Consider the following 282,765-nt stretch of genomic DNA (forward strand, 5'->3'; position numbering starts at 1 on the left):
CTGCCCTGCAGCTCGGGCAGATGACAGTTCACTCTGAAGGCTTCACTTATTCCTCAGGACTTCTCCTAAAACTGAGCTCTGAGCACCAGCACCCCAACAATTACCATCTGCACAGTGCCTCTGCAGTCCCCAGCTAAACACAGCCGCGCAGGAAAGCGGCAGCGCTGCCAAACCACCGCAGAGCTGTTACCTATCTGTCGAGCGGAGGCACGACTCTCCCAGCAGACCCGAGCAGTCACTTTCATGGAGTCTCCCCGCAGCCGGGCAGCACCGGGAGATGCTGAGATGCCGACCCGCTCCGGGAGCGGAGCCGCCGCAGCCCGGAGCCGCCACCTCCTGGTACACGTGGGGATAACGAGGGACGCGAGCGCGGGGATGGGGGGGCTTGAAAAAGGGGTAGAAGAAAAAGCACACGCACACGTGGTTCTCTTCCCAGCCAAAGCGAAAGCAGGTGAAGTCCTATTGAAGAGCACAGACCGCACCCACGTTTCCCCGACTCCCAAGATGAGGCTGTTATGTGAGACATCTAGAAAAACCGACTTAAATTCCCGTAGTTTGCTTCCCACCATGAACTCATCCTCATTAGTCCAGCATGAGTTGTTGCCCTGCATTTCAGGACCGGAACGGCTTGGCTTCTTCTCAGAGGAAACAGCAGGCAAGGTCTGCTGGTCGCTCAGTGCCTGCATTTGCCCACTTTTACACCTAAAACACTTGCACCTAACTGCAACACCCAAAAACCTCAAGTTAAGGGTCACAGCAACAAGAAAAACTTCAAGCCATGAAAAAAAACCTACCCAGCACAGCTTTAGCATTCATGGGAAACATTACAGTGCTCCAGCCCAGCAAAAATGCCAACTGAGTGTCCAACTACAAGCCTAAGAAAACAGCACTGCCACTTCCAAGCAGCCAGAGTTACAGTAAGCAGGGAGGACAGCGAGCTGGAGATGACTGGGACACATATCCTACCAGCACTCCTTCAGCTGCACACTGTGGATGGTTAAGGCCAGCAGTGCTTTCTCAGTCCTATACAGATGACTTACTAATTGCCCTGGATAGGTACACTCATAAATCTGTTCGTACACCTTGACAAAGGGAACTGATTTGCCATCACAGTGAAATACTGCATTAAACATGGAATTCTTTCTTCACACTGCTCCTCCCCTCTTAAAAGAGTTGTTTCACTGCTCGTCATTCTGAATTATTACTCTTTAATCATAAATTCAAGTGATGCATCGCACTGTTCCACACACAGCTAACACTCATCTATATTCTCACTTAATTTCAACCTAATGCGTTCTGTTCCCAACATGGGAAAGTTATGGATTTCATTTAACTCAAGCACAGCTCTGGAGCAGCAAGATAAGATAAGGGACATTTTTATTCTTTTGCAACATATATTTTTCAGCAATGCAAATAAAAGACTTCAAAACACCGTATTTTTGAGAGCATAAATATTACCGACTCAGCAGCCTGACACCTTGTAAGATATTAACCAAACATTACTTTAAAAAGTAAAACAAAAACCCAAACCAGCATTTTTCTTACTGTCAAATCCTTTACCAAAGGAAACACTGCAGACCACGACACCGTGCGTGACAGGAACTGGAAGGGCTCATCCCACAATCCATCACAAAGGTAAAAACACTCAATTCTCACCCAGCCCCGTGCTCACAGCCCAGGGGGTTTGAGCACAACACCCAGCCCACGAGTGTTTTCAGATGACTTCCATCCCAGCCACTCTCCTGATTAACACCACAGCCATGGAGCACATGGAGTTCAGTGCTCACCCAGTACAAGGACCTCTGTGTGCTCATCTTTTCAGCTTGCAGCGTTTGCCGAGACCATGTTGTACAGTTTCCTCCATCCCCACACTGATTTTGTGCTCATGCTGACTGGAAATACGGCTGATACACAACACGTGTGTCTGAAAGCAGCACAACACACTAAACCTCACTGTATGGGAACTGCTGAGAAACGGCATGAACTTCTGAATGAGCTCCTGAAGGAAAGACCTGGTCAGCCCTGGGAGCACAGGTGAAGGTGATTCCCCTCTCAGACCTCAGTTAAGGGCTGAATGCCACCAAGGAAGGATCTCTTGTTGGAGATTCCTCCTTTGCAGAGTTCCTTCCTGCAAACCTAGACCTTCAGAGACAGGTGAGCACTCCTTTTCCCTCTTTCATAACACCTTGTTCACGCTGGTCTCCATTTTTATGGCTTACACACACAAAGCTACCTCCTGTGTGATAACACACAATGTATTAATTAATAACATTCTCAGTGGACCTGATACTCCATCCTGATCAACGTGAGCCCAGCACGGAGCCACCAGCACAGCCCTCCTACCAGCACCAACCCTGGAAAGAGCCCTCTCCAACACCCAGACACCGTGCAATTGCATTTTCTTTATAGAGGCTGTGACAGGGGTCACTGATGTCACATTAAATTTTTTGCACCCAAGGCAGGCGCGGAGCACAGAACAAATTTCACACGCACTTCAAAGAGAAGAAATCCTCTCAGCCTGCAAGGCAAAACTACGCCTCTCTCAGCAGTGAGCTTCTTTTGAAGAAACATTTGCTACACGTGAACCTGTTTCAGCAGAATGCCATTACACCGCACTCTCTATGAACAAACAGGTGATATGACTCAGGAGAGGTGCCCTGCAAAGCGCTGCTGGCTCTGCAGGTGGCTCACCCACAAATGAGAGGCCAGAATACTTCCTTCATACTCGTGAATTTAGCCAGAATATACCCAGGGACTGACTCCCTGCAGGGGGTTGGTACTAGTCAGGAAACAACCTGTGTGATGACGCCTGAACTGCTCTCTGTTTCAAAATGAAGTCAGGTCATCAGTCGCATGAAATCGAGATTTTGAGTGGGAACGAAGAGTGTTGCGGTCTGTACGGACTGAGTGATGCATGCTGCAAGAGGTGAGACGTGGAGCAGCTCTGTGACAAGCCAGTACAAAAGTTCATCCAACACTTAAGGCACTCTGTGTGCTTCTGCATTGGTTTTCTCATCCGTACAACTAAAACAGAGATGCACATTTTGATAAATTACGCTCTTTAAACAGCACTTCCCAAGGTCAGCGTTCTCTGCGCAGCTAAGGCACAAATAAACACATCCACCTTCAACATCTCCTTCGGATCCACGACCACCACTGCCAGAGGTGTCACCCCAGCAGCCACGTACCTGGGGAACGATGCAGGCAGCGAGCAGCGGGAGCCCCGGGCCGGGTGAGGAGCCCGGGCCTGCTCCCAGCAGCGGGCACGCCCCGCACAATGCCACCGCAGAGCAACAGCACGCAGCGCGAAGATACCGAGCTGCTTCTCTTACAAATAAGACAGCAGTAGTCCAGCATAGGGAACGGGGCTGTAGCTGAGGTCAGCCAGAGCTCTGCGGACGTTTGAAGCAAAAAGCAGTGGATGGGAAAATAAACGCGCTATCATCGTATTGAGGATGGGGCAGAAACGGGACCCGGGGCAGCGCCTCACGCGGCAGACACGTGCCGGGACGCACCAAGATGGCGGCTCCCTCCTCCGCCGCGCCCCTTAAGGCGCCCCCCTTCATCGTCTCAACCAATGGCAGAGCGGCAGCGCCCCGAGCAGCCAATCGGCGCGGGGCGGAGGCGGGGCTGCGTCATGGCGGCCGAGCGGGACTTGAGCGGCGGGCTGGAGTCCGTGGCCGTGGAGCTGTGGCCGCCCGGGGAAAGCCCGCCGCCCTTTCAGGTACGGGGTCGGGGGAGACGGGAGGGACGGCGGTTCGCAGCGCGCTCTGAGCACCGCTCTCCCCGCAGTACAGCCCGGACTGCGTGCCTGGGGCGGACGGAGCGGTGGATCCCACCGAGGTGACCTTCCCGGGCTGCCCGTGCCGCGCCCGCTCCTGCTCCCCACGCTCGTGCCCGTGTGCGCGCCGCGGCGCCGCGCCGCTCTTCGAGTGCAACGCCATGTGCCGCTGCTCCGACGGCTGCGGGAAGCGGGTCGTGCAGAGGGGGCTGCGGGTGCGGCTGCAGGTGTTCCTCACGGCCGCGAAGGGCTGGGGGGTCCGCGCCCTGCAGCCCATCGCCGAGGGGACGTTTGTGTGTGAGTACGCCGGTGAGGTTCTGGGTTTGGACGAGGCACGCAGGAGAGCGCGGGCTCAGACGGCCCAGGATAACAACTACATCATCGCGGTGCGGGAGCACGTGCACGGCGGGCGGGTCCTGGAGACGTTCGTCGACCCCACGTACGTCGGGAACGTGGGCAGGTTCCTGAACCACTCCTGCGAGCCCAACTTGGTGATGGTGCCCGTTCGAGTGGACTCCATGGTGCCCAGGCTGGCGCTTTTTGCTGCCGCCGATATTTCTGCCGGAGAGGAGCTTTGTTACGATTATTCCGGGAGATTCCGTAATTTGCCACCGAACGAGGGAGAGCGGAAAGCTGCAGAAGAAGATAACGTGCAGAGGAAGCCGTGCTTCTGCGGCTCCCGCACCTGCGCTGCCTTCCTGCCCTGGGACGGCTCCCTGTTCCCCGGGGCAGACACACACAGCTCCCGTAGCCCGTCGGTCCCTGAGGGTACGTAACAAAGCCGTGCTCTCCATAACGAGGCCATGCTCTCCATAACGAGGCCATGCTCTCCAGCAGTTAAAGCACGGACGGCTCACACTGATTGCATGCATCAAAGGATGTGAGGCTCTGAGTACCAGCTAAAAAAGCAGCGTTTGGAGACAATCTCCCTGCAGGGTCTGGGAGGCTGTTTTCAAGGTGAACAATAAGGAGCACTGCAGCTTTAAGGTGTTTAGCTCTCCGTTACTGACCCAGGATTGGTGTTTTCTTGTTTTCGGCTGACAGCTTACCATATGCTAACAGATTACGTCTCTAATTCATATTAAAGCTTTCAGAAAGAACCAGCACTAACACAGGGATGGAGAAGGGAGTTGTGAGAGCAGCAGCAGGCAGCCCTGAAAATGACCCAGAGGAGTGAGAGAGGCAGAGGAGTGCTGAAATTTGCAAACAGCGTGCTGGATGCCTTAAATCTTGTAAGAAATATATCTTCAAAATGAGTTGCTACTTTTTTCTTGTTCCACAGAACACGTGATGTTAAAAACCTGCCCCAAACAATTAACTTAAATGCATCCCTCCCTGCTTTTTCTCTCCCAGTCACAGAGCAGCTTGCCAAAATTCCTAGTTAAGGGACCAGTTCTGTTCTGTTTTGTGTTGAGCTGCTGTGCAGAGTGCACCGTGCAGGCTCACAGATGTGCTTTACGTAGATGGGATGACTGCACTTCTATCTCAGTGCTCATCCACTGTGATTTCTGCCATAACAGCAAGCATCGCTTCTGTGTTACTTCCCACCACTATAATCTCGCACTCAAAAAGTAAATGTGGAAGCACATCTGAAAACAACAGATTCTGAGATGTTAGAAGATAGGAGCTATTGCTTTGTTTTCTGTTCCACAGAGGCAGACAGAATGAGGCAAGGCCTCCTGCAGCAAAAAACAACGATGGCATCTTTTAGTTATCCTTGTGCAGAGATAACACGCGTGTGGTGCTGTGCAGTGCTGTGCACATCCTCCCCACGGTGCTGCAGGATTGCAGCTGGGCAGTGCTGGAGCTGCCACTGCAGGAGGCTCTCCCAGAAATCCAGACACACAGTGGGCAGCAGCTTTATTTCTCCTGGTCTGATCTGGGCTGTCTGTTCTGTAACTCAGGTTGCATGCTGCACTAGGAACCAGAACACTGCTTACGCTGCAAGATTTCTCTTATCTGGTTTTCTTCTCCCCAAGGGCACCGTGGCAGCCACACAGACACTTTCAGCCTCCAGGACAGGAGCTGTGGGAGTAGATTATCCAATCTGCTCCCTCTTTTCCTCCTGGAAAAAGTATCAAGATAGGAACAGGAATACAGGAGACAAATGAACCCTCCAGATTAGATGGGTTTTCAAGATGACAGCACTGCGTGTTAGCTTCCTGTTATGAATACGTACTTGGCATGATTTTGAGTAGTTAAGGAAGTGTAAATTCAAAACCCAAAACAGAGAAGTGCATTAGCAATATCTGGTCCTCGCAGCAGCCTTAAATCAGAGCCCTGAGCACTCTGCCTCTGCAGTCCTACCCCCAGCCCCCGCCAGCTGGTGCTGTTTCCAGCAAATGAAGTATGCTACTTGGCCAAAACAAACTGCCACACACATAGCAACAAGAGACTGCAGGGCTGTTAGAAACAGCCACACTGATGGCCCAGCAAGAACGTGAGATAATTTGCTGCTACTGAACCATAAGTAAACAGCACGGGTACTAGCACTTCCTGCTACCTGGGGCGCGGACCGAAATCCTGAACGTGCCCTAACAAGGGACTGAAACTGATACGAAGTTGTTTTTAAATAGCAAAATGAACTTTCCACTGTGCAGCACTGTATACAGTTTTGGTTTTGTTTGTTTTACTCCGAGGCGTTTTTCCAGAATAATAAACCAAAAGCAACTCTGCAAAATCGTTACGAAGTGTATTTCTTCTTCGGGCAGAAATAAGCCTGTTAGAAAGGTAGGATCAATTTTATTAAGAGTAACAGGGGAAGACGTTTCTAATACACAGATTTAAAACATTTAATGCTGGTAAAATAGCCCTTAGTGTATGCAATACTTGCCACAGAACCCTAGCTTTCACCATGCTCGTGTTCTGGAATGAGTTCTTGCTGCTGCTCATGACTTCCCCGTTACCTGGAGGCTGATGCTCAGGGAAGGGCTCCCCCCAGGTGCTCCCCACTGCCTTCCAGCATCAAACACCACCAAGGGGAGAGGGAGCTGGCAAGGCAGGGGTTTGCATTCAGCTCGGGCTGCATTGACCCGCACCTACTTTACTGCAAAGAAAACACTGCTGGGAAAGAGCGTCACCAATGCAAAAATTCTGTTAATCCATCACATTTTTCATGGTTATCTCTGAAAGCATCTGCCAAGACTGCCGAGTTCAGCCCCTTTAACACAGGTGCTTACCCAGCCTGATAGAGGTCAGCTCCACTGCTGCCTCCCAGGTCCAGGAGGACAGCTGTGCCGGGCAGAGCTGACAGCACAGACGTTCCCCGTGAGGTTTCCAGTTAGCACAGGCACGGCCCTGCTGGAGCAGTGCTCCCAGGCACTGTCTTCAAGTGAGTGACAGTGCAAAACACGTAGTGACAGTGCTGAAATGGATTCAGATCCCAAAATGAGGTAGCTTTCAGTATGCCCCTTCTCCTTGCTCTCATTATTCTCGTAAGCCGGGGGGGTTGTTTCATTTGGGTGTTATTTTGTACTGGGGAACAGACAACAGTTTCTTAGTTTACCTTATTAGACCCTCAGGGCCCCACAGTTCCGTTCACCATATTTTTAATTGAATCAATTATATTCCAGCAGCCATTCATTAGCCTCAGTTTCTAATGTCAATTTGCAGGTTCCCAAAGTAAGCCTACAACCCAGCCAGGGAAATCCAAAGCAAGTTGCCAGTATTTTTCTCGCCACTAAAAGTTCTCAGCATAAAAAAAGGCTTGATATTTTATTCAAATACATACATTTCTAATCCTCATGGTGATGATTATCCCCCCCTCAATTGTAGAAGGCACTTTCTCCTAAAGAGGAATAAGTATTGCACCAGGAAAAGCATGTTGCTGGATCTGATTTTCACTGCAGTTAGGATGTAATACACCAGCTGCACTAACTGTCCCTGTGTTGTCTTCATCTCTTTTCTAAGTGGTAACTATGCCTCCCACAAGGTTATGGAAGCAGAAACTGCTTCGGATTTCTTTTAGAGCAATCCAGGAGTCTACAAAATCCTTGTTTATCAGATTGGAGTGAGGAAATACAAGTGATACATAAATATATCGGACGATTAAAAGAACTTCTTCAGAGAACCTACTGAATAAAGTTAATCTTTTAAACACAGTCAGTGTGTTTCTGCTCAGGTTTGTGCTTGTGTAACTCCAGGCTACTCCCACTGAAAGCAGTACCTCTAAGAAGCGTGCTCACGAGGAAAGTCCAGGCCAGGCTCCCCACAGACAGGCACACGGAGCTCCAAGCTGTGCTGGTGAGTGCTGGAATTCTGCCCAACAGGAACTTTAAACACGGTTTTTCCATTCTCTCTCCTCAGAGGTGACACTGCATGCATCCTCCCTGAGTGCAGTGCAGCCCCTCGGGTCACTGTGGGCCTGGCAAGGCATCCGCTGCACAGCGAAACCCCAGGTTGGAAGCAGAGCTGTCAGGGGTGTTCTGGCTGCGGGCTGCACAACGATACCTGTAGCAGTAAGACTGGAGAGAAGGAGGGACAGAGATCACTTCAGAACCTGTCTCATCTTGCGTTTCTTCAGGCAAAAGCTTGTTAGAGTGATAGAGCAAATCATTTCGGATGCAGCTGGGAGGGCCAACGAACCGATGCAGATGAATGTCACTGTGCTAGGAAAGGTAAACCTCACCATAATGAGAGCAGCTGCAACAGATACAAGAACTAGTTTGAATATCCAAGTGTCTGACAACATCAGAGGGCACTGACAGCACATCCTGCTCCGACAAAAGCAGAAGCGACCGTCATCAGTGTCGTTATCCATATCAAGATATGAAGGGCCAATTGAAAGTGACCAGGTGCTGACAGCTGCCAAAAGGCATTTTGCTGAACGAGATGTAAAAAGAGGAAAGGACAGCCAGAAAAACTCCTCAGCATGGTGACAGTTTTCAAGATATTTATAACTGAAATATAATATGGACCGGTGGCTATAAAAATATTTGCATTTAAAATGAAACCACTCAATTGCATTGCACTGCAGAGGTCCCTCTGAACGAGGCAAGGCCAGATGTCCTTATGGTGAGGTGCACACACCAGACTGGGAGCTGCCTGGCTGGGCAGATCTGGTCACGGCTCAGTGCCCATTCACTTCACTGTCCTCCTTGGAGAAATGCTCTTCTGAGTTCTATATTGTTAATTATCAGTCATTAATCCCGGTGATATCCAGACACTGTAAACCAACCAGGTTTGGTGCTTTGCTATATTGGTTGGACTGCCCAGAAGCAGCTAGTGCAGCACAGAACGCTCGTGCTGTTACCAATAAGAGCTGGGGTAGCTGTGTAGTTATGGGACATCCCAGCACGACCTGCCATCTGAGCCGTGCCCCACTTCAACACTCAGGGCCTCTGTCCTCAGCCTCCAACAAGCAGTGCTGGTCCAGCTGCACACAGTGGGGCTCTGAACCTCATTTCTGGAACAGCCGAGTTAAAAAGCAAAGTGCCTCCCCCCTCAGTGCTGGGGTGGTTGGATGTTGGGTTTTTCCCCCTTCAAATCCAAATCCTTTCAGGAATTTGGGCTCAGCTACTCAGTCCCTGCCTCTGTACAGCTCTGAGGGTGGTGACAACCCGACAGTGGGTGCACAGCACTGTGCCATGCCTCCCTGCACAGGCAGCAGGACCACTCTGCCAGCACAAAGTTCTCTCCATGTAAGGAGATGCTCAAAGCCCCATTCTTTACTAGCTCTGATACCAACAGCAGGCAGGGAACAGCTGTTGGCCCAAGCAGGAAGGAGGCATGCTGCTCCAACCTCATGCTGCAGAGGTCCAGCCCTCAACTTCAACAGCAAACTATTAGGACTTGAAGGTGAAAGCTGCACGCTCGAGGAGCCTTTGTGAGCTTGAGGAGGTAGAACAGCAAGCAGTCTAAGTAGATCTGCAGGCAGCCAATAGAAAGCCCCTGTACTAATAGCACTTGGATTTCTTTGTCTTGATACTCAGCCTAGTTTCATCACCTACAAAATACACCAGGACAGACCAGAATCTTCAGAAGCCTTTAAAATGGGTCACATTATTCATCACTGAAGATGAGTCTATTTGAGTGTTAATTTAATCAAAACCACTAATTAACTTCTGACATTGATTTCACCCGAGAAGAAAATCAGTGTAGAAAATGGGATCTCACTGTATAAATATTTAATTTGATTATGAGGATGGTTTCCCAGCTGCAGACTTTGAAAGGAAAGGAGGAACAGAAACGTGAACAGTTTCATACATGATTTATGTTCATGGGAGAAGCTCTGCAAATCCTATCCCATATTTCCCACTAACAAGTTAAACCAAAATAACAAATGGTGACTGTGCTGCAGCTGCACCCAGATTTCCAGGAAGGACTTCAGATTGGCCATCAAGCCAAAACATTAATCTCTCAGCCTCATCTCCCCAAACACAGCATACTGCTCATGGATCAAGAGTTATACTTTAATATCTAGCTGTCAAGTGAGGTACTTCCAGAGGAAAGATCACTGAGAAGTACAGTTACCCATCCTGAAAAGTGTTATTTTTATTATTTTTTAAATCTGACAAACTACAACAAATTCCTGCTGATTTGCTATAAGAAAACCATCTTCTGTAGAAATAAGTTCATGAGGATGTAATAATATTTCTTATCAACTTCAGTACTGAACTCCTCTGTACTCTTCCCCAGCATCAGAAAATGTTTATGAAGACGCTTGGGGTGAGAACAGAGCTTGGCAATCATATCAGTAATTCATCCTTCGGTAGCTCTTGGCTTCTCTGTATTTCCTTACTTAAAAACACGTTTACAGGGGGCTGTGTGCCAACCCAACTCCTTTCCGAGCAACAAATCTGAAAACAGCTAATGCAACAACTCTCAAGTGGAAAATAAGCTCAGGGCTAGGAGTCCTCCAAGAGCAAAAACCATCTTCTGGGAAGGAGTGGGGTAAGACTTAACAGAATGACCCCTGCAGCTTATGCAGAGCCCATGGCACATGAGAAGCACCAGCAGCTGCCACGTTACCGTCCCACTGAGGCCACTGTGTGTGTTCAGACCCATCTGCACACGTTTCAGGCTTAGAAATCTGCACTGAGTTAAAGTTGCATTGACCGTTCGTGGTGCTTTCCAGGTTGTCAGGTCAGCCCTGGTGATATGATAAAAATGTTTTGAGTTTCACACGATGAAAGGTCACCTGTCTTTTACACCAAGTTTCGTATTGAGCTCCACATTACATAGAGATACACTTATCTAGAGCTGGGATCTCTTGAACAAGCAGTACCTTGGTCGAGTTGCTTTCAGTTTCCCATGCAACCGAAAATTCTGCAAGTCAGAACTAGAGGAGCTTGGGTTTTTCTGGGCAACATTATCTATGCTTACTTCCTCCTTGCCACACAGAGACACCTGTGTCTTCTCCCAGAGGAGAAACCAGCACTACCCACTAGAACAAAACAAAACGTCCACGTAGCTTTATGCAGCACGTTTGCAGTTTTCTGCTGAGGACAAGTACCAGCTGCCCAGCAGTACCTTCAGCTTAGAACTAAAGAGAATGGGAGTAAAAAGCAGGAACTATTACTGACCCACTGGCCGAGCCATTAACTGTGCAGCAAGCTGTTAGGCAGTACCTTGTGGCACATGTACGATCCACCCTTCTTCACTCGGTCCGTCCCCGACGAGGGCCCTTTCTGTGGATGAGAGGACACTGCTGTAAACTCCAACACGTGGTGCTTACTGCCTTTCCAGTCCAAAGCCCAGTCTGAAGCACCAGCTAGTGACTGCACTGCAAGACATTCTGTACCAGCTCCCCATCACCACGTGCTACATCTGTTATTATGCAGCTTTGTGACAGCTGAAAAGGTCTGCAGAAAGCACTGCACTTACAAGCAACAATTCCGTAATTGCATGTCCATTTGCAGTGTAATGTAGGTGATTTACTTCAACTGCTTATAAAATTGGCTCTAGAATTGCTTTAACAAAGTTATTTCACCATTCTTCTTCGATTCCAATTCCAAATAATGGCCCACTAGTTCAAGGAGATGCTGGTCTCCCATGATAACACTTCTGCTAGCTTTGCTGCATATTTATTGAGCAGGTGAGCAACTCTCCCCTGTGGCTCCTTCTAGCTGTGCAGTAGTTACTACTGCACTCATCTACTGCTTAACATCAGGGACTGCTGCCATACTGCACATTCCCAATGTTGATATCAAGCATTTCTATAAGCTTTTTGATGTCCATGTGCACTGAGAACCTACTTTCAGGAAGAAGCCACAAGAATACATCCTATAAAAGCAACAAACAAGACCAAGAAGAACTGTTTTATTAGGGAAGTGGCAAGGCAAACCTAGAAGATTGCATAGCCACTGAGCAGCCTCTCAGTGGACTTGCATGAATTTCTGTTTGTCTGCATCACATCGGTGTGCAATCAAAACATTTCCTTACCACGTAACAAGCCTCCAAGAAACAAACTACTGCTGAAAAAGAAATGCTGCCTATTACTGCTCCCCTCATGCCCAGTAGACAAGCCCACCACATCCAGGATGTATCAGGAGGGTGCTGTGCTTGCCACAAAGCACGAAGGACAAGGCCTCGACCAACATGACAAAATGCAGCTACTGAAGAAAATGCTCACTTCATACTGCATCCTCACCACCCTGGAACTTCTGCTGTTTCACACTTACTGCAAAGGCTGTAGGAAACCTGATAAGGAGAACTGGCCTATTCCCACATGTAACATCTCACAAATGTCCAAGGAAAAGCACACCCACGAATGTCTGCTGGTTTCCAAGCCCCCCTAGTGCAGGTTTCCTCTTTTTCAACATCTCTGGAAACTGCTTTCCCAAGAAGTGCATTTGGGCACACTGGACCCCACTCTAAGTCACTAAAGGGCACAGTCAGCTCAGGCACAACCTGTTAATCTCATTTCAGGGAAGCCAGGGTACACCCAGCCATAAGAAAACTGACCTACCAGAACACAATGGAACTGTTGAACAGGATTTCCCACCACAAAATGAAACGCAATTACAGAGCTTCGGTCTTTGCTGTGAGCTCTGAAGTGACTCCTTTGGACTCAGAGGTGTGCTGCTTGGGGGCAGGAGGGGGTCTGCTGCCCAAACACGCAGCTCTAACTGCTGGAGTGCACTGAGATGGGACAGCACACTGAAGAAGCATGAGAACTAAAGAAAATGGTCACGGCCTGAGTTCCTTGTATTAGTTACGAATAACTTATGCTCAATTTTTGCCTGGCAGAAGATATTTGATAACAAAAGTTAAGCAGAACTCCCCTCCTCCAGCCTCTGAAGCAAGATCACAGCACTGATATGCTTCACCACTGCAAAAACCTCATACGGTGCTCTCCAGTAATGTATGCTACTACAAAACAGCATCCTCTGGGTAGATACTTCTCTCAAATCACTGGAGATGAAGAGTTCATCATGAAACTGAGGAAGCTCTCTGACAAGCAGCTGGTGATTGTGTTTTTCTCCAGTACGTAGCTCAGCTCCTCTACAGAGGCTGTGTGCATCTCTGAGCTCCCCAGCAGAGCCACATGGGCCGATCTGAAAACAGCACATTAGATGTACCCAACGTGTTAAGAAGCTTTCACTAAGCTCTGACCCTCCTGAAGAAATCCATCTTCTGGGCAAAAAGAACATACTCCATATATGGGTTACGTTGAGCTGCACTCCGGAGAGACTCAGGAGGTTGGCACTGATAGCTACAGTGCTAATAATTCCTCATGTCTCAGAAGATACTGCAGCCTGGCTATTCTGGGACATGTCTCCACATAATGGGATTCAGTTCCCTTCTCCATTTCATCAGAAGAACTCTTCAGAGCTCATACTGGAGGGCCCTACCTCAGACACTACATCCTGACAACTCGTTTACAGCTGAGAAAAAACTAAAAGCATCATTGTTGACACTCAGTAGTTAAATCCTTTCCAAAGCATCAGGGAAATGTTTGTGCTGAATTTAAAAGTCTAAGCCAACTCATAGCCTTTAAGTACAATAGAGAGTAAAACTCTGAACTCAGAGTAACACTTGTTTCTCACCATCACCATAATTTAAAGCAGAGGTACTACTGCACCAGCATCATAGACACAGCAGGAAGAAACAAGTGGCCAAAACTGAAGTGGCTGCTGAAGTGAGCAACAGATGAATGAGAACAGTGCAATATGCTGCAAAGTACCAGACCTGTAAAGTACCAGACCAGGGACACAGATGCTGTTTGTCTCTGAAAGAGCAGGGGTGGGTGCAGGGTCCTTCCTGCTCCATGGAGGGAGCACATGCCCGTTATTGTGCTTTGGTGCCAGGCACTGAGAGGGGAAAAGCTGAACCTTTCCCAGCTCAAACCATGGTTACCACAGTCTGGAACAAAAAGCTCAGCGCTGCTTACTTGCTTCCTCTTACCCTGACTTACCAGGTTGCAATTGAATCAATACTCATCTACTCTGACACAGGAAAGTTTACTAACTTTATTGTTCTTTTATGCAGATGTACATTCTGCTACCTGTTCAAGGCTTCATCTTCATCTTGTTTCCTCATTTGCTTTTAGCTATTGCTGAGCTATTGAAGACTGCCTGCAAGCAGAAGTTACAGAATAGCCCACCCTATTTTATAAATCAGGAAAGAAAAAGGCTGTAGCCAAGGCATCACTTGGGAAGATGTATGTAAGGGCACCATCTGATCCATAGATCAACAGACCAGGAAAGCCTGTGGGGTCTTCCTGGATACAAGTAACCTGGAATCAGCCAACGTGCTTGGTACATTAGGAGGTCTCCACCAGTGCACTGAAACTGCTAGAACAGACCTTTGTGCAATTAGACCCAAGAAGGCATCTCATGCTGACAACATCATCCTGAACAGCAGAAAGTCAACCTCTGCAGTGTACTGACCAGCAAAGCTTAACAGGTTCCTCAAGCTGCTTCCAAGCTGCTGACTTCCCACAAAGGGCTGTGATTATGCCCAGCATACCAGACAAAGACAATATGTACAAGACCACAGCATGGGGATACTCAAATCCTGCAGGAAACAGATAGCTCCTGTTCACAGAGGCTTAACTGGTTTTCTCATTACAGATAACCATATCTGAACAAAACAAGTTCTGTGAGAGTGGAGCAGTTCACTTCTCAGATTTAGTCATCCTAGATAAATGGGAGAGGAGATGTAACATTAGAGTTTGAATCTGCTGAGAGATATGGTAGAAGAAACCCCAAATACAAAGCTTACCCTGCTGGGCCTCTTCCACTGCCTGCCATAAAGATAACCAAAGATTAACCCCTTGAAAGCCCAGAAAGCTAATTCTCTGTCCACAGACTTCAGCTTTATTACATGGTCAACTTAAACGAGCTAGTAGAATTCATTAACATTATTCAGGATGGTTTGTTCTCTACCTGGAAAAAATAAACAGTGCGGCTTGTAGCAAAACTTCCCCCCTGCCATTTATTCCACTGCAACAGCAAATTCTTTTACTTGTTTCTCCTGATGTCAGTTTGGATACGTTTGACTCCTGACCAATGGCAGAGGTCTGTCCAAGAAAACAAATGAAACTGCACTTCTGCACTGCTGTTTCAGTGTTGATGAGACGTGGTGTGATACACAAAGAGGAGCAAAGAACAGTAGGTTTCAAATCAGCAACCAGAGCTGAGGAGCAAGGGGAGCCGTGCCCCCGTGTATACCAGGGATATACTTACAGGGTTGTGAGCTTCATCTGCTGAATGATAAACAGCCCACCAGTCAGATGTCCACTCCCAGGCATTTCCTACAATGTTGTACAAGCCATATCCATTGGGAGGAAATGCAGTGACCTATACAAGACAAACAGCTGCCAGTTCTTCAAACTACTCCACGTGAAATGAGATTTTTAGACGTGCAGACCAGTTTGCTGGAGGTACACTGATTGCTGCCAAGAACCCTGCCTTCCCATCTCACAAGCAGACAAACCAGTAGTGCAGAACTGTAACACATTCGCTTACTCCACTTAAGAAAAACATAATGAAAGGATGAACAGTCTCCTCAATGTTCTCAGCACTGTTTCCATTATGGCACCTGGCATATTCGCATCAGTTTTGCTGACTGATCCTCTCAAGAGGAGCACTGTGTGATGAACAACACAGAACTGCACACAGAATTAGCTCTCTAAGCTGGGTGCTCCTTCTTACAACTTCTGGATTCCCCTTCCCCACCTAAGAAATGCAAGAAAGGCTGTCAGCTCAGACATGCACAGATTTCTTCACTGATTAAACTTTCTAAAAGCCACTTAATTCACATTCCCATCTTGAAAAAAAAAACACCAAAACCCTACTGTTTACCCCAATGGACAAGCTCCAGAAAGGGAAGTTGCACTTCTTTTTAACTACTGCATAATTTTTGTAGCTTGGGTACACCTGATTTTAAATGAGAACTAAAAAATGGCAATGCAAAAAGTAGAGGCAAGAGAGAATCTCAGCATCTGACTCAGAAGTGCTTGGAAATGGGGGAAAGAGGTCAGTTAGAGAAGAACTAAAAGTTAAAATGAAGGTAATCTTTACTTTTCAATTAAGCTTTTAAAACATATCCCTTGGTAATACTCAGGCCTGCTGTGAAATATACTGGAACTTGAAAGTCTAAAGGTGAAAGTACAGAAATGGAAAACATCCACAGTTCACACTGAATGCAGACCTCAGCTGCAGGAAGACAAAGTTTACTTCCACATGGTAATTCACTTTGAGATTCTCTTACCGGTGCAGTTCCTTTGTACCCATCCTCTGCAGTGTTGTTACTTGGGAACACTCCCTGCCAGATGTTAGCATAATGCTGACCTTTAGGCTGAAGCTTGTTGCCCCATGGGAAAAGCCTATTAAAAGATAGAAAAACAGCTGTCAAACTTACTTTATTCTTTTTAATAAATGAGACACCTTACCCACCCTTTACTCGCCACCTTACCCTGGGAAAGCTGCCTGCATTCCAGTTCCATTTGTGCCAGTATCGTTAAAGAACAAAGGCTTTAAAGAATAACAAGGCTTCTACAAGGGCAATATGTACCTGGAGGAGGGAAAGGCAGCCCCTGATAGTAGCCCCCTCCTTCAGCCTTGGAACTAAGCTCCTTTTTATTTTACCTTCCATCTCCTGCAACAGCAGCAGTCCCATGCCTTGGCACTGTATCACTTCTCCTCCTCTTGGGCTCTTTGCACTCTTTGCACTCACTTTCTGTTAGACACCTTAGATGACAACATACCTCTCAGGTACTTAGGGAAATTATCTATGTAAAGCAACGTGCTCAGAGTAAGCATGTTATATTTACCAAAGAGCCATACTCTGTACAAGACAGACATAGAGAGAATAAATAAACCTCTCAGCTTCTCCCTGTCTAGTAAATACTGGTTTTAAACATGATCAGAGACATCTGTGGCACGTACCTTCTCTCAAGGCCTCCTCGACAGCTGTACTCCCATTCAGCCTCAGTTGGTAATCTCTTCCCTGCCCACGTGCAAAATGCTACAGCATCATTCCAGGACACGTGAAGAACTGGATGGTCCATCCTGGAGAGCAAAACCAACAGGACACGACCATCAGCAGAAGCAGGCAGTCTCACAGCAGTACAGAACAGGCACTTCACAAAACTCAGAGGAGATGGCCACAAAACACTGTGAGAAAGTTGACAGCTTCAGGATTCCAGTGAGATCTGGGCAAGTTATCAGATTACTTTTACAGAAAAACAGCTGTTTTAAGAGAGCTACTAGCAGGTGCTGGATGGGTAATGCAGCCATCAGACAGAACAGAGAACGTGTTTTATGTGCAGCTCTACAGCAGCACAAGTCAGGTGCAGCTTGCACTCTCAGGCTCTCACATGAGGAACCTGCTGCACCAAGGAGCCAGCACAGAGCTGCTGATCCACTGCCTTCTGGGGCAATGCTCAGAATCCCAAAGGAAGGCACCAAAAGTAATTGAACACTGCAGCAGTAGGACCCATTTCTCAGCTGGCTTAATAGTATCTTAACAAGTAACTAAGACTTGACAGGTAAATTTACATTGCAGTTTAATGGCAAACAGGGTTCCTGTTTCCTTGTACACTTATTTTTGCTGCTGGTTCTTTATTTGCTTTCAGATATGGGGTTTTTGAGGGATACATGACATGAGAACATCACTGCTCTTCGCAATGTGATATTTTGCAGCATCCAATAAAGGAAACAGTAACCTGCAGAAGTTTTACAAAACAGTATTTTTCTCTGAGTGCTTTAAGCAACTCAGTTTACAGTAGAGCCTTGGTTTGGTCCCAGGATTGCACTTGGAACCCTGGGCTATCCTTTCAGAACAAAGGCCCAGTTATTGTTGTCATGATCCCATCCAAGCCTCTAACAGACCAAGAGGGTTCAAGAGCTGAGGATACTGATCCAGAGGACTTCCTATTCACTTCTCTTTTCTGCCTTGTTTTAGCAAGCCTGCCTATACCTGTGGAAGTAGTATACCACTTTCATGTGAAGTTCACTAGCAGTTGTACCAGCCTAAGTTCTCACTATACTTCTGCAAGGCAAGATTTGCATGGCATTTTTCCAGCTGTTATGTGCCGTGACCTCAATTTCTCAATCTCCCCCTAACAATGCCTCCTGATATTATCGCTATTTTTGCCTCAGATAATTCTTTCATTGCCCTTGGAGAAGAGACAATGGACTTGTTACTAAGCAGTTCAGCCATCAGATGATGTTACACCAACATAACACTGTCCTTAGGGGACTCGAAAACATGCCAACATCCACTAGATCTAGGCTAGAGAGTCTGACTATTTCCAGCAGCAGTTGTGAAACTTTCACTAGTTAAGCAGTTAGTGTCAACTTCTTTGTCATTTGCATGGCGAGGGAAGTAATATAAGAGGTCAAAAATGAGGACACTGCCACCTAAGTAAGCACCCAAGTCAGGTAACATGCTTACAGGCATATTTACAGCAAGCAGTGTGTAATGTAACTGACTGGCCACTTACACCTTACCTGCTGAGGATGCTGGAGCCAGGACCCTCGGGTTGCCTCCAGTTGGCTCCCTTCACAGGCAGCCACCAGGGAGCAGCTGCAACCTGAAAGGAGACAGAAACAGACAGAGAAGATGCCCTGAATTCCCAACTAAAGGTTATTCTGAAAAATCTCATCCAGTGACAAATGGCCCTAAAACTCAACACTCAAGGCTTCTCTTGTAGCTAGCTTACCTACTACATTACACATCGCCTCTGATGTACTAAGATGATCACTGGGTCTGCATTACAGCGTGGCTGGCCAGAAATAACCAAAGGTATGGATAAGCACAGAAAACACCTCCAAAAACAAACAAGAGGCAGGCAAAACCCTGAGCATCCCTTCCTGCAGTGCTGCCCCCTGGCTGTCTCATCTTCCCTCCCATATCTTCTCACCTCCGTGTCTGATTTAAGCCAGGGCTTTTTTCCTTGGGAAGGCACAGCCTTCAGCACACTTCCTGGGGAGGACCAGAGTGTCCTCTCTGAAATTCTCATGTATAATTCTTCTGAAAGAATACATCAAGTGCATCTCAGGTGGCCGTGGTTGAAAAAAACATCTCAAACATTACAGTTCTACTCAATCCTTTCACAATATTATTCCCACAGTACATTCAGACCAATTAACCTCCTGGCTGATTTTGGTCTGACACATAGTGCAGAGATGAAAAACAGCTTTAGCTTCAAGAGTGTTTTCATCTCAATTATTTGCTCCCTAGACTCCGTGCATTAGAATAACTAAAACAAAATCCTGATGACACCCATTAACAAGGGTTGAAAAGCACATCTTGCAACACTTTGCTTTCCAGCTAATTTAAATCACTGAACTGAATCTGAAGTACTTGTTGTCAGCTTCCAGAAGGTGGTGACGGGAGAGACACTGAAGTGAAGTGTTATTTATTTAGTGAAAAGTTGGCTTACTAAACAACTTCATAATTGTTTATATTAATAGTGGATATATCTATATATCCTATATATTATATATTATAATAGGATAACAGTGCAAACATATCCAGTACCTCTCTGACCTGCAGACTCCAGTTTGGCTTTGCAGTACCAAGGAAGCATTCATGGAATACATTCATTTAAGGATTTCTCCTGCTAGGTTTACTCCAAGCTACTGAAGCAGTGACACTTCTTAAAGATCTTGCTTTCTGATCTTCCAGGCATGAAGAGCAAAGAAATCAGTATCAGCCACGTAACTCCAGCTCAGAATGGAACAAAGCTATTGACCCTCACTAAATTAGAGGCCCTCATGCTTTTTGGGGGGGTGAAGTAAAGTATTTGGTCTCACTACAGCTGTTACTGAACACTCAAACCGCCAAACAGGAATTCCCTTCATCTCAGATAACTCAGCTCTCAGAGCACTATCCAAAGCCTCAGAATGGCCAAGCAGCTGAACAGATACTACAGTTAACAGGCTTAACACTGGTCTGATTTATCCACTTCCCTCTCTGTTTTGAGCTTTACTCCACACTCAAGAGAGAACAGAAATCTCAGGTCAGAGTTGGACAACTCTAACAGGAACAGAAGAGAGCCACAGTTCTATCTGCTGAAAGTGCTCCCTGAATATCAAACACTGGGAGCAGAATTTTAGCCTGACAGTTACTAAGCACAACATAACATTTTTGTCAATTTAACTGCTACTTCCTGGAAAAAAATCTCTAAGTGACTGCAAAGACTTGCACCACAGAAGAGTAATTCTGGAAAACATTTTCACTATGCGAAAGAAAAAGCAGATGCTTTTGATCAGAATGGTTTATTTTATACAGAAAAAATAGTCTCTCTGCATGAGAGTGCTACATGTGCACATCTTCTGATTCTGGCTCGTTGGACTGAGCACCAAATGGCAGCCAATATCTTCAGAACACCCAGATCTTCAGAGGACTTACACACACAGTATTAGGACACTGACAGACTGCATGCAGCCTCCAGTAATTAATGGGGAACTAATTTAGGTCGGCCACTGGCAGCTCTGAGCAGGCACCAGGATGTTCTTTCCAAAAGAGAAAGTCATGCACCTGAAACTTACAGTCCTTTCGAAAACTTCTCAGAACCGTTCAAAGCTTTTAATTGCTATAAATCTCATTAGTGGGAAAGCTAATTAGCAATATTACAACATTACATTTAACACAGCAAAGCTCTCCCTTGCCACTAATGAGCTTAGCTCCTTTCATAACACTCCACATTCTCATGCCTCGCTCCTCAGTGTGCTCTGCGGACTGGCAAGAGGCTCCTTTTGAAAATATCTTGAAGAGATACTGCATTAGAAGAGGATATCAGCTCTATTTTGATTCCCTCTTAAAGCATAGCCAGCACTCGTAACAGAACTGGTTAAACCAGAGAGCTCTGCATGCAGCACGGCAGCATCTGATCCATAAAGAGTGCAGTTCTGGTAGCAAAGTGCATTCTGGAAGCAGAAGAGCTCAGTGCCCGTTCTGCCCTGATCCTGCTCTCTGCCTCACAATTAAACTGCAGGAGCTCACTGCCTGCCTTGGACTCTTAGCACTGAAAAAACAAGAACATGTGATAACACCATGAAGGTCAATAGGTAACTCCAACCTACGAGTTTAATGAAGCAATCTGCTGAACTGAAACCTATACTCCCACTATCAGCTTGGATTAAATTTAAGAAGTTTTAAGTATTCAATTTTCTTATCAAGGTAGGCTGTGATATCCTCACTTTAACTGCTCCATTAACTGAAGACTTCTTGACAACTTTGCAATTGTCTCAAAGAAAGCTCCAAAAATTACCGGATAGGGAAACATCAGCAAAGCCACTGTCATCATCAGCATTGCAGTGCACAACCAGCAGGAACACTTACAGCACAAAACACCACCACAGCCATGAAAACATCTGTATTGGTTATGGGGCCAACACAGCACACACTGGGAGGAGCCTTCTCTCACCTCAGGCCAAACTTCAGCCCCAGACTTTACTTTCTAATCACACTTATGTATGAGAAGCACTATACATCTTTATTTTTGCAAAAGCATCCTCGTAGCTGCAAAAGCAGTGTGGGCAGAAGAAGCAGGGAAGTTATGATGCATTATCTCTGGGAAATGCCCCCAGTGGTGCAGACACCTTCACTACTGTGAGGCAGAAGTAGTTTTCCAGTCAAGAATATAATTTTGGGTTGAGGATTTGTTTATCATGCAAGGTAGATACACAAATCTGTTAACTTTTCTTTCTCTATGCCATATCCTAAACCTCATGCAGTTGATTCATCTATTACTGAGGAAAGAGGCAGAAGATGGAAAATTTGAACTGCTTGTCCTACTAAAAGCATTAAGAAATAAAAATTTAGAGCATAATGATGAGCAGACGAGCCACTGCCATTTTCCCTTCAGAAACCACAGGAATCTTTTCAGGTTAGGCCCTAGCAACAAACCCCTTCACACCTGTTATCTGCATAGCAGTGGCATATCTTCCTCGTGCCCCTCAAAACCTTCTGCTGGATAAGATCCAGGGCAGATCTGTCTTGCACCGCCTCCACGCAGCTCCCAGGCTCACATCATCGCAGCACAGCCTCCTCTGAGCACAGGTAGCATCACCTGCACCTGCCTGCAGAAGCAGGCTGTGGATCTGATCAGTGCCAGACACCAGCAGGCAGCAGCTATTCCAGGCTGTGTTAGCACGGCCCTGCTCAGGGCTGACACCCACCACCAACACCTTGGCTGCTTGCTGCCACTTCACATCCTGCTCAGGATCAGAGGGAATCTGGAGGAAGGCACAAAGATTTGCAGTCAGGCTCAGAAGACATCGCATGAGGAGGGGCAGCTTAAACGTGGTAGAGCTGCACTGTGGCTCCCACTCGATTGAAAAGCCATTATCCAAACACAACACAAAGCCCTTCAGCAGATGCACACTCCCTGCTCACCTCAGCCAGCCTGCAGTGCTGCTTTTCCTTTTTATCAGCACACTGCAAATGGCACGAGCATGACCTATTTCTATGCAGTACATCATCCCCATAGCAACAGGCTTGTGTTTAAATTGAAACAGCTGTATCTGAGTCAGGGAGACATCACAAATGTAAATAGTGAGAAAGTGAATAGGGATTCGAGGCTCAGGACAAAGAAGAGATCTTTTCCAGCTTGTCACAGTAGCTGCAGCAGGGTCTCTATGTATGCATCTATCACTCATAGCTGTACTTGAGAATGTTCTGCAACACAACAAACCTTCCATAATTATATACTGAACTGAAACTTAACTGTCACGTTCTCCTCCAGGTTGGGAATTAAGTTCACTGAAGCAGCTTGGAAGCAGGTAGTTGAATCATTCCCCCACCCACCCTAAGATAACTAATCCTGGACATTACCAGCACCTGTAATGTTACTACAGGTCTTACACTATTTATCATATCAATTAAAATCTCTAGCTCCACAAAGAGCTCTAATTAAAGAACGTTTTCACTCTAAGGTTTCCAGCCTCCCTTTTGAGCTCAGAAATGGAAGCAAAAAGGCTATTTGCTTAAAACTAAATATTGATACTGTTTGCACTATTCTTAAGAAGCTTGAAACTGTAGTACTGCAAAAACTAAGTGTGGCAGCTTTACAGAACTAAATATTTTCAGTCAGTTAGTGAAAAGATTTCTTATTTAATTGGAAAAGGGCACTTTACCTTCACGAAGAGAGATTTTCCTTTACATAAGGAAAGGTTATTGAGTCTCATTTAAATAGTGCAATACTTCAACGCCATTTCAATTCTCCAAGAAAAATAGCCAAAATTATTTGATACTAAAATCCAGTGAGAATGATTAAGTGCAAGCTTTGGAATCCAGAGAAGCTTCTTTTGAGGAACTGATATTCCTGGTGAGTTCCATCTTTGGAAGTCCCTTTTTCAGCCAACATCTAACTTTGCACTCCAGATGGTCACTTTTTCCAATAACCAAGTGAATAGAAGCTTTAGGAACAAGGCATGCACAGATGAACCTACAGCCTGAGGCACAAGCTTCACCCAGCTTTAAAGCTGGAGTTTGTTCTGATAAAGATGGACCGATGTTTCTGGTAATTTTCAGGGAGAACTACCTGCTGCTCTTCTTTCTTTAGCCTCAAAAATCTAGTGAGCAGACTAAGAAAATAGAGATCAACATTTGGCAGTTCCTTGCAGGGATTTCTGAAACAGCAGGGTCTGCAAGAGGGAAGGTCGCCCATCTCTTCCTTTGATTTCAGTTCCCTCTGAAAGGTTTCTGAAAAAGCAAGAGCCAACTGCTGCAGAGGTGACTTGAAGTACCAATCCATGTGTTTATCAGCTTCTGCTTAGGCAGAATACACACAGATATTTTAACAGCATCAGGAATTGAGACAATAACCCTGTCCCTTTTCCACCAGGCCAAAGACAAGCAAGTTACTACTATAAGCAGACAAAAGGCACAGTTTTCTGAGTCCATAGTGAATGCTAGGACTGCTATCCTACCTGCAAACACAGGCATTTCAAACTAATCATGAAATGACCAACTTGAAATGCAGTGTTTTCCTCATCTTGTATAGATACTGCTATGAATGAGTAAATTTGTACAGAAAGACTACTGCAAAACAACTACCCAAACAAAAAAGGATTAAAACTGCCCAACAGTTCTAGGCTGAGAAAACTCCAGTTTAATAGTGCTTGCTCAAGTCCGCCAGCAAACTGATTTGCATTCTCAGACCACGAATTAAGCACTACCTGAAAATAAACCGAGAATGCAGATTTGAATGCTCTCAGCCTCTTCACTGCAGAGTCCATCTGGCCTCAAGGCAAAAATTAATTTCACTATCTTCCACAAGCCAAGGATTAAAATGTTCCCACAACTCCCCAGTGAGCAAATTTGACATATACCACACTCCAACCTCGGTAAGTGCTATTCTGTTTACCTTTTTCATAGTAGCTGCACAGCAAGCAAAAACTCTTGCAATTATTTGCATGAGCTCTTAAATCCCCTCACTGGCAAGTACACCTCACTGCCTTCTCATCTGGCAGATGCGGCCTTCATGATCTTTGCTCTAGGATGCATTAAAATCCCATACAAACAGTATAATAGCAGCAGCCACGGATTTCCCCTCTCCACTTCCTCCTGAGTTCAGTCAGGGAGATTAGCAACCTCAGAGGCAGATAGTCTCATCACAAAATACAAATGAACACCTCTCAGTTTTGAGAGGTCTTCTTTCCCCATCCACCTTCCCATCCTCCTACAAAAAAGAGGCAGAAAATGCCCTCTGACTGCCAAGCTATTGGCAATCTAGGTTGCACTCTATTTACACTCAAGACCAAGTATCCAAGAAAGGCCATAGCTTAACACATGTAATAGATGCAGTAATTAGCAGATGATTTTACTTGCAAGTCAAAAAATGTATTTTAATATGTGAAGCTATCGAAACAGGCAAGCCCGCACAAGAAGTTTTGGTTTCAAAGGCCCTCCCTCTCCCTAGAAAATCCTACATGTGAGGAAGTCCTTGCCAGTTTCACAGCATCACCTTCCACTGTGACCATGCTGCATTTCTACTCTCTGCCACATTACCACAGCAAACTTAAAAGGCCAAAACTAAAACCTGCATCTCCAGAAGCCTAGAACAATTCAGCTAGTGGCTGCTACACCCCTTTTTACTGTTTCCTTCCACAGAAGGGTTAGGTCCAACCTACATTCTTCAGCAGTGGATATCTAGGAGACCTCACCTTCAGGAAACGCACACCCAAAGCTCCAACAATTACTCTACGTGCTAAGCTGGCTTGCTCCTGTATCAGCTTCCACAAGCCCCACCTCTGTGCTAATGTAGTTTGCTTCTTTTCAAAGACTACAACAAAACTGTCCAGCTTAAGAAGTGGAGAAGCCCAGGTGCCCAAATAGAGCAAAACCCCAGACAGATATCATCCCCCTCCCCACACACATGCTTCACTGTTAACACAAGCTGTCAGACATCTCTTGGTTCAAAATCTTCACTTCCACCTTTCCCCAGTTCTTTCACTGCACATGAAATACCACTTGCAGAATACATGCCCCTATTGCTCTTCTTGTGTTCACACCTGAATTCAGCTGGAGAACAGCCTCATCTAAGCCACTAAGCAGTAAGAGTCATTCTTCCCATCAGTACACTGCAGTAGGAATAACACTCAAACATTTATAGCTCATGCTCTTCGTGATGGATATGGTTCAAGAAGGAACATATCACACACTACAATACCAGCTGCCTGAAGTGCACATGGACAAAGAAGCCTAAGTCTTCTCTATTGCTGATCACGAAAACTTATTGAAGCAAACCAAATTCATGCTGCTGATACCTTTTCTAATCACATTTTAATACCTGCACTGTAGTTGCCAAGATTTAAAATACATTCACTTTTTTTTTTAGTGTTAGGTTCCCTTCATCTTTTCCCCCACCTGGTACTAGTAAAACTGAAATGTTTCAGGGGCCACCTGGTGAGCTGGAGGCTAGCAGGGCTTTTGCTGTTTGTTCACCTCCCCTTGCAGATCTCAAGGAGAGATTTGGTTCTGCAGAGCCTTTAGAATACCTGCACAATTGCTGGAAAGCTTCTGCATTTCAGTTTCTTGCCAGTTGTTTTCAAGAAACACGTTGCTATAGACAACGTATAGCAAGCTGCCAATGCATGCCCTTTAGTTTCAGTAAGAGGGGATAAGTGTTGCCTTCACACAGCTTGTGTTTGAGAAGCAGTTTGAGTTGTATCCTAAAGTCACATCCACATAGATGACATTTCCTGAAACAGAAAAGCATTTGCCTGTTCTGGTCTACAAGTTGTGCTGTCAGTGGCAAAAAGAAATCCACCAACCTCTGTACAGTACTCTCAACTTTATAATCTCTCAAAGAAAATGTATACTAGAAGAACAAGAAGACAGCAGTGACAGGCAGAAGCCTTTATGACAAAGGACTGAGCTGTGTGTTTGGATACTAAGTTCTCCTTTCAGCTCCTCCACTGATCTGCCTTCTGACAGCTCATCCCTGCTACCCCAAAAGTCAGATGTCACAGTATGCAGCTGGTGAGGGGATGAGCAATCAAGGGGAGGAAAAAAAGCATTAATTTTTTTAGCTTCTCACAATATAGAAGTATTTTATAGCAGAAGTTTGCCCTCAGCAACAGCACGAAGAAGAGCCAAACAAGGCAGGCAGTCACTGCTCTCCAGAGCACTTAACCAAAAATCATCTGTATGATCTTTCTCCGTGTCTGTTTCAAAGACACTCCTTATGCCAGTAACTTGCAAAATGACCTAAAAAGAAATACTGAAAAACACAGCAAGAAGACAGCTCCTATAAAGTTTACTTTAAACAACTACAGAAAATGTTAATTGGAAAAAAAAACCCAGCAGCCCAAAAGACCAGCGTGGGCTCTGTTCCAGTTCTCTCACATAATACTTGCTCTGTTAGCACTACAGGCAATACTTCAGGATCTGGCTGACACACCCAGCAAAGTGGCTCCCAACACTGTATTTGTTTATACCAGCAGCCAGGACTGAGCTTACACTGGAATTCTGTTTCTTTCAACAGAATGCCTGGTTAGTGATTTCTGAATTGTGGAACGAAGGAGGCAGAAAGAATTCCTCTATACCACGAGCTGAAATGTCTCTTGTGAAGCTGCGATGACTGCAGCTGCATTTATTCACCATTCAGCACCAACTACACCAGTATTTGGCAAGTACAGCTGAGCCCTCTCAGATCTCACAGTACACAAGTGGCAATTCTTAATAAAAATATACCAACTATTCTCATGACCTCTCTTTCCTTGCAGTAGGAAACCAAATCCAACATTTTTGCCATGGTCATTTAAAGCACAGACTCACATACATCAGAAATTTCAGTTAGTCTCTCCCCTTTCACCTGAAGTAAAATTGAACTCCACCAGCACTCTCCCTCAACCAAGAGGTTATCTGCCATAAAATGATCAATGCTGATTACTCCGAGTTACCACACTACCCACTTGCAAGGAGAATTCTGTTATTTTGGTGAACTCAGTATAAAAACCCGGGTGTTCTCAGTTGTTTGTCATAATATGTACTAACTCCTTTCCTTTTTAGCTACCAAACTCACGGGAGAGGGGATGGCCAACATTCATTTCTCAAGAAGCAAGCTGAACCAGCTCCAGCTTTACAAGCAGTTCAGCCACCAAGACCACTGTCTTGCCCAAGATGAAGAGAACGGAAAAAACAAAAAACCCAAGGCACGTGGGATTCTGCAGGTTTTTAAAAGAATTCCTCTATACACCACTTTTTGCAACAGTGGTTTGGGAAGATCATAAGTTAAACACCGTTGCCATAATTGTTAACACATCTACCCCAGTGATTTTTCTAAGCAGGGTTTTCCCTGCCGTGTTACTCACTGCCTGATGGATTTCAGCCTTTACTTCTTCACTCAGCATCCCCTCAAACACAAAGGAATCACCAAACTTCTCTGCCTATAGAAAGAACAAAAGATTTGATCATATTATTGAATGAACATTATTCTCAAGACGCCAGTCACATCTAGAGCTTTATTCTATCAAGAATGAGGAAATTCAAACAGTAACTTTGAGTTATCCTTTAAAGAAGGCATTTTATTGCAGGATGTCATTGTTCTTAACAGGCACTGGACAGATGGCAGCTCAAAGAACTTCTGCAAATGTTTTGGTTTTTTTACTTCTGTTAATTAAACATGCAGTTCCAATTGTCCCAATTGCTTTTAAATGTTACAGTGAAAAATCTAACGTTCAAGGACATATTTCTGTTTGCGTCAAGCAAGTCCTGTTCAAACTCAAAATCGTTAAGCAAGCTTTCTTCAGAATTGAGCCAAAAACTTTGATGAAGGGCTTCTTTTATCTAGGCACTGTTTGTATCCAGAAGGATCCTATCCTCGTGGTGAGAACCAGCTTATCAAAAGAACTCAGCAAAGCGTCTCCTTTGAGACCTGATCATTACCTGTGCCTTTATTTGCCTTAACGTGTCTCAGGGTTTTCTGAACATTGTGTAGGAACAGCTAGCTGTCAGGAGAGATCAGTGCCTCACACACAGGTAGCTTCTTTTTTCCAAGTGTTTTAGCATATTCTTTCTTACTCCATTGTTCCCAGTACCCTGCATGAACCCATTATTATACTTGCTATTACATCTTCTTTAAGAGAAGAACCTCCCACCACTCAGCTTGTTATCAAGAATCTGCAATGAACTAGCCAGCAGATTCCTCAACAACCACATAATTTTTCAAATCTCTCCACCCCTGCTGCTCTTAAATAAAGGAAAAAAAAAAAAAGCTAGTAATGTTGTACTGGTACAAAGATGTTCGAGGATCCAAAGATTTAAAAAAAGGAAGTAACCCTCCCCCTGTACTCAGAACTGTTGAGGCTCAACCTCAATCCAGAAAGGACATTGAAGTGCTGGAACAGGTCCAGAGAAGGGCAACAAGGCATATGAAGAGCTTGGAGAATGTGCCCCATGAGGAGCGACTGGAGGAACTGAGGCTGTTCAGCCTGGGGAAGAGGAGGCTGAGGGGAGACCTTACTGCTCTCTTCAAATACCTGAAAGGTGATTGCAGTGAGAGCAGGGTTGTACTCCTCTCACTGGTGACAGTGACAGGACGAGGGGAAATGGCCTCAAATTGCACCAGGGAAGGTTCAGGTTGGGCATCAGGAAAAACTTCTTTACACAAAAAGCTATTAATGTTTTTATTTCAAGTGCCAAGACGCTGAAAGTAATAGTACATATCTCTCTTCATGTCCTTACAGACCCCTAGGAAACAAGGCAAGACAACTCTTATCTCATTGCTACTTAAATCCAAACATTCCAGCAGGTAAATCCCAAATACTACATTGCAATGTCCTTCAAAAAAAGAAAAGGTTCAAGTTTTTAATGGGGGGTTTTCCCAACATAGACAATGAGAAAAGACTCTACTCTTCCGCCTTACCTCAGTAAGGTACCCAGTAGAATTCACAAAGCTCTCAAACTCCTGATTGCTGACCTCATATCTGTCCATGTAGAAGCTGTTAACGTGGACTCTTCTTGCAGGCCACTCTCCATCTTGCTGTATTTCAGGTTCATCAGTGCCCATAGTGAACACTCCTCCTGGAATAGCAACCATCTACAGAGGAAGCGGTTAAAATCAAGAAGTTACAAAAATGTGAGACTGAAAAGCCTCTTATTGGTCTTATTCCCTGTCTATCTCATCTTTGGAGGTGCCTGTGAGTGGAGCAGCACCTCTGCTGAAAATAACACAATCAAGTGTCAGCACTGACACCTCAGTCACCACCTGCTTCAAGGGAACAATAAGGCAAAACAAACTGAGAGCAAAAATCCCACTTGTAGCTCTTTCTACACTTAGTCTCAGCAATGCAGAACTTTTACCCAGGATAAATAAGCAAAGATTACAGAACTGTCGAGCACTCTTCTCCAGAACCTCCACAGAACCTATCCAGGTGATGTTTCTAGGGCTGACACTATCAGGAGCCATCTTGCCAAGACATTGCCCAACTCAACAACGCAGGAATGCGTTACGGAAGAATTGTCCCTCTGCTTTTTTTCCCCAGCATTCCCAAGTTCTCCCTTCACTTCGGTCTCACCCAACAACACTTACATTCACATACTTGCAGCAGGGTTATGAGAAGCACTACAAATTCTTTTCCTTTGAATCAGCTGCATTTAAAGCTAGCTGTGTCCTCACACGCTTCTCCACTACAAAGGATCTGAGCACTTACAGACTGTCTGTAAAAGAATCCATAAAAGGGCTTCAGGATAAATCTGCTTACATTTTTTAGGCCTTTGGGAATGACAATATGGTACAGACTTCACCACTTCCTTCCAACCTCTTTCCAATGCACTGTAGCTAAAATAACTCCTTGAAGTAGCCTTCAAAGGAATCTCACCAGTGAATCACTGCCTGAAAGCAGTGAAACATAGTCTAGAGTTCATTTCCCAAACCTGAAAAATCCTGACAGACTGCTGATCCAATACTGACATCCAATATTGATCCCACAGGAAATCAGCATGCAGCAAGGCTCATTTCACAGCTCCACCTCCTGTTAGGAAACAGGACCTTTCCTGAACAGCTTTATGATAACATCAGCACGTTGGCTGTTAACACAGGCTGCATGGCTCAAGTGTCTGACAGCGCTCTTCTGCAAATGGTGGAATGTGACATTACATCTTTCTACATCAATACTGCACACAGAAGGGACACTTATATCATTAATTAAGCAGATAACGAACATCCAGCTTCTGAGCAGCTAATGCCGAGGAACTAATCCCTAAGAAGCGCCAGCACTGAACAACGGAGGCAGAAATCCGACAGCAGAGGCCGACAAACGTCACTCACCGCGCTGGCTCAGCCAAGGACTGCTCGCCTTACCGCGAGGCCCACAGTGAAACGGCAAGATTCGTTCCCTTCAACATCCCGCTTCCCACAGCCGACCGCGTTTTACGCAGCAGGGCCCGGGCCGCTAACAGGCCGAGCATAGGAACGGTTTCTTCCCCGAAGAGCAGCGGTGCTCTGCACGGACTGCCCGAGGAGCGGCGGGGTCACCGCCCCCGGAGGTGTTCAGAACCGCGGAGATGAGGCAGTGCCGGACGCGGTTAAAGGGGCTCGGGGTGGGTGGGTTCGGACACGCGGCACTTTGAGGGCGCGGCCCCGCGCCTCCCTCCCCCCCCTCAGAACGCGCCCGGGTTCCCGCCTCAGCCGCCGCTCACCGGCCCGTGCCCAGAGCTCCTGCCGCCGTTGGCCGCCGCCGAGTACCGCCGCGCCGCTGCCTCTCGCTCGTCCCCACGGCCACGACTGGCGCTGCAGCCGCAGTTCCCGCCGGGAGCCGTCTCCTTCACCGCTCCGGCAGTCGCGGCTAGCCCCGCTCCCAGCAGCAGGAGCAAGCGGCGGAGGGCCCCGGGCGCAGCCATGTTGGCGGGGAGATCACGTGCCAGCCGCAGTCACGCGATCAGACGCCTCTTAAAGGGGCAGCGGCTCCGGGGTGCTACTGCCCTCAGGGGGTCCCTCTCCGTCGAGAAGCTGCTGCAGAGAAGCTGGAGGTGCAAGGCGGCAGCAGCGGCACGGAGATGGCGTTAACAGCAGAGGCACGAACACGTTCAGGTCTACGGCCCCAGGGTGCTGTTCTTAGTAGGAATGAGTTCAACACCAAAATGGAAGTTGGGAGTGTGCAGAGCCTTCTCCCGAGTGAGCCCTCATCTCCCCATTAGTGGGGGGGGGGGGGGGGCTGCAACTGAGCACCATCTCAGAGCAAGGACTGAGGAAGAAGTAAATGAATGTTAAATTGCATGGGCACGTGTGTTTGTGTCTCTGTTCTGGGTACTTGGATGTTGGATTTTACCAAGACAAGAAGTCTTCGTGTCCAGAACACCACTGTGAACTGGATGGGGGAAAAGGAGAAACCAGTTTTTCTTTCTGAGTGAACATCAAACCCTGTTATTGCCGTCCTTGGGCTCTTCTTGCAGGAGCTTCAGTGCAGGTGGCTGAGCAGCAGTTTGTCACAAGCCAGGTGAATGGCAACACACTAATGCACAAACTGAGTGGGTCAGGAATGGAATAATACTTTATGGATGCATAACAGCCTCCTACTTTGCCCTTGGGAGAGGTAGCAATTGGCTGCGAGTAGCAAGAAGTAAATTGCTACCCTACTCTGTGCCAGCTCAGCTGGCTGGGACTTCATGATCAGAGCAGCAGATCTTCCCACTCACCATCCCTCTGCTGAGGAGCTGGGGGAGCAGCAGGTGCACGTATGTGCACTTTCCCATGTACCATAAATCCACAGTCCTGCTTTGGCATTCCCCTGTACACATTGCAGAGGGAAGATACGGAGCCTGAGGCAGATCCTGCAGCAGTTGCTGGAGGACGGTGCTGGACCTGTCTCACTTCTGTCAATACCTTCTGCATCGTGGAGCAGGAAATCATCTTGTGTTCTTCAGTATGTCCTGCAGATCACTGCATTCCTGAAGATTTTGGTGCTCCAACATGAAAATCTTTACTTTCTGCAGAAGCTTCTGTTCAGGACTTCCAGTAGAACACATCCACTGGGTCCTCCGCTATGCTGAGAGGAATCTTTACTCATTACATGGGATGTTAATTGCATATATTTAATACAATTTTCCCTGTACAAATTGGGACTGTGCAGCAAAAAAAGAAGCACGGCTAGATAGAAGGCTCTTCATTTGTTTTCTTTTGTAGTTGTACTGGAAAGGAATGCTACTTAGCTCTATTGGCTCTATGAAATTTTACTGTGTTGAAATGACAGTGCTGGGAGTCTTCACAGGCACGCACTCCAATTATCTATTGTTAGTCCCTTTTGCCCTGTGACATACTTAGAAAATCAGCAGAGTGCAGGGAAATAAAAGAATACAAATTTAATTACAAAATCAAGTCACCCTTGCTGCTTCAGGGTCAGAAAACATAAACATTCCTTTCATGTGGAAACAGTGATCTTCGCCACGTGCAGTAATAGATCCACAAAAATGCAAAGTAATGATAACTTATTTTCTCTTTCCAAATTTCCAAAGCAATTTACTGAAATGGCAGAAAAATCTGGGTGTCCAAATTCTACAGTCTTCTGGAACTCAAAGCCATCTGCAAAGATAACTTGTCCTCATTAAAGCCATGGGATTCTGGCTGTGGCATTATGGAATTCACCAAAACCAGCTCCACCCCATCACAGGGACAGGTTTCTGGTCTATCTTGCCTCCTCATTCTCATTGCTCATTTTCCTAGAACTCTTTTCTGCCTTGTTTCTGTATTTCCACCAGCAAGGTTTATATTCTTGTGTTCTCTCAGGAGACAAAATGAAGCAATTACAACTACAGTTCGATTCTGAACAGCATCCAACTTCCAGCTTCTAATCCGGAGGGCTTCTGAGAACTTTCATTGGTGTCATTTACCCATCATATTTATGCTCCTAAGTCATTACTTCACAGGCAGCTAATCTCTTCTGCACAGGGTTTAATTATTCTCTTTGCTCTCACTGATTACACTGTGCTCCAGAATTAAGACACAGGTTTCACTGTTATTTAAAATATTACAGAAATAGGACTTTCCAGCACTTAGCTGAAAAGCTGAGGTGTTGCTTAGCATTCCTCTGTGTTGCTAATGTTTTTCATCTCCCAGTGCTGCAATGCTAGCATAGACAACCCTTAGTGGAAGCTTTTGTGATCATCTATCTCATCATAGAGACAGGTCACATGCAAATTAGCCTGTTTGATCCTTGCAGTCCTGGTGGCTGCCTGAAATATCTTCAGTTCCTCTTCTTCCCTGGCTGCTGCTTGTGCAGCTGAAACAACAGCAGAGGAAGAAGTACACAAACCAACTCAGCAGCCTGGAGTGCTTTCTGTGTGAAATAGTCTGAGCAAGTCAGCAATTAATTGTAGATTAGGCAGTAATGAAAATGAACAATCACACAAACAAGCAAACAAACACTTCTTGCAAGGTGTTTTCCTGTGACTGAAATTACATAGATCTCTGTGCTGAACATGTGTATTACAGCACTCTCAAGATTAAAGTGGTATCTACTACTTAGTATTTTTTTCAGTATTTTATCTCTGAATTCTTGAACAGTTTTGGATCCTTGGACCCTTTTTTGTATGTACGCACAACCGAAGCCCAGCCCCTTGCCTTTTGGTGATCTGAAAGGACTTTATTCCTCATCTTCCCATACTCCACAGTACTTCTGAGTTTGAAATTTGTTATTTCCAGGCTGCCCTCCCATTCCATCTGCCCTTACAGCTGTAAGATTATAGGAGCCTTATGAACTCACTATGCCTGCAAAAGCATCTTAAAGTAAGTTCCCAAAGAGAAGTGGAACCTCTTCCTTGTGCTGGAAAGTATTATCTTCCCAAGACCCCTTGAAATCTAGCAGGTTCTTAGCATGACTTGGCTGGTATTTGTGGCTGAAGGGCCTTCACTGGCACAGCCTCCCCGGAGGTGTTCTGTAAGAGAAAACCACAGCGTCTGATGTCCCATAGAGGCAGCAGGAGCTGGAGACAGATGACATGACTGCTGTAGGAGAAGCAAAGAGGCATACCTGCAACTCTCTGGACAAGAAATTGGTGATTTGCAGGCTGTGATGGATCAGAACATCCCAGGTGACCCCTGCTGTCCCTTGTGCGCCCCAGCTTCACGCTCTGCGGGGAATCCCCCAAACATGGCTTGCTTTATGTGCAGCTTCTCACGCAGTGCCGCTGCTCTGCTGTGCACCCATGGCAGAGCTGTGCGTGTGCAGCGGGCACAGCTGCTCACGTTGGCCGCAGCCGTCCTTGCTCCGCTGCCCGAAGCGTTGTGCCCACGCTCACGCTGCATTCTGGCCCTCGGCTGCTGAGCACTGCCAGAGATGACATTTGATTACACGGGAATTCATTAGGATCACCTAACGATATTAGGCACCATTACTCTGCCAAAATCCCGATGAGTAACGGCTCTGTAGTACCGCAGCCAGGGACGGACGGGAACGGCACAGCTCCACCGCCGCCCTTCGTTCAGCGGCACCGTTAGGACTCCTTCGCGGTACTCCGGTGGGGGAGCGGCACCGCGGGCGACCCACGGCCGCGGGTGGGAGCGGGGGACGACTGCCGCCGACCCCCAACTCGGCACAGCTCTCCCTGAGCCAACTCCGCCGCGGGCCCACGCTCCGGGCTGCGGGCGCGGTGCACGCCGGGAGCAGTAGTCCCCTCAGAGCGCAGCCCGCCTGCACTGCGCGGCGCGCGGCGCGGCCGGGACTCCGCTACCCAGAAGCCCCCGCGCGGCTATATAAAGCGCGGCGGCGCGCTCGGAGCGCAGTAACCATGTGGATGCGTGGCTGAGGCGGCGGCAGCTCGGCGCAGCCTTCGTCCTAACGGAGCGGGCAGCGCCGCCGGACACCATGGGGCTGCACCGCTAGCCCGCCCCGCGCAGCGCAGCCAGGTACGGACGGCGGGCACGGGGACAGCCCGCCCGGTGCGGCGCTGCCCGTGCGGGGGGGGAACGCCGGGGTCCGCGCCGCGGGTTCGGCTGTGAGCAGCGGATCTTCCCCGACCCGCCCGGCCCCGATGGGGTGCGGGGCGTGAGCTGCCGAGCCCGCTTCTCCTCCGCTGCTGCTCCCCGAGCCGGCGCTGCGGGCCCTTAATGCCGTGAGTGGCGGGGGAATGCAGCGGGAAGCGTCCCGGCTGCGGCGGGGCCGGGTCCGGGAGGACGTGGGGCGGTTGGAGCGGGGCCAGGAGGTGATGAGACGCTGCAGGAGCGGCTCCGCTGAGAGCTGAGGCTGAGAGCCGGGCCGGGATGCCCGACGGTGACACGGCTCCGGGGAGACCTCGCCGCGGCCTTCACTGCCTGCGGGCAGCAGGGGAACGGCAGAGCGACTTTGTCCTCCGTCTGATAGCAACAGGAGATGGGGAGTGATTTTTATCTGTCGGATATGCGGTGATAATTCTTTATGCGGAGCGGTGGGGCCCCGTCCCTGGAGGGGCCCTGGGCCGTCTGAGCTGGGGCTGGGGGGGCTCTGGGGGCCCTTCCCACCCCGCTATTCTCCGCCTCTGTGGTTCTTTGATAAGCAGACGTGAGCTGACCGCTGTGAAAGCCGGCAACTTGCGGCGGTGTGAATGGGCAGCGGTTAGTGATGGGCGTGTGTAAACAAAAAGGAGTCATTGTGAGTGCGGAAACAAACAAATCCGCAGTTGTTCGGAATTGTTGCGGGAGTGCTGTCAAGTAGAGCTGTTGATCTTGCTAATTGCTTTCAATTTTTAGTCTTTTTTTTTTGTCACTAATGACTCCTTTCTTGTTAAAGCACCTTGTTCTACCTTGAGGCTGAGGACTTTGCCCAGCTGTGCTTCCCCTGCTCCCACCTGCTTGTTTTGCAGTGTTCATTAAGCCTTGAAATAGGGAACTGGGTTTTCTCTTAAACGGGTTCATGATATAGGAACTGAACCAACAGGGTAACCCTGGTTTGCCTTTGCAGTCGTGGGGAGGAGCTTAACTGTGGGAAATTGTCTTCTAAGATTTGCTGGTCATGAGCGCCAGCGTTGGAGCGTGGAGAGCATGGGGGTACACACGTGGCTGGAGCTACAGGTGTGGGGAAGGGCACACCTTGGTGCATGGTGTGCTCCTTACAAGTGTGCAACAGGTGGCAAAGCATAACGAGACCCGAGGGACTATTAACCAGAGCTGTGGTTGTAGGGCTGTGTCCTGGGGCAGGAGGGATGCAGGACCTCGCATGTGGGTGGATGGGAAGCAGCTCTCAGAGCAGCTTAGGGAGATCGAAGGGGCTTAGAGCTGAGGAGTGGTGTGTTGGGAGAAAGTTATATAAATGCAGCCGTTCTGTCACAGTGTGGCTGTGATATTAATCTGAGTTCATAAATATCTTCCTTATGGAATGTTCCAATTGAGTTTCTGTTTCCTGACGTAGTACCTTCACTTGTTCCTATTGCTTCAGCAGCTTTTTTATTGTGTAATAGTACAGAAGATGAGGGGGGAAAAAAAACAACCATTAGGCAGTGTCCTACAGCCCCTGTGCTGCAGCCTGAGCACATGTGGGTGCTGATTTGCAGGTGCCATAAGGCAGGGGACTCCAGAGCCCATTGGCATATCCTATCTGTGTCTGTGGTGACTCAGAGTGGTTCCATCATGCACGTCCTGGATGGGAAACTGGGGTTGAAGCTTCAAAATTCAGCTGAGGGTTCTGAGCTCAGAAAAGCTTCTTATTCCTAGCTGTGATTTTGGTGGGGCCTATCAAAACTTCAAAGAGAAAAGTCACTGTAGAGCTGGACACGATAACGGTGTAGGGAGAAAAGTGAGTGAGCAGTGTGTGGAAGCAGGCGTTCCTTCACGCCTCGGTACAGCTTGCAGCAGTGTGACTGTGTCCCTGAGTGCCAGGGCTCTCACTGGAGGGGTGGAGCTGAGAACTCCGTGTTTGTGCTTCTCCCATCGCTGCTGAACTGATGGCAGGAGCTGGTAAAGGGCTCTGAGAAGAGGGAGTGCTGCATGCAGCGCATTTTTGGATTGGGATGTTACGGTGTTTCTGCTGTTGGAGTAACCTGATACTGAGTTATAGGGAAAGAGGCCTGGATGCCAAATCCAGATGGAATGGTGTGTGCTTAAAGGATTCATTCTCTTCTCATCCCTGCCCTGTGCAGGGTGTCTGAAGTCAGAAGGCAGTGATCTCTGTCCATGTGCACGCAAGACATCTGATCTAGGCCAGAAATGTCTGCTGCCAGAGGACTGTGGCTATTTTTTTTTTTAAATAATTTCTGGGAATTGCTTAGTAGCAGTTTGGTATGAACGTTTTACAAATATTTGGTTTGCACCCTGGCAAACTCCTTCCTCCTCTTGAAAAATTCAGAGCTCTGTCAGGAAGTTCTGAAGAAGTGTTAATTGTAACGTGATGTCCATGCCCTGACTGCAGTGCATGCAGACACGGGGCCACGGGGTGGATGGTGTTTGCTGATGGTGCTTGATCTGAAGGCCTCAATGAAAACTGGTGTATCTTCTGATAGAAATAACTTGGCATTGGCTGCTCCTCCATCTGCAAGGGTTAAGCAGATTCAGTTGCTAATGCTCTTTGAGAGATAAGTTAGTACAGTGCTTCAAAGCTTTACTTCAGAAGAATGAGTAGTGCTTGTGTTCTAGAAGATGACTGCTGGGAGGCCAGCAGCCCGAGAGCTTGAGCCTCCCTGCACCGCAGCCACAGTGGCTGGGTTTTTTGGGTCAGGAGGGTGCAAAGTAGGTCCCTCGGCCACCAGTGGGTTGCCCACGTGCTGGTCATGTGCTGGCGGGGGCTCCTCCTCCCCGGCACCTTGTCTCAGGCACTTGAGCTCTCTCTGCAGACCTGGCTGCCTGCTGAGGTGTCCAGGAGGGAAGGAGCGAGCTCACCCCGTAGGGCTGCTGCGGCTGGGAGCCGGGTAGGACTCGCTAGCCTTCAGCTGGAGAGCCCTGCTAGGGGAAGGAAGAGGAGCGTTGGCACTACTGCCAGCGTGGACCTGAAGCTACCAGGAGCCGTCCTGCAGAGCCCAACCCTGGAAGGAGACTCCAGCGATACCATGGAGGGCAGAGAACCTCCGCCAAGGTAAAGGAGGAGCTGGGAAGTACAGCACTCAGGAAAGGTGTAAGAGTTGTGCGGGTTGGGGGGGTCTGGGGAGACAGGCAGAAGGAAGATGGTGGCCCTAGATGTAGGGAGCGTTGCATTTGCTAGAAGCTCACATCTCTTGAGGAAAGAAGTGTGGGCTGTAGGAGGCAGCCCGCTGTGAGTGAGGTCTGGTAGGTGTATGGCTATGCTGGGTGCCATGTTCTGTGTGCTTTCCTGCCATGGCCAGGCTTCAGTAGATGCCATAAACCATGCTTGCCCTCCATACCCATGACATTGGTTGCTCTGTTTTGGCATGTTCCAAGTCTCTCCTTCTAATAAAATATTCTGGAAAATACTGTGTGCTTGTAGGGCCTCACTTGGAGGCTGGCATCTAGGCTGCTTTCCCATCAGTAGGTATGGACTTCAGTAAGCATCAACTTCAGCGAGTGCTGCCCACTTCTAATGGAATTAAAAAGTTGCTGTCAGGTCACATTTGGTTTGAAACTTTAGAAATGATTTGTTCCCTGGCAGAGCTTCTCTAATAGGTGCTCTTTTTTGGCTCCTGCGGATGCTTGTCAGTGGGATCTGTGAGCTGTGTTTCTGACCTCAGCTGCAGCAGGGGATGCCTGTCACAGTATACTGCTGCCCAGCACCTTGTGAGGGGTGTTAGGTTGAGTTTCTGTCATGGCAGAAAAAATAATCAGTGTCATGCATATTTGTTGACTGGTATGGAGGATGTCCTTGGGGCTGAAGTTGACAAAATGTGTTCCTTTGTCAGTTTCTCCCTTTTTCTCGAACTGTGCTTCATTGCACCTATTAGAAAGTTACTTGGAAGGTAATACTTAATTGGAATGGTAACTGTAAATAAATTGAGTTATCTACACAGCAGCAAAAAGTATGGCTAGAACAAACACAATAAACTTGGCCATCATCATGCTGGATGAATGTAGGCGTCCCCTCCAAACTTCAAGAGTAGGGAAGATGTGTGCTTTAGCACCATGCAATGGAGCACGTTGGGAGCTGGCTCTGGGAGCCTGGGCTGAGTCTGGGCTCAGCATCCTGCATGCCCTGCACTAAGTCCTGCATGCTGCTGCCTCCTTCTCATCCTCCACCTGCAAACTGTAGAAAAATCTGCTGTGTTTTAAGCATTAAGACCCAAAAATATTTTATCTGAGAAAAAGTGCATTTCTCCTTTTTAATCTAACAGTTCATCAGAAGACTTGTCTACAGATAGCAGGCCCCTGGACGTGAGAGGTTGCAGTTAAATGGAAAACAAGATCATGTGGTAGATAGACATAGTGTGCTGATATCTTTTAAAATGTCTCATCTCTAAAATGACAGCACCTGGCCCTGCTGCTGGAGCCTGCAGCCTGTGCTCCGTGGCCCCAGCCCTGCTGCTTCACCTTTCCTGCTGGGGCGTGTGTGCTATGATCAGTTAATCCAGGAGCTTTGAAAGTGGCAGCACTGCATCCTGCAGCCCCAGAAGAGTGATTGCTTGCAGGATGATCTGGACAAGGGGTGCTTCCTCCTCGCTTTGGCCACTTAGTGGAATTCTTGTGGACCTTTCTCACAGCCCTACAGGAGAAACTGAATGAATTTTTAATTGAAATAAAAATGGGAAACAAGCTTTTTTGTTTCAGGTTTTATGAAGGGAATTGCACCTGTAAAAATAGGTACAAAATGCAGGGGGGGTCCATCTCAAGTACATGGCAGTCATTAGAAAAATGCACATTAAGAGCTATGTTAGATTGAGGCTATAGTTGTAACTTTTGGATTGGGTAATCTTGTAAAGTTCCCATTTGCAGAGGTGCTCCAGCACCCGGCTGTCGCTTAAATCTTGGGAGTCAGGGCGTGTTTAGAAGAAGGAATACTGTGTAGCATCATTCAGAAACAGCAGGACCCAGTTCTGCTTGATTCAAACCCGTAGGTGTGTGTGCTGTGCTGGATTCGTGGTACTGCTAACTTAACTGGTGGGAGTCTTCGTATGTATGCCAATGGCTTTGCCCATTAAGCTGTCCTTAGTTTTCTTTTTAGCTTTTGTTGTCTCTACCCTTATAAAACGGGTTTCTTTTCTGTTAAAAACCAGAATTGAACTTTGGCTGCGGAGCTTCCTGTCTGCAGGAGTAACGTGGAGCAGTTCAGCACAGTTTGAGGTTGGATTCTTACCTAACGATCTAAATAGGGAAGAAGACTTTTCAGAAACTGGGGCAGCACTTTATCAAAGTACATATGAAATCATGAGTCTCTATTTAATTGAGCAATAAACCGCAGTGAAAATGTGACATAGGGAACTGAGTACATCGTGGGACTACAAGGCACAGCGAGGAACTTTCTTGTTCAGAGTAAACATCGTTAGAGCCATGTGAAAAGATTAAGTCATTTGTTCTGCAGTTGCTGAAAATCAGCTGTCAGTGATGAGACTTACTTGCTTTTGTTTATTTTACAAATAGGATTTGCAGCCATAGGTTAGAGTGTTAAAATCCCACACAAAGCAGATGCATGTGATGTGGTGTCAGCAAAATAGCTTGGGATTCTCTGCCAAGCCTCCCGGGGCTCAGTTGCTGGAGGTGAGCAGTAGCATACTGCAGAGGTCTTGTTTCAGTGGTTCCCATCTGTAAGGAGGAACTTCAGACAGGGCCTTCCTGATCAAGGAAAGCAAAGCCCCAGCGTTGCTCTGAAGCCTGCTTGCTTCTGAGCGTGGAGATTGGGATGAGTGATGGGAGACATTAGTATGATATGTTTACAAAGCAGTTGCATTTTCTATTCCGAGATCTTCAAAAAGCAGATGTCTCATTAAGGTATTTGGTATGTAACATTGATTGCTAAGTGTTTTCACTGTTAATTCTGCTTTAACTGCTGTTATGAAGTGTGTTTGTGTGAGAACACGACTTGAAATCTCTCAGCTGAGTTTCGGTGATGCTATCAAACTCACAGTGGCTGAGCCAAGGTCACTGGGCTGAGCACATGGCCTGCCCGTGCTGCTTGTACTTGTTAGCATTCACTGTGTGCAGTGCAGCTCATTTGGAGGGTGTGCAAGACAGTATCTATACAGAAGTGATCCAAAATGAGCCCTGTGATTCTTGCAGTTGCTGTCCCATCGCAGACCAGGCATCAAAGCAGCACAGAGCAGCAGGGCAAGGCTCGTGCTGCAGTTCTGGAGCTGTTCCCTTTGCTTTAGTTTGCTGCCAGATTTAGCTAATGTGCTCTCATCTCCAGTCCCATGCTTCAAAGCTGTAGGAGGGCAGAATGACTGAGTGGTGCTCCCTGCAGTTCTGATGAGATTCAGTATTCGTTATTTGGGGTATATTCTTAAACAGAGACTTAGTTTTGTTATCCTGTGCTGATAAACTGTGCATAAAGCATATCTGAAGGCACGCTGGCTTTTACGTAGCTGATAGGATGAAGTCATCACCTACGTAATTAAAAGATTTTAAGCTGTCAAGGCTTAAAAAAAAAAAATAGAAGGGAGTGTTCATCTTTGAGGTGTTTTTCTGTGCTCTTGGGTAAATAGAGCTGACTTCCCATTGCAGCAGCCCACCTCTAGTTCACCTGTGCAGCCTGGGCTAGGGAGCTGCTTTGGCAGGGGGCTTGGACTCTATGATCTCTAGAGGTCCCTTCCGATGCCTGCAATTCTGATATTCCACTTCTCATCTTAAGCCTTGCAGACTTTGTCAGTGTCTTTTCCCCCCAAACAGAAGAGCCTTTGTCTCCTTTAACAACTCATGTTGCTGCTGCCCACACTGGGGCCATCTGCATTTCAAACCTCCAACACATGTTTGGAGAAACCCAGTGCACCTTTCCTGTGCCATATGCCCGTGTTGCTGCACTGCTGCCATCCCCTGACCTTCCCTTTGTTAAAGGGTTTTACTTAAGCTCTGATGACAGCGTGGCAGTGCTGCCAGGAATTGGTTCTGCCCGGCACCGACAGTGCCCTGGGGGTCCTCCCCTTCAGGAATGATCAATGGCTCTTGGCACTGGCATATCTAAAATAAACAAGTTGCAGAGTAAGGCTTGGTTTATCTACAGAGCACAATTGCTTTTTAGCAGTGATTGAGCTTCGAATGCATGTGGGGATCCCCATCCCTTGTTCCTGGGAAGTAGCTCCTGTGATGCTGAAATCTGTCTGTGTGTCCTTGGGCCTGCTCTTGTCCGATGGTCTGGGGCTCCTTAGCTAAGAAAAAAATATTTTTTAGTGGAAATCGATGATTTTGACCTGCACATTTTCTTGGAAACTGCTGTGGCAAATATCTGCCTCTTCCAAAGGAAAACAATGCAGTTCTGGGAAATAATTCCTGCTGAAAGGGGTTCACATCTGGTGTTGTAAAACGGAGGAGTGAAGAGCTGGAAATGCACTGTGTGTAGTGATGCTGCAACACTCCACAGCCCCAAAGCTCTCAAGTATCAGAAATCAGAGCAAGTCTAAGAGCAGAGCAGGCACGGTGTCCCCAGAAGTATTTCCCTGACTTTCTCAGGGCTTGGCTGCTTCTTGCTTGGGGCTCTGTCTTTGGCACAGCTTTCATTTTGAGGGCCTGGAAGCCTGTCAGCTGTGAAGTTTTTGTAGTTAACTTCCAAGTCAGGAAATAGGGAAAGCTGTGTTTCTGGTGATGCTAATTCAGTGTGGGTTATGATTCCTGTATGTTTTTTGGCATGTATTTTAAAGAAGGTAGTGATGCTTTCTGTCCAGTTGTGAAGGGAATTGGGCTCTACAGCATATGCAGTGGCTGAAGGACTTGGCATTAAGCGAGCAACCTGAAGCCAAACGCATTGCTTCTGTGCATGCAGGTTTGATTTCAGAGGAGCTGAGGTTTCTCGCTCTGTGTGTGAGCTTGGCCTGTTCTCATTTTGCTTTTTCTTGTGGTGTTGTTGTTGTTTTTAATTTTGATTTCAGCTGTACGAGTGGCACAATGCCTTACAGCCATGAGAACATCCATCGTGTGGTTTGGTGTGTTTATTGCACCCCTCCAATGCTCCCTTCATTCTTCTAGAGGCCGTGCAGTGAGGAGAGATGGCAGTTTGCAGCTTTACAGAAGAGAAGTGCAGCTTTTGTTTTTTGCCAGCACTCTGATGTCTGCTGTGTATCATCAGCACTGATGTTTAAATCCCCCGAATCTGTCCTCGTTGATCTCCAGCCTCGCTTAATAAACTTGAGCCTTACACCTTTGGTAAACAAGATAATGCTCAATGAAAAAGAGTATTTATCCCACGCACGCATCAGGGCTGAGCTCTGTAACAAGCATAATTTCCTGCTCCCTATCCTCCTGATGGTAGATCATTGGAGTTGATTCTGGTGTGTCATGCTTGATGTGAGGGAGGGTGAATGTGTTTGAAGTTATTTTCCCTCCCAGATGAGCCCTGTCCTGGGCTCTGCCCTTCGGAGCATCGCTGACCTGCAGCAGTGAGCAGCTCAGGGCGTTTGGTGCTGCCTGCTGGGAGCAGCCTCGTGGGCAGAGAGCTTAACTCAGTGTTTTGAGGTTGGTGATCAAAAGCCACAGCTTAGGAACATCTCCAAGAAGCCAGTAAGTGGCTTTTGAAAGGACATCTTTGAAAATCTCTCTGGTTGGGCTTCTTTTTATCAGGGCTCCCATTGTTTGTCCCTCTCTGTTGCTGTGGCAGATGGAAACTTGCTGCTCTGTATTTGTTTAGCTGACAGGTAAGCCCTATGCCATGCAGCCCAGGATTTGGGGCTTTGGGGAAAATAGCAGTATTCGTAATGCTGCAGAAGCTGACGAGGCTGAGTTGTGGCACTTCTGCCTTACTTTTTTTTTTAAACAGGACTGAACGTTCCTCATTTCATAGGGATTTGGCTCCTTGATGTGTCATTTAAAGTATTTGTTTCTGAATAATCTTGAGCTTTGCATTTTCAGATGCGAAATCCGTTGTGGGGCATATTGAGTGGGTCCTGCTGTGATGCCCTGTTTGAAGCAGCAGCTCTGGGTGCATGGCTCACCCCAGCATTCCTGTGGGTGACAGAAGCTGTTCCCTTCCACCTCCAACGATTTCTATGGTTCTATGAATCATGGCACTGTTTTACATTACTATTCCTGCGAGTGCTATTTCAGCACGCCAGAGGACCTTTAAATACACTCATACCTACCTCTCATTGTGGCAGTGTTTAGGCAGAGAAATGGGTTGTAATACAGGTGATACAAATAACAGAGCTTAAAATGAAGCACCCTTCTTCCCTCTTTCCCTCTTGCATGGGGTGAGGCATGCTGGCATGCCTGGTGTGGAGTGTCTGTGAACATCTATGGGGTAGGATATGGCTTCCAGAGAAACACCCAGTGCTGCACGGGGTGCCAGCAGCCTGCTGTTCTACCCTAACTTATTTTTCTCAGCACACATTTTGACATGCTGTGCTGTCCCTGATACCTGAAATTCCAGCGCGGGAGCTTGTTCTGTTTTTCAAACAAATAAACACAAAGGGTCCTATTGTTGTAACCTCCAGTGATTTATATGGAGAAATCATTCTACCTAATAAATGGTAATGTTTTGCTTTATCCTTCTAGGGGCTCTAAGCCAGAGATGACCGACAAGATGTCGAGCTTCCTTCATATTGGAGATATTTGTTCTCTCTATGCAGAGGGCTCAACCAATGGATTTATTAGCACTCTGGGGTAAGAACAGCTGTTCTCTTGTACAAAACACACGTGTAAGGACTAACAGAACTCAATCAGCTGTCATGGGCCTGACTTCCAGGCAGTGCTGGGCAAAACGAGGTTGTGTTCTGTACGGATCTTGGCTGAAATTTAAAAATGGCCTGAAATGAATATGGCAAGTTAGATTTTTTGGGGAGGATAAAGAGCACATCAATAGCTGTGGTATGGTGTCAGTGTACTTGGTGGGGAGGAAGAAGATTGCCAAGGTCAAGCTGTGGGTGGAGGGAATGAATGCAAGTAAAGAATTTTCATGTTGTCTGTCCCGTGTCCATCCATGCGTCCTGTCCTGTCCCTTCCTGCCCACCCCGGTCAGGAACAAATAGGACCCAGTACTGATTGGAAAAAGAAGATAGCAGTGTATGTAGGCATTGGAGAAACGAAATTGAAAGCCCTGAGCCAGACTGTTCATACACCACCGAGTTACTGCTGTGACTAGCTGTGCCTTGTCCTCCGATATGTGAGATTTCTCATAAAAACAAAATTGTACTTCTTCAGTCCGAGGGAGAACATTTTCAATCTTTAGCTTTGGCAACAGCCAACCACCCTGGAGCCGTGCCGTGCCTGCTCCTGTGCACTGAGCATCCTCACACAGCTCCTCTGTCCTGCCTTCTGCAAAGCCCACCGAGCAGGTGTTCCTGTAGGAGAGTGCCTCTTGAGCAGGAAGACGTGCATCCCACTTCATTCCACAAAAAGTAGTCCTTCACATAGGAAGGCTTTGCAGAGAAACCACAGAATTGAAATGCAGCTTTGACACGAGTGACAGGGTTATGTTTTATTCTGCTCAACGACTGCTTCAGAGAAATCTTTCAGAATGTTGGAAGCTGGCAGTGGAGCTGTGGACGAGTTTGGAAGAGCTTCCAGGGGCTGGATGAGAAGCTGAAAGGGCACATCTGCCACCTGGGTTTGAAGCAGTGGGAAATTAGGGGGAGGGAAATAGCGTGACACGTTGCTGTGTTCTTCGATACTGAATGAGTAGCAAAGAAGCAACCAGAAAGCTTGATGATGTGGTGAGTGGGCACACACACAACATGCTCTTTCTCATTTCCAGTAGCCGTAAGGGCCTCAGGGTGGGTACAGTGACAGCAAATTTTTTGATGCCTACTGTCCAGATGCATCTGATAAATGAAGCTCCCAAGCAGGGTACAAAGACAGCATCCTGGTAAGTCTCTCAGCAGGAAACAATGGGCTGGAATCTCGTCACAGTGACTCCAAACTAACTTGTAGGTTTAGTCCTCTAGCTATTAGGATTCTGGAAAATAAGGGGGCAGAGAAGGAAGCAGACACTGAAGATGCACCATGATCTATTATAGGAAAGAGAAGAAAATATGGGATGCTGCCAGAAGGGAAAGAAGGTATGATAAAAGCAAGGGATGTAGTAAGTAGGGTTGGTTGAATAGTATTTGGCAAATGTATTTGACAAATTTCCCAGGTACTCGTCAAATATGAGATGCACACTGTGCAGTATTCGATCGGCTGCGTAACTGGCCAAATACTATTGCTGGAAACTGGCAAAACCAATTGAGCAAAACTATACATTTGGCTTTTTTTTTTATTCCTAGTATTGAAGCAAGTTTGGCAGTAGATAATTCCAAAACAAGTAGAAAGTTGTTATGTTTAATCCTATACAGTGCATGATGAACATTATGCAGTGGCTGTGGCTTTTGATGGCATTGCTGAGCAGATATTTTTCACCATGGGTAGTCCTTTCAGACATTACTGGCCCTAAGCACCTACTTGTTTTAGGCTTGATGAGATGTTCCGATGGTGGATTTAGAGATCCCTCAGCATTACAAGTATCCTCATTGACTCAATTAGTCCTGTTTTAAGGTAACAGCGTTATAGAATGGCCACACATCTTCTGAGCCTAATTTGAACCAGAAATCCCAATTGCTGTGTGAAACATGAAATGCATTATCATCTTAATAAGCCTTCATAATCAAATTAGCTTTGTCCCATATTTAATTCAGTCTTTGTCCTGGAGAAAATTAAAGAACCAAAGAGAAGATTCAGTGTAATTGTACTTTATACCATGTGGAGTTCTGGCAGTCTTATGTCATAACGATGTGTAATGACTTGTTCGTGTGGCTAATGAAGGTTGAGAAACAGATACTGCTATATATTCTAATGCCATTTTATCCAAGTAACTCTCTTTGAAGAGTGTTCCTATTTAATATTCCTATGACGTGACTGTTGCTTAATCAGGACTTTAGTCTTGCTGTTTCCCAAACTCAGTGCTGTCATCACTATGATTGCTAATGTATAATATTTCCTCTTCTGTGTTCTGCACCTGGAAAATAATTTTCTTAGTAATTTGGGAAGCTCCTCTTTAGTTTCAATTGAATCTCAGGACGAGAGGGATACAATGCACTGAGAGTAACTGTGTGGGGGATTATCAGAATAACCCATTTGACTTTCAATACCTTTTGGCCATTTGTTCCCTAGAAGCAGGTGTTTCAGTGAGCTCAGATATTAGTGCTATCGTTCTTGTTGGAGCACGTGCATGTTTGTGTAATACTGAATAGGGAGAAAATCCATGGGGAAAAAGCAACTTACTCTGAATGTTTGCATTTGCAAATCTTAGATGCATAGAACTGTTGAGCCCACTTAGTCTCTCTGATCTCTTAATTCTTATGCACTTCTTGACTTTCCATAATTGTTGTCTCAAGATGCTCCTGCATGTAACCGGCCTCTGCAAGGAACAACTCTCATATTCTAGATCTCAATCTCTTTCTCAAGTTGAATCTGCATGAGAATGGACCTCTCAAACCTTTAAGACCTCGGAGTTTTACTTTCTACTTCTGTGTAGAAAGCCTCTTTGACAGATTGGTTTTAAGGGGCCAAATTGTATAATTTACCATCAAATCAGAAACATCAGTATTTGGTTACAGTTGCATTCCTCTCAATTTGGAAATATCGTTTGATAACGAAGCAGTTTCATGTTGGTAGGAGCAGAGCAGTGACGACAGGTATATCTTGAATGTTTAATGTACTCTGTGGGCTTTGCATTGACCCTCCAGGTGTTTTTTTTCTTTGTTTGTTCGTTTTTTGCCAATGTGTGTTCACAGGAGAAGCTCTGTGCTGGCATTTCCTATTAAAATCTCTTGGGTTCACTTATCCGGTTCACTTCCTTTCTGTTAAAGCAGGAGGAGGTTAGTTTGCTCTCCTGACTTGGCTTGTGTTTTAATGACCATTAAGCAGGAGGTGTATTTATGCCTTCCTGTCTCCTGGGGGTCAGTTTCTGTTGTGGCAGTTGATGCTTCTGCCTTTTTTGATGCTTGTGGAGAGTTGTGTAATTAGTGTCCAGTTCACCCGGTCACATTGTCCTGTTCTGTCTTTTAATGCAAACACAATTACACCATTATTCAAATCTGTCCAAGAGGCAATAATTGTTTTAAGGCTGTTTCTCTCTCAACTAGAATATGGGCTGTTCTGTCTGCACCTCAAGGAGGGGACATAAAGCAGATGCAGTTTACAGGAGCAATTACTTATTGTCCCACCTATCTAGAAGCATAGCTCTGGGCAACAGTAGAAATTAGTTGCATGCTTCTTAGAGAGATCTGGCATTTGGGCAATGTCTTCTGCTGAAGTGGCCACTCAGATACGTATTGTGAATAAACCTCTTTGGTTTTGCTAGAAAGGATGTAAGCTATTGCAAAGGAAAAGCATCTCACTTGATTTCTCGTTTCTTTGCAGCCTTGTGGATGACCGGTGTGTTGTACAGCCAGAAGCAGGTGACCTTAATAACCCACCCAAAAAGTTCAGAGGTGAGTTCTCTAGGCAGTTTATTACCATCCAGTTGGAAGAAGTTCACCACTTTGTGCAAATTATTTTTGATCTCCTCACTTTCTGTAGCGTATTTCAGTGTTGCTGTCTTCCACGCAGGGAGGGAGAGTATGTGTGTGATGTCTGTGAACTGAATTGTGTTGTGCTGTGGGACGTGAAGGCCCTGTGAGTGGTAGCTTTCACATCTGCCCTACTAGAACATCCCTGTAAGCTTCAGTTCCCTTTCCTGAGTATGATTTGGACATTGATCATTCAGGTATTGAAGAGGCAGCCTGGAGAAACTTTAAAAGTCAGCTTTAAGTTCTCCAGAACAAGGAAGATGATACTACAAGATATAGAGCACTAACTAGGCAGTCAAATCAAGGAATAAATCCATGTCTGTCTGAGATGACTGGGCATAGAAGAGACTGGGGATGAGGTGAGGGGTGGAAGAGAAAGGGAAGGGGTGGAGAGAGGGAAAAGCAATTATTTCTAGCATGGTTTAGGAACTGCAAGTACAAAGAAACGTTTGTTTGGCATAAAATGTAGTTGGACGTTGTAAAAGTTCTCATGTTACTTATAATTTATACATTGAGAAAGAATGGTATGAACCTTTTCCAACCTTTGTAGTCACTTCACTAAAGCTTTCGTGAGGAAGTTTATGCTTAATGGTAAATGGCAACAGGAGTCATAAAATGTTAGCAGGCATTTCAGTTGTTTATACATGTGCTTTGTAAGCGTGGCTTAAGATAAAAACGCTTTCCACACTAAATATATTTGGAAGAAATAATGACGAAATGTATCTCACCATCTCTAACACAAGTGGAAAATGTCCCTTTTTTATGATGAAGCAGAGGCACTCAGATGTGTGCAGGGCTGTTGTCTGTGACAGGGTCAGGAACTATGGCTGTGTCTCTTCAGTCCTGGTGTTTTAAGGGCACCTTCCAGAAACACCTTCCTTGCAAAGGTGTTTGTCTGAACAGCATTGCTTACTTTGGGGATATAAAGCAGCGCTGGGCATCTGGTGAGTGCAGTTCAGCAGTCCCAGCGTTTTGTTCTTGTGTACTTGAGGTTTGGTCTTGCCTGAGAGGGGGTGGGACCTCGGTGTGAGCTGAAATGGGTGTGAAATTCTAGCAGAAGTAACTGAGGGGTAACTTCTAGAGATCTTATTAGCACAGGACTGGAATGAATCGCATGTTGGTGACTGATGTTATAGCTCTGGAAAGGCACAGGACTGCAGAAATGCTCTGTGCCATAACCTGGCTTCTGCTGCCGTACGATTCTCCTTACGATGAACTGTGCTTGAAGTTGGAAGGGTTTGTGTGTTAGTAAGTCACTCCTTGCAGGATGCTGGCTTCGGGTTGGCCTGCGAACACGGCAAGGGAAGCTCAGTGTGCACATGGAGCAACAGCACAGCTGGAGCTGGGAGTGACTGTCAGCCTGCTTCAGGGAAACAGAGGTGTCCTGAGGACACCAGGGCTGCTTTCGTTGGCAGAGCTGTGGTAAAAATAGGCAGAGAGATTTGTCTGCTGGTGGTGGAGCACGGGAAGGGAGGGAGTGCAGGGGGGGCTGAGTGAGGAGGGGCGGACTTCAGGACAGGTTTGGAATGCACAGTAGAAGCACAACGGGGGAGAAAAAGAAGGGCGGAAAGAAGTAGAGGGCGTGTTAGATGGAAAAACCTGAAGTGCTGAGCTGGAGAGCAGTAATATTCCTTAAAGCTCAGAATAAAGTTACTAGTTCAAACCACTCAAGTTGTGATGATGGTTTACCAGCAGTTCTTGCACATATTAAATGCTATTATGTCTTCTGTCCTTATTACAGTAATACAGAGGTGTGAGGGCTCATTTTTCTCTCTGTTCCTTCCTCCCCCTCCCCAGAAGCAGACAGATCCCAAAGTGGTTTGAGCTTGGGTGGTGATTATGGTTTGTGAGATTTTGGTGCTTTTTTTTTTTTTGGGCTTTCAGGACCACTTTAAATGATGTTGTGGTTTGGTTTGTTTGTATTTTGTTTGGGTTTGTTTTTCCTTTTGAGTCCAGTACATCCCTGTCCCTTTGTGTCTTCAGCTCCAACTAATTCAGAAATCCACTAAAACTACCTTGCAAAACATCATGACTTGAGAGTTGCATTGATTAATGTTTCTTATTTTTAAAAATGTTGATATGAAAATACATGGGGAAGTAAGTGGCTCATCCAAATACAGTGTGTACAGATGAGATTCCTGGAAGCAATCCTAGTTGTGGAAGTCTCCAAAAAAAGTAAGTGTGACAATTCCTTGGTTGTCTGCACTGCTTTGAACAAAAAAAGGCATTTCACTTACTTTATACAGCTGGAATTGGTGCTCTGTCTGCTGCCTGTGAGTATGACCGTGCATCCAAGCAGTGACTAGAAATGAACATCCCTGGGATATGCATGGATTTATGTGGAAAGTATGAACTCGAGCTGACCCTCCAGTCACAGTAAAAGCAGCACAGCATTTCATTAGGAATGATTTGTGCTTAAATGCACAGAGACAGATTGCTGCTTTGCAAATGACACAGGTCAGACCCAGCAACTGTGGCAAAGCCAAAGCAGAGCCCGGGGCCAACGCTCTGTTTCCTTGGATGTGCTTTTGCATTTTGTGCTGGTTGTGTATGGGAGCGTAGCAGTGTGCTAAGCCCAGTGTGTTTGCTTGGTGTGAGACACGGGTGCAGCACCAGGGCAGCCTGTCTGCCAGCAGCTCGTGGCAGCTCTGTGCCTGGGATGCAGGCGGTCTGCTGGGCCCCGCAGCGCTGTGGGGAGCGGGATGCTGACGGGTTAACTCCTCCAGCAGCCACCTCCTTCCACAGTGCTGTTTTAGTAGTTGCTGGGCAACACGCTTTTTTTGGCAAGATGTTCAAGGAATGAACCCGTATCTCTTAGACTTAAAATACCCTCATGGAGAAGCAGGAGATGAGTAGTTCAAATTCTGTTTGTTCTTTTGATCCTAATCCGTACTGCGTACTCCTCGTGAGCGCTGCTGTCAGGAAGCAGTTGCCCTGCTTGGCACTGCCACAGCTGATGCTGGGGTCTGGGGCTTCAGACTGCAAGTTCACCTTCAGCACAGGCCTGGCCTGGGCTCTGCAGAGAGGCTTTAACGCAGGAACTATGTATTTACAAATATATATGCATCACAGTTGTTTTTGATGGATTTCTCTTAAATTTGCACTGTGATGTGCACGGATTGAAGTCAGCACTCACCCACCATCACAGAAACGTTGTGAGTGCTGTTTTGTTCTTAGCTTTGCCATCAGCAGTGTGAAGAAGAGCATGGAATTTGTGCAGTGCTGATGCAGGCAATGGGGTTGGAATATTTATGCATGTACTTCTTTATTTACCCTATTGAACTGATGCAAGCTGGTTTGTAGCTCGGTGTTAGAACTGAGGCTGGGGGAACTGGCAGTTAGAAGGTCGTATGCTCAGCTTTACCAAACACTTTAGCTTGGTTTTTCCACACTCTGAAACAAATACCCAGACTCCTCTGCCTCTAAGCACAGCAAAAACATCAGCAGTGCGTGGAAGTGCACTTGTTAGGTGGTAAGGCAGGTCAGCACCATCCCCTGTACTCATCAAGAATAATTTTCAGCAGTGTAAGCCCCTGGGTGTCGTGTGTTCGGCTTCATAAAAGTGAGCAGCCTGAAATCCTATTGCTCCCCATATCCCTGTGCATGTTGTTCCAAGCCTAGTCTGCTGAAAGCCATTACATCAGCTCAGATTGCTTTTTGAACTTTGATGTAGAATGGTCTCAAGTGGGTAACCCAAGGTGGGGCAGTTCTGCAGAGTGGAGCAGGCTCCAGGGCTGGCCGTGGGATGAGCAGCGTGCTGGGCATGGCTGCGTGGCCGGGCTCTGCTCCCTTTTTCTCTTGGAATAAGAGACTTGTAATGCTGGTGGAAATGTGTGGGTATTTTGACTAAAAGATGTCTTGGGAATGCTTGAACCCGTGTCTAAGTGGGGCCTTTTCCCTCTGATCACGGTGCATTAACAGGTGAAATTGCAGAGTTCTTTTTTCAGACAGAATGGTTGGGAGTGCCTGAGTGCAGAGTTGAAAGCTCAGCATGGTTGCCTTGAAGAGGAGTGTGTAGGGTGCCACAGAGCTGTGCCTCTGTTCTGTGCTCAGGGTCAGGCTAAAATACACGTGCTGAATCCCAAACCTACCGAGTGGGACAACAGTGGTGAGCACCTGCTCATCTGACTTGTCTGCTTTTCCAAAAAGGCAAATGCCGTGCTAAGACTGATGTTGAGGACATGATTTAGTGGAAAACTAAAAGAAACATCAAGGTTAGTGTGATGGATGAGGGAAAGAGGGGAAATAGAGTCTAATATTGTGTCTGTAACATCTTTAAAACTGAAGTATTGGTCAATGACCATTGGAAGGACGTATCTTACAGGAGTAGAATACTGTTAAATATCTGAAATATATTTTCACAGGCTTGATGAGGAATCCTTTAGTATGAGTTGAAGCATTTATATAACTGTACCAGAAAACTGCCAACTGCTTGTACATATTTGAATTTGATGCCCTTTATCTGATCAAGAAATCCTGAGCACTGCCTCTGAAATGTGAATTTTTAGCCCACTGCATCCTACATACAAGCAGATGTTAACAGACAATTGTCACAGTGGCATTTAGAGCTTTCAGAAAACTGGAAAGACAGAAGCGTTGCCTTTTTGCATGGACTAATGTACTTTATATCTGCTGAAGCCTGGAAGGATCTGAGAGGGAATCCAAACACAGAGCTGATGCGGCACAGCCGGCATTCTCCCAGCCTTCCCAGGCAGCAGGCAGGCAAGGTGCACTGCTTTCCTGAATGCCTCATTCCCAAACGTCTGCTGTCTCCTACTGCTGGGGTACCAAGGCCGTAGTGGAGGAAAGGTCTGTGTGGCACAGCTTAAGAAAGCGTCTTTAATTTAGCACGGAAAAAGAGCTGTAGGCACTGAACAGAAGAGGAGACGGGCCTGCCTTGTTCCGAGGCACACAGCATTGGCTGTGCTGAGTTTGCGTGCTGCCCTGTGCTCTGTGCTGTGGTTAAGCAGCTGTCTGCCAGCTTCTGGGCTAAGTGCTTTCATCTTAGATGTTTTGCATCTAGATGAAGGCAGAGCAAAGCCCCTTTGAAATATAAAGTGGCCGTTAATACGGTTAATTGGAAGGCTGTGTGCATGGCACAGTCTGTAGGCTCAGGTACTGCAGGAGAACGGGGAGAGGTGGATTGTGTGATGGTTTATGCTCTGTGTGCTTCATGCACCCATCTGTATCGTGTGGGTATAGGTTCTGTACTGCTGAAGCAGCAGCTGGGAGAGCCAGGCAGTGCGGTGACCACGTACCGACAATGAGAAATAAGCAGAGATCTGGTTCAAATGTTCATGCTTTCTCAACAGCTTTCACAGGTCAGAGCTTTTTCCCCCGTGGAAAGTTCAGCCTATTTCAGGTAGGATCAAGGGAGGGATTGCCAGAAAGCAGTGCTTAGCTATTAAGTAGAACAGTGCTGTTAATAAACCTAGCCCCAGCCTTGTAGACAAAAGAATACTGTGGCTTTGTTGCCATAGTTTCAGTGCAAAATCTGACCTTAGCTACAATAACATTCGGTTAGAAAGAACTAGCTAATCAGTTTTCTAAAATTAGTGTGTTCCCTAGTACATAAGCCAGTATGAACAGGATATTTAATGAAATATTATACTTAGTCACAAGAGCCCAAGGGAGTGAGATGCCTTGATGAGTTGTGGGGGTGGGGTGACATTGGTATGTATCTTTTAATATAACAAAGTTATTAAAATTTGTCATTTGCTTAAAACTTAGGGCACTTCAGCAGTTGTGTTCCATATACTTTGCTGTTTCTTCTAAAAGCTTTTGCTCTGTCCTGTAAGCTGTGAAGACTGAGGTACTCAAGGCTCTCACCAGTACTGAGAATCCATGTGCTGCTACCAGAGGACCTTCAGGGGAACTGCAGCACTGCTGCACTGCTTCTGGCTGGGAGACCCAAAGTGCTGTACAGGTGGAGGGGTCTTACTCACACATAAGGGTGCAGATACCTGAGCAGATAGATGGAGTCATCAGTGAGAAGTTCGTGGGGAAAAAAAAACTGTGTATGTATTGGAAGAAAAGCAGGTGTTAGGAATGAGACCAGCCCTTCCCCAGTTGGCTAGAGTGAAGTTTCTTGTAAGTTGTTTTTTTTTTTTGGGGGGGGGGAGAGGGGAGTGTAAATATGACAAGTATGCAAATCTGGAGGACATTAACCAAGCTGGTGGTATCTCTGCGGCTGTAGGTCTGGGAAGTAATGCTGGCAGTGCTTCAGTTTGTCTGAGAGCAGTCAGGATGAAAATTTGAGGTCTTAGATGGATGTAGCAAGCCATAAAAACTGGCTGTAGTGAAAGCCAGAGCTTGTGCAGGTGTCTACAGTGAGCAGCCTGTGACAGCTGTGACTTCCTCTGTTCCTTTATTGTTGCTGGAGATCAAATGCTCCTTCATTTCTGTTGTGGGATTTGGGTTCCTCTTTCAGGATGATCTTTCCATTCCAACTTCTGCCTCTGTGCTCATCACCAGGTTAGAACACAGGCTGTGCCTGGAATTGTTTGGGGAAGCACAGGAGGAAGCCTTCCTGGCTGCTGGGCAGCTGCTCTGCTCCTGCAGCACACAGGAGTGATGAGCATGTGAGCTCTTCCTAACTACTGCCCCTTGCCATGAAAGTTGGAGCCATTGGGTTGTCATGACTCACGGGACACTTCAGATACTGAAATAGCCATTGCAGATTGGCTGACACTAAATGCAGCGATCCTGGAAAATTTTATTCTAATGAGACATGTACCATTCAGCCAAGGAGAGGTACTTAAGTTGCAGTTAAAGCTTTGTACTGAACTTGTGAAAATATTTGGTGCTGAGTTCTCATATTGGCAATTATTTGTTTTGATTATGTAACTTACAAAAGTTCAGTAAAATGTAACTCCGTGTATTTTAGCTGAGAAATCTTTCCACAGCTCTCAGTCTGGTGCTTAGAGTAAGAAATGGCCTCCAGGCCCCGTGGCTGGCAGGGAAGCAGTGGCACTGCTCAAAGCAGTGCTGCAGGATTTGCTCCTGCTGTAGCTGGAACAGATTATCTCTGGTTCGGATTTTATTAAGGGTACAAAACGCTGTGCTATGCAAAAGCAATCTGGTAGCACTTACTTAGACCTTGCATTTGGTGAATGTCAGCCCTTCTGCTTGTTGAAGTTAAAAATTATACAAGGGAAAAAATAAGCACAGGACTTGCAGGCATGAGGAAGTGAGAACTGGATGAGAGAGCAGCCATCCTGAAAAGGAAAAAATCTTGGCTGTATCCACAGAAATCCTTCCCCCTCCAAAGCAGCACGTGGTCCCCAGCCAGCACCAGCTAAGTTTAAGCAGCCCAGGGAGGCAGGGTTTGGGACAGACGGTGCCCCACAGCCTTTGGGACCGGGGTACGAGCGGGGTTGTTTGTGTTAGGGATTCCAGCCCATGAGTGCTCCTTAAGCTGTAAAGCTGGGGCTTGTTTTCAAAGAAACAAGAATAAATCTCAGTATTATTAGAACGTAATCGGTATCTCTGTGCAAAGAGGAAATGTTTGCTTCTGCCCCTGAAAAACTTTGCAGTGAACTGTCAGAGCCTGAACATGCTGGGATACTCAGTGTGGCCAGAGAGAGGACTGAGCTGGAGTTTTGGCTCACTTCAGAAAGCAGAGATGGTGATACTGGTCTGATGAGTGTTTCATCAGCCCTGTGTACAGGTTTGGATTGATCAGGACCAGAGGTTTCAGAGCAGACTTTCAGAAGGACGGTGTGGTGGATTTATGGTGGCAGAGCTCAAGAAGAGTCTTCAGTGTCTGTGCTGAAGCCAAAATCCAGCATTCTTCTGCTCCTTTCAGCGGATTCCCCTGTCAAAGGCATCCAGCTGCCCTTCAGTATTCCTTCATGTCTCCACTTCAGTATTAAGTGAAAATGCATTCTGGAGCAGATGGATACGTAAGCTGTATTTTGGAGTTTGATGGCTTCTGTCTTTCAGAAATGCACTGAACACACTGATTAAAAAGCAATTGTGTTATCCCATACTTGTGTGTTCATGGCACAGTGGTGCTGGGAAGCCAACAGAACTTGAAGCACTGTCCTGCAGGAGGATCTCTGTTAGTGAATTCTTCTGAGAAACAAGAATTGCACCTTCAGTGGGGTCTGTGGGAGCACCTGGCTGCTGGTGTGCACAGGGCCCAACACCACATGCCACAGCCATCTCTCCCATGCTTCAAATAGCAGTGCAAGCACCCTGCAAGCTGATGTCCCAAGGACAGGATTAAGTCTGAAGGCAATGCAGACCTTAAAGATAACTGTTATTTGCTAAATGCTAAAATGGGCAGAAAATTGGTACCCTCCTACTCCTTGTCAGGCAGATGGCCCTGGTCATAAAGAATGGCACTGAGGAGAAGTTCCTTCACATATGATTTACAAGTTTTGATTTCAAATGTGCCTTTTATTCCCATATGCTATCAGTTGTGTACTTAAAGGTTTTGTGCTGGGGGAGCTTGGGATAAATAATGTATGGAGTGTTAGGTGTAGTGCTTGGTTCCCATTCAAAGAAAGCAGCAAATCAACCTTGGGAAGAGGAAGCACTGACAGCTTCATCCCCACTCAATATGCCCTGCTCCTTTGTGTGGTTATTGTAGATTACAGCATTAGTACTGAAATATCATTTGTCAAATTGTCTCATAATTCTGCATTTGGATCAGAATTTGTCTGCAGAGAGCCCTTTGGAATTTAACAGCTTATCCATCTTCTGGTCTCCTTGTAGGCTGAGTGTATGTATGTTTATGTAAGTGTATATAAATATATATATTAAAAATGTAAGAGGAGGGCATTGGTATGGAGAATCTTATTATATAGTACCTTGTACGAGCATCCTCCAGGATTTCACATCAGCATCCTTTAACCTTGATTTTATGGTTTACACTTAGTTTCTAATTTTCCTGGTGCAAAAACCAAAGGGCGATTTCATATTTAACTTAATGGTATTTAGCTGAAGTGACCTTGAAAGGTCAGCAGCCATCACCACGGTTTTTTGGTCCTCACAAACAGCTTTGAGGATCTCAGAGGCACATGGGTGGCAGAGAAAGCCAAAAGAATGTTTCCATAAAGACTACGAGCGTGAGTAATTAGTGCTTTGTTTCTATGAAGTGTTTGATGGAGGGGAAGCCTTGCAGCTGTACTGCAGCTCAGCTCCTTTCAGTCAGTGTGAACGTGGCCTGAGCTCATGGTGGCAGTCGGTTCTGTGAGGGATTTGGAGCCTCAGGAGAGGCCGTGGTTGGGAGGCTGTCCTGGAGCTGTTGAAAAGAACGTGAAGACGTGCATGTTTTTCACTTTCCGAGATTCAGAGGGTAAAAGAAACAAACCAAAGCTGTGGGGAAAACTGTGAAAGTTCTTAGAGAAATAAGTCAGGAAAAGCACTTCTTTTTTCAGACGTTTTCAGGCAGAGGGGAGTGCTGCTTTCAGAAAGCACTTTCTTCCAGTGCTGTGTTGGAGCTTTCGCTATGGAAACATCTGTGCTGTAGTGGGAATCTCTGTGATCCTTTGCTAATGTTTGCTCCTGCCCAAAATGTGTTTGTCTGAGAACAGGGAGAGGATTGAATGGAGCTGTCAACTGACTGTGCAAAACTGATTCCACCTTCCTGTGCCGTGCTTTCCCTTCAGGTGCCCCCATGTATGCATTTCCTGTCCTCTGTATTGTCCCCTTTCTGTGCAGGATGTGTTGGCTCTGCTTGTCTGCCCTGTGAGCCTGCTCCTGCCTTTAACAGCCTGCTACTGCTGCAGCTGTGAAACCACAGCAGCAAGTAATGGGGAGGGCTTTAATGGGACAGTTTTGCTTCTATTTTTTGAATGGAAGAGCTGAACACTCGAGGTTTCACTGAGTCCTCGGGTTAGTCCCACAGGTTCACTGGTGCAGACTGCTGTGCTCGCTGTGCGTGCCAGCCCTGGGCTGCAGGAGCAGCTCTGGGACAGCACTCCTGGTCAGCAAGCAGTTAACTGCTCTGAAGAGCAGTGCTGTGCTCGTGCAGAGTTTAAATTATGGCTAATAGAGGATTAAAATTAAACACGGTGTTGGGAAGTACACATCAAAGTACTTCAGGGAATAAAAAAAGTGGCAGGAAAATGAACTGCAGCCTTAGACTTAAAAACCCACTAACTTTAAAAGACCAACTTGTATTCTTCTGTGATTTGAAGTGCCTGCCACTCAGTGTTCCTTCCCTCAAGTCATAGTTAAAGGCTCCTTTCAGAAAACCACAGTGACTCAGCTGCTGTGAATATCTCTCAGCTAGCATGTGGCTCTTGCTGGAAGCCCAAAGGTTTTCTTCCACCTCCGAAGATGGTTTTTATTGGTGGATACTCTATTGGAGAAATCTTTTACACGATGCTAATTTTAAACATAATTTAAATATTGAGACTTTTAAAGAAGTATAAAGGCATCGTACTCTGGTATTGCTAAGCAGAAAGGAGGGCATTTATTTATAAATTTGCAAATACGAACTTATGTTTATCTAGATTTTTTTCCATCATTTCCAAGTCACTGCTCCATAAACAGTGTAGTATTTCTTGCCATGTAATCTGGGATTATTCTGATCTCTGCTGAAGAATTGAAAACAAGTTTCTTCCTTTTTTGTTGTTGTTTTTTTTTCTTCTGTCAGCTAGAAGAAATGAGCAGTGCTTCGACCTCCTGTGATCTGTGATCACATGGGCTCATCTGTGCACATCCCCTCATCAAGCTTGAATTGCTCCTTGTTCTGGCTGTGACCTCAGATAAATCGCCCCGTGTATCTGTCCCATGCCCCTCCCTGAAGCCCTGCACCTTCCTGAGGACAGTGCCTGCTGTTTGCTGTCACTGTGGTGTGCAGGGAGGAGGTGCTGGATGACTGTCTTGGAATTAGTTGTGTCCTGGTGAGAGATGTTTCCATATGCATCGAGGCTCAGTTTTTAGCAATCTGCTTTTTAGTAGATTGTGTAGGAAGAAACAATGTCCATCTACACTTAGTTGTGATAGGGTTGCAATATTTCTTCTCATCTTCATTTAGTGGGCAGAAGCCCAAGGGAGCTATGGGTACATGATACTGGGCAGATATTTGTAGCAACAAAAGAAAAGGAAGCTGTCTGATGGAATGCACCGTCTGAGAGAGGCAGTGGCCTACAGGATGGCTTCTTCAATGGTCTGTATCAGGCAGCATCCTGTGTGGGTTTCTGTGCTTGGTGGCCTGTGCAAGCAGCTGTCAGACTGGGCTTGGTGCATTCATGTGCAGTGAGTGCAACCTCAGTTAAAATTTCAGCAACTGACTGAACTGCAGGAGCAAGCATCTCACTTTGCAGCGATCCCTGATTGCTGGTGTCGTTCCAGCGCTAGATCTGAGGGCACAAATGATCCCTTTTTCTCTCTATTTCCCTGTGGTACGCAGAAGTGTTGCCATGGAGGAGAGTGTGGGGCGGCGTGGGCAGGAGCAGCTGCTTCGGGCCATGGAAGGCTGGGGGAGGAGAATGGGAAGAGCTGCACGAATCTGCTCCTGCAAGCGGTCCTGAGAGCTCCGTGCTGCCAAGAGTTGGGTGCAATCATCAGGAGGAGCTTTGAAGGCACGTAGGGAGCTTTTCAAGAGCAAGTTGGCGTTCTCTGTGTTGCTGAGCAGGGAAGAGATGGCAGAACTGATGTGTGGGTGCTTCATGGCCCCCTGGGCTTGGTCAAGGTTCTCTTGGCATTCCTGTGCACCTCTATGTGTTTGAACAGATGCTGCTTTTCAGCGGTGTGGCCCTTAGAGTGTCTGTTTGCTTATAGATGCTTCTGCTTTTCCACAATGCCAGTATTGCATGTGCAAAAGGAAAATGAATCTGAAAGAAGGGCATAAACCTGATGTTGATGTGGGCATAGAGGCTGGACCACCTGGCACTGGCAGCTGGGGAAGCATTTTTAATATGATTATGATACAGATAATAATTGAAATAAGAGTGATTGCAACAAATGAAGGAAGGAAGGGAAAGAAGCCAGCAATGCTAAAAGATTTCAGTGCCATTTTCTGAACTTTAAGTGTGTCACTGCTTTGAGGCTACTGATGGTGCCTGTGATCCAGGAGGGCTCCTTGCTGACTGCACTGATGCAGGCGTGGGATGTGCTCAGCCTGGGATGCAGCTGGTGGTATTTAATAGCCCTCCCCAGCCTGTCCATCACTCTGAATCCAGCTTTCTTTGGCACTGATTGATGTGTTGTCATCATGTCAGTAAGACAGCTGAAAGAAGGCTTAAAACACAGAAGATACTTAATTATTTGTGTAAAGGGAAATTTGAAAAAATGGATCTAGCATGTAGTAGCAAGAATACATTGATTTTTCTCCAGACTTCTCAGATCCAACTGCTGGTCGGAAGCACGTGGCCTCAATGTTGGTGCAGTGCTCGTGTATTGCTGTTGTGATCCATGGGCTTTGCATCGGTTCCACTCCCCAGGATCAACTGAAGGTTGGGAAAAAGCACTTTGATTTAGAGTGTGTACTTTGAATACAAAAAAAAAAAAAGCTTTATCTGGGCCCTAGCTTTAGCTAGGTGAGTGTTATATCATCACTTTTTTCCCCCTCCTTTATCTAACAGTGTTGCATTGAAGACCTCCCATCTGTGCCCGAGCCACACTGATGTGCAGGTTCACCCATCTCTTTGCAGCTGTGGGGTCTGAAATGAATGGATATGTTGATTCAGAAGGACAGTGGGGAGGCATCAATTAATAGGCTTTGAAACTCAGTGACTGGTAAATCTTGTGTTCTTGAGGTTAAATGGTCTTGAAAGCAGGCTACACCACGGCTGAGCACACAGGTGGGTGCTCCTTGCCCAGTGTTGTTATAGCAGCGGTGTCACTGCTGCAGGGTCAGTGGGAGCTGAGTGTTCCCAGGGGGAAGTGCCTGGGAGCATGAAGCAGAGGAGCCCCTCTTGTGCATGTGCAGCTCCTGCAGCAAGAGTTGAGGTACTGTGAGTTCTGTTGCTGACATTCTCTTGTCAAAGTGTCAACATCATGCTGGGTTTGGGGTCATGTTTGTCTCAGGCAGTTCAGGTGAGAGAGTGTGGATGCTCTAGGACTGGAAGTGCCCCATCAGCACTCTGTCCAGGCCTCGTCGATAGGGATTCTGCTGCTTCTTTAGGATGATGGCATTGCAACCAAGGAAAAAGCCTGTAAGAGTGGAGCGTAGGCTCCCGCAGGCTGGGACGAGTGCCTGTGAGCCTCTGCTGGCAGGCTCTGCTTCCGCTGCTGCTTGCTGAACATTTGGTCTTCCCATTTGCAATCCGGTGCAGTGCAGCGGGCTGATTCGCCTTTCTGTTGTCCAGCTGTCTGACTTTAATACAACGTGGGTTTGCTGCTTTGGCTCAGAGCTTTCACTTGCCTTATTTGGTCAAGTAGTGCAGTTTGGCTGTTCCTGGAAGGGGCTGCTTTACTAGTTTAGGACTATTTTCCACTTTCATTTTTGATCTCTGAAGCCGTGGATTTGGTTCCAGCAGCAGTGCTGGCGGAGCTTAACTCTGCACTAGCTGCATGTTGTGCATTGTAGAAGTGCTCCAAGTGTTTTGTCCAGCACTGCAGCACACTGCTATGTTGCTGACGACAGTCTGGGCGTATGAAATACATGGCAGCACTCGCAGTATGTATGCACAGCAAAATCATCAGCATAATCTGCTTTTTAAAGCAGCAGGTGGTGTGCAGTCTTCAGGGCTAAACACTGTGCCATAGAGGGTTCAGCCAGACTTCAATTAGCTGTGTGATTTGTTGGCACGTTGTGCGCTCTGTTCCTGAGCAGGGGAGTGGCAAACATGAGGGATGGAGCTGGGCTTATAGGGAGGCATCACTTGATAGGCTTCAGCAAGAGCATCTCTGGTCCCCTGCCAAAAGGAGGGTGACTGTTTAAAGTAGAGACGGGGAGAGGGCCTCAGTAAGTGAGGTGAAAGGCTCGGCCAAGCACAGGAACGGGAAGTGAGGAATAAAGCTTTTACACTGGGAAAATGGATGGGGACACTGGTGTTAAACCCTGTGTGCGTGAGACTGGAGCACAGCTCAGCAGCGTGGCAGATCTGTTCAAATTCAGGATGTTGTTTCCTTATAATTAAGGCAGGTCTGGCTTATTGTGTTGTTCCATTTTTCTTCGCTTTGCTAAGGCCTGCACACAGCACTACTCAAATCTATCTACCACCAGTGTACTGGAAATTGGAACATCTGCATGGCACCGCCTTGTGGGTGCTGCTCTGTGCCACGCTCCTGGTAAGCTTGCTGCAAGCCTCGTGGAGCAGAACACAACTTGGAAATTCATTCAGTTATCTTGAAAAACAAAGAAATGCGTTCGAAAATATCTCTGCGGTTTGGAGGGGGCACACGGTGAAGATGGCACTGAGCTGGCTGAATCCAGGCAGGGAGAGGATAGGCACAGGCAGCAGTTCCCTGGGGAAGGGCCTAGGTTTTGTAGGAATCACAGTTGGAATTGGAGGAGTCAGTGCTGTGCTGTCGGTATAAGTGCAAGTACTGCTTTGGAATATATAAAAACAGTTGCCAGAAGGCATAGTAAGTCATTATTTTTTTCCTATGTGACTTGTTGGCGGAGCCTCAAGTGGAGCATGTTGTGTAGTATTGCACCTTGTGTTTCAAGAAAGATAGGAGCCAACAGGGAGCAATGGTCAGGAGCAGGATTGCATTTTGGCAGCTGTGGGACCAGCACCCTGCTGGGAGAGGGGTTCTGTTTGCCACGTGTGCATGGAATGAGAAAGAAATAACGGCCTTAAATGATAAAAACAGGTAGAGAAACAGTGGAGTGCAGGAGCTGTGTCAGGAATGGAGCAGGCATGGCTAATTCACAAAGGGAATGAGCTGAACCAAGTTTCTGAGGGTCTTCCAGCCCTGTGAAGCAGCAGTGCAGAGGGCAGCAGGGCTGTGACATGGGGAGTGAGCAGGCAGGAAGCAACAGGCCTTTCAGGGAAGGTATCCATGCCATTACCATGCAAAGAATTAAAGCTCCGAGTTCAGGTTTATTCTTTCATCAGTTCCTCCAGCCTGGACTTCAGACATGTCACCAAGCATTTCTGTGGTGTTCCTTCCATGCAGCTCCTCACTGATGCGTTCAGATGCTGTTTGAAATGCGATCTGCTCCTTGCTGCTCAGTGTCCAAGGCCTTCCCCACCTCCTGCCCCCGCTTCCTGGCCCGTCTGGGGCTGCAACTCCTTTCTGGAGCAGCAGGAACAAGTGAAAGAGCAAACGTGGACATCGTATCCGAGGGGGAACAGCTGAAATAAAACGAAGTGCAGGCAGCAGATGCTGCTGGCAGAAAGTGCTACGGACAGACACTGAAAAGACCCAAAGGAAGAATGTCGTGGTGTTCATGTTCTGACATTTGTGTTTTAGTGCCTCGCAATCGGATTTGTCATGTAAACTATTGAAAAGGAAATAGAGGATGGCTTCCTGAGTTAAGAGTACAGCTCTCAAGGCTCTGACAAAGGTTAAAGCCAAGGTGCTTTATTTAAAAATGCTTCTGCTGTGCTTACATATGTTAGTTTGCCGAATCCCCTTTGTATTAAGTATGACATGCTTCTCCTTTTTGCACGTAGGACTAGGTTTTCACTTCTGTGGGAGAGGAAAGGGACATGCCTCTTGGCGAGCTTTGCCTCTTGGCCGCATTTCTTCTCATGCCGGACCAGAGGTGGAGATGAACTAAGACAATACAAACGCTCGTGAAACCAGCAGCCTTCTTCAGATCCTGGATTAATCCACTTTCATGTACGCAGCTGTGAACTCTCCTTGTGTTCCTTAAGGTGCTGAGGGAATTTTGTATTCTCGTTTTCCCCTCCTCGCCGTGCAGAGTCTTTTCTGCTTTGTTCTTCTTCCTAGCCAAGAGCCACCTGGTGTTTTTACTTTTTTCTCTACGAGTTCTTGAGATTATTCTCGCTTTAAGTAGCTCCTCTTGATCTAAACCATCCTTAGCATCCGTAGATACAAAGTGCTCCATAGTGCTGCCAGGGATCCAGATGCAGTGGCTCTTTGCCCCAGTTGGTTTTCTCGGGGAGGTATTGGTGCTGCCCAGAGTTTGGGCTCCTTACCATGACACCTGTGTGCCAGGTGGGATGCTTTGTGCTGACACACGGCTGACCTTTATTTCTGCTGCTGGTGCTGCTGCTCCTCGGGGCTTTGTGTTTTCATGGAGCACCTTGACTCAGCCTTGCTCATACCAGAGGTAGAACAACGTAACTGGTCTTTCCTGCCAATGTTTCCTTTTGGGACTGCCTGTATATCTAGTGTCTAAATATTTCTCTCTTTTCGAGTAGCAGTTTTCTTTTTGAAGGAGACCAAAGAGGTTACATGCAGAAATAAAACAAACATTGGTGTATCCTGAACTCTTGGGTGCCTAAAATGTTTAGGTGAAGGTGTTTCTCTTCTGTTAGTTGTTTGGTAGCTTTCTGGGCACTTTGTTATCATTGTGGCTATGAGGGCCTCTGGAGGGCTTGGCTTGTTGTGCTGCGCCTGTTGTCTTTGCTTTCTTTCCCAGCTTTCCCTGAGGTATGGCCATGTGTGCAGAGCATCCTGAAGTTATTTTTCCCTGCAGGGCAAGCTGTGTGCTTCTGTTCCTGCTTGGAATGAAGTTACCTTGCTGGTTGTTAACCAAGGAACTGCCTTCTCCCTCAGCAGTATTTGGTTGTGAAGCTGCTATTGGCATTGTGTGCAGTCAGATACTGCTTCCTGCTCAAAACACCATTGCTTTTCCACACATTTCATATTTATGAGTGCTGTTGATTGAATAGGCATTGATGCTCAGTATCTGTCTTTCAAGAGTGTGATTTTTTATTTTTTTTTAGCTCTGAAACCACAGTTGCAGTTTATTTCTTTGCTTGGTTTCATGTATCAGCTCTGAGTTAATAACGACCGTATTTCCTATGTTGTTACAGCTTGACAAAATGAAGTAGTGATTTTCATCAGTAAAACTCTTCATAAATGAGTACAATGGCAAGAGAGAGGTTGCCATAACATCTTGCAGATATGAACGGAGAGTTGTTAATTTAACATCAAGAAATATCTGCTGATCATAGGTCGTGCAGCCTTTGCACTGAATTGCTGGTTGCAAGGGGAACTCTTCTTTTGTGCTTCAAAAAGAAAAACACTGGAAGTTATTGAAAAGGGTGAGATGCAACAGAACTTTCTGATGATTTTGTCATGTAATAGTCCGGAGTTCGAATCTCAAACCATCGATTATCTTGCAATGACACGTGATCATGATGAGATCTTTCAGCTTGATCTACAGATATCCTTCTGACCTGCATTGATATTTCCCTGGTTGTTTCATGACCAAACTGTTGGCAACATGACAGAGGCCTTCAGTGGTCTCCCATCAGCAAACTGTGTGCAGTTGAGGTTGGTTTCCCTGCTGCTTTGGCTGGAGCTGCTGATGGATTGGGCTCTGCTGAGGTAGTAGAGCAGGTGTTAGTGCATCCTGACACAGTACTGGTCTGAAACACTCCTGCTCTGCTCTGAGCAAAGCTTGTTTGCTGCACACTGAAAATGAAAGGATGTCTTCTTATCACAAAGGCAGTAATTTCAGTAGATCAAGTTCTTTTTTTTTCCTCTTCTTTATGGAAATGCAGGAATGATTAATAATCAACACATTTCTCTAGCTGTTTTTGTTCTATACTCTTTGAAGCTCTTAGGCTGTCATCTATTCATTTTAAACATCAAAAAGAGCAAGTATAGAAATAGGCAGTGTAGTAGTGCAGGGGCTGCTGGGAAGGTAAAAATTGCCTGGGATTGAATGTTTGTATTTTTTTATTCTGTATACATCTTGCATGAAAATATTTCAATTAAATACAAAGGGGGGGGTCTTCATTTTGTCTTGTAATAATTTCTTCATCTTCTTGCAGTGTTACTGTCTCTGAGTGTTGGGGCTGTGAGATGTTATTGCCGTAGTGCTTCCATGTACCATGCTTCCCTCACTGCCAGCTACAGTGACTAAACCTCTTCATTTTCTTTCCTTTTATTTTTTTAAGGGTACTGATTTTAATATTTTCTTGTATTTATTCTCTACTGTGAGTGGGTTTCACCCATGGGGAAATAGCTGCTATGGAGGTACAGTGCACACGCAAGAGAAACCACTGGATTCCAGCAGGGATCTTTTAATTTTGGTATTGCTGTGCAAAAAAAGTTGGTTTTAGTCCTGTTAAATCGAGTAATGAAGGAGTAACTGTGCTGTGTGAAGTATTCGACAGGTTTTGTCAGTGTCTCAGTTAAGTACCTTCACGTTTGTAGCTTTTTCTCCTCTGAAAGCGCTCTGCAGTTGGATTTGTGAGAAGGGGCAGTTGCGTTTGGAGATATCTACCTGCAGGGTTATTCACTGCATCCTGAAATACCTCAGAACATGGTGTTTCCTGGCATTTCCAGCATCCTTTCATTATCCCTCTGTGATCCCAGTGCATGCAGAGGACAGCCACGCTGTGTTTCTGTGAGCTTCAGGTGGGGATGTAAATGCCCCAACAGTGAGGACTCACACGTGTCCTGCGGTGCTGTGATGTGCCAAGGCCTCTTCACTTGAGGCAGATCAACTGCTGATGGAACAGCAGAATTGAGCCTGGAAAGGCTGAAATGCACGTTCAGTACGTGCCTCTATGAATCCCATTCATCACCTCTGTGCATGTGCATGATGAGGTAATGCACCGCTACGTGGGCGCTTATTTCCTCCCTGCAGGACCTTTGTTCAGTGTTTGTGCCTGACAGCGTGCCCTCACTTAGCCAGCAGTTACACAGCATTTCATTTCTCTGCACGCTCAGTTTGTGACTCTGGCTTTTTGCAGTGCTTCTCATCTCAACACCAAATGTATTCCTTCACGGTTGAAGTCCAACAAGTGGTGCTCAGCACAATGCCATTACTCTGCTTTTTTTTATCATGTAAAGGTTCCTGAGTCCGTGAGCAGAGAGCTGGTATTTTGGCTACAGGGAAGTCAATGAGATGCTTCACTTTGGATCTGTCAGAAATGGACCCAAGTTTCCCAAGGGCAGTGTCTGACAAGTGCTCTGTTTCTCTTACGCAGCCGTGCTGTGGGTTGCAGACCTCTGACCGTGGTGGTACTCAGCTTAGCATGTTCTTGCATGTTGATTTTTGAAGTGTAATCCTGTGTGGTCTGCAGGAGTGAAGCCAGGCTGGGAAACTCTCATGATTGAAGAGCCTGGAAGCAAGCGTGCCTGCACGGTGACTAAATCTGGCACACCATTAATTCTTCCGTGCAGTTCTGTGTTAATTGCTGTCATTGTGTGAACTGATGGTTTAAGCAAAAATGGCCATTTTTGTGACTGATGTGTTGCTTACAGCGCATCATGCAGGTGCCAGCCTGCAGCAGCTCTGAGTGCTGCTCCGTGCTGTCAGTCACTGTGAATCATCTTTATCTAAATGAAAAATAGGTGGAGCAGTGCTTTGGTTTCCACTTGGGTCCCTTGTTCAGAAGCCAGAAGTTGGCAGTGCCCAGGTGGAGGTGTTTCTGGATGGGAGAACCCCTTCCCCACTCCCTGGTCACCCCTACATGTGTTTATGTGTGTGTGTCTGGTTGCTTAGCAGCACACGAGCGAAAAATAGTAAATACAGCTGATTTGGTTGTATTACTGATAGGCTAGAGTCTCTTTAATAGAAAAATGTATTTTTAGTAAGGCTGATCAGCTGTAATTCCTGACTTTTGCCAGGCAGAATGTTAAATAAAAGCAGAGTTGGTGAACCTGGTGAGGAACCTGGCAGCCCTGGGGGTTCCCTCTGGCTCTGAGCTGCACGTTGAGTGCCTCTGCTTCTTCACACTGTCACGTAGGGGTGCTTCCTTCTGCTCACTGCTTCACTGTGCAGATGTCCTGGTGCTTAGTGCTTTGTTTTCCTTAGCAATTGAAGGGACCCATTTGAAACAAACAAATAAAACCCTGGGACAATAACACTGGTGATGCAACGTACCTGCTGGAGTATGAGAAGCAAAATTAGAACGTGTGTAAGATGGATCTGCCTGCCTGGGAAAGCAATGAGAAGTGTTACCATTTTAGTACAGTGGGTTTTCTGACTGGGACAAGTGGTGAATTTTCCGGTCTTGCATCAGATGTTTGGCAGCAGCAGTTAATTTTTATCATTCGTAGGGCAACGTTCCTGTTGCCCAAAAAAGCATGTGTCTGATCAAGAGCTTTCTGGAATTTGTTTATAAATCTTTCCTTGCTGCCGAAATATTTGGACAATACGAGCAGCAAAATCCTAGATAATTACAAATTGTTGAAGCTATTTCCATGCTTATTTCATTGTTTTTATAGATTGCCTCTTCAAACTATGTCCCATGAACCGGTACTCTGCTCAAAAACAGTTCTGGAAAGCAGCAAAGCCTGGAGCCAACAGCACGACTGATGCAGTGCTACTCAACAAACTGCATGTAAGTATTCAGGTTCTGGTAACTGCTGATGAGAAGCACTCTAATCCATACTGCTTTAAAGTAGTATTTCCAATCAGCCTGTCACAGTTACCAAGGAGGCACCAGAAGAAGGTGTGGAAATCATTGCACAAGACTCCTTTTGAGATATACACTGAGATCTCACTTTCTTTGAACACCTTTTGTTTGATGGTAGCATACTGCTGAAGGCCTGTGTTTGAATAGCGTGTGTGTGGCACCAGGTTGGAGCTGCAGCCATTCAAACTTCTGCTGGTGACCTGTGCTAACTGTGGTGCTGCTCTACATGGGCATTTTGGGAGCACTTTTTAATAACATAAAAGCAGGAGCCTTCAGACAGCTGCAAAGAGGAGCAGGCTCTTGGGCTTGCAGCTCAGTGTGTGCTGTGATGGTGATGGCTGTGCTGGTAGGTGCCATCTGAGCAAAATAAGTCTGATTAATCTGTTGAGGTTCCTCATACAAATGCTGCTGCTGGGATCCATGTGAAGGTTGCTGGGTAATTATGACTAATTTATAAGTCCAGACTGCCTCTCTTTCCTTATTAGCTTGCAGTATTTAATATTTTTCTGGGTAAGATGTTCAGCAGTTGAAAACCCAGTGAGGCAGTTGATTGCTGTTTTTAGAGTTGCTTTTTTTTTTGTTAAAAGCCAACTAACTTAAATACCATCTGTTGACTTTAGAGTTAAATAAAACACATGTTTATGTTAAAATTACATAGGCTGGAGTACTTCATGTCAGAATTACAATTCTAAGTATTTTTAGTTTCTTGAAGCCTATATTAAGCTCACTGAAGACAGAAGTACAAAATGGCCCTGTAGGAGAGTGTCATTTGCTGATTGCCATATGGCTGCCTCACTCCTGCATTTCACCACGGTGGTAGACTCATTTTGCTTCTGAAAACATAATTTTATAACCCAGAAATGATAACTCGGCCAGACAAAAGTTATTTCCTCATGGGCTGTGGCACACAGGTCAATCCCTTGTGCTGTGTTTCCCCTGCCCCTTCTCTGATGATATGAAAAGAAGGCCATGCCATCAAGCTTTAAGTGTCAGGGGTTTCTGGTTTTGCTTTTTCTGATGTGTTAAGGGGAGAGGAGAGTTAATGCCTGCGTAGTGTGTGTGCAAGTTCATGCATTTTAAGGAAAGATGTGTCCTAAACGCTGCGTCACATGGGGAAGACTCTCCGTGTAATTGATGTAGATCACAGTGTCATTTAAAGTTGTCTTCTCATTCCTTAGTACCTTCCAGTGTAGGTGCCTGGGAATGTTATTTCACTGTTTTCTGATGGGGTCCCTGCAGAGGTCCAGGATTTAATTTTTCCAGTGTTTATCCCCAGCTGAATGTATCTGTATGTGCACGTGCCCCCAGCGTGCGCCAGCCACGTGCTTGGCTCACCAACAGGACTGGAGTACTTTGCAGTTGTGCTGGAAATGGTTTAACACACAGCTTTCAGAGAAAGGCTGAGCTTCTGTGGAGGGCCTGCTCAGTCAGAAATCAGTACTTGTCTGACCTTTTTCTGTCAGTTATATGAGTGCATGTCACTTATTGGTACGTGGAGGACACTAAAACCCCTTCATTTTGTGTAATGTATGATGGGGGGAAGCAGGCTGTGTCCCCAGAACGTGTGCATGCAACTGTTAGCTGTGCCCATAATTAGATTTCTTTAACAGGACGTGTAATTTTTAATAATCAGTGATGCAGGATTTAGTCATATTCACTTGCCTTTTTTGGCTTCTATTTGCCTGCTGGTGCAATTTATTGTCTGCTGTGGCATGCTCATTGCTGAGGTCAGGTTATTTTAAGTTAATGCCATTTAAGGGATTTGAAATCTGGGACACTTGTCTTTCTTTGGTATCATGAATCAGTGCTGCTTGAGAAGCTGACATCTAGTGGCCAGAGAAAGTGCTTCATTCTCCTTGAATGATTATCAGATGTGGAATATGGCTTTGACATCTGTCTGAAGTCTTAATCGTGTTTCCACAGAATACACTGTCCTTTATTTACAATAAATGTGATAGCTGATCTGAAGCAGGCAGAGGACTCTTCTTTGTTACTGTCATGGGTAGCTGAGTGACTATGGTGTATTACCTGAATGAATCCTTTCTTGACAGTGTACTCTGCAGTCAAGAAAAGAAAGAATTATGCTACGCTGTATTTCTGAGTTAAATGAGCAGCTGTACTCCACTCTCTCAAGGAGAAAGAGGCAGTTATACCAAGAAGCATTCAGAAAATAACAGATTCTGTATGAGCTGAAGGTTATGGAACTTGAAAACAGCAAGCACATGGCTCTTTCTGTGCAGTACCTCAGATGCCTTTTCTCTTTTTTAATTGAACTCTAACAACATGTGATGATAAAACATACATACTGCTCTTCTGTCCTTTTTACATCGTTTTTTATCCTAAAATTTTGTCAAATTCAAAATATGTATTGTTTAAATGGTATCTATCTGCCCGAACATTTGAAAAAATGAGTAAAAATCGTGCTGTTGGAAACTAGAAAGAGGAACTTACACTGCATCGTGCACTCAGTTTTTCCTAGTTCTGTGAAACGTTTAGGAATAACTTCCATGCTTTGGCCTCACTGGCTATAAAACAGCAAAGAAATTGTTTTGCTCTGATTTCAGCATGCCGCCGATCTGGAAAAGAAGCAGAATGAAACTGAAAACAGAAAGCTGCTGGGAACAGTCATCCAGTATGGCAATGTTATCCAGGTAAGTTGTGAGCATCTCTGCAAGATGGATGGGGGACTTCAAGCAAAATGCCATACAGTCTGCCTTCAAAGTTGTGAAACTCGTAGAGAAGAATCTGTAGTTTTGTGTAGTGTGACAGCACTGTGATGTGTGGTCCTATGAAGCAAGGACTGTGATTGGAAAATACTGAAATCATGCATCAAACCCAAGAAAAATGGGGAGTACTGTAATACGTAATTGAAAGAGTCATGCCTTAATAATTGGGAGTGTAATGTGAGCAGATGCTGGGTCACCCTGAAGCCAGAGCAGGCATATGTTCCAATAGTTAGGGTGCCTCTTCCCTTTGGAAGCTGGGATAATTACTGTCTCGTTCTGATTTGCCCTAATTCAAGGCAACAGAACGGGTAACTAGGAGCATGATGGAGCAGGCTTTCTTGTTGCATGCAGTTGACTGGCTGTCCTTCAGCATTTGGCACGTCCTAAAGCATTTGCAGGCTTTGAAACAACCCAAGGGGAGGCAGGGAAGCATCTGCCTTGGTTTAATTGAGTGTGCTAGTAGCCTGCGTGCTTGAGGAGAAAAAAATACTTTTGTTACCTGGTGAGAGAAAAATATTATCAATTTTTAACTGAATTACAGATATCAGTAGTGCTAAGAGCAGTGACATGATTTTGCTCATGTTTTTGCTGTGGTGGTGATGTTCTCTGAGTAAGCACTATTTTTAATAGTGCATCTAAATTTATTGGTAATTTAACAGATGGTTTGAACTCGGTTGATGAGCAGTGGTAGGAGATGACTGACATGGAAATGGGGGATACAACAGGTCCTATGTAATCTGTGTGAGCAGTTCATGGGAGAGGAAGGCTGGAGAATGGCAGCTTTTGGGTGAGTGGCATCTTCAAGGAAACAACTGCTTGTCCCCAGGAGAAGGAGCAGTTAGGTTAGCTGGAAGGGCTTTGTGCAGGAGCACAGTGTGCGCCCTGAAATAAGCACTGGCGAAATCGTGCCTGAATTCATCATGCTTCTCCTATAACATGATCTAGCTTTTATTTTAATTCCTGTGTAATGCTGTGGTTGTCCTGTACGTGCTCACTGTCTGTTGAGGGGAGGAAAGACGAGCATTCCTAGAACTGAACTCTAATTCTTATTCTAGCTGCTTCACTTAAAAAGTAACAAATACTTAACAGTAAATAAGAGACTGCCAGCTCTACTAGAGAAGAATGCCATGAGGGTGACCTTGGATGAAGCTGGGAATGAAGGCTCCTGGTTCTACATACAGCCATTCTACAAGCTGCGCTCCATTGGAGACAGCGTAAGTGCTGAGAAAATCCTCCTGTGTTGTTTGCTGCAGCTTGGGTAAGCGTGTTTCAGGTCTGTCATGCAATTCATGAAACGCACAGATCTTGTAGTGCATCATGTTGGAGATAAAACCTTTTTCCCATCTGGAGGGGGAGGGGAAAACTGCTATGGTAACTTGTATTTTGAAAACATGGAATGGTTGAACGTTGGAAGAAATAAGGGACCTAATTATGGTAGCCTTGCACGATTCCTGTCCAGCTTTGAGTGGCAGGAGCTGTTGAGGTCCTTCAGCAGATTTAGGGTAAGTGATTAGCATCTAAGGTTTTGGTGTTGCAAGTTTTGAATCACAATTACTTAAATTTCTAACATTAAGAGTGAGGTACTGATGAGGTCAGATGGCTCTGTTTGTGGGAAGACTGGAATATAATTGCTTCCATATGTAATGTATTACTGTTGTACAGGAGAGATTGTGCATCAAACTTAAGAGATTAAATATCCAGCTCACCTGGGTGTACAGTCTGTCCAAAACATGGTGTCAGTAAGCATTTGTTCCCAGGATATAGCCCAGGCACGTATTTGGCACTGAAATTCAGTGAGCTTTATGAAATAACATCCCCTGTAGGCTACCCCCATGCGTTTTGTTGTAACTGTTCCTTTCCCACACGTGTGCCAGAGCACAAGGTAATGAATTGTAGTGGGCATTAATTCCTTTTAAATCCTGTGAATTTGCAGACGTTTTATCATAATGACCAGATGTCCTCACCACGGATAAGGATTTTATGTTTTCATTTAAGTAAGGCTTTATCCTGGCAGTAGGGAAGAACAGGACATTTACTGTCCCTGATAAAGTGCATTTGCCTTGAGTCATATGCCAGCCTGGTGGAGAGTCTGATTTTACAAATGAAAGTGCACCTTGGAGGAGGAGGATTTTTGGCTGACCTTCTGCCATAGGAATTAGTTGTTTCACTGGTTAACATTTAGCAACTTTCATGGTAAGTAGCAGATAGATTTGTGACCAGAATTACAGGCTACTTGCCTTCATTTAGCCTCTGAGTCCATTGGTATAGGATTGTTTTCCTTCCCGATGACTGATTCTATAGGAAGCTGGCTTCTGATGCAAACAGCACCCCGACTTTCTTATTCACGCTGGCATCTCTCCAAACTATGAGGAGGCAATTTCCTCCTATCACTCCTATTAAAAAATAAGGCATGCTTTCTCAGACTGCAGGTTTCTCTCTGACGCTGAGCTTATCTACAGGTTGTCATTGGAGACAAAGTAGTCCTGAATCCTGTCAACGCTGGCCAACCTCTTCATGCTAGCAGTCATCAGCTTGTTGATAATCCGGGATGCAATGAGGTAAGGGCAGACTGACAGAGCTGGCAGTGCAGGAGTTTGGAACAGCTGTACAAACCTCTGTATGTTTCAGCTAAGCTGCTAGGACTTGTCTTGTAGGAAAATTAAGCCCTTGGTAAGTTTGTCAGTACCTGTGATGGTGTTTAAGAATGATTACCTCCTCAGTGTATGTGCAAGGCTTCTCTTGTACCTTCTGTGCACTGAACAAAGGTTGAAATTTGATCTGCGTTTTTAATTTATAGAAATGAGATTATTCTTCAGGATCAGTAGTCATGGTGCCATAGTGTACGACTTACTAATGAGTCAGATCTGTAGCTATGTTTTTCTGGAGCAGATGCAGAAGTGACTTTATTTAGAGTAATGCAACAGGGTCTGCAGTACCCTGAAGAATGGGTTAAAAAATAAGGCAGTAGTTCTGGGGCAGCAACTTATACCAGGCACAGGACAGCGGGACTGATAGTTTTATTTCTCCTTTTAGGTCAACTCTGTGAATTGCAATACAAGCTGGAAAATTGTCCTTTTCATGAAATGGAGTGATAATAAGGATGACATCCTCAAGGGGGTAAGACTCAAAACTGTACTTGCTTGTGGCTTGTTCACTGATGAGTAATGTCTCTGTCTCTACTGATCGTGCATTCTGGGCTTTGACAGGGGGATGTAGTAAGATTATTTCATGCAGAACAAGAGAAGTTTCTGACTTGTGATGAGCACAGGAAGAAGCAGCATGTCTTCCTGAGAACTACGGGGAGGCAGTCTGCCACTTCTGCAACCAGCTCAAAAGCACTGTGGGAAGTAGAGGTAAGAACTGTGACCTAGGCTGGGGGTGGCTTTGTGATGACTACTGCTGTTTAAAAACCATGTATCTGCTTTACTTTTGTTAGGTAGAAGTCTTCCTGATATTTGAATTCAATATTTCCTTTACTTGCTATGTTTTCTTTGCAAAACCAAGACTGAGGCCTGATTTCTAATGCTGTAACAGATAGCTGAAGTACAGGTTCTTGACAATGCAGAAAAAGAGGACAGAGAAGCATCTGTGATGTCACTTTTCTTACCAGTTGCTGAAATCTAAAGCCATCTAATAATCTCAACTGTCCTGCTGAGTGTTCTGAACATTCTATTTTTGGTATGTAATACTGTGATTATGCATAACTTCATTTGAAAGGAGATGGCAACCTGGTGCTAGACTGTGCATTGTCTGAACCATTTTTTACTGTACTGGGCTTTTAAATGGTGACTAACATCATTGGTTTCATAAAATACTCTCCTTCGATTGGTACGAAGAGTAAACCAGAGCTGTTTTATGTAGGTATGGTTTTAAATGTTTGCCATTTGCACTGCCTGTGAGAGCCATACAATTAGTTGTAATGGTGCGTGTGTTTTTCCTGTTGTCTTTACAGAAGTATTTGATTTGATATACAGCTTTTCACCTAATTTCTGTCGAAAGCTTACCTGTGATGAGCATTACTTGAAAGCGTTACAACTGTCACTGGCTTTTGTGATAACAGTATGCAGTTACCCAGTGGTAAAGGTGGTGTGCTCACAGGTGATGTAGTCCCTCCCCAGAAGGCAGAGGCCAGCTGTGCTGAGTTTTCCCTACGTGGGTTTACCCACGAAGTGGCCATTACAGGGTAACATCATCTGATGTTGGAGGTTCTGCTTGCTACAGGAGAAGTTTGCAGACTCTCAGATTCCTCTTCTGGTGCTTTTGTACAACACTGATGCATTTCAGTCTTTCCTGAAGGTCGGACATTACATACATCACATTGGTTAAATATTAGTTTCAGCAAAATTTGAAGGACCTGCTGCATCTCTTTAGGAAGTCTGTTTCAAGACCTAGCAACTTGTGCTGGTCTACAGCATTTTCTTGAATTACTTAACTGCCAACTTGTTCCTTAATCTTCCTGCCATCATCCACCAGAAACTCCTAATGGATTTCTAGTCAGTACTCAGTGACCTGACAGTGAGTGGAAAACCAGTGTTCCTAAGTTGAGATTGAATAATTGCTCCAAGTGTTTTCTATACTGCATGTTGTTTTCATGTGAATCTTTTCTGGAGCTCTGTGTTATGTTTCCTCTTTACCTGTGAAGGAAATATATACATGAGGTACTGTATTTAGAGAAGTCGCTCATGTGTAGTGTAATTGTTCTCCTTTCATTGCAGGTGGTACAGCATGATCCTTGTCGTGGTGGTGCAGGGTACTGGAACAGCCTTTTCAGGTTCAAACACCTGGCTACTGGGCACTACTTAGCAGCAGAGGTAGGTGTTGGGGTTGTTTAGGAGCTCTGCCTTTCCTTCTCAGCTCTTATTCCTTTTATTCTTTCCAAAAATCTCTTATTTCTCACCTTAAAAATAAAAGAAAGATGAGGAGAGCAGTGTTTGGGTCCTTTAGTGTCATTGCTAAAGTAGATGGTAGACATGGAAAAGAGTTGAAGAGATTTAGTTTAATAGATGAATACTGCAGTGCAGGGATAGTCTTATATAAATGCTGAAGGCAGTAACTCTTCTGCAAAGGGTAGATGCTAAATGCTGGTATCCTGTTTTGTGGGCAGTAAGAATAAAGTTGAATTAGTATTTGAATAGCTCTTAGATGGCTGGACCCCTTCAGGGGAAAATGAATGCAGTCAGCTATTGTTAGCTTCTCTCAAGCCACCAGTTTCCCCACAGGAGTGAGAGACTGACTGTAAGATGAAGTGCAGGTAGGCTTCAGAGCAGGCTGGTGTGAGATGCAGATAATAGTGAAGCATCCCAGCACAAAGCAATGTCTGGATTTCTCACCATGGTGGGTATCTATCCTTTCTACCCTGAAGTAAAATTTCAGGACTATTCATTTTTATCTTATAAAATGAAATAAATAAAACATCAAAGCATTGTAAGTTTGTGGGTTTTGCTGCTTAACACTAGTAAACATTGATTAAAACTAATGCAGAGCAGAGGTACACCAACATGGCTGCACACAAACCTCTGTAAATAAAGGCTGTCGTGGATGTAAGAGTGCAGGGCAGGGCAGGGGGGCTGTCTTAGCTCATGTTGTTGACATGAGGGTTTCAGTGGGAAAAGCCTGGATTAAATATCCTATTTTATACTCCTCTAATAAGTAGATTGGAAGAGCAGCAGCAGTTTGTCACGTGTACACGAGTGAGTCCTTTTCGATTGTGGCTCAATATTGAGCTTTTCCTGTACGTTTTAGGTTTGCCAGCCAAAATGAAAACAGTTTTATATCACACAGTATAAAACAGAGGAGGCTGCTCACTCAATCCATGGTTGGAACAGTGTTGGTTTTAAAAGTTTTGTGCCAAATCAATGATTTCTATTTGTAAATTACATTTGAGGTTTAAAAAAAAAAAAGTAGAACTTGATAACCTCCATCCATCTTGCTCCTTCAGTAACTATACTGAGCACGTTTCATCTGTCTGCAGGTTTGCAGAAGAGAGTCTAATTTGTGGGCAGACAGTCACCCAATGAACAGTAAACCCATTTGTGTAGTGTATTTGTTCTGCATGCCCAGTAGCACCATAGCAGTAAAGCAGATTTAGATTGTGCTGAGGTTGTTTCCCACTTGTAGCAGTGTGTAGTTTTGACGTGCCTATGATTCTGTTTCATCAGGTAAACCCTGACTATGAGGAAGATGACCAGGAGTGTCAATCCTCAGTAAGTATAGGCAAGAGTATGATCTTGCCCCTAATTGAGGAGGGCTTGCACAGGCTCTGGTATTCAACTGGCCAGTGCATAGATTGTTGAGGCCTTGTTGCTAGTGCAGGCACTGAAAAACTGAGCGTGATCCAAAGGCTGTTAGGGCCTGTGTGGAGGAGTGGATATTAAAAGCTGGAGTAGGCTTTAGTGAGAAGCAATACACTTGTAAGCAAACCCATGTGTTACTTGGACCCCTTGCCTTCCCACTTCGTAGTATGTCTTTCTGTCTCCCTGTTTCTTAAACCTTTGCTTTCTTGAAGCACTCTTTGAATAGGTCTGAAAAACAAGTGGCTCAAGGTGACATTGAGTGTCATGTGTTCCTAGTGGGTTTTCACATCGTGCTGTGCCAGTCAGCCATCCTCCTTGTTTAATTCATTAATTCCCTCTCATTTAGTGTGTCACAGGAAAGCCATGCTGAAGGGCCTAGAGAGAAAGAATGGCAGGGTGAGAATGATTTCAGTGCCTTTCTCTCTTCCATTCTTTCTTATGAAAGCAAGTCTGTGTCCTTCTCAGTACGTGTTTTTGTCAAAGATTGAGTGTGCTGATGCTTTGTACAGCTAGAAGCTTCTCATTCATGTCAAAGGGAAACGGCATTGCTTCAGTGGCAGAAAACAGAACTGGAACAGCACATTTTCATTTTAGCTTATGTTTTTTTTAACTTGGATGAGATTGTAGGCATATGTAGATTTTCTTGTCATCCATCCTGGGTAGTGAAAGATTGCTGCACTGAGAACTGAAGAAGAACTATTCCCATATTTAAAAGGAGGCGAATGCTTTGATAGTGCAGCCGGCTTGAGATTACCTCTGAAAAGGATTAAGCAGCTACTGCTTGCTCCCAGATACTGAACTGTTATCCTTATTTCTTGGTAGTGTAGCAAACACTCATCTTCTGCCAGCTCGTCTTCAGTAAGCATAGTTGTACAGTGGGGAAAAGCATGAACAAATACCCCACACTGCTTTTGTTCCAGTGAGGAGGGGGAAAATCCAACACTAAACATTTCTTTTGGCTTTACTTGCAAGTTAATCAATGTGTTGATCATTACAGACATCTGTCCTGCTGGTGGTACACTACTGCCTCATTCCCAAGTGCAGTAATAATTGTAACACACAGGCTTCAGAGATGTACTTTTTTCCATACTGTGTTTTTTTTACCACTAGGTGGCAAAAATAGACCATAAAGAATAGGATCAAGAGCACATAATTCATTTCTGACATAAAATTACTGCATTGCTTAACATTCTCTCATGACAACATGGTGTGGGCTGCTTACCATTTGTTTTGTACATTAACTTCAAATTCATTCAAACGTGAGCTCTCTGCAAGGCTGCAGGTTTCTTTGCACAGCTGTTTTGCTGTTGTTTTCTCCTTATAGCTCAATGCAAGAGCAATTTAAATGGGCGTGAATGAGATGCCCCCTAACTTTCTCATTGTTAGTGGGCTGCTTCTGTCAGTGTTGGTGTTGAAGTCTTAGTTCTCCCTAAATTGCCTCAATTCCTGCTTCACAGTTTATTAGTTTCCATTATCAGCTTTGCCACAGTTCCTATAACTGACCAGTTGTCTCCTGATGTGCTAAGACTCTTGAATGAAGAAAATAAAAAATGTGCAAACTACTGTGTCCTGAGGCACAGGCAACATTAGGTAGCTAGTCAGTTTTTTTAAGGATCAGCATGCCCTAAGGCAAGACCTCAAAAGCCTGGTCTTTGCTTTCAGCCTCCTCTGGGTGCCTGTCTTCCAGTGTTGCCAGATTCTTTTCAAAAACCAGTGGTGTGTAGGGTGGCCATCTCCCCAGAAGTGCATCATCTGAAACTGGCCAGAGTTTCTGATGCACTGTGTGGTGAATGTCTGGGGGGATTTGGGGTTTCCTCTGGCACCCTCTGCAAGACACAGCTTCTGTTTCTTGAGATTTAATGTGTATGTCATCCAGGAATGCTCAGAAGTTATTAACCACTAGAGAAAGCAAGGAAATGTATGACAAGAGGAGCTACTGGTACCCTAAGGTGTTAGTAGTCTTAACCAGTACCCGGAGCAGTTCAATTAGGTCCATGGATTACAGTGCACATCCATTAGCACTAGGCAGTTGGGCCTGCAGAGCTTGGACTGACTGTGTGTGTGATGGGACTTGTTCCACAGCAGGACCCTGAGCAGGATGCCTCCAGAAGAGGCCTGCATGGTGCTCAGGAGAAGATGGCATACTCTCTGGTGTCGGTGCCTGAAGGAAATGATATCTCCTCCATATTTGAGTTGGACCCCACCACCCTGCGAGGAGGAGACAGCCTTGTCCCCAGGTATGGCCAACCATTTTGAACTGTGTTCCCGCTATTTTTTTTCCTTGAAATTAAGGTGGCTTTTCAAATTAATATAGAAATAATTCCTAGTACTCTAGTACTTCACAGTGCAATCATTGGTAACAGAGCCCCATCTTATGGATGGAAAAACTGAGATGAAGTATCTTTCTTGCCAGTGAAGAAACTGTGGCTTAAGTCTGGGGTCTTCCATAGTGCTCCTCCCATGACCTGTGTGAATTGCATTTGCTGGGATGTGACTGTGCTTAGCACTTCATTGTCTGTTGTATCTGCTTAGTTGACTGTTGGTGTGGTACCTCTTGCTACTTGAAAGATACTGTACCTTTCAAAGATGTGCAGTCTGAGTGCAGGCTCTGTGCTGTCCTCTCCTACTCAGAAATATTCATTTTATGAACTTAATCCAGGTGACTCTTTGAATCATCAGATGCTGTAGGTTAGCATAAGTTTACAAGGAGAGAAGAATTATTCCCGTTGTGGCAGCATGGGTAGAAGAAGGAGTTTTGTTGCTTTCTTTTTTTTTTCCACTTGTTCCTGCCAGCATTTTGCATTTTTAATGCTGAGATTTCTTGTCTGTGAATCCAAGTCACACTTTGAAACTTTTGACTTTCTTTTAGGAACTCTTATGTCAGACTTAGACACCTTTGCACTAACACTTGGGTTCATAGTACAAATATCCCTATTGATAAAGAAGAGGAGAAACCTGTGATGCTTAAGGTGAGCCTTGTTATGATTGCATCCTTTCATTTCTGTACTCTCACTGTGTGTTGTTGGTAGGAGTTCCATTCCTTTGAGACTTTCGAGTTTCTCAAACAGTGTAACAGTGATCAGTAGTGCCTACACAAAGTATTTTATTGAGAAGGTCAGGCTTTTACAGTAGCTTAATAGCTATGTTGTTAAGTTTCTAATGTATGACAATCAGCATGTGGAAGATTTTTTTTCTCCTGTTTATGGCCACATTTTGCAATCTCACTCTGAGCTTTGTCTGTATTGGGAGCACCTAGAGCTTGTACAGAGTGGTTGTATTCTCATATTATCTCTGAGTGAATCTGCCTAGGAGTGTGGCTTTTTGTCTGTGCTAGTTGTTGATATATACATACTTGGAGATACTACTTTCTCTGCCTTCTGATCTGATAATAAATCTTTGGGTTTTAGATTGGTACTTCTCCTGTAAAAGAGGACAAAGAAGCTTTTGCTATAGTACCAGTTTCTCCTGCAGAAGTTCGGGACTTGGACTTTGCTAATGATGCAAGTAAGGTGTTAGGTTCCATTGCTGGCAAACTGGAAAAGGGAACAATAACCCAGAATGAAAGACGGTAAGGAAACAAGGAGTTGGTTCAAATAGATTGCTTTCCTCAATACCTGTTTCTTTTGTTACTGATATGTGCACACAGTGGAGGTTCTCAAGCCATGTACTGTCAGCCCTTCCCTGTCGCTCTGTGGAATGAGAGCATGGGAACTGTTGTTGTGAAAGTAGGGGAATAATCTCTAGCTAGCGTGCCTCTCTTGATGTGCTTTGCAAAATGAGCGTGGGAATTTATAATCCATCTTGTAAAGAGTGAACGTATGACTTATGGCAAATCCTCTGACAATGTCTTTGAAAAATATGTGGCCACTCAAACAGAATGTGCAGTCTGCTATGTAAAACCAAGGGCCCGTGCGCTTCCATAGGCAATGTCTTTTGTTTGGCCTCAAGGAGATCATAATCTGATTTATTTTTTCTCAGTTCAGAAGAGCTGCTGAAAACTTAGTGATCATATCGCTGCCTTAAAGTAAAGTCATTGTCTTAATGCTTCTGCAGTTTGACTGCTGAACAGTAACAGGCTGTAACAGTGGGGAGCACTAGTTCCTCATGTTAGATTTCATACAAACCTTGGTGCTTCATCCAACATCTGGGTTAGTCTTTAATGTTTTTTGTCACTTAACATTATGAAATCTGTGTAACCTTACACTGTCGTTGTTCTTTTAACAGATAGAACTTATAGTTTTGTCTTAACAACTTGTGACTTTTCTGTAGATCTGTTACCAAATTGTTGGAGGATTTGGTCTACTTTGTTACTGGTGGAACTAATTCTGGGCAAGACGTCCTTGAAGTGGTATTTTCTAAACCTAATAGAGAACGGCAAAAACTGATGAGAGAACAGAATATTCTAAAGCAGGTAGACTGCATTTTTCTCTAAACTATGCCTACAAGAAGGGTTGTCAGAAAGGAGATCCTAGTAGTAGAGAACCTGGTCAAAATGTTGGGACCGAAGGATCTGTTGAGTTTCTAGCTTTGGCAGCTTGGCAGTGGACTCTAGGCATAGTATTTCTGGAGGAAAACACGGTAGAATGTAGTGATGATCTTAGCTGCTCTGCGGCCAGGAAACAAAACACTGCAACAGCAGTGTGTTTCTGAGCGACCATCTAGAAATGTAGAAATGCTAACGCAGCACCTCTGTGTTAATTTTAATCAGCCGGAGGCAGTGCCTCGTGGGATTTATGTTTGGCTTTTAATAAATCCATAGATTTTCAAGTTGTTGCAAGCACCGTTTACGGACAGCGGCGACGGCCCCATGCTGCGGCTGGAGGAGCTTGGAGACCAACGCCACGCTCCCTTCAGGCACATCTGCCGGCTGTGCTACAGGGTGCTGAGGCATTCTCAGCAGGACTACAGGAAGAATCAGGTTTGAAAGATGTTTGCAGCTCTCAGTGGTACTAACGCTTCGACTGCTCCACAAAACATTTGCATTGCTCCCGCTGTGCTGCAGTGTGATTGAGCAGTCAGCAAAACATATATATATGCTTAATTTCAACTCTTATCAGAGGTTATGTGCAGTATAACTAGTAATGCTTGTAAGGAGGATTGGAGAAAACAGTGGAATTGTTGTCAGTAAAGGTGAATTTAAAGATTTTCTTCACTCTTGCTTACTACAAGCACCGTTGCAAATTGGCCTGTGAACTAAGATGTATGTTTTTTTATTGCCAGCTATTAAATCCAGACTCAGATAGAGAGAAATGCATTGGTATCAAGTCCAGGAGTGAGGGACACGTTAAAATTTTGAAGGGAAGAACAATTAGAATCTAACTCAGTCACTGCCTGGGATGCTGGAGCTAACAAACGTCTCGCTGCTTTCTTATTGATTATTTTCTGAAATTCTGAGAATGAATTACATCGCCTTTCTCTTTCCCTTTGGTTCAAAGGAATACATTGCAAAGCAATTTGGCTTCATGCAGAAACAAATCGGCTATGATGTCTTGGCTGAGGACACTATTACAGCACTGCTTCATAACAATCGCAAGCTCCTGGAGAAGCACATCACAGCTGCTGAGATTGATACTTTTGTCAGCCTTGTGAGGAAAAATAGGGAGCCCAGGTGAGATGTACAGTGTTAAATACACGATTACCATTTTCCTCAGTCTTCTGAGAGAAATCTGTGCTTGTCAACTTAGTAGGAAGCAAGCACAACTAGCTCACTTCTTTTTTGGCGTTTGCCGTAACTTCCTGCTAAGGCAGCAGTCTTATTCTGTAGTGTTAAATGGGGGTTCTGAATGTTTTCTGTCTGAAACACAGATAGCCTCGGTCTAAACCTCAGCAAAGATTGATACCCTCTTGGCTTACATTTTCCAACAGGTTTTTGGATTATCTCTCAGATCTGTGCGTTTCGATGAACAAGTCTATTCCAGTAACACAGGAGTTGATTTGTAAAGCCGTACTGAATCCAGCAAATGCAGACATACTCATTGAAACGAAGTAAGTCAGTGCCTTTAGAGATGGTTTTTCCTAGTGTGAAACAGAAGGGAAGGGATTCAAAGCTGAAAGCACTTCTGGCACATGTAGAGAAAGTGGTTACATATGCGTGGAGTCCTCTTCGGATGCACAATTGGATATTGATGACTGCAAAAGTCTGCAGTGTGTGTTCTCGGACCTGTGGTCAGACACTTCTTTCTGACATTTTATTTTTCTTCAAGTAGAAGACCTTGCAGGAGGGTGTGCAGGGTGCCATGGGCCTGATTCTCTTCTGGGTCTCAGGCTTCCCTCTCTAAGCTGTCTGAGCTGATTGAGCACTTCTTGGGCAGTACATGAAGCTGATGCATCTCTGCTCACCTATTTCTGCCCCTGCCTGTAGGGATTTGGTCTCTAGTTTTCTGCATTGCCCCGCCATTGATGGAGCATCACTGTAGGCACCAAATTCCATCTGTTTTCTTTGTAATGATGACTTTATTCCATATGTGGAATAGGGTACAGATAATCAGTATCCGAATACTGTGAAAGGGAAATGAGCCTTTTGCCAGGTAGTACCAAAAACCCACATGGCTGAGAATATCCTTGAAGTGGTAATTCTCTTCACCAAATCATAAAGATCAGTTTATTTCCACCAGCACTTAAAGTTGCTGCATATTTTATTTGTTCTTATCTTGTATATTTGATTTGCATTTTTCACATGTATGGCTTTTAATTCTGCAGCAAAAGAAGGATCACACCTTTTCAGTTTTTAGTGGCTGATTTTTCTAGCTTTGTCACATAAGCAGGAAAGTTTTGATCCAGTTGGTATTTATGAGATCTAGCACTGATGTACTTCATGTAGTAAATTGCTTCTGCAGAATGAGTATGATATTCAGGTTTTACTTGGCATAGTTCAGGAATAGAAATTGTTTTCTTAGTGCAGGTGAGATCATAAAATTACTTACTTTGATATAAAAGTACATTTCAGCAAGTGTCTTGAAAGAAATGTTCTGAAAGATTTGCCTGGGTCTTGGCAGTTTCTTGTCTAACCACACTTCATTCTGGCAGGCTGGTCCTCTCTCGATTTGAGTTTGAAGAAGTGTCAAGTGGAGAAAATGCCTTGGAAGTTGGAGAAGATGAGGAAGAAGTGTGGTTATTCTGGAGAGACAGTAACAAGGAAATCCGCAGTAAGAGTATCAGAGAATTGGCTCAGGATGCTAAGGAAGGGCAGAAGGAAGATCGTGACGTACTCAGCTATTACAGGTTAACGGCATGTGCAGTAGCTGACTAGCAGAGTTCATCTAAACTGTTATGGGGGAAAGCCTTCAGGATATAAGCCCCAGTTAAATTTGGGGAGAGGATGCTGGGTTCACTGATAAAACAGCCCTTAGAAAGTGGGTCTCTTTGAGGTGTGAGCTGAAAGCATAAGGTTCATGGTTAGAAGTCAAATTAGCAGCATGAGAAAGTTTTAAACTGATTTAAAAAGATTAGTTGAGGCTTAGAGTGCATTAAACTTGCACACGTTTAATGCCTGTATTTCCACTTGGTTTCCACGTAAATGGATGTTAACAGAGTCAGTATGTCAGTCTTGGGGGTTGAAATGGTAGTTGGGGTGAATAAGCTCTGTGGGAAGAATGGGATTTCTTCTGTGCAGTTTTGCTTTTGATTGTGTATATACATATATATTTCTTTACCCCCTGCCTTCTGTGTTTAGTACTCCTGTTGTATTCAGCATGGCAATCAAAGCTTTCATAGTCCTGCAGAATTCAGCAGGGCAGTGTCTGAACTTAAGAAAATGCCACAAGTTAGGTTTGATTAATGCACTGTTCTTTTGTGCACTTGGAGCTATGCTTTTAGCAGTTTCTAATGTGAAGTGATGTTTCCAGATGACTTGACAAGACACCAAGTTCTTGGCATAGTGTAAGATCAAGTTTCAGCCCAGACCAAATTCCTGTGTCTGGGTTTTAAACTCCTGAAAGCAGTGACAGACTCAGCTGTGGTGGTACAGGGAGTACAGTTAGATTTTTTTTTGGTGCCTGTTTTTTTTTGTGCATTATCTCCCGCGTTGAAGCAATTTCAGTAGGGCTGTGCTCAGAGGATGATCTCTTTTATAAGATCAACTTTTAAAAATTAAGAGTTGCTTTCAAAACAGATTGTATGACATTTTCTTCTAAACAGAATAGCTCGTGTTAGTTACATTTAGCCCACGTTATAGTCAGTGTAGAATTTGGTTAAAGCACCATGAGGAGTGCTTGGGGTTGAAGAGCAGACTACTGTCAATTATGCATTCATTTCTTTAGGAAATCTCATGGTTGACACTGCTCAACACAAGTTTGCATGAGTATTGGTGAATGATGGAAGTTCATCCCTGGAGCCTGCTGAATGTGTATAACTTAAATGCCAGTTGCTTGCTCTTACAGCTGAAAAGCAAAGAATTAGTTCCTTTTCTGACAGCCATCTCTTCAGAGGGAGCAGAGCTCAGTAGTTGTGGAGCCACGTGCCTAACTTGTGAGGAATCTGCAGTCTATTCTGTTGTTCCTCAGTGAGCCACCATGGCATCAGCATTAGTATGAAGTGCTCCATCTTCTGCAGTATTTAGGCTGAGCTGCCTTACGTGTTGTTTGCATTCTTACAGAACTTTTGTTGATAGCATTACTGCTGTATTACCCTCAGGGAAATGAAGAGCCCTTCTATTCTGTTTTTACACCATTTCCATTTTTGCTTGATAAACTTTATTTTTTTCCTTTTGAATAATGACTGGAAAATAGGAAGTCCATCCATTGTTACTGCGTATAGTAGCTTATCAGTGCTACAGGCAGTGGATGGTTCTGGAAATGTTTGTTTGTGTTTCCTCCTCTCCCTGAAGATACCAGCTAAACCTCTTTGCTAGAATGTGCCTTGATCGACAGTACTTAGCCATAAATGAAATCTCTGGCCAGCTGGATGTGGATCTCATTCTCCGTTGCATGTCTGATGAGAACTTGCCCTATGACCTGAGAGCATCGTTCTGCCGCCTCATGCTCCACATGCATGTTGATCGTGACCCCCAGGAGCAAGTCACACCAGTGAAGTACGCTCGTCTGTGGTCTGAGATACCTTCTGAAATCGCCATTGATGAGTAAGTACTTGCTGGAATGGTGTGGGAAAGGAAATGCCATCATTTAATTATTATTACTATTTTTAAATGAAACCAGATCAATCCTAATGGTTTCTTCATACTGTGTGGTTTTGGTTTTCTTTAGCCTGTTCTCACTAGTTCTGTTATTCAAGCCGTGTAATAGATGCATTGCTTGTAATGTTTGGAGAGAATCTTCCTGAGTATGGAAAGAAAACCACCTTCCTGTCTGTGCAGTGTAAAGTCTGAAAGCTGAGTGGTGTTTCTGCGGAACCCTGTGGTGTTTGCCTCTATGGGGGTAATGTGATCAGGCAACCTGGGGGGGGGGAAGCAAGGGGGAGGGCTGGTTCCTTCTCGCCTTATTTGTTCAGAGTAGTGACTTTTCAAAGCTGATTGTCCATACAGTAACTAGTGCAATCAATAGCAAAAACGAGGGGGAAGATGGAGAGACAAGGGATGTGCTGGATGCAGTCACCTTGCTTAATCACCAGTGGAAAATATTCTGATGCAGTGGTTAAAAAATGTGAACAAAACTATGGCTTGACTGGAAACGATTTCTTGACTGTGGACCCATGTCACCTCTTTATAGTAGGAATAATATAACAACAGTTGAACAGAACTGAACAAATCAAGACTCATTTTCATCAAAAGAAACAGATGTTGACAATCACATTAGCCATTAGGAATGTGATTCATTTCATATCAGCACTCATGTTTGGTGTTTTCTTCCTTCCTCCCTTCCCTCCTCACTAACCCAGTCTTTTATGGGAAAAATGCAATAGCTTGTAGCCAAACTAGAAAAATGATGAGCTTAAGCAAAACAATGAGTGATGCATGATCAAAAAAAGAGGGGGGAAGGTAGTTAAGGGAAGGTTATTGGGATTCTCTTCTCAAAATTCTCTGCACAAACTGAGAAACTGATCGTTTCTGTTACGAAAAATTCAAGTCTACATTGAATGCGTATTGTTTTTATTTGGAGAGAAGTTGGTGTCCACAGTCAGCATCTCTTGGCCACGACTGCTCTCCTGGGTGCTGCAAGCAGATTGTCAGTTTCCATTAAATAAACAAAACAAGCAATTTTATTTAAGGGACAGAACTCTTTTTGTTTTCCTCAGACACTTTTAAATAGTGCAAAATGACCCAATGGGATAAAGCAGCAAAAGCCAGGAAAGTCTGCTGTCAGCTCCCTGACTCTTTCCGTTGGACAAGATGTTTGAGCCTGTAACCTTTCCTGGATTTTGACAAACCACTGGGAAGTTGTGCTGGGGGAAAGCCCCGTGTACAGGCATGCTGAGCTCTGTTTTGTTTGTTTTCCTCTTCAGCTACGATAGCAGTGGAACTTCCAAAGATGAAATTAAAGAGAGATTTGCACAAACGATGGAATTCGTAGAGGAATACTTAAGAGATGTGGTGTGTCAGAGATTCCCTTTCTCTGATAAAGAGAAGAATAAGCTCACTTTTGAGGTACTTACCCAGCTCTGATATCAGCCTTTTTCTGTGGGGTGTTGGTACTTTTCTCAGCACCAGGAGGGTGAGCAGGTACTCCTCGTGCAGGCACATCCTCTGAACTACGTGACAGCTCGTGAAGCTTGCTCTTGAAATGCAATTAATGAGTGTGAACTTATGCCTTAGAATTGCAGCAACTTATTTTCTGTTTGTGCTGTCAGTGCTACTACCAAGAAAAGCTTTACTGGCATAGGTAGTCAGTAAAACAAAACACAGTAGTGATCTTGAATTACTGATGTAAAAATGCAGTAATTTAAATGGAGGAGCATACTTCAGCTGGTGGGTCTGCCTTCAGTGTTTGCACTGCACGTGAAAGTGTTCTTGTGGATTGTGAAGCAGTGCATGGGGAGGCCTTGTTGGGGAACCTAGTAATCTGTAGTTGTGGCATATATGTATCAAAGCCATGAAAATATATGTAGCAAAGCCATGAAAAGTATTGTTCATACTTATCTCACCTCGTCTGTAATGAGACAGATACTGGAGCGAGAGAATATCAGCTGTGGCTTGAGACCCTTGCCACAAGCATTATAGTATTTGTGAGCAAGTAGGAAGCTTTCTAATCACATGAAGAACTGCACAGTTTTATAAGTAATTATGAGATATCACAATCAGAATATGACTCACAACCATGTTATTGGTTTTTTTTTCACTCTGAAAGCGTGATTCTTATAGCAAGCTGTTTAGTATTGATCAGACTTTTTATTGTTGTTTTGGTAGGTGGTTAACTTAGCCAGAAATCTGATCTATTTTGGTTTCTACAACTTCTGTGACCTCCTCAGGCTGACCAAAATCCTCCTTGCTATATTAGACTGTGTGCACATCACTACCATCTTCCCTATCACCAAAATGACAAAAGGCGAGGAAAGCAAAGGTAAGACTGCTCAAAGATGGTTCATAGATTCAAGTTGGTGTGAAAATATTGGTGTGGTTTCAACACCTTCTACTCAGTGCTGTCTGTGACTTGGTTATAAAGCAGGGCGATGTCTACAGTGGAAGAGGGAGGAAGTGGGGGTGGTTCTGAAGCATTGCTCCTATTGACTTCCACCTGTTCCAGGCACTTAGGTGCCTTTAATGTTGGGACAAGCTCTCTTTGTAGGAGGTGAAGGGTCCTTGGCTTGTTAATGCAGTCCCATTACATTAACATAATTACATGTTTACCTACCTCTGAAGGGAGCAATGTGATGAGATCAATCCATGGAGTGGGTGAGCTGATGACCCAGGTGGTGCTGAGAGGTGGGGGATTCTTGCCCATGACCCCACTTGCTGCTGCTCCTGAGGGCAATGTCAAGCAGACTGAGCCAGAGAAGGAGGACATCCTGGTGATGGATACTAAGCTGAAGATCATTGAAATTCTTCAGGTATTAGCATTGCAAACTAATGGACATCTTGTTCTGTCTTTAAGTGTCAGTATAGTGCCATGCTACAATTTAATTTACTCCTGCCTTGTATGTACCTCTTTTCAGGTGTTGCAAGGGCAACTTTTTCAGGCATCCTATGTGTAATAATAATATGCAGTGACTGAAACCATGTAGCAGACTTGAATCTGCAGGGGACTCTGGTGTGATTAACAGGCTTGTGAACAGCTGATGTGCTGAAGTGGAGGGCTCTTACTCCCTGTACTGTCTTAGTATTTTCTCTGGATCTCCAGGACCATCTTGTTAAGCCTCCCAAGGAGGGGAGTTATGCTTGTGCTTCTTTCTGCATAGCTGTCGCCCCTTCAGTCTTTGCTTTTTCCCTCTTGTTAACTCCCCCAGGCCTTCAGGACATGAAGATAAAAGTTTGTTTCCCCTTTCGCACAGCTCTGTCTATGTTGTGACACAAAAATACTGTGCTCAGATCCATCTTCCCTCCCTCACTGTATGAGTTGAGAGCTGTTGGGAACTTCATGGGCAAGTTCATGTAGGCCAAAATGCTGAAAAAGCCGTGTGGGTGGAAGCATGCAGAGCAGCAGGAAAGCCATGGTGTGCCTTCCCCCTGCCCTCCGTGGGAGGCTTTGCACAGAGCTGCATCTGAGGCCATGCCCTTCCTCTCAGCAACAGATGCAGCACGTAGGGGAGGCTTGATTCACTTCCTTTCACCATTTCTAATTTTAGTTAAACAGAGAACTTCTCTCACACAGCCTGGCATGTCACAATGGGGTATTTTAACCCAGCAGTATTCCCCCGTTACCATAGGTTATTAAAACTGGCATGAAGCATATTCCCCTGAATGTGAGGATGAGTGGTTTGGGCAGCAATAAAGGATCAAAACTCTGCCAAAGGCTTTTACTTGTAAGGTTTTATTGCTGTGTGCCTATCGTGCTCGCTGAAGTCACTGAAAGAAGTTAATTAATTCTGGGGTTTGAAAACAAACAAACAAAAAAAGCAATGCAATGTATACTTCCACCTAACTTCTCCAAATTAAATGCACATTCTTTTAAAGGTTGATCTTGCGTTTGGGTTGCTGTGTTATGTAAATAGTCTGTGTGTATGCTGGAAACAGACAAGCTGTTTCAACATTTCTACTACTTCTTTATGATCAGTTCATTTTGAATGTGAGATTGGACTACAGAATCTCCTGCCTACTTTGCATATTCAAACATGAATTTGATGAAAGCAACGCCCAGATGTCTGAGTCACCCACTGGAAGCAGTAGTCAAGAAATGCCAGCAAATGTCCCAGGTTAGTTACCTTGCAAAGAATGAGCTTGTGTTAGGAGAGGATCTTCAGTCTCAGTCAGTAATGGGTTCAGGTTCTTGCTCTGGCATATGAACATTGGTCTCATGGACGTAGTGCAGACTGAAGGTTGCCTGTTAACATCAGTAGTCTGTTTCATACTTACCATCAGTTTGTCATTCAAAATGTTCTTTTTTACTTCACTACCTCCTGTGCCCAGGAGTAGGTTGTGTCAGTTAACTGATGTAGAAATGGTGTAAGTCCAGTGGCATTCAGCTCAAGCTGCTGTTTGTGACTCCTGCTGGTTGGAGAGTTGGGGCAGCAGAGGGGGAAGAATATGCAGCTGACAAACTTCCTGCAAAAAAATACCAGATACTGTTTTTTGTTTTGTTTTTTATTTATTTTTGGAGTAATAATCGTTACCAGTAATATAATATATACCACCTTCTGGGAAACACAAAGCCCTTTCTGTCTGTTGAGCCATAGGGGTATTATTGCCACTGTGGTGGAATTTCTCTCTGCAGCCAGGAGTTCTGTGTGGATGGCCCCTCTGAAACTTGCAGCATTTCCCATCCGTGTCTGGAATGATGCAGGTGCAATCTGAAAACAGCCCAGAAGAATAAGCCTGGATGTTGCTGACGTGGTTATGAGTTCAGTTTGTGAGCTGATGACAGGTTCATGTATTTTCTTAGGTTATCTCAGCAGACTTCAGTAACGTGTGCGTTCCGCTCAGCGCACTGTGACTCTTGTGTACATCTACATCAACACTTGTGGTTTAAAATATCTTTAGACTGAAAGAACATCTCTGGTGCAGCTCTGACACCGAGTGTTTGTCTGCTCTTATTTTCTCAGGAGCCCTAGACTTTGAACATATTGAAGAACAAGCTGAAGGAATCTTTGGTGGAAGGAAAGTATCTCTTCAGTAGTGCTAATTGAGATGTAGCTCAGCAGTTCCCAGACTGCATCCCCCAGTGTGCTCATAAGGACTGTGGATTGCAATTGCAAGTGGGTTGGTAAATGGAACAAAGATTGGAAACAGTGCCCCACTTGCATAGGCTTTGTTTTGCTGCAATAACTTTGATACAACTTGAAGCAATGTCCATTTAAATTAAAAGCCATGGATAAGGTACTTGTGGTCCTTCAGTCAAAAAAGACCTCCAGCTGCAAAGCTGGAAGATTAGTGCATCTAAGCTGGGTGCTGCTGTGAAATCTTAGATGGAGAAGTTTGTGTAGGGAAGGATTGGGACTTCTAAGGCAGATCTACTTAGCCATACTTACTTTTTTGATAATGCAGAATTAGATTGCCTGTACCTGACAGAACAAAACAAGCCCTGTCTGCAGTACCTGCTTTCTTTCTGGAGTTGCTTATACCCTTCCTTAAATCACAGGATGTAAAATCAGTGACAGACTTAAAGTATGTGGGCTTATCTTGATATTCCAACCACTCACTGTTGGAGCACTGTGAAGGTGTATATTCTAATAGCCCTTAAGCTGCTCAGGAAGCTGCAGCTCACTTCTGTAAGCCTAAGGTAACTGATTTCTTAAATGAGAGAAGAGGGATGTTCACTTACAGAATTAATGACCAGATTGGTAATGCAGGTGTGCATATTTGCTTGGAAGCAGATTTTGGGGAGGATTCAGAGTCACCATTAAGGAAATCAGAAAGGGGTGTTTGATCACCTACAGAAAATAAATGCAGAGAAAAGACAGCAAAGAGAAAAATTGCTAGTGGTTGGTGTAATTGGTATCTCAACCTGGATGTGGAGGAATAGTTGTATTTTGTGGATGGGAAGGAGAGTATTAGGACTGGGCAGGAATTATTTCAGCAGTAGGATTAGACTGACTTAGGGACAAAAATAATTAGTGATGATTTGTCCCTGGAAAACATAGGTTGCATGCAGCTGCATGCTGAGTGAACAGTGAGTAATGAGATTCTGGAATAGTCTTCCAAGTAAGCAGCACACCAAGAGGAAACGCAAATCTGTACGTCTTCATACAGCATTTGATTGGATAAATATCCTACTCATTTAAAAATGAGAGATTTTTCCACCTCAGGAAGCTAGACTAAGAGACCTGCTGGAAAGATAAGCCCAGTATTCTAGTAAATTCCCACGCTCTGTTTCCAGTGAGGAGAATACACCGCTGGATTTGGATGATCACGGTGGCAGAACGTTTCTCAGAGTTCTGTTGCATTTAACAATGCATGATTATCCTCCTCTGGTCTCTGGAGCACTCCAGCTTCTCTTCCGACACTTCAGTCAGAGGCAAGAAGTCCTCCAAGCTTTTAAGCAGGTATGTGTGTGTGTGTTAAGAGCATCCCTCTTCATCTGAATGTACAGGTTGTAGTTAAAAAAGAAAGCAAGTATTTTTCGTGCAACTAATGGATTGTGTTCATGTAAGGTTCAACTGCTTGTTACCAGCCAAGACGTTGACAACTACAAGCAGATAAAGCAAGATTTGGACCAGCTGAGGTCTATTGTGGAGAAATCTGAGCTTTGGGTGTACAAAGGCCAGGGCCCTGATGAGACTATGGATGGAGTGCCAGGTGAAAATGAGCACAAGAAAAAAGAGGTAATTACGTTGTGCTTCTCCAGATTTGTATGTTACATCTTCTGAAAGTGGAACTGTTTTCAGGCCTGGGACTAAGACAGGCATCTTGTCAGCAAGTTGCACGGCCTGGTAATGCTGTCTGTGCTGGTTTTAGACTAAGATGAGAGTAAGAAGGGAGCTTAGACCAGCCAGTGCCAGTTAGTCTCAGATAGAAACTGCTCAGAAATAGATGATGCTGTTAAAACATCGACTTCAGGTTCTAACACCAGGGTGCCTGCACCCAAAGTCAGTCACACGGGCTGTGCTCTCAACATAATGGATTTTTTCCATATCCTTTGGCTAAATTATTTGCATATATAATGTGGAGTTTAGGACTTTATTGTAGCTATTAGCATGGTGTGTTTATTAATGATGCTGAGTTTTATAGTAAGTCCACTAGTGAAGCTAATGGATGAATGCTGAGATGTGCAGAATATGCTAAAGCACCATATGCATATGACATACAGTACTGTAGAGAGAAGTCTCAAAAATAGAAAAATCAAAACCCTGAATATTTACTATAATTTAATGGCATACAGTAGTGTTTAAAGAACCTGTTAAATGCTGGTGCTTTATTGAGCCTAATGGTGCTGGGCTCCCACAATACACACTATATAACTAATTAAATGTGTTTGTCTCAATATCATTTTAATCAAATAGAAAACAGTGGATGAAAGAGTGCAAGAAGTAGCCCCTGGGATATGAATGTTTACTGTTGGAAGTACAAGTAGTTTACTGATTGCTTTCCTTGTGTCTAGTTAGGCATCTTCTGCTCTTTGTGCAATGAAAACTTTATAATAGTAAAGGGGGAGAGAGCGTTTTGATGGGGAGGACTTGATTACAGATGGAGCATGCCAAACGAAGGAAAGGACAGGAGGTTACTGTCTCTAAAATTATCCCACCATCACGTTATTATGTTACAGAGGTCTTGACAGGATAATCACATGTATTTTTCAGAGACTGAGACCGTCAGCAGACTGAAGGCTGACACCCTTTCCGGGAAGAGAGCAGTCACTAGAACAGTAATTTTAGTTTTCATGAAGAGAATACTACAAGCTTCTAATAACTGCCTGATTCTTATCCACAGGAAGGTCACAGCAAGTCACAGAAGCCTGAAAGTACCAGCAGCTACAACTACCGCGTAGTAAAAGAGGTAAAACTGCTTCTTGATAGTTAAATGGAAGTAGAAGTGAGTAACACAGCTCTGGAGAGCTGACTGCAGCCAGAGGGAGACACCCAGGAAAGTCTGAGTCACTCTTCCATTGTGGAAACTATTTGCTGAGTAATAACATATCCTGACTTGAATGAGAAGCCAGGAGTATAATAGCACGATATGTGTGTTCTTTCCTTAAGAATGGATTAATGAGAAAGACAATGTTTTGTTGCTGTTTCAATGGTAACACAATGTTTTTACTATTAAAGACTATAAAGGAAGTAAGCAAATCAAGAAGCTACATTAATTGCCCTGTCCTGAGTAAGTTCACTTGCAAAAACTGTGCTGCTGACATTTAATTTCAAAAATACCAGACAAAGAGCATGCATTGGCACTCGTGTTCTTCTGACTTTCTGCAGCCCTGTGCTGTGGAGCCAGATGTTAACTTCACTTCACACAGCTAAATTCTGCAGAACCAGCACTAGTCTGAAATGAAGTGGGTAGTGCCCAGGCCAGCGACCACCAGATGTGATGATGGATTTGTTGCCTCTTTGCTTCCCTTACCTGTGCCAGTGACAGCACTGCACGGGCTGCTGCATCCTGGGAGAGGGGCGAGTGATACAGCCGTGCCTGCTGCCTCTTGCTTCTCAGCTGCAGCTCGGTCCTTCTGCCTTCCCACAGCTGTTGCAGGAGCAACCCAGCTCTAACCCAGCCTTAACTCCTCATCTTGAGGCCACGAAACTAGGTTCTGTTTCTTCCCCAGATCCTGCTCCGGCTCAGCAAGCTGTGTGTCCAGGAGAGCGCCTCGGTCAGGAAGAGCCGCAAGCAGCAGCAGCGACTGCTGAGGAACATGGGAGCACACGCGGTTGTGCTCGAGTTGCTGCAGATCCCTTATGAAAAGGTTGGGTTTCTGTACAGCTACCACTTCATGTCAGGTCGATGGGCTTTTAATACCTCATCCAAGTCTTCCTTGCTGTGTTGCAGTATCTGTATGACAGCCTTCCCGGGGACACGAGGGAGCTCGGTCCCCTGTAGGGTACATCAGCAGATGTGCCCAGTGGTTACACACAGAAACCCCATGGCAGAGTCCCAGACTCCCTCTTAGGTGTGAGTTAATACCAGCTGGCTAACCAGCAGAGGGCTGCAGTTCACAGTTAGACGTATCAGGGTGCCACGTGCACTGTCAGTGGCACAGGGTGATGCTCTCTTTGTGCTCTCTCATTGCACAGCACTGCACTGTGCTGGTGGATCACGCCCTGAGTTCATTGCCCTGGTGCCCATTAGTCACTGGCTACAGGTGCTTATCGTGGCATAGGTGAGGGAGCTTGTCATGTTCTACCACTGACTGCTGCCCTCTGTTCCAGACTCCACAGGTTTCTTAAAACCAGTAATTCTAGGCAGTAGCTTTGAATAATGTTAAGTTAAATCTCACTGTCTTGCTTGATATTTTGCTAAGGAAAAAAAAAAATCGGCAGAAACAGCCCCTCTGATTATTCTTTTTGCCGTTCTGTCCCATTCTTGTGAATATGCTACTGAATGGGTAGCCTGGAAGGTGTTTCACCCTTGGAAATGTGTGAAACCTCTTAAGAATAAAAACAGTGATTTTCCAAACTGCATGTTTTGCCATCAGTATTCTACACTGATGTCAGAGGAAAGGCACCAGTTCCTGAACTGTGCTTGGACGCATGCAAGTAGTGTGCACATTCCAGTAAATATAAATTGGACTTAACTGTTGCAGTAAGAACTTTCCATCTCCTCTCTGCCATGAACTGCCTATCTGTCACTGCTGAAATGCATTTCAGCAGAACGTGGCAATTTTCCTTGGTAGCCCTAAGGTGATGATGTGTTGTGGTTTGGCCAGTGTAGTTCTCTGTTCAGAAGTGTAAAAGTGACTAAAGCACGTTGCTGGCAGGCTTGGGTGTGGAGTCTGTGATTTTAAAGAATAAACTACTGTAATTTCTATTACGGTCTTTAGTTTTGATGATCTTTAGAACTGTGAAGCAGGCCAAACTCATCCCTAGTGTCTGTGAACTGGGTGGAGGTTTGTTTTTCTTCAGTGTGAGAGATACGTGACAGTTCTCTTGCAGAGCTGGAACTGGGACTCATCTAGTGCTCACCTGAAAGTGAACCTTCAGATTCTTTGTAACCCCACTGTGTTTGTCATGCAATCACAGGCTGAAGACACAAGGATGCAAGAGATAATGAAGCTTGCACACGAGTTTTTACAGAACTTCTGTGCTGGGAACCAACAGAACCAGGCATTGCTGCACAAGCACATAAACCTGTTCCTTAACCCAGGGGTAAGAGTAACCTCATGCCACGTTTGTTTTTTCCAGCAAGAAAGAAGAAAGGATTGTCCTTGGTAATTGCCTTTGGGCCTGCTCTGATGCAAGCCTGGTTGAAGGGGTCACTGTTTTCTTTCTAAAGTCTCGAAAGCTTGCTTAGGACCATTTCAGTACAGGAAGTTCAGGAGGCTGAAGTGGTTTGAAAAGAAAAGCTGAGATACAAGCATGGTATTGAAATATTGGCTCCTCAGATGTGGTCTGCAGAGTCCTACACCCACCCTGCAGGGGTGCTGGTTTATCCCGATCTCTCTGTGGATTTGGTGCTTTGTTTGTTTTCTAATTTTTCTTTTCTTTCTTTCTTTCACCCCTTTCATTAGATTCTGGAAGCAGTAACAATGCAGCACATTTTCATGAACAACTTCCAGCTTTGCAGTGAAATTAATGAACGCGTCGTTCAACACTTTGTCCACTGTATAGAAACACATGGCAGGAATGTTCAGTACATAAAGTTCCTGCAGACAATCGTCAAGGCGGAAGGAAAATTCATTAAGAAATGCCAAGATATGGTAATGGCTGAGGTGAGAGCTGCAGAGATTTGCAAGGTCTGAACAGAAGTTTTCACATAGCAGTTGGTGAAAATGACAAATTGATCCTCTCGCTTCTGGGACTGCCAAGAAGCTGACAGTTCTCTCTCTCAATGCAAAAAGAGCATACAGCTCCAGAAAGCACAGGCTGTTTTTGTGACCAAAAGCCTTCTGAGCTCTTCACCTGTAGCTACGAAGAGCAGTTGGTTATTAATGATAATTGCAAGTTATTTTCCAGGCTTCTGCAGAGCGGTGTTTAGGCAAGCTTAGTTTGAAGGAAGGCTGCCTTTCTGTAGGAAAACTGCCTGTAAGAGAAAGGCTTTAATTTCAGCATTGTAATGCTGAAAGAAAATTTTACCATGATAATAGCGTAGTTTGATGGGATTTGTTTTTTATTAAGTAGCTGAATGTGTAGATTCTTGGTAAGTGCAGAAGGAGGAAAAGTCTGAGGGTCGTCACCATGTGTGTAGGCAACTGGGGGGATATCAGGATAACAGGGAGAGGTAGGAAAAGGGCAAATAAGTCCCTTCACGTGGGATTTTGGAGGCGATCCATTTGCCATTATTTACATAACTAAGGGATTGTTGTTGGCCTCCGCGGCAGGGGGAGCTCGAGGATCAGATTTGCCAAGCTCTGGCTTCTGCATGCCAATCTTAATGAGTTGATCAGAGGTCTTCAGCATTTTGCAGTTCGGTTTAGAAATGGTTTTGTGAGCTTCTCAACATGAGGTTGGGTTGGTGAAGATGTCCAGCAGTCAGCTTTGACCACGGTCAGTGGCTGCTGAGGAGGAAGGGGTTGTCTTATGCCTTTTATCTAGCAGATGGTGCCAGGCTCTACTTGGAAGGCTCTGATCCCTACAGCTGTGTGCTTTGTAGTGCTGAGCCCACAGCAGCTCTCAGTCTGCTCAGTGTCATTCCCTTTGTGGAGTTACAGGAGATCCTAAGTGCTCTGGAGCTCTGGCCATCCAGACTTGACGTGTGAAGTTGATAGAAATCTCCAGTATGTGACTTAACGTGTCACTTGCTAGCCTTGGAGAATTGATGGTGTTTGTTCAGAAGGGTGGAATGACAGAGCCTGGCAGCCCTCCCACCCGGCGTGCCCCTGAGGCATTTTTCTGAACAAAATGGTACATCTACAGCTTACTGCATTAAGAAGTCAGCTGAGGCAATATACGTGAAATTAAAAAGTACAATGGAAAGTCACAAGCTTCTTGGCACAGCTTCTGTCTGAGCACTCAGTTGGGCTGACTTTGAAGTTCCTCAGCAGTTTAGAAGTGGTAAATTCTTTAAGAGAAAATGTCGTAGTCGAGCTGTTGTACCTTGTGAGGGGAGCACAGAGCCCAGCTGAGCTGGTGGCTGCACTTCTTTCAAGTTTGCAAAGAATAGCTCATCAGGACTTGCACTGCTGACTGGGGAGGATGCTGCGGGGAGATGCCCAGGCTTTGATCTGTTAATGGAATATTTTTCTTTCTCGTTAGCTGGTGAATGCAGGAGAAGACGTCCTAGTGTTTTACAATGACAGAGCCTCCTTCCAGACTTTGGTGCAAATGATGAGATCAGAGAGAGATCGGATGGACGAGAACAGCCCGCTGATGTACCATATCCACTTGGTAGAGCTGCTTGCTGTGTGCACAGAAGGCAAGAATGTCTACACAGAAATAAAATGCAACTCCCTACTTCCTCTGGATGACATTGTTAGGGTAGTAACCCATGAGGATTGCATACCTGAGGTGAGAGCTGTTTGGAGACACTGGCCTGCATGAATTTGAAGTGTTCTGACTTTGGGCAGGAGAGATTTAGTATTACCTGGTCCTTCTGGCATGATAAAGCTGGTGGGACAGGTGAGCAGCAGCAGTGAGCTGGGAAACTAAATTCCTCTCCTGGTCCAACTATAGACAGCAGTTCTGGATAGCTCAATGAAATCCTTTTGTTCCCTTGCCCTTAAAATGGGGGTATGATGGTGCACTTGTTTCTTTTATACAGTTCTCGAGGCAGAGAAGTTTATGGAGTATGCTACTAAACTTGAACAGATGGTTCTGCAGAACTGGAGATGATTATAATGCTGACGTTTTGTCTGCAATAATCCCAGTGTTTTTCATTGGATGATGTCTTGCTATTCATGGCATTAAATTTCACCAGTGCTTAAATAAAAGGAAGAATTTGAGCCATGGATGATTTCTGTAGCAGTTTTAATGTGTCATTATATCCATTCATAATACTTTTTAGGTTTTCATTTCTTTTAATGGTGTTTTTTTTCTTCACTTTTAGGTTAAAATAGCGTACATCAACTTCTTGAATCATTGCTATGTGGACACAGAAGTAGAAATGAAAGAGATATACACCAGTAATCATATGTGGAAGCTATTTGAGAACTTCCTGGTTGACATCTGTCGGGTAATGATTTCTGTATCTAGGTACTGAATTGAAAAAGTTTAACCTCTGTAGTGTGTAGCAATAAAAATAAGGCACAGTGCTACTGCATCAGGGCAGTAAGTACCCCCAAATGCTGTGCCTTTACAGTTTGTTTGCCTTTTCCCCTGTTCCTGTGGATTTCATTACTCATGTTCCATGGAACACATTAATGCTTTCCTTTAAAAAAAAAAAAAAAAAAAAGTAGAAGCCCCACACCCTGCTCCTTTGTCTAATGCATTTTTCTGTTCTGCCACCTGGCTTGCTTATTCTGGCTGTGATAGCTAGTTCCTTCCCAGGCAATAGTCAACGTTTTTTGGCAGATCAGGACCATTTTGTTTTTCCAGGCTTGGCATTTGTTTGTCCCTGTGGCTTTCTGCCTGGGATTCCAAGTATTTCCCCACATGAAAGCATTTACACCTTCCTATCCTCCTAGCTTATTTCTTCTAAGGAGCTCTGTTTCTTCCCCTTACTCCTAAACGTGCCATATGCCAACACTTTGAAACAGTGAGAGCACTGGGGTCTGTCTTTGCATGTGCTGGAGATGCACATATCCTTGTGTCGTAAATATTGTTCTGACAGGGAAATACACTGACTAGAGTGATGCAAAATCAAAAACCTCCAGTCTGTAATGCTTATTAGTCAGTTCTGGTTTCTGATCTAACAAATTGTCTTGCAGGCCTGTAACAACACCAGCGACAGGAAGCATGCTGACTCCATCCTGGAGAAGTACGTTACAGAAATAGTGATGAGTATTGTCACCACTTTCTTCAGTTCCCCATTCTCTGATCAGAGCACTACTTTGCAGGTAGGAAAAAAATAGAGACACGGATGAAGAGATGGTGCCAGCACAACTATGTCAATTCCTCTTCAGTTCTGTTATCAGTTCAGGAGGGACATGTGGGCGCTGGTGCATGTTTGTTGTGGCCAAGATGTTTGTTCTGAGGTAGAAATGGATAGAAGGTTTGTATGTCAGTGTACAAATGCTGTCTGTGAGAGTGGTCACAACTTCATGAGCAAATTCAATTCTGTACCATCCTTGAGACAGCATAGAAACTCTGTCCAGAAGGCCTCCGTGTCCTCATGAGATTGGATGGCAGGAAAGAGTTCTCCAGAGCACACTGAGGAAAGATAAAGCTTTGGTGGCAAGCCTTCCAGATAGGGGAATGGAAGTTGCATTACAGAGGGTACAAAACAGTATGTTTTTATAAGATTATAATTTCCTTTAAAAACAAAACAAAAATGCAAAAGCTCTGTTCTGTTAAGCTGAGTAACTTCTGATCTTGAACAAAAGTGTGGGGGAGAACTTGGAATGTTTGTGACAGAAGATAGAGATTTCCTCAGCAGAACAGCAGTGTCAGGACATTGCCCTAGTGTTTGTATTGCAGCACAATGATAACATCATTCTTTTATTCATAAATAACTTCTTGGGAGGAGTGTGGGCGGAGTGCTCAGGTGTCTGGCTGATCTCTCAAGTTTGGATATGGTGATTGCTGCAACTTGATGCAACCTCATCATGCCACAGGCAATCGTTCAGAATTCAAACTCCAGGTTTGTAATTGAACTCAACTGGCAGCAGGTTAGGAAGCATCTTGCTTCCAAAGGCAGCCATAAGGGGCATGTGCCAATTGACTGTGGTAGTCCCTCATCACAGTGTGAACTGTAACCCTTTGGGTCATGGTGTGCTCCCTGGGTGTCTGCAGGAAAATGTGCATAGAACTGCTGTGTGAGAGCATCAGGTGGGGAGTTCTGTCTGTCCAATATTAGCAGTATGCTCCTGCCCTCATTAAATCTGATGTGTGGTTGAGCCATGCCTGCGTGACCAGTTTTCAGCCTGATCCATCCAACTATTTTGTGTTCAACAGAGGTCTGCTTCTCAAGCCTTTTTCAGGCAAGAAGTCAGTCACGTTGAGAGCAGCAGAGCAGCATTTGAGTTGATCTCAAACGCTCTTGAACTGCCAGACTGTGTGCATTGCCTGTGAGAGCACAGAGAGCTGCAGCAGCAGCTGTTTGGGCTGAGCAGCTTTATTAGAGTTGTGTCTTAACCCAGGCAAGTCTGAGCAGTCCAGCAGTTCATTTGCTTCTCATGTGACTTTAAAATGTCAGCAACTATTGTACCATCAGCTTCAATGAAAGTTTGTCAGAATTTCATCAAAAGATAAGAAGTTGAGATCAATGGTTAGCCTTGTTCCCCAGGGCTCTGCCCTTCTCCTCTCATCCCTCTGTGCTGTATACCTTGGCTATCATACCTTTAATTGTCATCTGAGTGTACAACATTTGAATACACTTCCTTATCACCGTATTTTAGCTATCTGATAACTTTATGTCAGCAGTTTTTCTTCAGTATCTTGTTCACTCCTCCATACACAGCTCATTTCATCCCTCCTTACCATCTCAGCTGATAGCTCTTTGTATTATCCTGGATTTGCCTTGCTTCTATGTCTTTGAGTTAAAACCTTTCCCTGCCTGTCAACGTTTTCTTACATCTGAGAGCTCTCCCATCTGAGGAGCACAGCCTGCTGGAGTACCTGGCCTGGTGTACGTGACTCCTCCAGGTGGGATTTTGCCCTCAGATCTGAGATTCTGTGGGGCTCCATGTCTCTGCAGGCAAACAACCTCAGCAGCTGAGCTTTGCCTTGCCTCTGGATTCACTTGCTCCCCATTCTTTCTGCTGCACCTTGTCCTCTCATTTCTTTGCATGCGAGCCTCTTCTTGTCTCCTGTTCTTTCATGTTATGGCTTGTTGGACTTGAATTGTCCCCTGAGTCAGGATCAGCCTTGCTTGTTCAAGGAACACCTTGTACATCTATCATACAGTTCAAATAATATAACATTAGGAGAACATAAATGTGTCTATTCAAAGAACGGCTGTCCGAAAACGTCCCTCTTTTGCAAGTACTGTTTAGCTTGCCTGCCTCCTAGGGGTGCTGCTGCCCAAGGCTTTCCTTCACAAATGTCCTTGGAGGGATGTGGAACGTGGAATAGATTTCTTATTTGATTTATGGAGCTAGTTTGAGCAAATTAAGCATCTCTGAAGCTTTTTAGACCAGCAAGTCTTTGAAAAGGAACTGGAAGGGCCATCAGTGGCTGAAGTCCAAAAGCACAGATATTTTCAGTGCCCTCAGAGAACAGTACTGTCTGCCATGTTTTGGGTGTTTGGCTTATTTCTAGGCAGGGTACTGGGTATTTGCCTCATAGTAATCGTTAGTTCTTTAATTCTGACTCTCCTTTTGTGTATTTCATAGTGGTGTTATTTAATATATTTATCTAATAGATTTACTCATCTAATCTGTTTTTTTTTCCTCTAACTCAATTTTTTTCTTACGAACAGACACTGATCTTGACAAGAATAAAAGAGGTATTTTTTCTCTGGTTCCTAAGTCTTGTGGGCTGTGCACTGTGGTGTAGTTCACCTAGCTGCTAGAAACATGTCATGGCTTAATAGGCAGTGGGATGTAGGTATTCCCTCCCAGGCAGAGTTCATTTAAAACATTTTAAATACTCTTTCTTCTATAGGTAAAATAAATGACTTGCTACACAAAGTAATTATTGTAGAAAACCAAGTGGGGAGTTCTGATCAATATAGTTGGGATGTTGCAGAGGTGAACGAGCAAAGCTCATGTGCCTGTGTGTGTCAGAGTAGCTCACCTATCTGCAGTGGAAGATCTCCATGCAAAGTACAGAGCTAAAAACCACACATTAATACTGGCTGCTCTGCAACAACAGTATTACTTACCACTAACTACTACCTATGTTCAAAATAACATACACAGCTGGTTTCTTCAGTAAATTAGATACCAGGTGATATTTGAAGTGATGAGTTTTCAACTCTGTAGCTGTGCTGTCCTTTAGCCAAGAGCCAAGTCCCATTTAGCTGTGGGCCATTGAGTCAGCTGCTGGTCAGTGCTAAAGGAAGAGCCTCCGTGTGCCAGATTTGCTGATAAGTCTGATGAAACAGATTAAGATTACTGCTTATTTCCTTTGCTTAGTCAGGCTTTGATTACTAAAACTGTATGCTTTAGAAGCTGTCTAAGATTTCCCTTCCAGCCTTTGCTCCCACCCTCTCCGTTCAGTTGCTGATGGTGTGGTAGAGGTGCTGTCTGTGGTAAATGGTGTAACTAGAGGATGCAGACCAGCTGGAAATGGCTGGTGTGCAAGAAGTCATGGCTGAAGCTGGAAACCACTGTTACCTCAAGTTGATGCTTTCACATCTCAGTATGGTGTGATGCTTGATTTTCCTTTCCTCTTGTGTTCCAGACTCGCCAGCCTGTGTTTGTACAGTTGCTGCAAGGTGTGTTCAGAGTTTACCATTGCAATTGGTTGATGCCAAGTCAAAAGGCATCAGTGGAAAGCTGCATTCGGGTGCTCTCAGATGTAGGTAAGACATGGATGCAGTCGGATCTGAATGCTGTGAACGTGGTCTTGTATTTGCTGCTCAGGTGTCACCCTTCCATAAGCAAAACTCAGCTTCTTGCTGGTGCAGTTTGCAGCTAATTCAGAGCCAAGTCACGCTGCGAAGCCAGAGTTGTGCCACTGTATTGCCACAGCTGAACAATAGGTGTTGTCACCATAACCTGAAGTGCTTTCTTCGTTTTACCTCTCTGTAATCCTGTTGATCTATGACTGGGAAATGGTCCATCTGTAGCTTTGTAGCACTCCTCCCAGTAATTTGCTCTGCTTAGAAGCAAGAAGAGTAATTTGTACTGGATGTGAAGCCAAATTCTGTTGAGTAGGTGCGCGTGTGTGCTAGCATGAGGTTAGTGTTTGTCTGAGGACGTATTCCTATTCACACAGTTTCAGTAAACAGCTCAGAATTGTGAAATCCTTTAAACACAGTGCTACAGAGAGGTCTGACCACTACACAGGGACCAAACGCTGCCTTGTTTAAAGTGCATACAAGGTAGATTGCAGGAAGAATTGCAAGCAGAGCTTGTCTTGTTCTTGCATTGACTGTAATACATGGGCTAAAGGAATCCCTCCTTAACAAACCTCTGCTCGTTGCAGCAAAAAGCCGAGCAATTGCAATCCCTGTGGACCTGGACAGTCAGGTGAACAATCTCTTCCTGAAATCTCACAATATTGTGCAGAAGACCGCGATGAACTGGCGGATGACGGCGAGGAACGCTGCCCGCAGAGATTCAGTGCTTGCTGCTTCCAGGGACTATCGAAACATAATTGAAAGATTACAGGTGAGTGCACAGCACCCCTTCTTTGGATAACCACCTGTGTATTTACGTGAAAGGAGGAATTCAGTAAGTAGAAAGACACTTAGGAATTACCGAATCGAAATGCTGCGTGGTTAACGAGGTAGCTGATGCCGAATGTAATCCTGTGCATAAAATCAAATGTAAACCATTGCATAAAGAGACATCATTGAACATACACTTAATGAATGGAGAAGTTTTACTGCCCTAGGAGGAGATGGCATTTGAAGTTACTGGTACTTCAAAGATTCTTTGTCCCACCATATGTTAGAAGTAAAACATTCCTTTGGTAAGACAGGAGATTTCACTGCCCCTGCCCTGCAGACCCCTGGAGTGCATTGCTCCGTGTACACTGAGCCTCTCAGTGCAGTAAAAGGACCACAGACCTGCGTGGAAGCACTGCAGAGCTTGAAGTGAATGGGAGCATCACTTCCTTGTGACACATTTGCATCCTGAGTCGCTTTCCTGAGATGTGCTGTCATCCCCACTGTTTCTGCTAAAAAACAACATTTAAAAACAATGCTTTGTGATATAGGGACTGTTGCAGCTGTGTTCTGTGTTCAGACCAGTTCAATAAAGCCCTTTTCATACCACATGAAATTCATTATCTTAAACTATGTCTCTTTCCTTTGAAAACCCATCCTATGCTCAGAAGCTTTTTGTAGCAGACAGTGCTCACTATATGTCAGCTTAGAACATAGTGTAAAAACTGCCCAAGCCATTCTCACTGAAGTGGTTTGCCCCTCTCTGTCCACTCCCCCCTCTATTCTCTTCGAAGTGATTAAACTTTTTCTCTCTAGCTTCACGTGCATCTCAGTATTTTTTGAGTGCTGAAGTTTCAGCATAGCTACCTGACAATAAAACAACACCTACAGCTTTCCAAACATGACTGAAAAGGGAAGAATCCTATTTATGCATAACTTCAAGCAGTACTTCTTTTGTCAGTGTACATAAGCAGCAATACCCTGAGAGTTATCTCAGAGGTTCTGTGCAGCAAGTCTGCGTTTTTCCTTCTCTTAAGTGAGCAAGAGCACCTACAATGTTGGGGAGATTGGGGAGCTAAGTAATTTGGGGTTTGCTAGAAAATGAGTCTTTCTATATAGAGACTATTAAACAATAAAACTTGGTGTTTTCTGACCAAATCTGAATGTGTCCAGGCAGGACAGACCTTACTGTCCAGTTCCTCTTTATCGGTCTGTAAAATTAATTTGTATGTAACTACATACGTGTTTAATGATTGTTTAAAATCTCAATATGGTTATGTTCTAGGACATAGTATCAGCTTTAGAGGATCGTTTACGTCCTCTTGTCCAAGCAGAGTTGTCAGTACTGGTAGATGTCCTTCACAGACCTGAACTGCTCTTCCCAGAGAACACAGATGCAAGGAGAAAATGTGAGAGCGGAGGTTTCATTTGCAAGTAAGTAGTCCTGAGATCTGACTTGCTGGGAGGTTTTTGGTAATGTCTGGCTTTTTACCAGTTTTCCCCCCATGCTCCACGGAGGGCTGTGTTCTTGCCCAGCTTTATGCTGGTATTTCTTTCTATGGTAAATAGTGCTCCTCATCTGGGGGAGGGTGAGCTCCTGGTGAGGGGAAAGACTGTTTGATATCTTCTCAGAGATTCTGCTTAGGAGCCTCTCTGCTGCATTACATCCAGCACGTATAAATGAGGATACAATTTTGAGCTGATTCTTATCTTCAGCCTTAATGATGTTTGCACAGTGCTGGTCCTCGTGGCACTTGATGCTGAGGGACTGTGTCAGAGTCAGTTGTTATCTCACACATCACGTAACTCAGATGCCTGGGTTTGATGTGAAGGAAAAGAAGAGGGTACAGCCTCGTTTGGAGGGCAGTTCAGGGCAGATTTCCAGGTTCTCAGATCATCTCTTGGAGAGGTGGATTATCTACAGGGATCGCAGAAACTAGGTAACTGAGTCATTAACAGACACTGGGTAGAGAGGGTTTCTAATTGTGCTAATAAGGACTCCCAGTATGTTTTTAACAAAGCAGTGTGTGGAACAGTTTTCTCCTTACTGTTAGTGTGTGCTCTGGAGATTTATCAAGTCTTAAGTTATATGGCTCCTTCCTCTGATTCCTTTCTGCCTGTTATCAGATGGCTTTATCTAGTTCTCCTTCTGCTAGTGACTACACGTTTCCTTTACAGCTTCACCAAAGCCCATAGTAGCCTGTTACATGTTGCTATTGAGGGAATATTCCCCAAATAGTTATAAAGTGGAGAAAGAATTATGTTTTAATAAAACCCTGTTTGCAGCTTAAATTCGGTAAGAGAGCCACGTATCCCACTGTTAGAATGCTACTATTAAACTGTAATTGGTTGTTTCTTTTCAGATTAATAAAGCACACTAAACAGCTGCTAGAGGAAAATGAAGAGAAACTGTGCATTAAAGTATTACAGACACTCAGGGAAATGATGACCAAAGATAGAGGCTATGGAGAAAAGGTAATGTAATCCACAGTTTGCCATTCCGTGTTCAACCCTGCCTTTGTTATTCAGTAAGGGGAAATAAACTTCTGGCTTTTTCAAGCTGTGTTTTGTATGTGTAAGCATTTCTGTGCTGGAGGAGGAACAAAAAACTTTTATTCACCTAACAACTTCAGATAGAACTGGAAAGGTAAGCCTGGCTCTGTTGTTTTCTACTTGAATTTTGCAAGTTTAACTTCTAATTCTTGCGGTTGCTAACAGTGGTTACCTTTTTACAAAGAATATAACCTTTGTCTGTTTTTTGGGTCTAGGTAACTCTTCATCAGGTCACATACACTTGCAATAAGAGGATTTTTTGTGGTTTGATTTTAATTTACATACATCTGAGTCATCAGCTTGTGAGTTACAGATGGAAACTGTCTGTACAGCCACCCCTGTATTTTCCTTTCTCTTCTTTATCTTTCCTACATATAATTCCTTTCTTTAGTTGTGAGGAATGTTTTCCTGTAGCTGCAGACCAATTCTCTGAATTGGAAGCGTGTGTCTTTGCCACTGTGTTTGGGAATCTAGATGTCCTTGCAGTCCTCAGTCTCCCAATCTAAAGTATCTCCTACATGTTTTGAAGCAATCCATCCTAACGACACGCCACACAGCAGGCACGCAGTACAGCCTGTGGGTGAACGTGCTCGTGAAGAGGTCAGAACTGGCAGCTGGGGCTGGGAGGCAGTGGTGTGGAAGGATGCTCCCTGCAGCTGGGAGCCTGTCCCTGGGAGCAGATGGTGTCTCGTGTCCTATGAGCACGTGCTGTAGGGTTTGAAGTTGTTGCACAGAGCTGGATTCACAGCCCAAAAAGGCAAAAGCTTTAGAGCTCAGGCAGCTTCATATGAATATGAATGTTAACTGTTTGTAGCTATAGCTGCAGCTGTGAAGAAGGGAGAAGCTGCGAAAGCAAAGGAAACTGGCATCAGCAGGGTAAATGCCCACCTGGGATGGCCCACACAACCTCTGCTTTGTCTGGTGTAGCTGGGAAGGAGGACACAGGAGCAGAACACGGTGCTGTGCTGCCAGTTCAGCAGGAGGCAGGGACCTGGGGGAGCTGGGAGAGCAAACGCAGCAGGGAGGCTGCACGCATGTGGCTGTGCACGTGCACATGCGTGGGCTGCACCCGAGTGCATCCAGCTGAGCACACAGTGAGCAGGATGGAGAGAGGCTGCTAGGAAAGTGCCCAGAGGGCAGGGATGGCCAGGGCGTGCTCCCTTCCCATGTGCTGCACCTTATGGGGTTCAGCCCACCTCCAGGCTGTGGCTGTGCATTTCATCAGTAGGATGGGGCAGCTGCAGCTTTCAGCTTGTTTTCCACGAGTTGTCCACCTCTACTAACAGTGTCAGAGTCCTGTGCTGAGTCGTAACTCGCTCCCTGTGAAGCCTTAAGGCAATCTTCTGACCTCTGCTCGGCCTCTTGGTACAGCTGGAGGCCTTCAACCCCGATGTCCCTTCAGGAAGATGTGCAGTATGATGAGGGTCAGGACTGGAAGGGGTTGGCTGGAGCTGGCGCAAGTCAGGCTGCTCCAGCAAAAGGGAGCTGGGTGAGGTGTTCTGTTTTGGCAATTTTGGTGCTTGCTGATACTTTCTTGTGCCCAAAACAAGGAGATATAAAAGCTGAAACAGTCAGATTTGGTGTTACAGTTTGTTAGTGAATTTACATGTACATTTTCCCATTAACAAACAGCCAAGGGAGGCTCTCCAAGGTCAGTTGAAGGAATATAAATGGTGGAGGTTTTATTTATTTTACCTGAAAAACAAACAAAAAGAAGAGCTTTGAGTTCTTAGTGCCCTCTGCTTTTCTAAATGGAAATTCATTTACAAGAGTAGCTTAGAATTCTTTATACAAATAGGGTGAAGTGGCACTTCCAGAGGGCACAGTCTGTGGAATGGACTGTTGGGGGTCCAACAAGATTCTCAAGCTTCCAAGTGTACAAAATGCATTGCAGCAGATCAGTTACGTAATGCAAAATAAGAAGACCCCCTGAAGCAGAGCTGTGAGTATGAGAAAGCAGCTGGCTGCTTCCAGATAGACTGCTGGTGCTGTAGGACCACCACCACCTCAGCGTGAAAGGCACAACCGTGGTCACCAGGCACTGCCTTTGTGTTTGTGGTCATCCTGGAGTGTAAAAAGGAGGAGGAAAGTCTTACCCACCCGTTCTAAAGCTGGGAGGCCTTACATCCAGATGTGTGCAGCTGGGTGTGAGGGGTTGCTGCCAGCAGTGCCCAGCAGCAGCAGAGCATGGAGCAGCTCGGGCACGGCATGCAGTTCTGCTGGCACACTGTGCCCTGCTGCTGGGGCAGTGTGATTTATAGAAGGCCCCACTCCTCCTCTCCCACTGAATCTTCCAGCACAAACAGTAGAAGTGCTGCACCCTCCTGGCCCACGTGCTGTCCCTTCTGGAGGTGGGAACGGAGCGAGAGCACGGCGCTGGCTCATCCCATTAGCTGAGGCCTTCATTAAACAGCTGGGATTCCTCTGCAGCATGCAAAAAGCGTGGTGAGAGCACAGATGCACAGAAGCCTGTGGGAAGGCTTGAAGCTTTACATAGTGCTGAAGGCTCCTGCTCTTGGCACGCGCTCGGGGATGGGGAGCGTACTGCGGTGCATGCAATATGCTGAGAGCTCTGCTCCATTGACAGTGTAGGCTAGACCCAAGTTTTTTACTTAGTAAAAACATGTCATTCATGCACCTCGTCCTGCTGCTGACCAGATGATGAGCTCAGTTGTTCCATTTCAGAATTCTGCTCCTGTTCCAAACTGGAAACCCAGCACACCCAGGGCAAAGCAGTGCCACAAAATGAGCACAATATTGGGTTACAGCGTCAGTGTTAAATGATTGATAAAATCCTAACGTGAGATTTGTTTGTGATTTCTCTCACTAATGCTTGCTTTCAATTCTTCCCCCTCTTTTTTTTTTTCCCAGCAGATTACCATTGAATTGGATAATGCTGAGGTTTTAATTTTAATTCTCTTCTCCAGTGTTGTTTGTATGGTGTTCGTTCCCCGAGCAGCCTGTGACCTGTCCTGTTGTCTCCAGCACTGTATGCCTGTGTCAATGCAGTAGTGGAGGTCTCAGTCTGCCGTGTGTCCACAATGGGAATAGTTACTGTAACTAATCCCATATATCGTTGCTTTGAGAATCAGTCCTAACGCTCTGGGATCGTGGTGCCTCTGGAGCAGCATCAGCCTTCAGCAGCTACACAGCAGTGTGTTAGTCCCTTCAGCTCTTTGGAAAGCTGAATGCTGCTCGTCGGGGTGTTAGGAGAGGAGGTGAAGGAAGCTGGGAGGCCACAGGAGCAGCCCCTGCCCGAGCTGCATGGGGGGGGATGTGGGTTGCTCCCAAGGAGCAGCTGGAGGGCAGCAGGCACTGCTCCGTGCTGGGGCTGGTGCAGCAGTTTGCAGGCAAGGGAAGGCTGTGTGGCTTTCTGAGGACTCCAGAAGCAGTGTGTTTGGTGTAAGCCTCGGGGCTCTGAGCTGCCTCTGCTGCTGCAGCTTCTTCAGGCAGCCACAGAAAGTCAGTGTGGGCACAAATATTGGGATTCTTTTCACATCAATGTTTGATGCTCAGAAAGTGATGGACTGGCATCTCATTTCACTGAAATGCCAGGGAAATGGAAACGTTTTCCTCTTTGGTTTGTTTCCTGTGTTATCTCCTAAGCCGACCGAGGCAACAAAATTCAAGCCTTTAAAATGCTCACAGTGCTGCTCCTGTTTATTCAGTGGAAGAAATGATAACTCTAAGGCACTTTCTGCAGAGCTCCATTTGGATGCTGATCAGCTGCATTTATCTGGGTAACTTTGCTCTGAGAACCACATCGTATTTGAAATGCCAACTACTTTTGTAATGGGATCTTTTCTCCCCATTTTACCTGGGGAATGCAGAGCAGCAGTCTCGGGGAAAGATGATCCCATTGACATGAACACCTCTGTCAGGTGCTGGACCCTCAGGTTGTGCACCACATCCCAGAATAGCAGCAGCATTTTGTCTTGGAGAACCTTCAGACGAAACAAAGAATTGTTTAATTGCAAATTAAGTCATAACATGAAACTCTCTCTTAGTTTCTGGCTGTAACACGCTGCCTTTGCCTGCAATAAATCAGCCGGAGCGAGCAGAGCAGTTTGGGATCTTGGAATGTTGCTCTGTGGTGGAGCAGCTGCTGGAGGGCACAGGTGCAGGATGTGTGTGAAGGGGATCCGGAGGGGTCCGGAACCACTGCTGATTCCCAAAGGCATTTCTGGTGTTCCCTTTTTCAGTCACCCCTGGTACACGTGCAGGGCAAACAGCACAAATTTCTGGTGTCAGTAGAGCTAATAAATGCCCTCCCCGCCTAGCTCTGCATTATGTAATTTTGCTGTCCAGCTAAGAGCTCCTTATCCCCTCGGGGTAAGGCTGCAATAAAATAACAGGGCAGAGCTGCTTGATTTCAGAGGATGTCTGTGGCGGTGTGGGCAGTCTGTGCCCCGCAGCTCCTCATGCTGCAAGGGCGATTTCGGTGCACCCCATGACATGGAAAGGTGCATACATTTATCACAGAGACTTAGGACAGGAAGCAAACAGGAGCTACAGCCCCTGTTAGCATTTGAAGGTGAAGAAAGGGAGTGCCTTTCTCAGCAAGTGAATAACTCTGGAATCCACCGTGGGGCAGGAAATCCCCTGCAGAGCAGGAAGGATCAGCGGGGCGGGTGTGAGCTGTGCTGGCGGTGCAAGAGCGAGCAGAGTGCTTTGATCCCACTGCCCTCACTTGGCCCAGTTCTGTGCTCTCTGCTGAAGGATTTATCCCGAGATTGCTTTTAGCATCGCTGCCGGGAAGGAGGGACAGGAGGGAGCTGGAGTTCTCTCAAGGAGAACTGGTGGAGTTCTTATGCGTTTGTAGATGTTTTCCAAGCTCTCCAGCATCCACTACTGCAGCAGGATTCATGCAGCATTCTTCTGCAGACAGGGATTATGTGAAGCATTAAGAAGGAAAGCAATCATTGCAGTATTTCCAAAGTATTCAGGTTCCCGTAGAGCTGTAGACCTCAGGGGATAGGATCTGCATGAGGCTGGCATTAAAATAAAGAGCAAAAGTGATATCTTAAGGTTGAGGAGAAATAGCATTTGCTTTGATGAAAATCAAAACCCCAACAACCCATTGCCAAGGCCTGGGGAGCACTTTGCTCGCAGCCTGCCCTGGGGCTGGGCTCAGGTGGGGCTGCAGAGCTCAGAGCTTCAGCTCCATGCTGATGCCTCAAGCAATAGAGATGTGAACCCCAAGGCTGGAGACAGGCCTGGTCTCTGTATGTGCCTTTGGGCTGAGTCTTTCTTAATGAACTCCTCTCAGGGCTGCACTGCTGTGTTTTTGTTCCTGGAGGAGTTGTCAGCAAGACCAACCTAAATTCTTCTTAAGTGCTGCCTAGTGTGAATCTGTGCCCATAGTGATAACTGAGCTGTTGTGTCTGATTACGACAGGGGGTTAGCTTGCTTTTAATTAGATCCTCAACCTACTGAGAACTCCAAATCCAAAGACAAGTGTGGGTTCTGCAGTTCCAACCCCAAGCTGAGGGCTGGGCTGCACCCCTTGGCCCCAGTGGACACCTGAGCTGCAGTGAAGTGCAGAGGTCCTGGAAGAGTGCGTGAACATTGCTGTGGGTTAAAAAGGTGGGAAGTCTGAGTGCTGACCTGCAGGTGGCATGCTCAGGATGCTGAATGTGACTGGGAGATGTCCTACTTTTCTTATTTATTTATTTATTTATTTCCCCCCCACACACACACACACTCCTCCCAGCCACATTGCAGCGAACTGCTCCGCTGGGCACCTGCCAACGCTCAGGCAGCAGTTACATAAGAACAGCTTTTTTTCCTGGAATTTAGGCTCGCTGCTGATGTGTGACCTTCAGCAGTAATTGCCAATAAAGGCGGTGGAGCTGTTTACAGTGCCTCGGGGCCGTGGCTGCCAGCAGCCTGTGCCGGTGGCTGCAGCATTGGCTGTCAGCACACAGCTGCCCTATGGCCCCGTGGCTGCAGTGGGGTGAGGATGAGCAGCTCCAGCAGGCTGCTGTGGGGCCATGCCCCTGGTCCTGCCCCCAGCAATGACCTCAGACCCAGCTCAGCGCTCGCAGCAGCCTGAGTTTCCATTTGATGCTGAGGATTTTTAGGGTTTGAAGGAAAATAACGGAATTGAGTAAAACTGCTTTATAGATTTCTATTTTAATTCACTATCAGGCTGCTCTGTGGGTGCCCCATCCCTGGAGGGGCCCAAGGCCAGGCTGGTGGGGCATGGGCAGCCTGAGCTGCACTCAGCCCATGCAGGGGTTGGAACAGGCAGGTCTTTAAGGTCCCTTCCAACCCAACCCGTTCTATGATACTGATGCTTTATGCAGCTGACAGAACAATCAACACCAAATTACGTCTGCGAGCCCTCTCCATATGGTTTTGAGGTTATGGTTTTTATCTTTATGGTTTTAATCTTCACTTTGGTCTTAAGGTTTCAAGTAGGTAGAGAGGGATCTCAAATTCCTGGCTCAAAGGGAGTAACCTCCACGATGCCATTCATCACCTGTAAAGCTGAGCAAGGTGCAGAATGTAGGCTGCACTGTGCACCTTTTGATCAGTGAAATTGGAAAAATGATTAACCTCTTACGTTCTGAAGGGATGCATTTTTCAGTTGTTTTCCTTGCAAGGAGAGCTGGTAGCAAGGTCATCTCTGTGTATTTTGCTCTTAGACAGTGCTTCACTTGTTATGTCTCCAGGAGAGGAAATGCAGGCTCTCATAAATTTTTGTGGGCTGCCTTATATTTTTTTTCCTTCAGAGATCCTGCAATCTTTGGACTGTTTTTATTGCACAAACTGGAACTGGAATTGGTAAGCTCTCTGGAAAAGGAGACTGGAACACTTCTAGTTGTTTGTAAAAATAACAAGAAAAAATTGGCACCATCTTACTGCTTAATTAAAACTACTAATGCAGACTTTGTAGAGAAGATGGTCAGCCTTCCCAAGTGAGAAGAAATGGAAGAGGCTTTCTGCCTTCAAGCATTTTGGGAATTAAATCCTCAAGTTCAATGGGGCTGAAGACAGAAGGATCTGTGCTGAATTTTATTTTTTTTTGGAAGTGTTTATCCATGTGCTCACAAACGTGTGCACATAAAATTGCTTTCCAGCCATTTTTAACTGAACAGTGTGATGCTGTTTCCCATCCTGCGCTGCTGAAGCTGTCCTTTGGAGGAGACCCCATTGACTTGAGTTGGAATCTCTGCCCTTCTTATTAAATGTGCTTCAGTGTTTTCAGTTCTTCTGTCCTGGACTTCCACTGCGTAGTTGAGTTTAAGAAAATTAATGAGAAAAGCAATCCTGAGGCTTTAAACCTGGATGGAAGTCTTCCTGCATTTCCTCAGTTTGTTTTCCCTTTACCTGCAGTGCTGGGTGCTTGACTTCATCAGTGTTCATCGTGGGTTTTTTTTATTATTTTCATTTGCTTCCAAAACTTACTTTCTATCAGCAAGAAAGAAAAAGACCAGAACTTCTTCCACACGTCATGAAGTTGGGGTGCAACAAGTTCAGGCTTGAGCTGTCACTGCTGCAGGGCTCTGAGGTGGACACATCCACTGTTGAGTCAGATAAAAACTGCTCTGGGAAACACACGTCGCCTGCGCCGCGTGGTAGAGGCATTGCAGTCACCAGTGGCTCCAATGAAATGTAATTCTCCTGTTATGGCTAATGATGAGTGGTTTATTCACCAGCCTTGTGGGAATGGAAACTTAAAAGGAAAAGGGGTTTTCCTGTACAGCAAGTGGAAAGGAGCTTTTGCTGCTGCTGGTGAGGAGTCAGGGCACTGTGCCGTGCCCTGCCCCGCTGCCTTCCAGCTGTGAGCTGGCTGCTCTCACCCTGCACCCCTTCCTGGAGCCACCACCTCGCTGCTGGGTGGACAGCTGAGCAATGTGGGGGCACGAGGAGTGTAGCAGCATGACTGCTTCCAGCTGCTTTCCCTTTTCTTGTACAGCAAACGCTTTGCTTTCGTAGTACAGAGGGTAGTGCAGAGCTCAGTGCCATAATTCCTCAATGTTTTAACCCTTTCTGATGAGAACAATGGCGTTTTCAGCATTAGGAGTGTATGTTCTTACTGAAGGATTGCTGAAGGCCGTGGTGATGTGAAACGATGGATGGAGCCTTGCCAAGACTGCAGCTTCCGCTTGCAGATGGGTTTGTGGGGCTGGCTCTGACATGCCGCTCTACGTGCACGTGTGTCTGGGCTGAAATGGGGAGGTCTGGAGTCTGTGAAATGGAGTAATTATTTCTCCATTCTACATTGAGAAGATCAAATTGATTTTGTGTTTATTTTTTGTCTCTGCTGATTTTCAACCCCAAAATGTACATGTAGGTTAACCAGGGGTCATGGTGTAGCCTGAGCATTGGGGAACTTCTGTTTGGAACCTGCAGTCCAGCTGTAGTCGTGTCCACTTGGCCTCCCAGCTTCTGTCTCCATTGGAAGGAAGGTGCCCAGTATCCCTTACAATGTACGTGCTGCTGCTGATAACCCATAGTGAGGGAGGTGGTTTCTGCTGTGCCTCAGGGCGGGTTGTACTGATGGAGTCAGGACAGTGTGCCCAGACTCACTGAAGACTCGGTGTGGCTTTCCCAGTATCCAGTCTGTGCACAGCCAAGGGTGTGCTCAGGAGAGCACGCTGAGCAGGAACTGTGTGTTCCTCTGCACAAATGAGGGTCTTCCTGTTAACTTTTGGTCCTCTGGCTCAAGTACTCCATGCTCCAAGTTAGCCAAGAAAGAAATGGTTTGCATGCTTGTGTGGTTTCCAAGAGAGGTGACAATGCAAGGAAGCGGTGTACCGAAGGCTGCATGAAGGAGCCAGGAGGAAAGTCCATTAGGAGGAGAGCGGTGCTTCCTGCCAAGGAGCCCCTGCACGTGGGGCTGGGGATGGGCTCCCTTCACTGGCTCCCTCCTGGGAAGCAGGATCTCACCGTATTTAGGCTCTGGAATCCCACAGCTTTCCGCTCTCAGCCGTGTGTTTCCCAGCCGCAGCGGATGTCGGGTTGAAGCCCTGCAGCAGCTCTCCCAGCCTGAGTCCCATTTGTCTGTCTAGTTTGTGTGCCCAGGGGCAGTCAGCAGCTGGCTTAATTGGGAGTTGCTGCATCGTCAGAGCCTCATTTCTCAGCGTCTGCTCCTGAGAGGTTAAATGAATTTAGCCACAGTTAAACAGGCAGTTCTGTTTGAGTGCTTAGGTCTCTGTTGTATGTCCGAGTTCTTCCCGATGAAAGTTGCTTGTCTTCATCAGTGTCTCAATGTGACGATCGGTGTTTTAAATTTGAGAAGTTGTCACCATTAAGCTTTATCTTTCGTGCAGTTTGGTACTGTATCACCTATCTTTTATCTCAGGGAAAGTACATTTCTAGATGAGAACCCACAGGAACCGTTTTGAGCAGGCCTCTTAATTCTCTTAGTGACGTACAGCACTCGCTGCTTCCCACTGGGGGTGTGTGCACTGTGTTGTGTGATGTGTGTGCTGCCGTTCCCCGTGTGCAAGGGGCACATCCCACCTGTGTGGTGTGAGCACACTGCCCAGCAGTGCAGTTCTGGGTTGGGGTCCTGTGTGCACCCGAAGCTCTGAGCTCGTGCCTTTGTGCTTATGCAAAGTGGTTCGGGATGTTCAAAGGATACCAGCTCCATTTTCAAACTTGAGGGGCATGGTGGGTGGCTGGGAGGGCGTACGTGGTAATTATGCCACAATTCATTAGTGATGATTCAGGTGGGGCTGAGTAGCTTGCTGATTCCCTTCCCCTGTAAGTGTTGACCGCTCGATTTCTGTAGAGATGAAAGAATCTTGAAGAATGACTAATTTTTCTGCATTTTACTTTCAACTAGCTGCCGCAACCTCCAGAAGCGGAAAGCTCCGTAGAGGTGTGTCACCCACCCATATTTGTGCTGCAGGCAAATATTGGTGTCTCGAAGTAGTCCCGGTGGAGTGTCTTGTTGCTAGAAAAAAGACTGTGAAATGTGTGTTTAAGTGGTGTAGACGTTGCAAAGTATGGTTGGAGTGCTTCAGTCTGGTGCAGCATCAGCAAGATAGTCTGAAAAGACACAGAAGAATGTAAAGCAGTCCCTAATCTGCTGTTCCTGGATGAAGCTAGGGACCCAAAGGGCAAGTAGTTCAACACATCCAAGGTAGAGCAGGCCTATCAGCTGCTGATCTGCTTTTAATAGAGGGGCTCTTTGAGAAGTATCTGCTGAAATCCTCCCTTGTTAGCAACAGAAGGCTTCATTTCTATGACTCCTTATAAGGAATTTTGTTTTCCCCTTATCTCACGTATTTAAAACCTCTGATAAGGGTTTGGAGCTGGCAGAAGAAGTTAGCAGAAGGTTCACAATCCCAGAGCAGCTGAGTGTCCTGTCCAAAGGGCCGTGGTGGAGCAGTGAACGGTCCCTTTGCTCTATGAGGCTCCTCAGTGACCTGGGTGTACGTTTCCTTTTTAAGATAAGACACAACCTGTGAATTCTCAGCTCATTTTGGAACGCATGGGATGCCCAGGGGTGACATTAGTAGATTTTACATATGGATCCTTTATCAGAGCAAATCCAAGTGAAACAGCACAGACGTCCTAATCTGGAAGGATGCTGATTCTGTTTTGAAGTGTCCAAGGAAAAAAAAAATGCAGTCTGTGATGCTTTAAACCTCTGTATTTGTATTTTTTGAGGAATTGTGTTTAAATGTAAGCTGAAATTCTCAGTGGTCGTAGAACGGCTTTGAGGCTCTTGGAAGATGGCTCCTGGATTAAGATGGGTCCCTGTATAGTGTGGTTTCAGAATATTCCAGTGCTTTCAGAATGCTTTAAAGCAAGACGAACTTGAAGGGATTTCAGCCTTACAAAGTGCAAGTTCCAATCTGCACTGAGTTCCTGAAAATTTATTTCCTTTACCTACTTAACTGCTGGAGTAAGAGGGATTTGAGTTGGAAATCTATGTGTGCCAAGGGACTGTGTTTAATGTATCAGTGAATCCCCTCTGAAGTCCTTGGCTTTGGGGTGGAAAACCCACAGGTTTTGGCAGGGGCTCCCTGTGATCAGATGCATTAAGTGCCTCCACTGGAAGCGTGTGTAAGTGGGAAGGAGTGTTTGTGTGTGCGTATATGTGTATATGTGTGCATGGACATAATGCATGGTTCGAGTTCTTAAAAACTCTCATGTGGTACCTGTAAGATGAGTTAGACCTTGTGTTTTCTTTAAATCTGTGAGAATGCCTTGGCACACGTGCATGCCATGTGTTCTGCTCCAGTGGTGGAGCAGGCAGGTTGACTGAGTACTGTTGGAGCTAGGGAAGGGCTCGTGTGTTGTTTAGTTTGTCACTCGGTCTTCCTCATCTCCCCCCTGCTTTCGGCCATGACTTCCCTTAATATTTTCCATGAGTGCAAAGATGTTAGTGTCTCTTTAGTGTTTTTTCTCGTTTAAAATGAAATTTCTACACGCACAGCAGCAGGAGCTTGATCAAAGTCTTCCACAGAGGCAACTGGAGGATCACAGAAGGGTATGTACAGCAGTCAAGCGTGTTAAGAACTAATCCTCTACCTTTTCCTTTCAAACAGTGAAGTCATATAAGACACTTCTGTGGTTATCTGCTTGTTGTCAGCCTGTTAGGAGCTAGCGTGGCTAGCAGCAGTGTTTACACAACAGGGCATCTGGGCACCTGCTGTTGTATTCTGAGGAAGAGCACAGCTTGGCTGCTTGAGGTTCAGCCTCAGATGCTGCTCTGCTCTGGGCACGCATGGCCACACGGTTACGGTGAGATTACTCAGTGTCAGTGAAGTTTGCTTGTTTGGCCCCACCTGCCCCCTTCATGGAGACAGGCTGCCAAGTCGACATCATTAATACACGTCTTAATTTCTTCTACTCTCATAGCTAGGAGTGGCAACTGAGAACAGCTTCACTCTTAAATATTTTTAAAGATTTATTGTTTTAAATAAAACCACGGCAGGTTTTTGATAACACCTGATCTGTGCATTGCATCTGTTCTACTGATGTTTGTATACTGCTTGCTGTCAGTTTACCCTGATGATGAATGCAGGTACAGCTGAATGCTGCTAGCTTTTTCTAGGTAGCATCTTTGTTTTTTCTTACTGCCACCAAACATCTGATACGTTTGCAGATTGTGCACATCTAAGTGTTGTATAACAGCAGCGTGGTGGCTGGAAGACTGTTGTGAAGCCAAACAGAGCAGCAAAATGAATTATAATGTATCTTAAATAACATTTTTTTTTCTCCCCTTTCTTCTGAACACGTTCTCATACACTTTGTAGCTAACACAGTGGTTTTGAATGTGTAGTAAATGGTGATGTTTTTCATCCCAATTAGAATTCTAAATGATATTGAGCGGGGGAACGGATTGCCAAAGCTCTGAAGCTGTGGATTGGCATGCTTTCAGAATAGAGGCAAGAAATGCTAGGTATGAGCTCCTGCTTGTGCTCCCTGGATACTTGTCTGCTGCCAGGCAGGTGCAGCAGCTCTGCAGAGCAGGACCTTGCTGAGATCCCTGCTCCCTGACCTGCTGTGAGCATGGAGCAGCCGTTGCCTTCTGCTCAGCAGTGGGTGAAGGAAAGCCTGGAGGCAGTCCCAGGAGCTGCACTTACCCCCTGTGCTCAGGACGAGGGGAGCTCACTGAGCAGTGCTTCTTGGAGTCACACGTGTGCTATGATCTTCATAGTATTACTACAAAGTAGTAATCTCTGTAGTGTTATTACAAAGGAGTAGAAGCTCCTGCTTTTAAATGCTGGATGCTGAGACAACCCTAGTCAGCTTAACAGAGAGGGCAATGGGAGAGTTCAGCTGCAGCTTAGTTTTGGCACAGGGCTACATAAGTATTGAGTTCCCTTTCCAACCAGTGCCCGTGTGGAAGGAAGACGTAGTTGAGGATTTTTTGCCTGTCTTGGCCTTGTTCTGTCACACATCCTTCCTTACCTGCCAGACTGAGACAGAAAGAGTGGGTAGAGCACTCCGTCATGTGCTAAATGCTGTCGTGTCGTAGTCAGTCAGTAGCTCCTGGGGGCTGAGTTTGCTTGAGCTTTTGAGCAGTCTCTTGCCTCTCCTACATGTTCACAATTGGGCCCAAGCAGTGATAGGAAGCGTATGCCCCTTGGAAAAGCTCTGACTTTGTTCTTCTCCTATTACTTCCTAAAGATCCTATTTTTATTTTTTACTTTGTTTTCCCTTTTGAAAGCAGCTGATTGGAAAGCTCTCCTAGAGTTTTTCTTACCTCCCTCGGCTGTTTCCCCTATCCCCATCTGAGTCCATAAAATGCAGCTCCTGCAGTGCTGCTGTCGCAGCAATAGGAGGTGGGAGCAGCTCTGCTCTGAGCAGCACTGCCACCGGTGGGGAGCAGCCATCCCAGTGTGCTGTGGGGACCTGTGGGTCTCAGCCTGGAAGTGATGTGTCAGAGGGTTGCAAGGTCCTGGCAGGTTTCATCTAAGCCATGTTTGGGGTGTGCTAGCTTCATGTCAGAAGCAGTCGGAGCATATGGCAGTGCTGTGTCTGCATGACAGCTAAAGCACACCTAGGCTGTGTGCTTAAACACACTTACGTGTGTTTTAAGGGCCTCTAGCGAGAGTTGGAAAAACAAGGCTCCGATTGCATGGTAGCTAATGCTCAGCCCTCTACTGGATAGTGCTTTGAATTTATATCCAGACAACTCATTTAATGTGAAACACAGCTGACAGTAAGCATCGGGCATCTTCTGCAAACGGAGATGAAGATTCCATAGCTCATCCTAACAGATTTTTAAGCTGAAGTGATTGGTGACTAGTTCTGACCTCTGGGGCTCCCCACAAAGTCCCTTTGTCCCCTCGGTGTCGCTGGCACTGCTGCAGGCACAGCACGGGTCCATCAGCAGGGCAGCAGCTTCAGTGATCGCTGCCTTCCCTAACGCACAAAGGCCTTCCATGAGTGTTAACCCAGCTGCAGGGTTTCCGTGTCTGCCTCCCTCCAGCAGCACAGCCAGCTTTTGTACGGCCCTCTCAATTACCAGGCACTCCTGCAAAGGCTGAAAGGAGCGAGCCCCGTGGGTTAACATTCCACCTGGGAGGTGCTGTGCCCTCCCCTGACTTGTGCTGATGACAGCAGCACGTGCTTCGTGCTGACATCCTGGGGATGTCAGGGTCACCCGAGGACCACGCACTCATGTGCTCGGCTGCTGACTGCTGCTGAGGGCGCAGCAGTGCTGCGGGTGGAGGGCTGCGTGCAGTGGAGCACTGTGCCTGCAGCGGGGCTGGGGGCCCTGAACTGCAGGAGGGGGACGGGGCTGAGGACGCGGGGTCACGAAGCTCCTTCTGATGTTGGCTTTCATGCTGACGCTATCTAGGTTCTGCTTATTGACATTTAAAACTGAAGCAGTGATTTTTATTAAAAAAAAAAAAAAGCTTGAGGATGAAACCTGGACTGCAGCTGTTTGTAGTGCTGGGAACCTGCAGTCTTATTTGAGACAAACACGGTGTCCCAGGCGGCCCCAGACCATGGGGAGGAGTGGGGTGAGCTCTCCCAAATCTCTGGGATCTCCCTCTCCTGCTGCTGCTATTGCTCATTCACTTGTTCCTCAGTCATGCTCTCCTTGTCCTCTTTGCATCAAGGGCGAGGCGCTCCGGCAAGTTTTGGTCAACCGTTACTATGGCAACGTCAGACCTGCAGGACGGAGGGAGAGCCTCACCAGCTTCGGCAACGGGCCCCTGTCTGCTGGCAGCACTGGGAAAGCTGGGGCAGGAGGTGGGCTGGGGCAGGGAGGTGGGCTGGGGTGGGCAGGAGCTGGGCCGTGGGGTCAGGGAGGTTGGCTGGGGATGCAGGAGCTGGGCTGTGGATGTCTGTCTGTCTGCATCACGCAGCGGTGTCTCACAGGCTTTCCCCCAAGGCTTTCCCCCTACTGTTTTGTTTTTACAAAATCTACAAAAATAAATAATAATAATAAAAAAAAATGAATTGCCCACAGTGGATGGGGAAGAATTCGTACTTCCACGCTTTTCTTGGCTCTAAGCTTGGGCAGAGCGTAGCTCTCCTGTCTCTACTCACGTAAACTGACTTTTCTTCATGTGGACAAGAAAAGTATTATTTTTTTTCCTCACTGCCTGTGAGAAAGCCCTTCAAACTTAAGCAAGCAGTTTTTGTTGCTTTTTATTTTATTCTTTCCTGGGACTTCCTTGGGCTGCCTTGGATCTTGTTTTGGTTTGAATGAACATACTTAGGAAATCTGATCAATGTACTACTTGAAATGCTGTTTGGGAAACGTGCTCGTAGGGATGTCAGGTGAACTCCCTCTGAAACTAAAACACTTTGCTGTATTTTGGAGATGCTGTGGGACAGGATGAGCTAAGATCAGCTTTGAAGGCAACTACAGAGTGCAGTTCATTTAATTAGAAACCATTGCTAAAAAAAAAACCAGTCAGTTGTGCATGGTTTTGCCAAACAGCACTCAGTGGGTTTTGCCACTTCGGACTGCGGGTTGCCCTATTGCAGGGTGGCCATTGGAAGCAAACGAGCGGGGAAAAGGATCTCCCTCTGTTTTTTGAAATCAAGGTGTAATAACATTTGCTCTTGCATAGCTGCTGCCTGCTGTCGTGCTCCTCTGTTCTCCAGATCATTTTGCATTCAGTTCTCAGTCTTCCTGCCTCCTCCACCAGCTCCTGTGTGCTTATCTTGTTTGGTGTGTTTGCCCATGAAGTTTTATGCCTCCATGGTACAGCGTGACACATTGGTGTTGCTGTCTGCTAGAATTTGTCCTGCCTTCTCTCTGTCACCTCGCTGGTACTGCAGAGCCTTTACCTCCTTGCATCCCTTGAACCTGTTTTACTTTCAGCTTTTAGTGCAGCAGCCCTCTTTCTGCCAACAAAGGTTTCTGTGGCAGTAGCTATTTCTCCTCGCCAGCCCAGGCTGTTCTCCTCAGGGCCAGCATCCAACTGCTTTGCACACATTAAAGCAGTGTCAAGTGCCATCGTGCAGTGTCCTGTCTGTGTTCTTAGCTGAAAAACAAACAACAAAAAAACCCAAACCCCTTCCTTGCAGAAATGCTGGGAGGTGAGTTCACCACTGGTAATAAACCATTTGGGATAGTTCACAATTTAAGCCAGAAGAGAAGTGCCATCCCTTGATGACAGCCTAAGATTGAAATCCTGCCACCCTCATCACCTTTATAGGAGGAAGCTCTGGATCGAGTTCAGTGAGCCGAGGTGAGATGAGTTTGGCAGATGTTCAGTGCCATCTGGATAAAGAAGGTGCATCCAACTTGGTCATAGACCTCATCATGAATGCCACCAGCGACAGAGTCTTCCATGAGAGCATCCTACTTGCCATTGCCCTTCTGGAAGGAGGCAACACTACAATACAGGTAGGAAAATGGGAAATGTTAAGCCTCTAACTAAAACGTGTTGGGAAGGGAAATGTTTTTGAGATCCAGGAAACCAGAGGATGTTTAGGCAGTGGGAGGGGAAATGACTAAATGATCTTTGACCTGTAATTAAGGGAAATACCAGTGCCTGCCATGCAAAAGTAAACTTATTAAATGTTTGCATAGGCACTAGGTAATTGAGGTGTTTCCCAGGGCAATGTGGAGGAGTGGATGTATAACAAAACAGCTTTGTAGTGTATGTTAATGTGACTACTGTAAGGAGTAAGCAACTGCGAGATGCTTTGAGGCTCTTACAACTATAGGTCCTGAATCCAAAGTAACACTCTATGGTGAATTCCAAACCCACTGTTCTACTGTAGTCGTGCTGTGCTTCACTGCTGTGTTTTAAATCAGGGTTTGTTGTCCCTAAATGAGAATCACATCGAATCCACAGCGACTGGCTTGTTGCATCTGAGAGATGCTGTACTCTTCCAAACAGAAAGAATATGTCACTTTGGCAAACATGCCTACAAAAGATTATTGATTGTGTAGTATCTTCTTTTGCTTTTTTATGTATTCTGGTTGCAGACAGTTTGTTCCAGACACGGGCAATGGCCCTTACGTAGAGCTATTCTAGTCTGCTTTCCCCTTTCCTCACCCTCCTTCCATTTGTTTCACGTCTCTGAAGACAACAGTCAGTGATTTGTTGAGTAAGGTCGATTTTACAGGTTGTTCCTTACAGAGAAAAGATAGAGCTGAGCATTTGATATACATACAGATTTAGCCTTATAATTTGATGCCACTTGTGCCTAATAAGGAACACGTTCAGGTACTTGAAGATAAAACAAGACCCAGATAGCGTTTTCAGAACAGAACCAAGAAAACCTCATACGTGTGACCCCACTGTTCCCAGTATAAAAATATCCACATCCACGGTCCTTTATTGTTTGTTCTGTCCTGAGAAGCAAACTTCCCAAAATCCACAGCCACTCTCAGGTGTCATTGCAGCTGCTAAGTGCCCCTGCAGTGACGTTATTTTTGCTGGACCTCCACGGCAGCTGTTGAAATAAGTGTGTGAGCAAATCGAAGGCAGCGCTCCGCGCTTTGTCTGATGTAACTATGGGCCGCGGCCAAGATGGACATTGCTGTTTTTGTTAGCTCTGTTTGTCCCCTTTTTGAACGGCTTGTGCAGCTGTGGGCCGAGCTGAACTGAGCTGCTGATTGTTGGGAAACCGAGCTGCCAGCAAAAGCAGATCCAGTCCCGTGGAGGAGGTCTGGCTGAGAGCTGCCTGGAGTCGGGCAGCCCCGCTGTCCTCTGGGTAGCAGTGGGTGGTGAGATGTGATGAAGCGTGGCACGAGACTGAATTCTGGTGATTTCTCATAGATAATTATGATTTAAACTTGCAGTGGATCTACAGTACCTCCTTTGTTTCACAAACCTCTCCTAAGAGGAGAGGGAAGCTTTTAGGGTCCCTTCATCTCTTGACTCTGTAGTCAATCACTGTCCTCTTTTTTCCCTGTATGTGTGCTCTCAAGTGATAAGGGAGGGACAGAGTGTTTAAAATCCTATAACATCTTAAAAAATACAGTGTCGGGATTAACAATCCTTGGGGAGAATCACTCCCTGAAATTTCCTGCTCTCCTCAGATCTGAAGGAAGCTGAGCTTTCATCTTGCTTGCCCACAGGTAGCCTCAGGTAACCTCACACTGTCATGTTGGAAGGAAAAACAAATTCTGCACCAGCCTGAGATGGAGAGGGCCTTTGCTCGTCCTGGAGCCCAGAGCTAACGGAGTGAGCAGAGCTGCTTCCTGCTGTGCATGTCTCTGTTGGAAGCAGATTCCTTAGCTCATCGGCTCAAAACAAACAGGGAAATCTTCCATCCATCTCCAAAGTCACCTCTTTCACCAAAAAGCAAGATGGCTTTTTGGTCTTCAGTTTGCTGTCTATAGCTGCAGGTTGGGAGCCTGTGAAATAGCTGTGGTTAGGAGCAGGCTGTTGGCACACGGTGGCTGCAGCCAGTAACGTCCGTGCGCTGCAGTGCTGCCAATTTCTGCTGTGCTGTTGCCTTTATACAAGTTACTTCCGGCGAACCAGGATAACTATTTTCCATCCTTTCCCACTCGGGAATACGTTCTGTGGCTGTCTTTACCTCTAGAAAATGGCTCTGGGCAGCCAGGAGTTGCTTTGTGCGTGTGCGTATGTGCCCTGAAGGAGCAGTGAGGGGCAGGGGGTTATGGAGCTGCTGCTGTTCGGAACAGAATGTTTCAGGAAGCAGACGATGGCGATGCCTGCAGCTAGTGCTGCAGACTGGGAGGTCGTGGACACACCCAGGAGCTCTTACTCACACATGCAAAGTACAGATGAGATTTTATTGAAAATATCCTATGAAGTGGCCCCGGTGTAGATATTCTATGCTGTAACAATCCAGCGACCTAATAGCAAAAGGCAAAAAAAGGCTTATCAGTGCTCAAAGGTGTTCCCTGACTTACCTCTGCATAGATTAATCTGCTGATAGCTAGCGAGTTCCCTGGGGCCTTGCTTGGCTTGCGTGGTCTCCAGCCCATTCAGGCAAGCATTAGTCAGGAACGACACTTACTCAGCTCTCTCATCCTTCGTATTTGAGTCATGAAAGCCAAGTAAACAAAACGTAAATGTAGACAAACGCTAACCACCACAAAGCTTAATTTCTGGGAGAGCAGCTGGCTCAACACTGGTGAATCAAAGCGAGCGAGGAGGTTTGCTCTTCAGTAAAATCACAATTTCAGCTCTGTATCTCCCGGATTGATGGCTGAGTAGTGTCAGTTGCTGATTGCTGTCCAGGTTAAACATATTGACCATGGTAAAGTCACATAACCAAGCTTTTCTCTCTTCATTTTAGTAAGATGGCATAGCTGCTCACCTAGAAAACACCAAAGGCTCTGTGTGAACCCTAGCTGGTGGAGGCACTGCCTTTGAAGAGCTGCGTGCCTGCACAGCTCCACATCTGGCATATTTTGTGGAGCAGCCTTTCCTACAGCACAGATAGAACAACCGAATGGCAGCACGGTGCTCTCCTGTCTTGTAAGACTTTGTTTTCTTACTGAACAGGCTGCAAAACTTTTTGTTGGTGTACAGAAACTGAACATGCTTATGAAACCAGCTGTGTTTATGACAATTAACCCAGCGGTCCACGATGCTTTGTCCCCACTGTTCTCCCGTAGATGTTCTTGCTGTAAGTTTTGCAGATAAGATAGGGCTGCACAACCTCTGCAACCTGCAGGATGGATTTTCTCCGTCTGTTTCCAGTAACTGTCAGTGGAAGAGTCATCTGCAGTCATCAGACTAATAGTTGTACAATTTGCATCAGCTATGTTTGTCATTGTGGAAGTCAGCCTGGCCGAGTCGGCTCCCGTTGTCTGTGTGTTCAAACACGTCGTCATTTCACGTTCTTTTGGCTATTATTAGCAACTCTTCATTTATAGTATTCTGAATAAGTTCATTCTTTGAATAATTTTCACTAAAAGCTTGTATCTACAGTCCTGTGAGAACTGGAAACTAGTGGGATTGGGGCAGGTTACATTAAAAGGCTTTGACAGCCAAGGCAGAAATGTGGTGCCCCTGCGTGGCGTTTTCTTCACTCCAGGTTTTCACACGGGAAATGAATTCAGCCTGAAGTGAAGCAAAAGTCTGCACTGACACACAGGAACTTGCACATGACAACTGTAATGTGGTTAATAATGGGAGTTCCCGGGTAACTCCCATGAGCTTTAGTGGGAGAACAGATCCCAGTGATGCTGGAAAGGGATAACTGGAATAGGTGTTGCTGTTTCATTAAGTGCACACAGGGCCAATATTAAGGCTAGGCAAAATAGGTGGTTGGCAACTCTAGCAGAAAAGCAAATTAGAAATGTTCCTCGTTATAATTGGCAGGAGTGATTTTTATTGTATTGTTAAGAAAATTAACGTGGAGGAGAAGCAGGACAAGGAAAGTAATTCCTGGTTTATCTTAGGTTAGAGGCCAAGAGGACAGAGTACACCTTTAATGCCAAACTGCTCTGCTTTTTTCTTTTTTATAAGAGCTGAATGTGGATGTGATAAATTTACTGCTACTGAAGAAGGCACAGAGGTCTTTGCCCACTTAAAGCTCTCTGGATGGAAACTTTGAGAAGCTTGCTGTTGTTTTTAGCTTTTGGAGGGTACATCAGAAACTCAAAGTGCTTTGGTAACAGAAGTGCTCGTGGTGGGCAGCAGCTGGGTCTGGTGAGCTGGCTGCTCCTGCCTTGATGGAAGCCTGTCCTCGTTCGTAAGGAGGCAGAAGCGGAGGTGGAACTGCAGGGTCAAAACCAAGCAGCAAATTAACTTGACAAATGCTCCTGTTTGCTGAACTGAAAATTACATAAACCCTTTTATTAATTTATATAACCCTCAGCATCCGCCTCAAGAGCTCACGTCAGCGGTTCTGGACGGGGCAGCCCTGGCAGGATGGGTGCCCTTCACCTGGGTACTGCTGGCCCGCACGTGGAGCCCAGCTCTGCAGGAGGCAGTGGGGCCATTGCCATTGCTCATAGGCACACTTAGCTCAGAGCTCCTTGGGAAGAGATCAAAGGATGCCCCATTCCCTGCACGAACTGCAACGTGGCGAGTTTTCCTTGGTCAGAGCCATCTTGGCAATGAATGTCAGTGGGGAAAATTGCTGAAGGCTTCTCCTGTAACACTTGTCTCTCAGCTGCCAAATACAAATTAGAAGCGCCGTATATTCTTCTTCACCTCTGTGGAGTTCTGGGTTTCCTTCATTTGTGGAAGGTAATGACACATCCCTTACATAACAGCCTCTCCATGGAGACCTCGGTCCTCTGGTTTAATTAGGGATCTTCTCACAAGTTAGATTACATGGCAAATTGCCCATGTACATGTGTGGGTATTTTTCAGCAAGGGAAGGTACCTGAGGTCGATAGCATTTGCTTAAGGCACTTCAAATGCTACCCCAAAGCAATGTGATGCAGATCTGGCAGTTTGAAGTGGTGCCTTTCCTCACCCCTTCATCCACAGGTTGGCTGCAAACACGAAGTGAAAGAGATCGGTCAGTGCTCAAGGAAAGAAGTGATGGTTTTTCAGGAAAGAAGTGGGATTTCAGTGACTGCACCAGGAGCAGCAGCAGCTGGCTTCTCATTCCTCTGGTTTCACAGGAAGTATTTGGTGAAATGGTGGACTGAGATGACTCTGGCCTTCAGCTCTGTCTTGCACTGTACATGTGCTTCAGCTTGGTCGGCTTTACTCCTCATGTGCTACCACCAGCAAGAGAGCTCCAGCCAAATGCGTCGTGGTTTTCGGTGTTAAACTCAGTGCCTCAGACTGTCCAACAAGGGTTGATGGCTATTGAGTAATTGCCTATTTGCATGGAAGGAATTGAATCCAGGCTTGTCCGGTTCCTATTTGTATTGCTGAAGCATAAGGAAGAAGCAGGTTGAGGAACCAAGCTAGTAAGAGTGACAGAGTGCTGAGAGCACTGAAAGCATTTCGGGTGCTGGCCCTGTGCTGGGAGCAGTGCGTGGACACCATGGAAATCTCACAAGCAGAGCACAGTCACCTTCTGTTGGCCATACCTGAAGGTAACTATCCTAAAATCATGAGAAAACAGAAATACTAGTGATGCAAAAGAGAGATGTAGTTCCACAGTGGCATTTTAGACCTGGCAGTTTGGGTTTCTTTTAACCAAGTTAACTTCCTACAGAGTATGCAGCAGGCACGGATACCTGTGAGCACCCAGAGCTTCACGCGGTGGGAGTGCTTCAGAGGCAAGAATGTTTTCGGATCACTAAGCTCCTGTATCTAGCACTTGAGATCTTTATGGTCAGCTGGAAGAAGTCCCTTAACTCCTGCTCCTTGAGAACTCCTTGCCCCTATACAGCACAAAAGCAGTTTGTAACAACAGTCAGAACTCTTTGATATTTCACTGGGATTTGTTTTTTCATTTGTTTCCATAATGCCTGTGCAAGAAACTAATGCAAAATCAGCAGGGTATCAATGCCTATTAACTAATGACCCATCTTCCACAATTGTAGTAAGCCTTTCTCAAGTTAGAATATACCACAAGGTTGTTTTGACACTCTGAGTGTTACTTCCAAACATGATATGTGAAACAAGTAAATCTCGATAAGGACATCAGACATCACACTGGGCTGTGGGCTGCGACCGAGAGAGAGCTCCCTGAAACGAAGCACCATGCAAATCCAGAGCCCGTAGTTACCTTCCAAAACAAGGCGTTGCACTTGTGCAATCAAAGCAGCGCTGAGGAAATCCATCTCCTGATGCACTGTTGATCCTCACGGGTGTTGGGGAGACTTCAGATTGCAAGCCCTTGGGCACACTGTGCCTTATGTATTTTCATGGATTTAGCACAGGGAAAGCTAGGATCTCCTCTACCATTGGGCACCGCCGTGCTAAACACAAGCAAGCCCTGCTAAGAATGCACTGAGAGCTAAAAGCTGTTGTGGTCATTACTGCCCACGTCTTATGAAGGTGATTAATTTTCACTGGGGGCAGTAGTGTGCATAGATGAGGCTGAGGATGGGTGAACGGGGCTTGCTGTGACAGCACTCGTAGCCTTTCTGTGTCAGTCACAGCTGATGCACCTTGGAGGGTGGTGGGGCCATCAGTACTCCTGTGCCATAGCATCTTTCAGCTGTTTTGCCCAAAAGGAGGTTCTCCATGTAAATATCAAGGTGCCCATGAGTGCAATTGAGAAATATAGGCAAAAAAGCAGATGGGCTGTGTCAGAGCTCAGCTGCTTTGCTCCTCATCAGATCTTGGCAGCCTTGAGCACCAAACCAGGCATTCCTGTGCAGGACCTCTCCTGTGGCAGTCCCTTTGACATTCAGATGTGGTTCTGGTGCTCCAAGAAGTAGGGGATGGAAGTCACCGATTCTCCCTGTTCTCTCCATGGGATCCACATCCAACTTTGAAGATGATCCCTGACAGGATTACCGTCCTCCCCAAGCAGGCAGAGGCAAGCTATTCAGAAAAACAAGGTCATGCTGCTTTTTTTTTTTTTGGGGTAAGCACAGGAATCAACAAAGAGATGTTATATAACTTCTATTTATATCCCACTTGCTCACTAGCTGCAGGCACACACGAGTAGCTGAGGAGGGAATTTAATGAGCTCTCAGGGCTTGCTCACCTTCCAGGGCTGGTAGGAGCCAGCTTGTTTTTGAAGTGCGTCAGCAAATGAAACTGGTGGTGGGTGGGTGGTTTGGGTAGGTGGACTGACTTGTTGCTATGGTTTTCTTTAATTCCTCTGTCTCTCAAGAAGATCTTACACGTTTTTTTTGTGTGTTTTTTTTTTTTCTTTTGGGGAGTCTGCAGACTTCCTTGTTTCTCACACCTACACACAGCTCGCTGGTTCACCAAGGAAGTGGGATTCGTGCTCCTGCCACACAAGAGCTGTGCACAGATTAGCTGTGTGACCCGCCGGTGCGTGCTCGCACATGCATGCAGGAGGAACTCAAATAAGGCTCCGTGCTGAAAGCAGGTCAGGCCCCCAAGTCTCCCACGCCGTGGGAGCCATCTGCTCCCCTGTTCAGAGGGATCTGCAGTGGATGGAAGGCACGGCTCTGCCTGCAGCTCCTGCAGCCTGCCCCGCTCCCCTCTGTCACGCTGCTGTCCCCTGGGCTGGCTGTGAGGGCATGCCCTGCCCTTGGCTCTGCTTTGACTCTCCTCTCCTTGAGAAGTGATGGCGTCGCATCAAGGTTTTGTATGTTGCAGTAGGAATTACGTGTAGGGGATAAGGGCTTTTCCTGGTACGAGTGATGTAACTTTGCTGCTGCTTTCATTTAATGCTTGTTGGGAAAGATGAGGGCTCGCACAGGTTGTGCTGTGTATGCCCATAGCCACCAAAACCTTAGGGCAATCCCCAGCTGAGAGCTGCAGGACCGTGTGCAGATGCTTATGGCAGAGGGGGTTGGTCATGCTACGGAGAACACAGGCTGGAAGTCCCCCTTCTGCTTTCAGGAGAAAGTTTGTTTTATAGCTTGCAAGAAAAAAAACAGTCATTGAGGTGTTCCAACTGTGACGTGCTCATCATGAGAGATTTCAGTTGCTAGCTCCCTAAGCCACACAAGGCTGGTGATATCCATCAGTCATGCCCCAGAATGATGGAGCTTTAGCAAGCTGGGGTGTGTGGAAGGAAGAGGGGATCAATTGTATTAATAACCACATGAGGGGAGTGGGAAAGCAAAGTGAGGTTTTAACTGCGACACGTCGAGGCAGAACAGGAAGAGTTGGCATTTGTGCTTCATTCTGTGCTTGTGTTAGCAGAGTAGTTCCCCTTCTTCAAATGTGGCTGCTTTGAAGTTGTCCCGCTGTAAGGGATGGGATGGGAGCGGCAAGCTCGTTCCGCAGCCGTGGGGTAGCACAGAAGTTTTGCATTACTCCGTGCTGGCAGCCTGTCTGGATAACCCAAGCAAGTTAACAGCCCCGTAATAATTTCTCTTTAGTGCTGGAATAAAATGTCCTGAATTCAAGCCAGGGAGCTGATCTTCCTCCTCTGTCTGGAGGGACTTTCCTCTGTGAGATATCCCTGACTCGTCGCATTCATTGGATATTTTTTATTCACTGACATTAGAGAAACAGGGAGGGAGACGACAGCAGCTCACGTGGGTTTGTGCAAGGCGCTTGCTGGGGGCTTTGCTTCCCTGCGTTTATCCATAATCAAATATTTGTTTTCCCGGGGAGTTCTTGGGAAGCTGCTCGGATGGGCTGGCGGCCGCTGTGCTGTTGGAACAGCGTTGTGAACTGCAGTGGGTGTGGTGCAGAAAATACCACGGCCTCGCAGTGACAGTGAGCTCTGTTTGGGTTCTGCAGCCAGATGCTTCCCTAAAATCAGGCCACCCTCCTCCAGGAAGAGGCACGTATCTGAACAGATGTCTTAAATCCAGCACTTGCTAATAGGTTTTGGTGATATTTTGCACAACGTGATCATTCAGATTGCGTCTCGTCCAGCCCGTAATCGCTGAGCCTGGAAGGAAAGCCAAACTATTTGGTGCAAAGCAAGCCAGCAGCTGTGCCTCTTCTCAGACAGCAGAGCAGATAGCTGTGCCTTCAGGCAGATCCAGCTGCCAGAGAGCAGTGTGCGGAGCAGAGGGGGCAGCACAGGGTAAGCCCTCGGAAGGCACGAGCTGGGAGCAGGCTGCTTTCAGCTGGTTCTGATTCTCTATTTAACAGTGCTTTCCAGGGTACAGCTTCACTCGTTGTGAAGTGAGCATGCTGTGGGTTGTATAGCTGGGTGTCTATGTCAGCCACATCAGGCTGGCACCTTCCAGCCTTGCTCGTGTCACTGCTGCACTCATATGCTCTGTTGGGATTGTCCCACCCCCATAGTCCTGCTGCCCTGAGCCCTCTGTGCTCAGCTGAATCATGAGGGCTTAGGTTGCATGGGACCTTAAAGACCATCCACATCCCAACCTGCTGCGGGCTGGCTGCCCCCCAGCTCAGGATGCCATGGGGCACCCACAGCTCCGGGCAGCAGGGCCAGGGCCTCATCACCCTGAGTGAAGGATTTCTTCCTACCATCTAAGTGAAATCTGCCTTCTTTTAGTTTAAAGCCATTCCTCCTTATCCTGTCGCTGTCAGACTGTGTAAGAAGTGCTCTCGTGTTTATGAGCCTCCCCTCAAGTACTGGAACTGGGAGCAGATCTTCCATTCACCTTTGGGAACTGCATCTTCTGTGTCAAACATCGTGGAAGGGAAGGCAGGAAAACACAAGAGGTGAAATGATAATGCTGAGAAATGTGCCCCTCCTTTAGTGGTTTTTTTGTTTGTTTTGTTTTTTTGTGATTTTAGAACCAATAATTTCAGTGGTTTACAAAAGAAAAGTGAGTGACAAAAAATAACAATCACAGAGGATTTTATGAACTTCACAGTATTTATAAATGATCTGAACAGGAGAAGATACCAAGTGCATCGGATAACCGTGGAAAATACATAGACTTGATAATAATTAAAAAAAAAAAAACAGTGGCTGGAAATTGTCACGGAGGAGCTTAATTACACATTTCTGACAGTTATTAACCACTACAGAGAGACACAGTTCGTCACCTCTGGCGCCTTCTCAAGACAGGATGCTTTTCTTGAAAAGCTGCATTGTTTGAACTCAGCTTTAGTCCCACTTAACGAGCACGACCTGAGGGCTGCTGGGCTGGGCTCTAGCTCATAGATACTCTGACATTTAAGCTTTACCTTTGGTTTATTTGCTTCTCATGTCAGTCACTCGTCTCTCAGCTTTGCTCCTGCAAAATGTTCTGTGTAGACTGATGAAATAGGGTCATAGAAGACAGAACGTATCAGTAAACGATTGCTGGTGTTGGCATTTCCTTACTGTCTGTTTTTTGGCTCCAAGGCAGCATGCTGGAGTTGTGTGAGGGGGTTATTGTGCTGCACGAGGGGTTCTGGTTGGATTTCTCCAGGAGCAGAGCTGGGAGATGGAGAGGAGAAGGAAGGACAAGTTACTGTGCAGGTGTCCTGGTCCCCCTTGCAGTGGTTGTTTCGCTCCTGTGGTGGTTTAATAGAGTGCTTTGGGTGAGTTTGTGTAGGTGTCTGTAGCACTGTCTTCAAAATGTTTGAGAGCTCTGCACGATGCCCTCACCTGCTCTGCCCTAACGCTGTGTGAGAAGCTGTGCGCTTCGTGTGAACGCTTTGGAGTTTTTCCTTCTGTGGCCCTGTGATTAATCAGTCACGTTATCTCTGATTCTCCCGTTCTGGTTGCTGTGCTGTGGGGTTGCACGGCGCTTCGTTGCAGTGCATGTACTTGGAAGGCTGCGTGTGCTGAATCCGGCTTTCATAAAACAAACCTCGTGATCTTCTCTGCATCGTGTGATGTCTCGTGTTTAATGGCAGCCACTGGTAGCAGAACAAAATGTAGCCTCATTCTGTGCAGTGTTAGAGCTCAGGGCAGAGAGCTGGTCCACTGCCAGCTCCTCGGCTACAAACCATGCTCATACCTCTGCTGCTCCTTTCAGGACCTTGTGTGCCTCGTGCTGGGACAGCCAGCTACAGGTATGGCAGGGGCACCCTGCCCTGCCCTGCTTCGGGTCGGTCCCTAGGAAGTCACCCTTGGCTGTAGGCTTTGCACTGGTTTCTCAGGGGGCCCTCAAAGCAGCAGATGTGGTTAGATGCTCCCTTACCAGTTGTACTTAGAGTTCGGACCTTCAGAAATGCATACGAGCAGAAGTTACTGGTCTTTCTGCTCTTAAATTACCCTGCAACGAGGTGATCTTAAGGGCACCCTCCAACCCAGACTGCCGTTCCAAGCTGCTGTTCCAGCGCACTTGCTCGTCCAGCAGCCAAGTTTGTGGTTCTGACTGTGCAAGCCAGGATCCTGGCACGCCATAAGCCAGAATGGCTGCTCTATTCCTGCTTTAAAAAAGGAGATTTTGCTCCGTTTTTGTCTTGAGGTTGTATCTGCAAATAAAGTTCGGGATTTCTGCCATAACTACCATCAGCAGTTACCTGTTGGAAGGCGGTTTCCAGGGTCACACCTCTGACAGCGCGGTGCCGTCGGTAGCTGGCATGTGGTCGATACGTACGTGTGAAGGTGTCAGGCATCCTGACCTAAACTGAAACAGCCACGCTGTGACAGCCGTCAAAGGCATGCACAGCACGCACGAGAATGCTTTACTGGAAATGTTTGTTTCGTTTGTTTTTTTTTTTTCTCTGAAGCGCGGTGGAAAGTCAGTTGAGAAGCTTGAAAAGGTGACAAAAATCAAACCTGTCAGCAAGTCGCAGCGCTTGCGTGCGGGGTGGTTCTTCAGTGTGGTTCTTCAGAAAACGTCTTTTGTTCACTGCTGGTTCATCACAGGGAAAATCCTCCTGCACGGGCTCCTCAGACGTGCCAGCAGCCGACACGCTCGCTGGCTCCAACTGCAAACTGTGTTATTTTTCAGAAAGTGGTTATTTTTTCTGGAACCGATGGCTTCTGCTGCTCTGTCTGTGTGTGCTGTTATTGATGCGCTCGTTAAATGTCATGAGAGTAAAATGTCCAAGATGCAGCCTAGATACCAGCTGGGTTTGGTCGTGGCCGGCAGCTCGGGGAGGCCGTGCTAAGCTGGCATTTGGCTGTGCTCTGTCCACTGAGCCTGGCCAGGTCAAGGAACCAGGTTAGAATAAGTATACTGTCTGGGTAAGTAATCTGTCATTTGACAGATGCTTTTATTTGGGCACGTTTATAGAGATAACGTGGAAGTTCTTGATAGAAAGTATTAGATTACAGAGTAATTCAGGAAATGTCCCAGGATGATTAAGGGATTTGGGCACCTAGGTCATCCTGTGTCAGGTCAGAGGGCCCGGGGTGCTCTCTGTGCTGTTGCTGAGCTCATTGCAAGGCCTGTTGGCGCAGTGCATCTCAGTGTTGCCTGGCATTGAAAGTGGCTTGTCCCTTGTGACAGGTCGGTCACTTCCCAGTCAACCTTCCAGGCCTGGGTCACTGGCACTCGTCGCCACGTCTGCAGTCTCCATATTTCTTCCTTCCATGGTTCTTAGTGTCCTTGTGGACGCCACATGCATCGGTAACACTGTGTGTCCTCAGACACCTCCTTTTCCTTCCTTAGCTTTGATGTTACTCATTTGCAGATAGCGGCAGGGTCAAACGTTGGTGGCTCCCTCTTGTTTCTAACAGCTCTGTGTGGGTGGCTTTGCAGACATGCCATGCTCGTACTGCGTTCCTCCTGTCCTCTTTGTTAATCACTAAGAGCAAGAACAAGCTCCCGAGCTTAGCTGAGGTGCTTTGGGCCAACAGAAGTATTGCAGAGGTGGGAGGGATGTCTCACGTGAGTATTGACCAACTTCCCTAAATAGCAGCACTCCTCTGTAATCCAAGCAGCAACTTTTCAGTGTTTCAAAGTCATGAAGCGTTGTCCTGGCTGTGGCTGCCTGGGAGTGATCAAAGGCAGGCGGGCAAGGCACTCTGTGTATTCTGCTTCTCAGACAAGCAGGCAGGATATATTGCTATTCCCGTTTTCAATTTGTTTTTTCAATAAATCAGGCTTCATTCCTATTCATCATGTAAAGCTGTTGGATTGTGAGCCACTGCAGAATGCTAACTAATTTCATAATGCTCTGCATAAGGTGACCCACTTACAAGTTCATCCTTCAGTCGCGTTTAAGCTCTGGTACTGATTTATGTAACAGCATATTGGTTTCATCAGGGGTTGTCTGATCGCTCCCCGTGGTGGCTCCTTTTTGACCTGTGTGTGATTTGTATTCTCCTCAGCTTTAGGGTCAGCTTTCTGTCCCTATGTGTACACGGGCAGAAGATCATCACTGAACCTTTGTAATACTGGTCAGCGCTCTGAGCTCTTCTGTCACTTAGAGATGTACTGGAGTAGGAACTAGAAGGAGTTTTAACAAATCTGCAGACAGGGCAGAAACTGAGCACGAAATATCCCTTGCTCCATGTTTGTTCATCTTGGGGCTGCAATTAAGATCAACTGTTGCATATTATGGGCCACAGTCCCTTTGATACGTGGAGGGGAAGGCAGAATGGTTTCCCTCTGTCTATTTCATGGTGTTTTGTTTCTGAACTGAGAATCAAATTACAGATAAATACATTGTCCTTACCTTGACTTGTTATACTTCCTTTAATTCCACTGTTGAGAGAGAAGTCTGCTGCCTAAACACACGAGGTCTGGCACGATATACAGCACGTCTTGAAAAATATATCTGGGAGCTGCTGTACTTGACACACTCGGGCGTTACAACAATAAGATTTGAGTCTCCGTGTTTCTAGGTTTCAGATTGCTGAAAATTAATTAACTTTCCAGTCCTTCAGGATGTCACACATTGCAAAAAGGTGAAATAATCTGCATTCATACCTTTGTGTGAAGGTACACGTCCTGTTCTGCTTTCTCTTGTAGCATTCGTTCTTCTGCCGCCTAACAGAGGACAAGAAATCCGAAAAGTTCTTTAAGGTTTTTTATGATCGCATGAAAGTGGCACAGCAAGAAATCAAGGCTACTGTCACAGTCAACACGAGTGACTTAGGGAATAAAAAGAAAGATGAAGACTCAGACAGAGATGTTCCCAACAGAAAAAGAGGTAATCTCCAGTTGTGCCCTTTCTAAAGTGTGCAGGGAGTAAAATGCTGTTTTGAACTCATCCGGACTGATGCAATAATGCTCTGATCTCTGATCCCACAGAACAGAGCTCAGAGATCAGTGGTGTCCTGCCTTGGGATTTCAAGAGCTTCATCCCCTCTTCATCCATTTGTGAGATTGTACTGTTGAAGTGATGAAAGGTGTTTTTGAGATGAGACTCTGCCACCTTGTCCATCGTGACAAGCTGCCCCAATATCTGATTCATAGTAATGGCCACGGACTGTGTGTTGTGGTCAGTGCCTTCTCTAACAATAAGTGGAGAAATGCTAATTGTCTTCTAGAGCAAGTCCTTTTATTGTAACTCCTGCTAGTGCTAGATGTGTGTTCCCTAACCAATTAATACCAGAATTTGTAATTTTAATGTGATCTGCATAAAAGATGGGAAGAGAGTGACGTGATATCCTCCTAAGCTCGAGCCCCTCGCATCACACTAAACGTACTTACTGGGAAGGACTGATGACAAAAAGCTCTCCTGCGTGTGGAACTGCCGTGGGAAACGTGTGACTGGACATTCTGGTCCTCTTTATTCCATTTGCCTAAGGAAGATCTGTTCTTGTTTGTTTTAGTGAGAGAGCCTATGACCCAAATTACAGAGGAAGTCCGGGATCAGCTACTGGAGGCCTCTGCAGCTACAAGAAAGGCGTACAGCACCTACCGGAGGGAGGCAGATTCTGATGACCATTATTCAGCAGCAGAAGGGGCTCAGTCAGCAGCAGACAAGAGCAAAGATGACCTGGAGATGAGCGCTGTGATCTCCATCATGCAGCCCATCCTCCGCTTCTTGCAGCTGCTCTGTGAAAACCACAATCGGGATTTGCAGGTCAGTCTGACTGCTGAGCAGCTGTGCCCACCCCCCTTGCTCTGTCACTGCAGGGAGGCAATGGGCACAAACTGGAAAGTCCATTTAAACAACAAAAATGCTGTTTGTTCCTGGGTGGCACAGCCCTGGAACAGGCTGCCCTTGGGAGGTTGTGGCACCTCTGTTCATGGAGATGCTTAAAGCTCAAGCGGTGGCAGTCGTGGGAAGCCTGCTGCCTGTGCCACCCCCAGTGCTCTGTGATGCTCTGATGCATTTGCACAGTTCTGAGTACTGAGCCCTGTCTCACGGAGCACATACCTCCACAGGAGATAAGATTTTTGCTTGCAAATGGACTGTAATTAACATGATTTTTGTTCAGCATACCAAGCGCTGCTGCTGGATTAGAATTGAAGTAAGGAGACACAGTACAATGTGCTAAATGCCCTCGTAAAGGAGGAATAATTGCCTTGATTGCATATTGTTGTACTGTGTGCCAGAACTGTACAGACCCTGTGTGAGAGCTTTTCAGACCTGCCAAATCACTTCCGCTGAACTCTAATGCCCTGCTGCTGGCAATACCTGGAATCAAAGCTGTATGTTAATATTCCTGGGCTAGGAGCGTGTAATTCTCACATTTTGTAGGTGCTGAGGTTACATCCATCAGGCTCTCTCTTAATTTTTCAAGAACTATTTGATCTTTGTTTTGTCAAACAGTTTTCGTGCCGTTAGCAATGTCGGAGACGAGTAGGACGGCAGTTTCACGTGGCAGAAGTCCAACCTACATGTACAGGATCCCTTCTTGCTGCTGTTTTTGGCTAAGCACTGAAAGCTATAGGAACAAAATTGAACTCGAGCCAGTGTGAAAACTTGGCCTGAGCTGTTCACCATCCCAAACAGTTCAGTTCCCCAAGCAGCAGGTAGCAGCGCTCAGCTCTAGGAGAAAAAGGTTTGAAGTAAAGGTAGGGGGAACCATCTTTCAGAAGTGATTCTATTACTGCTCGCCTGCCTTGATCCTTGCCTTTCTCCTTTGGTGCAGAAGTGGAGGTATGAAGCTACAAAATCTGTCTGCAGCTAGTAAGCAGTACCTGAACTCAGTATTACCAATGTGTTCATAACCTGAAGGAATAAATTGGACTTGTTCTTTACTCCAGGAACTGTGGTCTTCTCAGATTGCATAAGTGTAAATTTGTGTGATTCTTACTCCCTTCTATTAGTGCTCACAGGCTGGTCCAACCAAGCATTTTACAAGCCATTAGCAACTGTGTGTAGTCTGATATCCTGCAAAAGGCAGGAAGATACTTTTACAATGGGCCTGGAAGGATTCTGTGCTGCACACGTCGGTGCCCTGCCTCCCTGCAGCCTGCAGTGCCTTCCGGTGAAGGCAAGGTCTGGGACACAGCAGGAGGATGCTTAAGTACGTTGTGTTTCCCTCTCCAGGCTCAGTGTGTTGCCACGGAGGGCATCCAATAGCTGTTTCTCAGCACACGGATACTTGGGGTTCTTATTACGCTTACATTAGGTGTGACCTTTGATTCTGCATGAGAGCTCAACCTTGGAAGCAAAATGCAGTAGCTGTGGACGGCCGCAGCCGGCCGCTGGCTGCTTGTTGGCTTAGTGACAGCCACGGCAGTTTCTGTAGGAGGTCTTTCCTTTACCATCTCTTTTCTGAATGGAGACATCCCTGCGCACTACAGAATTAGTCATAGCAAGCAGGGCTGGTGACGGAGTGAAGCACGCAGGGAGCACTGTGCTGCGAGCAGGAAGCGAGGAGGAAAGGGAAGTGGGATTCCCAGCGGGAAGAAGTTCCTTCTGGAGTGTGAGCCTGCATAGGGGTTTGCAGCCAGCCCTTCCCCACAGCCACCCTGAGAGATGCTGCTTCAGGGCTGCACCTATTCCTTCTGTCAAGGTCAAATTTCTATTGTTCTGATTCCTTTCCTATTGGGTGAATTATTTCAGTGATACACAGGCCTGGCATGCTGACATTAAAGCTCTGTAGGCTACATGCTACTTGTGTGAAAAAAAGCAGGACTCGATGCAACTTTTGTTGTGGTTTTTTTTTTACTATTTCTTCCTAATTACTGAAGACGCAGCATAGGCAATAAAGAAGAGTAGCACTCTGCATGCTGCAGGGCAGTGATCCCGCTCCGCTCTCCTCTTAGCTATGCTCTTCCTTTGCAAAGTTTTTTTATCTTTTATTTTTTCCAATTAGGGATCATATTTCTTCTAAAACAAAGACTGTTCAAGGAGAACATTTGGGCTTTGGGGGGAATTACCCATGTAAATGGTAGAGCTTTTCCTTGCAAGGATTCTGTGCTCATCAGTGCCTGAACTCACTGAGCTGGTGTTCTGCAAGCAGCCAGTTTTATTTTTAGTCCCTGTGTTTTCTCCAAAGGATGTTCAGCTTTAGGCTGCGTGCTGGGAAGCAACATCTGAGGCATTAAGCACTGCCTGCAGATGCTGCCCACACAAACGTGGCCGAATCTGCTGCATATCCTACAAATGGGAAAGATTGCACTCCCTGAGAATGGATGGTGGCATGAAGCATCTCCAGAAGGTTTTTCACAACAGCAGGACTTAAAAGACTGCCTTCGAGTGCACTTCATCCCATTGGAAGGTGTTTGTCAGCTGAGCTCTTTTCCCCTTTTCTCCTCAAGATCTCCCAAGCTGCATGTTTCTCACGTGTCCCAGCTGAATCTGCAGCTCCATTGCTCGTTATTGTGAGCGCACGGTCTGGCAGGTGGTACTTCAGGTTCATTGCCATCAGTCTCAGTGGGATGGCATTTTCAACACTGAGGAGTTGTGTTTCCCCGTCGTAGCCCAAAGGGAGGTCTGGCTGGTAGAGGGGGAAGAGCTCAGCCTATATGGGCTTGAGACTTCAGCAGGGATTCCCTTGGGCAGCTTCTCCCAGCACAGAGGGGTCTTGTTTTCTGCAGTACCTTCCTTCACCTTGGCTGGCCATTGAATGCTGTCCTTTTGCTTCCTTCCTTTGTTTTTATTGACTTTGGCTCAACACGCCATGGCTGGTACAAATGTATTATGAGAGTAAATCTATACCACAGAGAAAGTTGCTTGCTGGGGAGGGTTTTGTTTCGTAGCTTTCATTATTATCCATTATTTTTGCTTTTTCTCCTGGAGGGAAGGGAGAAGCTCTGATTTCTGTAGCATCAACCTATCTACGTTCTGACAAGTTAATCAAAAGCTGGGATGTTAAGTGAGCAGTCGGTTGAAATGTGCTGAATCACTGTCACCTTTAGTCTGCTTTCATAGACAGCATTTTCCTTTTTTAGCTTAGCCTTCAATTGAATCTGGCAATTTCTCAGTCAGTTTGCCTTAAAAGACTTATTAGTCTGATGCAAGCACTGGAGGCAGTCAGTTGACAGCCCTGGGCTGCAGGCTTCTGGGGGAGACCTGGCTTGTTTCAGAGTTCCATGTGTTTTGTTCAGCCACTTTTCTTCCCTACCTACACAGTGCTTTGTAACCTGCCAGAATGGAGCTGGGTGGGACATCTCCTGCTGGCCCTTCGTGGCAAGGAGGTGCTGGTGTCTGTTTTTGCAGAGCATTGCTGGGAACGTACTGACAGAAACCACCCGAGTCCTTGGGAAATTGTTTTTCATTAATTGTCCCTCTTTGGGCTGTTTTATTCTTTTTATTTCCCATTTGGAATACAAAAGAGAGGAAACATGTCTAATCCATGCTGATAACTGGTATTTCATTAAACAAACTGCTCCTAATCAGCAACTTCAAGCAGGGATTACAGTAATTACGTGGGAAGAAATGCAATTGAGAGAATTAAGCGTGAGGACGCTTCCCTTCAAGTCATGCAGTCAGTGCCTCCTCAGCATTCAGGAGGTGCTGCTGCGGAGCAAAGGCAGGAATTGTCTTCTGTGTCTCGGAGAAGGGTCTCTGGAGGAGCCTTCGGTGCTCATTGGTAGTGAAATGTAGCAAGCAGGGTAGAAGAAGGCTTCCATGCTTAGAGGAGCTTTCTGATCCGTAGTGTACTGCCTCTTCTGCGCTGCTGTTCAGCGCCCTAATGGATGCGCTCTGTTTATTGCTTGCTGTCTTCTATGAAAATGTGAAGCCAATAATCTGCTCGAGAGAATGGCACATGGAGAGCAAGCCCTGGAAGCCTTAAATTGTCTGTCCAGGCTCCCTGTAATGAAGTTCCAGTGAAATTAGAGCAATGCGCCAATTATGGGTTGATTAATTTAATGGAATGTTATGATCCAAACGTCAATTTGTATGGTTTCTTTCTTTCCTCCTCCCTGCCCTGCCTGCAACGTGCTGCAGAATTTCCTACGCTGCCAGAACAACAAGACCAACTACAACTTGGTGTGTGAAACGCTGCAGTTCCTGGACTGTATCTGTGGGAGCACCACGGGTGGCCTTGGGCTTCTTGGGCTGTATATAAATGAGAAGAACGTAGCGCTGATCAACCAGACACTGGAAAGCTTGACCGAGTACTGCCAGGGGCCCTGCCACGAGAACCAGGTAATGTCTGGAAGGAGCACATCCCAGCCTGCCTGTGCCTGCACCACGTGCTCTGCTGGGCCCTCAGCCTGCTCAACTTGTGTTGTCTTACAGGGCTGCTCACTTTGCTTGCTCAACAGAAGGGATTTAGCTGTGTCTTAGAACAGTTTAATGCAGGCCACAGAATGGGGAGAATAACCACCTTTATATAAAACTGTGCGTCTTTGCAGAGCAGGACTGCAGTTTGAAGCTGCTGTCAGTTTGTACGTTTTGGTTATATGCTGTTACAAAAGCAAGGTTACAGGGCAGCCATGGAGGTTGTGGAAAATTGCGTTCTGTGATTAAGCACGTCCAAAGCTGGTGTTGTTTGGCACATCTGAAATAAAGAAAACTCTCCCTAATCTTAGTAAAACAGTGCTCTTCCTTAGCTGCTTATTCAGCCCGAGCACTCTGGCATGTAAATACTTAGTTTATCATCTGTGCTGTTTGCTGCTTCCTGAGTTTGGGTGGTTTCAGGAGGACACACCATGGCTGATTATAGGAAAAGTGCACAACCAAATGCATTTATCTCATGTTATTCTACTGTCTGGAGTTTTCTGTGCCATTATTCATCGTGAGCAGCTTTCCAGGCAGTGAGAGCTAACTCTTCTGTCTGGTTGGGCCGCTGGCCTAGGCTGCATTTTCAGCGTAGACCGTTAACGAAGCTTGATTAATTTTCTTTGGACAGAACTGTATTGCTACTCATGAGTCCAACGGTATTGACATCATCACAGCATTAATTCTCAATGATATCAACCCTTTGGGAAAGAAGAGGATGGACCTTGTATTAGAACTGAAGGCAAGTGAATGTTTCCTGCGATCCCGCTGACGTGAGCAGGAGGAAACGTGGAATCATGTTGATGGTTATTATGTGCCAGTATTCACAAGTGCCAAAAATGCACATAACTGTGCATCAGAGGGCTGACCACAGTGCCCAAGGATTGTTTGTCACAGGCAGTTCATCTCCTAAACGATGACGTGGAGTCACCATTTTCGCACGTGGGTGACTGCAGATGATCCAAATAGGCTGAGGAGTCCTAACATAATTACCAGTGAAAAATCTAAATCCAATTAAGAATTCTGTTGCTTGTGAGCTTTCAGTACACAGTGGAAGTAAAATTTCTCGTGCTGTATCTAATTGCCTAATACTTTATTACTGTTGTTTAATGGGTTGCTGTTTAGTCATCAAGAGTTTTTTGAGGCTACTCATATTAATGCCGAAATAATTAATCCTGGTGCTGATCTCAAAATACACCAGCAGATTGTCTTCTAACAGCAGTGGTCACTGAGTACTCCTACTTCAGCACGTGTTGGAGAAGTATTTCCTTTCTGACGTCTTGTCTTGTCTCACAGTGCACTGTCTAGTTGTCTTCCGTTGCCGACTGACACCATTAATATGGGTAGTGTGGGTTTTTTATTATTCTAAATAAAAAATGCTTTTAGACTCAATTAGCATTATACTTCAAAATTAAGTACTTTTATTGGTTTTTATTGTCAATCGTGATGGATTTTAATCTTAATTATTCGTATTAAAGTAGTCTGGTGCCTTGTGGTAGTTTCCCATTTCCTTCCTCCTCTTCTTGGCATGGGAAAGTTGCAGAGTAATTTTGAGTTAAAAGCAGCAAAGCACGTCTGTGTCTTCAGCCTTGGCTGTCCTTTGATTTAATCAACAGGATCTCCAGTAGTACTGAGCTGCAGTGTTGTGGAGCTGAAAGCACGCAGTAACGCTGCAATAGTTTTCACACAAAACAAAATAATACACACCAACCTCAAAGCCTCAATATACGACGAATCTTAAGTTGGCTTAATTTGGTGTTCCACGATACGTAGGGTTTGGAAAGTAGAAAGGGAAAAAGAAGAGGCATCTGAAGCCCTTCTGGGCAGCACGTGTGGAGGAGCTGGGGCTGGTTGTGCTCTGCGTTCGGCTCCTGGCAATGACTGATGTTCTTCCTTCTCTTCAGAACAACGCTTCGAAGTTGCTCTTGGCGATCATGGAGAGCAGGCACGACAGTGAGAACGCAGAAAGGATTCTGTACAACATGAGGCCCAAAGAGCTGGTGAGTCCCTAGGCACTCTGGGTTCCCTAGGAGCGAGGCAGTGGGTGTCATGGTGGCTCTGGGTGAGAGGACACTGACAGCTCAAGTCCTGGTGAGGATTGCGTTGAGTGATTGCGGTGTCTGCTGGGAATAGTCCCCAGAAAGCAGGAGCAATTACCTGGTGCTGAATGCTAGAGCTGGCTGCTTCACTGCTGCCTGAGGAGGGGATCTTCATCCTATACTTGAGCATCTGTGTAAAGGAACTGTTGGCACAAAAGACAAATGTATCGTGTCCTAAAAGCTGCTTGTTAAACTCTGGCAATGTTGTGGGCTGGTTAACGTGTTAGTTGATGAAAACACAAACAGGAGATTCACAGCACAGCTGACACACTGGCAGCTTGTCTCAGCGCGTGGAGCTATGGTGTGGCCGAAGGTCAGAAGGTGATGTGGTGTGCCATGAGTGTGGCCAGAAACATATTCATTGGAGGGCAATGTGAAGTCTGGTTTCTAAATGTGCTGATGAGCCAGGATGAAGGTGCTGAGTTGGTTTCCTGTTGTGGGTGCTGAGAAGCCCACTGACCTTCCCTTTGGAACTGCGTATGCTCAGCTCCCTTTTACTTCTGCAAGAGTACTCCATGTGTGCTGGCCTTAGCAAGCTTCACCCCTCAAACTGAGCTGTCTCTTTGCTGGCCTGTGGCTCTTTCCAGGTGGAAGTGATAAAGAAGGCATACCTACAGGGCGAAGTAGAATTTGAGGACGGAGAGAATGGAGAAGATCACGCAGCATCTCCTAGGAACGTGGGACACAACATTTATATATTAGCTCATCAGGTAAAGTCTCACCTACAGTTTTTGTTAGCACAAACTGCAAATACCAAGAGGTCTGCTTTTCACTGAAATTGCTTTAATGGTTCATCTCTCAGAGACAAACTTACTGCACGTTCTCTTTTTATAACAGAGTCTTAGCTTAAAAAAAACCCAACAAATTCTGTAATAAAAATAAGAAAAAAATGGAGTTTTATAATTGGAAGTGGGCAGATTCATGACTAAGTTTTTGAAGCCTCATAATTCAAGTTCTTGGCGGTATAAGGAAGCAAAGTGTTATTTTTCAGCTTTATTGGAGGTTACTTTCTACTCCTCAAGAAATTCTTCTCATGGGTCATTTAAACCTTGAGGAGAAGTCCCAGTCTGCTTTTATTGTTCATGCCACGTTCTTCCTCCCATCATTTATTTTGGAGCCAGCCAGTTCCACTGCACTGCTATGCCTTTGAAAGGTCAAAGGGAAAAAGTAATCTAGGTCTATTTATATATCAGTGCTACGTAGATCCCTCCATTAGCGACTCCTTGTTCCTTTTACATCTGAGAAAAAAATTTGTCATGGTGCTGTGAAATGAAGGTACAGCATCCAGAAGCACTTTCTTTTTTTTCAAGAAGTGCTTTTCAGTTGGTGCAAGCACTCTCCTCCATCCCTGCCTCAGCACTTTTGCAATTAGCACACCTTTCAATTAGGTGGGCGTAGGAGGATAGACTGAATGTGAGTGTTCAGGAACTTTCCCAAGTCAAGCAAAGGGTGGGAGAGAGTGGATAAAAGAGGAGTACAACATAGATATTAAAATATATATATTCGAATCATTCTGACTTGCACCCGAAATAGAGCTGCAGGGTGTCTGCTTGGAACAGAACAAGCCTTCTGTCAACTTTGCCCTTTCTTAGCAGCTGACTGCATACTATTTCTTTTTTATGCCAAAAATCAGAAATTTAATATCATAGAGAGACATCTGGTGTTTCCCACTCCCTTTGCATTCCTTTATTTTAGTTGGCTCGTCACAACAAAGAGCTGCAGAACATGCTGAAACCAGGAGGTCAGATTGAGGGAGACGAGGCTCTGGAGTTCTATGCCAAGCACACGGCACAGATTGAGGTAAGAGGGAAAATGGAGACTGCTGGGGGAGTCCTGGGGATGCGGTGTTCTGTGGAAGGACCAGTTTGAGAGGGAAATCCATGTAATTGAGCAACAGTTATGTTACACGAGATATTTTGATTGAACCAACTACCTGTGTGTGGACTGTCATCGCTGACATAAGAATATATATTTATTTTTTCTATTTTGTTTTTTGACAGCCTCTGGGGGAGAGCTATTTTTGAGCTGTCATGTGTGGGCTTTAAGATGGAGCTAAGCAGAGCTCTGTTGGCAGGAGGAAGTGTAACTTCACTTATGTTACATTTTGGCCGGTGCTATTGCTTAATCCATAAAGTTAGTGATATCTTCTGCCATTCTTTCTGTATTAAAACGAGGGCTTGGCCTTGTGCACAGTCAATCTGAGATGCTTTTAAAAGGTAAAGAGAATCACAAACCTGGAGAGCTCACACTTGCTCTAATGAGCAAGTTAAATGTAACTGTTACTCCTCGCGCGATGTGGGGCTAAAAGTTGCTGAGATCCCTGAATTGGGCAGCCAGCTTGTACCGAAATGCAGAGCAGCTTTGGTGCAGGATATTCCAGGCCCTTTGGAAGTTCCAGCAAAGAACAGTATTGCCAGAGTAAGACCACAGCAGAGATTTTATCCATCTTGGAGCTAAATGTAGGCCTGCTTTGAAAGGTAAATTAACTGGAGTCTCTGTCAAGCTGCTGTTCCACAGAAACGCTTCCAAGTTAATGCATGTAGCTGCTTTAAAGAGGGGAAAGAGGAAAGCAGGCAAAGCAAGAAGTAAAAACATTTAGAAGTAGGGAAAACTGCCCTAAGTCTGTTGTTCAGATTGTCAGGTCAGACCGTACGATGGAGCAGATCGTCTTCCCCGTGCCCAGCATATGTGAATTCCTCACCAAGGAGTCCAAGCTGCGGATATATTACACCACAGAGAGGGATGAACAAGGCAGTAAGATCAATGATTTCTTCATGAAATCTGAAGACCTCTTTAATGAGATGAACTGGCAGAAGAAATTGCGAGGTAAGTGCCTGTTGCCAGTGTAGTTGTGTGGAGTGTTACCAGCAGAGTATTTAGGTCAGCATTTAAGAATGTAAAACGTTGACTTGCTAGCAGATGGTTACCTAGTGTGGCAGCAACCTTGTTGGTTGTTTGAAGGAATCTGCTTCTCTGCACCATGGCAATGTGCTGTAATGAAATCAAACTTAATGCCACCGCAATATGGACCAACCAGAGGGGATCACAGGTCGTCTTTTTTAAGGCTCAGGAGGAAAGAATGCTTCTGTGGGGGCTTTGCTGAAATGGCATTTGGGGACAGGGAGAAATGGAGAGGACAAAACTGAAGAAAGCAGTGATCTGCTCTCCTTTCCTGTGCTGGGTACAAGGAGCAGCCCCCCTGCACTGCAAGAAAGAGTAAGGCCAAGTAACAGCAGGGCTGTGGGCTGCCCATGGTGGCTGTGGTATCTCCAGATGTGAAGGGACTTAAGAAGAGGTTAAACACATTTGAGTTAATCTTTTTTGTGGGCAAAGAGTCGACTGGAGAACGTGCTGCCCTGCACACCTTTTTCCTTTGAAGGAAAAGCACACCTTTTTGCTCTGGGGTTCCCACTGGCAGCTGGGAAAACTTTTCAAATTTATATTTGACTCCTTCCAGTACCAACAACCACTTCATGCAGTAAACTTTCCAACTTGTTTGCTTTGAATATTAAAAAAAAAAAGAGTTCCTTTCCTTTCGCTGAAGGAGAAATGTTGCTCATGAGGCTCAGCTTCAGTGGGCGGTGATGGTTAGAACTTACCAGCAGTGACCCTCTGAGGTGTCAGAGATAAAGCAGTTATTTCCTCCTCGAGTCAACACCTGCCATCTGATACCCGTGTTGTTCCCCATGCCCAAAATCAGCTCAGCACCAGCTCGTGGTGCAGGAGCACAGTCTGGCCACGATGCCTCCATCACACGGATGTTCTGGGGCTCCTGAGCAGCTGTCAGCCACCAAACCCACCTGCAGTGCAGCCCCAGCACAGTGCATCCCTGTACCCTGGTGGTACTGTCAGCACTGCGTGCTGCAGGGAGAGAAGGAGGGCTGTGAACAGAGCTCTTGACCTTTCTTGTGAAAACGATGCTTTATGAAATGATTTCCTTTGTTGCAACCTCTGATGATCGTGTTCTGCCCTCTCAGTGTGCTTCTCCAAGAAGAGCCTGGACGCTCTCCAATTCGTGGTTGGGTTGCATATGCGCAGTTCACGCTTGAGCAGATAATGTCTTGCACGTTGGCAAAGGAAATTCAATATTTGCTCCTGATTGTCGGGCTGTGTGTATATGTATGTTAATAGGCTTTCTAACAGGGGAAAACAATTGTAATTTTATTTAAAATCATCCAGATTAAATATAGATAAGACAGCCTGGAGCTTGATTAGCTCTACTGGAACATTTTTTGTGTGTATGAGTACTGCAGTGGAGCTATTTCCACCTTACAGTGGGTTAATACTTCTGACAGCATCAAACTCCCCCTGAAAGCTGCTCCCTGAGGGAGCCCTGAGGACCCCGAGGAGGACAGGAGCAGATGTCCTCCAGAGCAAATGGACAGTGCTGTGTTTGACAGCAGCCATACATTACGTTGGCTCTTGTTGTTTGAGTCTGAGTTACACTAATTGTCTTCAAGGCAATCTCCGAGCGAGCTGTGAAGATACTCACAATTAACAGGCTGCAAACTGATCAAGATCCATCTGCAGAAGTGGGGAGTAATTCTTTTCTCTTTGAAGAACTGGAGTCTCCTGTTGAGATGATAATCCTGTGCAGGGAGTCGTTGTCTGCCTCCTGATGCTTGGGCTTGGTTAGCCCTCTGAGTGGTAGTCCACCTTTCTACAGTCACTTCTCCCGTCCTCGCTGCAGGTTTGTGTATTTGAGATGTGGCAGGCTGGCACTGCTCTGCTGTGCTCATGTGCTACTGATTAACATTTATTCAGACCTTGGAATGACATCAGCCTGAAGTATTAAACTCAACGAAGCTTTTCTGAACTCTTTAAAGATTATTGTTTTCCTCCTTCAGCTCGTGCAGCTGACTCATCACCTGAGCACCAGGAGTGTCTGCTGAGCTCTTAATTAGGAATCCAAATGAGCCTGCTGAAACCAGGTGAAAATGCTTCCTAGGGCAGAGTGTCTGCCCACCCTCAGATCGCGACTCCAAGTGGAAACCTGGGACTGCAAGTGCCTGGTAGTCCTTTCCTTTGCATTCAGCTGTTAACACATGCACTTTTTACGTGCATTTAACTCGACATAAGGAAGCGTTGCGTGACTCTTCTAACGCACTTTTTGCTCTGGATGCTGGAAGAGGTGATGTCCAGAAGAGATGGCTGCACTGAGCTCACAGCTGCTGCGTTCATTCATTCCATCGTCTCTTCAGCCTCAGTTTGCATTTCCATCTTCCCCCTGAATCTCGCCGTGAACCCTTTTCACCTCTGGGTGATTGTTGAGGGGCTGTGCTGGTCTGTGAAGTGTTTTAGCCTTATGATTACACCGTGCTGCACTTTGGGTCTTAATTGTGCCCCTGGGCCTTTGCAGTGTGTGTTCTGCTGATGGGAGCAGTGGAAGTGAAGCCTGGGGGGGGGCAGGGAGCTGCCAGCAGGGAGGGCTGCGGCGCTGATGGGAGTGTGGACAGGTTTTCTTCCATCTCATCATCCGTGTGCCTGTCAGTGCAGAGCCCCTTATTAGGGGAAACCTGGAGCCCTTGAGCTCTGGTATTTCTGACCTTGTACTCGTGCTGCTGCAAAATCAGTTTGTGCTGGAAAAGACTTTCCTTGTTAACACGGCCTTAAATGACAACTCGGAAGCAGGAAGTACCCCAAAGATAGAGAGCAATCAAATGAGCTTGAGAACAAGCAGAGTGCTCTGCTGTTAATACTGTCCTTTTTGACAAACTGAAAATAAACTGAGTTTTGGGGGAAGATTATTTTCACATGGATGTGTTGTTAAATGCTGTGCCACTGAAAGGAACTTTGGTTGTTGTTTTGCAGCCCAGCCATTCCTGTACTGGTGTGCTCGCAACATGTCCTTCTGGAGCAGTATTTCCTTTAACCTGGCTGTCCTCATGAACCTGCTGGTAGCATTTTTCTACCCATTCAAAGGAATTCGAGGAGGTACTGATGTTTAACATTCAAAAACATATGAGCAAATAAGGTCTAGTGAGCCAGATTCTGTTAATAATGTGTCTGTGTATCCCTATTAATTCTGGTGAGGGCAGTGGATGAGAATTAGGCTTTTTTGATTGCCTTGGTTTAAATAGTGCTGTTTTCTGACTCTTTCGTGGGGTATTTGTAGAGGAAATGTAGAGCTGTGCTTTTTTTTAGGGGAGTAATTATCGAAGACAGAAATCCACCTTTAGTTACTCTACTGTTCTACTTTGTTTTAAAATTCTGTAACAAAGTGTTGAACTAAAAATATGAGGAATGTTAGTTTAGTTTTTCCCTGAGCTTGCATTTTGCTGATGTCATCTTTTGTAGAACTTTAATGGCCACGTGGCATTTCCTTGCCATAAGCAGGCAGCAGCTGGGCTTGCTGTCACCTCTGTCATCGAGGATGGGTTAATGTGTGCTGGTTTGCACAACCTTGCTGTAGAAGGTCTCAGGGAAGTGGCTTTTGATCCAAGCAGTGGGTTTGTGCTACAGTCTCATACTTCCAGTATGTTCCTGACTCAATTCAGCCTCTCCAAAGAGATGCACCCCAGCATAGATTGAGCTATGGGTTTGCATCAGCAAGAGAGAAATGTTTCTGTGAGTGCTTCTGTCATGTTTATCACCTGCACAGCTGGAATGGTGGATGTGATTGGGTATGAGATCTGTGCCAACGAGTAACTTAAGGACCCCAGAAGTACCACCCCATCCTGGGAGGTCTATCTGCATTCAGGTCCTCGCTTCCCCTCCTTTACCATTGATGGTGCAGCGTGGTCAGGGAGATGCTCATCTCTTCCCACAGCACTTCCCTCTGCCTCCCACTCCTGGCTGACTGCAGAGCCCCCCGAAATCACAGCCTGGAGGCGATGGCAGCCTGACCATAATGGTGTCAGCTGAGCTCTGTGTGTGCTGCCTAGAAGCTGCTTCAGCCTCTGGCAGCTCACCAGTTCACTGAAATGGGTTTGAACGAGGAGCAGCTGCCTTCTCTGTCTTCAGTCTCAAAGATCACAAGTTAAAATTTAAAAGTCTGAATGAATGGCTTCTAGCAAAGTTGGTCATTAAACAAGCTCGTTGGGATTGCACGTTGCAGGAGCAGGGGCGAGGGAATCATTTGTCATTTTGAGGCCACCCTATCTTGTGTATTTGAAATAATTTATCAGGCAACATTGGGATGAAATCTCTTCCTCTACTAGTTACGGTCAAACATCCAAGTGCGAAATATCTGTGTGTTTATTTAAGCTTTAAAAAAACATCAGACTTTTCAAAGCAGACCATTCAGGGGAAGCTGTCAGCGTCCCGAGTTGCCCAGACATGCTGAACTGAGCTCTGCTCAGCATGTGACTGTAGCACAAACTGGAAATCTTCTGACTTGAGCAGCAGGAACAAAACTGGAGGCCTGGGATTAGGTAGTGATGCTGTGACAGTTCCAGAAGCACAGAGAGCTTCCCACCCAGTCCTGCAGTGTACACCACTCTCCTGCTTATGGGCGGGTAATGGACCCATGTGCTGACACGAAGTGCTTTGAGGTTAGGTCAGTATGGACAGTTGGTGTCAGGTGAGCACTGGCTCTTCAATGTTCTTTGTTCACCCTCTTGAATAAAAGCATTTTTTATGCAAGTTTTTAGATCTTTCATATTCTGCATAAACCCAGGTTAAGTGGTGTTTTAGGCTGAGTATTTTTCGTGGCTCTTTGAGAAATGTATTTTTAGCAATGCAAGTTGATGTTATGTAAGGAGGCAGTCTCACGGGACAGCTGAAATGGAACCAGAAATAGCAAGAGATGATATAAAGTGGCACAAGGCTTTTGACCAAAAGCGTAATAGGAGACTCAGGGTGTGTGAATCAGGACCTGCGTGCGTGTTGTCTTCATGCACCCACCCATCCAATCATCTGTAGGGCACACCAGCAAAACTCCTCTCCTTTTCAATATTCAAGGTGCATGAGTAACAAACACTAAAATGAAGAATCCTATAATGCTGGTGTTTACCATTTACATAATGCTTTAGTAATAAGTTTGTAATTAAACTGCTAAAGGCGTTGGGCTCAGACATCCCACTTAGCACTTTGCAATCAGCACTGTCTGAGCATGAGAATTAATGGCACTCCAGCAAAGATAAGATAAAACGGTGTTTACTTGCCTGTTTTGGTTTTTGTTTTGCTTGGTATACAAAGTATTGCTTTTTTTTTTTCCCATCTTCATTCTAGGTACTTTGGAGCCCCACTTGTCAGGCTTGCTGTGGACAGCTATGCTGATTTCTCTGGCTATAGTCATTGCTCTTCCTAAGCCCCACGGCATCCGAGCCTTAATAGCTTCTACGATACTGCGCCTGATATTTTCAGTTGGTTTACAACCTACTTTATTTCTTCTGGGTGCATTCAACGTAAGTATCGAGTGGGGTGCTTGGAAGTTCTGTTGCTCCTTACGTAAGGGCTCCTTACCTGCAGCTGCAGATGTCAGGCAGAAGAAACCTGGAACGCTGGGGCAGAACAAGGCTGTGGGATCACTTCCTCCTTGGCTGCTACTGCAGCAGGAGAACTTTGCTGCTGTTCATGTAACCCAGGTTCCCTGAGCTGAAGAGATCTCTGAGGTTTCCTTCGGTTCTGTCGCAGTCCAGGAGCAGCTCCCACCCCAGCCAGCAATGTGAAGAAGTCTCAGTGACCCTGCAGTGCTCGGTGCATACCCAGCTCTGTTCTGTGACTGAGCTGCAGTATTTCCAGGTTGTGCAAGCATCTACTCAGCAGTGCATTTCCCAAATGTCTGCCTGCACTCTCCCTGCCAGCCAAGAGCAGGCACCGAGCAGCTTTGCTACAGTAATATGTGGACTGAGCGAGTAAGCAGAGCCACCAGAGAACTTCATTAGTGCTCAAACCAAGATATGTGTGGTTTCCAGGCAAGCAAGCCAAAAATGTCTCTTAGTCTGAGTCAGCGGGAGCTGTGCAGAAATGCATCTTCTCAAAGCCTTGGCCTTTCCTGTGAAGTGCCCAGCTTTCAGGTGCATCATTTAATAGTGCTCCTCATCTTCAGAGTACGCCACATAGTGTCCTGTGCTACAGGACGAGGCTTGCACTGCTAGGGTTGCTGCTGCTGTTGGTACCTGTAGCATTTTGCAGGTGCCTGGTAGATTGAAGGCAGCTTCCCTTCAGTGCTGTGTGCATGAGTGGTCTGAGAGGAACACTGAGGCAGTCAGGGGCACTCACTTATGAGCAAGCAGTTGGGTTCTGTTTCAGAGTTTCACAAATCTAAGTGCTGCTGGAGGCTAGAAAGTCATTTGCAGAAAGTAAAGAGCTTAGAGATGGCTTTGTTTTGTTTTTAGAGGAAGGTTTACCTCTCGTGTAAGGGAGTGTTTTTACTTCCTTAAATCTTAGTCTTGATGCTCTCTAATAACAAGCTGGAGAGTGGAGTCCATGCACCAGGTTTATAAATGGTGCAGAAAGCACCACACAGACCTGGACTGACACGTGAAGTGCTATCAGGGAGCAGACAGTTCAGCACAGGCGTTGATGTCACTGTGTATTTGACTTGCCACTGCTTTGAAAAGCTGCCCTTTTTCCTGCAAACTGAGTGATTTCACTAATTTATGCCTCATCTTTCCTTAGGTTTGTAATAAAATCATTTTTCTGATGAGTTTTGTGGGTAACTGTGGAACCTTCACTAGAGGATACAAGGCAATGATCATGGATGTGGAATTTCTTTATCATCTGCTGTACCTGCTGATTTGTGCTCTGGGGCTCTTTGTACATGAATTCTTCTATAGTTTGCTGGTGGGTATTCATTTTGTCCCCAGAATGCTTTTCTTCCTGTGTGTTTGTAAAGCTCCATCTCATGTGTACCGGGATGTCATGTGCTGCTTGCTTTCTGTTTGACTACTGCGACACCATTGTGCAGCCACTCTTGAAAATGGTGCTGTGGTGACTTGGTTTGGTTCCTGGGGGAGGCCACCAGACCCTGCTGAAGCCTTAAGATCACATAAATTCATACTCAAGGGGAAAAAAATGACTGACACGTCTAGAAGTGGCAGCTGAACAGTGGGCACTACCATGCTGCAAGTATAGGATATATGAAAAATAAGTTCATGGGGCATACGGTCCAAAAGATGGTTTACTCCACTACTGACAATAACAGTGTCTGTGTTTCTGAGTGCTGGGCAAACTGTGCACCTCTGTAACTCTGGGCCTTACACAGCCAACAGGGATGCTCTGTGTGTGTCTGTTTTCTCTTTGGGTGGAATTTATCACGTGCAGCGTGGTACTTCTAAGAACAGGCAGAAAAGGAGCGTATCTAGTGTTGGTGGAGAAAATGTGTCACTTTTAAAGCAAACCCTAAATCTCATTCGCAGCTCTATTTTTGTCCCTTTGTTTGATGTCTGCTACATCCTCTGCTAACTGAATTTGCTGTTTTCTGTATAGACATAGGTTCCATTAAACAAATACCTGTCCTCTCGTTGTCAACCAGTGTAGCCATCAAATGGATTGGGCTACAGAGAAGAAATGTCTCAGACCCAGAGGAGAGAGAAACATAGAGTAATTTCAAAAGCAGATTTTCATTCTCAGTGCTAATTTGGGTGAAAATACTGCTCGTTGGTGATGTTCCTCATAAGCACTACTGATATTACTGGTGGCACACCTTCGCTTTTGTTTTCTGCCCCAGCTCTTTGACTTGGTGTACCGAGAGGAGACGCTGCTGAACGTCATCAAGAGCGTCACCCGCAACGGGCGCTCCATCATCCTGACCGCCGTCCTCGCGCTCATCCTTGTGTACCTCTTCTCCATTGTGGGGTACCTGTTCTTCAAAGATGACTTTATCCTGGAAGTAGACAAGCTCCCTAATGAAACGTTATTGCCAGGTTGGTGTTGACAGCTCATTTTGGCAGTGTTGAAGAAAGTAATGGGCTTGTGTTCCCCAGGGCATGCTGAGTGTCTTCCACCTTCTGTGAGATATACTGGTTCTCTTGCAAGTTTGCCAGCTTCTTTCTTACCAAGAACTCTGCCTAAATGAAAGGAACAAAATGAAATAAATCTGATTGGAGCAAATGGACACCAAATGCACCTTGTAAATTTTTATAAGATGCTGCGGTCTGCTGCGATACGGAGGGATGGGGAGAACCCCTGGAGATAGCACTTGGGCTTTTCTGCACAAATTGGAGATTTCTCCTCTCTGTTTGCTAAAACAGATGAGATTATCTAATTCAGATAACACCTACTCCTTCCCCCAGTTTAATTACAGGCAGGCTTTGGGTAAGTTGTGATGGGGAAGGCTCTGCAGTAGGGGAATTCAACCCTGCTTTGGTTTGCCAGATCTTGAGTGCTTGTGTTGGCTATTAATGGTGGGGCGTAGTGTCAACGTAACAAAAACTAATCACAGAAATATTCTATCAGAAATAACTCCATGAATATATAGGAAAGGAAGCGACCTTCAAGGAGATGATCCTGTGGAGTAGAGGCTTCTCTGTGAAACTCTGATTTGCTCGTAGTTTCCATGTGTTCTGTGAATCTCTATTTTTTGTTGTAGTCTGAATTCCATAGTAGGGTTCTCAGTGCTGACCTTATGTTGCTCATTGTCAGTTAAAAGCTGTTGGGTCTTTTATTCTCACCATACAGCACCTAGTGCACAACTCAGTGGATGGGAAGCATAGAAATGAAATGGTTGGAGGAGGAGTTTGGGTTTGGGCTTGTTTCTCATTTTGTTTTTTCTCTGACAGTAGTGTTACTCAGACAAACGTTATTTGGCATAGCCATTATTTTTCCTAATTTTGCTGCCAACTGTAGGAGACCCAAACCTCGCTGACCTTATGATTTCACATTTGCACCAAGCCGGGGCAGTGCCAAAGATAGATTACTGCATGGCACTGGGGTGGCTTTGATACTTGCAAGATGTTGAAGTGCAAGCTGTCAATCACCCTGCAAATCCACTGTGCACCAGAACATAAATATTTTTTTGGAACCTTTTCAATTACTTTGTCAACTTTGGAACTAATTCAAAATAAATACACAACTGCAGCCTTTAATTCACGGAAATGAGATGTTTGTATTTGAATTTAAAATCACTGAATGTGTGAATCAGAAAGCACTGGGGCTGTCTGAACTCTAAGGTAATCCGTGGTTCTAAATGTGCGTAGTGATGGAGCACCGCATGCAATATCATGAGATATCATACTCTCTGAGAAGTAATTTTGCAAAACACAGAAAATACTGGGCTGTTCAGTTCATCACCATCTGCTTTTAGATCGCACAGAACCGGGTGAAACCATGACTGGGGAGTTTCTCTACTCAGATGTGTGCAAAGCAGGAAGCAGTGAAAACTGTTCTTCCATCATTCCTTCAGATCGTGAGTATCTGCTGTTTGAACTCTGAACTCCCACCCTCAGTGTTCACACTTTTTCAAGTTAAACACCTGAAGTTAGATATATATATTCATAATTAGAAAACTAACTCATTTGGGTAGGAAAGCTGTTGTGAGAGTGATGTGAAAGGGAACCAGCTCAAGGCAACAGCATCACTGACGTTTGGTGCATGAAGTGTTTAAACTGGAGGTTGAACTTGGAACCGAGCCTACTTTGATAAAACATTGATATATTCTTGAATTTTCTACCTTATCAATTTGAAAAGGAAGCGATGCAGTTTACATCCTTGCAAAGTTTATTATATTGGGCTATTAAATGTGATCTCAGAGGATAATGCTTTGAAATAAGGAACAGAATGTTGTTTATTGTCAGCATTATTCTATCTAGTTAACTAAGGAAACAGTTTTTAATGTCATGTCGGGAAGTGCTCGATGGATTAAGCAGGCACAAGGTAGTTTTGGGAGGTTTGGGAGTGCGTGTGAGATATAACTTAGAGCACAATCACCAGCCTCAGATTGGATGCTGAAAATGCTCAGTTTTATTTTCTAGAATATGCAATTTGCTGCTTAGAGATTTATGACGCTGGCTGGGAAAGCCAGACAGAACGTTATTTTTCTTAGAAGTGGGGCTGTTATATGGCCAAAAGTTTCAAGGGTCAGTGATGGCCACAAGCCCGTGCTCTCAAGGGGACGTGGCTCTGTTTTGCTCAGGTGTCCTCTTTAATAAACCAGGATTCAGCATAGACACAAGAATAGCTTATTTATTCAACTGTAGGAGGAGAGCTCTTTGTCTTTATGCATTCTGGCTGCAGGATGGAAAACTCAAGAGATGTGCTTGTATCAAAAATAATCATCTTGGTGTCGGGGTCTTATGTGGCCAGAGTTATTAACAAGACCCAAGTCTTTGGCTGTTTCTATACCCGTTGGGTTTGGGATATTTCTGGGTTCTGATAGGTACAGGGAGAGCATGTGAAGTTAGGTAATTAATTCTGGCATCCCTGGATCTGAAACAGTGGAGTTGGAAGCTTCACCCAAATGGAGAGAGGGTCGTATAAAATAGTGCTACATTTCTGTAGAGCGCCTTTTCCATAAGTAGAGGTATTTTAGCCTTTTGGAAAACAGGAGCTGAAGTTGCCATTTTGAGTGCAGCCCAAAGGCTGTGCAATCTGTTAGGCACCAGGGGAAAGTTTAAGAGGCAACACTTTGTCCTCTGAGCTGTCAGAAAGCTATGATTCTGCATAAACAGGCATCTGGTGATCCGGAGCTACGCAGACTGACTGCAGCGAACAGGGAGATGTAACCAAGTCAAAGACAGCCTTTAAAGCACAAAGGAAAACTCTGCTGGTGGGGGAAAGGAGGGCAGGCTGGAGGGCTGGAGCCAGAGTGGGAGACCTGCTGATGGTCTGCTCCCTGCAAGTGCTGAGGAGGTTTGCAATGCTGGCTGGAAATCCGGCACTTTTTGCAAAGGAGAGGCAGCAAAGAACGGAGAGAAATAAAACTGATCTTCTTGCCTTCTGTGCGTGTCTTTGCTTGCTGTGTTAACAGAACTGATTGCTGAAGAAATGGAGGAAGAGAATAAAGAGCATACGTGTGAGACGTTACTGATGTGCATTGTTACTGTACTGAGTCACGGGCTCAGGAGTGGGGGTGGAGTAGGTGATGTGCTCAGGAAACCATCCAAAGAGGTAAATTATCACTGAATGGGGGTGGAAGAGTGATAACCATGTAGGGCTGGGGATCTAGTTCTGCTGGGGAAAATGCATATACGCTCTTGAAGCAGATGTGGGAGACATAGTGAACTAGAAGGAACCACGCTTTCTCTGTGTGATACTGTCACATCTCAGGAGTGTTAAAGTAAGCAGCACCCAGTTCAAATGAGCTTTTAACCTTGCTTTTTGTCTTAGTAAATGAGACCTTTTTCAGCATGAGGGTTATCTGGAACGAGGCCCAAATGGACTGATGTAGCCAGCAGTCTGTGCTTTGGGAGCTCAGGAATCGAAGCAGTACGAGTGCAAGCTAGAGGAAAGAGTAACACGAGGTAGCAGAATGAAGCTGCAGTGCTGGCTGCTACCGTGCTAGTGGCGTGAGTTTCTGTGGGGAGTGTTGCTGGAAGGATAAGATATGTAGAACAGGGTATGGGATTAGAGGCTGGAAACAGAGGTGAGACCTTGGGAAAGGAAGGATGTTGTTTGGAGCCATCCTGGCAGAGCGAAGACTGGTCAGAGCAGCAGGAGCTCCTCATACCCAGAGCAGCCCACGTTGCTGTTTCAGCAGTGATGGTCCCTACTGGAGTCTGAGGCTCTCTTCCCTCTGGTCATTCCCCAGAACCGTGTTGGAGACCTAAGGGGCAGTCTTAGTCAGAGTGGATGCTCTGCACCTTGCAGCCAGGGAAAAAGGGTCCTCCTCTGTCTCCTTTGTTCCCACGAGAGAACCAGAAGTGCATGGTCTGCAATTTCCAAGTGGTCTTCAACACTTAGCCTTATTTTCAGCTTAAAATGATTTGAACGCTAAATCATTTATAACAAAAGTTTGTCGCTCAGGCTAGGATGGCTCTGAAAAAAAGAGTTAGGTAATAAATGCAGTGTGAACGCTGGAAAGTCCAATTTAGTGCTCTGTTTCATTCAAAACCACATACTTGGTAAGATAAATGAATGCTATTACATTTCAGTAAAAGTTTTTTTATGATTAACACTGGTACAGTCTTGATGTATAATCAGATTAAACTCAGGTGCAGTTAGAATCAGCTTGCAGGGTGAAGAGGGCAAATTTCAGCGTGTGAGAGAAGAGCGTGGACTCAAAGTGAGCTGAAAGGGCAACTTGGTAGTGACTGCATACTCATTGACTAATTTGGCTTTTCTCTCAGTAATCGTGCACTTCAGTTTCACTTAATGCTTTGAGTTCTGAGTTATCATTGGAGAGCATCAGAAATAGAGATCTGAAGGGGAGGGGCTGTGGGGCAGCAAAATTGCTGCTGTACTGCAAGAAATGTATTGTAAGGGTTAGCTGTATGCGGATTTGGGTTGTTAATAATTAAAATACGTATCTTGCAGGAACCTCTCTTTGCTGCTAGAGTGATATATGATCTGTTATTCTTCTTCATGGTCATCATTATTGTCCTTAACCTGATTTTTGGTGTGATCATTGATACTTTTGCTGATTTAAGGAGTGAAAAACAGAAGAAAGAAGAGATTTTAAAAACAACTTGCTTTATTTGTGGTAAGTGTAGAAGTGCACCTAACACAGAGTTACTCTGTCAAAGTCAGAGCTGCAAGCAGGCCAGGAATTACTGACTTTGTTCCCACCTTTCATCCCCTGGCAAGTTGGAGGTCTTGGGTTCCACATGCATAGCAACATGACAGCAGGAAGAAACAGGGAACGTGGCCTCCCTAAACTGTCTCATTCCCCTCCAATCTTCAGTTCTGCCTCTCCTTTGCTTCAGACATTTTTCCGGGGGGTGCAGTGTGATGAGAGGTGTGTGTGAAAGTTTCTCACACTGTTAGATTTGGAGGTGAGCAGCTGAGGCTGGTGCAGGTAACTGGTGGGGCACGAGCTGCGTGACAGGCAGACCGACACAAGCAACCTGGAGTTCTGCAAAGCAAATGCTGTGTGTGCTATCATTTTGCCTGAAAACAGCAGATGCTTTATGGGATCCAATGGCCTGCGTACAGGGTGGTACCATTTCTTAGCCCAGCGTTCTCTGTGATGTGTGCTACGTGTGAGCAGCACTTATAGTGCCTGCTCTCCTCTCCCTCTTCTTCCCACTGCACTGTTTGTCAGAGTTTAGGCCGTTCAGTGTTCATTTCAGAACGATTGTGACTTAAGAACTGCAGCAGGCTGTACAAGTTTTGTTCTTATGGCTCATGTTCTTGGTCCCAGTTTGTAAATACGTGTGTGTCTCACTCTTGTAGGTTTGGAAAGAGATAAGTTTGATAACAAGACAGTCACCTTCGAAGAGCACATTAAAGAAGAGCACAACATGTGGCATTATTTGTGCTTTATCGTATTAGTGAAAGTAAAAGATTCAACAGAATACACAGGACCAGAAAGTTACGTGGCAGAAATGATCAAGGTGAGTTTGGAGTATTCATTTTTTTTCCCTAGCACGGACCAACTGCAAAATGCAGCACTGTGTAGTTTTACTTATTTTATGGCAAAATCTTGGAGGAAGCCTTGTCCTGCACGGATGGGCTGAACCCAGTGCTGTTCTATTCAGAAGTGCCTTGCAGAGATGATGCACTTGGCGAGTTAATGCGATGGACAGTAACGCACTGCTGTTGGAAAGAGTGCTGCCAAGTTTGGTGGAGGTGTCTGAAGTAATGCAAACTGTTCATAAGCCGTCCCAGTGTAAATAAACTCGATCTGGCTCGGAGGATTTGCCGTCATATGATTTTAGCTTATCACTGTAAGAAACTAAAATTAATATCTGCTCAATTGCGGTGCTTTTTAATGAGAGAATTAAAAGCTGTGTCGCTGCCAAGCAGCATGTCCTGAGCTCCTGGAATGAGCTCCTAACCCCCAAATCCTTACTGATTTGTCTGTCTTCTGGCTGCTTAGCACGAGCTGTTTCTGATGTAGGACGTTTAGCTGGTTATTTATGTGCCTTCGGCCAAATAAAAGCAGAATACTTGTCTCACTGCCTCCACCTTCTTTGCTGTGGAGGTGCGACCTCGTGTTCCGTGGCAACTTGCCTTGGCCTGGTCAGAATGCAAATCCCCCCCAGATCTCCTGGAGGTGAGACGTGTTACTTCGGGGTCACTAACGTGGATGTCCTGGTTCTGGATTTCTGCCTCTGTAATGAGGGCTTAAAGAAATCTTGTGAGCAGTCACCTGATGGAGGATTAGCACGGTGAGATAACGAAGCACATCGCTGCTGCTTTCTGTTCTGCACAGCTGCCGGTTTGTTGCCTGCAGTTACTGCTGAGGGGGGAAGCACTGCACTCTTGAAAGTGCTTCTGCTGGTTTTTATGTATTATGTTCAAGATACTTTATTTAAAAAAAAACTTTCGAGCTGGCTAGCATCTGATTATGAAATTATTGCTTCAGATTCCAAGCAGTCCTTGAGTATGGTGGCAGTAAACATTAAGAAATGGATGTCTGCAGCTGGAGCTCCCATTCACAGAAGTGCCAGCAGTGGGTGGTTCCCGGGTGTGCCATGGGAGCGTGTGCTCAGTTACACACAGACCACGTGTGTCGTGCACGGGGGACTTTGCACAGCAGTGTGTCCCAGGTGTGGGCACTGAGTATGTCTGCGTGCAGGCTGCTTTTCTTTATCACACCTTTTAAGTGATTCTGTGGAAGTCGGAAGCCCTGCTTTCAGCAGAGGGTGCTGGGGCATGGCCGTGTTTCCCTCCCTGGCAGGGTATGCAGGAGGAAGCCTCAAGGCTTCAGTGGTTCCAGAGGTTCGGATTCACCTCTGCTGGAGGTGGTTCATTTTTGTGTTGTACAGAGTGTGAATGGGAACCAGTGGCTGCTTGATGTCTGCAGCTCCCAGCTTGTCCCTGAAAGCCTTCCAAAGGGTTATTTCACACTCAGAGCTAAAAGGGAGTTTTTTCCCCACGTTTTCAGACTGAAGGTGGCACTGTAACATCTTTGATGCTGATGCAGATGGGGCAGTCTTTTTCCATGGGCTGTTACGCTGTACCATTGTTCACTGAAATCTGTACCCGTTTCAGTAGCTGAGAGTAGGAAGCATAAAGTGCTCCAAGTCATCCTGTGATTGCAGAATACGCCTTGATACGTTTCACCTTTGCTCTGACTCCCAACACAATGCCTGTAGAAACCTCTTGGATTTCTGCCTTTTGGCAACTGTTAAAAAGTGAAAAAAAATCATTTGCCATTGCCATTCAGTATTTGTGGTTTTTTCAGCACCAGTGGAAAACAAACAAAAAGCCCCACAGAACGTAGGGCACTAAAATGATTCACCATCAGCCTGTAGTGCATGGAGTGCTGCTGTACAGTGCTGCAAGGAAATCCAAAACACTGCTACCAAAAGGATCCAGGACTGTTGCACTTATGCCAGTTAGCGAGTATTCAGAAGCCTTAAGGTTAATCTTGAATGTCAGTGTTCTCTTCTCTACAACAAAAAATTGTCTGTTGTAAGGATTTTGAGGCCTGGATATGACAGAGCCGAATCTTCAGCTCTGCAGAGAAATGACCCAGCGGAGAAGTAACTCGTAGCCATGAAAATCAATGATTAACCACAGGTCTGTAGTGATGTTTGGATTTTTTTCATGAGTTAAATTAAAGTGCAGTGTGCAGAAACAAGTCCACAGTTGGACTTGGAAGCAGAACTTGAGAATTCTGAGTGCCGTAATCGTGTTCAAAACAAATGTGAGAAGGAAAACGTCACCTGCCCAAAATGAAACCTCCTGCATTTCAGCACTGATTTGTAACTGTCGTGCTCTCCTGTCCCGTGAGACAAGCGTGGCTCCGAGTTTGTGTTCGTAATTCCCAGATTGCTTTCGTTGGGGTTTCTGTTTGGTGGTGGAGCTGTTTGTGTGTGTGTGTGGCGTGGGAAGCCGTGCTGCTCCGTCATGTAGCTACAAGTCAGGGGTTTTGATCGGAGCCCTGGAGTTCATCACCAGCTTTCTCCCCTGAAAACAGGGATAGTATTCACTTTCATCAATAAGGTGAGCACGTGCCTGCTGTGGTACGTGGTGTAAAGCTTGCAAGAGATATTAGGAGTCTTAGCTGGGAATTACTGGAGAAATGCAAGAGGGAAGACGTGGTGGCTGCTTCTGTTTGATGTAAAGCTAAGCTTGCCTCCACACCCTAGCTGCTGCAGTGAATCATCTGCTGTCCTTAAGTTCTTACCAGTGCTTGCAAGGTTGATAAGTTCATGGTTTTCAGGAGGTGGCATGAAGCAGATCACCTTCAAAATGTATTCCTGAACAGACTCATAATATGTATGTGGTAGCACAGAAAGTACTGTAGGATATGAGAAAAACCTCTGGTGGTAATATGACCTTTAATTCGTGGTGTTTATGAAGCCCTTCTGATGACCCAGCTTCTGCTCATCTGGCTAAATCACTGCAGATGTGCACTTGAGATAGCGAGGCTTCAGGATGGATCAATGTCTTTAGAAAAGTGGTTATCTGGAAGGTATGCTAATGGTGCTGCAGAGCTGGTAGTCCAGTGCGTCTTGTGTTTCCCAGGAACAAAGGCATATGGTTCAGCTGCTGTGTTGCTTTGTAGTCACCAAGGAAGATCAGGTGATGTCTGAATAATAGTATGTGTGTAGGAGGTGGGGGGATCCACTTATCGTGTTGGCCAGACATTGACATCCACACCCAAATGACTAATGTGAACTTGGTGCAACTCCCTACAGGTTAATTCATTTCAGTGTCTTATCTGCCCATCCTCTCAGGCTTGAGAATTTCTTCTGCAGTTTTCTGTGCTTGCCCCCAGTTGCTGCAGTGGCCGTGCTGGTGTCAGCCCCTTCAGCACAGCTGTGCTCTGAGTCTTGGCAGAGCTCTGTGCTAACTGCTGTTTGCAGGCATTTATAATGTGTAAAAACATAAAAAACAAATTCTGACTCTGAAGCTCAAATACATCTCCACATCGCGTTTCTGTGCACTCGCAGGCTGTCGTGTGTGCAGCTGCACCGTGCTGTCTCTTGCACGGGCAAATATTTGCATGCACTAAAACATGGGTTTGCATATATACCTTCACATCAGTGTGGGTAAGAGCTGGGTTATTTTGTGCACACAGATATGCTTGTTAACAACAACAACAAAAAAGACTTGCTGGAAAGGTTTGTGACACAAAACTTCCTAACTTCCAGAAGCCTTAATCTAGCGTGGTGCCAGGGATACGTGTCATTAACCTCTATTGCAGCACTGTGGCAGAGAGGTGTGAGGGATTGCCCAAGCTCACGTGTCCTGATCTGGAGTGCCGAGCCCCGAACTTGAAACTGGATTGTGTTGTCATCTGAAAAAGAACTGTTTATAAATAGAAGTGATGGTGCAGATAGCCTTAAGTGAATTTGGAATGGAGATGAAGACTGAGGATTTCCTTTTGTGCCCAAGCTAACCTCTCTGTACAAAACGGGGCATCTGTGCACAGTGCTGGACATTTCTCCTTTTGCCTGGAGCTGTGTGCCACGCCATAGTTGGAAAGTGCTTCTTGTGATTGAGTATCCCGGGTAGCCTGCAATTTCTGCCAAGAATCAGCTCCTAATAAACGAAGGCAAGGTTTCAGCAGCCTCAGGATTTAGAATTACGTTGTCACAGAAGTGCAAGTTCACGCTGATTTGCAGGGTTGAAGCTCCCAGCTCTGACTGTCGTGCTCTGAAACACACAGGAGTGACTCGTGGTGTGCACGAGGCCCATGTGGCGATGGCTTTGAGGGGCTGCTGTCCCCAGGCTCTGCACCAAAGAAGTTCAGCTGGAGGTGGCCAAGGCTGGGTTTGAACTGAAGCCCCTGTAGCAGTGTAGCCAAGGCGTTTGGAAAGGGACTGTCTGGTTTTGGTGCCAGTGACAAGCGTATGTCGCTGGGAGAAAGTGCTAGAACTTCGTTACATTTGTGTGTCATCTGTGCCTGGAAATCCTCTACCTTGGGACAAAACCAAATAGAAAACAATGCCTTGTCTGTGCTGGGCCGACCACAGGCAGGGGTTCAAGCAGCCCGTGCAGATGGCCTGCGTGCAGTTGTACGGTTGCAGATGGGGAGCCCAGCGCTTCCGAGCAGAAATGGGCGCTGACTGCAAGCCAGAGAGCCAGACCGAGGAGGTCAGGGCTTAATTTGGTGGTACCTTCCCTTCCAAACAAGCCGTGTCTTGAGATACTGTGCCCTGGTTAGCTAACATAATTACAGAGTTAAATAGCAAATAATAGCTGGGGCAGAGGAGAGCCAGGAGGTGCACTTGGCAGAAGGCCCTTGGCTGCTGGAAACACTGCGTCATAGGCACGGTCTGCAGCTTTGGTTTTGATAGCTGAGCTCCTCGTCCCACCCGTGGCATGAGGCAAGGTGCAGGCCGGGAGTGCTCTGGTCCCCGGCGAGGTGGTGTGACCTGTGTGTACAGCAGCAGTGACTCGTGCTGCCGGCCTGCACCTGACGTGGCCGAGGCCTTGGTTCTCCCTGATAAGCGAGCCGGGCTGGGCCGTGCCCTGCAGCAGATCTGTGCCTGCAAAGAGCACAAAGGTGCGGAGGGCGGTAACTGGAGCATGGTCCTTGCAATTCAGCGTATGACATGTCTGCAGCCGTGGGGAAACGGTCGTCCTCCTTCGCTTCTCACCCATTTGGTGCAATGTTTTGGGCTGTCAGCCTTGCTGCTCGCTAACAGCACCCAGCAGAGCTTTGTTCCATGTGTGGGGTTTCTCCCTTCCTTCCCCTGGCCCTCATTTATGTCATATGCACGCAGCCGGAGCTCCAGCAGAGCCCCGTGAGACTCTGTGTGCCAGAAAAAAGGTCCTGGGTGGGCAAAAACAGCAGCACATACCTCCAAGCAGTTCCGTGCAATGGTTTGTTTGCATAATGTGCTCAAACAGGGCTGGATCCCAGCGCTGGCAGGTACACACGTGCACAGTGGTGCCACGTCCTTGCTGCTGGAGCCCGACCGGGACAAAAAGAGGGGGGGGGAGAGAGCTGGGGTCAATCAGGTGCCCGTTCTGCAGCACCCGCAGCCCTGAGGAGCTGCACGTGCTGCAGAGGCTGTGGCCCCAGGTTGCCATGGGGCAGTGACCGTTCCCCTGAGCTGTGGCTGAGCAGATGGCCGTTGTGGCCGTGCGGGCTCTTAGCGGATGCGTTGAGCAAGAGTAGGTGGGCCGCCACCGCTGCCAGCAGCTGTTTGCTCAGTCTTTGCGTGTTTAATTGTTTTGTCCTGCCCGGCTGATCGTGATGTAAGACGTCCTACTTTACTTAAAATCTAGATCCAAACAACCAGCGCTGAGCTGCTGGGAAGAGGTGGCACTGCCCAACCTGGGACAGCTCCCACCGGGGCCACGGGTTCTGGGTGAGCTCAGCTCACATCTGATAAACAAAGCGTTCTGGTGGAGTGAGTCACGGGGCAGAACTGTCACTGGGATGCGCGGTGGGGTCGTTTCCCACACAGATGCCGCCTTCTTCCCGCTTTGGAAGCGGTGTCTGCCTCCCAGGCCTCCTGATGCCGCCATGCTCCGCACCTCTGCAAAAGCCCCTTCTGTAGTTAAATTAAATGTTATAAAAGGAGATTTTATTTATTTGTATCATTAACCGCAAATTTGAAGACCTGAGAATATTTGGAGTGCGGAGGGAGGAAGGCAGCACAGCGAGGCGGGAAGCGCGCTCCGGTGTGGAAGAAGCGACGGTCGGCCCTTTGCAGAAGAGCAAACCCAGCGTGGGGCTTCTTCCAGGAAGCACAAGAAAGAACCAAGAGGAGTTTCATCTCGCCGCAAACAAAACAACAACAAGAAGCAAGAAGCGCGAAGCTTTTCAGTCTCGCAGAGCTCCAGAAAGCTGTTTATGCGCTGCACGACTAATGACATGTGACAAATAGAGATTCGCTGCCGTCGCTTTCCCCGGCAGTGTCCTGCCAGGTGCTCTTCGGAGGGCAGGCAATCGGAATGCATCTTCTGATGGCACTGAATCAGCCTTTCAGCACCCTATAAATAAGAGGCCGGAGCGCAGGCCCAGAATAGCGGTGACTCGGGCGAGGCCGAGCCCAGCACAGCCACCTCCCACCCGGAGCAGAGCTAGTGCATCTCCTGGCACGTTCCGTGGGGAAGTTGCTTCAGAAACCCTTCTTAGAATAAACTTCTTCGGCAGAAGCAGGGAAGAGCAGGCACTTCTCAGAATGAATTGCATCTGCATCATGCAACGCAGCTTCCTCTTTTATTTAAATTTCCAATCGCGGACGTTTGAAGAGGCCGGTCAGCATCGCCCCCATGTCTGAGATTTAATGATATTTGCTTTACAAGAGGGACTTTTCCAACTTTACCTAGAAAAGAGCTAACCCGAAACCCAGCCCTTGCGGTTAGCCAGCTTCCGTCAGTGGCTGCAGTCAGCTCGTCTGTTCGAACAGAGGAAGCTGCGACTGTGACGGGAAGAGGGAGCTGAGTGCACACCAGGATCGCGGTGCCTCGGCTTGTAGGAGGACCACAGCAGACAGTGCATAACTGCATCGGTATGCGGGATGCCAGCAGCGCGACCGACAGGCAGGAAAAAGGGATCAAGGAGGAGGCTCGTGCTTCGTGGCTCGCTCGGTGCCTTTAGCAAAACAAAACAAAAGCTACCAAGCCTCAAGTCAGAGATGACAGGCTGCATCTTTAAAGGCGCCCTGCTGTTCAGTTAAAGTTCAGCAGAAACTAGATCGTGGAGATATAAATCTTTTATTCAGCCCCGAATCGCTCTGTGCCGAGCGCTGCCGGAGGCGTGGGGCCGGGAGCCGGGCTGGCTGCAGCACAACACCCCGTGGGCTCCCGGCACCGACCTTTCCACATTCCTGCTCCTTTCCATTTCCACCAGCTCTGCATAAGGCATCGTTATTTATTTGTCTGACAGGACCCCCTCGCTGTCCAGGGTTGGACGGAACGCTGTGTCTAAGCGAGCTGCTTACAGCCAGGCTCCGAGCTGCTCCCTGCAGAGCTGGGGCAGACTGGAGGAACAGGCTGAAGGTTTCCCATGAAGGCAGTGTGAAGAGATGCGGGGCTGTGTGCGTGGGGAGGAGGAGGAGCAGTGCCTCCCTGCAGCACACCTGCCCAGCTCTCTGGGTGGACATCCCTGTACTTCTTGCCAGGCAGCAGCTGTATGTTTTCGAGATGCACTTGAGGTCTGCACAGCACCTGCAAGTGGCACAAAACGGGAACGGGAAGTAAGGGCCAGGTCCAGCCCAGCAACGCGGCTGGGGTGGTGGCATTTCCCTCAGCCCTTTCCCTATCTGTGCACAGGAAACCCCGGGTGCCCACACCAACCCCTTTCACAGAGAGCAGATGGTGCAGCGGTGCTGAGTCTGGGCTCAGGTGTGAGCCCTGCCCTTGCAGCTCAGAGGGCAAAGGGAAGCCGGCAGCCTTGCCTCCTTTCCTTCAGCCATCCCCTTTCTCAGCTCGAGCAGTTCACAGCATCGTTTTTGTTTTTCATCATTCACCATAGCCATGAGAACTAGAGAGGTACGTTGTTTTCTCAGGTGAAAGCCAAGATTTCCCATCCTCGTTGATGTGAAGAGCAGGGGCTTTCAGAAAGCCAGTAAGTGCGAAACCCCAAGAGCCCAGCAGGAGCTGGGCCGTGCTGTAGGGCTTGCTGGGTTGATTTCACATCTCTGAGGCCACCTGCCCTGCGCAGTGATCGAGGCACAGCCCTGCAGCAGCTCGAGCATTTGCTTGTGTCACCACATAATGCTGAAAAAGGTTGGGGAAGACTTGTTAACGAAGGCAGGGAAAACCTGCTGTCCCCTGGCCCTGCTCCCCCAGCGAGCAAGGAGCGGGCAGGAGCTGCAGGGCTGTGCTCGCGTCAGCCTGGGAGCTCTGGGATGTGGAGCTGGGCACCCACACAAACTGATGTATGCAAGTTGCATTTCAGTCTCATTTGCTCTATCCTTGAAAACACTCAGCCTCGAGGACAGCAGAGAGGGGAACTACAATTGTTTTGTAGTTGATTTTCCCCAGGCAGGGAGGGGAAATACTCTGTGGCAGAGCACACGCAATGAGCGTGCCCGCTCACCGCTCCTGAGCACTTCATGCTGCTCTTAAATCTTAGTGGTGGAACTGTCTTTCCCTGAAGTCCAAAATATTTTGGCACTTGTCTTGCTGAAGGCATATTTTCTGTATATATACATTTTTCTTTTATTAGCCGAAACCATCTGCCCTGTAAACAGGGATCAGGAGAAAAGCCGTTCTGGCAGTTCTGCATCACGTGGGAGCCCTGCGTTGCGCTGCATGGGAAAGGGCCTCATTTGTGCCTTTTAATCTCTGCAGTAGTAAACTCCGAGCAGATCAGAAGCAACTAATTTAAGATGATGATTCTTGGCAAGAGATCTGAATTGCAGAAAGGCCGTGACTGTGCTTCTGTGTAGAGGTGCGCAGCCCTGATTTAAGCAGCGTGGATGTTCCTGGAAAAGACTGAGCGTGGAGGGATGGGGGCAGGAGATGGGGGAGCAGTTGTCTGAGGCAAGTGTGCAGCGCCGTAAGAATAAGGCACGGTTTAGAGAAAGTGCACGACTCCTGGCCTGTGGAGCTTTGTCAGCTTTGGCTGGAGTCAACCAGCAGTGCTGACGGAGCCGTGGTTTGGGATGCTGCTGATCCCGGGTCCGTCTGCTCCGTGCCAGCACTGCCAGCTGCCACGGTGTCAGCAGTGAGAGCGCACATATCACTGTCACCCCGTGCTGCATAAACTTCCATTCCAGAGAGCATCTCCAGCGTGGGAGGAGATTCGGACTAGATAGGAAACCAGTGTTAAAACTCAGGGTGTCAAGATGCACCCCTCCTCCTCTCTTGTGGCTTTCTATTCCGTTCCCGCTTTTATTTTTAACGTCACGGGCGTGTACGTGAGCGAACGTGTGAGCTTCTGTGTGCACACTGATAAAACCTCATGCCCCCGCTGAGCTCCTGGCTGTAACTTAAACCTGGAGCCCGAGAGAGCTGCAGGCCTGAAGGAAGGCTCCGTTATCCGCGGTGCATTGGAATTTAATCTGTCCCATGTTTTAGACCAAAGCAGTTTGTCATAGTAGGGATTTTTCTTGTTCAGTATTCTTTTAAGAGAGAGTATTTAATATGTAGAAGTGCTCTTAGGCAGAGTGTTTTCTTTCAGTACAAAGCACAGCCAAAGTTTGCTTGATCAGAAACCAAAACCCAACTTTATCCGCAGAAAACCTTTGACAAAGGCAGGTTGAAATAAGTGCACGATGGCCGTGGATTTCTCACACGGAAAGCTGCAGTGCAGACACAGAATAGGGACTGCTTCACGGGGCAGCCCTCGTGTATTGCACTGAGAATGAAGTGGCTGGGGAAACTGAGTTGCTGGGAAGGAAAATCCAACAAGAAGCAGCCTTAATTTTCTGTATCTGCCTCTGGAGTGCCTCATGGCCTCTAGTGGGTGATTTTACAGTCTTTCCAGTAAGACACAAATGAAAATGCTGAAGAGCTTATGTCTCTGAGGCATGCCCCAGTGTGGCATTAAAGATATGTCTGCGTGGAGCTGCTGGGGTGCAGGTTTTCATGTGGTAAAAGCTAATTATGAACTTGTGCCTGGTTCTCAGGAGCGAAACCTGGACTGGTTCCCCCGGATGCGAGCCATGTCCCTCGTCAGCAGCGACTCGGAGGGAGAGCAGAACGAGCTGAGGAACCTGCAGGAGAAGCTGGAGTCCACCATGAAGCTGGTGACCAACCTCTCTGGGCAGCTGTCAGAGCTCAAGGACCAGGTAAGAGTGGGCAGAGCTGGCAGCGAGCCTGCAGTCGCACGCCCACGGGCAGTTCAGCTCCTGCAAGCCTGTTCCACCAAGTGGGTTTTTACAGCTCCACGGACTCTGTGAACCCTGTGCAGAGTTTTTTAAAGCAGTCTGTGCTTAGGAAAGCGCTGAGTGAAAAAGCACCCTCCCAAAGCCCAGTGCTGTAGCTGACCTGCCTGTCGGTGCTGCACAGACTAAATGGGTGACATCTCCCAAAAGTAAAACCTTGCGCTGAAAAATCAAAGCTGCCGCTGATGGCAGTCAGCCCTCGCTGGCGCACAGAGCCCCTGGCTGCATCTTTGTTGACAGTTTTGATGTTAATACAGCTTTCAACCCCGAGACCTCAGTGGGATCCTGCGAGTCAGAGGGTGCGATAGTGAGAGAAGTGCAGCGCTGCTGCACGGACCTCAAAACCCACTGAGAAACTGGAGAAGAGCCTGAGCAGTTAGCGTGCAGTGGTCTCCTTCGCGTTGAAGCTGCGCTGCTCGTGCAGATAAAAGTTTGCTGCTGCCATGCTTTTATCTCCAGCACACGCTGCCCGCAGTGCTGCTTTGCACTGCTGCATGCGTTGTCCTGCTTAGCACACAGATGCTGCACAGACCTTAGAGCTTGAAGGCTTTGCGTTCACCTTTAGGGTTGGCCGGCTCCTTCCTGTGCGTAATTGACATCAATAGTTTTCAGCGTTCGAAGGTGTACTTGGGTAGACATTATTCTTTCTGGGAGAGGTTTGCAAAGGATTATTGAAGATAATGTGAAGGTGAAGCAGCAGCTGATCAGAGGCTTACCAGCTGTGAATGAGCTGCACTGTCAGTTATCACTCTTTGTACACAACACTTCGTTGACAGCATGCTTTCCTTCGTGACATCTGCACGGGTTACAACCCAAGTGGAAGTAAAAGGCAGAACTGCTTCTGCCTGCCCTGCTGGAAGCTTTCTGTGGCAGCGAAGCAGCTGCCTGCTCGACGTTATGGATTAATGACCTGAGCCAGATGGTTCTGCTCGCTAAGTGCGCGCAGATAGCTGCACTGGATGGAACGGATTGCAGGCTTGCACACCGCTGTATCCCAGGGCAGTGCGTGGAATTGTGCAGGGCAGAAATGGCCAACAGGTTTGGATGGTTGCCTTTTCAGATTTGATCTGCCTACTGCACAAGAGTTGGCAGAACTCTCTTCAATACTAATCTGATGCCTGCTTCCCATCTCCGCTCTGCTTCGACCCACTCTCCGTGCAAACAAGTTTATCTTTATGAAGACAGTCTTTGGGAGACAGCGCTGACTGCGATCCTGGCGCTGCCTTCCGACCGTGCTCTGCTTTCGGGTGGAGCCTGGGCCCTTCTCTCCAGCACCCCACAGAGCACAAGGAGGGATTAGTGTCAGGTTGAGAGCAGAAAGTCTTTCTGCTCTTGGCTGTAATTAGTTTTCAGACGCTATGCCATGGATCCCCTCGCTCCAGTTGGTTTTGAGGACAGAGGATGGAGGCAGTTGCTCTTTTGTCTGAGCTTTAATGCTTGCTGGGTAGCGTTTTTGCTCTTTTGCCTGGAAACAATTATCTTGAAACATGTGTCTTACGTCTTCCTGTTGAAGGGTCTGACTCAAAGTGGTCTGCAGACAACAGGAGTCTTTCCATCGGCTGAAGCCAGCTTTGGATTGGAACGCGCTTATTTCTAAAGCTTGCAGCTCTTGGCTGCCCAAGCACTGAAAAACCCTTCTTACTCTTTGTGAAAATAAGAATGAAGGATTTAGCTTTTAAAGAGCTATTTGACTGTAAAAGCAAAAGAGGAAACCAGCTTCATTAATGTTGTGATAGCTTTTAGGAATTCCCCTAAGTACCGTTATTGAGAGCACCCTGCTTAAGTTGCAGGATGTTCCAATTATGTGACAAAGCCAGTACGTCCCTCCTCCTGATTAGGAGCTGTCTCCAGGAAAAGGAACCAGCTCAGGGAACTTCTATTTGTATTTATTTTATTGCAATTAAATAGAGGGCAAACCTCTCATTCATTTGCTTTTCAAGCTCGTTAGGTTTCTGGAGACAGTAGTTAAAAACTGAAATCCAGCATGCCTGCTTTCACAAAGGAGAAAAATGCACCAAGAGCCATTCAAATCTTGATCATTTTAATTCTGTGCACAAAGATTACGACAGAAATGTCTGCAACAGCAGGGGATTAGATGTAATCATCCAGAAGTCCTTTCCAACGCTGCCTTCCTCCCTCAGTAAGTATGAGGCAGCCGCAATAGATGTTGGCTACTTTCAAGACAGTGCCATGACATCAGCAAGACCCTTAACCTCTGTCCCCCAGCCCCAGCTGTACCCAGCAGTCCCAGGCAGGTGAGGGCTGGCACGCTGTGAGCGGCGTGTTCTGTGCGTGCCTGCAGAACAGTGCCCTGGTCGTGCATCTGGAGCGTGCACTGCTCTCATTTCTGGACTTAACTCCAACTCACAAGCAACCTTTGGAACTAGGCAGAGTGCATCTACGTAATTACACACAATTATCTTGGAGCTCAGCTTGACTCTGATGAACTCTGGGAGCCTTGGTTGGGTTTTGGTGTTTAATCACATGCCATTGGGCCTTGTGGTAGCTGACGGCTCCCCTACATAGCATGCCTAGTTTGTTGTCTTCTGGGCTGGGCGTGAGGTCACTGCAGCCATCAAACTTCTGCGAGAGACTTTCTCCCCAGGTAAATGTGCTGGAGGCTCAAACTGCTCTGTCTTGCAGCTGTGTCTCTCTGAACATGAAACATATCGATTGCAGTCTCATTTTGTTGCTCTTTTCTCATTTTTTTTTCTCTTTCTGATCCATGAAATCGTAGAATGGCTTAGTTTGGGAGGGACCTTAAAGGTCACCTCTAGTTCCAAACCCTGTGCCATGTTTGTGCCGTGAGGCGGGGCACAGCTGCGTGTTGGCACGTTGCTTTGGGGCAGTCGGTGCAGGGAGCTGCATTTTCAGGTGGCTGTGGCTCCAACATCACTCTGTGATGGCAAGGTGTGGCTTTAGGTGGTCAGGAGGGACGTTTGCCTTCTGCTGATGTGTGAGCTGCAGCCCCCAGCCTCGTGTGAAGGCTCAGCCCCTCTCTCCAGCCCCGCTCCTGCCTTAGCCTTGTTCAAGTTCCCAGCAATTCCTATTGGGAAGCTGCTGAGCTGCCACCTGCGCTCATTCCCGCACCAATTCCTGCACGGACTCGTGCAGGCCACCAGGCTCTCAGCTCCTTGCGAGCAGAGCTCTGTCACACAAGAGAAGCCGTGGCTTTCCCACAGGAGCTCCCGAGGCCTGGAGCTGCCCCTTCCCTCTGTCAGCACCTGGCGGAGCGTTATCTGTAAAGTGTGTTTCAGAAGAAGCCCCGAGCACGGAGCGCGGCCGCGGCTCCTCCGCGCACTGACGCACGGGAAGCGGCCAGGCCTAATGAGCAAACTTTTTAATTTTCCAGATGACCGAACAGAGGAAGCAGAAGCAGCGCATCGGTCTCCTAGGACACCCTCCTCCCATGAATGTGAACCCACAGCAACCAGCATAAGGCAGAAGGGTCGCCTCTCCCCCTCGCAACAACGTGAACAATGCTGAGCGAGTCCAGGTCCGACCACTGAGGCCGCTTCCGCGTACGTTTAGTCCATCTTGTAAATACCCTGTTTTTATACTGTCTGTATATGACTGCTACTATATAAAGTTTGGGGCATACGTATTGTAATTAGAACTGTTGGCACACGCCGGAGGTTAACCTTGTGCCAAAACTATCAAAATTGCCTTTTTATTGGAAGGACTAAAGAGAGCACCTGAATTGCACTTGAAAAGATTATTTGACTACGTGACATGTATTTTGTATTTAAAGAATAGAATAGCTAGTATTTATGTTTTTATACAATTGTGCAATATGAATTATGCAATCACGATATCTTTGTAACTCCTGAATGTCCTAAAGGGAGTGCACATCTTTGAAGCTGGTGTGTTAGTACAATGTAATAAATGGTATAAAATTACAGGTGTACATGAGGCTGCTGCAAAATTGTGTTCCTGGTGATTTTTCATACCCTCGGACATTTTTGTACCATGTGTGTAAATATCTTGCAATGCCATATCTGTTGCCTCTTCCTCCCAGGGATGACGCTGGGAACCATGAGCTGTTAAATCGATATCAGTTAAAACAAAACCTTACTTCGAAGCTTCCAAAGGGGGAAAAAGAGGAGGTATTTTTTCAAGTGATTTCTTTGGAGTACTGAGGCTGAGAGAGCTCAGATACCGGGTTTTTTAAATGGTGAGATTTCTTAAAGGGAACTTTTTATGCAAAATGAAGTTTGGGATGAGTATGCACTACTGGTGAGTGGGCGCAGTCCCTTGCAGGCGCTCCGAGCTGTCTGTGCTTTGTGTTCCTCAGTGTAGGACCTTTTTCCTTTTGTTTTCTTTTCATGAGAGACCTCAGTGCCTGCCGGAGCTTTTTGCAGCCAGGCATTGCACCCGTTGATCCCGTTAGGACCATAGCTGAGCACTGACATATGTAATTCTTATGAGAGCGCTGCTGTTCGGAGGTTGTTCTGTCCCACCCCATTCTCTCCCTCCATTCGGTCACTTCCTTTGGTTTCTGATTCTAGAAAGTATGAGGAGCCTTTTGTGTTTTCTCCGACCCATTGCATCGTTTTATACATGGACCTCCTTTTACAAAAGCTGACTTCTCTGCAATACTGTCTACAAAAAAAAAATAAAGGCAAAAAAAATAAAGATTAAAAAAAAGCTACGAACAGAGCTATGAAAATTTGTAAATGCATAAATATAGGTATTTAAATAAATGATGCAAAATCCGACGTGGTTCCAGGCTGCTGTGGTTTGTCCCCCACCCTGAGAGCTGTGTGTGGTGCTGTCACATATGGGGGCACTGGGGGGGAGCTGCAGGGCAGGGAGGACCGAGCTCATCCCTCAGCAGCTCCAGGGGCAGAGATGGGTCTGGAAGCAGCCCCCCATCGAGCCCTCTGCAGCCACACACGGACGTGCTCCGGGTCCTGCAGCTCAGATGCGGAGTGCTGATATCCTGGGCTTGTCATCCTCAGGCTGTGAAGTGTTTTGAGTTCTTGTTGTCTTGTGTTTTTTTGTTTTTAAAGATTTCTCTTGCTCCGAGCACTGCGTGCACAGGGTTCTGCTGACTGTGTGTTTGATTCAGCTGCAGCAGGAACTCCCTGGTACCATTAATCACCTTTAATCTGCACACCACCATCTGAAAGGGGTGCGACTCACGGAGCATCACCCAGCGCCTAGCCGGGCACATCCCACGCTGGAGGGAGTCCTGGAGGCAGAGAGCTGCTGGGGGTTTGTGAGTTCCTCTTTGTCACACGTCATTTCCATTCACATCCCAGTGAATCTGCTGGTGTCTCCCCTGCAGCCACCGGCTCCCAGCAAGGTGCATGCACAGGGAACGTGACGTGCAGCTGCTGTGGGGGTTGTGCAATGAGGGGAGGAGGATCTCATTCTCTCTGAGCAGTGGAGACATGTGTCTGACTCACTCCTTCCCTCCATGCCGTGCAGGGACAAACAGACACGCAGACCCGCCAGGCTTCCTGGTGTCTCCCACAAGTCAGGTGAGAGGGAGGAGGTTGTGTGTGCCGTGGGAAGGCAGCAGCTTCCCGTGTGCCCTGTGCAGGGACAGCTGTGCTGCCTTGCTTCATCTTTGCCTTAAAAAGGCAAAAACCGAGCAGGCACTTGAGTGAGAAGTACAAGTCCCAATCTGTGCAGTGATCTGTGTGAAAGCCAGCTGCACAAAACCTGGTGTTTTCATGTGTGCTTCTCATTTCCCAGGAGATGTGGTGAGATGCAAAAGTGGTATTTTATTCCCCGTCGCTGCAGCTGCAGCTGAGTGCTGGAAGCAAAGCACAGCCACCCTCCAGAGGAAGCCACTGTCCTTTCCTCCCCTCCAGCAGCAAGCAGCACTCCTAGAAATCCATTCTGGCGATGGAATTTTGTGTGTAGCCATCACACATTTTAATTTCTCTTCTTGCTCTGTTCGGCTCTCAAGGCTCTTCTGCTTTCACCTTGCAGCTGTGCTGAGCTCTGCGTCCCGTGGCTGTGGGGAGGGCTGGGACTTGGCACTGGGAGCAGCTGCTCCCTGAGCTCTGGGAAAGCCACACTGGGACCGATTCCACCCCACGGCGTAGGGGATCTTTTCCATTAATGTCATTACCTATTGAAATTACAAAAAAAAAAAGTTTTATTCCCCTCAGCCCACAGTCACACACGTCCACGGTGTGTGTGCAGGAGAGGGAGGGGTCCGGGCTCTGGCTCCCACTCCAGCAGCACGTGTAGGTACCTGAGGGACCCCCAGGGTGGGGCCGTGGCCAAGAGGGCAGCAGGAAGGATTTGAGGTGCGGGAAGAGGTGACTTGTGAGGAGCTGGAACCGCGCCATCTCGGAAGCAGGGACTGGGAAAGGAAGCGAGGTTTCCGGGTGCTGTCAGAGGGGATGCAATGAGTTGTGCAGAGGATGTCAAGAGCAGCAGCTGCCGGTCGGGAGCCCGGAGGCTGAGGGCCCACACTGGAAACTTTGTGACTGAAAACCCCTTCCCGACCTCCACCACACCGAGCGGTTCGGTGACGCATCCTGGTGGCAGCTCAAGAATTGAAGTTGGGCGTCCCCACCCATCTCTGGCTCCGTGCGCAGCCTGGGTTTGAAGCGGGAGTACCTGGGAGTTTGGGAACGCAATTATTCCGTCTCCGAAAGGAGAGCTTTCATTCCGGGGTGAAAATGAAAGTGACCTTCAGAAGAGGAAGGAACAAAAAGAATCCACCAATTTTTCTAATAATGGAAAGTCCTCGAGGGGAAGGATCTCCATGTATTTTTCAATTTGCATGAACGCCTGATTCTGTGGATGAGAATTTTCGTCGCTAATGAAGCAGGTGACGTGCTAATCAAGGCCATGCAAATAACTGCTCAGAAAGCACAGCCACAGCCCCGAGACAGCGCACGACGGCTCCCAGCCCTGTCCTCAATTCCGCAGCAAATTGGCACAGGGCAGGACAAAGGAGCCTGGATTGCAGCCGCGGTGCTCGCGGCGGGGACTCGCGATGGGGCGCGTGTGATGGATCCCTCCTTACATAATGCAGTCTTGATTGATACTTCGTCGAGAGAGTCATAATATAGCTCCGCGTAACGATTCAACTTGTCTCCCCGAATGGGAAATGCTCCTACACGCAGACTTAATAGGGTTTTTTAAATTGCCCATTGTATTTCTGAACAAGAGAAACTTATTTGGAGTACTTTCCCTTTTACGTTTTCAACATAAGCACCCGCTGACATTGCGCTGTGCGTTCCCTGGGTGTTCTCCTGAAGCTCGGAGCCCACCCGACGTGTCCCAAAGTGCCTTTAGGTTCACTGTGGGCAGCACTGCCCCTCGTGCACATGTGAACTCGGTCAGTAGGAGCAGTTGGTGTCTGGGCCACGAGCAGGATAGAACCACTGAAGTTGGAAAATACCACCACGACCAACTCCAACCACACGAACTCTCAGCAAGGTGAAGCTGCCACTCCAACGGAGGGACGTCAGAACTTCAATGGAGATGCGGCACTTCTGTGCCCAATTTTTTATTTACTACCTTTGCAACCTTCTTTCAGACTAAACACGTTAATCCGATGAATGTCAGAACCACCCACAAGTAAACTGAGCTGCCCCATCCAGTACGCTAATGTCAGTTTGTTTTTAGTAACCAGGAGGGATGCTGGAAAACCCCTATAAAGAGTTCATTTTTATCAAAAAGTACCAAAAACTCCACCAGTTTTGCATCACAAAGTAGTGGTTAAAGTAAAGATTTGAGTAAAGCAGCATGTCTGTGGTTTTTGTGGGTGGGTGCATCTCGGAATGACTATCAATCTGTCAAAGGGGAGATCTGCATGTCATCTCTGCAGATGACAAGCAAAATCTGCAGTGACAAATATCTTTCCAGTACTCTGCTGCACTGTGAGCTTCGTAACCGCGCTGCCAGCCGGAGTGGTTGAGTCTTGTCAGCACGTAGCTCAGGAACCTGCTTGTTTTTTTGGTCAGGGTGTAGAGCGAGCTGAGGAAGGAAAGACAAATATGGAGCAACGCTGTGAAGATGCCGCTGAATGCCACAGCCACCATGCTGGGGCAGGCTGCAGTGCAGCCCGGCGCATGCTGTGCAGTCCGACAGCCCGCTGCTGGCACAGGTCCAGCTCTGTGGGTGCACTGCTGTAGTTACGTGTGTGATTGGACCCTCAAAAATGGAAGAGAAAGATGAGCATGGCTCTGTACCAAACCCAGGTAGCTCAGAGTGCTGCTGCCGCTCCCCGTGCTCGCAGCTGCGGCTCCTGCTGTGCTCCCTCATGGGAGAGAATGGAAGCGGCTTCTCCCAGCACAACGTGGCAAAAGCTTCTGAAATCTCAGAAATAACCACACGATGGGAAACCATGCTGTGCCTGGTGTGGTGACAGTGCTGGGGTGCACACGTGCCCGGGCTGACAGCGGGCAAAGCACGGCCGGCTCCAGGCGGCCCTGCACCCAGGACAGCATCACTTCGGGGCCGTATCTCAGCTCTCTCTCACCCATTATTCCTCCTCTGCTGTCTGTTCTCACCCCGGTGCTCCGTCCTTCTCCTTTATTTTGTTTTTTTTTTTTCCCTTTCTCTCTGTCGTGTCATTTCGGGAATGACTTTGCAGCTCTCTTTGCAGAGCACTTCCTCTGCCTGGAAGCGGTGCTGAGTCCTAAGGGAGAGGATGGAACCGCCGCCTGTTTACTGGTGCTTTTTCAGATGATAATTTTGTTTTTACTTTCCATCCCTGGCACCAAGTAAACACACGGAGCGCTGAGTCTGAAGGCAGCAGAGCGGAATTTAGTGTCTGTTCCATGTGTTTCGATACAACGCCGAAGATGGCATGTTGTGATTTTCATTTCGCTCGTGTCCGTACTGCTGTTTTTACACAACAGAGATGGAAACACAATCTGTTACGTCTGTAAGAAACTTCTACTTATGAATGAGGGGAACAACGCGGCGTGCATTTAACTTGCGGGAGGGAAGCCGCATCCCCCCGGTGCTGCCGTACCTGAGAGCAGTTAAAAACGGCGCTCTGTGTCTATTTACACACCGCGGGAGTTTTCACAGCAATTCAATCCTGTGATGATTCATTATTCACAGACCACCGGGAGCAGAGCAGACTGCTGGCACGGCCGCCTGCGTGCTGCACGCTGCACAATGTCTCCCAGCAGTTCCTCTGTGCCCGGTGCTCGAACTGCCCGTGGCTTTGAGGAGAACATCCCCCCACGGCTGTGAGTTTAGCGTGGGCCTTAGTGATGCTTCTGCCTGGGCTGGCCATGCCCTCCGTGCCTCTGCTCGGACTGTTTGCAGCCACTGAGTCTCATTCAGATAGGACAGCCCCAGTGCTGCTCCTCGATGTTATGGTGACCAACTGCCACTGGGACGTCCTCCTCGCGCACCGCTGGCCCTGAGGTACGAGCTGCAGTGTCCTCTGGGGTTCCCACATGTCAGAAATGGGTCAGTGTGCCCCGCAGCAGCCGGGCCCGGGGGGCCCTGGAAAGAGACCTGGAAAAGACCTTTCCAGCCTGAATGATGCTATGGTTCTGTCAGCCCACCGTGCACATGCCAGAGGAACAAAGCAGCTCCCATCATGGGCCTCAGCTGGTATCTCCAAGGACTGAAAACCCTGAGCAGTGCAAATTGTAAAGCAAAAGGGAAAAGATGGCCTGCTTGTAACGCACCCACAGAGCTACCCCGACCCCCTGCCAGCTTCTCACTTCAGGAGGGCAGGGTCACCTCAGCCTACGCTAACACCGCATTTTTTTCACTTGGAAAACCGAATAGGCAGAACACGCATCTTCCCTGAACCAAAAAGACAGGGAAAAAAAAGAAAGAAAGAAAGAAAAAGCAGAGGTGGTGCATGAGATCCCACAGGAACAAGGCGGGCAGACGGGATGAATCAGAGGGCCCGGTGACGGCGCGGAGGAGGAAAGCTGTGCTGGCACCGCGCCCCAGGGGACGCTGCCCCGCCGTCCTGCCGACATTCCCGCCCGCGGCGCTGTGGAGCGGGGCTGCCGCTGACCGAGGGGCGGCTCCGCTGCCTCATGAGGTGGATGTTGAGCGCGCCGTCTGAAAACGGATTGCCCTCAGGTTTGGAGCGAGCCCATCCTGGCTCGCCTGTGATTCAAGGCCGCTGTATGGGAATGGGAAGTACGTGTATTGCACAACCCTGCATCAGCAGAGGAGGGATATAAGGTGGCCGTGCTCAGCGCTGCTTGCGGGCTGCACTCAGCTGCTGGCTTTCATCTTCATGCCTGCGGTAACTGCAGCATGACCAGCGTGCTCAAGGGTCTGCACTCAGACTGCGCTGCACCGTTACTTACAACAAGCTTCACTTGTAATTCAAAATCGAGACAGCAATAATTGAAATCATCAAGCCATCAATCCAGCCTAAATAAATACGCTGCAGTCTTCCAACAGTGAGCGTGCACAGCGTTCGGGGGAGCACGGTGGGCCCCATCCTGCCTCAGCCTGGTGCTGTGGCTGTGCTGCCAGGCTGCCCCATAGGGCCATGCTGTCCCACACGGGGTGAGCCCAGCACACCCCATGCCTGGCGGTTCTGCACTGCCTGCCCCGTGACAGTGAGGTAATGTCTCCGCTCCTGGGTCAGATAAATACACTCATTTTAGAACCACCAGACGCGTTACTGAAAAACAGATAGGGAACAACCAAAAGTCCCCCGAGCGGCAGAGTACGAACGCCACGCACAGCTATGAGTGCAGGAAGGATTGTGAGTGCTCAGTTAACTTCTCCTGGTGGATGTTAAGATGCAGCCATAGTACCTGGCTGGGACACGGGAGGAGCAGGCGTGGTGGGATGGAGGCAGCGGCCAAGGAACAAGAAGATCATTTTCTTCATTTTGAAGAAGAAACTGAAGATGGTTTCCAAAGAGTGGGGTTTGCTCCAGGTGTAACCCCACACACCTCGTGCACTCTGTCAGCAAACAGCAGCTTCCCCTCCTGGGAAGAGGTCACAGCCAAAGGTTGCGTTCCTGGCAGTGTGAAAGAGCATTTGTTCCCGAAGGAATGAGCCACGTGTACTCCCCATGGAGGCCCTGGAGCGGCCCCAGTGCCGGCCAGACCCACAGTGCTGGTGCTGGGAGCAGCTGGGAGCCGGGCAGCCCTGCGGGGTGGCACAAACACGGGTGTGATTTTACAGTCCTAAATTGGAACCTCCAAAAAATAACCCCCTAGACACGTATGAATCCAGAATAACGTCGAAACCAACTCCTTTTCATCAATGCCTCCATACAAACCCGCAGTTCCCAGCTGGTTCTGCTGATGCTCTGACCTTCTCCCACATCCTCACTCTACCAATTCCTCTCTTGCACGTGTCCCGATGGGAAGGGCGGTCCCTTGCTCTGGGACAACCCCAACCCCGGCCTGGCACAGCCGATGTGCTCCACTTAACACACGGCTGTGCTGCCACTCGGTTCCTGTTAGCAATCACCACCTTTTCCCTTATTTCTGGAGTGAACGTGAACAGCACTACACAGAGGGAGACGGCTCCCTCTGCGGCGTCAGAGCCACTGTTTCTATCTCTTTATATTAAGGGACCAAACAACTTTTTCTGTGTGCCACGACACTGTGGAAACGCAAAGCCTACAGCACAACGGAGAGGCTGAAACGTTTCCTTCTTAAGCAAAACAACGCAGCGATTGAGTGAAGGGCTGAACTGCCCATTTCTGCATCACAACAAGCATTCCTGACCAGCACAGGACGCAGCTCAGGGTCTCGGGCACACAGACACACACTTCTCCTCGAGGCTGCAGCATCAGGGACGCAGCCCCGCCCGGGTCGGATATCCCGGGAGGATATTAACTACAAAACGTTTCAAGAGCGTGAACGTGACTTTCTGAAAAGTGGAGTCCTAACGGCCCTAAGCGTGAAAAGTAAAACTTAACGTGACTGCGGGCAGTGTGTGGATATCACACGCGGGAACGCTCGGGGCTCCGGGGAAGGACGGGGGCTCCGGTTCGGCTGCAGCCCGGGGTGCGGGGTGGGCTCCCAGGGGTCGCCGGGGCTGCGAGATTCCCCCTCCGCGCATTTTCGACGATACCACGCTTGAGATAACGTAATTCTGAAGATGTTTTATTGAGTTTTATCCTAAAGTTGAGTGCGGTCGGCGCGGTTGCCGGGGCTGCGGGAAGGGCTGCGCGCAGCGGCACCTGTCCGCCCCGCACGTCGGGGCTGCGTCGGCCGGCCGGGGCTCGGGGCAGGCGGCTCCGAGAGGACATCGGGAACGCCCGCGGTGCTTTGCTGCGGAGATCAACCTCATCCTGGCATTCAGATGGTACTTCACGACCAGAGAGCGCAACGCAGCCCTCCTGGCACTGCTCGGCCCCGCCCGACCCCGCGCCCCGGGGCGTCCTGCGGGCCGGGTCGGTGTTGGGGGGAGCGGGCGGGGGTCGGCCCCGGCCCCGTGGAGCAATCCCAGCCGCCAAGGCACGCCGAGCCGGGGCGGGGGGGCGGCGCGGAAAACCCCGGCTGCTGCCAGCGGCACGGGGCGGAGGGGCGGCAGGACGGCGGGGGCACAGCGGCAGGACGGCCGGCGGAGGAGGTGCTGGCCATCCGCCCGGCCGTGACACGCCTTGGCCGCCCGCCCGGCCCCGTGCGACTCAGCCCGCAGAGCCGGCGGCCGCCAGCCCGGCAGCGCGGGGCCGGGCAGGCCCTCCCTTCCCGGCGGGGTCGGGCCCCGCTCACGTTCCGCTCCGCATGGCCCGGGCGGAGCCGTCGGTCCGCCCCGCCCCGCACGCGGAGCAGCACGCTGGGAGCCCGCCCCGCACCGCCCCGCCCCGCACGGCCGCTCCGTCGGGCTCCGGGTGCGGCTCCGGCGCGGCGGGGGCGGGCAGCGAGCAACGCCCTGACGGAGCGCTCCGGTCCTGGCAGCCGTCCGTCGTGCTCAGAGATAGAGAGCCGAGGGGAATTCCTCCCCGCGACCGTTGTCAAAGAAGCGCTGCGAGCCCCGCGGCTGCGGAGCCGGGGCACGGCCAGCCGTGCTGCTCTGCGCCGGGCTCCTCCCCGCCCGACGGAGCGCACCGTCCCGCGCAGCTGCCACGGCGCAGCCCCGAGAGATTCCCGCAGACGCGAGACGGTGATAAACGAGCATTTCTGCGGTTTGCAGAATCTGGAAGTGAAAGGTTCAGAGGTGCCTGCGCGGAATTAATTCGGCTAATCCGTGGGCATGAGTTGGAAGCCGTTGTTAGGTGGTCACCTCTTTGCATCGCAGCCCTGTCTTGCTCACAGAGTGGAGCAGACAGCCTCTGCTTAAGGGAAGGGTTTCCAACAGACTGCTGCGCTTTTCTCTTCGCTCTGTGCGTGTCCTGAGGCCCTGAAACCCGGCGTGCTGCTCCCTGCAGCTCGCGGTGCTGCCCGGGGCCGCAGCAGGACGGTGCTGGATGGGTGTGCTGTGCTGCGCAGCTCCTGAAAGGGGCTTTGTAGGTCGGCCTCCTCTCCCAGGTAACGGCGATGGGGTGAGGGGCGATGGCCTCACATTGTGCCCGGGGGAAGGTCGGGTTGGGAATTAGGAAACATTTGCACTCCCAAGAGCCGTCAGGCACTGGCATGGGCTGCCATGTTTCTCAAGCACACGCTCAGCTTTTGCCCTCTGCACTCCAGCTGGGCAGCCTTCGCCTCCCAGGGTTGCTGAGATCACAAGGAAATAAACATCTGCCCTCAGTCCACGCGCCAGGTCCGAGCCCAGACCACAGCCACTCATGCCTGCAGGTGCAGAGCTCACTCTGAGCCTCAGAGAGATGGAATCTTTGGGGCAATTAGCCCGGAGCATGCACGGAGCTCAGAGCCTGGTGCTTGTCTGCGTGGTGGTTTGTTGGCCATCAAGATAGCAAAGCTCACCGAAGATGTGTGCCAGCTCCTGAGATGAATGTCCAGAAGAGGAGTTCTGGGTGCTCTCTGCGAGTTCAGAAGTCCGAATGACACCAGCCAGGGAACAGCAGCCATAGTGTGACCGTGAGCTGTGAGGTCAGAAGTCTCTGAGCCTCTTCTGCTGCAGCAGCAATGCCTCTGTGCTCTCTGCCTGCACTGTGTGCTCAGTGCTCACTGCTCACTGCCCCAACCTCTGCTCAAGCCAGTGCAAAGCAGATCCTGCAAGCCGTGCAAAGCAGACCTGTGATATAACAGGGAGCTGAAAGAGGAGAGATGCGACCGTCCCAAGAGTGAAAGAAGCAGTGTCACACTTTCTAGGCGTGAGCACAGTCCCCTGACAGAGGATGGGAAGGGAGGACGAGGCAATGGCGTGCGGTGCTCCAGGCTGTGACACATTCGTGTCCATGTGCCTTTTTGGGGGGAGAACTGGGGGAGAATGACGTGGAGCTGGAGCTCTGTAAGAGCCAAACTGCGTGCAGTTTTTGAGCAAGCATTCACCAGTGCTCCCGAGCCTTGGTTCTGCTCAGGCCACACGCACAAGGACAGCGTGATGAGCCCTCCCTGGGCTGTGCAGCTGCAGGCAATGCGCGGCAGTGCTCGCGGTCACGTAGGGCTGTGCCGAGCGGCGAGAGGTACCCGCACCGCCGGCAGCTTTGATTGGAGAGCACTGTGTGTTTGCTGAAGGTCTCGCACAGCCATGGTAACGGCAGCGCGGTGTCTCCACGGGAGATGAGGCGCTCACGGAGGCCTGCAGAGCAGGGAGGGGACGGATGGCTTCGGTCTGAGCTCCTCGTACTGGAGACCCCCACACCGCTCCTGAGGTTTTGCATTCCCAGTGTTCTGCTAAAAATCCTGCCCGGAGATAGGATGGGTGTAAATCTGCATTGCTGTGCTCTGCTGTCCTGCTGGGGCTGGGGCTCCCCACCCCGGGCAGGGACTGCAGGAGTTAGAGCAGGTCAGCTCCAGGGCCTGGCCAGCAGGTCTGCAAGTGGAGGTAAAGCTCTGTGCAACCGTATGCTTGGATACAGCAAGGTACAGCTCCTCTTTGTGTCCAGCTGTGATGGATGTGCTTGTTTGGGTGAAGCTGTGCCCTTCAGAAGTCTGTATCCTAGTGAGTATCCCAGGTCTGATTAAGAATTGCATGCCCTCTCTTACTAGCACGCCATGCATAACAAAACAAGTCTGGCAGACAGTTGGCTTGCTAGTAAGAGCAATTAAGCAGTATGGGGGTTTAGTTTTATGAGAATTTACTGGTGGAACTACAGAATGTTTTATGAAGGTTGTTTCATGCTAACGAACTGATAGATACTTCGTAGAGGAATGCCATGGAAATCCTTTTGTTGCTGTTCCTTGGCGCAGAAGGCTTGTGCTGTCTTTCCCCGTGAAGGAATTCATTTGGCTCCTTTTTATTATTTATAACCATTTTCGCTGTGAACCGTTCACCTCGGAGAGCTCAGCGTGGCAGTTCCCCTTGAAGAACCTCACCAGTGGGGCCGTTCCAGTACTCACCGAGGCCTAAAATACAGCTGCTCCTCCACAGTGCAGTGTGAAGTCAGCCACAGCAAAGGCAAATGAGCCCTCTTGCTTTTCCTGCCAAGCCTGGCAACGTGGCACCCCCAGACTTCGAGCTGTCCTCTGCACAGCAGGGAGGTTTTGGGAGGTATCGTGGTCCCACGGAGATGTTTCATCCCTTTTCTGTGTGTCTGGTGCCACGCTCATCAGGAATAGGAATCAAGGCCTGGTGTGAGCCCCTCCTGCCACCCGCCAGAGCCGCGTGTTGATGCAGCCTGGCACGGAAGGCTGTCAGCACGCTGCTGCTTGGGCATGATTTCCATTAAAAGGAGATATGTTGCTGGGGGTATTGCACTTGTAGATTCATTTGTAGGCAAATTTGACTGGAGATAACTCAGTGGGTGTTGTTCAGTCGCCTCTGCACTGAGGCAGCTGAGAAATAGGAGCAATTGGTGAGATAAAGCATGGGCTACTCCTCTCACAAAGCACCAAGGAGTAAACTGTGAACTAATGCAATGAATCCTCGAGACCCCAGACAAGGATGACAAACAAGAGGAGGACGGTTTGCGGCTCACCGATTTACCAGAGAGCACAGCATAAAGAAAACTGTTAGCACAAGCTGCACCTGGAATGGTCAGATCAATATTGACTGATGTGGAAGAAGGGAAAGGAGAATGAGGCAGCCTGTATCTGAGAGCAGGCACAGACAGCAGGAGAGAAGCAGGCAGCCGTGGAAAAGGAAACGTCGTCTCGTGACAATCGTGAAAGGCTGTAAAATCAAGGAGTCCAAGATGGGAATGGCTTTGGTAAATACCAGTGAATAAAGCAGTGCCCACGTGCGTGCCTTTAGAGGCTGACGTACGGGCGGCCGGCCAGGCCCGAAGGAAGCTGGGGATGCACAGACAGCAGGAGGTGGTGGATGCAGGGAGCAGGGCTGGGCAAAGCAGCCCACTGCTGTAAATAAGGTTCTGTCCAGTCTGGGGTTGAACTTTGCCCTCTCCCATCAGTTTCTGTTGGCACGAGAGCTCTTCTCGCTGCTCTTCACCTCCGCGTTTATGGAGCAGCAGGCAACGATTATCTCAGGGCAGCACTCTGTGCCTTTGACATCCCTTAATTAAACTATGACATTTGCTAAGTACAGAAGAGAAAAAAAGAAAAAACTGGAGGAAAAAAAAACCACCAAACCCACTGCATTCTCGTTAGCCCACTGTATTCATGAGACTTTGGGTGCCACACAGGAGATCGGTACAAAGGGTATTTTTAATGAGCTTTACTAAAGGTGCCTTTGCTTTTGGTTTGTTCCTAATTGTGTGAGCTTTGATCTTGATTCCTTCAGGAGAAATCGTACCGTGCACTTAGACACATCCAAACAGCTTTTCTTCAGCCAGTTTGTAGGAGAGGAAAAATGTTTCCGACAGAGGATGGTTCCACTGAGAGCATCTTCGGGGTCTGGCCTGACGGGAGCCACCTGTAGGCTCTGCATAAAGAAGAAAGGGTGCTTGAGTGGCACAGCTGCACAGAGATGGATGAAGCCAAATGCCATCCCGATGGGTGGGTTTCATGCACAGCTGACACACGCAGAGTCGAGGGAAGCTTCGGAAATACCTAAAAGCAGCTGAGGACTGATGCAGCACAGTGTCACAGACCCACAAACAGACTTTTGTCTGGGTCACTCTCCTCTTCAGCGTGTCACCAGAAGTCCCCTGGAAGGGTATTTCTGCTGCCACCACCATGCAGTGCTTCTCCCAACCCCGATGCACTCAGCACTGCACCTATCCTACGAGACAGCTGAAATCTGATTATTATTATTATCATTTCTGATAGGAATCATTCGGTGTTTTTCTTATCAGCAAAGCAACCAAACAAGATCTGAATTCAAGGTAATTTTAAAGCTGCTTTTAAATATCTTGGCATTTTGCTTCTCGACAGATCCACACACAGGGGCCTCTGAATTCACTGCAAGGGAATGGACAAGGCAGCAACAAATTAAGTTTTTATTCAGGAGAGATCACGTCTGGAGGTGTTTCTGTTTCAGACCATGACTTTACAGCAGAGGTTGCCAGCAGCGAAGCTAATTTGAGCTGTGCTGGGCTCACTGGGTGAAGAGCCTCTGCTTCAGAGAGAGCTCAGGGGCTGCCTTAAATTAGCACTGCTTCACACTGGAGCCTCAGGTTTGGCGCTGGGGGCAGCTGGCAGGAAGACAATCTGGGAGTGCAATCTATAGTGCAGAGCAGCTGCACTCGGACTGCGAGCCTTCCTCTCTCAGCTGCAAGCACAGGATCCAACATGCTGGGACTTCCTCAGTACCCCGCCACGCGCTCCCTTCTCCAGTGTCTTTTCATCTTCCTCTCCATGAATATTAACAGCAGCCCTTCTGCTTTGAGAAGCAGCAGTGCTCACATACCTGCAGACATCCCTCCCCAAGTCCCCGCAGCGCTCACTCCATCTCTCCCAGTTGGGTTTTGCAGTGAGGCTGCTCAGACTCAGCCCCGGATGCTCCGTGGTTCTGCAGTGAGGACAAGCCTCACTCAGCCCTTCCACCTATAGGACGCTGGGGTGGTCAGGTGCACCAGCAGCTCTTTGCCACTACTGAACTGGGCTGAGTTCAACCAACAGCCACTCCATCACCAAAACCCTACCCTTCCCTTTTGGATGCTCGGAGGTCACCGTCAGGAGCCCACGCCGATCTGGGCTTCATCTCTTCCCTGGAGATAGGTTTACAACAGATAGGAGGAGAGAAAACCACGATGCTTCAGCTGCTCTCCCAAATAAAGCTGCAGCACAGTGAAAGTTAGCTTCAGCCCTCCCCGCCAGCATGCGTCTGCAGTTCATTAATCATGACTCAATGGAAAATCTCACTTTTATTGGAGTGAGTGAGTGCTGCTGAGGGGCAGGTCTGCTGCCACGGGTGACATCCTGTTCACCAAGTGCACACCTAACCTTTACAGGTGCTGTGAAGGCACTTTTCTTCCCTCATCTTCTGGGTGTTTGCTCCTCTTTTTGCCTTTGCTATCGGCAGATCGCTGTGATTAAGTTATTCGGGGAATAAATCACTGCCCCGTGAGCAGTACATAATCAAACAGATAAGTCTTGCGTTTCACCCTGTCTCTCTCACTCCCACACATGACTTTGCATGTGAATCTTTAAGACCTGTATGCCCTATATTTCTTCACTCTAATGCTGCAATTAATCGCATTACATAACCAGCCTACTGCTGTTTCTAATTAAAATTTTCAGGGGAGGGGAGGTGGAAAGAAGAGCCCTGCATTTAAATAATGCGAAGGGTCTGTGTCACGGTGACAATGCCAGGAAAGGCAGAGGGACGGCTCCCTCCATCCTCCGTCCTCCGTCCTCACCCCCGTGTGCCGGCGGCCCCACGTTATGCAACGTCCCACGCCGGGGCTGACTCACGCGCTCTTACCTCACCGGGGACAGGCTAAAAATAGGGTTTCATTCTTAACTCTGCGCAGCCGGGCTCTGCCTGGCTTCCAAGAAGACCCTTGGCAGGATTAAAATAGAGCAAGTCCTGTGCTTTGTTTCCTGCCGGAGATGCCTGCCCTGCACCCTTGCACAACTGCTGCGTGTTTGTCTGGGGGTGCAGCGGGCGTGCTGGATGCTCTCCAAGGTGGGCACGGCGCTGCGGGTCTGCAGGCAGCAGAGGGACTGTGAGAGTGCTGCCCTGCAGCCTGAGGAAGGGACCTCAGGCTGGGGGGGGATGCTCAGCCCTGGAGCTGGAGAGAGAGGATTGCCAGCTCCACATTGGGGGGGGGGGGTGGCAGGGAGAGCCGCTTCATTTTGCTGACAGCTTCGTTCTGCATCTCCAGCACGCAGGAGCGAGGTGGCTGCAGTGCAAGCAGGAGCAGCCAACGCCGACTGCAGCCGGGCTGAGCACTGCCGACGCGAAGACAAGAAGGAAGCAGACAGGAATGCCTGCTCCCATGGTGTGCCACGCCTGGCACGGCTCCTCGTCCCCTCTGGTGCCCATGGGGTGTGCACGTGCCTCCTCCCACCCGCTCCTCACGTGCTCCTCCGTGGGGCCGCTCTCCTTCTGCAACAAAGCAGCCCCTGGCCCTCGTGGCAGCGTGCAGCCTGTGGTCTGCAAAGCTGGAGAGCAGGGAACTCCCGGATGAAGTGGAACACACAAAACCTGCAGCAGCTGATGTGTGGCTGCTGGCCATCCTGGCTGCCTGGAGCCGCTCCGAGCCGGCGTGGCCTCCCCGTGCTTCACTTGGGCTCATCAGTGCTCAAGGACATGCATCCCTACACCTCCTATCCTACTGACACCAAGAGTGGCCAAGTGTTACCTAAAACATCCGTGCTTTTGCTTTGAGCTGCCTTTTTGGAAGCAGTGTCTCTCTCCAATTTGGCTTGTTTCACCTGGGGCTGGGGCTCGGGCAGCAGCGTGCGGGCACAGAGCTGCTCCCCTTGAGCTGATCAGACACGCTCGCCGTAGCTTTACCATAATGACGGAGTTTCTTAAACATAAATCTTGTGCTTAGGGAGATGCGTGACCATTCATTGATTCCAGAGCTAACTTTACAGAGTATTTGTAAGGAATTTTAATCAGATTATAAGTAATGTATCTACTTTCTCCAAGCCGTGTAAAGACTTGCCTTCTTTAACTTCCCACTTCTCTCCAAGGGCACAGACACTCCCAGGGCAGGTTGCTGTGCCTGGTTTTGCTCCTGGTTTTTCTGTGCTTGCCATGCAGCCCCTGTCCTGCAGCCCTATGGGGTCTGCAGCCTGTGTCAGTTCCCACGTCTTCAGGCCTGCCCAGCCTCGATGGCAGCTCCTCATGCAGACATCAGTCCATGGCAAGGTGAGTCTGCGCTCCCTCTGCTCATTAGGTGCAGAGGACGAGCGTTGCTTCAGCTTCTCACATCTGTGGTGCATGGCTCCAGGACCCCCAGGGGCCCACCCTGGCTGACGGTCCCTCTGAACACGAACCTGGCCAAGACTTGGTGCTAGGAAGTCATCTACGTGCCACTTGTCCTGGGGTTTTGTTGCAGAAGGAGAGCTCAGTGGTGTTTTGTGAATGGAGGTGGCAGGAGGCACTGGTGCCAGCAGGATGGATGGGGTGTTTCCCTGAGTGCTGCTACAGGGAAGTCATCCATTTGATGTGACTGAGAAAGAAAGCCAGTGACCTTGCAGGAAGCCTGGGTGAAGAAGGAGATGCTGGCTAACTGTGAGGAAACAACAGCAGAGGGAGGAAGGAATAGGACTGTTCAAGGGAAGAGGTGCTTTAAGAAGAAAAAGTGAGGACCAGAACAAGGTGCAGCAACAAGAAAAAAGGCAAAGCAGTTAAATATGGCAGCACACAGGGAACAAAGTTAAGGATGGAGCAACAGTAGTGAGGAGCAGTCTGTGAAACAGAGGAAGGCAGACTTCTTCATTTCACTGGCATGTTGGTGATAGATGTCCTACATCACTGCAGAAGTGCAGGAAAGGGTGCAGGAGGAAGTACTGGAGCCTAATTACTACCTCCTGTTATTTGGGACAAGTGTTTTAAATTTGCATTCTGCTCTGACAAGCAGTACTCCCTCTAATGATCTCAAGTCTTGGTTTGGAGCTGGGAAAGGGAGATTTCTGGATAACATGAAAGTAAGTCCTGGCCTTGGAGATGGGAGCAGAACACACAGCAGTGTGCTGGGAGCCAGGTGCTTTGCTCTGTCATTTCTTTAATGCTGTCTGTGGCTGGAAGAGAAATCTGTCTCTGGCTCTGCTTGCTCTGCCATGATCTGAAAGCTAAGCAGGGGAAGTTGACAGAGACGCTCTCCTTTGTGTCTGCTTCTCGTGCTTGCTGTAGGCCAGGCTCTGTATTCTGTGTTGATTGCACTGCTGTATGCAGTGTAGCACAAAACTAAACCAGCCAGGGTGTCCCTCGGGAGAGTTTCTGTTTACATAAAACTGAGAAATGGCGTAGCTGATCCCTACATCATCTGCACACAGTTTCATCTAAAGGAGGTGGAGGAGCAGGAGTGTCCGTGCTGGGGCGAAGTCTGCGAGTTTGTTGTGATTAACCATGGATAGCTTTACAGAGGTTGTGGATGTTGGGCTGACACCTCTGACGCTGTAGGAAGGAGGCAGGTGGAGATCCTGGCAGCAAAACTAGCTTGTGGTGCTGCAGCCTGCTGCGTGTGCTCCTGTGTAGGAACCAAGGCTGGGAGCTGCACTGCTGTCCCAGTCTGAGGTTCAGTTCAGTGCTTCCCCCACATCAGGCTGGGTTTCTCAGGGAGGAATGGAGTGATATTCCCACATTTTCATTGTGAAGGACGGGGTAGCAGCGTGGCCTGATGCTGCCTGGTTTATGCTGCAGAGCTCCCAGGCTGTAGCCAGGGCTCACCGTGGTGTGCATTCATCTCCTCCATCACCCACTCCTGGTTTCCTAACTGAATATTAAACAAACAAACACCAAATAAACCCAGTGTGGGCAGCCAGCTTCTCAAGCTGGAGAGCCCAAAGGGATGGCTGCATTGCTGGGGGGTTCCTACACAGTAATCACAGGCTAAGGGAGAGGGTTTGATGTTAATACAAGGGGAAAAAAAAGACAGAGAGCACCGGAGAAAGAGCAGGGAGACAAAAGCAGGGAAGGTCTAGTGTTTGTTAGTCATGTGGTGGGCTCCTTGATGTGATTCACCCAAATAACATGTGATGGAAATGGAAAGTGAGGGCAGCAATGGGCCCCCAGGGACCACTGCTGATGCTGGGCATGGGGCACGTGCACACGTGTGGGATCTGTGTGACCTCTGTGGGCACAGCCTGTCAGACGGGGCGGGCTTGCTGCTGCCAAGTGGTTGGTCTGTTGGTGGGATGGTGTCTGGCTCTCTCCCATCCTGCTGTGAGGTCTGGGGATTGTCAGCTGATGCCTGTGGTTGGCAACGTGCTCAGGCGTTTTCTCCAGGGCGTTTTCTCCAGGCTGGGCAGGCAGTATTGTGCTTAAAGCTCTTGCTATAGGCACTGGGATGAAAATGGACTAACACCCCCAAAGAATAGCAGACAAATCCTCCAGGCTCCACCCAGGGGGTACCTGAGCCATCACCTGAGCATCTCGGGGGTACAGCACCCATCTGTGTGCACAGCGTGGCCTTGCTCGCAGCGCTGCTCTTCCCTAGTGCTCATGTATCCAACTCCTGAGCTCATCCTCGTGTCAGCAGAGCAAAACAAAGCACTCTGACTCAGATTTTTTCTCAAAACTAGGGTTCACAAGAAGCCTTAGAATTGTAAAATCATTGGATGTTTTGGGTTGGAGGGGACCTTAAAGGTCATCCAGTCCAACTGCTGCTGTGTGCTGAGACATTTCTCACTACATGAGATTTCTTGAAGCTGCATCCAAGCCTTCATTTGTTCCTTTAAGAGAGGGCTTGCATTTGCTCTAATGGCACTCTTGGGGGTTTGCTGTTATTTTGAGTAGCCCATTTGTTCCCTGTTACAGTAACTGGAGCATTGCTCACCTCTGTGAGGATGCTTACTCACCCAGGAGCTGAGGTCTGACCGTGGTGACCATGATCTGCAGTAATATCACGTGGATGGGGCTGACATGTCCCCTCCCTGCCCTGCATGCACTGAAAGCCCCTGCAGGGCACATGTCAAACCCTCTGGGTGTGGAGGAGCATTGTGGAATGATGCTGTTAGAGCTAGGACTGGGGCTTGATCCTGAGAATACTGCTGGATATAGACAGGAGAAACACAGAAACGATGCTGCAGTCAAGTACGTAGTTTAATATTACTCACAAAACACAGAACCCTGAACTGAAAGCTCAAGACTCTCCCTCAAATAAGTGCTCCTCTGTCCTTTTCTGATCCTCCAAGGGGTAAATGGGGAGGAGTGTGCTTAAACTGTGAGCTCGGTGGGGAACCTGCACCTGATGGGCTCCCCACGGTGCGGACTTCAGCCCACGTTTCACTTTTCATGTCTGAAAGAGCGACTTCTCCAACAACGTCCCTCATCTCTGTCACCAGAACAAGCAGCTGCGTTCTGCGTTAATGGCACAGGTGAGGCTGAAAAGGCCATTTTCTGCAGCATGCAGATACAATGGCAGAGCGCGGGGATATTTGCCCCGGCATGGGACTGCCTCCAGGTGGGTGCTGCAGTGCAGGTGTTTGGGGCCACACACCCCTGCCTGGTTTTCCTGGTGTTCATCTGGTTCCCTGACCTCCCCGGGGCTTCCCAGGCACCGCAGGGCCACAGCCCGTCTGCTGCTCGATCAGCAGTTATGATTCACCTGTTGATGCCACAGCTTAATAACTTACTTAACTGCAGTACTTTGATTAAAGAGCCATCTATCTAACGATATCAAGGAAATTCCTCTTCAAAGCAGCGCCGTGTTACGTCTGCAGTGTGGGGAGGGGAAGGACTGGAGCAGCCCCGGTGCTGTGGTCACTCTGAGTCCCAGTGCTGCTCCCTGCCCCTGGGTCACACCGTGCTGGGGCTCCTGCAGCGGAGCTGGGAGCCATGCGGGTGGGTGCACGTGAATCACTCTGGATTCCTCCGATGCCCGAGTCTTCAAGCAAATACCTCCTTGTGCATCTCGCAGCTGTTGCCCTTTCTGCCCGTTTCTAACAGCTTGTGGTTGCCCACATGGCCTCCCCAGCCATTGTAAACAAAGCCCACTCATGCTGTGCTTTCCAGGTGAAAGTCAAGAGCTGTGCCTGAAATGCTGAGCAGGGGACATGAAGTGTGTGCCATTATCGGTGTGTGTGAGCTCCACATCCACCTCACTGCCCCAACCACCTCCCCAAGGTTGTGGCCTTTAGCTCAGGCGTTACAGAAGGGCAGTGTGATGCCTAATGCAACGTCGCTCTTGCTGAAGGTGATGACTGTGAGATGGCTTTGTGGAGCCATCTCAACTCAGAGTAGCATCGCTGTGATTTTCCCTTAAGTTTTCCTGGGAGAAGACGTTATCCATCTTCACACTTCAGGGTCTCCAAGAAGCTGAGCTCTTAGATGTCTTCTGTGGACAGTGCCTTGCATTTGGGCTGATTAAGGAAGCACTAAGTAATTATGTCTCTGAGTAATAAACACTCCAGAGAGAGTGTCTGGAGTGAAAAGTATATGGCACTGACAGGCAAGATAACATGCAGTGAGTCAGGGAATGTCAGGGTGGTGATAGAGCAAATGAGAGAGCAGGTCTGCTCCCCTATCAACAGACAGAGGCGAGGAGCAGCGAGGAGGGGCTCTGACTGCCAGCACTGTCTCCTTTCTGTACGAGGTGCAGCAGTAGCTGTGTTTCTGTGAGCTCAGTCCTCAGCCTGTGCGTGTCTCTTTTCTCCAGTTACCCATCTTTCACGGCGTAGGGCCCTTAAAGTGGGTTTAGAGGAAAAAAGTGACCGTGCCCCACGTTTTGCTTTTGGTGCGTTTCTGCATCCACGTTGCACAGCCGGCGCTGCCGGAGGCTCGATTCCCTTGGGACATGGGAAACAATTGGGCTTTATGCCTAAGAATGAATGGTCCTGGAAGGCAGTTAGTGCTGGAAAATGGGCCGCAGTGAAAGCTTGCTGCGGTGTGCCACTGCCCGCTGACAGCCTCAGGTGAGCAGTGTGACTCAGGAGCTGCCACCGCTGGGGAACCAGGGACGCCGCTGTGGGTGAGGAGGTCTGAAGGCAGCACTGCTGAATGCGTATTTCAGTGTGTACAAAGGAACTTCCCTTTGTTTTGCTGGGCCTCGGTGAGGGTTGGGGAAGGAGGCAGCTCAGCTGGAGTGGTGCTCTGCCCTGTCCCATTCCTGATGGAAAAGAAGTGAATTTCTGAATATTCCATCGCTGCTGCTCTGGCAAGAAGCAACATCACCATCACTAATTATCTTTTCTTTAGCAAGGGCTGTAACTTTCTGCCTCCTGTGCTGGAGGGGTCATCATCCCAGCAAAGCCAGCAATGCCCTCAGCCCCTCTGCAGGAGCGTGGCTGGCTCCAGCTGTGCCCCTGAAGCCCCTCTGCCCACCAGGGGATCTCTGCTCCCATTTGGGGCTGTCCTTACAAAGTTAGGCTCCAGCACCTCGGTAGATGTTATTGCTTTTGCCTAAGCACGTGCGCTGCCCTGCTCGGCTTCTTTCAAATCCTTTTTCTAAGAATTAAAAACAGATAAAATGAGAACGGTATTGCAGAGGCATTTCGATGTTGCTATCCCAGGGTAATTCCTACAGTCCTACCCCTTTTTAATTTCCTTTAGAGCTGAGGGTAACTGGTTGGAAGAGATAGCTGGCAGAGTTAATCTTTGAACGCTCCTTCTCCCTGAAGGGAGGGGGGGGGGAAAAAAAGAGAGAATGGTCCTTTCAAAGAATCATTGACCTAAATTGCACTTTAATGCACATACCATGCTGTCCACACCACCTACGTGTCTCCAGGAATACTGCTAAATAACAAGCACTAAATGTTTAGTCATTTCCTGCATCACGTTTGCAGGAGTCAGTAGCTCGGTGCCATTAGCATATGTAAGTGCACTGCAGTTCAAACAGTTGGTTTCCATATCAGCAGCTGCTCGGCTTCGTCTCCTTTTGGGAAAGGTGCCACGAGGAGGGAGCCTGCAGCGTGCCCATGCTCCGCCGTCCCGCATTCCCAGCGACGCCGTGCCCTGGGAAAAGAGCTGACAGTGCTTCCCCCCAGTGCGGCTCTGGAGGGGTCCTGGGGCCACGTTTTGAGCTGTAGCTCTGAGGCCGGGGTGGCTGTGTGCCCACGCAGGGAAGGGCAGAGGTGGGATGGAGCGCCGTCGGATGGAGCTGGCACCGGGTGGGTTCTGCCCGAGGAACGGAGGGCTTTTTTAAGCGCCCGCCTTCAAAATGGGGCTGCTTCTCGCTTGAAGTTCATGGGAACAGATGGCGAGATCTCGAAGACAGTAGTTAGAAGCTATAGGGTGTTTTTCACCATGTGTTGCTGGTTTCCCTCCTGAAAAAAGGAGAAAAAAAAAAAAAAGCTGTGTGAGAGCCCTCGAACATGACAGGCCAAATCTGACTGTCTGTTACGGGTGCTTTATGTAAGCTGCGTGCCACAGAGCCCAGCAATGGGAGTGGGGACACAGGGCAGCACAGCACCCGGAGCAGCGCTGCGTTCCCCCAGTGTGGTGCTGGGTTCACAGCATGGTGCAGGGCTGCAGAGCATGGTGTCCTGCCCAAGAGAGCTTTAATAAGGGTGGTGTGGGGATTCATGCGCACACTTGGGGCATAGTAGGGCTCGTGAAACAGCGTGAACCTTCTGTGCAGCCCACCACCGTGCTCCGTCTCATTTAGCAGAGAGAACAAGCAGAGATCACACAACTCGAGTAAGAGCATATGCTCTGGGAGACCTCGCTACATTGCATAAGCCTTCCCATTAAAGGATCTGGCTTTGTGAGCACAGCACATGAGTCAACGGCACAGCTAGACTTGTAACGTGGGAGTCACACCTACTCTTGGCTGCAGAATTATCCAGTGAAACAGAAGGTTAATAGGAACAAAATAGAGACGAAGGAACCCTTAAAGGTTAGCTGCAGGATTTGGTTCTGTTGGCAAAGGGGGAAAGAAGGAATGAAATGGGTCGAGCCAAGGGGGAGAGAGGAGGGCAATGTGGAGCCACATCGGCTGTCTCCTGCAAAAAGACAGTTCCGTTTATATCAGTGAAAGTGTGATCAGTACAACATTTCCAAATTAGCTCATTCTGGAGAGGGTCATCACTGATTACAGAAAGAAAAAATCACTTGATTAATGGGCACGTGAGAGCGGTGAGCTCCAGGATGCTCGAGGAGTATTAACTGAGTGCAGAGCTAAGAGGGAATGCCTCCCAAAGGCAAAACCTGCCCTCCACCAGGCCGGGTTATGAGGAGCAATGCGTCCCTCGGCTCTGCCTCTGCCTGGATGGGTCCTTGTTTTGGGTTGAGACATTTTAGAGCCATAAACACACGAGGAGCACTTGGTGATACGTGTGGACTTCAGCTTGTGGTGTGGGCTGGGCAGGGAGGGATGGGAGCAGCAGTGCGTGGCTCAGCCATCGGTTCCTCCATTTGTGGACATGTTCTGTCCAGCAGAGCTCGTCCTGCAGCACGGCCCTTTCTGCAGCCTGGAGACAGCTTCTGTACCATTGCACTCTTATATCTGTGGTGGTGTGGTGGCCTTGCTGGCCTCTTCAGAGACAGAAAGAATAAAGAAAGGCTGCACAGAGCCAAACATGGTGTCACACAGTGTGTAGGCTTGCCTGCCCCAGGCCCACCCCATGCTTGGGCAATGCTCTGACACGTCTGGGTTAATTTTTAGGCAGTTCTGTGTGGAGCTGGGAGTTGGGCTCAGCCATCCTTGTGGGTCCCTTCCAGGTGGGGATATTCTGTGATGCTGTGATTCTGTGATTCACTCCTAAAGCTGTGCTGTAAAAATCAGGGATTACCAAGACAGGAGTGAGAAAACCTTGATAGCTCAGAGCTTCTGAGCACAGCTTATGGAAGAGCCCCATGCCAGGCCCCACCTCAGTCTGCTCTCGTTATTGCAGTGCCTTCTGGCTCTGCCCCACGTGTACCGAGGTCTGAGCGGAGCGTGTCCGTGGGGGAGGTGTTGGGAACACGAGCCTGCTTCATCCCGCTCTCAGTGCTCCTGCAGAGGGAGAGATCGTCTTGTGATCGGAGCACAAGACCGGCAGTCAGACGACCCGCATCGCTGCGCACTTGGATTTGCCAACGCTGGTTTGCAGCTGTGGCACCACCGAATGCAGGGGGGGTCTCAGGGGACTGTTTGTTGCCACGCACAGAGCAGTTTGGGTTCTTTTTGCTGTTCTTGTTGAACGAATAACTGCTCGGTGGGGTTAGCACAATAGCGTACCAGGGATGGAGATGAGGAATGTTTGGTGGCCTTGGCCTGAAGTTTCCACAGATGGAGGAACAAGGTTAGCTGAGGGGGCAGATGGGGAAATCAGTGGGTGGTGGTATCCGCATGCACCCAAGTGAGAGGGCACCCGCAGAGTGCTGGTCCCACCATAAATCTCTGCGCTGGAGGCGGTGAAACTCTGTCCTGAAGGTCACCGACCTCCTTCCTCAAGCCCACATCCTCACCACGTGGCACTGTGTCCCCGGTGCCACATGTCACCGCCCGTCCCTTCCCCCCTCCTGGGGATTTCCCTGGCTCTGGGCACAGTGTGCAGCATATCTGACTGAGCTTCTGCATCTGCCACCGTGGGGTGGGAGAAGCTGACGTCCCCACATGGGTACTGGGGACTAACGGAGAGGAGCACCCCACGTTTGTGTGCGGGCCCTCAGCCGCAGCGCTTGGCAGCGAGCTGCAGCACTGAGCTCAGAGCTCCAGCTGGATCCCCGCCTTCCTGCCAGCATCTGCCGCGGGTCCTGGCACGGAGGCTGCTCCGTTCTCCTGAATCTGGTGGAGCGGTCTCCCAAGAAATGGGAGCCAGCTTGCTCTGCTGCAATGGGGGGAAGCCAGCGTCCCTGGAGCTGGAGGCAGGGAGAGGAGCTTCTATCTCAAACACACATGTTTTGAAATTTGCATGGGGGGAAAAGGCTGTTTCCTTATAAAAAGAATAAGAAGTAATTGAGTTGGGTGCAAGCCCTCAGCTGCGGCCCTTGGAGGGCTCTGGTGGCCAAAGCACGGTGCCACGGCTCTGCCTGCACTGGGCAGCGTTTCAGGAGCCCATGGGAAACCCACGCAGCTCCCAAGCTCGGGTCTTGTGATTGATTTCTTCCTTTCTTTTTTCACTCTTCTTATTTCAGTCCCGTGGTTTTGTTTTCGCCTTTCCCAACTCGTCGCCCCGGGGAGGAGGGCAGGCAGGGAGCAGCCGTCGGGTTGTGCTGACGAGGCACTGCCATGCTTGGTCCCAGGCCGTGCAGCTCTCCTGGAGGAGCCGTGTTCGTGGTGTGACCACTGCTTTCACTTCAGTTCATTTCCCTCCTTTCCTTCTCATTAACCAAGCCTGCGTCACACAGAGCTCTCAGAACTGAGGGGGTTGCATTATTTGCAGCTAACTTTAATTGACTCCGAGAGATGGAGTGTTAAACTTGCACGGTGTTTTTCATCCTGAGAAGTCCCAGAGTCTCCTGTGCCAGAGTCCGAGAGCATCAATGCCCACAGCAGTCAGGAGAGCCCCAGTTATCCCCACTTAACACTCGGGGCTGCATTTAGGAGCTGAACGGGGCTGGGCTGAGCTGCCAGCCCTGCAGCACTGCTCCCTCCTGCTCCCTCCTCACTGCTCTCCTCGGGCCGTGCAGAGCGGCCATGGGAGCCCAGGCCAGGGAATTTCCACCCGAACCGCTCCCGTTTGAGTCGTGCGAACGAGATGCCAGAAGGGCTGAGCTGATGTTGTTTGTTCTGGAAGTTGGCCGTGCTGTGTGCGATGTGGTCGGGGTGTGGTGACCCCGGCTCTGCACCAACGTTGCTAAGAGATGAAGGAAGTGACAGCAGAGAGTGTCCGTGCAGAGGTGCGGGCGCTGCAGCGCGGCTCTCCCAGCTGCTCTCCAGTGGAAGGAGGTTTCGGAGCTTTCTTTGTGAACAGAAAGAGAATGTATTCAATTCTAAAAAGCCCACGACAAACCGAAAGCTAAAAAACTCTCCCACTGAGTTGCTGAGGAAGTGAACTTTCAGATGAAAACAGCTCCGTATCCAAAGCACAGAGGTGAGCGGTGGCTGCAGGGCAGTGATGCCACTGCTTGGCTCTGCCAGGGACAGAATCATAGAGCCATAGGATCACCAGGGCTGGAAAAGATCTCCAAGCCCAACCCAGCCCACTGCCCACATCCCTCAGGGCCACATCTCCTCCGTCCTGGAACACTCCCAGGGACGGTGACCCCTCCACCCCCTGGGCTGCATGTGCCAGCAACTGAGTGCTCTTTTGGTGAAGAAATGTCCTTTGAGACCCAGTCTGACCCTCCTCTGTGCCAGGAGATGTGCGGAGGGGCAGCAGGGCCGTGTCCTCGGGTGGAGCAGAGGATGCGGGGAGGTTTGATGACACCTCAGCTGTGAGCCAAAGCCACCAGCACAGTGCCCAGGCGGAGGTGTTCAGGGGGTGCTCCTGGGGAGGGCTTCCTGCGGGAGGAAGGGAAGGGAGCAGTGGGGACCCAGGCTGTGCAGAGCAGCGGGGTGGGGCCAGACAGGGCTGGTCCGGGGCTGCTGGGTGTGCTTGGCAGCACGGTGCTGGGGAAGCCCCAGGAGCTGCAGGGAAGCGGCGGCTGCAGTGCGTGGAGCCGTGGGCAGGGCCACTCCCACACCTGAACAGAGCACCGTGCTGCCTGCACCCACGGCCGGCCCCGCTGAGCTGCTTTATTTTATTTTTTTCTGATGGAAATAGGAAATGAGTTCTGCAGCTGAGCCTCTGTGGGCACAGGGCTGTGAAAGGCACTGCCATTTTACATACCACATTTGAGCCTGGGAGAGAGGAAGGAGGCTTTGCTATTGCAGCGGCATCGTTAATAGGCAAATTTATGTGGCTCCATGGGGCCTGAATATCTCTGGGAAGCAAAATAGTTGCAGGGCTGAGTCCTTTGCTGCTTTAAAAAGACGTAAGTCTACTTCCCCTAGCTGGGTTCTGTGCCTCCCCGTTTCCACATAACTCACCTGGCTCCAGCTCACTGTCTTTGCAGCTTGCAAGGACTGAACGTGTTGCAATCGTCTGCTGGGTGCATGTGCTGTCCCAGCAAGGCTCCCTTCCAGGCACTCCCTGGAGCAGACGTGGGCAGACAGAGCCCCGCAGCCCCGAGCAATGGGAGAAGCAGAGGAAGCATTGGGGTGAGGGCAACCCCGGGCTCTGGGGCAGGGGATGGGGGGACCATGTGGTCACAGTCATCTGTGGGGTGTCACCAGGCCGTGCCCGCGGCCAGGGCCATGTGTATGCGTGATTCAGCAGCTTTCTAGAAATGCTGGGACCTAAAAGAAGCAAAGAAGGAAGTTTTCCTCCTCTGTCTCAATGCAGATTAAGAAATAAGTCAACTTGGCGTGTCCATTTCGGGAAAAGGGAAATTTGGCACAAAAAAGCCCCTCCCTACCTCCACACATCACTCGACCACATGCCCAGGCTTTGCTATTCACATGTTTGGACATCAAGTACTTTCCCCAGAAGACATCAGTCACCGCTTGGGCTCCCAGCAGCCAACCCCTCATCTCCCCAGACTGCACCAGGGCCCCCAGCTGGGAGCTGCCACCTGCAGGGCCAGCACAGGGAGACATGGGGACATAGCAGCAGACGGTGGGGTCTGGCCAGGGGACCCCCAAGGTGACGTGGGTGTGCTGGTGTGGAGTTTGGCAGTGTGGGCTGAACCAGCTGCCTGAAATCCCGTGTTCTAGCAGAAGGCAGCCCTGCACCGAGGGGAAGAAGAGCAGGAAGTGGCACGCTGGTTCCTGCAGGCAGGGCCAGAGGCATTTCCTTCCATGTAGCCATCAGACATTCCCAGCTTGCAGCAGATGCACATGCCATCACACTGCAGTTGCAGTGGGACCTGGGATGCAATGAGCCCTGCCATCCCGCTGCTTCCTCCATCACCATTATACACTTTGCACACTAATGAGAACTTGCTCCATTTACCCATCTCTGTGCTCTGCTGCTCATTCTGAGCTCTCCTTACAGAGCTGACTTGCAGCTGGGCACCTGTTAGACCCCGCAGCCCCGGGAGGAGCAGCAGCTCTGGCTGCTTTGGGGTGAGCTGATTGCTGCCTCTGCACATTCCCAAATGAGGGAGAGGATGCTGCAGTCCCCTGGTGCCAGAGGGAGCACAGGGGTGTGCTCAGCCCATGCCCACATCCCACTGCACGTGGGGCTCCAGCTCCTGGCAGGGCTTTTCCCACTGCAGCCACAGTGGAGAATCAAGACAGGGCCAGCACACAGCTTGTGGAAAGCAGGGTGCAGAGCTGCACCTGTGCAGGAGAAAGGGAGCTTCCACGCTGCTAGACTGGGAAGCTGGTGGCAGCTGGTTAGACTGTGCATGATCTGGCTCCCTAAGGCAGGAGCACCGCCCGTCTGTCTGCAGGGCTGGGAGCAGTCGGGGAACTGCTTTCTCCTTTCTGCGTCCTACTGCAGGGCTGCAGCTGCAACCTGCTGGCGCGGGGCTGGGGCGGGGGCAGCGGGTTGGCTGCTGGCAGGGGCTGAGCACAGCAACCCCACATTAAGCACCGGGAAGAGAGGACTGGAGCAGGGCTGGGAGCAGGCAGTGTTCTGGGAAGTGCTGCGAGCCCTGACCCCGTCCCAGCGGGGCCCTCTGCCCCCGCTCTCCAACCCCCCCTCCCCACTCCTGCAGCTGCACCCGGGGCTTCCCCGCTCCCCGGGGCACAGCGATCCCGGGAACAGCCCCAGGAAGCTGGGAGATGGGAATGTGAGAGAATGAGCCTAAGTCATCGCTTCCCAAAACCTCCACAGAGAAGGAAACACCTCCCACTGTCTGGAGGATCCATGGGAATATTCTAATATTTGTTCCAAAAGCATGACTGGGTGGATCCAGCATTGCTGACGCAGGCGCCGGCAGCTAATTGAATCCGTACGTAGGAGCCCTGGCCACCATATGGCCCCAATACAACGTGGGTCCGTGGCTGCTGCTGAGCAGATGGTTATTCATTTTCATCATCTCGAATCAGAGGCTCAGCTCTCTATCTGGAGACCGAAGGCAGCCGGCGTCTCGCTGCTCGGGGTCTGTAGAGCACAGCCTCCCCTGGTTGGGTCCCTGTGAGCGGGTTTGGGGCCGTGGGGCCCGGGCAGCACATCTGGGCAGCAGCTGCGGACACGCTCGGCCCCTCTGGGCAGGACTTTATTTTCATTATGTGGTCATAGAGTTTACAACATCGGGAGGGATTACCGTGATTTTCTTGTGTGGCCATTAGGGTCAGAAGCAGCTATGGGTCACAGCCAGCGGGGCCCTGCTGCCTGTGAGTGAGGAGTGAGGTGTGTTCTGGGCACGGCCGAGCTGCTCACTGCTGCTGGCTCCCCATCAGCCCCACGTGCACGGGGCAGAGGAGCCGGGGAAGGAGCAGCTCTCCCCTGCCCTGTGCCAGCGGGGTCCCACCCAGCTCCCAAACACCTGAGATGAAAGTGCCCTGGGTGCCCGCGTGGGTGGGGCAGGACTATTTAAAAACCTCATTAGAGAAAGTATCTGGGGAAGGCAGCAACATCCTCAGTTGTGGTTTTCTCCAGCACTTCTCGGGCAGATGGCTGTGATACGGAGGGCAGGGTGCTGCGCACTGCCCGGCCCCGTGGGCTGTCAGTGGGGTGTGGGGGTCCTGGGGTAGGGCAAACGTGTGACCTTCCTTGGGCACAAGTCTGCTGTGAATGTTTCCTATGGCACTGAATTCCTGCCCGTGCTTCTTTCACATCAACATCTGCTGTGCATCCGGCTCGTGATGCTCAGTGATCCCCGTGTGCAGGGATCAAGGGCACCGTGCTCCTGCCCTACCCCACCTCCTACATTTTCTTTGCATCCTCTTTATTCCAAGGGGCCAAACATCACGTCTCAGCTCAGCACAGCCCTCTGTCCTCAGCAGGGGGCAGGGGGGGCCCTCTGACCATGCTGTGCCCTGAGTCCAACCATGTGAAATGTGCTCCCGTTCCCTTATCATGCCCACTCAGTTTGGGGTTTTATTGGTATGAGGAGGAATTATTTATATCCAGATAGGAAGGATTCTGCAGCCGCTTCTCCCTGTGCCCTGCGGGCAGAACAGACCTCCCCGGTATTGATTCTCGCTCGGGTACTCAGATACCAGGGGAAAATAAACAGCGCTGCAGTTGGGAGGTGTGGTGCTTTCTGAGCCAGAGATCTGAAGGCACCTCGCTCTGCTTTGCATACCTGCAGAGTGCCACGCTCCTTGCTCCGCAGATCTGAGAGCTGAAGCGCAGACATCTGACGGCCCGGAGCTGACTCACTGCTTGATGTTGGGCAGAGCAGAGCGGGGATCTGATACCTTTGCACGAAAACCCTCGCGGGCACTCGGGAGCAGCCCTCGGCAGCCCACAAAGCATGGGCATGGGATGGGGGGCAGCCCCAGAACTCCCTCACACCGGGGCTGGGGACACAGCAGGTCCTGCTGTCGGTGTGGAGCCGGGGGTGGTTTCCCACGGGATGGTTGGTGCAAGCAGGGACCTGGTTAGCAGTGAGCGCCCGGGCAGGGCGGCTGGCACGGCACGGCGGGGAGGTTTCATTAAACAGAGCCTTAAAGTGGGCTAAAGTCTCTTATTAGGAATTGTAATGTCCACAAATTTTGCCACTTCCAAATAGTTTCCACCCACGTGTTCCTCCCACGGCCGCGCTCGGGGCTGGCAAACGTCCCCGTGCTCTGTCGGAGGAGAGCTCGTGGCTGATGGGCTGCAGGCTTTCACCACCCAGTGCCAGCACACACCCAGCAGCCCCCCGGGGCCATCGTCCCTCAGTGCTTTTCCCAACACACAGTACCCCGACACCATCATATATTCACGGAGAGGTCGGGTTGGACGGACCCCTGGAGATCACCAGCCCCAGCCCTGCCATGGGCTGGCTGTCCCCCCCCAGCTTGGGCTGCCCAGAGCCCGCCCGTGGCCTCGGGCACTCCGAGCTGTGGGCAGCGTGTTTTCAAAGCTCAGCCCGAGCTTCGGTCACCACCTGCAGGCTACTGGGGAGGGGGGGGCAGTGGGAGGGCTCCGGGGATGCCCGTCGTGTGCCCGCTGCGTGCCGGGCCGAAGCGCTGCTGCCCTGCGTAACCTTCCCCTGCAGCCGTCCTTTAACCTCCGGTGCCGGTAACCCGAAACGAGATTGCTGGAAATGAGAGAGCAGAGGAGTCAGCTATCTGATTCCAGGCCACGGGCACATGCCTGGCCTTCGTGGATATATTAAGCAAGGGACATTTTAAAACAAAACCACCCGCAGTAACCTTATCGTGAGGCCGAAGCCGCAGCCCCGCTGCTAACGCCGTGCTGCCCACACAGGCTCCATCCGAAGCTGCTGTTGGGATTTCAGAGCGTTTTGCCCCCAAATCACCATCTCCAAGCCCTCAGCACAGCCCGGACAGAGCGCCCTTGGCTTTGGGGGTGTGCAGGTAGGTGCGCATCGCTGCTGGGCAGCGGCTGCTGCTCCCCGGGGACGGTGCTCCAGACCCCTGGCTGTAGGAAATTGGGCCTTTTCCAAACATTTTGCTGCTGCCCGAATGTATGCGTTGTGCTACACTACATACATGCTACATCCGTGCAGAAATAATCCAGCAAACAAAATCTCGAAGACAAACTGCCGATTGCATCAGCCCCAGCTTATGAAAGCCGATCGTAGGGACAATGTAACCCAACTCTCCGCCATCCCACATGCCGCCCGGGAATGTGATAGCTCCTCTCGGATCCTCTTTTTTAGGGGGGACTCCTAAATCCTTGGCAACGTCCCTTAAGGTCATGAGTAAGCCCCGAGCCGCGGGACGGCCCTGCGAGCACGGGAGCAGCCAAAGGGCTCCGGCAGCGGGGATTACCGACGCGCTGCGGGAAAGCCGGAGTGCGGGAGCAGGGTGCAGAGCTCCTGCCCGGCTCCGGGACGTCGGGGCAGCGCCCGAGGGGCGGTCGGGAAGCGAGCGGGGCCGGGGCCACGCGGGGCCACGGGCTGGCAGCCCCGCCTCCCCCCCCGGCACGTTGCACGGCGGAGCGGGCGGGGGGAGGAAGGCCGCCGCTCGCCGACACGTGAGCCTCATGTGACGGCGATGGAGGGAGGGAGGGAGCGGGGAGGGGAGGGGGGGTTGGGGGGGGGGGAGCCCGGCCAGACGTGCTGGGAGTCACAGGGTAACGCACGTCGCCGCCGTCCACCCACTCGGCCGCATTTAACCCGGCCCTCCGCCTCCCTCCGCTCCTCAGCCGGCGAGGCGGGGACGCGGCATGAGCTGTCCGCGTTGAGCTCCGCACCGCTCCGCACCGCTCCGCTCCCTCCCCGGCTCCCGCGGCACCGCATCGCTCCGCAACCCCATGGAGCGCATCCCCAGCGCGCAGCCCCCGCCCGTGTGCCTGGGCAAGCTGCCCGCCCTGGAGAGCGCCGATGTGCCGGGGTAAGGCTGCGGGGGGGACAGGACGAGGACAGCGTCCCCCCACCGCGGCCCCGGGGACTGGGGTAACCTCGCTGCTTTCGTTTCGCCCGTGCAGGCTGGACTTCGCGCACATGTACCAAGTGTACAAGCCCAGGAGGGGGTTAAAGAGGAGCGATGATAGCAAGGTAACGGGGAGAGGGGTGCGGGGAGGGGGTCCGCGGCGGTGGGTAAGGTGGGGGGGGCGGGGGGAGAGGTGAGATCCTGTGGGGTGCGGGGCTGGGGGAGGGGGCCTCCGCTCAGCGGTAATTCGGGGCTGGAGGGGGGATAAAGAGGAAAGGCTGCGTGCTGCGAAGCTCGAGAGTATTTGGGGGAAAAAAAATAAAGAAATAAAAAAAGAAAAAAAGGAAAAGGAAGAAAGAACCGACGGTGGAATGCGGAGGGGGTATAGCGATTGGGTTTTTTTTTGGGGGGGGGGGTAAAGAAAGGAAGCGAAAAGGACGGAGGGTGCGTGCGGAGCGCTGACCCGCCGCTCCTTGCAGGACACCTACAAGCTGCCCCACAGGCTCATAGAGAAGAAGCGGCGCGATAGGATCAACGAGTGCATCGCCCAGCTCAAGGACCTGCTGCCCGAGCACCTCAAGCTCACGGTACGGCCGCAGCGCTCCGCGGCTCCGGGCCCGGCCCTGCGCTGAGCTCCCGGTACCGGCGGGGGCAGCAGCGCTGAGCGCGGAGCTCCGCTCGGGGATGGGCGTCCCCGGACACCCCCGGGATGCAGGGCCGGGGCCGCTCTGTATTCCGTCCATGTTCGGGGTGCTTGCGTTCACGCCGAGCACGCCTTGCGCTTTCCCCAATGGCAGCGCTGCTCCCGAGCCCCTTCCCCAAATCGCCTCTGCCGTGGGAATGTCCCCCAACCCCCCTCCCCCCCTCCCCCAACCCCTCCTCCCGCAGCCGCCAACGCGCCGTGTCCTCTGCCCGCAGACCCTGGGCCACCTGGAGAAGGCGGTGGTGCTGGAGCTCACCCTGAAGCACGTGAAGGCACTGACGGCACTCATCGAGCAGCAGCAGCAGAAGATCCTGGCGCTGCAGAGCGGGCTGCAGGCGGGTGCGTGGGCACGGGGCCCGGGGACGCTGCGTGGGGCGCGGGGCGGCCGTGCCTCTGCCCTTCGGTTCCGTCGGGTGCTCCCACGGCACAACAAGTGCAGCTCCCCCGCGGGGTCGGTGCCAAGCGCGCCGCGCGGCCGCTTTAATTTTAAAGGGGATCTTAAAGAAGTTTTATTTAAAGCCCTAAAGGCTTTGCTGCCATGCGCTCTCCAAAGCCGTTCAGCTCTCTCCGTCCGTGACCGCGAGCTTTGGGTGCTGGTTCTGCTCTTTCCTTTCGCCCCACAGCGCACAAACGCCGCTGTCTGTGTGCTCCCTTCTGTGCCCCCTCGCTCTGCGGGCAGAGGGGGCCGGCACAGCGGCTGCCCCCTCTCTGTGCTTCCTCCTGCTGCTCGCACATGTGGCACTCACGTGGGTCTGATAAAGTCAGACCGAGTTTGGCCGGGGAGGTCCCGCTGCCCTGCAGGGACAGCACCAGGGGACACCCGTTGGCGGTGGGGGCACCCGGTGGCACCGGGGGGGGGGGTCCGGTCCTGCCCCCAGCTCCGGGCTGTGCTACGTGCTGGCTGCTCGCTCCCCAGCGGAAGTGCAGACTGCAGTAAATGCAGAATTGAAAGATGAAGGGCACGGGCAGAAGCGCACGGAGGGATGTGAAAGTGGCGGGTTGGATTCTGGCGTGTAACTCGTGGCGATTCGGGTTGGCCGCTGAGTTTGCTCTGCTGGCCGCGCCGTAAGCAGGGCGTGCTGTCACCCTGGAGGTGGCAGCGGGAGCATTTGGCGTGCTGTTAATTTTTAATTTCCCCCTGTTAATGTTTCCTCAGGTGACCTGTCAGCGAGGAACCTCGACTCCGGCCAGGAGATGTTCCGCTCCGGCTTCCAGCTGTGCGCCAAGGAGCTGCTGCAGTACGTGGCCAAGCACGACAACAAGGAGCTGAAGGCAGCGCAGCTGGTGGGGCACCTGCACCGCGTGGCGGCCGAGCTGCTGCCGGGCGGCCCCAAGGACCTGAAGGAGAAGGCGGTGCCGGGGGGCAGAGCGGGCGAGGGGCGCGGGCAGAACTGCGTCCCCGTCATCCAGAGGACATTCGCCGCCTCCAGCGGGGAGCAGAGCGGCAGCGACACGGACACGGACAGCGGCTACGGGGGGGAGCTGGAGAAAAGCGACTCCAAACCCGAGCAGCCCTATTTCCCAAAGGATACCGAACTGAAATACGCCGTCCAGGAGAGGATCGGCTCCATCAAGCAGGAGAGCGAGGACCCTCCAGCCAAGAGGAGCAGGCTGGAGGTGCCCGATGACGACAGCCCCTTTGGCGGCGAGGTGATGGGCGCCGCGGGCGGCTTCCTGCCCCCCCACGCCCACCAGCCCCCCCTGTGCCTGCCCTTCTACCTGATCCCACCGTCCGCCACCGCCTACCTGCCCATGCTGGAGAAGTGCTGGTACCCGGCCTCCGTCCCCGTGCTGTACCCCGGGCTGCCCGCTCCCGCCGCTGCCGCGCTCACCGGCTTCGTGGGCCCCGACAAGCTGTCCCCCCCGCTGCTGCTGCCCCAAAGACTGCCCTCCCCGGGGCCCACCCGTTCCCCCATCGACTCCTCGGCCCTGCTGCAGGCGCTGAAGCAGATCCCCCCGTTGAACTTGGAAACCAAAGACTAAGCACGGCGTGGCTTTTGGGTTTTTGTCTTCTTTTTTTTTTTTTCTTTTTTTTTCTTTTCCAGTTTGAGACCGTTTCACTTTTACGCATTGGCTGGAGGGAGGTGTGGGCCACGGCTCGCGGCGTGCAGGGAGCCACATCCCTGCCCTCTGTGCCAGGGAGCGTGCAGGAGGATGAAGGAGGCTTGGCCGTGCAGAGCTGCTTCCAAAAGGACGAGGAAGGAGCTCGATGCTTTCCACCCCCCTCTCTGCACCCACAGAACGGGTTGGCTCAGTCAGCTGCCACGTGTCAAAGCTGTGAAAAAATACCCCGAGAGGCAGATGTGGGGGTGTAGGGTCTGGATGGCCCCAGTGGAAGGTATGGATGGCCCTGATGCAGGGCACGCATGCCCTCTGTGGTACGTCGGGGGCTCTGAGCTGTAGGGTCTGGGTGACAGTGACGGTACTGTGGGGACTCTGAGCTGTAAGGTATGGAGGTCCCCAGTGGAGGGTCCGGCTGCCCCCCGTGGTGCCTTGGGCTGTAGGGTCTGGCTGTCCCCGATGACACTTTGGGGGCTCAGCGCTCGCAGCCCAGCCATGTGTGGTCAGTGGTTGAGGCAGACTGGAGATGGGCTTCTCCCCACACCTTTGCTGATACGTGTTTTGATAAATAAAAGGTAGATGCTGCTTGGAGGCTTTACGTGGAGTACACCTAATAATGAACGAGCTGCTGGCAGGGGCCGGGCCCGGCCCTGCGAGGTGAGCATGGCCCAGTTGTGCTCAACCCAGGTGAGGGTTTGGGCACGTCCCATAGATCCCAGCACTGCGGGGCCCTTCACTGCAGGTAAAGGCCATGACACCATGACACCGTGCCCAGTTTGGCTTCTCTTTTTGTTGTTTTTTTTTGTTTGAACAAACTTTTCCCTCTCGTGTTTTTCCTCGCTGGTTTTGAGGACCGGTGTCCAGCACACAACTCCGGTCTGGATCCCCATTCCACCTTCCTGTTGCCCCAGCTGTTGAGATGCACTATGCTTCATTGCAGATCGTGTTCTGACCTTTATTTCATTGGGGTTTTTTTTGTTTTTGTTTTTTTTTTGGTATACAGTCGTTGCCTTTATTTGTAAAATCCTGTTATAAATATATATATTATATAAATATATTAAAAGGTAAAGCGTTTCAGATGTCTATTATTTGTATAACTACTTGAGCATCAAAGAAGTGTGAAATATGAATGTATCTTTGTTCCTGGGTTGTCCTTTGTTTTTTGAAGAGAAGAGCTTTGTTTTATTCTCTAGGGAGAGGTACAGTGTTTATATTTTGGAGCCTTCTTCAAGGTGGGATATTGTACATATTTTTATCTCGAGTAAATGTTAAGTAGTTGTTTAAAAATACTTAATAAAATAATTCTTTTCCTGTGGAAGATAAGGGTCGGCTTCTGTGCTTTCCACCAGCTGAGCTGGGTCCCTCTGTAGGGCCTGGGCTGGGGGCACATGGGGATGGGGCTCCTGGCCACGTACCGGGGTGGTGCTCATTGATTTTGGAGATGCTCATTGACTGCTTGATGCTTGGGGATGCTCCTTGATTGATTTCAGGGATGTTCACTTATCTCTTTCCCATCTGCACCTCCGGGCATGGCTCCCCTCACCGCTTCCAGCTCCGGGTGAACCTGCTCAAGCTGATGCTTTCTCCCCATCCCTTGGATCCCACTGCACGCCGGGATGCCCCGCTCTGCTCACCACACCCCCTCAGCTCCAGGACTGGGATGCTGCCTCCCGAGGACCCAGGTATGGGGGAGCTCCTCCTGCCCTCGTGGTGGGATGGGCTCAATCCCAGTGCTCCGCTGCCCTGTGCCGCCCGGTGCTGGATCCGTAATCATTTACCCTGTGCACATGGGTGGTATGTGAGGGCCCTGGTGGGCGTTGGGTGTTTCTACAGCGTGGAGGAGTCTCACAGCCTGGTGACAGCGAAGCACTGTGCAGGATGGGGCTGCTGCAGCCCTGGGACCCCACTGTGGGATGCGCACACACACACACACACACACACACACACACACACACTCACACCCGTGCTGTGTGAGGGCTGCCCATACGCGTGGACTCGGGCACTCCGAGCATCCTGCTGCTGCTGTTTGGTTTAATGAGCACTAAATATTGATCTCGCTGAACGCAACCCCATGTAACTGCCTTTGGGGACAGCACGTGGTGCTCAGCACCGTCACATCTCAGCTCCTCAGTGCCGCTGTGGTTGTGCGTGAGCCCCGCAGTGCTCAGCCCACGTCAGGGCCGACTCCATCCCCATCGCTCCCTGGTGGGGAACGGGCAGGAGGGCAGGGCAGGGGGTGGGACGGGGCAGTGGGGTCCCCTCAGTGCCACCGCTGTGTGCCTGGGGATGCAGAAGGGATGTGCAACGGAGGGCAGGGACACGGGGTGACGGGGCCGCAGGGGGATGGGGATGCGGAACGGTGGGGACGTGGGGTGACGGTGGGGCCGTGGGGTGACCCCAGCCCCGCCGGGCGTGCCGCGTTCCCTGCCTTGTTTTCATGGTCTCACCCAGCTCTGACCTGCCTCAAATGTTGACACAATGTCACGTTTCCGACTGCAGCCTTTCATGTGCAGCCGGAGGCTAAATGCGGCGGCTGGTTCCTGGAAAAAGACGTGCCTGGCACCCTTTCAGCAGCAACCCGATCCCCATGCAGGCTTGGCACAGCAGCGGAATAACATGGCAATAACTCTTTCAGCAGCGTTTCAACCCATAAATAGGGCTTCCCGAGCACCCCCTTGAAGGAAAGTGAGGAGGGAGACACGAGGATTATTTTCCAAAAGGAAAAAAAAAAAGACACAAAAATGATTTGAAGAAAAATAAACCAGAGCACGAGAAAAGAGAACAGGAGGAAGCAGCCCCATCAGAAACAGATCGAAGGGAAGCAGGGTGATGCTGCACAGGGTCTGGGGCACAGGAGAGGGATTGCCTCCAGAGGAAAGCACTGCGTGGGGAATTGTGCTGCCCGGGCTCTGCTCTTTGCCATCCCCGTGCAGGTGGGCTGGGAGCTCCAAGGTGAGGACCCCCTTGGGATGCAGGCACGTGCTGTGAGCTCCTCACCGCCTGCTCCTCGGAGGGCCGAGGGTGGCTGCAGGAGCCGCTGATTTGCATTATGCATGAACCAGGGCTTAAAATAATCCCCAGTGTTGTGCTTTTGGGGTTTTTCTTTTGATTCGTTTCTTTCAGGACTCCATTTTCGGTGACTTTCAGGAACGGGCACCCCAGGGGCTCCCAGCTCCCCAAATTGCAGCGGGAATGGGGCACGGAGTGGGGACACAGCCCCGGTGGGAGCGGTGCCCTCCCGTGCTGCCCCCGCTCTCAGCTCCCAGCATGTAGCTGCAAGTGCCGCGTGTTTACAAACGCAGCATTGCAAGATCCCTTGAACTGTGTCCTAGTACAAAAGAGGCTTTGAAACAAGAACCACGTTGTCATGGCATGTTTCAGGCCAGCAGCACCAGACTGAACCAGATAATTGCTGTTTCTGCTTTAGCCGCTGTGCTGTGGGAGAAGGCGTAGGGTTGAGCAAGGCTCGGCCCTGGGTGCGGGGCTCAGGGCTGAGGGGGTGGGGATGGGGCACAATGGGCTCTCAGCACAGCCGCCGTGGGGTCTGAGGAACGAGGAAGGGAAGGTACACACATAGCGTGGTGTGGAAGGCAGCGGATTCCTGGAACACTGCTGGTCCTTGGCCTGAAGGTGTGCTTGGGGTGAGTCAATGTGGCTCTGAGCAGCTCAGGGAGGAGTTAAGGTTAGGGTCCCAGCACGGATCTCGGCCCCATACTCTCCAAATGGCGACTGTGCTGGGATGGGGTTTTGATGGCAAAATATCACTGCAGCCCTTTGCTTCTTTCCCCGCTCGCTGGCAGCCCATCACCCTTTCCACGGTTTAAATGAGTGTCCAAAGGTCACAGCAAACTCAAGTCCCTGCCCAGTGGCTCATGTCGTCCAGTGAATAAGCAGTGGGTGCACAGAGCCTGAATCAAAGCTCCCTCCCGCTGCGGAGCAGAGCGTGGGGCAGTGCTGGGCTGTGAGCCTGCAGCGTGTGCCTGTGCTGGGAACAGGGCCACAGGGATGCTGCCCTGGGGATGCTCACCCTCAGGGACGAGCTGCCCCAAGGGATGAGCTGCCCTGATCAATGCTGCCCCGAGGGATATTTACCCCAGGGGATGCTCTCCCCAGGGGATGCTGCCCCGACCGATGCTGCCTCGAGGGATATTCACCCAAACAGATGTTTACCCCGAGGGATGCTCACCCCAAGGGATGCTACCTCCCCCGCGGGGCGTATGGGACTTGCAGCCACCACAGCTGTGCGCAGCTCTCGAAGCAGTCCTTCAGCTGCAGCCGATGAGGGGGAGCGGTGTGTGGTGAGGGGCAGGGGCACGCAGCTGGGGTCGGTGACAGCGAGCAGAGGCGAGCTGTTAACACGGGGCCACTTCCTCTGCTGCCGCCTGCACGGAGCCCACGCCGATTTTCTGCGTTTACACGCTTTGCTCACTTCCAGGTGCTCGTCCCAGGGGCAGACGGTGGGGCCTCTGCCCGGCGCTTCCCGCTTATCCCTGGATCCGCTCCAGCGCACGTGAGCAGCACGAGCCCGTGGGGAGCGCCGGGAGGAGCCGCTCGAAGGGGCTTTCCATCCACATCCACGTCTGAACCTCGCGGTGAGGCGAAGGCGTTGGGGAGAGGCCGAGATGGGGATCTGCGCACATCCCGGAGCGCTCAGAGCGATGACTCAAAGGATTCCTGGCGTTACTGCGCTGCGAGGTGCAGCGCTGCCACCGCCGTCAGCACCGCCGCGCTCCCTCGGACAGCTGCGGGAGCTCGCAGGTTTATGGCGCTTATTAGGCAATTTCCTATGAAAGATGTTTATGTGAACGCATAAATATTCATTTACACAGCAATTGCCTGGCCCTTCGCACGCAGAGGGGACACGGATTGCCATAAATCCATCAGGAGCCAGAGCCGGGCGCGGGGCAGGGCTGGGGCTGAGCAGCAGCTGCGGGTGCTGCAGGAGCTGTGCGCTGGGTTTTCTCTGCCGTGATTTCCCAATGGCCGCAGGAAGAGCAAGCACAGACCCGAGCTGGATTAAATCAAAGGAATTTTTTTCTTCTTTTTTTTTTTTTTTTTTCCTTTGCTGTCTTACGCGCTGACCGCTAAACCACATCCGTCGAGCCCGAGCCCAGCCCGGTGAAACAAAAACTAGGCCAGGGCTTTTTGCTCCTTTCCCCCCCAGGCCGGTGCAAGCGATGGGGATCCCCTCCGTCCTGGCACCGCGAGGCCAGTTCCCAAAGCGAACCCTCGTATCCCCCTTGGGTGAGCTGACGTGGGGGCCGTGCTGAGCCCTGGGCTGCAGGTCTGTGGGCTGCAGGAGCGGGGCAGAGCAGGAGTGCCCACCCCTGGCAGCCCGGGAGCAGCGCTCACATCAGGGGCGATGCGGCTGCGTGGGGAAGTTCTCACGTTTGGGAGCAGACAGCAGCTTTATTGTTTTAGTTTGCAAACCAAAACCAGCCGGGAGTTTCTGAAGTGTCTGCCATCCCCGCAGAGCTGTTTAGTCATGCCTGGTGTGCATGCATGTGAGACAGCGCAGGGGAGGGAGGCTCTGGGACTTTGCAAAGATTAAAGATTTATGCTGACCCTTGAATGCGATCCAAGGGTGCTAATCTGCCCTGATCCTATCGTCTGCGCAGGGCGGATCTATTTCACTTTCCTTTATGGTGCTCCTGACTCACTGCTCTCCCACTGCAGCCGGCCCGGTGGGAATGGGAAGCACTGCCGCTGCGCATTTGTTTGGGTTTGCATGTAAAGCCCTGGTCCTGCCGTGGGTGCAGCTCATAAAGGAAACCAGCGTGGATAAGATATGAGCGAGCTGAATGCTTGGAAACCACTCCCAGGCACAAGCTGCCGCGGTTAGAAATCAAGGTGGAGTGATGTGCAGGAGGCACAATGCTGGGCAGCAACGCCCAGCGCGTGAGAAAGGCGTTCACCGAGGTGGGCAGCGGGCGTGCTGCAGGGCCCTGGGGCCGGCTTCGCCCCGCATCCCCCCACCCAGCAGGGCTTGTGCCCCTGGTGCTGCACTGCTGCCTGGGAAACGTCTCGCTCCATCACCAAAGGGCTCCCGGTGGCGGCCGACTGCTATTATGGAAAACAAAGTGTGGGGCAAAACGCAGAGCTGTGTCGAGGGCAGGGTTAGCCTCCTGTGCCCCGGCACCTAAAGGTGTGGCAGAGAGAAGCAGAGCTCGCAGCACTGCCCCAGCCACGTGTCACAGCCGTCCCGGGGAGTCCACCTGTCCGGTTATCTGTCTGGCTGTCCGTCCGCCTGTCTGCCTGCCCAGCTGTCTGCCTGTCTGTGTCAAACGGACCGTGTCAGTCACACGGGGACGGCCGTGCTCAACTGGCCGGGAGGGAGAGCTCGGCGTCTCCGGTGTCAGCTCCGCGGGGACATCCTGTTCTCCCGATAGCCCGTGAGGTGTAAATATAGCAAATGCAAAGCAAGGCACTTTCCTGCCGTGCCTCTCTCGGGCTGCATTTAGAAGGGGCTGAAGCCTAGCAGCACAGTTGGAAACACCCATCTGCAACTGTTAAATAGGCAGCGGGTTTTATTTTTAGTTCGAAACGAAGTTCCTGTTTGTAAGGCCAGGAGGGTTACAGGAAAAAAAAAAAAAAAGGGCGAAGCGGGATCGTTTACTGCGAGGTTTCTTCTCACGTGTCCTTCCTTCCTTCCTCCCCCCTGACAAATAGGATGCGGACCGCGGCTGTTCCAGTCTGCGGCGCTGCCCGGGTCCTGCAGGGCCGGCACACCTCGTGCCACGGCAGCACGGCTGTGCCAAGCGCCCTTCAGCTCCGGTTGCTCCACCGAGCCCTTATCTCATGTAAATGAACGCTGCCTCTTCCTTCCTTTCTCTTTCGTCAGGCTGCGGGGTGGGGTGACGGGAGGGTCAGCGGAGCACAGCCCGATGGGCAGCGCGGGGCCCCACCAGCCGCTCCAATTAGCACCGCTGGGACTAATGAGCCCGCTGCTCGACGCACGGATCCTGCCAGCTGTGGTCAACCGGGATGGGTGGGTCTGGGTGCCTCCTGTGGGAGCCCTCCAGGGAAAGGGACGCGAGCTGGGGATTCCCAGGTTGCCGAGAGCTGCGGCAGCCCCGCTGCGTGGATCGGCTTCTGGCAGTGCCCCGGGAAGGAGAGGAGGCTTTGCTCAAGGAGGCAGGACGGGTCCGGTGGGAGAGGGGAGGAGGCACGAGCTGCCCGCAGGGCTCTGCCTCTGGTGCTCTGGGAGGGGTTCGGAGTGCCTGCAGCTTGGGGTGGGATTCAGCCTGCCGAAGATCTCTGTGTACCTGCATACATCTACAGTTGATCATAAGTAGGAGTGCCCCGCTCCCCGCAGCCTCTGCTGTTGTGAGCACTGGGGTTGGAAGCCAACATATGCTGAAAAAGGATAAAGAGAGGGGTGGGCAGCCAATTGAGAGCTGGTGTGGCTTCTGCAGGGAGCCAGGGTTTAATGAGAAAGGCCCCGGTGGAAATGTTAAACCTGGATCTGCATCAATTGCTCAAAGTTCAGGGAGCTGAGGACGGGGAGCTCGGCCCAGTCCACGCACCACAGCTATCTGCAGCATTCACAGCCCAGCGCTTTTTTATTTTTTCCCCTGGTAGATGAATTCTGCCAAAGAAGAGCGCTTGGACGTGAGGCGTTTTTTCTTCTTTTTCATCCCTTTTGCTAATTCAATTTCCAGGTCTAAATCTAATTTTTCCGTCTCGAGCTTCGGTGACCTGGGATACATCGCTCACGGTTACAAAACTGCCGCAGCTCCGCCGCTCCCTGCAGCGCCGTGGGGGGGCAGTGGCACTCACCTGCAGCAGCACAGCCCAGGGCAGGAGGCCCCGGCTTCAGCACCACGCAGGTTTATTGCAGCACTGAGTCGCAGTGTCACTGCGTTTCCTCCTTACTGAAGGAGAGGCACAGGAGCCACACGCTGGGCTCTCCCGTATTTTCATTCTTTCTTGTTTTCTTGGTTGTAGAATGAGAGCTAATCAGAGCAGTGCTCTCCAGCAGGCTCCTGTGCACGGCATTACAGCGAAATCTGAAATTCCTTTTGCTGCTCCTGCATACAAAGCAGGGAGGGTGAGTGTGACTGCGGACCGTTTGTGCTTTCACATGGTTTCGCCAAGGAGAAAACAACAGGGTAGCGGGAAGAAAGCATGTTTGCTCAGAAACACGTCCGGAGCACAGCTCCCAGGGCTCACCCTGGGGAAGGGCAGAGCCCTGCAGCCATCCCCACACCTCTGCTGCACAGCGGGGTCAGCAGCCTGCAGGGGAACATGCCTGGCACGTCACTCCTGCCCTGCTCTGCTGAGCAGTGCCACGTGAAGCACTGGTTGAAAGTATTCACCGAATGGCTTGGGTTGGACAGGACCCTGAAGGCCATCCAGTTCCAGCCCGCGTGGCCCAGCCTGCGTCTTGGGCCCCTCCAGGCATGGGGTATCATTAGCTGTGTCCCTCTGGCTTGTTGCACACAGCCACGGTGGCTGGGAACAAGCGCCCAGTTTTCTTTGTTTTCTTTGTTTCCAAGTGGCACCCGGTCCCCAGGATCATCTCCCCTTGGCTGTGACAACGTGGGGAAAAAAAAATGTTGGAATCAATAAGTAGACAAGTGCTCCAGCGCTGCACATCCATCCATCTGATGGTGGCTCATTGCAGGTGAAAACACTCCCGGCGATGTCTTATGTGTGTGGACAGACAGAGGTGCTGGGGCCGGGGGCTGTGGTTAGGGCTGGGGTGACGCTGGGTGGCACCGGGTGATGCTGGGGTGATGCTGAGGCGGCTCCGGGCGAGGAGCGCTTTGGTGAGGCTGCACCCCCCTCTGCTGGAGGAACCCAGCAAGGACACGGGCAGGGAAAGGGGCGAGGAAAAGGGGCTCGGAGCTGTCGGGTGAGCTGAGGACGCCGGAGGTTGTGGCCAAAGAGTGCAGCATGGTGGCCTCGGTGGGATTGCAACGTATAGAATCACAGAGCCACAGAATTATTGAGTGGCTTAGCCTGGAAGGGACCTTAAAGATCACAGAATGAGAGAATGGTTGGGTTGGAAGGGACACCGAAGTCCCCTGACCCCAATCCCTGCTGTGGGCTGGCTGCCCCCCCAGCCCAGGCTGCACAGGACCCCATCCGTGGCCTCGGGCACCTCCAGGGGCGGTGCACCCACAGCTCTGGGCAGCACTGCAGGGGCCTCACGACTACAAGAGAAGAATCTCCTCCTCATATCTAACGGGAATCTCCCCTCTTTTCATTCCATACGGAGAAACGTGAACCATAGGCACGTAAATTTATCAGGCATCAGTAAGGGCCACCCATGGTTCTTTGCCAGTCAGCTGTAATGGAGCCCTATTTCAAATCTATTTTTACAATCAGGGGGAAGCAATGCCTCTCCTGACCCACCCCCACAGCCACGTCAGTGCTGGGGAGGAGGAAGAAGCAGGTGGGGGGCTGTGGGACTGCAGCAGGCAGCTGTGTGTGAGTGAGGAAATAATGCCATTTTGGGTCCCGGGGCCTCACCCAGCACCTCCCCGGTGCTGCAGTGGGTCTCCCCTGGGTGCTGGCTTCCTCCAGATTCGGTAGCACACATCTGCACTAACAGGAGGCCCAGGGCTGCGTGCTCTTCTTGCAGAGGCTCGCTTGGAGACTCCTTGTGCTTAGTCTTAGTGCTGGAAGAATGTTTCCTTTCTTTTTGGATTTTAATACTAAATTACAGAAGGGGTGAAATGCTGTGACTTAGCTGGTGAGGGCTGGGACTGTGCAATAAATCTGCAAGCGTGGGCCTGGCTTTTGCGCGGGGCCCTGTGCAAGTGCCAAGGTCTCTGCTAATAAATCTGACTGGAGAACCACGAGGAAACTTTGTTTTTAACTTACTGCTAACAGCAGGCTCTTTTTCAACCATCATTTTTTCCCCCCTCTCTTCTGCTGATTCACACTCCCGCTGCCTCGCGGCGGGGAGACTCCAGCATTCCTGAAGGTCATCGCCTGCATGCAGCAGCTCACGCTGCAAAGTGCTTGCCAGCCTCTACCGAATCAGAATGCTAAAGCAACTGCACTCGTTTCTATTTTCCTTGTCAGCGATGGAAAAGCTTGCAGCCTGCCAACCTCCTAGCTGCCACGTTTCCAATCTGCTAGGCTACCAGAAGGCAGAGGAGGTGCAGAGAGGTAATTCCTCCCCACAGACCCAATGCCACGCTGCCTCGGTGGCACAACACCCTGAGGATTTTCAAAAGGGCTCACCTAGGGACAGTCCCCTCCGAAATGTGGGAATCCTGGAGCCAGGGAGGGCACCTGGCTGAGCCAGCAGCCCACCTCCCATACGGATATCAGCACTCTGGGCAATGCGATACAGCTGTACAGTCAGGTTCCTGCAGGACTGCAGCCTCAGTGACTCCTGGGCTGTGCCTCCTCCCCTCCAGTGCCTGTCCTCCCCGAAGTGCTGAACACATTATGCCATCCTGTTCAGGACTGAAAGGAGTGCTGTTGTTATACAAACATCGCTAAGACAATAGGAATTACAGGTTAGTTTTCAGTGCATGTCTCCCTTTCAAAGGCAAAGGAATATTTCTGTTTTAGCTCAAACAAAAACAGCACAATAGACAGGTTTCTTGCTGAGAAGACGTGTGGGGATCCTTCCTTTATTTTTTGAGATGGTTTAGCTAATTTTTATGCTGTGCCCATACCCAATAGCCTTGCAGAAGAGCAAGCTCTGAGTACAGCTGCAGGAAGACACAGGTCACTGCCCCAGGAGGTGCGTGGCTGCTCCAGCTGTGCAGGCAGCATGCAGGTTGCAGGTCTGCTGATGTCCCCCCCGTGTCCAGCTCTAGTTGTTCTTTAGAAAATGGAAGTAGTGCAGGAAGAGAAATAGCTCCTTTGCTGCTGCAGGAGCAGTTAACCACAGACCCCAGCAAAGAGCAGCTGCTGTGTGAGGGGAAATCTGCCTGATTCGTTATTCTCTGGCTTTAGCCAGATCTTGGGGTACCACCAATTCAAGGAGGGGTGGAGGGGAGGGGAAGGTTTCAATCCAGCATGTGGGCAGGGATGACATTTCATCTAATGAGTTTGTTGACGTGGATCTGATTCACTGGGCTGAGAATGACGGTGTGCCAGGCTCTGGCTGCTGCCGTTGGGACGTGCAGCTCTGGGCAGGGCTGGCAGTGACCACACACCTTGTCCCTTCCCTCTGAGCGCCTTTAACGTTAGCTTGACGTGCTTTGCATTGACTATGCTCTTATCTGCCGGTTTTTCTTTTGCTGATACTTTCAGCAGTGCTCAAAAGCTCAGAGTGGAAGCAGACCCCACCTGCTGGTGCTGCACAGCAAAGCTTACAGCTGGGGCCCGTTGGCTCACAAACTCAGCTCCTCTTCTTGCCCTCCCTCCGGACGAGGCACTCCTGGAGTGGAAGGCACCATCAGCTTCTTGGCCATTTTACACACGGCCAGCTCTGTCCTTCTGGAGAGAAAACTAAGGGCAAAAGCGAGCAGAAGGCAGACGCAGGGCATGCGTGCTGCCTCCTTAAAGCACGGGACACGAACAGGCAGAGAAGTGAAATCTCACACCAGTATCAGTGCTATTATTTTGTCGTGCTGCTTGTTCAGCAGCAGGGCAGTGCCACGCAGCCGGGCTCTGTAACTAATCGAATCAATTAGTTTTGTGTGTGTGCACCAGCTAGCGGGAGTAGTCTTCAGCCGAAGACAAATTAAAGAACCGTCCAGTAAGATATTCTATTTTGAGACGAGCTGTCCTATTTCCTCATGCTAATGACAGACTTGGAAATCTGTGCACAATTTAGCTCATTATTAGAACTAATTGGTGCCAGGCATTCCGTCCCCTTTGATACAGCTAACCATGGGCAGGAAATTTTCGGAGTTAATGAACCATAAAATGGATTAAGAACTTTCAAAGTGTAGTTCATATCACAGCTTAATTGGAAGGAGCGTAGTAGTTGGCAAAGAAAAGCCATGTGTTGGGGTGGAAGAGCATATGCACGGCCGCCTTCCCTGACACCAGGGAGGGGGACATTTCCCCTCCTGGTGCTGCAGAGCAGTCTCATTTCAGTGCAGGCACCTTCAGCAGCAGCAAGCAGTGCGGCCCAGCTTGGCAGGACGGCTGCAGCAGAGATGGATGGAAAAGGGCTTTTTCCTCTGCATGCAGCACTTAGTATTCCTCCTGCGTAACAGTGAGCAGAGAGAAAGCAATTAATACAGATCCCCCAGCAAGGTCGGCAGGACTGCCAGGCAGATAAGGTGCCAGTAGGAAATGTAGCATGAACCCTCCCTGCGTGTGGCTGGCATTGCTGGTGCCAGACTGTTATTCCACGTGGTTTCATACCAATCCCGTTCTGTTTGGTTCTGTACACCTGTTTGATAGCAGTTGATAAGGGCAGATTTCTTCCCCCTTATTCTTATCTGATGGTTTGGGAAAATCATGTGGGGCCATTTAGAAATTGTCCTTCTGGTGGTGATGAGGAAGAACTCCTCGCAGGTGTCCCAGAATGGGCTGCGGGATGCCGAGGAGAAGCACAGCTCCTGCAAGGTGAGCAGGTGAGGTGGGGTATCCCAGATGGACACACAAAGCACAGATATCATCAAGCAGCGCTGACTGGAAATGTAACACTCGCTATTACCTTTTGTGATGTTAATCATTTCCTGAACCTGCAAGGAAAAATCTGAAACCTTTGCCCTGAGCAGACATTACAGAGCTTCCTATTTTAATTATTCAAACTTTATGATTTTTTTTTTCCTCTGATGACACAGCAATACAACGTTTTGTATTATGACACAAATTTGGTCGTTTAGGCAGTTTGCAGTTTAATAATATGTAATAATACTTATTGTAATAATATTTATATTGTAATAATATGTAACAAATTAAAATAATAATATTTTTAAACATAAATGATGACCAAAGCGCAGTGCCTATCCTAAATACACTTGGAGTGCTGATTTGTGTCAGTGGCTGCATCCAGAGGCTCTCCCCTCATGGTTTGCAGCCTGCAGAGCTTTTCCAGGAGACGTCTAGACACAGAAAGTGATGCTCCGAGTCCTGTCTTTAGGAGCTCTGTCTTCTAACATGGCCACCTGCAGCCTGGTCCTCCTCAGCTGCCAGAAATATCCTGCAATCCACGGCAGTGGTAGTGGCATTGCTCTAAGTGCTCTGTGCTGCTGCAATAACGAGTGCAAAGACTCCCAGGGTGCCTCTGCACGCAGCTGACAGCAGAACTGCGAAGCACAAAGTCTAAAGACCCGGGAGACCCCACGTGCAGCAGTCAATAAGGTTATGTACCCAGCTGCCTTGCCGGGCACTTGCAAGGGGTTGAAACCCCATCATCCTTCGGGGTAAGTGCCAAACACGTACCGTTAATTCAGTGAAATGGACCATTCCTTTGCATTTAGGCACGTGGCTTTTGCTACACCACAAGTCACGTGCCGCAGATTTCATGGGGGGGAATGTTCAGAGCGTTCAAATGCGTGCAAGGCTCTGCAGCCTCCCCAGGCCTGCTGAACAGACACAGGGAAAGGAGGCATTGCGTCGTTGTTTTTGGCTGTAGAAGTGATGGGTACCTCCTCCACTGTTTCGTTTCAGCTCCCAGAAGTAAAATAGGCATTTATCATGTTATTAAGAACATGTCTGCCGCATGGTCCAGAGAAGGGCAATGAAAGTGGTGAGGGGTCTGAAGCACAGGGCTATGAGGAGCAGCTGAGGGAGCTGGGGTCGTTCAGGCTGGAGAAGAGGAGGCTCTCCCGGACCTACAGCTTCCTGAAGGGAAGTTGTGATGAGGAGGGGTTCGGCCTCTTCTCCCAGGCAGCAAACAGGGCCCGAGGAAAAGGCCACGAGGTTTAGATTGGACATAAGGAAAGGCTTTTTCTCTCAGAGTGCACTGGGATGGCCTGCACAGGGAGGTGGTGGGGCTGAAGCCCCTGGCAGTGTTAACAGGCGTCTGGATGAGGAGATACGGTGTAGCAGCTTGTGGTAGCAATGGGAATGGGTGGACGGTTGGACTGGATGATCACGTAGCTCCCTTCCAACCTCGGGATTCTATCATGGTATGATTATACGATTCTAAACGACGGGGAGGAGCTGGGCACAACTCCGCCCCTCCCCCACCCCCCGCCAGAGTCGACTCCGCCCCGCCCTCCGCCGCTGGTCCTCCTCGGGCGCAGTTCTGGCCGTTGCCGATAGGGGGCGCTGTGGGGCGCGGCCTCTCCCGGTGCTCCGCGCGAGCCCGGCCGCGGCGTCATATGACCGCGGCGCGGGGGCGAGCGGGGCCGTGAGGGAGCGCGCGGTGCCGAGAGCCGCCGGAGCCGTCCCCGCTCCTCCCGCGAGTGCCCGGCCGCCGCCGCCGCCCCGCCGCAGCCATGCTGGCGCTGCTCTCCCGGCTGCTGGACTGGTTCCGCTCGCTCTTCTGGAAGGAGGAGATGGAGCTCACCCTGGTGGGGCTGCAGTACTCCGGCAAGACCACCTTCGTCAACGTCATCGCGGTGAGCGGGCCGGGAGCGGGGAGCAGGCCGCGGGCCGCGATCCCCCTCCGCTACCGGCGCACTGCGACCCGGGCCGGCCGGAGCTGGGCCCGGTGCGTGGGTCGGGCCGGGCTGTCCCGGGGCCGCCGGCGGTTCGGGGCGGCCGCGTCGCAGCGCTGCGCGGTGGCTCTGCTTCCCTCGGCCTCCGCGCTCTTCCCGGCGTGGCACGGGGCTGTGGTCAGCTGCTTTCCCCGCTTCATCTTCTCAGTGCTCATCAGTGAATGGTTTAAACGTTTCCCACTCTGTTGTTTTCTCTCTTTTTTTTTTGTTTTTTTTTTTTTTTTTCCTTTGTGCGCTCGCTCTCGAGACGTGTGCTGGGAAGTACAGCTTGCAGGCCTCCCAGTGGCAGCATGCTGAGCCTGGGGCTGCTTATCAGGTGAAGGAGGGGTGCGAGAATCCTCCCTCCTACACAGAGCTTTGCTGTTGTTGAATGTGGAACAGAGTGGCTTATTGGATGCATTCTTTGGCCTCTTCAGTGTCCTGTTGTGCAGGTGCATGTGGCAGAGTGTTCACCAGGGCGAGCTGTGGTTTGTCAGGCACTGGAGGAAGGCCAGCGTGGAGGCCAGGCTACCCTTTGCTTTGCAGGATATGTGACTGGCTTAAATCTGGTGCACCTGGAACAGAAGGCTGATATCTTCAACTTCAGATCCAAGCGTGCTTTCAGCTTCTATGAGGATGCGTTGACACTACTGAGTGTTTTTATATATGTATTTATTTGTCAGCTGAATGGGTACCTGTATAGTAAAAGGCACTGCCCTTCTCTTGCAGTTATACACAGTTCTTGTTACACTTAGCATGTCAACACATAACAAAGCTCTTGTGCAGATAGGGATAATAATCTCATAAAATAAGAAGTACCTCTTCCTCAGCCTGGCTGCATGAAGCAAAAGCTGCTGGATGAATGTGGGAACTTCAGAAGCCTTTTCTTTCCCATGCTACTGGCAGTCAGTGCCTTTGATCTTGGATTTCTGCAAATGGAGCTTGGCCATTGAACAGCCTCACTGTGTGGTTGTTGACCTGATGCTGCTTGGTGTGGTTTTCAGCTGAATTCAGGCACTGGAGTTGATTTCTTCCTCTGCTGTCCAGGACGGTGATGGCACATGTTGAACTACTACTTTCTTGTATTTTGAAGCACGTCCACTTGGAGGTGTTATTTGTGAAATTACTGCAGATGATGTGGAGCCCTATGGAGTAGTTGCACGGTGACTTAATCTGTCTAGATTGTCCCAGGTGGCAAAACTACTAAAAGCAAAGCTGACAACTGTGCCCAGCTTGCTTTGCTAGAGGTTGAAGCTTGCAAGGTTTCAACTGCTTATTAGGATCACACCCAGAAATTTATCTGACTAAGTGTCATTCAAATAGGCTTGCAAAACTGAGTGAAATAAGGAAGTCATTATGTCTGAGGCACAGCATCGTTAACTGTTTTATGTTTGGGAGTAGCAAGTCACATTTCTGAAGCTTTTAATTAGGAAATCTGGTGACTGTGAGCAAAGCAGAGTGAGGGGACTTGCTCGTGTCTTTATTATTGGTTTAAAAACTAACAGCATGAACTGTGTTGTCAGCATGATATTGCTTCTTACAGGAAGAGCTGCGTAGTCCGTGGCATAAAGAGCTAACCTTGTGTTTTGTGCTGCTTTAATTCACTGTGTGTGTTAGTAGATCAGTGCTGGAGAAGAATACCTGCTCTCTGTAGGCCAGTTAATGGTTTGGATGGAAGCAGATGCTGTGCACTGGGATTCTACAAAACTGAAATGAAGGGAATGACACAGCAAGGTGCTAGCTCTGTAGACTAGCTTTAAAAGCTGGACTGCATGGCAGGCTATGGCTCAGGGTTGTACTCTGCTTAACAAAGGAGTGTTACCAGTCTCTTGACAACAGTGAGTTTAATCTAATGTAAATCTCTAATGTAATCTTCTGCCTTGCGTGGGTACCCAATCGAATCAGGCACTAAAGGAAAAACTCCATCCCATTACTTAGGAGGCTTGATACGACTGCTGGCCTTCACTGAAGAGGAAATGCCATGGAGGGCAAACAGCCTGATTCTAGAATGTTCTTTATAGGTTGGGAGCAGGTTTTGACTGTATTCATTCCTCCAGTGTGAACGAGCACTCAGTTTATAATTAGAGCAAACTTAGTTTGACTAGTGGGTTTAAAAGCCACAGTAGTGAAATATAGTAGTGAAGTAGCTGGATGCAGCTTCTGCTTTGCTAAGGCTCCATATTAGTCACTGTCTCTAATTAGATATTTAGCATAAGTTTTCCATGTGCATGAGTAAACTTGCTCACGAGGGAGGATATCATTTCCTCCTGGTCTTAATTTCCATAATGTCGATGGCCCATGACTCCTTTCAGAGAAACTGCATGTCATCTCACTATCACCTCTTCAATTCTTATCTGAGGGCCTGAGATGGCTGTTGTTTTCTGGAGTCTTCTGTTGTTTGCAGCTGGTGTCTGTCGACAGGCTTTCATCAGACCTGTCAGAGCTGCAGGCCGCAGCTGTGCTGCTGTGGGGAGGTAGGACTGGCAGACAACATGACTCAAGCAAACCACCAGCTTCCAGGCTGCAGGCAGTGCTGGTAAGGGCAGGACGCTCACTCTCCTTCAGAAAGGATTGAGCAGCATTCCCAATTGCATGCTGATCCTTGATCCAGGCATCTGGCACTGCAGCTCTGAAACTTCATGATCTGGTCCTCAGCGGGCAGGGGAGGAGCACTGCTGTGATGAGGAGGGAGACAGACTTCCCTTAAAGTTGATCTGTTCTGTCTGTGGTGATCCCTCTCAAAGTCTGAATTGATGTCTGGTTCTTAATTTTGGAATATCTGACAGGCTGTTGAATGAGACCTTGGTTTCTGGAAAGAGGCAGCTTCAAATCAAACTCCTCTGAGGGGAACATTGCTTTAGGCAGCTCAGAGCTGTGACTTCCTTCTGTCCTCGTGGACTGTAACTTTGATTTAGAGTTAGGCTGGAGGAATATGGGAAAAGATCACTACATACAGCTTCACTGCTGGTTTAGAGCTTCCTGAAGCACCCAGGTGGCTCCTCCATGCTGCGTGTTGAGTGAGAAGTGTGATGCATCTTTAAGTGAAGGGTTTTCTTAATTGCTCAAGTCTATTGAAATGGATTGCCTCACTTCATTAGGTAATAAAGCTAATAGGAGGTGACTCACACTCCCTAATGCTTTCTCGGAGGTCTTGCTGTACTCCAAGTGGTCTCAAATAGGTGACTGAAATCTGAGTGTTGGTCTGGAGTTCCCATATAACACTCCAAGTGGTAACACTTGAGGAAGACAGCGCTTTCATGGTTGTCACAGAGGTGTGAAATGTCTCAAGCTCTTATACAACTGACTTCTAGCTAGCAATATGCCTTTTTAGCTTGTTTAACTTCTGTGTGGTTGTTTCATGATAGCACTCCATGTTCTTTTAAATATGCCATTGAAGTCACTGTTGGGGAAGCAAAAATGAATTTTCACGTGGACTTGAGTTATTTTGCTTTCAGCAGTCATTCACTGAAGTGCTGTTGTAAAGCCTTCAGAGGGACTTAAATCTCAAGGACTCGAGCTTCTAAACTGATATGATCACAACCAGTAGTTGAAACGCTCTAAAGTATTTTCAGAAGGAAATTGACTGCAGAAACTGGAGTGCTGATTTGCCCATATATGATGCCCTTTCTTGGTTGAGGCTATAAATGTTGCGTGGGTTACTTGGTGTAGGGGGGAACTTTATGTAATGCAGGATCAACTGCTTTTTCATGAAAAGAATTTGTAAGATGTGGCTGTTTTCATAGTGTATAAAGAAATTCGGGAGCAAACAGTGGGACTTAAGATAGCTGGGACACTCCTAGCCCTAAACCAGGACGCTGAGTCCATGCTCCTGTGATGCTATCAGGTGGAAGCTCAGCTGATTAGATATATTCTAAATGAATAAAAAGCACTGTGACTTAAAGGTAAAACCATAGCAGTAACAAAGCTTATAGAAGAAACCTTTCCTATAGCAGGAAAGAATTGCAGTAGCTGTGAGAAGCAAGCTGAAGTCTGTCCTAGTATTTCCTATTGCTGTAAAGAATCTCCTCGTGCAGGTAGTGCAGCTCTCAGGTGGCTGGGGACTGTGTTTGTGAGCCATTGTAGCTCATGTGCTGTCCAGTGCCATGCTAGCCAGAGGGGAGGAGGAAGGAACACAAGCTTTACTGCTGCAGTTTGAGTTCTGCCTGTAATTGTTTCATGATTAAAAGAGTTTCTAGGGGAGATGCAGAGCTCTAGTCTTAAGATCAATTACTTTCTCAAGTTGCTTGGAGATTTGTGCTGCTGGTCTGATACGCAAACCCTTCTGGAAGTTAGCAGTCTTCTGTCTGTAGCTTGTGGCTACAGAAAGGTGGGTGGAGAGCCAGGATCTTTTGTTTTGCTTTGGACTTGAGACAAATGCTTGTTTCATTGTTAAGTGTATTTGCACGACAGACAAACACCCCTCCCTCACCTTGCATTCTTTCTATGCTTTTTGTTGTGGTAGATGATGCTTGGTTAAATCCTCATCTGAAATGCTCTCATCCTACCCTTTTGGAATATGATCTGCAATGAAAACTGGCACTCTGCTGTCTCATTCTCAGGGGAAACCTTCAGTGGGGGCTGGCTGGCACGGCTGCCTCCAGGGCTGAGCAGGCAGAGAGCAAGCTTCTGGGGGAACAGTGCAGCCCCAACCTGCCAGAGTTCAGGATAAAAGCAGCACTTGTGAACAGGGTTGTACTGACATACAGTTGTCAGTAGACCCTGCTACAGCAGGTACAGACTGACCAGGGAAGCAGGGTGGAAGACTGAGGTGTGGTGCAAGGGCTGATGTGATGCTGACTATGGCTGGGCTGGCTGGCACCCAGCAAAGCACTCAGGTGTCTGTTGCTTTCCTCCGACAATGAACTGTTAGGTGAAGTTCAGTGTAGTGCAGCCCTGAACAAGAGATAGTGTTAGCTTGTGTGTAGCAGATGGAGTGGACTTGGTTGTTGTATAGAGAGAGCAATTTGTAAATGCTATGATCTGTGCAGCAATTGCTGCTGACTACGTTGGATGCAGGTGAGATGAATCAAAACTGGTTTGTGCATGTAGGTGTCTGCCCTGTACTCCTAAATTACTTCCAGCCTGGAAGCAGTTTTGTTCCGTATCCCAGGTGGGCTGATACTTGGGCAGGGTTTCTGTTTCCCTGTGGCAAAACCTTGCCTGCACCTCTCACATGCCAGCTTGCTACAAGCACTGTCCCTTGGATGAGGCTGGCTTGTCGCCTCTGGCTAGTGAAGAATCCCCTTCATCCTAGTATTTCAGGTCTAGTATTTGGTGTGATTTATTGCCTGATCTGGAATATAAGACCTGGGTTGGATCGAGGTGGCTGTAGCTGGGCAGTTCCACGCTGAGTTTTGCTGCAGTCAGTTGTGAGGCTTTCAAAAGACAGATTTCTTGCCCTTGGTCCATACTGTATGGACGTAAAGGCACACTGCTGCACCTGGACGTGCCAAGAAGAAATACACGTGTGCTCTTTAGTGCAGCTCATCACAGCAGCAGGGATTGGTACTACTTTCTATTAAACAGTTCAAATATTAATTCTAATCTTCAACTACCTTAATGTAAGTTTTGTGGAACGTCAGTGCCTGTTGGTGTGCCTGACCTTAGGAACTGGATGGCACTAAACCTCTAATGCATCATGTGCTTGGGTTCCCCAGGAGCCTGGAGCATCTCTTAAACCAGGAGGCATACATGCTAATTGTGCAGGTTCGTTCTGCGTACGGCCTCTGAACGCTGGGCTGTTTAGTCTCCCTCTTATCTCTTGTATGGACAAGAGTTAGCTTGGTGACCTTCACTGACCAGCTTCCATTAAGTCTGGTCTGTATGGCTGTGGAGCTGAGGGCCTGGTTCATAATCACCTCTAGAACATGAGGCTGATCTGAGAGGCCTCAGAGATATGGTGTCTGCCTCTTGGACTATTCATGGGTGCTGAGAACAGATGCTATTGCTAGATCTGCAAGCAGCTGCTCTGCTGTCCTTGAGTGCTTGAGCAATGCTTACTGCGTGTGACAACAGCTAGGCATTTTCAGACTGAGAGTAGAAAATATTTCTGTTCTTCTCAAATTGTTGTAAAGCGAGTGTCTATTTTAGAAGGAGAAAACATTATATTGTGAAAATATCTAATAGGGCTGAGTAATCTGCTTTGAGGAAGGGAAGCGGGGAGAAGCCTGGCTCAAACTGAGCTGAGTGCTAAGGACAGCACATTGTTCTTTCTGTTTGGTGACAGCTTTTTGCATAAAGGAGGAGCCAAATGCCTTGGCTTAGATGTAACAGGTAGAAGCCTTCTGAATTCTGTGTTCAGAGAACAAGTTTCCAGGTCAGGACTATTAGATGAAATAGGGATATTTATCAAAAGAGATTGCTGCTGCCTGCCAATAAAGTCATTATGGTTGTGTTAATCGCCTTTTGACCTGCACTGTAAGACAAGGTGACCACCAGTAGCTTGCTCTGGGTGTGCTGGCTGAACTACAGCAACTGCACTAGTGTGAGTAAGGTATTTCAAATAAAGATCAAGTTCACCGAAGTGCTCAGATTGTGAAGAGGGATGTGCCTCACAAAGCTGCAGAGATTGTGCCCACCTCCTCAGAACCCACAGCCTGGAAGCTTCCTCCGAGGCAAGGACTTGCTTGTGTTTTGGAGATAGTGCACTGAAAGCACCTGCTGCCCTTTCATCCTGCTTCTGACAGCTCAAAGTCACTCAAGCAGTGCTGGTTTGCCTCACCTACGAAGCAGGGTATAAAAAGCTGGAACACAAGTTGCTGTGCTGCAGTCACATGGCTACAGATCTGAACAAGTTGTTCTACCTGGGTGCACAGCGTGGGGATGGAGCACTTGGAAAGTAGCATGAGGTGCAGCAGCTCTTCTGAAGACTTAGAAGCTTGTGATGGATCGTGGCAGCTGTTTCAATGCTGCTGTGAGCATGTGGTAAAGGAGGAGTCGCTCTCATGTGAAGGGATCTGTATGTTAAAGGTGTGGTGGGAGAGCATAAACTGTTCAGGAAACAGCTGTCTGCTGGAGGACCTGAAAGCGTCTGAGTAGGAATAGCTAACAACTTGTGGAGTTCTCTGGAGCAGCAGGTAAATGGAGGCTCAGGGAGTGTTTGGAGATGCTAGTTAGAAGATGTGGGTGTAGGGTGTGACTACAGAGGCAGGAATGCAGTGGTTCTTGAGCAACCATAGCAAATTGACCCTTCAAAGGCAAGACAAGCAGTGCAGGCTTTGGGCTGAACTGTATCAAACAGGGAAATGATGCTTGCCCACCTGCTATCATCAGGATGGTTGGAATGGGTGAGCTGGACACCGGGCTCTCAAGGCAGTGCTGGGTAGCTAATAAATGCTCGTCCGGGTTGTGTGCAGGCTTTACTAACCTTCACAGGAAGGTTGAGTTCTGAAGCAGTGCTGTGTGAGATTGCTTAAGCAGTGGAAACTTCTTTCAAATAGGAATGCAAAACAACTAAAAACAACTATCTCATGAGATTTAATCTGTTTATTTTTTATTACTGTTTTTTTATAGTATAATTCCTCAGATTCAAGGTCTTAGTCATTTCAGATGCCTTTTAAGACTGTTAGCTGTGTAGCTGTACATGAGAGAAGCAGATCTTAAATGTGAAAAATCACCTCCTGTTCAGGAGCTGCTTGCTGGCATCTCATTCAGGCTCTGGGTGTGTTTGTTGTGGAGGTCAGAAGCAAGAACAGAGTACCATTTAGCTGGAAGAGTTGGCCAAATAAGCAAAAATGAGATGAGAAGTCAACTGAAAACGTATGGGTGATGTTGTTTCTGAGTGTAATACTGGAGTCTGCGTATTGTGCGAAGCTTCTGGCTTTGGTTTGCTGGTGGAAGATCACAGTTCCGGTGTAGAGGGGAACGAACAGCTGAAAGCATGGGTTTTTGAGTGACAAGTGAAGGGCAAAGCATTGGTATTTACAAGCTGGTTGTCTTCTGGCTGCAGACTGAAAAACATGTGGTTAAAGCATGTCCAGGCAGACTTGGCTACTTCCAGCTTGTGACCAATTGGATCCAAACCATAGGATGTAGTGATTCACTGTAGCTGCTTCATAGATCCCAGAAGGGCTTTTCATTCACACTGGTTTCTCTGTGCAAATGTGAGCTGAGAGAAGCAGAGTTCTTACTGCTGTGATACTGAGCCCTAATTAAGCAATTGGATGCATTTGAGTTGACCTTTCTTTCCAAATCTGATGTGACTGTCTGGTTCTATTAAGCATAATGGATGTAGTGAGATGCACGATGCCCACTGTGGCTGAGGTTCACCTTCTGCCAGAGAGCCAAGTCTGCATGGGGGAAATTTGTACAGCTGTAGATAACACTTGTAGCTGCTGGGTTAGCTACCAGAGATAGCTGTGAACTTGGCTTTTATCTATAGCACAGCTTGAAAGTGTGACTGAGAGTGAAGCATCTGCCATTACAGAGCCTCTCTAACATTACACTGTTTTGCAGCAGTTACCTCAGAGCTTGAGGTGATGCTGAGCTGGTGGAATCAGGTTGAAATGCTTTGCAGTTGTGCTTTGATTGCCTCTTCCACTGCTGAACACATTGGGCACAGGAAGCAGCCCTGTGAGGTCCTTCCACCTGCTGGCTTTAAAGCTCTTCTGGTACCTGTCCGTGCCTGTGGCTTGAAGACTTACCCCAAAGTAATTTATTACTCTAAATATTTTAAGAGTAGCTTGCATCAGAGAGACATCTGAGTATTTTAGCTTCCAGGTGACTGGGAGATCCTGTAGTACAGAACTTGGCTTTTGCACTTGCCCTGACTATTTGTTCAACTATGTGAAGAACTTCTCTCAAGTAACTTTATTCCCTTGGCTGCCTCAAGGCTTGAAAGATTATTTAGGTCCTTGTAAGAAACTATGTGACTGACCTCAAGCAAGCTTCAACTGAAACACATCAGTGTAATGTTTGTGATTTCTTGGCTCTGAAGCCTTTGGCTGGGATACACGTAGCTGGAGAAGCATCCAGTATTTTACTATGTAAACTAGTTGCTTAAGTGCTAGGTTTAATTTTTCTTCTTTCTCCAGTCAGGTCAATTCAGTGAAGATATGATTCCTACTGTAGGCTTCAACATGAGAAAAGTTACGAAGGGCAACGTAACAATAAAGGTACGTGAGCATTGCTGACTCTCTTCTTAAGCCCAGAAAAGGTTATCTTCAGAGTCATGTTTAAAAACGTTTGCTCTGTTTTGTTCCCAGCACTGGGACGCATGTAGGAAACTAAAAGACGCAGCTAAATCTGTCAGATGGCTTAAGAATACACTTGCTTATTTATAGGGTTTCTTAAATGAGAAACTGTTTGACTTCCAGATTCATGGACACTAGTTAAAGCAGTGCAGCAATAGTGCTGTCTGGCTTTAGCATGAGTGAACTTTCACATGTTCAGGGCACAGAATTCCTATTCTGCTGTTCAGTATTGCTCAAGGCTTAAGTCAGAAGCAGAGTTTTAAGTCAGTGTATTTTCATGTATTGTACAGTATGTTTCCATGAAAACCTAGTACGTGGGTGTTCTTGTGCATTTGGTACAAGATGCTCTAGTTTTCATCATATACTATAGGGACTGTAGGCTCTGAGCAGCTGTATTTTCACTGCTTTTAGAGATTTTCTGTTCTAATAAGTGGAAGGTGTTGTAGCGGGTGCAGGCGAAGAAGAAAACTGTTTTGACTTCTTGTATTGTTTGTTTAAAAATAGAATTTCACTAAATTTATTTATTTTTTTCCTTCCACTTGAGATTTGGGATATAGGAGGGCAGCCACGGTTCCGAAGCATGTGGGAGCGATATTGCAGAGGAGTTAATGCTATCGTGTAAGTGTCATCTTCCTTTGGCTCATACTTAGCTGCAGATTAGCTTGTCCTCCAGCTAGCCTGACAGTGCGTGCTGGACTTGATAGTGCTCCTTTTAATTCTGCAACTGTACTGCAACCATAGTGACTTCTTTGCCCTTGAGTTCAAGGCTCACGTAGGGTTATTTTCTCACTGTTGTCTAAACCCATGTACTAATGCTATTTCCCATTTGATTTGGGTGGCAGTACAGCCTATGGGGAAGACTCTTCCGTTCACATGATGGTTCTTTTCAAAGAAATGCCCCAAATTCTTTGCTCGGGAGACCTACGACTGTTTCAGACGTGCCCCAAACTGACTGTGTAGAACAAAGATGGCTGTTTGTGAAGTAGTGTGGTCTTGCTAGACTAACCTGAAATTCTCTTTAAAGCTACATGGTAGATGCTGCAGATCGTGAAAAAATAGAAGCCTCTCGGAATGAGCTGCACAACCTTCTAGATAAACCACAGTTACAAGGAATCCCTGTAAGTAATTTGTCTTACACCATTATTAAATGTTCTGTAGAATTGTATGTTATCTTAGTGCTGCTGAAGAGTGTTTGAACTCTAATTCCAGTGTGAGCATTCTAAGCAGTATCTGAACCTGGCATCTAAACTCCAGTTGTTGGCGTCAGCAGCAATGACTGTATTTAACTTGGTGCCACCCAAAAAGTGTGGAAGAGTAGATTACTCTGCCACGTGCATTTGTGTTCTTCTGAGGTCTGCTAAGGCACATGTTAACCAGAGTGGTGTATGGACTCAGTAAGTTTGGGACATCTCAGTTGAAAAGGTGCTGTATTTGTTCTCACTTTTATCAGCTGATGTGTTCTTGTTCTTGTACATAAGAGTTTTTGGACACTCTCTTTCCCTGTAACTAGGTCAATCTTTCTTTTCAACTTGGCTTACTACTGAATGCCTTACTCCATTGGATTTAATAGCCTCGTGTAGGCTGCTTTTTGCTTTCCTGAAATTAAAATGACAGCAACAAAGCTGAAATTGTTCTCCTGCTTTGAATTTCAGGTTCTAGTACTTGGAAACAAGAGAGACCTTCCTAATGCTTTGGATGAGAAACAGCTAATTGAGAAGATGTAAGTCTAACCCTTCTGAAGAGATGAGTTACATTAACTCAAATGAATTAATGCATGTAGGGATGTTAGGCGAAGAAGCTTCTATTTGTAAGTTGAAAACACAGTAACAAGTAGCTGAAACGTACAGAAACAAGTTACGTGATGAAGTGGAAACAGTTTGGTTTTTCAATGTAGAGTGCTTGGTATGAGGGAAGTGTGTGTTTCAACTTTGTCTCTTTTATAGGAACCTTGCTGCTATTCAGGACAGAGAAATCTGCTGCTACTCAATTTCTTGCAAAGAGAAAGATAATATAGGTAACTATTAACCTAGAAGTGTATGCATTAAGCCATTATATGTTATGCCCTGTACTGTGGGGCTAAACTAACTTTGCTACCATCAGGTGAGGAGGGCCAGCAAAGGCTGTCAGACTGGCTTAAGTATGTTGATGTTTATCTAGAGGTAATGATGTGAGCAAGACCAAGGTATCACTTGAAGCCTTTCTTAGAGGTGCGGGTTGACCAAGGAACCCACATATCTGCAGTTCCCCCAGATGTTGCTGGCAGGGCCCTGGGCTTTGACAGGGCTGGAACACGAGCAGCAAGCTTTCAGAATATTATTCTGTTTATCTGCCCTGGACTGTCCTGTAGAGAAGGGCTGGCCAGTCCTCTGGTGTGTTTGAGGTCACAGGCATACCAAAGTGGTGTTGGTTATGCAAGTACAAGTCAGCACTTGAATATGGAACTTCTTCTTTCTCTTCAGATATCACGCTTCAGTGGCTTATTCAGCATTCAAAGTCTAGAAGAAGCTGAAGTCTTCCTGGAATCTCCAGTACCAGTTGGCCATAATCTCAATTGTCCACTTCCCTCCATCATGAGATATAACCCCAAAATCCTGTAACAAGAATCTGCCTTTCACAGTTCATTTCTCATGTGCACTGCTGAAGACTTGTATTCCTATTATGTCACAAAACAACTAGAGTTGTCATAAAGTCAGCACAAATATTTATTTTACAACCATTGATGGTGGGAGGGTTGTGGGGGGGCTTTTTAAAACAAAAACAAATCTACTGTGTTAACTATGATGGTACACTCTGTTCTGGTTTTTCAGGGCCAGGTTTTTATATGATTTTCAGCAAGTGTTTTATTTCTAGTGTTTAGTGGCTTGAAGATGCTGATGCTTGACAGCATTAAGATTCTGTAAGATGCCACATACAGTAGTTAGAAAACATTTAAACGTGAGTTGTGGGATGATGTATCTCACAAATGCATGTGATGTGTGTACGTTAGCAGAGAAATGGATACTGTTTGCAGAGGGGAGCACAAGACATAGCTCAGCATCACTGATCTACAGCTGAGATCTTATCCTATCACTTAAGAGAAAAAACTTATGATGAATTAGGAGAGTCAACTGCTTCAATTCATTTTGTTGCTTCTGTTTAACATTTGTTTGGGGAATGGGAATGGACTGTTCTGTCAAGCTTTCAAAAATCAGAGTATTCCAGCATGAAGACAAATCGCTTGGTTCAAACACATTTTTCTATCTCCAGATTCTAGTGATCTCTATCTGAAACCAGAATACACGTTCTGAGCGGCTGCATGACACTTAAATTACTGATATTTTTTGTATAGAGTCAGTTGTTGACCTTTAGCACAATACCTGTGTAATTGTCTAGTGTCTCTCCTGCTCATGAAATAGCTGGGCACGGTTTCACCTGGTGCTATGAAACATCTCAGCTATTGTGACAACTCTAGAGCTGCCTGCTTTCTTGATGTAACCATGTGCAAAGTCTGTAAGTGGCAAGGTGAAATGTTCAACTGTGTCAAAGCACAAGAGAGCCAACGAATCGATCCTATTTCTTGACTAGCTTCTACAGTGTAGGGAAGTATCTATGAACTAAAGATTGTACTGTTTTTGTAGCTTTACTTTCTCAATGACTTCAATATATTTAAAGGGACAGACTTGTTAAGACTGGTTTGTTCATACAGTAATGTCAGTGTAGCTTGCTAGTGTATACAAATATATGGTACACCTGCTTGCGTTGCCTCACACTGTGTGTGATTCTTCCTTACCTAAATGTGGAGTTTGCATTACTTTGGAGTCTTTGGTTGAAAACACTGTTTTGTCTGTATCAGTAATGACGAATCAGTTTTAATTTAGACTGCCATGGCCTTACTGCTCCGTACCAACTGTCGCACAGACACTACATGCTGCCTGCATTCAGTCTGAACTTGCATTTAACTTCTTGTCCCCTTTCAGTTCTCTGAAGTGTGATTTCAATTAATTCATCATCTGGTGCTGTAGAGGAGAGGGTATATTAACTTGCTACTGTAGTCCTGAGTTCACGGTGAACTGCTACAGTTACTTTTATCTAGCAATCTTGCTTGTGCCTAAAATATGGAAACTAAACTAGGATGTGTGAATCTTTGTGGGGGACCAGGTCACTGTTTAGTTAACTGGCCTATAGGTAAACTCGATGTGTTTGGTGTTGATATACTTCACTGCTTTCAGTATTTATGGCATCCAAACACTACCAACTGTTAACCTGTGCATTACTCTCTGCATGTGAACAACTTATACGATTACTGAACTTTGTAAATACGTGGATTTTTTTATTTAGGTGGATGCATATGTTGGTTTACCGCTCTTCAGCTTTATTCAATAAACTTATGTTTTGAGGGTTGTACTGACACTGAACTGCTGACTGGAGTTGGTGCGGCTTAACTCACGGCATCGCGGGCTGTTTCCTCTCTGATTGAAATGGAATGGGAGATGCAGAAAATAGCTGAGCTTCCTCATCTTCTGTGGTTGCACTGTTACAGTGAAATGCTTACAAAACTACCTTTCGGGCCCGGGGCTTTCTCAGCTTAAATAAACAGGCTTAACTAGAGTCCATCTCAGCAGTCCTCACTGCTCTTTGTGTCTGTGAAAAAGACTCCTTAATCAGCTGAAGGGTTGTAAGCAGGTCAGCCTTCTGAAGTTCGTTTTTAGAGATGAAAGTGCTCATATCTGAAACGTTGTTTCTTGTCATCTAAACTAGTCGTGGCTTTTCCAGCACGAGTATCAGATCTAGCAGTGTCTGATCATTGCTTACCAATTAAAGCACTGCGTTTTTGTACCTCACTGGGAAGGTGAGGCGTTCATTGACTGTGGTTTCAAACAAAATGTCTTTTCTTTAATGTCTGAAGCTGTACTGACTCGTTCCCCAGCACTGTTTCATTGATTTCTCTTTGGTGACTGATTAACCTATAGGATGGTAGGCCATCTTCTCAGTAATGGTAACAAATGAAATGCCTTTGTTTCCTGAGCTGTAGTGAGCTGGTTCTTGATCTGAGTCGAGGTCGTTTAGCATCTGTTGTAACTGGGCTTGTGGGAAGGGCTGGGAGCTGTTGTGTAACAGATCAAATGCCTATTTCTTCAGTTGATGGGAGTGCCCTGCGTGCAGTGTTAACTGTGGGAGGCTCGCAGTCAAAGCAAAAATGCCCTGTTACGGTGTTGCTGTTGTAAGCTCTGTCATCCTGACTGGTTAAATCAGCTGCCGTGTTAACTTGGCCAAGGGCTGATGGTTTGGGGTGGCATTTAAGTATCAGTTGCTACTTCTGAATGTGAACAGGGAGAAGCTAGTGGCCCCCTGTAAAGGAATGTCACAAAATGACTCCAGGGAGTTTTCATAGCTGCTGTGCTGTTCTGGGTGCTTTTGGTCACTTAAGCGGCAGAAATGTAGACCTCAAAGTGAGGACATGAGTCCAGAGCTGAGGATTACTCTTTGTTTAGCAGAGGCTCCATGAACCTGTCAGCTACCCTCATTTTGATGTGGAGTGAGAGTGTAGTAAGTCTTTGCAGAGAAGAGAGACTACTCTCTACCTTTCAGCCTTGCACTGAAACAATGACTTGCTCTTCTGGTGTCGTTAAACCCAGGGCTAAGTGCTTTCTGTTCTGGAAATGAGGGGGAGCTGTGCTGAATGTGGTTTCAGTAGCTGTTACAGAAATCTGTTGGGGCCATCCAGTCTTGCTGATGATTGTTTGACTCTGGCTCTGAAGTGGGCAACCTCTCTCCTGATATATCTGCAGTAGGCTGTTATTGTATGAAGAAGACTGGGTCTCATCTCTGATTTTTATCTCTTCACAGCTCTTAGTCATGGCTATGCATACAGGTCAGACATCAGCCATACCTGCGTGGCTCTGCAGGGTGGTGGTATTGTCCAGTGTCCTTGTGGTTTGAAATAGCTCTCAACCCTAAATCCTTGTCAGCTTTAAGCACTGAATGATCACCCTTAGTGACCATGGAGCAGCAAGCCTCCTAAAGGGAGGAGATGTTTGTGCTCACACACCTGCTGCTGCAGCAGAGCATCCCAGCAGCTGCACGGAGCAGTCCTGCTGGAGCTCTTGGCAGTGTGAGAAATGCACAGGTGTGAGTGAAGCTGTGCTGCAGGACCCAGCAGCTTTCTCATGGTTTGGTTTTGAGTTTACATCTTCATGGAATCAGGTTGGGAAGAGCATTGTGTTAAGAAAAATTCTGACTGGTGGAAGAAAGGAGGGCGAAGGAAAAGTCTCAAGCAGTCTTTCTGGTTCCTAAGCAGCCTCCTGGGGCGTTGAACTGCTGGAGTATGACTTAGCTGGATTATCAAGTTAACTTCTGATTGCAGAATTACTCTGACTGTGCACGGGGTGTGCTGGCGTGTCATGGTTTGCTTAGTGGATGTTGAAGAGCTGCTCCTGTTGGGCAGCATGCCTCTGCTCTGCTCCCTGCTGGCTTGGTTTGGCACTGAGCAAGCACTCCTACAGCTCTGTGGTGCAACACGGAACAGATCTGGCTTAGGTGCCAAAGCTGTGTGCTCAGAATGATGTGCCTCATGAAATCTGATGTCTGAAAGTTGTCTGTCGCTTCAGAATTGCAGATGCTGAAGGTTAAAGTATGCCTTGGTGAAACAGCAGGGGTTTCTTGTCCATGCTGCTTAAACAACACACGCAGCATGGCACGGATAGGAGTACGCATGCCTTCTCAAGGGGGAAGCAGGAATGTGGTGGCTCTGTTCCGTGGCCGTGGGAGGTTGGTACGGAGAGCTTTGTGCCGGGATTAGTGCCTTTTTACGTGTGCCATTGCAGGCTTTATTCTGTCAAAGGCAACATCTCATTGTCATCCCTTTGAAGTGCTTCAATAAAAGTGCTGTTGGAAAAACAACCAACCAACCAATGTTCTTTTGCACATTCAGCTGTAGTATGGCAGCTGCTTTTGCGGTACTTCGTCGCACTGTGTAACCCCATCTAGAGCCGATGTGGGAAAGCGCGGGCAGAGGGAGAGCGGGAGGGCCGCGGCGCTCCCACCGCCGGGGGGCGCTGTGCAGAATCGGACGCGGCGGCGCGCCGTCACGTGCCCGGAAGCGCCGCGCTCCGCCCGCGCCGTGCCACGACTGCCGCGGCCGCCGCCCCGCCCCGCCCCTTCCCCCCGCGCTCTGAGGGACGTCGCAGCGCTCCTATGAGCGCGGGCCGTCCCCTCCCGCCCCGCGCTTCGGCCAACGGGCGGCGGGGCAGGGCGGGCTCCTCGCCGCCGAGTTCGCTGTTTCTCTTCCTCCGTCAAAGGAGACGCGGCGCGGGCGGGCGGCCCCTCGGAACTATGCGCGCGGCGCGCGGGCGACCATGCAATGGCGCTCGCTGGTGCTGGGGCTGCTGCTGCTGAGGTTGGGGCTGCAGGCGCTGCTGGCGCTGCTCCCCGCGCTGGCTCCGGGCCTCTGCCTCCGCCTCCGCCTCCCGTTCCCTTTCCCGCCGCGCTCCGGCGCCGCGCGGCCGCTGCCCGGCGGGGGCTCCTCGCACTGGGGATCGCTGCGGAGCGGCGTTGGCGGCGCGGAGGGCCGCGATGAGTACGAGATGCGCTACAGCGCTGCGTTCCCGCCGCAGCTGCGCGCCCGGCTGCGCGACGCCGCCCGCGGCATGTTCGCCTTCGGCTACGACAGCTACATGCAGCACGCCTTCCCCAGCGACGAGCTCGACCCTCTGCACTGCTGCGGCCGCGGGCCCGACCGCGACGACCCGTGAGTGGGGCGGGGGACGGAGCGGGTTCGGGAAGCGGCCCTAGCGTGACCTCCCCCACCCCCCGGCGGACGGACGGACCGCTCCCGGGGCCGCCCCGTCGGGTTCGTGCCGTGCCCCGCCCGCTTTGCCTCGGCAGCTCTCACCCCTCCGGCGTAGCGCTGGAGTCAGGTGGATCGTGGAGTCGGAAAAGAGCTCCAAGGTTACCACCTCCCGCACCCTCACTGCCCGCGACCCTCAGGGCCGCGTGTCCCCCCCCTTCCCCACCATCGTGGGACGCCCCAAGGCCGCGGACCCCGTCCCCGTGCAGCCCGTGCCGTTGCCTGGCTGCTCTTCCCAGCTTTGTCCCGCCTAACCCGCACCTCGTGGCACCACGTGAGTCGCTTCCCATCGCGGTCAGCATCCGAGCCGCTCTGCAGTGCCCGACACTCAGCCCTTCTTTTACAGCTCAAATCTGAACATCAATGATGTCTTAGGAAACTACTCGCTGACGCTGATAGATGCACTGGATACCCTAGCGGTGAGTTGCCACAATACTTTGGGTTTTATTCCCACGTTCACGTTTGGAAGTAACCGGAGAGAATTGTTAATTAGTGAGGAGGAAGATAGGAGCAGCAACAGGCTGCCTGTCAGCTGCACAGGACAAATGAAGGCGTGCAACAGAATCTATGAAATCTCCTAACCCTTAGCTAACCTTCCGTAGTCCTTCAAGGACCTCAGTCTCTTCAGCTTCAGTATGTGTACCTCTGCTGCACGATGGAGCTTCAGAATTACTGCGGAGCCTACTGATGCTAAATTTAATCCAAAGCACAGGAAGGAAGTTCAGAAGGTTAGCGTGGGGAGCTGGAAGGAGCAATCTGAATTTGGCAGATTCATTTAAAGGTACGGTAACGTAACTGGGGTACAGTGCTGAAGAGCATTCACCTTGCTAATTAAAATCTAAAGGCAGCATCTTAATGGAATATTGCCATGACTTTCTGAAGGGCTCAAGTCCGGTGGGTGAGAGGTTTTGAGGGATGCAGGAAACTCGAGATGCCCTTGAAAATATGGGTGTGCCCTCTGTTCTGCTCGGCTGCTGGTAGTGGAGATGGGGCTAGGGAAGAGTCAGTGCTTGTTTGCTGGCTGGTTCATTCTGGACCCAGGTGTGGGAAACTGAGATTCAAAAGCAGCACAGAGCTTCTTGTAGAAAGCTTGTGGAGCTGCAGGTGTCGGTCACAGGGCATCTGAATTGAGGTGGAGTTGTGGTTGTGGGTGACTCCTGTTAGGCAGTACGTTAGGGTAGGTATTTAGTGAAGAGGTAATGGGTCAAATGGGGATGCAGTAAAGCATCAGTTCATTTGCTGTCCTCTTGAAGGTGGTCTTGCTAAGTCCATGAACAATTCTGATAGCATCCTTTGCTCTGAGGCTGAACTTAATCTGCAGTCGGACAAAAAAAGGCCAAACCCGAACCAGCCCCCACTCTCCAACATCAGTAACTTTATTTTAGATGCACTTTTAAATGTCTGTGCAATGAGCAGCTGTCTGGGAAGTCTATTGGCAGGAGCTTGAAGGACTCTGGGAAGCAGGTAGTGTGACTGTTGGTCTAAAACGTGTACTTGCCATTTTTTCATTTGCCATCTTTCAAAGCAGTGATGAGGATAATAATAATACTTCTAATTTATGTAAAAGGTGATGGGAAACTCCTCCGAATTCCAGAAGGCAGTGAAGTTGGTGATTGACACAGTTTCGTTTGACAAAGACTCGACAGTCCAAGTTTTTGAGGCAACCATCAGGTACGTAGCTCTAAGCTTCTGTCTCTGTACCAGGAACGAGGATAAAGGCTTGGTGTGTGTGAGCTACAGGTGCAAAATGAAGTCTTTGATGAGAGCACCTTTGGTAGTCTGCAGTATGCAATTGTTCCTTGCTTAAGGTTTTTTATCTAAACGTATTATAGAAGCGTTGCATCTTTCCAAATTTAAAATTATTTTAATGAGCCACGTGTGTCATGATGCTGTGAGGTGACAGCAGTGCCAGCTGTCTGTGGCTTCCAGCCTGCTGCTTTTTGTTGCTCATCTTGTGGCAGACTCAGACTCACAGCTGGTGAGGCTGTGTCATCATCATCCCCCCTGGACCTTCCGTTTGCTTTCACTTTTGTTTCAGATAAGAAACAGAACTTGCTTGTCTTAGAGATGGGTTTAAGATGGTGTCTGATATTGAGTGGATTCATTATTTGAATAACTGCTCTCTGTTTAACTTCGTTTAACTTCATTAGGATTGTTTTTTTCTGGGGGGGGAATACTAAGTTTAAGTAGCAAACAATGTCCTTTGCAGCAGCAAAAAAAAATGGTGGAGGAATGTGATCTTCGCTTAGGCTTGGTAGGCTGAAATGTGCTCCTGAGTTAGGTGAGTTCTGCAGCATGAGATCTTGAGATTTCTGCGGATGACAAAGCCAGCATGACATCTGGATGTTTGCACTAACACTGGTGGAAAAAGCAGATCTCTTTCTGTGCTGTGTATAAGATGCAGAAAGCAGTGCTGCTGTGAGACGTGGTACCAGTGAACTCAAGAACTAGGTTCAGATTAGATTTAGGACCTGGAGATCTCTTCCTCTTCCAATAGGGTTTTGGGAAGCCTGCTTTCTGCCCACATAATAATTACGGATGCCAAACAGCCTTTTGGTGACATGACCATTAAGGATTATGACAACGAGCTGCTGCACATGGCTCACGACCTAGCAGTGAGGCTGCTCCCAGCGTTTGAGAACACCAAAACTGGAATTCCATATCCTCGGGTAAGTGAGCACGTCATTTACACATTGAGCAGTGTGGAGAGAATCTGGAAGCAGTGTCTCTCCTGTCCTCCAGCTGTTTGTACAGCTGGGGTTGCTGCCTGTGGGTCAGTAGTCGTTTGTTTCCACGCTGGGATGTGCCCTGCCCCATGCTTTCCACAGTAACAAACAGCACCGTCAGTGAGAAGGTTGATGAGAAATACTATAAAGACAAATAGCTTAGGAAAATAGCTGTGCTGGAGACTTGGAGTTAAAGTAATGGTGGTGAGCAAAGAAAACAAGGCTAAAATAACTGCTGTGTTGGGCTTGGATTTTGTTGTTGTCTGGAGTGCTGCTCTGTGAGTACCCTGGAACACCACAGCATTCCTGAATGCATCTTCTGCTTTTAGCCACGCAGTGCATGAGGGAAAGGACACAAGTTCTAGTGGAAAAACTCTCAACTATAAAACTAATTAGCACTTGCCTGACTGGTTTGAATTTCTGGGTCCAGCAGCGCTGCATTTCTTCCAGATGTGTTGGGTGTTGGGGATGTGAGCTTTCACTTCTGCTTAGAGTGTGGCTGAGGCACTGGGGGGTGGTGTAACTTCCCTTCAGCATTTTGTGCCAAGGGGAAGTTGAGGAGCGTTGAAGCTCTTGACTTGAGGAGCACTTTAGTAGGAGAAGGAGTGCTTGCATCACCCCTGGGAGAACCTGAACAGTTAGCAGAAATGATGACGAAGCGGATTGAAATTTGGAAGGGTTTCCAACAGTAACAAAAATGAGGATTTCCCACCTTAAGAATTAGTGCACGCAGGGTCAGAGCACAGCATTGTGAGGTGCAGCCTGCCTCGTTGCTCTTAGCACTCTCTCTGCTTTCCAGGTCAACCTGAAGAAGGGGGTTCCTCCAAACAGCAATAATGAAACTTGCACTGCAGGAGCTGGTTCCTTGCTGGTGGAGTTTGGCATTCTGAGCAGGCTGCTTGGTGATTCCACATTTGAATGGGTGGCCAGGAGAGCTGTCAAAGCGCTCTGGAGTCTCAGGAGCAATAACACTGGACTGCTAGGTAATATCTGAGGTGATGCTGTGTCACCTGGCTGTATGCTTTAAGCTGCCTCAGCATCCTGTATTAGAATGCTGTCGCTCCACAGGTTTCATTCATGCATTAAGGACTTTGTTGATCTGTTACCTCTGTAGCTGCTCAGTCACTTTCTCCTCCTGCTTTGTGTTGACCTAATAGCACTTTACCATTTCATTAGAAAAATGGATTGTGAGCGTCTTTAGGGCATGGGTTTCCAAAGACAAGTTTTTCATTAAAGTAGGAAACGAACCAGAAGGCCTTGCATTTCTCCTCTGTTGGTATGATTGAGATTGGCAGGTGACTGAAAGGAGTGCAGCTGTATAGCAGCTCCTGGGATGAATGCACTGCAGCACTTAGGTTGAATGTAATCTGTGGTTGTTCCTCCTAAGGCTTTTTGAAAGAGTAATATTCCACAGTTCTTGTTTCTGATTGTTTTTTCTCTGATGCACTTGGGACTGAAGCTTCTGTCTGTTCTGTCAGGAAATGTTGTGAATATTCAAACTGGCCATTGGGTTGGAAAGCAGAGTGGCTTGGGAGCGGGATCAGATTCATTTTATGAATACCTCCTGAAGTCTTACATCCTCTTTGGAGAGAAGGAAGACTTAGAGATGTTCATCGATGCTTACCAGAACATTCAGAACCACTTACGAAGGGGGTATGTTACTTCACATGAGTATCATTTCTTTGAACACATCAATATTCTAGTAAGATATGAGAGCCTGCATAATGTTTGGTCAACCTGTAGAAAATTGCTGTTCTTCAAAAAGAAATCCCTTATTTTCGTGGCAGTCACTCTGGAAAGAAAGGTATGATCCGTATGGAATTATTGGTGCAAATAAGCTGAGCTGGTTACCATCCAAATCAGTAAACCCTTCGCTGAGAGAAGGCTGTGGAGCTGTGAGGGAAATGTATTAAATTGGCTAGAGTAGTACTTCTTAAGGCCTGGCCTTACCCAGCTTGACTCCTCAGTAGGGATCATGCTGACGTAGCTTGAGGATATGATGCACGTGAGTACATTTTCTGGGAGCTGGATGGACACTTGTTCTTTTCAGAATGGCTTTGAGCCTAGAGCTGCTGAACTGCAGCTTGTTCCCTTTGCTGTTGGCAGTGCTGCAATTGAAACATGCATTGTGTTCTCATAAAACAGTGAACATTTACACGTGCTTATTGTTGCTTGGTAGTCGAGAAGCTTGCAATGAAGGTGAAGGTGACCCGCCTTTGTATGTGAATGTAAACATGTTCACTGGACAGCTGATGAACACGTGGATTGACTCTTTGCAAGCCTTTTTTCCTGGACTACAGGTAAAGAAAACTTGGTTTCTTTTGAAGATGGAGTGATGCAGTGAGCGGGTTCTCATTCTAATCCTAGCCTGTCAGTGAGTCTGAGCATCTGCTCTGAGATGAGCTGCAACCTGTGGCTTTGAACTGGCTGTCCTGGTAGGAGAGAGCCCCTGGGCAGTGCAGCTCTGTGCTGGAATCACTGCTTTGGTCCAGCATGACAGTACTGGAAGGCGTGGCCTGCTTTGTGACAGCTGTGAGATGCTTTGTAACTTACTCATGTAACCTCAGTGTTTGTATGCTGTGTGCGAGGGCAGTGTTTCATTATAGGACGTGTTCTTATACACAGAGAGCAGCTTACCAGCCTTCAGTGTGTATGTTTATGCTGTTTATACCTAGGTGCTGATAGGAGACGTGGAAGATGCTATTTGCCTCCATGCTTTTTATTATGCCATATGGAAACGATATGGAGCTCTCCCCGAAAGATACAACTGGCAATTGCAGGCACCAGATGTTCCCTTCTATCCACTGAGGCCAGAGTTAGTGGAATCCACCTATCTCCTTTACCAGGTACTTGACTGTTCTGAGCTTACAGCTCGTGTTCTGGCAAACACACTTTTCCTCAGTCACTTTGTCCCCCTGCTGTGTACTTAGCCACCAGCACACTGCCAGAACTCCGTGGTTCTGTGTCTGTGTGTTCTTATGCAGAGGTCTCTGTTCTGGCAGCTAATTGTTATGTTATGTAGTTGCTGTGTTGCTTGCTTTGAAAACAGCCTCTTGTATACATCAAGCAAAAGCGAGACTAAACACCCTGTTGAAGAATAGCTGGCAGATTTTTACACAGAAGAGACCTTGTGACTTCTTAATAGAAATCACTGAAGTAAATGTAATTGCTTTCTCTGCTGTATTGTCCAGGCACAGTCTCTGGCAGCAGATGCAGTAAACTGAAATGGCTTTCAGGCTGTAGGAAAGCTGTCAGAGCTTGAATTTATGGCAAGTTTTGCTGCATTCTTGCACAGAGTAATCTAAGTCATGTTCCTATAAAGATGAGTATACTGTAACACGTGAGAATCTGATACTATTGTGCCTTTGTTTTAAGTGTTATTTTTACAAGATTTCAACATTTCTGACTGTCTTTTTTTCCTCCTTTAGGCCACGAAGAACCCATTTTACCTTCATGTGGGAATGGATATTCTACAGAGTTTGGAAAAATACACAAAAGCGAAGTCAGTCTTCAGTGTTCTTTGCCTTCTCTCACTGCTATGTGCATATATGTTTTATGTAAATACTCTGTAGAATCCAGTCTGCTAAATGTAGGTAAACCAGAAAACCCAATCCTCCACGAGAACCACAAGCGATTATTTATTTATTGACCAGTTATGTTTCTCATTTGAAAATGGAGTTTATTGTCCAGTAACAAATTTATATGGCTTCAGAATTTTACAGCTGCTCTTTAAAACGTGTTGTTGATGACCAGTTGGCAAAGACTGGTGCAATTATTATTTTCCTATGGCTCCTGCAAGAGTGATTCTCACCTCGTGGGCCCCTGTAAGTGGAAGGATGGCCTGTAAGCTAGGCTGCTGCAGATCAGCTTTCTTCTCCAGCCAGCAGCTGGGAATCCTGTGTATCTGAACTTCTTGCAAGAGTCCAAGGCAGGATGGTGGTTCTTTGTCTTACTGCTGATTTTTGCTTTCATAGATGAGTCTGCACCAGCCATAAGGCACTATGAAACGGTGATGTTCTGATGCTAAGTGGGATTCAGGTGCTGTGTAGGGGTGTGACTGAAAGAGTGACAAGTGTTCTGTGTGGTGACTTGCAGCTTCATCTGGAAAAGCAGCAGGTGGCTCAGGAAGAAACCTTTTCCTGAGAGCAGGCTTCCATAGCTGCGTCTCTCACGTAGTCAGTGTGGGGAAATGACCTGCTTATGCTGAGTCATTGGAGAGCAGCTTGCTCCTTTGAAAGGTGCTGTTATTCGGTCTGCACAATGGAATAGGTCAGGCTGTGCCACTGGTTAGTCTGTCAGGATACCAGAAGTCAGTGCTTCCTGATGGCAGACTTGTTTCATTGTGCCCTAACCCCTGGTGCATGGGATGGTGTGAAGTTGAGAGGTGTTCAGGGTATTCTTCTAAGCCCAAACTGACCTTAAATCTTTCAGGTGTGGCTATGCTACCTTACACCATGTTGTGGAGAAGACAAAAGAAGATCGAATGGAGAGCTTTTTTCTCAGTGAAACATGTAAATATTTGTACCTGGTACGTATGTCATCATTTCACAGTTGCTCTCTTGCAAGTTTTGTGCACAAACATGACAAGGAGGCTGCAGCTGTTAGAAACTGCTGGCCACTGGGGAACCAGAGGCATTGAAGCTGCTGTGTGCACTCCTTTCTTTGAACCCACTCTAATCCTGGAGGTCCTGAAATGGAAAATCTGGCAGCTCTTTCAGGGTTGGAAGCTGCAAGGAGAGGGAGCAAGACTGGAGGTGGCTGCAGCTCAGCTGAGTTGCTGCTTGTGGCCATTTTAGATACACAGCAGCAGCCCTCCAATTACTCTCTATCAGGCTTTGGCAGTCATGGGAGAAAACATTGGAGCCAACATGGCTTAATCTACTGTTCTCAGTGTCCTTTACTATAAAAAATGTGTGACTGAATAGCAGCAGTGGGATGCCAGCCTAGAAATAAGGGCTGTTGAAGTTGTGTGAGGAGATTTGCTTCTGAATTCTACTGAAAAAATGTGCACGCTTAACTCAGCTCCGCCCCTCCTGTCTCTTGTGTAGTTGTTTGATGAAGACAATCCAGTGCATAAGTCTGGAAATAAATATATGTTTACTACTGAGGGCCATATTGTGTCTGTGGATGGACGCTTTCGGAACTCGCTGTGGCAAGACATCCTCCCTGGGGAAGAGGACAGCGCAGAAAAAGTTAAACCGAACGAATTCAAGGCTGCCAACTTCAGTTCTAATGTAAGGAATGCACAGTGTGCTGTTGGTGGAGGGTTGTGTGTTGGACTGGGCTAGGCAAGTGGAAGAACAGCTTGGAGGCAGCACTTCAGAGTTCTGCTTTGTTTGCTATGTACGTGTTAAATAGCCAAGCAGCTCCCTTGGTGAAATGTCCCTGAGCAGTGAAATGAACAGACTGGGTAATGTGAGAGAGATGATGCTGAAGGTGAATCCTGTTCTCTTTTAAGTGTTTTGCAGTAAGTAGTTTCTTCTTTGTTCATTTCCAACTATTTTCCCCTTCCACTTTTCCCTGCCCTTAAAGTTTTCCTTTGTTGCTGTGATGGGAAGGGAAAAGAGCAGAGGGTGACATAAACAAACCTTTTTTTTTTCCCTCCTCAGAATGGTTTTGAGGCAAACGAAGGTGATTTCTCGTTAGCAGGAATTGACTGTGTACAGAAACATGGATCCATTGCCTATTGACAACCAAAAATAGTGATGTTTTTAATACACATGTTTTCAGGTCTCTGCTGGGAGCTTCTGGCACGGTTCCTTCTCCCTCCCCTATCCCCAGTCCTGCAGAAAAGGAGCATTATCTTAAAACAAACGTTCACAGTTGTCATAGTGAAGGAACTATTGATTGAATCACGAGCTGCAGTAGTTGGGGCCGTATTTGGAAGCTTGCAGCTTGCTCTGAAGCTCCAGATGCTTGCTGTTCACTGGTGTTTGTGCTGCAAGTTTGTAAAGGGAGGGAGAGAAAGCACTGAAAGTGCTGCTGGTTACAACTTTCTGTACTGGGAAGAAGGCTGAGGCCATCAATGCTGAGATGACTGCTGGATGAGAAGAGGATATGGGTTTGGCTGTTTGCAGATTTTATTCTTAAAAGTATTCTCATTTTGTTCACAGTGTAACAGAGTTCCTGATGAGAGGAGATACTTGCTGCCATTGAAGAGCAACTACATGAGACAGATCGATCGGATGGTGGGCTTGATCTGAGTGGTTCTTCAGGGTAACTTCTGTCACATGTCAGGAAGAGCACGGGATTTGGCTCTAGACATTCCTCTTCAGCTACACAGCTGTGTATGCTGAGTCACTTGGTGTCCCCCGTGCTGCTTAGTTTTCAGTTATGGACATGAAGGGAGGTTCGTTCCCTTACAAGTTCAGTCTTCTGGACTATGGAAACTCCACGTGCCATCTGAAAAGAGGTTTCTTGTTTTAAGACTTCCTATGAAAAATGTTGAAAACGAAGGTTGGAGATACTTAAAGAAGAAAAAGGAGAAAAAAAATTGGCACGTGCCACTTAGCTACCTCTTTGTAGCTGCACCACAGATTTCCCTTTGGAAAAGGGTCGGGTATTTAATTAGAAATGATCATGGGACTGGGGAAGGAATGGGAAAGTGCAATTTCTTACACCAAGTTTAATCATAGAGTTGTTCAGACTAGCAATACACAATCTGAAGTACTTCTCAGGTAGGGACCCACTGGCAGTGGGTTTTGGCTAAAACAAAAATGCTCTGTGTAGAACAGCGTCTTGAAAAGGTAACTCTTGATCATATAAGAAGCTGTCAGTGCAGTCATGAGATCCCTCACGTGCACAGTTGAATAGAGCTGTGCGGTCACAAGGGCTGTAGCTACAGAAACCAGTAATAACACAAATTCAGTGCCTTCTTTTGTATGGGAGCATGGAGGGGTGGGGGGGAGGAGGGGTAAAACTTCAAAGCCACTCAGCTAACTTCCAGAGTCACGCTGTGTGCCGTGTGCCTGGTGCCTCTTCCAGGGAGCTGCTGCTGAGAGCTGCTCTAACAGTCTGTGAAGAACAGACTGTTTCACATTCCTTACAGCATTAATATGTCAGTGCCTTACATTTTCTTCGGTGGCAGGAAAATCTGAGCTTACCTGGGAAAGAGGGATCAAGTGTTTCTGAATAGCGAGTTACAATATGCAGTCCTGGGGCAGGAGGCAGTGAGAGGTGTGGGGCATGCAGCTTCCTTCTGCCGTGGGGCGGTTTGGTTCGTGCCTGCAGAAGCTGCCCATAGTGCTAGAACCTTCCTGCAAACTGTGCCTTGTGATTCCAGTGAGGCCAAACAATGCAGTCCTTGAGTGCTTTGTTTTTCCAGTGGCTCCCCGTTGCTTACACGCTTTTTACACTCTGCTTCTGACTGCAGTTGAAGCGATGGAGTGTTACTGTTGGGTTTGTTTTTAAATTCAGGCTTCACATAAGGGCAAACTTGATCTGCTGTATTTCCACCTTTTTATGATAACGTCTGTTTTCATAAGCCATATATTGCAAAACATTTCTAATAAATATGAAGTTAGTGCTTAAGAGGTTATTGCTCGAATCTTTTAGTGTACAGATGTATCTCAGGGACCTCATTGTGGAAGCTTTTATTCCAGGATAGCTGGATCTTACGTTCAGGCAAAAAATATATCTATTCCTGTCTTCCTAATTCTCATATATGTGTGTTAACGGGGGTTTGTGGAGGTGGAGGAGGGAAACACGTGAAGATTTCCTCTAACTTTGCAATAGGATCCATTGCCTTGCTATCTTAGGCAGCTGGCAGTTCCAGCTCCTTCAGAACTGGCTTCGCCAACCTCTTTCTGGAGTGTCTGTTCAGATGCCTAAATCAAAACACAAATTCAGAGTGTTAATATCCAAACGTGTTGGGAAGGGTTCTGCTGAAGCAGTGAGCATCGGCTGGGCGTGCTGGCACACTTGGTTTGTGAGCATCTCCAGGAGTGTGGGAGGATGCAGAAAGAGAGCACAATTCTGCCTCCAGGAGGAGGGAGAAAGCAGAAGTGCCTGAGATGCTGTGGGGTCAGACCTGGCTGTGACCTGAAGTGAGAAGTGCTCGGTAAGGGAAGCACAGCTTCCTTTTCACATCAGTGTAGCAGGTGCTGGCACGGACGTGGCCCTGGGTGTGTGTGTGGGGGTGCTTCTGGCTGCGTGCTGGGAGGCTGTGTGCTCCTCATGGGGCCAACTTTGCTCCTTTGGAAAAAGCACCCTGAGATACTTTCCTCTGTGCCGACAGGGCACGTGCTGTGCACTAACACAGTTCTCCTCGTGAAAATCAGTGGTGAATGCAATTGGTGACGCTGCTGGAATAACTTGCTCAAACAGATTTTGTATCTCCTGGTATAATGTGCAATATCGATTTTTCCTCTTCCTAATTAAAGATACAATGTGTGCTTAATTGTTGGTTTTTCCACGGAGTATTTAATTGGGGATGGGAAACTTTTAAAAGGACCGAATGCGCTTTTGTGAAATGTCCGAAGTTTTCAAAACTGAGCTGAAATTTTAAAGTTTTGCATTAAAAAATGATGTATTGGACCACTTCTCAATGTGTTGTTCTCTCAGTCCATCTTAAAGCTTATGTATCACGTCCCACAGGAGGGGAAAGTGAACTGGAGTGTGTATGCCTCACCGTTGCTGTTCACCAGACAGGAAAGCTTCAGCTTCAGGAGGTGAAGGTGGGCTGTGAGTAAAGGGAAGCACGTGGGGGCTGTTCAAGCAGGTCTGGGGCTCTTACTGAAGTTCTGTGTGGCTTGGCATGCCTGGAGAGCACCAGGCATCGCTTCAGTAAAACGACAGAAGTCCTAAATCGGTGCTCTGGTTCTGATGTTGGTGTCTGGGGCACTCTTGTGTGCGTGGAGGACGTAGATCCCCATCTGAGTGCCTCAGTCGGAGCATTCTGCTGGGGGAAGGAGGGAGGAGCTGCCTAAGCCAGAGCTTGACAGTTCTTTTTCTCTGAGGATAACTTGTCTCCGTCTCTGCCTTTGACCTTTTTTAGCTCAAACACGTAATTGAGGTGTGCGAGAAATAGTGTTTATTTTCCCGGTGGGAGATTGAAGACCCTCCACAGCCACACCCCAGCAGTAACACACGGTAAGGTAATGGTTTGGAGAAGCAGTGGCTGGCTGCTGGAGGCTTCATCGGGTCAGGTACACCAAACAAACCCGGTGTGACAGCCAGAAGGAGGTGACTGGTGAGGTATGGCACAGGGGCTGAAAGGTTTGACTTCCAGCATCCTCAGGCCGCTGTAGATCTGATTTGCTTCCACAAGAGACCACTCTTGTGCCACTGTTTGGATGTGTGGCTGTTCCACAGCAGCAAAACAAAACTGGTGTCTTCTGGGTGGAGCGTTTGAAAGTGCAGTTGCATCGTTTTGGTGAGTGCTGTTTCTCCTTTAGGTGGAGCTGCAAAGTGTTAATGAGAAACCAGCGAGAAAAGCAGAAGCGTATCACGCTGTGAGATGGTCCCAGCAGCATCACTGACAAAACTGCCTCTTCCAATTCACAGGGGTGCTTGCCTTTCTGCTTGCTTAAAGCTTCTTCTGGAGAGAAATCTCACTTCTCCAGTCACCGTTTGTACCATTGTACCCAGACGTTCACCAGTAGCTGCTGCTTGGCTCTGCTTTTCTCTTCTTCGTCCCCCACTGACTGCTGGTGAGAGGGCTGTCTGGCAGCTCAGGAGTGGGCACACACGACCTATAGGCCACGGCTGTTGGCAAACACGTGGAGGTTTCTGCAGGGATTGGGCCGTCAGAGTGGGATGGAAAACCAGTGGGGTGCTCCGTGGGACATCTCTGCCCCTTTGTGCAGGCATGTCTGGACCGTTCCTGTGCTGATAACAGAAGCCCTGGAGGCTCTAAGACACAAACCCGGTGCTGGTTCCTGTGTCCAGAGCTGGAGTGCTGCAGTGGGGTCAGGATGGGTCTGCATTGCAGCCAACACTTCTGCCCTCAGAGCTGCCCCACTGCTCAGCACCTCCCCTTCTCTGCCACGGCCTCCAGCTTAGCACTGGGAAGCTTTCAGCAATCAAGAATGTTTCAGTTGGGTGATTAATTAGTATTGCTGTTAATACAAGATGCAGCTCCATTAGATTAATGTGTCTTATTGGTCAGGCTTTAATTAATTAGGTAATAAAACCGACCCCGAAAAAAAAAAATCCTGAACAGCAGTTAATGAAACCCATGGATCTACTTATTAAGAATTAAAACCTTTCTCCATTTAATATTTTTCTGCATTATTAAACCCTGCCTGGATTCTTTGTATGGTACATCCCATTAATAATGGGAGTCTTATTTCTGAATTACTTTGGGTGAGCCAAGAAATCTAGTATTATCTAATTAGGGACAACTCTTCCTGCATAAAAAATACAGGAGCAGCAAAATCTATTTGTTCCAGGCACTTCGTATTACTGTTAAAAACCCAATCTGAGGCACTGTGAGGTTCTCATGGAGCAGAAGGAGAAAGGCCTCTGCACCACATGGAGCTGCTCTGACAAGGAGCAGCTGTGGCCAGGCTGCTCTTCTCCAACCAGAGCATCTGTATGGTTCTACAAAGACACTATGAAGAAAATATTGTCTGAATACATTGACCCCAACCCTGTATCTGCTGGTGTGGGACCACTTTGGTCCGGGAGCCTTCCAGCAGAGTGGTGATGCCTCGCGTTGGGCAGAGATGCGATGAAGCAAAGCTTTGCTTTGTTTTGCAGCTGGTTGTCTTATCCTGCTTCCCAGGGCCGGGGATTTCACTGGGATTTGCTGTGATGGAAGTTCAGCAAATTCACTGCGGGAGCAATTTTGAGGCTTTAGTGCTGAAAAACTCCAGAGATCTGTTTCCACGCATTTCACCTTCTCTTGTCAAAATGTTCTTGGATGCAGCTTGCACATGCAGAGGGGTTTGGAGCACGAGCTGTGTCCACAGCGAGAAGGGGCCATGTGGTTTGGTTTGTGCCACAGTGTGTGCTCCAGGCAGGCACAACAGATCAGCAGTGCCCTGAAATGGAGATGTCCATCTCGAGGAGCCCTGGGAGCAGTGTGCTGCAGCACCTGGATGCGATGGGACATCCCCGAGTGCTCTGCACCACGCTCAGACCTGGGGGCAAAGGGCAGAACCCGGCCCTGGGGACTTGTTTCCCCTGCACTGAAGGGCACTGTGCAAACAGATGAGCATCACCTTTGGAGTGAGTATTCAACAGCCATTTCAGTTTAAATCTGTTCATGCAAAATCCCTCTTGAACAGGGAGGAAAGCTGTAATCCCTCGCAGTGCCGTTCTCTGGCTGCTGCTGAGCCGGTGCTGTGCTGTTGTCTCCGTGCTCCTGGCAGCGAGGCTTTGGGGCCGGATCCTGTTCTCAGCTGCAAGCAGCTCTAACCCACTTCTGCTTTCTGTCTCCCCTGCTGCTGCTTCCCGGCCATTGCAGCAGCGAGCTCGCCACTATAATTACAACGTGTAATTTATCTTTGGTTCTCAGATACTTCAGCCTAATTTCCTGGAGGGATAACTCGGATGATAATGGATGCGCCGTTATGAAAGTTACGCTGCCTTGTAATAACAGTCCAAATGAAAGGTAAATGAAACAAAAGCACGTTAGTGCATGTTACATTGCAACAGAGAGGTTTTCCCTCTGCTGCGGCCGCCATGGGGAGCAGGGCTCCCAGCACCAGCTGTGCCCGTGTTGTATAGTGTGGGGCTGCTGGGGTGTTGGGGGGCCGTGTTTTATCTGCAAGGCAGCAGTCCATAGTGCTGCTCTAACCCCTGATTCCTGCAGACAGAGCAAAGCCTGGTTTATATTCATCATTTAGTAAAAACTCAATGAACGCAAATGTAATTAGCTTACAGCCAGGCCTAATTGGTGGCTGTGATCAGCCCAGGGTTATGACAGCCTTAAGAGAGTGATAACTGCTCGAGAAAGGAGAGGAAGAAGAGGATAGAGAGGAGGAGGAAAGGTGGAAGGGGTTGTTGTGCTTTAGAATGGAGGCAGGAAGGCACTGACCTCCGGGGGGGCTTTGTCCAGGGAGGAACTTGGAGCTTCACATGGAGAGCACAACGTCTGCTGCATCACTTCTGATGTCTGTGTGCATTTAGTTTCATGACTGCATGCAAACATCACCGCTCTTCTGTGTTTTGTGCCCTGGTGGATGTGGGGAGGTAAGATCTGCTCCTCCCAGCAGTGATGCCCACCTCCACTGGGTGCTTTTGGTGCTTGCATGTGCTGCATGGCACTGCTGCAGTCAGCCCTGTGCCCAGGCACTCCTGCTTGCTGCTCTGGCTGCGTTAGCATGGATGGGAATGGGAAGTGCAGGAAAGCTTTGTTGAGAAATAATGGATTTGGAGAAAGCTGAGGAGGTGCAAAATAATTCTCAAGCTATAATTAGGCCAGGTAATGGAAACACAGGCTTCTTGAACTGCCTCCTTGGGGTTACGTTAATATGAAGCATTTAATCATTAGGGAGAAGAAATTAGTTCTGAATTGGAGTGTGACAGAATAACAATTCTCAGAACCGTGCTGGGGATGATGGCCATGCTCCCCTTCACTGCCTGCAATGGGGGCACTGGGTTTAAGGAAGGGTAGCCAGGACCACTGGTGAGTGGGCACGGAGCGGGTGGGCTGAGGGTGGACTTGGGGATCTTGGAAGTCTCAAACCTCAATGACTCAATGAGTGGGCATGGTGTGATGGGTTGCTGGTTGGATGAGGTGACCTTAGAGGTTTTCCTAACCTTAATGACTCTATGATGCTTTGTTCTGGCACGCAGTGCTGCCAGGACCAGCAGGAGCTCTGTGCAACATCCAGAGGGCTGAGTGCAGGGGTCAGGCCCCAGTCCCTGCAGGTGTTTTGGGGCTGTACCCATAGTGAGGGGCACACGACAGAGCTTTCTGCAGGACACAGTCAGCCCACAGCTGGCCATGGCCCAACGGCTCAGAACAATGGCAGTGTTAGCAGTAAACAGTGTTAATTTATACAGGTGACATTTAACATGCAAATCAGACCTTAAGATAATTGCTGGAAATGAGGGAGCCTCTGCTGGTTTAGGGAGTATTTCCAGTTACTATGGAAATTATTTATCAGGCAGTGAGATCAATGGAAGAGGTCACGTCTTCGAAGAATCAGCTGGAGCTGCTCCTCTGTGCAGTCACAAGATGTGTTTAGCATGAACACGTGGGGATGGGAGATATGTGCTAGGAATACAGCATTCAAATCCACTGGAAAAAAAACAAAAACAAAATGGCTTTTCTGAAGAGGTTCTTTCCTCTTTATGGCAGCATATCGTGGGCAGGGAGCGGCCTGGTGGGGATCTCTTCACCCAATTTGGAACACATTTCTTCTCTCTTTCCACCCACTGATCTCTTGTGCTTTGATTTTGCCTTCCCCTGCTGAAGCTGGACTTGTAGCTCTGGGATCTGGGAGGATCATGGAGTGATTTTTCATCCCTTCAGCCTTTAATTTCCTGATATCCATCTTTCTTTATACCTGGCTTTGCTCTTTGGTGCTCCGTGCAACCTGTGCTTACCCTGTTTGTTGTAGGGTGCTTGACGTTCCTGTCTGGATGGTTTCTCACTAGCTCGTGTGGCTGTGAAGTAGTGTGTGTGTATCAAATGCCTTTTGGCTGGAGAAAATGCACAGAAACACAGTTTCAGACAGAAAGAGCTCACCTTGTGTGATAGAGAATCTCCAAGGTTGGAGAAGACCTCTAAGATCATCCAGTCTGACCATCCACCTACCACCAATATTTCCCAATAAACCAGGTCCCTCAGCACAACATCTGAACGTTTTGTGACCACCTCCAGAGATGGTGACTCCACCACCATCCAGTTTCCTGCCAGTTTGCACCTGCAGCAAGAGGCACTGCTGGTGGGTGAGGTTACTCAGTGCAGCATTTGGTTTAATTTTACCTTTTAATTCTTCGTTCTTTCAAACCTACACCAAAAACGTAGCAACGTGCCAGTGTGTCTCCTTTATCTGTTATTCAGCTGAAACTCTTCTTCATTTTCAGGTTAATAGCTCGCAGTTGCACTTCGCATTACGGCTTTTATTAAATGACCAATTGTTTTTGCAGGTTAGACAATCAGCAAGCTATTTGTAACAAAGCCCCACTTGATAGCTGTTACCAGCTACGTAAAAATGACTGCTGTGTGCATTTGCCTGTGCTTATAGAGGCCCTCAATCCTCAGCTGCTTGCAGGCAAGGGTGCTGCTGTGCTGCCTGCAGGGCTGTGGGGTGTAGCTGAGCACAGTGTCCCCTCCCAGCAATGTGGCTGGCTTTTGCCGATGCAGGGTAGCAAAGAAGGGCATTTTTGTTTCCTAAGCAAAAATGGAGTGACTTCAGGTGTCACTCTCAAAGCAGATAACAGCTTTCCAACCCGAGGTCAGTGGTCAGTGCCAGTGCAGCATCCTTCCCCGAGCATGTCTCGCTGTGTGGTTATTTTCCCATTGGAGCAGGGATAGGCTCGCTGCTGGGAAGGGAGCAGCTCCCAGGCTCCATGGCTGCTCCAGGAGCTGCCCCAGGATGGCTCACTGCTCATCCCAGGGCTCAGGGCGCGTGCGTAATTGAATTCATCGCGACAAGGGGAACAATTACCTCTCATGTCTTGGGCTGATCTCCAGGTCATTTGAGCACTATCTCTCTTGATCTCATTATGAATTTAAAATATGCAATAAATTGGCTCTTAATTCTATAGAAAAGGTCAAGCTTGCTTTCTGCAGGAGGCAGGGGTGTGTTTAATGGGAAGATCTCAAGGACAAGGGAAACATTTGTTAAGGAAGGCAGTGAGTGCCAGCACAGCTCACTGGGCAGGCTGGGCAGAGCTGCTGCATGCAGCGTCCCCGTGGGCAAACCCTGGCTGCAGTGCAGAGGGAATCAGGGGCCCGAGTTGCTTCCCCTGGGTATTTTGGTCAGCTTGGCTTGGGAAAGGCTTTCTTAAGGTTAGCAGGATCCTTGGCAAGGGGAGGAGAATGAATTGCAAGAAGTTGAGCTACGCTGGCTTACCTGTTATCACATGAAGGTTGGTACAGACCTTCAGGATCCCTACCCAACCCACCCCAACACTGCCCATGTCCCTCCATGCCACATCCCCACAGTTCTGGGAACACTCCCACGTGCAGTGACCCCCCCATCCCTGGGCAGCCCATGCCAGTGCCTGAGTGCTCATTGCAGAAGAAATTGTTCCTAATATCCAACTTCTGGTTTATGCAGGTTTTGTTCTTTTTTTTTAGGTAGAGATTGTTATGTATTTATACCATTATATACTTCTCACAAGTATTCATAGCATGCCTAAGTTGTTTTTTATATGCATTTATGCCTTTATGGATAGGCTCTCTACTTCTATTGTTTGTCCTTCTCAGGCAATGCTGTGTTACTGGTCTGCAGCACAGCAGAACTCTGGGTTTAGCCCAGCAGAATGCCCAGTGCCCTTCTGCTGCCAAACACAACCACTGGATAAAGAGAAGCCCACCGAAATGCATCCTGCTGCATGGCGGGTTCAATGGGATTAGTTCAGTAATAAATCCCACTGATCAAGGTTTTAATATAAACATGGAAACCCTTTGAAGTGTAAAAGGCACTGCTAAAATGCAGCGTTTGTGTAACTTAGGTAAACTTCAATTTAAATGAAAGAAGATGAGAATTTTATCTTCTTTTGGTTATTGTATTCACTTCTATTTTTTATGCTTTCCAGAAGGCAAAAGCTACATTGAAACTGGACTTATTGCTGTGTTCTCTATTCAAACATTTTAATATACATTGCCTGGCAGTGCGAAGGACAGATAATTAGGTAGGCCTATCTTTTCTGCAGGATGGGTGATTTGGGCATGTGTTCTGCCAGGCACTATGCATGCTGAGCTGCAGTGGGGTTGTGAGCATCCCCCCAACTCCCACAGGACTCCTGCATCCTGCTGTGGCCCAGGGCAGTGGGTGGGAGCACAGTCAGAGCAGACAGCCTTAGATTTCCCACCTGTCTGCATCTGGGTCACAAACTGATGTAGTTCTGCTCTCGTTTCCATTGTGGATACCATTCTCAATGCCTGAACTGTGCTACGTAGCCTGAACCTTGTGTGCCCTGCTAGACACTAATTAAAACTACCCGTGTAGCAATTTGCCAGTGTGCTGTTGATGGACACCTATTAGTAAAGTGCTCAACTGCTTTATTAACATTAATGAGTGATGGTAGACTTTGTAAAAAGGGCAACAAAGGTCATGCTTAAATCATCACATTATCAGGCTTAATTATCAGACTTAATTTGTTGTTTGCCTGCCTCACAGATGTTTGGGAAAACAGATTTTGTACTTCATATATCATGCATCGGTGGCATTGCTCTTTGTGCTGTAGTGGTGCAGTCATTCGAGCCGGCCAAGGGTGGTGGCAGTGGGGTTGCTGATGACTTGTTCTCAGCACCTTGCCAGCCAAGGCACCATTTCTGTAGTAAATCCAGAATCAGGAGTTTGGCATTCCCATCCATGTGCCCAGTGGAGCAGTGGTGGGGCCAGGCTCCGTGCTCCAGAGGTGCCTGGAAAACCAAGTTGTGGCTGAGAGCAGCTCTGTCTCTGCCCTCAGTGCACTATAAAGATGGATTTTCACCTCCCTCTTTCCCTGCCCAGGCTGGAGAGCTGCCAGGTGCAGGCAGTGCCTGTAACTCTGTAGGTCTGCTTAGGCTGGGAGATGAAAGTCCTCACGATGCTTGATTGTCTTGTGTTTTTCTCTTTTTCTTTTCTCATGTTGTTTCCACCTTTCCCTTCCCTTCATTTCCCCACAGGAAAGTTTTATCAGCCCTGCCAGTAACATGACCTCCCTATGGTCTCAGGAGCTGGCTACAACAGTATATCTAGACAAAAGAGCAGGATCTCAAAGGCAGATTGAACAACTCGACGCTGAAACATGAGTTATTGTGGATCACTGGCAGTGAACTGGAGTGCCTCAATGCCAGGGGGAAGCAGGTCTGCCTGAGAGTTCAACCTCCAGGCACAGAGGTAACTGAAGCAGCTTTATTCATCTTAAAGTGTATGCATGTGGCATTGGGATCTGAACCAGGCTGGCTTTTCCTGAGGTCTTTATGTTGCGTGCTTATACGTAGCACACTGATGATCCTCGAAGCCCCTTCCGACCCAAGCTGCTCTACGATCCTCGTGCATTGCTTTCGTAAAGCTCAGCACGAAGCTGCTGACTCTTCCCAGTGGGTGCCAGCAGGGGGTGAAGCTGGCAGTTCTGCTCGATGAAACCCTGGCATTTGCACTCAGGGGTGCTGGCAGTGCTCAGATTGTCAGCCACGTTTTGGGGTGATTTCTGTGTCCAGAGACGTGGTGACATGGAGCAGGATTCCCCTGGGAACCCGCAGGTCCTCCTGGCTTTGCCACACTCGTTGTCCCATGCTGAGCTCTGCCTCAGCTTCCCGCACATGGGGGGTGGTTCTCAGTGAGGGGAGTACGTTTGGTGCCTGAGCAGCATGGCACTGCTGGCTCTGTGCTCTGGGTGTCTGTGCAGGGCTTTGTGCCCTGAGCGTTGGAGTACCGGTCTGCACTGTGCTGCAAAGGGAACAGATGGATATTTTGCCGTGTGATGTAGCACGGAAAACAGCTTTGATTTAGTGCACTATGCTTGTCTGACTTTTAAACTTGTATTAAATAGAATTTCATAAAGGCAAACTCGATATCAAATCTAAATAACGGGCTGCTTGGCGGGAGGTTACTAAGCCGTGCAAATTATTGATTCATTCTCCTTTCCTTTCAAGTGGGCAGATGTGCATGAATACTTATTTTCTTTGAGGGCTTTTTTTTTTAGAGGGTGGTGGGGAAGGTTTTCAGCAGGAGGTTTGGTTTCGTGGCACTATTGTGGCAATTGGCACCTTGTCTCAAAGCTGCTGAATTCCTGTGCCTATACTGACCTGGAACTCCCCAAAAACGACACAGCGTTTCTGATACCCTGTCTTTGAGGTCAGGAGCCCACAGCTCTTCAGTGCTGAAGATTCAGCAAACAACCATCACGAGGCGTCCCAGCATAGCAGCATCCCAGGTAATTGTGTGCTTTCTGCTAATTGCCTGGCTCTGATGAGTGCTGGCCGTGTGGGCATGCTGAAGTAATGGGCGATGCACAGATGCTGGATGTGGCTGGTGGGTTGTTGTAGCAACAACCAATCCAGCTGTGTTGGGATAAAAGGCAAGATTACCTCTGCTTGTTCCCAGAACTCTCATATCTGGTCTCATAGGATGGGATCCCAGTGGTTTCCAGGCTCGTTTTGCAGATGTGGTCTGTGAAATTCATGAAGAGTAAGTTGTATAATATTATTTTATATGATATTATGGTAATAATTTAGCTTGCTTCCTAAGCAGACAAAACGTTTCTCAACTTCTGCATCTGAAATGACAGAAAAATAGCAAACTGCCCTTGTAAGGAAGGAGAGGTTCAAGATTGGCTCCTTTTCTGAGTAATGCTCCTTTGAGGACACACCGTTTGTGTTGGGCTGAAGTTGGGAGCAAGGAGGAAAGGGGAGAGGAAAGTGGGGTGCCCTCCATTTGAAAAATCGCAGTGCAGCAGCCTGACCTGTTTTTGTGAGCGAGAACCTCCAGCCAACAAAGTTCTTGTTAAGAGACTCTATCTGGCTGACCAGATGGTGCAATTTGTCTGGCATTGACACGTGGGAATATCTGCTGAATTTTGCATAAGGACAACTGTTTTAATTATCCAGCGACTTGCTGTGTTAATCTTATTTGTCTGCAGCAACCAGCCCCTTTCTTATTCCTGGTGATCATGGCATTGCATTGTGTGCACCTTTATGCACTCGCTGCTCACTCCTGCTCTTCTGTTCTCTCTGGCCCTGGGGTATTTCCTTGGGTCGAGCTCCTCCTGTTGCAGGGAAGTGACATGGAAAACAAGCTGTGATGAGCTCAGGATTTTAAGGCTTCTCTCCCAGGCCAACCCTTTCATCAGAATGAATGCGGGATCCTGGTGTGACAGAGGAGGCCCTGAGGGGCGTGCTTGGTGGGCATGGCAGGGATGGGTTGGCAGCCAGACTTGATGATATTAAAGGTTTTTTCCGACCTTAATGATACTGTGATTCTATGAGGAGTCCGTGGGATTGGAGCAGAGGAAGAGTGCAGCGCTATGGCTGCAGAGCTCTGCGCGTGGCAGCAGCTGGGTCCCCTCCTTAGGAAGCACAGCAGAGAATTCAACTGCAGCAACAGAAAAGAGCAGACACGTTCTCTTCTCTGAAGCAGAAGAGCTGTTGACCTTCTTGCCACTACCTGGAGAAAATCCCTTTGCTGAGCACTGCCATGCTGCTGCCAGTGTGCTACGGATGGTGCATGCTGCCCTGTGCACGGGGCAGGGCACCGTGCTTGGCCACACCGTGCCACGTGTCCCCTCAGCTGCCCATGGCTGTGTCCTCATGGCTGTAGGTTCACACCCAGCAGAGCCCCATCTCAGTTCGGATAATTCATTACACTTTAATTTAGGAGATTCAGGATCAGGTTTGTGTGTGCAGAGGAAGCAGCTCATTACAGCTTAATTGCTCGCGTTGCCTGCAGCAATACATCTGTATCCATACAGAGCAGCACAGAAATGTGCCATCCGTTAAGGCAAACCCATTAGTCCTCCACCACGATTTATGATCTGATATGTGTGCTGTCCTCACCCCCACGTGTGCGGGCGGCCGTCCCGTGCCGGGGGTCCGGGCAGCTCCGTGGGTCTGGGGACGGTGCTGGCAGAGCAGGTGCACCTACCTGCACCCCAGCTGTTCCTGGGGAGATGTGGAGCTTAACCATCCAGATCTGCCCCCCTCGGTGTGTGCCTGGGCTGCTGGACATCTTAGCTGAGCACGTGCTTAGTGCGCTCCCACCGCTGGAAATTGTGATGGATAGCGTGCAATGGCGACGGTACGGAGCTGCACGACTGTGCAGTTAATTACTACAATTATTACATGCTATGAGAAGGAGTTTGATTCATGGTCAGTCGTGGTGATGGTGAGTTTCCCATGCTTTATTGCTGCACCACTGAGTGACGATGGCCGAGTCCGGGGGAGCACTGGGTGCCTGTTCTGGTTGCCAAGCTCCATGTTGGTGTTCATTTGCACATACCAGTAACAGCTGAGCTTTTGCAGATGAATTGATGGGTGATTTGTCCACGAATCTGTTTGGAAGGAGGTGTTTTTGTGTTTCCCCTTTCGCGCCACTTCAGGCTTCAGGGAAAATGTTGTCTTAAATCTTTGGAGGGACCAGGGAGTGAGATGCTTTGGTCAGCGACACGACAGGATCTGGGAGGTGGGAGTGCTGCTCAGTACAAGATCCTTGATTCTTGTTGAGTGATAAATTTGCCATTCCTAAATGGCTGGCACATTATGTTACACGAGGTTGATGGGTGCAAATTATCGGCTTGGTTGTTTCTAGACAGAATGTTATTAGCTGTAGGGGAACGTGGCAAACGGCCAGAAGCAGAGGGTGAACTTTTGTGTACATTGTCTTGAATTGCAAAAGCAAATGTATGTGCATATTCTAATTGGCAATAGGAAACTTGCTACCAAAGCTATATTTAAAGTGAAGAGATTGAGCTTTTTCCTATACAGGCATGAGACCTCGATCGCATTGAGAATACCAGAGTTCCAGGTTAATTAGGAACAACCTGTAATCAAATAACTGAATTTCCTGTTACACTGAGAGCATAATGCATAGTACTCAAAAAGAATTGCAGGTATGTGTGGTGTGAAAAACTGTAGAAGGAAGTATCCCCAAGAGGTTATTGAGCTCCATAGTTCAAGAAGTCTGCAAGAAATCGAGGTGAGAGCTCTTACAGGGCTGGGTGCCCCCACCCTACTCTCTCCCACGTGCTGGATGCCTCCATGAGGAGGGCTGGCTCTCCATCATTCCCCCTTTTGCACTCACCTCCACAACGTGCCAGCTTGTGTGTGTGCTGCGTCCCATTTTCATGGTAATTTCTTTTTGACAGTCACTGGGTGAGAATGCAGAAGCCAAATGATTAGCTCGAGAGGGCTGTATGAGAAGGAAGCATCAGCAATGGAGGCTGCCTTGTCCGCCCTGTGCTGAGCGCTGCTGGAAGGCAGTGGGAGGCTGCTGGAGGTCCCTGCCCCACTCCTGAGTACTCTTTAAGGTCTTCTGTCCTTGTTTCTGAAGCTCTGCACCAATGGCCCCGAGCAGATTATCAGCCCTGTGGTCATGAGTTCTATTTCATCCCTTGTACCTCCGCCAAATGGAAATTAATATTTTCCCTGTTAGGGGAAGGGCAGGAGGGCAGGGCAGGGCAGGGCAGGAGGGCACCCACGTGTTGGTCCATAGATAAAGGGCTGGGGGGGACGGTCTGAGGTCCATAGCACTGGCAGGACATTAGGGACAGCTTTGTGCAGCATGGGCAGGACTCACTGTGCCCAGACTCAAAGAAATAACACCATGTCATTCATTCCTTTTGCTATTTTTAATCACTTGGAGAAACAGAAAGTCTCATTTAGAGCCTACTGAAGTGAATGGATGCCTTCCATCATTTAGGAGGAGGTGTTTCATATTCTGGGACCTTGCATATGAACTCCCCTTCCCCCACCAATTGGAGGCCATCAGGTGTGCACAGCTCTGCAGGGAATGAGCAGTTGGTGCTCTCTGACTGCAAGAGGCTGATGGGATGGTTTGCTGGAGAAAAACTGGTGGGTAAAACATCACTGGGTTGTGCCAGCAGCCTCGGGGGGTTGCAAGTGGTGCTGCTAAGAGAGAGAGCACAGTGTTTCAGTGTAAGGAATGCTGGGATTTCTCTCATGCAGACAGACTTCCTGGCTTCTGCCTCTAGGGCAGAGGAGATACAGTTGGCTGAGAGATGCAGGGAATACGTGGGAATGATTTCCACATGGGGAACGCACTTGGATGGCTGAGGATCAGAAAACAAAGCTGGTTTCTAAATCCCGCCCTGCTCCCACCAGCCCGCTGCTCCCTGCTCTCAGTTCTGCTGTTTTCTCCATAAACACAGGCTGACATCCACAAACTTTCTGCCCATTAGCATTGTGCCCGTGTCAGCATCTCCTCCCGCAGGAACGCCCGCGATGATTTCCAGCAGCTATCCTACATCTCCTGGAGCACAGCTAACACAGCCAGACAAGTGCTTCTTCAACCCGGAGCCCACAGACCAGCAACCTGCTCCTGTTATGTTGGGCACCGCAAGAACGCTGAGCTTTAAATCACTGTCCCAGTAATTATCATCATCGTCATTATTAGATGACATAAGATTTTATTGCAGATAATTTGGAGGCTTTGATACATTTATTTGAGCTGACTGCTCCTTTGGCTAAGATTAATTGCTCGGGTTCCTCCCGTGGGCTTTCGCTGCTATAAAAAGATTGTTGACCTTGGAGCTTTGATTTCGAGTTCTTATTCAAATGTGAATAGCAATAACCCAGAGAAAAATACACAGCTTCCCAAGTGGAACTCCCTATGGAGTTCTGGGTCCTTGGGCAACGAGTGAAGCTTGTGTCTCCATGGTTAGCAACCGTGTGCTTCTCCAAGCCTAACGTTCTCCAAATTACCAAAAGCAAATGTGAACCTTTACTTCACCTGACTGCATCTCCCCTCAAATGAGATGTCAGGGCTTCGGAGACAGCGTGGTGGTTGGGATTTCCTCCTTCTTCCGCGGGGATGTCCAGCAGGTTCCCATGCTTGTCCCAAGGAGCTTTGCTATCCCTACAAATGCTCAGCTGTTTCCCAGATGATTCTCTCTCACTTATGACTGTGTGCACTTAGGTGGTGCTGTGCTAATCACAAAAAATGGGTCAGAAAAAGAGTTAGGAAGAAAGAAGTGTTGGGTAACGGTGTGTAATGGTGGCAGGCCTGGAGGGTGGAGGAGCCTGGAGGGCTCTGAAATGTCATGGTTTTGTGCAGCATGCGAATAAGGATGGAATGAAAAATCCACTGTTTTAGGGAAGCTATCTCTACATGTGCATGAAATAATAATCAGATAATCATCTGGCCACCTTAAGTGGCAATGCTGAAAATTTAAGGTCACTTAATTGCGCAGAATGCCACAGTGCCTAGCAAAGATTTGGAAGTGCTTGGTAAAAATGTAAGTACCAATGGGATTTGCTATTTAAGTTGGATGAACTATTTGGAATAACCCACTTCATCCTGAAAATACCAAAAGCGTTCAGCTCCCAGGTTGGTCACAGTGCTGAACCCCAAGTGCTGACCTGCAGCTCTTAGAAACTGAGGCACTGTGTAAATAGGGCACAAAGATGTGCCAGTGTTTTTAACCAGGAAATAAAACTATTGAGCAGAATGATATGAAGACTTCTTGTGATAGCACGGAGACTGCAGTGGGTAACAGCCAGGTCAGAACTGTGAGCTGCTTTGTTTATCAGCAGGAGGAGAGACAACCTTTGTGCCGGCACACTGCAGAAGTGTGTTTTGAGAACTGCAGAGCAGAGGATTTCTTCCAAAGGGCCATTATTACAGTGTGTCAGCGATGATCATGGGCTGTTTTGACATTCCTTGCCTAGCTCCCACTTTCCTGTCTGTGAAAAACTTGTAGTCTTGGCAGCACAGAAAAGAAATGTGTCTGGTCAAGCGTGCAGCGAGTGAGTTGAACTTAATGATCGGAAAGGGAAAGGTCACCTTCTTGGAGGTGATTTTTGCAGTGATGCTATCACGTCAAACTTGCTGGCTCTAAAATCATAGCTGAAATAAACATAACTTTGTTCATAGTGAATGATTAAGAGTGCCCATCCTGTATCAAGCTTGGGCAGACTGTGGGTATTATATCATTAGTATGGTCTCCAATCAATACGCTTATTTCACTTCTCGCTTCTTTGCCTCTTATGATCTCTTTCATTGGAGTTAATGACAAATACTCCTAAGAAATAATAGAGGTGAGGGTTAATTATTCAGTTACAACTGCTAAAAAATGCAGTACTTCCAGCCTGGTACAAAAAAGCTTCATTTTCCACCATGCCATTAAGCATCCTCACTCAGAGTCCTGGGAGTGAGTCATTGCCTCTGGTTCAGGATCATCAAAAAGCACATGGTTTCTGCCTTTATTTAATCGACTTCTGATTTACTGTTAATTAAATCCACGTATCCCCGATCATCTATTGTGAAATGGGACTCGTTGTGGGTTACATCAGCACTGGTGAGACCCTGTGGGTTGCCTGGGGTTGGTGTGTGATGATGTTGGTTGTGGAGCTCGTGCATTATCCTGAGGCTGCTGTCACCAGGAGTGGCACGTGTTGGCCTGGGTGCTGTGTAATTAGCAATCTGCTGGAGGATCACCATGTGGGGCTTTCAGGAGGGGCTACCTGGGGCCCGTGGCATGGAGGAGGGGCCGAGGGCATGCATCTGCTGCAGAGGGGCAGCAGAGAATTTGGCAAGGAAACTTTGGGGAAAAACTTTTGGAAATCTGATGAGGACCTTTGGAAATCTGGAGGGGAAACAAATGGGAAAAGAGACCGCACTGTGGGGTGCAGCAGCCCCGTGGCAGCACTGCCCTGCTGCTACCCCTCAGCCTCATGGCACCATGCCCTTCTGCCCCATTGTACCCACACTAAATCCAGAGTGCCCACAGGCTGCAGGAGAACAGCTGTGACTCTTCTTCTCCAGGGCCTTAGTGGCAGTGTTTAATTAATAGCAACAATAAACCCCTGCAACCCATCAGCCTCCTGCAGCACAGGTGAGTGCTATCAGAGGCCGAGTGGGGGCACAGGGGTTAATTAAAGTGCTCTGGGCTGGTGCTGAGCCAGGTGGGATCTTCCATCAAGAATACCCTCAGCCAAGCAGAGGAAATTAGGAGAAGGTCTCTGTGGAGGTTGCGAGGGCGCAGCAAAACGAGAGATGCGTGAGCAAAGCGCAAGCAAACGGAAGGGGAAATGAGGGAAGAAAGGGCCAGGGAGGAAGATGGGGGCTGCTCAGGTGTTGATCTGCAAGCTAACACCTTTTGCTGTGTTCCTTGTCCCCTCTGCAGGGAGGTCAGACCTGGTGACTGGCAGGTGCCCATCCACAGTCACCTGTGCTGGCAGCAGCCTGCGAGCACCAAGGCTCTGCTCACACACAGTCCCTGCAGCAAGGCATGGGTTCAATTCGGTCAGACCGTGGGCTACAGATCAGCAGCACCTTCTGCTTTGTGCAGCTCTGGGAAGGAGTCATGTTTTCATCTTCATTTGGATCTGCGCATCCTCTGAGTCGGTTGATAAATCGTTCCTAACTCAATTAAGTCACGTGGTTCTGCTTTCCTGTGGTGTTACAGTTTAATTCGCAGCACTGCAGTGAATGTACTGTAATGAGGGCTCTTGTCAGCTATCTGTTCGCATTGCTGTTCTGTCTGGAAGTTACTGCTGGAAGTGAAACATGGATTTCTAAGGAGAAATGAGGTCTTTTCCAGCTGCGCTTTTAATGATGCCCCCAAGGTCAGTGGAGGAGTACCTGGGCTGTCCAGCAGAAGGTCTCTCAGCTACATCTGCTCACCCTGGGGCATGCTCACGCTTGGAGGTTCCTGCAGATCATTGCTTTTGGTGGCAGTAGGGTGTTAGTGCCAACCAACACCACTGGTAACTCAATGCCATGCAGCACATGGGCCCCAAATGCCTATTGCTGAGCACTGAAGAGTCACACTGTGCCAGGTGATGATCTCTATTTCCTCATTGGATCAAAGAGCCGTAGAATCACTAAGGTTGGAAAAGACCTCTAAGGTTCCCAAGTCCAAAGCCAACCCGACCCCACTGTGCCCACTGACTCACCTCCTAATGATGATGATGTTGCAGCCATTATCAAAGCATGACGTTTGTTTAAATTAACATCTGAAGCCTCCTCCCGTTTTGGGGGTCTTTGAAAGCTTAGGTGATATATCAATGACCAAAAGTAATTGCTTTCTCTAAAACATGCCTTGCTAAAAGGAAATTCGACTTGGGCGTATATATAGTGATGGATTTAATTTATGTGGAAGCAATGAGTTTGAAAAAGGAGGAGGAGGAAAAGTTGTGATACGGAGGGTGAATTCATCTGAAGTTATGAATAATAGATAATAACTCACTTGGGAGTATTTTTTTTTGCTAGATTTAAATCAAATCTCATCAAATATGTGATAATTGGATATATTTATAAATGGGCAAGGCCTACTCGAGGGGATTCCAGTAGATTGCCAATAGTGCAGGTTAGCTGTCAAACTGGGTGCGTGCAGAGCTCTGGGGGCACAGAGTGATGGCCAAGAAATCAAAGCTCTTGGTCAGAGCAAACCTTTGAGCTGAGAACCTCCCACACGTGGAGGCTGCAGTGTCTGCAAGGCTGCAGGAGCTGCTCTCTCGTGGTGCTCTGGCTGCTGTGGGCTGTGTGCTCATCTGCATGCAGGGACGTGCTTCCCCGCAGCTTTAAGGACCGTGGCATTCTCTACTGATGAAAATGGTTAGATACTTAATTTTTTTCTCTCCAACAAATTATCAGGTCATTTAAAAAAATGAACTCATTTTAATCTAATTCTGCATGTGCAACAGTCTGGAGAGTTATTTTCAGCTCCAGTAGTTGCAGTTTGCAATTATTATGCTTCTTTTAAGAAAAGAAAAGTAACAGCTCTATATTTTATGTGAATTACTGGTGATCTTTCAGAACAACTTGTGTTTGGGGTAAGTAATAGAAAAAACAAGAGGCCAAATGAATAGCAACGTAGACTCGAGAAAGCAGAGAGGAGGTGGGAACTTATGTAAAGATTACAAAAATATTAGCGTTTGACCACTTAGGCATGAATATTTCAATTAAAAAGCATGCAATTTTTGCTGAAGTGAAACCAGCAGTTCCTTACTAACCATCAGTTCGGGTTGGAAAGAGACAGCATTTTTATTTTTGTTTGTTCAACTGCTGTGACTCAGCTGATGCTCAGACATCCCTGCAGCCCAACCCGTCCTCCTGATGCTCTGTGTGTCAGTGAGTGCCCTGCTGCCCTGACCCGCTCCCAGCAGGGACAGGGGCTGCAGTTCTTCATGTGTTGGCACCCATTGCTCTGAGCAGGTTGGAGAGCAGCACTGCCAGTGTGTGGCTTGTCCCATTGCTGCCGTACAGACGTGGCTGAAGGTCCCACCTGATCCCAGTATGCTTTTAGGTCTGAAGCTTTGGGTGCCCCGTGGCAATTCCCCACTTGGGTGAAAGAAACAGGGATGGAATATTTGTTCTCAATAATGTACAAAGCAAAGGGACAGCTTTCTTGACAAATGAGAAACATGGCGTAAATCACCACGACAAAATACATTTTTGAAAGATGTCTGTCCCTAACCTGGACTGTGTGTTCATTTAGTTTAGTTTCCTTTGGAGGAACTGAATTATTTGGGCAGCTGTAGAAGATAGCATTGGCATAACTGGGTTCCCGTGGGTGTGGGAGGTTCATATAGGTGGGATCTTGGTGGCTTTGCCGTGGCCACTGGGGCTCCTGCACAACGTCCCAGCTCAGGGCAGGCTTCAGGTGGGCTCATGCTCTGCCCTGCACAGCCATCATGTGCTGACTGGGTGGAGGTGGCCACAGCAGAGCAGTGTAGATCTGGAAATCCCACCGATGCCTCTTTGTATAACAAAGCACAGAGACTGAAGTATTTCCAGCAAGTCGTTTCCACGGTTCCTGAGATGGTTTCTGAAAGGACACTGCTCATTGCCCTCATTATGTCAATTCCAGCCAAAAATCAAGGGCAGGTACTCCACGGCACTAATGTCAAGTGGAATATTTAAGGACCACTTGTGTCATGTATGAGCTCCTCCTGAGTCCCTGACACGGTTCCTGGGAGCGGCAGTAGCAGCAGGGATTGCTCTGAGGCTGAAGCAGCAAAGGCAAAAGTGGCAGACACCAGGATGTGGGGACACTGTTCTCTGAGATGTCAGCACCATAGGATTTAGGAAGGACGACACCTCTGGTGTAGGGGTTGTCATGAAATCACAAACTCAGGGCGAGGAAGGAAGCTTCAGGGAGTTCAGCGCTGTGCCATGCGAAGATGTCAGGCTGAACTTTCAGAATTTTGGTGGTGCCATTTTTTTATTTTTTTACTTTCTGTTTTAAAATAGTTTAATGGCAACAACAAAGAAACCCAACAGTTTTGACAGTGACGGGTATGGTAAGGATAAGGCCAGACCCGAGGCAGGGAGGCGGCAGTGGTGTGGGACAGCAGTGTGCAGGGAGTAAGCGATGCGTGGAATCCTAAGTGCAGAGCTCCTGGGGAGGTGCAGAAGGAGCACCACGAAGTGAGAGTCCTTTAGGCAAAATAGATAATTGAACTGCGATGGGTATGTGATTCTTCTTCTTATGTATCTAGGCAACTATTTTCTTTAGACGTAATGGCTGTTATAAATCACAGACTGCAGTTTCTAACCCCAACACACGCCTGGAATGGAGCTGCTGACTACCTCGCTGATAAAGTGTATTTCTTGAAGCAACACCTAGGTACCTATCGTTGTGTCACTCACCCTCGTGACACAATTACAGCTTGGGCAGGGCCCAACTTAGGTCACCTTAGAATAGCTCTAGTCCTGTGTCTAGAAACAGCCAAAAGTTGAAGGAACTGTGAACATATGGCGCCTTGCAAACAAATTGTAGCTGTCTCCCAAATTTCTGAACGTCACACGAAGATCTGAGCTGGCTCCAGTGTCTCCCATTGCTTTGGCTGGGGCGATAGCTGGGGGCGGGGGGGGGGAGGGATGTGCATATCTGAAACCTGAAAAGGAATTTTCTGTGGGGAAAAAAATTCCTCTTGCAACGCTGCGTATGCTGCACCATTATCTGTCCCTTTTAGGTCTGAATGAATTTTCGGTTCGTTGTATTACCATTCAGCTTTTGGGAGCTATGGCCCCAGACAGTACTGGAATGTTGATAGAGATGTCTGAATTGAAGGGTGTCGAAATTTGGTATTTGGCAATCTCATTTGAATGTATGATACAAAGGCACGTGCTTTGGCTATCTGAGAAAAATATAATGCTGTGTCTCCTTTTGTCTGCGAAAAGTGGGCTACCCGTTGAAACAAGGGATCGCTCCACGCTGCTGTCAGTGTTTCATGCATATTCACAGAGCAGCAGTTCTGAAAGATGTACCGCTGTGTTTGCTGCTGGAGGTGGAGGCAAATATTAAAAATCCCATTTTTCCCACTGCTTCATTTCTGCCGCCGTATAAACACGGAGCGTTTGCTGTCCTGCTGGGATTAGCTAATGTTTGCTCGAGGTGGGAGAGGCGTTCTCGGAAACAGGTGTTTTGGACTGGATTTTCCCCCTAGGAACTGGGGAGATGGAATCTGATTTCAGTTTGTTCTCTGTAATTTTTACTATTGGCTCTAATGGAAAATAGCCAAAACAAAGAGTCCGTGCAACAGGCAGAGTTTGCCTCTGTCCCATGGGTCACTGACCCTCCTTCCCCCTCTGACTGCCCTGTGTTGTGCAGTATGATGTGGTAAATACTCCAAAATATCATGTGGAAAGACCTCACTCAGCACTGGGGTGTTTGTTGACTTTTCATGCTGGACTTTGCTGGGGATAACAATATCATCGCATCAAACGGATGCTGTTAGGAATGGATGTATTACTGACATGTGAAACAGGCAGCATCAGCACTGTAGAAAATATTCCACAGAGAAATTCAATTCCCAGCATGGCTGGCACGGCGTGCATGGCACATCTGCTTTGGCACCCACTTCCAATGGCCCAGCAGGGACAGAGCTGCTCTTGGCTATGATCTTAATTTGAATTGCTAAGACATGGGCATTATGACTCCTGGGTTACCATGGGTGTGAAGACCCTACGGATCTCCATCGGCCTTCTCATTGCTGGGACAAAGAATGAGGGAAAATTAAAATTTCAGCCTTGGGAAGAGAACGTGCCCAGTGTCTCCTCAGCTGTGCACTGATGCAGCTCTGCTGTGTGCAGTGACAGCTTCTCCTGCAGAGAGGATTTGAGAAATGTTAAACGTATCAGTGCTGGGGAAAAAGAAAAAAAAAAAGAAAAAAGAAATTATTACCGTAATGATAGCCATCACACCAAAGAGCGAGGAAAAGTGCAGGGAACCACAGAACTGCTATTCCAGCCTTCAGAACTGTCCTCATGTTACAGATGGGAAGAAAAGCTTCTTGGAGGCGTGGGGCTGGTTTGATGTACGAGCTGTCTGCAGGCAGCCAGGTGGGGAGGAGAGCTGCTGGTGCTGAGCACAGCGGTGCATGGCTCGGTGCTTCAGATGTGCGGTGCAGGGGGAGCTGGGGATGTGGGATGGGATGTGGCAGCACCTCTGTGAGCTTTGCTGGTTCTTCCCTCTGGGATTGCTTTGCTTGGAGGCAACGATAATTATAAATCTGTCCTGGTGCTCAGCTTGGGTGATCTTACTTCTCTCCCATCTTGGGAGAAAAAGGGACTACAGCGCTCAGGGAGACACACTCCTTTGATCACAAATAGAGGGATGGTGCATGACGGTAATTACATTTTTACTCTCAACTAATTGAATTTGTTAGCAAAACAGGGGGAAAGGCTTCACTGCAGGTGGGAGGAGGCAGCTCCCTACACCTGGCTGTACTCACACGTTTACAACTTCGTTGGAACACGGGCCAGGCTGGTGACAGGTCGCTCATTGCCATGGATGTGCTCTGGGAAGCCAAGTGCCAGTAGGAGGCTGGCCTGCCAAAACCAGCAGAAGTGTGCTAAAACTAAGCTGTAAGTCTGTTTTCATGCTGCCTTTGTTACGTTACAGATTAATTGCTTAAATGTCTTATGACAGCAAATGCAGAGAAGAGATTACTGAGTGCTAAGGCAAAGGGCAGGGAAGGCAGGGATGCTCCACTGGGACCAGCCTTCCACTGGCCAGCCCCTGTGGCGTGGGGAAGGTTTGCCTACTGAAGGTGGGGATGCTGCAGATGGGTGCTGGGCTCTATGTTCATCTGACAGCCTGCATCATCAAGGTCTGTCGGCGTCCCTGCAATTTGAGGTGGGTTTTGTTCTGCTATGGTTTAGAAAACCAAGCGGTCTGTAAGAGTACAATGGAATGGAAATAAATCACTGTGGGATTTGTCCATTCTTTACTGCTGTGGATTTTCTGAACCTCTGGGTTATCCTTACAAGGTCCATCAACTCCATCCTCGGAGACTTTCTCTTAGGATGGATGCTGACTTAGAATCATAGAACTGTAGAATCATTAAGTTGGAAAAGACCTCTGAGATCATCCATTCCAACCATCCAGCTTCTGTCGGACGTGTGATAACTCAGTGCTACAGCAGAAACCCACAGAAGAAAGCACATAATGTTTATTTTCCTCAGCTATTAGAGCATTAGTGCCCTTCCTTGTTAGTTTTATTGCAAAACTGCTATTGCAAGCTGTGGAAATCTGTGCTGGCTCAGCTGCACTGTGCAGCCATTTCCTGCGGGGAATGGCATCCTTTCTCTCTCTACCTGTTGATAATAACGTTTTTATTTCTGTTTGTAACTATTTTTCTTTACCTTTAGTTCTTGAATCCACTTCAGTTGTCAATAAAACCCGCAGCCAGTAGCACTGGAAATGTTATTTTCACAGCAGAAAACATTCTGCCCAAACACGCTGTAAAATTAGGAGGGATGCATTGTTTTTTGAAATACACAGACATGAAATTTGATGGTAGCACTTCAAGCTTCACTCACTTCATTCCGGGCTCTGCTGAAAGTGGCATTAATCGGAAATGTTTTCTGAGCAGCTTTGTTCCTTGCTGTGGAGGGAGTGGTTTAGGGATGCTGCAGAGCATAGGAAGAAGGGAGAACGCCATGGGCCGTACCAGGCCTGTCCTCTGCCGAGATGGAGGGACGCTGCTCCACGTGAGCCATGGGAGATATGGGCCCCAGCACACACTAACGTGCACAGGTTTCAAGGGTCTCACCGGTACAAAGGCAGTTAGAGCACTTCACCAGATTGGCCTCAGAATTGTTATAAGATTATATATGATGCAGCAATTTACCCTCTCAGACTCGAGGCTGGCGGCGGTGAACATAACGGTGTTTACCATTCGCAGCTTCACAGAAGAATTTGTTGGTTTGCAGAGCACTTAAATTGATTTTACACCTTTATGAGCACACAAAATAGCAATTAGTCAGTGGAGTATATTGGATTTTTGACAGGTATAAAATTATAGTGCCAATTATTTTATCCAAGTCAATGCGCAACAGCCATTGCAAACAGCAGAGATTTCTGAGCAGTCTGTAGGACAGCACAGAGAGCAGGAGCACGGTTCTCACTGAGGTTCTCAACGTGTGATTGCCTTCCCACCACACAGCAAGGTTTGCTGTGCACGTGCCACACGTCTGGCCCTGCCTTTGTCGTAATGGCAGCTGCTGCTCTGATAGCATGCAGGAAAAAGGGTTAAGCATTAATTGTTTAAAAGCAGTGTAAGGGTCTGTGTGGTCGGTGTGCCCTGTGAAGTGGAAAGAGAGCTGAGCTTCCTCTGGAAGAGAAATAAACGTGCATCACCTGAGCACAGGATCTCTCCCTGGTTGCAGCAGCTGCTTGGTCTCAGGCAGCTGAAACATAACAGTACTCCACAGCAAGTGAAACCTCCCTCATCCAGAAGGGTTGGGACTGCACAAAGGCTTGCTCTAATTGGTATTTAATGCCAATTATTGAAATCTATTTGCTTGTCAGAGGAGAAGATGACAAGCTGAACCAGAGGCACGCCTGCATGCCTGGCAGTGCCGGACAGACCGTCAGCTGCACCCTGCCATCCGTGCAAGGATAGCATTTTCAAAGCAGAAATACATTATATCGGAAGCTCCTGAACTGATACACCTCTCAATAGAACAGCCACATCAATTACAGTAATTTTGTAAATTACATATTTCAGAGATTGCCTTCAAAGTTTGCTTCTCTGAGAGCGGAATTGTGAAGGAACACGGTGTTCTTCATCGGCAATACTCTTCTAATAAAAGCATGCAAATAATAGAAATGGTTATAAACACGATTCCTGTATGATTTAGAGGCCCAGCTGAAGCAAATTGCTCTTATTACTAACGGGGAAACGATATACTGTGGGTCATGAGGAGCACGGAGGGAAATAGGCTTGTTGCCCCTTCAGGTGGAGGTGCAGGGCTGCTGAGGCCGTGGGGCAGAGCAGGCAGGTCGTGCAGAGCAGTGCTGCTCACAGAGCTGGCCCTGCCGTGCACCAGCAGTGCTGTGAACTGGGATGACTTTTTTTCCCCGTCTCTTTTCGTGGCGTTGCCAACTGAGATCGAGGAGCATCATGTCACCAGCGTGAGTTAACAAGGCTGCTCGAATGAGCTGGGGTCCAGCTGCTCATCTGCCTCAGGGCACACATTTCATCTACCTGCACATGCAGGAAATTCAATCTGAAAGGCCTTCCCTTCCTAGCAGAGCCTTAATTGGATGGCAATTCTATTTTTATTTTATTTTTCTGACACAGGGATTAGGGCAGTAAGAGATGATTTGGCCAACTTGGAAAAAAAAACCAAAAACACAGAATATCACTTCTTTATTAATCATTCCTTTCTCTTGAGGTTCAGTGTGGTTTTACCAGGGTAACTGTTATGCAGTGGAGAATTTCATCACCCAAAAAAGTTGCAGACTTTTATCGCAGCTTTGACTTTTGGGTTTGACCCGTCCCAACTAATGGCAAATGAGGACATTGGAGGCATGATTTATGGTTACTCCAGAGAGTTGTCCCCGACAGGATCTCAAACCACATCTCCTGATTTTTAGAAACGTCATTAGGTTACAGTCAGTGCATCTGTGAGGCCGGGGGAGAAGAGGAGTATCATCTCTTATTCTTAACTGCCATCGTAAGCGTTTATTAAGACGTGCATTTCCTGATAGGGCATTATGTGACAGAAATATTGAAAAACAGCAGGCATCCCACAGGACTGGGCTTGGTAATCAAGATTGCATTAATGCTAATGACAGTGGCTGCACAGCTTATTTCCTGAGAGGCAGAAGTTATTTTAACCAACAGCTCTTGAGATGGAGGTGGAAACTCAGAAAATTGAGACTGCTTTTGCATGGATTCTGCTACACTGTGTGGGGAAGGAGGAATCCACTCAGAATGAGGAGACGTGCTGGTGGCATCCTCAGAGCTCTCAAAGGGTGGGGAGGAACCTTATGGGGTTTGACAAGTGCTGAGTCCTACACCTGGGGAGAAATAACCACATCCATCAGTACCGGTTGGGGCTGAGCTGCTGAAAAGGTGTTGTGCAGAGATGAACCCAAAGGTCTTGGTTGACCAGCTGTTGACCAGTGGTTGACTATCAGTTGACCACAGGTTGTCCAGGAGCCAGCAGTGGGTCCCTGTGGCCAAGAAGGCTGATGGCACTGAGCGGGGCCAGGAGGTCAGGGAGGTGCTCCTCCCCTCTGCTCTACCCTGCCCTGGGGGGGCACATCTGGAGTGCTGCACCCAGTGCTGGGCTCCCCAGTTCCAGGCAGACCGGGGACTGCTGGAGAGAGGCCCATGAGTGCACAAACTGGAACCCAGGAAGTTCATCTGAACATGAGAAGACTTCTTGAGAGGGTGACTGAGCACTGGAGTGGGCTGCACAGAGAGATGTTGGAGCCTCCTCTGGAAAGATTCAAAGCCCACCTAAATGTTGCTTTAGCAGGGGGTTAGACTCAAGAATACCCAGAGATCCCTTCCAATCCCATCACACAGCGTTGTTGACTTCTGTCTGGTTTGTGCCCTGTGCTGATCCCAGGCCATTCTGAGCAGCGCTGCTGCTGAACCTTGCTCTTACACTCCTTATTCTGCATTTCTACTTTATGTGAAGCTAACAGGAGAATTTTGCACTTGTTTTGATGGAATATGATCCTTTTCATGTTGGTTTTTTTCTTTTTCCTCTTTCCCTTTAGGCTGTTTTTGATGTTTGGCAAGGTCACTTTGAATTCTGATCTTCTCTTTCAGTGTATTTGTAGTCTCTCTTAGCTTGCTGTCAACAGAAAATTTAATAAATGTGCTCTATCCCATCAACCAAATCACCAGTGAAAACTTGGAGCAGTACCAGGTGCTGTGCCAACCCGGTGGGCTCATTCTGGTGGTTCATGCAGTCTGGCAGTGAGCTGCTCATAATTGTTGTGCATGCATCCTGAGGAAGGGGCTCTGCCCTCACCCACAGCAGTGGCACACAGCACAGGATCTTATCTCTCTGACCCCTCATCCAGTGCCTGGCTGCAGGATGAAGCCAGGTGGGCCTGATGGCATTTGTTCTTAACAAAGCCACGTCAGGTGCTGCTCATCCCTTTGCTTTTGCTGGAGGTTCCTTAGCTGGGTGTTCCCAGAGAGGAAGAGCAGAGAATGAGTGGCTGATGTGCAATGTCCCAGAGCCAGCATGGAGCATCCTATTAGCTGTGGTTCCCGTTATACAGAGCAGTGCCCTGTGTTTTCCTCGAACATCCTTAGCGCTCCCCATAGGTTTTCAGAGATGCTGAGGGTGCAACACCACGTACCCAGTGGGGTGGTTTTATCTGAACCAAGCTGAAAGCAAGCATTTAATTTAGAGAGGCATTTCCAGTTGAGGAATGAGAACAAGAAAAGGATGTGCACAAACCAGCTGGAAAATACTTCCATACGGAGGTGATGACTGTTTAGAAATGAATGTCACTCTGACTTGGGCTGGCATTGGCTGCTTCGGTGGGAAGGTGATGCTCAATCTAACACCAGTTTCTGTTTTTCAGATCAACTTCTAGTTTTAATGAAGTGGAATAAATGATTTCAAATTAGTTATGCTAAAAAGAAGAAAGAACATGGAAGCCAGTTAATTTGACAGGTCAGGCAAAATATCTCACAAATTAGCAGCACATTTAACTGTAACGAGATGTGATGAGTCAAATTTCTCTGTGTAATGGTATCAGCTGGAATGGGATTACAGCAGCCCGTGCTTGGCAGGGCAGGTTGGCTAAAGCTATGTGGTCTTAAATTCTTCCAGAAGCATAGCAGGATATAAAAGCCAGCTGTGGGAAGATGCTTTATTTTCTGAATTAAAGATGAACCCGATCAGTGTGGAAGATCTTAGCGCAGATGGGTTTGCAATAGCTTGGAGAGGTGCTGGAGCCAGGTGAGTGCAATGCTCTGCTCCTGTCCGTGGGCTGTGCTATTGCTGGGGATGGTGACAAAGGAATTAGGGTTGTGCTTCTGAATGCTTTGTTAACTTCAGCAATTTCTGAGCGCGGCCGTTGGGGGCTATGTGGCTCCTGAATGAAAGCTTGTTACTTACCTGCATTTTTTTACATCAGCTGTGATGAAGATAGTCACCTAACTTTGTTCCTGCTCTGCCTTTTGCCCAAACAAAGCAGTGCTAGAGACTGAAAACCTTTTTATACTGCTTTCAGTATTTAT

At 48.1% G+C, this 282,765-nt stretch overlaps 6 protein-coding genes across 8 annotated transcripts; 5 read left to right on the plus strand and 1 right to left on the minus strand.

Moving 5' to 3' along the window:
* Positions 1-3,637: 3,637 nt before the first annotated feature.
* Positions 3,638-4,557, plus strand: LOC136057141 (histone-lysine N-methyltransferase SETMAR). Its single transcript, XM_065749707.1, has 2 exons — positions 3,638-3,724; positions 3,793-4,557. The coding sequence occupies exons 1-2, from the start codon at positions 3,638-3,640 to the stop codon at positions 4,555-4,557; spliced, it is 852 nt and encodes a 283-aa protein (XP_065605779.1).
* Positions 4,558-7,832: 3,275 nt separating this feature from the next.
* On the minus strand, positions 7,833-31,528 carry SUMF1 (sulfatase modifying factor 1). 2 transcript variants are annotated; one of them, XM_065749909.1, is made up of 9 exons: positions 31,328-31,528; positions 29,553-29,726; positions 28,000-28,074; positions 18,682-18,764; positions 17,116-17,238; positions 16,439-16,553; positions 15,412-15,525; positions 11,350-11,409; positions 7,833-8,244 (listed from the first exon to the last, which is right to left on the minus strand). In XM_065749909.1, the coding sequence occupies exons 1-9, from the start codon at positions 31,526-31,528 to the stop codon at positions 8,134-8,136; spliced, it is 1,056 nt and encodes a 351-aa protein (XP_065605981.1). In that variant the 3' UTR covers positions 7,833-8,133. The 2 variants fall into 2 exon arrangements, with proteins under 2 accessions (XP_065605981.1, XP_065605983.1); XM_065749911.1 differs by lacking the exon at positions 31,328-31,528 and adding an exon at positions 31,164-31,182.
* A 3,901-nt stretch (positions 31,529-35,429) lies between these two features.
* Positions 35,430-177,916, plus strand: ITPR1 (inositol 1,4,5-trisphosphate receptor type 1). The gene is made up of 61 exons (XM_065749454.1): positions 35,430-35,528; positions 45,168-45,275; positions 49,011-49,081; positions 69,392-69,507; positions 72,147-72,233; positions 73,364-73,522; positions 74,768-74,866; positions 75,342-75,425; positions 75,515-75,661; positions 77,024-77,119; positions 78,467-78,511; positions 80,684-80,838; positions 81,471-81,570; positions 82,009-82,169; positions 82,871-83,012; positions 83,361-83,519; positions 84,037-84,209; positions 84,467-84,586; positions 85,628-85,822; positions 87,426-87,677; positions 88,997-89,138; positions 89,898-90,051; positions 90,351-90,538; positions 91,702-91,840; positions 92,687-92,745; positions 93,965-94,126; positions 94,235-94,405; positions 95,511-95,576; positions 96,340-96,477; positions 97,751-97,876; positions 98,239-98,439; positions 99,923-100,174; positions 100,713-100,838; positions 101,533-101,661; positions 105,110-105,230; positions 105,857-106,041; positions 107,326-107,474; positions 108,404-108,515; positions 111,465-111,494; positions 118,393-118,428; positions 119,998-120,048; positions 123,137-123,269; positions 124,691-124,881; positions 138,766-138,946; positions 139,572-139,825; positions 144,092-144,292; positions 144,999-145,109; positions 146,272-146,367; positions 147,054-147,176; positions 148,162-148,266; positions 149,100-149,292; positions 152,278-152,400; positions 154,639-154,814; positions 156,031-156,195; positions 157,082-157,277; positions 158,657-158,758; positions 160,319-160,458; positions 161,824-161,989; positions 162,682-162,842; positions 172,941-173,102; positions 176,551-177,916. Exons 2-61 carry the CDS (start codon positions 45,184-45,186, stop codon positions 176,635-176,637), a joined length of 8,256 nt encoding a protein of 2,751 aa, XP_065605526.1. The 5' UTR covers positions 35,430-35,528; positions 45,168-45,183; the 3' UTR covers positions 176,638-177,916.
* A 31,269-nt stretch (positions 177,917-209,185) lies between these two features.
* BHLHE40 (basic helix-loop-helix family member e40) lies at positions 209,186-212,882 on the plus strand. Of its 2 annotated transcripts, XM_065749594.1 has the most exons (5): positions 209,186-209,460; positions 209,555-209,624; positions 209,979-210,086; positions 210,418-210,541; positions 211,359-212,882. In XM_065749594.1, exons 1-5 carry the CDS (start codon positions 209,381-209,383, stop codon positions 212,183-212,185), a joined length of 1,209 nt encoding a protein of 402 aa, XP_065605666.1. In that variant the 5' UTR covers positions 209,186-209,380; the 3' UTR covers positions 212,186-212,882. The 2 variants fall into 2 exon arrangements, with proteins under 2 accessions (XP_065605666.1, XP_065605665.1); XM_065749593.1 differs by having other exon boundaries at positions 209,368-209,624.
* Positions 212,883-226,468: 13,586 nt separating this feature from the next.
* ARL8B (ADP ribosylation factor like GTPase 8B) lies at positions 226,469-240,364 on the plus strand. Its single transcript, XM_065749844.1, has 7 exons — positions 226,469-226,701; positions 235,812-235,892; positions 236,515-236,588; positions 236,995-237,088; positions 237,623-237,690; positions 237,914-237,984; positions 238,430-240,364. The coding sequence occupies exons 1-7, from the start codon at positions 226,579-226,581 to the stop codon at positions 238,477-238,479; spliced, it is 561 nt and encodes a 186-aa protein (XP_065605916.1). The 5' UTR covers positions 226,469-226,578; the 3' UTR covers positions 238,480-240,364.
* A 2,916-nt stretch (positions 240,365-243,280) lies between these two features.
* On the plus strand, positions 243,281-253,508 carry EDEM1 (ER degradation enhancing alpha-mannosidase like protein 1). Its single transcript, XM_065749592.1, has 12 exons — positions 243,281-243,696; positions 244,142-244,214; positions 245,363-245,466; positions 246,293-246,464; positions 247,321-247,504; positions 248,000-248,174; positions 248,701-248,821; positions 249,197-249,367; positions 249,950-250,023; positions 250,953-251,049; positions 251,570-251,755; positions 252,635-253,508. Exons 1-12 carry the CDS (start codon positions 243,305-243,307, stop codon positions 252,722-252,724), a joined length of 1,839 nt encoding a protein of 612 aa, XP_065605664.1. The 5' UTR covers positions 243,281-243,304; the 3' UTR covers positions 252,725-253,508.
* Positions 253,509-282,765: the final 29,257 nt, after the last annotated feature.

The sequence above is a fragment of the Cyrtonyx montezumae genome, unplaced genomic scaffold (genome assembly GCF_038088225.1).
Source record: "Cyrtonyx montezumae isolate F1298 unplaced genomic scaffold, pur_monq_1.0 scaffold_6, whole genome shotgun sequence".
NCBI classification, from domain to species: Eukaryota; Metazoa; Chordata; class Aves; order Galliformes; family Odontophoridae; genus Cyrtonyx; species Cyrtonyx montezumae.

Coding starts and splice junctions, on each gene's coding strand:
- LOC136057141 (XM_065749707.1), top strand. CDS start 3,638: ATGGCGGCCGAGCGGGACTTGAGCGGCGGGCTGGAGTCCGTGGCCGTG. Junction 3,725..3,792: donor AAAGCCCGCCGCCCTTTCAG/GTACGGGGTCGG, acceptor CTCTCCCCGCAG/TACAGCCCGGACTGCGTGCC.
- ARL8B (XM_065749844.1), top strand. CDS start 226,579: ATGCTGGCGCTGCTCTCCCGGCTGCTGGACTGGTTCCGCTCGCTCTTC. Junction 226,702..235,811: donor CCTTCGTCAACGTCATCGCG/GTGAGCGGGCCG, acceptor TTCTTTCTCCAG/TCAGGTCAATTCAGTGAAGA. Junction 237,691..237,913: donor AAACAGCTAATTGAGAAGAT/GTAAGTCTAACC, acceptor TCTCTTTTATAG/GAACCTTGCTGCTATTCAGG.
- SUMF1 (XM_065749909.1), bottom strand. CDS start 31,528: ATGGCTGCGCCCGGGGCCCTCCGCCGCTTGCTCCTGCTGCTGGGAGCG. Junction 28,075..29,552: donor CTACTGGGTACCTTACTGAG/GTAAGGCGGAAG, acceptor TTCTTTCTATAG/GCAGAGAAGTTTGGTGATTC. Junction 16,554..17,115: donor CGAGGAGGCCTTGAGAGAAG/GTACGTGCCACA, acceptor ATCTTTTAATAG/GCTTTTCCCATGGGGCAACA.
- ITPR1 (XM_065749454.1), top strand. CDS start 45,184: ATGACCGACAAGATGTCGAGCTTCCTTCATATTGGAGATATTTGTTCT. Junction 80,839..81,470: donor GGAGACAGCCTTGTCCCCAG/GTATGGCCAACC, acceptor ACTTTCTTTTAG/GAACTCTTATGTCAGACTTA. Junction 147,177..148,161: donor TTTATATATTAGCTCATCAG/GTAAAGTCTCAC, acceptor CCTTTATTTTAG/TTGGCTCGTCACAACAAAGA.
- EDEM1 (XM_065749592.1), top strand. CDS start 243,305: ATGCAATGGCGCTCGCTGGTGCTGGGGCTGCTGCTGCTGAGGTTGGGG. Junction 245,467..246,292: donor GTTTTTGAGGCAACCATCAG/GTACGTAGCTCT, acceptor CTCTTCCAATAG/GGTTTTGGGAAGCCTGCTTT. Junction 248,175..248,700: donor CAGAACCACTTACGAAGGGG/GTATGTTACTTC, acceptor GTTGCTTGGTAG/TCGAGAAGCTTGCAATGAAG.
- BHLHE40 (XM_065749593.1), top strand. CDS start 209,451: ATGTGCCGGGGTAAGGCTGCGGGGGGGACAGGACGAGGACAGCGTCCC. Junction 210,087..210,417: donor CCGAGCACCTCAAGCTCACG/GTACGGCCGCAG, acceptor CTCTGCCCGCAG/ACCCTGGGCCACCTGGAGAA. Junction 210,542..211,358: donor GCAGAGCGGGCTGCAGGCGG/GTGCGTGGGCAC, acceptor ATGTTTCCTCAG/GTGACCTGTCAGCGAGGAAC.